Here is a 238875-nt window from a genome sequence, read left to right as displayed (position 1 = left end):
GGGAAAACCAGTCAGTAAGTAGCTTAAAGGAAGGGGATGCCCTCACTAACCCTTTACTGAATTAAGGGTCCCAAGTAACACCAATTACCTCACTTAAGAGTCCAGCACTTGTCTATCTCCACATGCTGACATCTTTACCATGCCCAGCTGAAACAGTTGCCTTCTCCATCCTGACACCTCAAAGTGCCAGCAGAGATCCAAATCCTTTTCTGTGTAGCAGAGCCCTGACAAATATTTTAATTGGGTATTGGATGAGACCAGCAGATGTGTCCTGGTGCAGCTGTTGTCCATGGTAGCAGGAGCAGGTGGGTATTGCTAGTCAAGGAGAAGAGCCTATTGGGGTCTTTCCTTCATCTCAGTCATAGGACCTGAAGGAGACTTTCTTAAAGGCACCCCATCCATCACACAGCTGCAGCTGACACCTGAGTCAGGGATATAGCACTGGCCTTCAAGAAGCAGTGCTGTAATTTATGCTAACAGGACAGGAACAAGTGTATACATCCCATACTTTGTGCCAGAGCCAGGATGTCTTTTGCAGAGGTACTGTAGCTTGTTAGGCAGAGACAACTTGGGAGAGTAAAGAAGAGAGGCTGTCTGCTGAGAAGGAGAAACAACAAGCTGCGAACTGGGGGTGAGGAGAAAGCAGAGCAGATGATGATGTATTACCCTGGTTCATTGGTCCTACAGGTATTGGCTGGGCCAAAACTGCAAGGAATGCTCTCAACTATGGCCTGCTGTTTTTAAACAAACCAAATTAGCACATGTCATTTGTGAGTTTATGCTCAGTTTTTAGTTCGTTCTTTGGGTTTTTTTTTTCTTATAGAATCATAAAAGGCTTGGGGTTGGAAGCAGCCTTAAAGATCATCTAGTTGTAACCATTGCCATGTTTGTTTGTATTATTTTGTTTTCTTTAATAAGAAAGAAATCATTCAGAAACATGACTAGACTTGCAAGTAGTTACATTTAGCTGTAATCTGCCTGGTGCATTGTAGGAGAAAAATTGCACAGTTTGAACTGGACTGAGTAGCAAGAATACTTTAATTTGGGGCAGCAAAGAGAAAATTGTGTAACATTGTTGTGCTGTCCTGAGTGGGAGAAGAATCTGGTGAATTGCATGATTTTTCTGTCTTTGTAATCAGTTTGTTATGCAGAGAGCAATGCCATGGGATTCAGCATTTTATCTGCTGGGTTTTCCCTGGCAGCATCTGAAGAAGTTCATTATAAGTGTTTATCACATGATCCACTTAATCAAACCACTGAAACTCGGAGAATAAGTCATTCTAACAAGACCCTTCAGAGCTGCCTTATAATCTACTTACTGATATATTCTTCCTTGGTGAGTGTACAATGAGTTTCCTTGTATCCCAGTCTATGATACAGGAAGTTCATTATCCCCAGTCCAAATTCAGACATAAAGAAAGGAAGCAGGGCTTACAAAGGAGTGGCAGATATTTGCAAAGGATTTTAGTTAGCCTCTCAAATCCCAGATAGAGTCAGACTGGAAGCTCTTCGTACAAACAGCCTTCTGGTATTCAGCGTTAGGCACAAGGCAGCTCTATCTCCATAGCTGCTTCTAATGTTGTAAAATGCAGGCAACACATGAAGAATTATGAAAAATGCTTCTTTTGATTACAGGTTTCCTAATGGAAGTGTGTGAGAGAGAAGAGAAATCAGAACTGAAAGCATGCTTTTAGCTGGATGATAGCACATCTACAGCACAATAGTCAGAGCCGATAGCTGGGCTGATGTGAAATGCCTCGAAAGCCTTTGCTAAATCCCCGTGTGCACTAAGGGGCCGAGGCACTGAGACTTGTCTGACAGGCTTGGAGCTTGCAGACACGCTGTTTGCAACCTGTGCTTGTACCCCGTACATCTGGTGGGGATAAATGCCTTTCCTGGTGATGTACCTAAGAAATGTTGTGGTTGTAGGGAGCAGGTAGGTCAAGGACTCCTCTGCCTCCTTGAAGGCATTCATTTTACTGAGCTCTGACACAAGCAAGGTGACACCGGATTTCCTGGCACTCACTGGATTTTCTCACCAATGCTGTTTCACAGTCTCATAAAGGCTTGTCTTCTTGCTATCTGCAAAAGACCAGTTTGGGTATCACCATAGATGTAGGCTTAGACCATACTTAATATAGAAATGCTATGGATAGTTTTCCCAAGCACCACCCTGTCTTCATACAATAGCACTGCTCAACTACACCTCTTATTTCACGTCATGTGAAGGCAGTACAGGGTCACACCAGATCCAGTGTTGATTTTGTGTAGGGATGCACAGGCTGAGCCTGATGTGGGTCTCTGGATGAACATTTTTTTGTCCTGAAAAAAACTGTGGTTGGGGCCAGGAACGTTGGGGAGTTTGAGACAAGCTACTCTGTAAGACATCAAAACCAGGGGAGTGTGCACAACTGAGAAATACGGGCAACAGAAAAGCTATAACCTGGTTTGATGGGGATGGTGCTTTTTCCCTAGTACAGCTCCAGTAAAGCAAGTCACAAAATTCACACCATCATCTGGGCACTGCTTTGAGGGAATGATGAAACCTGTCTCTCCAATGCCAAGTCCATCCAGCCCAGAGCTTAAAATTCAACCTGTTAATTACTCCTGGGAATAATTAACTCCAGCCTGGAGAGAGCAAGGACTCTTGACTACATCAATCAGTGTGAGAGTCTGAGATGTGCAGTTTTCATTCTTTGTATTTTCCATGTACTGTGTACCTTTCTGTCTTGTCAGTTTCTTGACTGCTGATACACTGATATATCAAATTGTCATCAGTATGGCTGTGTCCTCAGGAGGGACTGTGCTGCTTTAGTAGGTTGGTTTCCAAGTAGTAAGTTAAAATGGGACACAAAAGCCTGGAGGAAAATACTGTGTTTCTTTCTTTTTCTTCTTCTTTTTAAAAATAGTAAATGATACGTTATTTTATCTTTTTTAAAAAAAGAAACCAAAAGAGATGAATCTATGCTAGCTGATTAATTTTGCTACTGCATTCAATTTTGTTACAGTGTAGTTCCCTTCCTCTTTCTCACTTCTTTATTGTACTCTGTCTTCCAGGTGCTATTGTGCCTATTTAAAGAGCTCCCCTCCATCTCTCTTTCGGGACAGTCTTACTGCTGGCTTTCTGCTGTTTCAGCTTCTACATAGCTGGTGTGTCAAGGAAAAAACTGTCTTTTGTAAGGCTGTGAGGAGAATGGACCCATAAAAATCAGTATTTTTTGTATGTACGTAGTTCTTTAATCAGTAAGTCTTCAACAACCTAACCTAAATGGCCACTTTGCTATTGCCTCAGCTTCTTAGCTAAGGAGGCTGGAGAAGAGTGAGTGGGTAAATTTCTGCTGTTTGCAGCAGTGCAGTAATAAAGTGAAGAATAAAACTTCTGTTTTCCAAATGATTCTCTGTCGTGTATGTGGGGAAAGCCAGTACCAAGCATCTGGAACCATAGCTGGTAGGGATATTTTTAGTCTGCTGTAAAGAGGGATGGTCAGTTGTCCACTGCATGCTGTTGGTTTGGCATTTGGGAACCACTAGTGGCTGTATCAATGCTGAGGCTGGATTTCAGTGTCTCTGGACAGTCTGTTTGGAGGCAGGTTCTGGGAGGAAGAATGTGGCAGGTGCATCTGGCTGTGTGCATTTGCACATGTGTGAGATGCACACAATGCCCACTGAGAACTGATGCTACCAGATACTGACTGGCCTGGGTTTGGTCAGTGCCAAGCTGGGCTCAATTCTCCCTCCCAGCCTAGGGATGAAAGATTCTTTAATGCACTTGCTGCTTCTGGGATGCTCAACTCAATCCCCAGTAGTGTTACCTGTTCAGAAGCCTTTCTCACTGAATTTCTTCCTTTGAAGACTGCAGGGTTTTTAACAGTGGACTGCAGCACCTGCTGCTTGCTGGAAATCCAGAGGCTGGCACATGAGAGCATTGCAGTGCTGAACGTGGCAGTCACAAAGCATCACATTTACCAGATTTTCACTGGGCGTAGCTGATGAAAAACAGAACCGACATGCTGTAAGGACTGTCAGCTTAAGTAAAGAAAGGTAGCTTTGAAGAAAGCCTCCAAGATAGTGTTTTCAGAATATACTTCTTAGAAAAAAAGTGGAAAATACAAAGAATGAAATTCAGCCAGAATGAGCTCACTGCAGGTGGTGCTAGTAATGATTTTTTTAAAATCAATTTTAGTTATTAACTATTTTAATAGTGGGGGGGGGTCCAGTGTCTGCCATTACAGTACCTTCTTCTGCAGCCCCAGGAAACTCACACTTTTGAGGTTCTCTGGAGCTTTCCAACAGTGTGCATTTCCCCATTCTTAGATGAGTGGTACGAGTCAGACAGAGAGGGCTTAATCTGCCCAGCCATCAAAGTAGGTCCTGGGAAGTTTCCTACGTCTTGGCAGATCCCCCTTCCACAACAGCCAGTCCTGCAGGGATTTACATCCACTGGTTTAATCCAAGTTTCACCTGAGATTCCCTGGATCTGTCCATTAGACTTGGTGTCTGCAGAGGTTGCTGTGAAACTCCCCTGACCCGAGGGTTAGGTGGGCAAGCAGACGCTTGCCCCTCACCCTCTGGAAACTGGAGAAGTCCTTGATACCTTTTAATGAAGAACAAATGTTTTAAAAAACCCTGCCTTTGCTTTTGGTGACATTTCTTGCAGTTTGCATGGACCTGTGCAGTGGCATGCAGTGCTCAGAGCCACGGGGAGTATGTGTGTTCATATTTGTTTGGTCCCATCTACATCAGCGAGCCCTTGAAATGTAGCCTAGCTGGCAGATCTGGTCAGGCTGGGAAACTTAGCTTTAGATGGTTTTTTGTTTGTTTACAAGTGATCTTGGCCACAGAGAGGGACACACAGCTGGTGGTCTGTGCACTGTTCCATGATGAGACTGAGGCTGGGCTCCGAGCCCATGAAGGCTGGAGTGGGGCTAAGCAATTCCATCTTATTCTTGGCTTAATTTGGAGGTGGATTGGACAGGCTGCCACTCTGCTGCCTTCTTCTGTGGTCTGGTATCTCAGGGCCTGGTTTGGCTTTCCTTGTGCGGGCAGCAGCATCCAGCGCCCGTCTGCCATGGCAGTGAACCTCTGCTTGCTCAGATGTCCTTCTCCTGCAGCCCAGAGAACACCTCTTGCTGTGAGCAGTAACTTGTAATACAAATACTACACAAATACAGGCATTTCTCTTCTTGCACTGGTTGTAATAGGCAGGGTGGGAGAGGTGTGTCTGATGTCGGATGTCTCAGACAGGGTTTTCCAAGTGGCTTTTGTGAGATGTTCCTGTGCCAGTGTGGTTCATGCTGGCTGAGGGGACCAGCATGAACCACATGCTGATGTGAGCATCTATCAGTACAGTTCAAGGAGAGCTGGAGATTTGTAATGATACTGATGTGCTGTGTACCAGGCTGGAACTTCAGAAGACCCATGCTGGGGACTGGAGAGAAGGAGCAGTGCCAGCCCATCAGTACTGTGAACTGGGTGCTGTGGCAGTGCTTCCCTGCAGCAACATCATGATAAAGGATGGTGGAGGAGGAGGCTGACGAAAGCCATGACCTTCCAGGCAGGATCTATTTCCCAAACACGGGTTAAACAATAGCAGACTGCTACAGGTGTGGGCATGGAGGAACCTGTTAAATTAAAGCCAAAGTGTAACTAGAGAGATGTTTGCTTTGGAAGATAACGTGTACCTGTTCTGCACACCAAGGGTGAGGGAACTCTCTGAGACGTGTTTTACTTCATTACCACAGTAGACCTCTTGCACTGCAAGGTCACAGAGCTCCCAATTCTCCCCTCCCACATCCCCTTCCCTTTTAAGACCAGGGGTCCCTCTCAGCTTTACCAGTGCCTCCAATCTGACAACCCAGAAGCATCCTAAATGGTGGGAGTTGCTCCTTTTCTTGTCTCATTTGGGGAGCTTCCTGACCACACTGCCTGGACTGATGCTGTTATTAAGATGCACAACTCTCTGGTACCTGCAGCCTGGTCAGTGGCTGGAGATGAGGGAAAGGCTCTCAGGAAGGCACCCTTTGGTGGGGCTGTTATAATGAGCCAGTTTTGTTATCTGCCTTGCTGGTGGTCCCAGTGGGGCTGCAGGGAAGTCTGCTGCTGTATCTTCTTAAACGGCATCAAATGATGGCAGTTAAGATCCTACCAGGAGAAAATGAGTTCTTAGGGCAGCATTTCTTGTCCTGTGTACAATGCTTTATTAAATCAACTTTATACAAGAATCACCCTACACATCCCTCTCTGGAGAGGCCGATCTAACTTAACTGTGGGATAAAATTTTGCAGCCCTATTTTTGTTACACAGGTGACTTGCATAAAAAAATCTTTACATGCATTAATGTTATCTGAGTTTTGGCAAGCCTTGAAAGCAGGCCGTCACTAAATCCTCTATCTTAATGCTGCACTCATCCCAGTGTTAAGTATGTAACTCTCTTGCTTTGCTTACTTTCCACATTAGGGACAATGAACTTCCTCTCCCACACACCCCTTGCAAATGTACAGGTGCTGTGAGACAAACCCCTGGTGCTGTCACCATCCAAGCGATGTCTTCTGCCTCTGTGCGTACCTGCAGCGTGGCAGCTCCAGCTGGGCAGCAGCACTGCCAGCCTGCAGGATGGAGTCTTGCATACTTTCAGCTACTTCTCCATTATTTGCACATAAAATTAATAACTGACTCGAGTTCATCTACGAATACGTATTTACGGCTGCTCTTGGTAAATTTTCCCTCTCTCAGCCGCAAAGCTCTTGTTTTCTGCAATTTCCTTTCTGTATTTTCCCTTAAACCTTAATCCATTCTAACATTAATGCATTAGTTTTGAAACAGCTGGTGTATTCTCAGCCTCTTCTTCTCCCTTACCTGCTGATTATTTCTTTTTTTTTCTTCTTTCCTCACCGTCCTCTATACTTCTGCTGTTTGCAAAAACCGGCTTTTCTCCTCCCTCTCCCTCTTCACAGCTCCCACCATCTGTCTCTCTACAAATACAAAGCTTTAGGGGAAATGATTCACTAGGCTGCTAGCTCATTACTCACACTCTCCCCATCATGGTTTCTGTCCTTGTAGGATGCTCTAACTAATGTAAAGATCAATGAATCCTAGGAATTGTTATTTGATTAAATAAAAAAAAAAAAAAGAAAAAAAAAAAAAGCCCGGCAGTTAAATAGATTGAATAGATTGGACTCTGTACTTCCTAAAAAGCACAGCTCAGTTTTTCTTCCCCACTCTGCTAGCATTGTTTTGCAGAACAGGATCGTTGAAACAGAAGAATAGAAATAATCACAGAACCATGTAATGCAACCTTGTGCATCACATGATGCAGGAGTTACTTAATGAAATTCCCTGGCCCAAACCAAGCAAGTCTGTGGTAAATCTAGAGCACATATTTTCGGATGACAGCCAAAATGATGAAAGGAATTTACTACCCAGCCTCACTAATCATTTTGAACGCTTAACTGCGCTCCCTAATATGCTGCTTTGCAAGCAGCAAAACAGACACAGCCTCATTCCCTACACGTTTCTCTCCTCCAGACTTGTGCAGGCTGTGTACCCCAAAAGGCCTCCCAGCCCCCTGCCAGGGCCAGGGTGGCCAGCTGTCCACCTCTGGGAAGAGACCGGAACCCCTCCCTCCTCAGCATGTAGGTTTGGGCCTTGCTCTTTGCTCGGATAATTCTTTCCATGGAAGTCACAGGCACTTAGTATCTTTGAGCTCTCCCTATTAAATGTGGCAGAAATTGGCTAAGAGGCTCAGAAGCCATTTGAGACAGACTATTTCACAGTGTTAAAACACTTCAGATACCTTAAAAGAACAGAGGCAGCCATACTGAGTTGGCAGATAATGCCATAGCATTTCAGGAGACCGGCTCAACCAGGAGGCTGAGCTCGATGCTGTAGGGCACCCAGGTGACCCCAAATGTCGACCCACATCCCACTCCTTTTGTCTTTACTTTGTTGACCGTTTAAGATAAGATTTCTGTCATGATTTTAGGCTGTCACCACATACTAGAAAGTTACTTTCTTAATTGAAAATTTATCACATGAAAAACAGACCTCCCCTCCCCACATGCAAGTAGGTGCCAAGAAGTACCACTGCCTAAGAGAGTTTTACTGTGCCTTCTCAGGAAGCTGCTGGCATGTCAGGTATTACCCTGTTTCAGTTGTTGAGCTTCCCTTTTGAAACTGGAGTTGCAAGGAAGCACAGCAAACACCACAATCAAAATCATAGGAGTTGACAACACTGAATACACCCTTCTCTTAAATGGCTGCAATTCTTTTTGCAAAAGCCTGCTAAAGGAAAATCCAAGTTTTAATTTTTTCTTCATGAGCACCACAAAGCACGTCCTGCATCAACACACCATGCTGGCACCACCTCCATGGAAACCTAATTAAATAATTTGGATAGTGTAAGAGAAGCATCAACTTCTGGGCTATTTTTCTTTTCAGGCTATCAAACACATGTACTTTTTTATAAAGCTGTATGTGGGTCATTCTGTGACAAATATTAAAGCTGAGGAGGATCTTGGTATGACTGCTCTAAAGAATAAGGGATGCAGAATTTTAAGCCAATAGGCTCCACTGTTACCTCAGTAAGGCTAAGGCTGTTTAAAAACCAAAAAATCCTCACCAAAGTCATGCTTACGTGCTCTGTTAAAAAGTGTTCAAATTTTAGCAGACGTGATGTTGTTGAGCCATCCTTGTTGCCAGTACCCTGTGGCTCTCCATCTTTGATTATTTTATTGTTCCATACTGCATACTGCAAGTTGTAGGAGTCAATGTTCTTTCTCCTAACAATCGCTGGCTTTCCACATGCCAATTGTCCTTTGACACGCTCTGTTTTAAATAAGGGCTGAAGAGCAGTAATGAAGCTAAGGGCCTGCCATAAAAAATACTGCAGTGCTCCATGGCACTGACAGCACATATGTAGTCATGCATTCAGCTCTCCTTTTGGGGACTATTGCTGCAACATGCTGGAGGTATGAGGGACCAAGCTGTAAGGAAAGGGAACTCCAGAGGTTTCAGATCTAAAAGTCCATTAATTGAAGACAAGCGTCTTTATGCAAGACAGGCTAAGGAAAACTTGCCTTAACCAACCCATTTCTCTGTTGCTCCTAGCAATAATAAAAGTGGACACCGTATATAAGGTTGCCTTACAAAAGGCAAATATATTTAATAGTGCATATACAAATTAATGGTTTGATAGTGCTATAAAAGGCAGGAATACCTTTAAAGAAACCCTGAGCAAAAAGGAGGATGTAATTTTTATTTTACACTTACTGCAACATTATTTCCGGTATTTGTTTTCTATAATGACTAATAAAAGGAATATGTTAAAACCAGATGTTAAAATAAAAGTGGGCATTCTTTCCATTTGTAGCTTATTTAAAAATCTAGAGAAGAGAGTTCTGCCCCATCAGCTTTGGAAATAGATGTTTAACATGGTAGAGAACAAGCTGAGCCTGAGTAACCCAAGACAACCAATTCCTTTAGCAGAAAGAGTGTCTTCTGTCATCAAAAAGAGCCATCTGGAAGAGTGTTGGCTCCCTGCCAGGAACAACCCTTTAACAACCACTCGTCATGTGCTTTAAGTTAAAATGTTCATAGTGGCACAACCTGGAGTGTTGGTAAAGGTCCTATTGGAGGAGCAACATATTCCTCCTCCCTCAGTAACCGCAAAAGGATGTTCTTCTTATTCTTTGGCCAGTTATAAATGTGAGTGTTCTGCAGCCAGGTAGGCACATGTTCCTGAAAAAAACAAGGAAAATAAAAGCTAAATCCCATAAATCCTCTTGAATCTCTACCAGAACCTTTCAGATTCTGTCAGACCCTGCCAAGAAAGATTTCATTTTGTCTGTTCTAGGCACTTCCTGTAACAACAAGAAATGTTAATTTGGCTTCAGAATTGTATTTGGGTTCCTAAATAAATGAACTTTCTGTGATCTCACAGCTTGCCTGTCTCTCTTTCTCTTCTGCCATCACGTTGGCTAACTTCACCACATTTCAAAGGAAGTCTGATCTCAATGACAGGCATCGAAAGGCTTGTGAAAATAAACATTGAGAAGAGAAGAGAGACATTTCAGTGCCCCTAGCAGGGAAAGGCTGCCACCTTAGTAGATGCTAAAGGATCCACGCAGCACATTCAATGTTGGGATGAGAATCAGTAGGGAAAGACTGGGAGTCCACAGGAACATTTCACATCCTGGTAGCCCTCTCCCCTCCCCTTACACCTTTCTTCACCAAGCATAGTGTCCTCTGACCACCTCCTGAGCAGAAGACTGAGGCTGATGCTGAGCTTGAGGAGAGACGAATACATTTCCAGATTAGCAGGGTCAAACCTCCACCAACCCCTGCATCCTGGAAAAGGTGCAGTTCTTCATAGAGGTTGGCCAATGTCCATTAACGTAATGAAGCTGGGACCAACCACAGCCCTGGAGAGTGACAGCTGGCTGATGGAAATGAGCCTGCTCAGACCTCATGTCCCCACAGCCTTGGGAGGTTTCCAGACAAACAGCCTGGATGTGTAGGGGTGAAGGTTAGTGTAGTACCACTAATTAACAGAGGGACTGATCTGTGACCAAAACCAGTTCATGGTCACCATGAGATAGAGATTTGTTTTGGAATTGGAGACACCAGAACATAGCCAAAGTGAGACAGCAGGTAAGCAACATGAGGAGCCAGAACATCCAGCAGTTGGTCCCTGGACCTCTTGTTTAGCAGTGTTTTCCCAAGATAGCCCCTGTTAGGAGCAGCACAGTTCCTGTCAAGCTAGTGGAGCTAGCTCCAGGAGGACAGAGCAAAAAGCTGCTGGCATGCACATCTCTGGCTCCTCGCCAGGGGATGCCCTGGCATGGGCTGCAGATGTCCTGCTGCCTGCGAACAGCCTAGCTGCAGTCCAAACCTTTCATTCCCATGATCATGCTTCTCAAATCAGCTGTCTTTTCCTTGGCCTGTACAGCTGTAGGAACAAGGCTGCATCACTTTCCCTGCTCAGGGAGCAGTTTGTGTTAATTGATGCAACCACTCTGTTAAAGTTACAGGATTTATACATAGGAAGAAGGAGGTAAGTCACACAGGCACCTACAGAGCCATTAGTATGAACTCACCTAGGCACCAACCCTGTTCATCTCACCCCTTGGCTTCTTCCAGAGGGAGCCTCTAGCATGGGGCAATCTTGGCTTAATGCTTTGGTCATCAGGTGGCCAGATGAGGAGGACACATTTCTGTGGATTGTTGTGATGCAAACCTTGAACCAGCAAGACCCAAGTTTCCTTCAGCAATGTACGATGGGAAGCTGGAAATGCCAGTTCCACCTTAACTGTGTGTCGTGCATTCCTCGCCTCATTATTCAGTTTCCTAATGAATGCTCCTTGGATCACACAGATCTCTTCCTGTTGGAGGTCGACTAATTTTCACATACCAGCAGTGCTTTATGATATGCTTTGTATGAGATTAACTCATCTAATAGCCACATCCCCAGATGAAACCTCCAAATCTTCATTTTCTGTTCTTTTCCATTGCCAGCTATGCTAATACTTGAACATATAAAGGACAGTATAAAAAAGACAAAATTGAAGTAATTTGCCTGCCAACATCATCCAATTGTACATATATTTGGCAGTTTTTCAGGTACCTCACTTCCTCTGACTGCCTACAGACTTCATTACTGGAACTTGTTCAGGCTCTGGTGCTCTCCTTCCACCCATGATGTCCTCAGTTACATTATCATTAAGTAGCTGGAGGAAGGTAGGTGATGTACCAAAGAATTATGTGGAGAACGAGACTAAAGCTTAACAGCAGTAGAAAATGCTGATCTGCATAACTTAATGAGAAAGGCACCTTTGAAAAACTGAAGGGTTATGTGGACTACAGAGGATGGGCAGCAAGGGTGCCTGGAGCTTGATGCTTTGATAGCGGCAGCTGGATGAACCAACCCTGGAAATTCCTTACAGACCACTGTCTGAGAGAACCACTGCTACATGCTAAATAGTCTTCTGATAAATAAAGTTGAGCCCAAATTAACATAACTTATTGTTCTGTCTCAGAGCCCCAAGGCAGCTATAATGCCTCCTGGGACACTTCTCTCTGCAACCCCTGAGGTGCCAAGTGGCTCCAGACTGTGGGGTTTGTTCACATGGTGGGCACTCAGGTAGCCCCAAGGTTAGGAGCCTTTCCCCCCATCAGACTGACTGAAAATGCTGACTGCTTCCCTGCCTTTGGCCTGCCCAGTTCCCACCAGTGCTGTCTTCCAGGTACTTAATTACCTTGAGTACCAGACTGAGACCATTCAGGAAGGCATCTGAATGACATGAAATACCAGAGGCACCATTCATTCCACAGGAGCTCACATATTTTACAAACCCAGGGACATATTTTCAAATTTCTGATCTTAAATCAGTGCTTAAATGAAGAACTTCATTACACTAAAATCCGCAAGTGCAGTGGGACTGCACAGCCCTATAGCCATTGATAGCATTGTTTAAATTTTGACTCATGTTCCAAAATTTGGGCACCCAAAGAAATATAAAGAATTTTTCCATACTTTTCTACAATGCAACTGTACCTAGGGGCAACATGATAGCTACCCAACAGTGCACAAAGCATTTAGTTATGCAAAGTGAACATGAATACGTTGCAGTAGATTCTCTCAGGGTGAAGTAGAAGGGATGGGAATCTGTTGCATTACTTATTTCTTATTCTCAAATGAATATTTAAAACAAGTAAGGAGGGCAGATTAAATTGCAAGTCCTAAAAAAATCCTAGTTTGCCTTTGATGGGCCCATCAAAGTTCAAGCAACAGCCTAGTACTTTAATATTTATTATACTCTTTTATTTTTTTATCCTCCACACACCCTCTCCTAGACCCTCACTTCGCATCGGTCATAAATCTTGTCCATCTCACTTACCAGCATTGCATTTGGACAAAATTATAAAAGGGTTAATATAAAACCTATCCAGGCTTCCTGGATAGATTGTCTCTCTCTGTTTAAAATCTTTCAGTGCTCAAGGCAATTTGAGTTTTAGTTGTACATTCATCATCAGAAATACGTTTATATGCTGATTTATATTGTGGATTAAATGTTTTTTATTTGTGTGTACATAAACCTATAAACTTTTAATGTAAAATGGAGCTTTGGAATATTACTTATGGGCTATTAAGAACCAAGAAATTGAGTGTCTGGGTTTTAAGATTCCATCTGGTGCACTGTGATCAAAATAATATACACTTAATCATGCGGCAAGTATATAAGCATGCATGTATGTTACCTTTTTGGCATTTGGAAAAAGCACAGGGATGAATCTGAAGTTCATACTTCCTTGCTGTATAAACTCGATCTGCATCTAGGATAGAACAAAATGCCAGTTTTATTGTAATGACACGACTATTATCTTCACATGCGTCTGAACCCTATGTATAAAAACATTCCTTGCTTACTTAAACTGCTCTTCTGTTAAGTGATTTGATCTATTCTGGTGGACTCGGCATTCTCTGTTTTGGTCACTTAATCTAATTCTTCATTGCTACAGAAAAGATACAGGAAAGATCTCTCAACATTTCTTGAACATTTAGTTTCATGGTGTGAAATAATTGTGGGTTTAGCTGCAGGTGCAGTCCCATGAAATCTATCTCAAACTGGTGAAGCTTGACTTGACTAACACACCCCTGCTTGGCCTACAAAAGGGTGAAAGATTTCAGCCAGAGGCCAGGTCTGTGTCTGAGCTAGGACCCAGCCTGTTCCCCATGGCCCTGGACACAGGCATCCCAGGGGTGGTAAGGACAGCAAAGTACTGCTGAGAACTCATCTGCTGGTGACAGCTTCTGAGAAACTTGACTGGTTCAAGCTGAGGGATCAATGGCTTACAGGCTGAGAAAGGCAGGAAACTGCAAACCAAGGGAGAAAGATCAGTTTCGTGGTTCTATGGGCTCTTCTGGGCTAAATGTCCATCCTGTGACAGGCTGTGGAGATGGGTGTCTGGTCTTCTCGCACTATGCACTCCCCAGGAGCCCCACATTACATCTCTGGCCTTTGCTATGCAATTCCATTCTTCAGTCAGCTTTACTGCTGTCTGAAAAAAGACCTCAGTTCCAGGATGGCTGAAGTAACTGGGGCTGGTTTAGAGGGAGGAAGGCCAGGCACTGTTAGATAAGATTGTGCTCAGGGCTATACAAGCGCTCAAGAAGGTGAAGGAGGGGAAAAACATTGAACAATAAAGAATATGAAGAAATAAGATGAGCATGTTTAATAGGATTTTTCTTCCTTGAACCTCTTAGCAGATGTTAATGAGCATACGGAGCTGATGAGAGGAAGGATTAATGAATTCCAAAGAGGGGTGTTTAACTATGGGGATTAGGGAAAACAAAGCAAAGAACCTGCCATTTGGAGACAGATTTGCCTTTTGAGAAGAAGAGACAGTCTTTGTAAAACAGCAAATGCATGTCCTTGCTTACCATCCTGTGGATGTATTTAGTATGTAAGCCGTGTTCATCCCTGTCCAGCTGGGATTCAGCCCCTTCCACATCCTGTTTGTATTTTGGACTGATTGCTATGATTATCATCACCGTCTTCTGTTAGGGAGAAAAGCACTTTTATGAAATTGAGAAACGCAGCGTGTTTGGTAGAGGCAGATCGGAAATCTGCCAGTTTGTGTTTTAAGTGATCTTTGTGTTCCTGGCAAACACAAGAGGATCTCATTCGTTCTGGCAGGAAATACGGGAGAATTCATACACTCGTTCTCCTCATTATTTCTGACATCTCATAATATAGAAAATCTAAATGTCAAGAGATGTATTAGCAGCTACCAGTTGACACTTGGAATCCCTGTCATAAAAAGCTACTTTTTATCAGTGTGGAGTGTCTATGTGCATACACAGAAAACTTTTATCTTCAAATTCAGACCCAAATGTTTTCCAACAGCTTATGCAGAAGTGCATCTATTTAGTCATCTATGGTGTTTCATATAAAAAGCTACTAAAGACAGTGGTCTATGGAAACTACTTCTAGGCCTCTCAGGGCAGAAATGACATCTTTTCTTGCCAATCTTAGTGAGGTGGCTGTGCAGAGAGGGAGGCTGTTGTGGATGGCCTGGGCAGGTTTAGGGGTACTGGCAGCTCTGTCATGATGGGCTGAAGGCAATGCTCCTCCACCTTGCTAGGACAGCCCGGATCCTGCCTCTGACCTGTTTAATCCCAGCCCCGCACTGAGCTCAGGTTTCCAGAGAGGGACTATCCTTTCTATCTGGGAAACATCTCTCCTTATATGGCAGGCCAGTGGAAATGCAGCAGATGAAAGCTTCCTGCTTGAGTTTACCTGGGGCCTGCCTTTCATCCCCGCCACATCAGGCTGTGTAAGGCTTCCAAGTCTGTGGCTCACAGTCAGCCCGGCATGTAATTAACTCCTTCCTTCTGTGCTGTATCAAGAGAATCTGCCCCACCACAGGGTCAAATATGGTAAGGAGCCATTTTCCCTTACAATGGCTCAACATATCCAGAATTACTTTTGCTTGTCCTTGACATGTGTATAAGCATTTACAGATGTTGAGCATTTGCAAGAGACATGCCCAGTTGCACACTTTCCCCTGCTTGTGTCCAAGCAGTCCCTTCCTCCACGCACAGGTAAGGGTTTTGAAGTTAGAAACTGCCTCTACAGTCAGTGAGAGAAACCAAGCATTTCTGGGGTGGGTAGTCAGAAAAATATCCTCAGGTGGAGGCAGGAGATTGTTCTCTGCATGTACTGGTTTTTCCTACTGACTGTGCACAAGTCCCAAAGGAGATCTGCCAGCTTGTATTTTAAGTGATAATCATGTTTTTGGCAAAAGCAAAGTCACCCTGTCTGCTGGTTTCAGACACAGTGATCCCAAGCCTAATTTGTCCTGATGCAAACCCCAAGAGGCATGACTGCATTTCCATGGCAGAGGCCCCAGGCTGGCTCTGCATGCAGTTGTATCATGCCTGCATGGACACTTTCAGGAAACCTCTGTAGGGCTGGCTCAGATGGTTGAGCTTCCTTGCACATGTGGGGGAGAGTCCACCACTTCTGTCATCCTATTCCTGAACCATGGAGATCTGCTCAGAGCCAGAGACCTGGTAGCTACTCAGCAAGGTGAGAATCCAAGGAAGCCAGCCCATGATGGCACCTGTCCAGTGACAGAATCACGAGTTTGCACCCAGTTGTGCTGGTATAGTGCAACCACTTGTCTTGATCCTAAAGGAGATGTGCACTTACTGCTCAGGGGAACTTCAGAGGAAGTTGTTGCTGCAGGGGACTGCTCTGGCAGCAAGATAAATCTCTGTTTTACTGCTTAGATAGATATAAAGTGATGAGAGCAAGCCTATCTATCAAGAAATAGAATACCAGTTTCCAGTTTAAATGTAGGATGGTTTATCCAGAAGAACCCTTCAGTGTTTTAGATATCAGTGCAAAAGCTACAAGTGAGAGGGATGAACATTAGCCATTGACTGTGCGGCCTGGGATGAAATGCAGATATCATTGTAACCAAGCACAGCTAAACCCCACTATTTAAAAAGGAGATGGAGGGACAACTTTTCCAATGGCAGCTTCAGGCTGGATGTAACAGGCAGCATTAGAATTTGGCAAGAATGCCAGGATTAGCACTTCATTTCTTAAATAAAGAGCTCTGAGACCATCAGATACAGAAGTGAGTGAGATTTGCCTACTCTCTCTCTGCAAGGCCTTTGCCATTCCTGCAGGGGCAGGGAAGACAACAGTAGGGTCTTGCATTTTCATTCTGTCCCTGTTGAATATTAGAATAGTTCAACCATTTTCCTCAGGTCACCTCTGCTATGAACAAGGTTAAATTGCCCTTACATACATCACCTAGGTAGCGCTCCATCCACTTAATGATGTCAATACCTCGTACCGTGTCCTCAAAGATGTCAATCTGCAAGAGAATGAAAGTCTGCAGTGAGCGTCCCTTCACCTTTCCTCCCCATTTTATGGCACTGATACAGCACCTACTCCTTTCCTTGTTTATGACAAGCATGCCCAATTCCCTTAGGAAAGAAACGTGCACATGCACTTCTCCCCTTTCAGTGCAGTGCAGAGTTGAGCTGGACAGGCAGCAAGCAGAGAGGGGCTGCTGCAGGCACACTCCTGTGCTCCCACTCAGCTGGCCCTTTGACTGGCTGCCCTGCCAGCCCCCAACTCCCAGGTATTTTTACTCAACAAAATAAGGTGCTGCCCACCTTCTCTACCTGAATAGCTGCAAATGCCCACTATTTTCTGACTGCAAGGGTATACCAAGTGTGAAGCTTTAGCTTCATATTGAACTAAATATTCAGGGTGTGTGGTGGGAAGTCAGCCAGGTCACTGATACTGGGTGCAGTCACCCAGACTTCAGCAGCTGCAGAGCAGTGGAGGACTTCACAGGACTGAATATGACCAACACTGCTTGCTTCTCTGCATGCCCAGTAAACCAGCAATCAGTGACTGTGACCAATGAAGTAAGTATTAACTTCTCCAAGTTTTTGAGATAATAGTCATGATCTGCTCTCAAGTCCATCTTTTTCCCTTTCTGAATGCAGAGAGCCTGTTTGTCTCCCTGCTTTGGGGCCATTTTGCTGTATTTGTTATTCTGCAGCAGGCTCCAAGAGTTGCCTGTCCAGCAAAGCTGCTATTAATGAGCCTTCTACTTTGTAAATCTATGGTGCCCAAAAGCTTTCTTATGAATTGGTCATAGTACAGAACTGCTGGAGAGAAGTATAATTGCAGTCTCTGTAAAAAAATCTTTGATTCATGAAAATAAATAAGCGTGTGCAAAGCCCCCCACCGAGTCTCATTCAGTTTAATGATAGCCACTTGCTTAAATGCTTTCCTGAACTGAAGTCAAAGAGTGAAGGCTGAGGGGGTCAGATAGCATATGCTTTTGAAAAAAGAAAATATGAATCAAGATTTTGATGACCACTCAATCCTAGAGCCTCTGTGGGCCTCTAAGATGAAGCAAACTCATGAGAAATCAGTAAAAATCTGAATGGCTTATGGGATTAGACAGTACAACAAAGACCTTTTCAGGCCAATGATTTTTAGAATCCTGTTTAAAAGTATAACAAAGCAAAATCACTTTTAAAGGGATAACAAAGCAAATGAAACCATGAGATGGGCTGTTTCATTAAGCTGAGTGAATTTTAGAATCTACTTTAAGATCTTTTTTTAGCAGAAAGTTACATCTGAAGAATCAATGACGTAATAGCATGGCAGAAAAAAAAGGTAGGATGGGATGAACAAGAAAAGTGACCTTTTTTAATGCTGATATTACAGATCAAATATGAGACAATATTAATGGAATAGCTCACAAAACCTCATACTATTGCCCATCTGGTGTCACTAAATGAAATTTTCCAGGGTCATTATTAAAGCATATTTCAAGGCACACAAAATTCACTTGAAAGAAGAATAAACTAAAAGGCAGATGATTTAAGTTACAGCTTGCACAACCAAGGCTAGTTCATTCTATTTGTATCTTCTTTAGCCTACAAAATGTGATGATAACCAGAAAAACATTTAAATGGACAGTGTATTGCCTCTGCTTTTTTTAAAAAATGTCTCTTCCCTGGTTGTAAGTGTTTTTCCCCGGAAGGAATACTTACAGCAGTTTGAAATCCGTTTACAGACAGGAAGTTCACAAATTTCATAACCTCCACTGCTGTATCCACCGAGTAGGTTATAAAGACCTTGCCTGGAGGAGAGAGTCTGTATGAATACACAACACATTGAAATACACCATCCAGAGGGTGAGACTGTCACAGCCCTCCTTTTCCACCACACTGCAGGTTCTGCCCACTTAGGTCTCCTTGGATTGTTTACGAAATGATGTGGGATAGTACATGGCTCAGTGTTGAAACCAACCCCCTGTACAGACCCTTGCTCTAGATTTGAGCTCCTCCTGCCTTACTGACAAGCTGCAGAGGGTAAATCCCCCTGCTGCTCCCCCTGCCCTGTGGCCAGAGCTGCTTTTTCCCAGCACTTGGCCATACCTGAGCCTGGGCTTTCACCCAGAGCTTGTGTTACCTGCACTGGCTGCAGCCAGCACAGCTTTCTCCAGACCCACTGATCTGACACAGAGCTGGAGGGGCCCTTATGCATGTCATACGGTCTCTCCTTAGAGCAGCATTAACCCCCTGTGCAGGCAGGATGCAGGGCTGGTGATAGCAACATCCTTGCCCTTATGGGAGGGGTTTTCATGGATTTGCATCAGGGTAAACCAGCTGGCTGATCTAATCCAGCTGTGCCTGTACCATGGATGACCCTGTTTTACCCAGTAACTCCTCCATCTAGGACACACTAACTGATAAAATAGGGTCTACCCAAAAGTGGCATCTGGTATCATAACTCGCTCCTAAGAGGCCAGAAAGTTGTGACTCTGGATTCGAAAGGTGATGTGCAGAATGAAGAATAAAGGAAATCTCAAAACCTCAGGAGACCTGTGGAGGGTTCTTAGCAATGGTACATCTCACCTACTAGTCAGCTTGGCATTCAGAAAGAAGCCATTTTTCTGAAACTTTACTTTCCTGTAAGAGTTGGAGAGTGAATGCATTTGTGAGGCTGGTGGCAATAAGAAGCACATCAGGCAGAGCCTGTGCTGCTCTCAGCATGTCCCAGAGTCCTCTCCACTCACCAGTTCAGGGAGAAACTGAGGTCAAGGCTCAACATATTTGTCTGGTTTGGGACAGGCAGAAACACTTTATCCCTAGGGCTTTGTTTCTTATTAGTCTTTTACTGTAAGCTCCAGCCCCTCCTGCCTCAAAGGGACATCCTGTTTAGCACAGAGTCATGAAAACAATCTAAACAGTATTTACTTTTTGCAAACAAAATAACAAGCAATTAATGACAATTGTATTTTCAGGATTCAAGGGGATAATTCCATCCCACCAAACACAGATACTCACACCCAACAGATGTGGTGACACTTGGTGTTTTCTTTTCTTGTTGTCTTTGTGTCTTAATGTCACTTCCCTCTGCCTTCTCCTCCCCCTTCACCCCTCTGGAGCTTTCCCACCTAAAGCTGTTAGGCCGTGCTGTAAAATCTTGCACAGAACAAATTTGCTAACCACTTACGCAACTCTTCTGGCAGATTGCTGGTTCTCAGAGTTCCCTTGGCTGCAGGGTTACTGAGAGGTCTCGGGACAGCAGCTGGAGATGGAAAATTGTCAGAAGGACAACCACATGCTTCATCCGGGCCACATGCCTTGGGGGGCAGCTGACCATTAGGTAGCTGGTTGTACAGCTGGTTTCTACAAAGAAAAGTAATGGAGGATTTAGAAAATACTTATTTTCAGGCAAAATTCAGAATTTCTTTTTCTTTTAATAACACACTAAGAACTTTATCTGCATATTAGCTGCGAAAAGCTCTTGCAGAAATGTTTGGCTCAGCACATCTGCTTAGTTATTACAGTGTCATTGGAACAGATACCTTGGTGACAGGCTACCACAAGAAGTTTATCGGACAAACAACATTACTCACAGGAAGTAAGTCACATCATAGCTGAAAGCTGTTCAGCTTGCAATTAGCAGAAGCAAAGGCTGTTTCTGAGTGAGAAATAATGCTGTAGATGTTGTTATGCACGTATGGGAGCAGGGTGGCCCTTGGGTAAGTACTTCCCATTATCTAAAGGTGAAGAATGCTTCATGGCACCTCAGATACTCTCACGATGTCCTATACAGTGCAAGAGGCTCAGAGAAAGGTGGAAATGGGGAAAAATGGGTCTACAAGGACACTCCAGCTCCAGCTCTGGAAGGCATCCAGTTTTGGACAAACCCAAAGTTTGGCCAAGGGAAAAAAGTTAATTTGTTGACCAGCAATGGCAGACCCAAATGAGGGTTTCTTGTGTCAGGGACTGGCATTCCAGACCTGCAATAACCTTGCCTAATGTCTTCTCCATTGTAGTAAACAGACAGAAAGGGACGATTTTAGGAAGCTCAGCGGTTCTTGTCCTACTACACTTTGGCTTCACATTTTATGTCAATGGGAAGGCGAATCTATAGAGATTTTTACTTGAGGTGTGCTTGCAGTCTGCTGAGTTGAATCTGTTGGATGAGTGTTAGGTTTCTCTGAGAGCTTTTCCCCACAGAGCTGTGATGTTTAGTCAATCAAGACCACTCTCCTATTTTTTTTCTTAGCCTTCCTTAAATGAATGATGACAGGCTGGTCGCAGCATGTTTTCTGTTGTCACATTAAGATTTGGTTTATTCATTTCGGTGCAGATGTTTCCTGTTAGAAAATACTCTATAGGCAAATATTACCAACATGTAACTGCTGTTCCTGGAGTCAGCCTGCAAGCACCAGCCACGCAGCCACAGGACAGACCCCGAGTATTCTGGATCTCTTTTAGCAGAAGAAAGTACTAACAAAAGCAACACATACCTCATCAATGGCCACAAAAACACTACCCGGTGGCTAATTTACAGATCTTCCTGAAACTTCACCATATCTAACAAATGTGCCAGAAAATCAGGAGTCTGGTTTTAAATTTTACTACTGCAAAGGATACCCACTATTCCCCAATATTTTTACATTTTCATACAAACTCTTCAGTGCAATTCTCTCTGCTGCAGGTACTGCCTTATCTTGCTGTCACTTTTCTGTTACAGCCCTTAACTTTTCACAGGCCAGAGGAGAATGATATTTCAGTTGTCTGCCCTCTTTTGTCCTGTCCATTCTCACAGTTTTCTGCCCAGACCACATCACGTAAGTGGACATTTTCAAGCACAGATGCCTCTAAGATTAACACCTCTAAAAGTATTCTGGTACTTGAATAAAAATGGCCTGATTTCAGATATTCTCAAATCTTGAAGCTTCAATTTGTTGTTAGCTGAATCTGAAGGAACCCCTGCATGGATAGGACTTCCGATCTGCTAATGACATAAGAATATAAGGCCTGGTAAATTAATATTTGAAAATCAGTCAAAAAGCCCTAGATGAAAAGTGCGAGACATTTTGCTATGAAAAATCATAGAAAAGGCTGTGAATTGCAGGGTAGAGATATATCAGCAACTGATGGGGTTTTCTCCCTTTTGCTCTGCACCACAGAAGAGGTAAGAAGGAAATCACTGGAAGCCAGTGATTGAGTTGTCCCAGGCTGGTACAGTGTAAAGCTGAAGACCCCAGCAAGCCACCAAATTGACCTTTGCCTGTGAGCAGGAGAGCTCTAAGGTTTCAGCTGAGACACTTTTCAACCTCCTCATCCCTTTAACCTTTAAGCATTCATCTTCCTTAACGTGTGCACTTCAGGGTGTGCTCTAACAACATATCAGGTATCCGGCTTTGAAGTTCTTTAGGAAAGGGTCAGGCCCCCACTGGGTGTAAAACAGCAAATAAAGAGAACAACCCAGCATCTCACATGTACCTCTGCAGCCCGGGCACACTCACAGTGCAAGGATTCAGAATTACTGGTTGAAAGCCCACAAAATCAGATCAGAGGAACTTCCACTGCCCACAACCCCCAGCCCCCCCCCGGCATACTTACGGGAATCGAGGAGGACCAGGGGAGGAGCATGTCCTCTGGGGTGGTCGAACTCCAGTGCCCTTGGGAGCACGAAGGTTTGAGTAATTTGGGATGACTTGCTGGGCCGGGCGGATAACTCTCATGCAAGGTCCAGGAACAGGAGGAAGTGGTTGTGATGGCTCTGCAAAATGTTGGTAAGGAGCTCTGCCATCTGGGAGGGTGAGAAAATAAAGGCAGCAACTATCATTTCAGCCAACACATTTTTGCCTCAGTTTGTGTTTATTCCTTTCCAGGCATGTCTCAGGAAACTGAGCAGTTTGGAGGCATTTGCAGGTATCTCACTCTGAAAGAAGCCAGATGAAGGAATGTTTTTGAGTCTAAAACTTCCTATTTCCCATTCACATACGGCATGGTTCAGATCCCTGCTCAGGGTTGGGCTGTTGGAACAGCTGACAGTTAAACATTCAGGGCTGCCTCGTCCCTGCACTTAATGTGCCTCAGTGTTTTTTGGTAGGGTTTTTTTTTAAATTTCTTTTTGGCAATGACTTGTGAAAATGAATCATCCCAAAGTTCTCATGAAAGCAGACGCAAAATCCTGGAACAAATCAGTTTGCAACACTAAGGCTAAACAGGCTGTGATTATTGTAAATTAAAAGAGGAAAAATAATTGCATAGTTTGTTACTTCACCTGTGTGAATTTTCTGTCTAAGTGACCTTTTAAGGCCTTGCTGCTGCTCCCATTGCCATCGAAGAGGCTGCAGGGGAAGCCCAAAGTGATACTTTTGTGCAAGTAATTCTGAAAACCTTTACTGCTGCTGTCCACACATAATACTGATTAATAACTATCATACAGTGGAACTGTTGGCATAAACTGAAAGAGAAAGCAATGTAAGCTGTTTGTTTCCCAAATGGGGAAAAGGAATTTTTTCCCCCTCAGTCTTTCTGCCTGCAGTTTTCATTAGGCAGCAGCTCTGTGCACTTCCAAGCTGCTGTGTGCAGATCAAAGTCCAGCCTGGCAGGGCTTATTAGCACTGCATGATTATGGTGTTATGAGCTGTCTCTAAAAGCAGCAGTACTCAAATGCTCTTTTCTCCCAAAACTGTTTTTTTAAATCCTTTTAGCTATTTTTGGGTCATGCTTTCCTTTCCGTAGCAGCCATGAGGACTATCTTTTTTTTTTTTTTTTTTTTTTTTTTTTTTTTTTTTTTTTTTTTAATGGGAGGAAAAAGAAAGAAAACAAAGCTTTGATGAAATACTCCAATTCCAGGAGCCAACACTTAAGAAAAAAAACCCAACAAACCTCCAATCAACCCCATAATTACACAGATTCCTGATTTAATTGTGTCAGCAACATAGTATTTGTTGAGATTCTTTTAGGAGATTTTCCCACTCCCCCTCTTAACTCTTTGCAACAGGACAGGATGAAAGGGTCTAGGAGAACAATATTGCAAGTCAATATGGTTTCCTCAAGGATTCCTCATGACCAGCTCTAGGGAAGGTGACAGGGATCTGGTTTGGAGGTTTTAAGGCCAATGTTTCACCAGCTTCCTTTGGATCTATCTGATGCTACAGTATATTGGATGCAGCCACTGCTGTTCAAAGCATGGTGTGGCCAGGCGTGTGTGCCCACACACTCCCACATCTCTCAGAGACAAATATCTGAAATAATGGTCCCCAGGCACATGGCATTGTTTGTTGGGAGCATTTCTTTGACTTCAGAAGCAGTTTTGCTGTTGTATCTCAAATAGCAGGTGCCCGGAGCCAGCTTAGAGCCTTCGGGCACAGTTGCTATTCCCCAGGGGAGGCGTGTTACAACACACAAACTGCAGAGCTTTGTTGTGCGTTGCCACTGCCCAACAATTATCTGAGACACAAGGACCTGTCAGGAGGTGATTTACGCTGTACCAGGCATGTGAGAAACAGGAGTACAGTTGCCAGCTTCTTGGTCCTGACCAAATCTGCTCCAGCCATCTGAGTTTATTTTACTCTTTTTGCCCTCTGGATATGGCTGGAATGGTAGTGATTTTTCTAAAGAAAGCTTTTCAGAGTTCCTGCTTTCAAACAAAATGTCCTCATTCAGTAAATTCTCATGATGCCTGCTTGTGGAGGAGGTAAATGGAGGTAAATAGTGAGAGATGTTGTGCAACCAGCTCTTTGTCTGCTTAAGAGTTGAACTGAAAGGAGAAGGTAGGAAAAGAAAGCCAGAGGACATTTTCCAAATGTTAAGCTGTAGGCGTTGTTGAAAGTCCATCTGTAACCCCTTCCCCTTTACCAAGTTCCAAAATCAGAGCTGGAAACTGAGTTTCTGAAACCCTTCTCTTTCATATACCTAATTATAACACATTGCTGGAATGACAAAACTCCTTAAACAGATGCAATATAAATGCTGTGGAGTCAAAAAAAGGTTAAAAAAAATAATAAAGGGTTATCAGAACAGGCCTACAGCTTTTTATTACAAAGCCAGCCCAAAACAGGTCAGGGTCTCATGAGCCTAATGTGATATAAATTATATTAAAACAATGATATTGCTGTTGAATGTTCAAAGCTCACTTTGTAACAGATAAAAATCTCAGAGACTGAAAAGGAATACTAATTAATAGCAGGCTGTAAACTGCGCCGTGATCTCCCAGAGCCAAAACGCCCATATTGAGGGAGCCACATCAGTGCTCAGCGACACAATCACCAGCAGCTGAGAGGGCTCCATTTTAAGTAATGAGCTTTCATTTCAGCTGACAATGGAAAAAAAATGAGGATGATGGATGTCACGCTCTTTTCACATAGAAATAAAACACATGGGTGAGTCTGGTCATAGTGCTGGGAGATACTATTTATGGAGATCAAGGGTAACCTCCCATCCTGATCCTGGCAGGAAATTCTCAACTTTGGGGATCCAAGGGGGAGCAAGGAAATCTATGAAAACAACAGGAATTGAGTCGGTATAGGAGGCTGCCGAATGACTGATACAAGAAGGAAGGAAATGACTAGAATAAGAAATAACAGCAGGGAGAGGCTGTGCATGCTCAGTGTGACCGACAAAGGCTGGTTTCCAGGCAAAATCATTCGCCTGCATTCGATGAGTAACCACAACCTCTTTAACTTAGAGGTTCAGAGGTTTTGCAGCAGAAAATTCAGCCACATGACCCAAAAGTCTGAAACTGTAAAATGGACTGCAATTAGATGTTTAAAGAGGTTAATAACTGCATGCTGTGCTAGAAACACGTCCTTGATGAAGGATGGCTGAGATACACCCTGAGAACCTCCTGTGGGGTGAGAGGTGCTACTCACATGGGCCCTGGGGGGGCTGCTGTCCCAGGCAGCGGTGCCTGAAGCAGCCATGGGCTTGCGAAGGGCTGTTGGGATGGGGCAAGTGCTGGCACATAGGGCACTGCTGATGCTCAGGCCCCAAAAACTCTCTGGAGATCAGTGGTCCTGGGAGGTCCTGGGGGTTCAGCACAGACACCAGTGGTAAGGGGGGCTCCAGATGCCTGATGCCCATCACGTCTTGTGACTGGGAATTGTACCCTGTATCTACAGTGCCCAGCTCTGCCAGGAGTCTGTTTCCTGACGGTTGCTGTGACTGTGAACTCCCTTGGCTGCTCTCCTCCAGCGAGTCCTCGGGAACATCAGACAAGATCTGTTCCGATTTACTGGAGTTGTGCCTGGTGTCAGCTGAAAGCTGTGATCTTGGCTGCATGCCTGGTTTGTCCATAGCTATAGGATGTGTCTTTGAGGGAAATACTCCTGCTATTGATTCACCAGGGGGACAGAAGTGTCCGTCTCCATCAGGATCAGTATATTTTGACCACAAGCTGCTGTCTGGCTCCATGGACAGTGCTGAATGATGATGTGCTGGTGCTCTGCAAAGGCAAGATGTGCTGGCCTGGGGTGTTCGAGCAACACATGGGCTCTGGGCCTCCTCATCCTCCATATCCTCTCCAGAAGGCTGCAAAGCCTTTTCCAAGACATGTTCAGGTAACTGGGACCATGGCATGGATTCATCCACTTCGACTGGTATGCTTCGACCCACAAAAGTGCCTGAAAAATTGAGAGAAGAAACACTGGAGATGGACAGCCACACAGGCAAACGCCTATCATTCATTATCATTCAGTGACTGTGAGCTGGAATACTGAAGAGCAATATGTATTCTTTATATTCTTTATACTTTAATGCTTTTTAAAAAGATGGCAGAAAACAGCAAGAAAGGTCTGGCTGACTTTTGGCAAAACAGAAAGTAGAGGGTTAGCTGGAGTGAAGCTAGTAGAGAATTACAATTTGGACTAACCTGATACAGAGGCCATTTCCAAATTTTTTTGTTGAACCGGAAGTGAGTCAGCTGCCTTACTGCAAGGCCAGGATTTTTCAGCAAGCTGGAAAACAAGAAAAAGGACTCTTGTGAACACGGTACAATTTCACATGGGCAAGAATCCTAAAATAACTCTATCTCAGATGCTGGAAGAGAAATAGCAGCTAAAGTTTTGGAAATTGTGTTGCGCAAACCAAATGTTTTTTATGGGCTTTCTGAAACTTACTGTTCCTGGTGAGACTGGAGGGGGGCAAAAGCAGATGAACTGTCTCTCAGAGGTAATTTTGGCACCTGACAATAGATCAGACTGCTTAGCTCTTTGGTTTGGTTTAGGCATGTCTCAGTTTTTGAGACAAAACTTCAGGAGGGAACACTCAGGAATGAGTGTTCCTCCCCTTTTCCTCCGTCAATGAGACAAGTGGGTCACAAGTAGTGAAAGTGGGAAAAAGAAACCAAACTGTTTATTAACACACCAACAAAACAGGGTAGAACAGGGGAAAAAAAACCTCAAAAGAGACCGGGAACAGACACGTGAGCTTGGACCAGCTGGGGCCACCCCATGGGCCTGCCCGGGCCACCCCCGCAGGCTCCCCAGACTGGTGAGGAGGGAAGGGAGGCAGTGAGGTAGGGGGAAGGAAAGGGAAAAAAGAACAAGAAAAAAACCCAACAGAACCATTTCCCAGCTAGCTGGAACACAAAGGAAACCAAAAAGCAGCACAGCGCTCCCGGCGCACTCCCTCCCGAGCCCTGCCGAGACCCCCGAGCCCTTGGGCTGAAGCGTTCAATTGCCCCCAGGTCTGTGGCTCCGGCCCCGAACCCTGGGTCCATCGTAAAGGCACAGCATCCTTGGGCATTGAGTGGATGGTTAAGGGATAAAGCAGCTTCATAACGTCACCCCAGGACAAGGCATAATCCAGGGAATACAACCACTTGCAATTATTTTACTCCTGACCTTCTAATAACAGCTGATGCATCGGATCTAAACTTTACCACACACCCAGCTGAGTAATTTCAACTCCAAATCTTGTTTCCAAGTGCTTCTGCTTATTTTATCAAACCATTTCTTCCAGTCTATTATTGCATGACTGTCATTATTTTAAATTATTGAAAATTAAAAGACAATTTAGAGAGATTAGTTATTGGTTGGATCTTTTTTTTCCTCTTTCCTTCAGAACTGACTTGGGCCCAAAACAAAATTATCACTTCCTTTTGGGACTGCTATGAGTAAATTTGGTCCGACCAAGTGACTCCTGATGAGGGATGCCTCTGCTTCATCCTCAGTCAGGATGACAACAGCAGTGATGGGTGAATGCTGAGCAGGCTTCAGGAAGTGCAGCCATCTTCATCCTCTTACAGGGTGCAGGTCAGCTTCCTCCCAGCAAATTCTCTTACCATGGAGTACAGAAAGATGCACTTGGTGCCCATCATTTCCCCAGCCATTTACCTTCTATCACACTGAAGAAGCTAAAATCCCAAGTAGGAGAGTTACCAGAGGAAAGGGGACTAAGCACTCCATTAATGGGAATGACAACATTTGGCAAAAGAATCTGACATGAAAGCCTGGTAAAGAAAGTCAAAATCACAACATGTTTGAAGAGCTTTTAGTGATCCAAGGGTTTCTCCCAACTTCCGTCACAGTATCTTGAACAAAGAAGTCAAATGGAGAACAAACTTAAATGACCACTCTATAAAAAAAGAGTTGAACAGGATCACAGAGGTACTAAGAAGTGTCCCAGCCTTTACCCTGGCTCCCACAATGATTCTGTAAAAGCAAATGTTGTGCCCCATTTTATGGGGCAAGGTTGAGGCTTCACATTCTTGCTGATCAGATCAAATGACACGTACTTCCCCCTGAAAGTACCTCTGGCACAGAAAATTCTGGGTGTAACATTTGCTGGGAAGTAGGATATAAACTGTGCTTTGCTGCTGGGCTGCAATGTAAACATTCCTCCTCTATGTAACTTAAGCCCCATCTGTGCAGAAGATTTGCCATATATTCATACATACCCCATGTTATATTAAGCACATCCACAGGGAGAGTTATCCTGGGATAATTACAGTGGGATAATTACACTGGTAAATTTTCCCATGTAGGCAACTCCTCAGAGCAGCTATTAGCTGCACCAGCACAGCACACACGCTCCTGCTTCGACAGCTGCAGCCCCTGCACGAGAGTGCTGGGTCTGGTGCCAGAGCAGCTCCTGCCCATTCCAGCGCCCAGGCTGGGAAGGCTGACTGTCAGCCCACTACCATCACGTCCCTCCCTGAGCTTTGCACCCCTTTTCCTCTACGGCAGGTCACAAACACAGGGCAAGCCCGCTGCTGAGTCCCAGTTTTCCGACAGGCATAACCATGATGGAAAAGAGAAAACCTCAAGCTCTCAGCACCAGCACAGGACCGTGACAGGGACTTGGTGCTGTGCTGTGGTGGCAAAGCGTCCTTTGCCTGGGACCTTTGGTCAGATGTCAGTTTAAATGATGACTGCCCTGGGATGGTGACTCACCAGGGCACTAGAGCACAGTCAGATTTACAGCAAACAGGCTGTAAAGCTGCTGAGTGGTCCACTGACAAAGAAGCACCTGTGAAGGAGAGGTGACAAACGCCCAGCAAAGCATCTGTCTTCTGCTTATCTCAACAGCTTTGTAAACCTGACCCTTGGATCAGCTGGCCTTGAAGTACCTGGTCAGACATGCTTCAACTTGCAGATATCTCTGTACGTTTGGTTGTGAAGTGAATGACATGCATGCCAGCAGCACAAATCACATTGCAAACTCCTATTTCCCCTCTGAGCATCTCCAGTAAACTGGTTCCTTGTGCAAAATTCACCCTGGTGTTCAGAAAGCACAACTCAGCTGTGGACTGAGGTACAGCTCCACCTCTGTAGCCGCAGGCACTGTCTGATGATCCCTCCCATTTGATACAATCTTCAGCAAACATGCAAACGAGGCTTTCCAGAAACAAATTTGCAATGCCTCATACACTAAGATGCTATTTTGATGGTCTCTGAAATAGCTGGGTGAAAATGCTAGAAAACACTTTGAATTCAGATTCTCTGTATTCGATAGCCTTTAGTTTAGCACCGTGACAAGAAGAACAGATTTCTGTGAAGAAACCAAGATCTCAATCTAGAGCTCAATGAAGTAAATGGAAATCTCTCTATTGACTTTTGTAGGTTTTAGATTGGGCGTCAGATGGGATTTAAACGTTACTAAATTCCTTTGGAGGCTACAACCTCTAAAGTTTGCTTTCTTGAAGTTTGTTATTTAATGTATTTAGTCAGCCTTTTGGAGAAGGGATATTAAGACTTTATTAAACTGTATTGCAAACCATCAGCTACCAAACTCTTCAAATGTCTTACTTCAGAATATTTTAAAAATGTCTTTCCTATTAGTTTAACCTCTGAATGGATAAACACCTCTTTATCTCCCAAATCAACTTAATATTTAAAAGACAGCCTTATTTCCTTCCTGTGTAACATGAGCTTAAAAAAATTACTCCAAATACCTGAGTGAAATAATTTGGTCAGACAGAAGAGACAACTGATTCCATCACTTATGTTTTTACCTGCAAAAAATTGTATTTTTTTTAGATAGGTTTTTGCTTAGACCCTGCTTTTGACACCCACGCACAGCCCCTGCTCCCACAGGGTCGAGGTACGAGGCACCAATGGAATGAGGGCTTTGGCAATAAAAAAATAGGAAATGTGACTTCGTCCTCCTCCTCCCTCAGTAGCCCTGGCTGGAGAGAGAAACTGTTACAACAGCAGAGCTCTGTCTGTAGAGACGGCCTCGGGGATAAATTAACCCCAGGACATGCTGAACACTTTTTGAGCAATGCTGGCAAAGGCATGTGGATGGGAATTCCCAAGAGAAATCCCCACACTGCTGAAAATGTAACAGATGATTCAAAAACATCCTCCTCCAACAGCAGTACTTCAGAGTGTTGTTTCTGCTCAGCTGAAGATCCCTGGCTTTTGGAAAAAGACCCAAAAGACCCCATTATCCCTGTATTTTATGTTGCCTTGTGCAGCTGAGTTTCATTTTGTTTCCTTCCACTTTTCTAGTTAGCTTACCCTGCAAATACAGTTATGCATAGGGCAGAAAAATGACTCTCTTGGTCTCCTGTGTTGAAGAACTAGGGTAGAGGAATGCCTCAGCATACTGAAATACCCTCTGAAACCTGTAGCCTGATCCCTTCTCCGGCACAGAGGCTGCTGGAGAGCAGAGATCATGTCCAACCTCATTCAGAAAGACACTGCAACTTCAAGTCAGATCATGATATTGCCAGAAAACATCAAGAATTTAATATCCCCTCTGCACCTCTGACTATTCAGGAGATTACTGATAACCAGCTGGAGCCATTGCATGTATTTCTGCTTGTAATAAAGTGAAGAGGCCCTTCCTAGAGGGACAGAGCCTGGACTGCTCCCAAAAATGTCAAAGGAACTCCTTAAACCACTCTTTTTCCTTCTTTTCCTTCCTCTCCTTATGCACCCAGTTCTGCAATGTGCATTAATTCAGCAAATAACCTTTGTGGGTGGGTGCTTAGTGATTTGAGCTCCTGAGAAGAACCCCATCCCAGCTCCCTTGTGAGGCTTCCCACACCTAGAGAGGTTCTTCCTCTGCTTCTGTCAGGGAGACAGGGGAAGCCACCCAGACCTCCTGCTCACAGCCAGCAGCTGCTGGCCATGGCCACTCCTGGAAACCTGCAGGGAGAGCATGAATGAAGGGGAGCAAAATTCTTCTGCAGGTCAGTAGAGATGGATCTGAGCACCCAAGTTTGAAGCAATGGTAAAAGTCGCCTAATAATCCTCCCATGGAGGCAAGGGGACAAGGGGAAGAGTGTTTGACTCAGCTCATCTGTGCTGTTTTCTTGCAGCTGATTGCAAAATCCATCAGGTATTTATTTCATCTGTTTTCCAGCATGAAGACTTGTCAGGATGTGCTGTCCCAAAACACACACTAACCATCTATCTGCTTTTGATTAGAAATGTTCTGTCATGAAGGAACAGAGGAGAGAGACACTGCAATGAGCATGGTTGTGCTCTCTGCTGCTTCTGGAGAGGGGGGAAATATCTTTGCTCTTTTGATCAAAGTTTTATTTGTCTACCTTGTTAAAACAGAAAACATTAGGATGAGAAAGAAACCTCACCTTCCTTGGTGCACAACACACAAGGACAGGGTTTTTTATTCACCAGTAACAGCATTTCTGAAATGGCACAGGTAGAGATTAAGGCAAAGCTGAGATCACAAGGGGTGAGGATAGACAGGAATTTCTTGATTTCCAAATAATTCCTGAGTACTTTGGCTGAATCCCTTAAGCTCCCTAGTGCTGCTGATATCCATCTGCAGGATGGGAGTAAGTGGATGCAGAATTTGCAAGCTGCTGTGAGGATGCACACGTTGAGATCCCAAGGAATGCTGTTGCCATGGGGTGAGATGAGCGTAGGTGTGTAAGAGCACTTGCTCTAAGTGCAGCCTTCTCTACAGAAGCACTAGAGGCAACTTTCCTCAAAAAAAAAAAAAACAGAGAGAAATCCTTACAGGAGGAGCAGGTGTAAATGTGGGAACTGGTTTGGGTCTACCTAAATAAGCACTGCCAAGGAAATCCAAGCTTCAGAGTTTCACACTTCACCATGAACAATTTTGGCTGCTGTCATCACGGATGCTGACCCTCTCCCTTGGGTACCCTCCACAGCAAAGACTAAGGCAACGTGTCACATTCTTAGCCCAGACTTCTAGCTCTCTAGGGCAGGTAATGTTTATTTTTATGACTTCTGGAAAAATTAGAAAAGGAATATGAAAACAATGTTCCTCTGACTATATGGTTGCTCTCATGTATTTTCTGAAGCCATTGCAGCAAAGGCTACATGTGCCAGGAGAACATACTTCAAATCCTCCCTGCACAGCAAACATCACATTCTCTTTTGCAGTACTAATGCTGCTTCACTGGACAATCCATGGTGCAAAGACTAGAGCAGACCTGATATTTTTTTTCCTTTTTAGTGTAGATATCAATATACATGTTAAAGGAATGCTGGGCAATAAGCAGTAAGAAACTAGAAGGGTGACACCCTCAAGCAGGATCCAAACAGGCATCTCAGATACAGGCAGCATTCCCTGCCAGTTTTCTAAACTTTGTGAAATACGAAAATGTCTACAGTTATCTTTGGTATCCTTAAAAATGTGACTGTTTTCCAGAGGCTACTTCCCACCCATTTCTGGTGCTGGTACAACTCTCACAGGCACTTAAGAACTCCCAGTTTGGGATATCCCATGGCCCTGGGACATCCAGAACTCCTGTCACCAAACTGGGGCTGGCTCAGTGGGGTGGGATGGGGGTATCACCCTGAGGGGCATCAATTTCCTCAGCCTGCTCTCCTAGAGCTTCATGCCTTACATTGAAGACTCTGATTCCTAATAAGGAAAAAGTCCTGGTATTTCACGGGGCTGATGTCTCTCCCATCCCTAAACACTCTCCCCGTTCTGTTCTGCAGCGAGAAGGCTGCGGGGTGCGTGGGCGGTGGGAGGCCGTGGGGAAGCCTGCGGGACCTGACGTGTCTCCCTCAGCTGGCGTGAGAAACTGCCTCACTTGCAGTCATGAAACGTGCAGAAATGTGTGTATCTTTCAGACATGTACCCTCTGCCAAACTTCAAAAGCCACTGCTGGGGGTGGGGGGCACTGACAGACACGAACACCATAATTGCACATGCCTTGCTTCCTGCCTTAGGAGAACAGAAAGAAAACTCAACTCCACAGGAAAAAAAAAAAACAAACAAAAACCCAGCATGCTTCCAGACACTGCCAGCATTCTGCAAGGGCAAGCCCTGCTTCAGAGGCTGACAGCACTGCAGGCAGCAGCACCATCAGCAGCCACCTACCCACCCTGCCACAGCTGCCTGTGCCCCTCGCATCCCTGTCTCTGGCATCACCCACCATGGGTGGCACAGCAACATCTGGCCATGGTGGGCCACTGGCGTGGCCAGTCCAGGCTGTAAACCCAGCCAGGGCTTGCAGGAAATGGGAATTTCTGGTCTCAGGGTTGCTGGTGGTGGTTGAGGACCAGTAAACCCAGATGTGCCAATCTCAGTGCCCAGCCAGTGCTAACCCTGCAAAACCTGTATCCTGAAACTGGGTGAAACGGGAGCAGGTTTTATATGGCCGATTTTATCCTAGTCGAAAAGAAATACCACCACCTCGCTCCCACTTGTTTCTATACCAATGCTATAGAGGATGGTGCAAAAAGGGTCTATGATCCTGTTTAATTCATTCCTTGCAGCCACCTCTCCCTCACCAGGTCCATGGACCTGTCCTATGCAGTCCCAGGTCGGGAAGGGAAGAGAAGGGCAAAGGGAAGGGCAAGGGAGAGGGAGGAGAGGGCCATTGGCCAACAAACCACCTTGAGCCTGCAGAGCCGGGCAGGGTGGGAGCGGGATCAGGCCTGGCTGCCAGGCATTGCCAGGAAACTACGTAAATAGGCAGGACAACATTTCGACACCAGGCGTGTCCGTTCCCAGTGTTTACACCAAACCCCTCCTGATTTAAAAAAAAAAAAAAAGAACAAAACTCAACAAATAAAACAAACTGCAGCGAAATGGCTGAAACATGTTGTAACCATCTGTGAAAGTCGGGCTCTCATGACACGAGAGAGGCGGGAGAAAGCGAGCGAGACAGCAATTTGGAGTAGGGGGGGGGGGGGGAGAGGAGAAGCCCCAGCGAGAGCCAGGCGTGGGTCGGCAGCTGATGGCAAACAGGGCCCGAGCGAGGCGGCACCTCTGACACTTCTTACCTTGCGGGCGAGGGAGGTTCGCGCTGGGCTGCCCCAGGAAGGCGAGAGGGCTGCGCGCCTCCTGCGCTCCCCGGCGCGCCCGGGGCTCCTTCCTCAGCCGGCCGGGCGGCTTTCCCTCCTTTTACGACAGCCTCCCTGCCTCTCCCAGGTAAGCGGCAGAACTGGCTCAGCAGCAGGAAGTGGAAGAGCGTGCACGGCACAGCGCGGCGGCGGGAGAGCCTCTGTGGGGGAGTGACACTTCGAGGCTCGCAGCTCCCTGGCAGTGCCTCCGTGCAGCTCGCTGCCTCTCCCGTGGGAAGCCGGGCTGCCTCTGCGTGAGCGCCGCGGAGAAATACCTGTGGGGGAACCCCGGTGTGATTCCTAAACGGTGTGCCTCGTCGGGAAAGTCATCCCTTCCTTTCAGCCCTCGGTCGCGTACTGTCAATGCCAAATGTTAAATCAGCTGTGATTCAGACTACTGAAGACAATCACATGATGCGACATGATGCGTGTAAGAACTATATAAAGAATAATAAAAAGGATTTCACGTGTGGTTCTTTCTTTTAGATTAGACTTCTAGACATTTCTAAGTTTCTGCACTCTCAAGGAGCAGAAACTCACCTTTCCTACAAGCTGAAACTGCTGTATTCTCACAGCTCCTGAAAGCCGAGTAGCTCCTAAGAGCCCCGGTGAGCTGTCCCAGGAAAGCCACTCTGGCCGCCTCATCGGCAGCAGAATGTCCCAGCCCACACCACTGTCCTGACCCCCACTCAGCGCATCTCCCTGCCGAGAAGCTCTTCCTGATTTCCAGCCTCATTTTCTTAGTTTAACCCTAGAAGGAGGTTGACTTAGCTGCAACCTGGGCACGGCTCCTCATCCTCCAAGTGGCCAAGGGCGGCCACCACATGCTGCCTCAATGCGCACACAGGAACACCTGAACCATCCCTCAGGCAGTGCCACCGCCGCCGCTCCTTCCTGGGCCCTTCCTGTGACACTGGGGGCGGAGAAAAGAGCCACAGGCCCGGCATTCCTTCTCCCCAGAAGGGCTTTATTTGGATGCCCACCACTCTGACAGTTCCTCTTTCTCGTCCAAAGGCAAAGCGGTGACCCAGGCTTTCTTTTCATCAGGGAATGACCAGGGAATTTTTGGAGGGAAAACTCAAGCAGCCGGGAGCAGCATGTGCCCGCAACCGAGCGCTAAATGTGACTGTACTGATGGCAGTGCAGTGATGCCCTGCAGCCTGGGCTTACCTTCCCCCTTGAGAAACCCCACATCAGCCTGGCCCTGTGACTGGCCATTCTGATCCCTTCCTTCCCCGCTTCCTCCCTCCTGTGCCAAGGCACAGGCCAGCAGGACACCAGGGCTCTCTTTTGGAGCATCCTGAAGTTGTCCTTGACTGCTGCCAGACTTCCTGGGCAGCCCCTGCAGGTCCCGGCCAGACCCAGATGTGATGAGCACTGGATGCTTGCAGCTGGAGTGGCTGCATTATAATCACAGTCGTTTGAGTCATCTGAAAGTTGAATCCCTCTGGCTTGGCCTCTGCTGTCCAGCTGTCTTGCACCATGAACACCCTGACAGCCGGCATTTTCATCGAGGCTGCCTGAGCCCCGAGTTGCACCACACTGGCCTTGGGTGGCTGCCTCTCCTGCCACTCTTCCCACCGGCCTCCAGCTCGGGAGCACTGATGGCTCCACTGCCACCTACATGCCACAGTGGGTGAAGGTGGCAAGGGGCCCATGCCGACACAGGAGCCAAAATCAGGACCTGGTACACAGAATGGGAGCAGGGAGGGAGAGTTGCTCTGGGGAGTGCCTGACCTTCCTGGGACTTATGTGAGGGATGTATGTAGTGTTTGCTGTGCGTTGATCAGCACCTCAGGGAACACAGGCAGCATGGGGACTTGGCAGGCAGAGTGTCCCATGGGAACTTTTGGGGTTTCTTTGTAAAAGGCTCTGCTATGGAGCCATCAAGCACCTCCCTTCACACAGTGGATGGCCTCCCTCACCAACAGTGGCTATGAACAGTCCTCTCTTCTCCTCTGGTCAAACCTTGGACACTGGTCTGTAACATCCAGCAAACAACAGTGTCCACCTGCCACCCCTGTAGGCAGCTGCCAGTTGGCCATGGGAGGAAGGTTCTGGCTGTGAGATCTGTCCCTTGTGAGAGCGCTTTCAGGTCCAGAAATGTACAGACCTAATGGTGTCTGCAGATGCAGCCAAAGAACCAGTCTCTGTCCCTTCTTTAACTTGCCAAGCCCCAGAAAACAGCAGATATTTGGAGCAGTTTCCTGTCACTTGAGCTTTATGTACTTTATTAACAGCTTGACAAAGAGAGGAAAAATAGCTTGAAAGTCACACTCTGCTGACTCTGTTAACAGCACTATCTGCTGAGTGGGTTTCAAAGGTCCAGCCCAAAACTAAGTACCCTCCCACAAAGCTGTAGAAACTGCTGTCAATTAAATCATTTTTGGATTAGGAAACTTGGACAACAGATACCCAAGTTTATTTCAGCATTTCAGAAACCTCCCTCATCCCCAAAACTGTAGCCATCCTAATTGCTTTCTGAAGGGCTCTTTTATATTTTTGAAGTCTTCCTACTGGCTTCACTGTAAGCCAGATCAAACTCTGAACTCTCTAAAGTTAGTATCTCATCTGTACATTATTTACAAGCAGAATGTGATGAGTCATATTGGGCCTGTCATAAAAAGTACAGATTCAAGTGCAGGATGGTTTTCATTAGCAAGGCAAATAACACGGATTTTTAAAAAAAAAAAAATGGTTCCTAATCCTGCAGGAATTGTAATACCTTCTTTCATTAGGAAGAAAGTGTTGGTGTCGAGTGCCCCTTCTCACATTTCCTACCACGTCTCTATATTTGGAGAAATAAATCACGAATGTTTTTGCTTCCAAAGGATTAACTGTTTAAATAAAGCGCTGTCATGTTGCTCCTAACATTGGTGCTGTGAATTAACATAGAGATGTTGCAGTGAGCCTTTAACCCCCTCTGCCTCAGCATAACACGCACGATGGTCTCACTCTGGTTCTCTGCATGTGACTTGCCCCTTGCTGCTTTTGCACTGTGAAGAAAACTGGGGCTTTCTTCCACGTCTTGCTGTTTACATTGCTAGGCACATGCCTGCAGAAATATTTTCCATGTACTTTATTTTAAGGCTCTTGCTTTGGCATTTTTCAGTCGCACCCTGGAGAGACACCTGAAAGGAAAGAAAACAGTACCTGGATGTTAGCTTGTGCAATGCTTCTAATTAAACCCTGCATAATGACAAAACCCCCTCCTGCCATTTGTTAAGATTTTCCCCACAGCATCATGCATCCTCTTAATTAAGAGCAGAAGCTAAGTAATACCTATTTTATTCCCTCATGCATCCAATTAGTCACCCATTGATCATTACCCACTCAACATTTGACAATTAACAGAGCCCCCATTCTCCGCAGGACAGGGATGTGTAGTCCTTCAGAAATGACACGTCCAGAATAACGTGAGGGGAGCTGCGTGGATGAGTAATGGGGCAAGAGGTGGGGGAGAGGGGAGGAAAAAGCCACCCAAGTGGAACAAAAGACATGTACCATATGTAAATGTTCAATATGTGGTATGTGTTTTATACACTGGATGTATATGAGGTCATAGACAAAGCTCAGCTGGCGGCTGCACTGCTTTTGGGAGGCATGGGAATTTAAGGGGACACTTGAGCTCTAGTGTGATCAAACGTACCTAGTCCTCTCTCTTTAACACACAAAGCTGTTCCCCATGTGGCTTGTTGCCTTTGCTTTTTTAGGAGGGCAGGAATTAGCATCTGCTTCTCCATTGTCACTGGGACTACAGGCTGTACCAACACAGCCCCAGCCAAGTCAACCCAAGACCCGTCAGCAGCTCCACGCAGTTGTGTCTGAGCTGCTGCCGACAGAGCACGGCAGCTCTGGGTGTCCAAGGGGCCTCCAGGGAAGCTGCAGGCCCCTTCTGCATTGCCACTCTTTCCTGGAAGACTGTCCCAGGAGCAGAGATGGCCCTGGCCCTGTGTAGTGCCACCAGGGGTGTGCTGGGACCACCACACCAGGCATCCTTCCTATATGAGTAGCATCTTCTAGCTGGGGAAATCCAGCAGCCTGTGGGATGGAGAGGCAGCCCAGAGCCTGAACTGCAGCAGTGAATAAAGCAAGAGGGATGCCAGGGCTCATGGACAGGCCTCTGGCATCAGGCTGAGCCCCAACAGTCACAAAGCATCCCTGCATTCTTTTTTTCTTTTTCCAGATTAGAATTCATCCATTATAGGGCTCAGGAATCTTGTGTGAAGCTGTGACAATAGGTAGCTGAGCAAACTTCACAAGGCTCTGGGTGCAGGAACTCAGCAACAAATGCTGATGCACAAAAAAGCAAACCAGAGCCCTTGGCAAGCTCTAGCCTGACTATAGAGGAAGGAGGATAATCTCATTTCTTTACTCTTTGCCCTTTTAGCTATTCACAGAGCTTAATGCCGAGTTATTCCCAACAATGAGCCAAACAATCAAACTTCCATCTGGCCTGGTCAGGCAGAACCAACACTTGCCCTGCAGTCACAGGCCGCACCAATCCTGTGGTTTGTTTCCCCATCTTGAACAAGCACTATTTTCCTCTATGCTGTAACAGAGAAGATATTTACATTTGGGAGCAGAAACTGCAGTTCATGCTCCTCAGCCTGCTCTAATCTCATCACCCAAATCCCTGGGCACAAGGGAGCACAGGTGCTGTAAACACAGCTGCTGCTGCAACCTTTGGCTCTGCCTCTCCATGACACGATGCAGTGCCTACCAGCTAAAGACCTGGCTTTCCTGGGAGGGCACTTCTCTCAGCACTCCTGCACACTCCTGCTGCAGGCTCCAAACTGTGGCCATGCCCTTGGGAGAAATGTTTTCTCTCCCTGACTTTAAAATCAACTGCAGGTCGCTCTTTGCAGTAGCCAGAGACCCATGGCATCTCTGGGCTGTAGCAGCAGTGCTTGCTGCTACCACCTCTCCTGGTCTGGGAATAGGGATTGTAACAGATCATGTAGTGGAACCAGCTAGGAAAAAAAAAAAAGAAGAAAAAAGAGCAGCTCTTTTGTTGTTAACAACATTTTGTCCTCTCATCTACTCATGTCCCAGTTTTATATTTTTGTTAAAGCATTCAGCTACAGGGGAGGAACACAAGGAGATGGACTGATGTTTGCGTAGATGTTTTTATGTGTGAATTTCCTTTTGAGTTACAGATAAATGTACACAACACACACGTAAGAATAGGCTCTGTATTAAAAGTCAACAGAAAATACCTCACAGACTTAAAGGGAAGCCAGCATTTCCTCTCTAACATTCAAAATTAACCTCAGCAACCTGGTTTTAGCCTCAGAAGTTCTCCTGAGAAATTTAGAAACACTGAGAGAGCGACACTAGCACCCTACTCATGTGGCAATCCCAGCAAGGGGCCTCTTTTCCTTTTCTGCTAAAAGGACATGGGTTCTGGTTTGGTCTGTGCAGGAAATTCTGAAACTGAAGTGCCCCTCTCTTCAGTTAAGATGGCAGGGAATGCTGCTGCAGTTGACAGGAGTTCCCTCAGTGATAAAATATCCCTGTGTATGAGTCACAGGAAATTATAATCACTGCTTTCCAAGACTGCAGAACACAATGAGATTTCTGAGCTACAAACAGACTTCAATTATTCTTGAAAGACAGACAGACTCTCAAACTGACACAACTGGAGAAAATAAATATCCTTTTGTCTGCACTGCTGGTGGTAATTTCCCATTAGACAGGAAGAGGCTTCTTTGATGAATGAATATTGTCTACACTTTAGAAGAGGAGCTACTGTATATCTCCTAATAGCTCTTGCATGCTTGGGCTCAGCCTCGTGTGAGGCCCTTAAACCCCTTGGGTACAATATGGTAGCATTCATTAGCGTGCTGCATTTCTTATTGCAGCACTTGAGAAAAGGATGGTGCATGTTAAAATAAATTTGAGCAACTTCCCACTCACCTTGAAGTTACGTGGCAAGGTCAAGTACATTTAGCAATCTGCCTTCTTGGGCTGCAGGTAGTCCTTTCCAGTCTAGAGACTTCAGGAGAAACACTCACACTGGAGACAGATTTTCCATTTGTGATTATTATTGTAATTTTAGCAGTTAATCACTTTTCTGTTTTGTATTTACTTTGTTTTTCTACAGTGGTAATTAAATCAAAATCAGAGTGTCACCCAGAACTAAGTCGAGCACTGTTTACAAAAGCCAAAGAATATCATGTTAGTGCCTTTGACAAACTTTTGTCTCTTTCAAAGACCACCAAGTCTCACATAATTGCCTTCTCACAGAAATATAATAACAATAATAGCCATCCCTTTCACGGCAGTGTCCTATTTCCACCTGTCACTTTTCCTGGGACAGAAGACATCTTCTGGAATTCAGCCACCACACCATGGATTGGTTGGGAGTCAGGTGGCCTTGTGGGGGGAGAATTTGGCCAATTGTGTTTATCTGGAATTTATTTAGCCTTACATTAAAAAATTACTGGAAGGAACAGAAGATTCTTAATCTTATAAATTCTACTTTTACAGTCACCACACAACTATTTGTGGTGTATACACAGTGCTTAGGAAAAGGCTTTTATTAATTTATAGCAAGAAAACCTAACAACCTTGTTTCAATTTTTTGCTAATGTTTTTATTTGAGAGATTAAAAAACCCAAACAACAAAACTCCCAACATTAAGAAAAAGAAGCAGAAGAGCTACCGATGAGAAATGGTCTGGATTTGCCACTCAACAGTGGCACCAGTCTGCACACAAGCCAGCTGCAGGCAGAGATCCGGCAGAGACCAACATGGTACTCAGAGACCGAATGCAATACAAGAAACAGCAAACCCAAGAATCAGAAATAAAGGCCATAAAACCCCAACAACACCCCATCTGAGTCTTACTTCCAACAAGAAACAGAGGCAAACTAATGTTTTAGGCTCGTCCCGCATTACAGATGGAAACTGCACTTAAGTTTGTGGCATAGCAAAGGCTGCTAAGGAACTTGGCAGAATGGCCACGCTTCGCCACCGGGCTCTGGGCTGAGGAGGTGACATTTTGGCTTCGTCAGCCCACTGAGTTACTATGGAGTCCTCAGTTCCATGGATGATATTTTAAGGCAGGGGGGTAGCTGTGGGAAAAAAAAAGAGGGCCACGACTTGCTTTGTAAGTACTAAGAGGAAGCTAGAAGTCCAACAAGGATCATGGCCTCTTCAGTACTCCACAGCTACAGGTACAGCAACATTGAATATATAATGTACATAACATTACTTATAGACTCTACATGTAAAACGTTAACCAATTTATCATGGAAATCTGGTAACAAGCAACATTGCCATATAAATTCACACTTTGAGAAAGGCTAAGTGTGGAAGCCTCCTTTGCAAGAGGATTTTCAGTCAAAGTTTTGTATAGAAAATATTAAAACAACGATGACAATTTGTTCTCTGAATCTCAATTCATTATTGGGTTAGTTTTCACAAATGAAGAAAGGTTCTCTTTAGAAAATGTGTGAATCTTCAGGATATGAATTCACAATCTAAGTACTAAGTAATTAAAAAAAAAAAGTTTCGGCTGGCAGGAAGTCTTAATTGGCCACCATCTTTTAAAGCAGTAACAGCAATACAAGACATAGAAAAGCTTTTCCTGCAACACTTGTAAAAGTATTCATGTTAAATGCAACAGAACTAATAAAGAACCAAACTGCTGTAGAACAGAGAAATGAGACTAGCAATGCATTCAGCCATCTTCCTTACAGTTGAACTCCAGCTGTTTAAAAACATATTGACTTCGTAATTTGGAAAATGATGTCCCATAGGTAACTGGTCTGCATGCTCCTATGAAATATGATGCCCCAAGTGGCAAGACACCCCTTCTTGAAAAGTTTTAATCTCATGTTCACCATTAGCTCCACAGTTTAAACAAAAAAACAACTATCCAAATGTAAAATGCTCTTTTTTTTAATTACTAAATTAAGAAAGTTAAACAGTTTTAAAATGTAAACTTGCAAATAAACCATAACAAAATGTAATTAAGACTTTAAAATTTGCAACTCAGTATTAAAAACTCAATAGAAATAGAAAGGAATTTTTTTTGTGTTTTTTGGTTAAACGTAAGTAATTCAAGGCTGGTACAGACAACTGAAAAGGTAATACTTTGTTCTGTGCATCCCCCATGAAATGTAAAGAAGTGCATAGTAATTCCACTGGAGAACTTGCAGACACAGAGAAAGTAATTTCATTAGCAGTACAGGACACTTAACACACTTATTTTACAATGGAAAAATGTTACACATAAAACAGAAAAATCCTAGTTGCATGACCAACAGTTTAGCAGGGGGACATGGCTAAAATGCTATGATTTTAAGTTTGAATGTGAATTACACTGCTTAATAAATCTTTTTGAAACATTTCAGTATACATGTTTTGATACAAGAAGTCCTTGCAGTTTTAATTTTCCAGTTCAAACAGTGATGGTGTAGTTTTCTTGCTTTAAATATGTTCGTTTTAATTTCAAGAACAAATCATCACACACTTGTCAAACATTGGAAACATTACTGTAAATACAGCACGTGATTCCTGAAAGAGCAAAGTTACAACCATCTACAGGTACATAATCATAAACAAAAAGTGCAATCCAATTTAAAAAAATCATGCTTGGCAAAAGCCAAAAATTAGACCACTGGCTTTCAGAATCCCACCAGTGTTTTCATGTCTGCAGTAAAATTATCGCTTTCTGGGTACAGCTGCAGCAGGATTCATTCAATTCCAAATGAGCCTCCTCTGCAATAGCACCCATATACTGTATGTACAGGTATGTATATATATTATATATATTTTATATATAAAAAAGCAAAAACCCAAACACCTGTCCTGATTTTTTATTTGTTAAAACATGAAAAAAAAATGTTTTAGACAAAGAGGCCACTTCTGGAAAATAATACTTTTAGTTGAATCAGGAGAAGACTAGTTAAAATCACATAGGTTTTGCATTTTAAAAAAAGGAAAGCACTAGGATCAGTTATTGGCACTGAGTTACTATTTACAATGAACAGAGGTTTTGCAGTTTACATAACATCAATACAATGCAGTTTTGGAGTCTTTGATTAAGAAAAAACAAGTGTTTTTCTCCTTTTCATCCAGGACATTCAGATTATTAGGACAAGTGGTCATAGGCAAGGGCTGTTGAAGTTCCCAGCTTCAGCCCCTCCTGTGCACTGCAGTGCTGGAAGATGTTGCACTCTGGAGAAGCCTATCACAGAGTTGGAAGGTGGAGAGCAGGTGGGACAGGGCTGAGAAACACCTGGTAATTCATGACAGTGTCTGGAAACCAGGGATTTACAGGTTGTCACCGGGCTGGTACTGGGGTTCTGTTGCAGTGAAGTAGTCTTCAAGAAAACCCTGTAAATATTCAAAAGTTGGACGCTCCTCTGGGTCTTTTTTCCAGCAGTGAATCATAAGCTCATGCAAGGAGATGGGACAGTCCTGAGGACATGGCATCCGATAACCTCGTTCTACTTGCTCCAAGACTTCACGGTTATTCATGCCTGAAAAGGGCACACGAATCCACAGTAAATTACAGGAAAATTAACCAAGTGTAACTATATCTACAATACGTGTGGTTTGCTCAATCATACTAATTTCTTTTGGTTAAGACAAGCAAAACAAAACCACACTGATGTCTTGTTTCAGCTCCTCATCTGTTGCAAGGTAACCTGGACTATTTTCTTTCTCAGTGGAGGGTTTTAGGATCCAGTGATGAACAGAACATAGCTCCCATGCTTACCCTCTTGGCTTACTCACAATGGGCAGGATTTGGTGCTTTCCCTCTCTCACAGCAGGAGCCGTGAAATGTGATATGTGATGTGCTTAAGGAAAACAAATGCATTGCAAAAAATGGAAAATTCAAAATTCTAGAAATTATGATGAATTTTTGAAAAGCTCGCACTGAGAGTGGGCCTTTCTGAAAGTATTCATGAGGTCATGCAGCAGGGACTTCAAAACAAACTCTGCTACTCCTGGCTACCAGGGCTGTCTACCAGCAGCACTGCCCACAATGTCAGCCCAGAAGCTTATTGCTGCTGACCTGTACTCCCTCCATTTGTGCTGGTTAGTACAGTTTCTATCATATTTGACTGTTCCATCCCAAACCAAAACAGAACAAAGCTGCTCACAAGACAAGTCAAATGCCAAGCAAAACATCTCCACTAAAGAAAGAACCATAGGTTGCTCTCTCTCAAAAGAAAAAAGTAAAAAGCTGTTATTACCTTCACAGAATCATAGAAACATTTAGGTTGGAAAAGACCCTTAAGATCACTGAGTCCAAGCGTTAACCTAACACTGCCAAGTCCACCACTAAACCATGTCCCTAAGCACCACATCTACAGTCTTTTAAATGCCTCCAGGGATGGTGACTCATCTTGCTTGACTCTGACAGTCAGGCCAGGCCTTTTGCTACTTTTTCTTTTCTATGTAACCCCTTGATTCCTCTGCTGAAGTGCTTTTCACCAACCATTAATTGCAGTCACCCTCAGCTTTAGTTTACATCTCTCACCCAGTACTCTCCTTTTAACAGTACAGAGGTAAGACTGGCACCGCAGGCATGCAGAGGTGTTTCAGAGGAAGCCTGCATGCTGACTGCAAGCTTTGTGCTTGCCCTGCCCCAGTCCCCTGCTGAAAAATACTTGCAGGATTCATTCTCCTGACTTAGAAGGTCCTGCCATGCAGCTCTGCAGGAGAACCTGCAGGAACACTTAAGTTTCTCCCTGACCAAATCTAGAAACCAGCACCTCGATGTTGCACTTTCTGTTAGCTTATCCTCTTCCTGGCTTCCATGACACTATCCTTCCCTGGGAATCCTCCACTTTCTTCTTTCAGGGGGTGTCCTTTTTGAAGAGTTTTCTTGTCCCACCTCCAGAACCCAAAACATCGTATTTTTTGTATTCTTATTTGCGAGGAATAATTCAATCACCTTCTTTAGTACAGATTAATTTAGCTACTCTGCACTTTTGACTTGTAGAAATGTCTTGTTTCAGCTGGGATAGAGTTAACTTTCTTCCTAGTAGCTGGTACAAGGCTGTGTTTTGGATTTAGTATGAGAATAATGTCAGTAGCACACTGATGTTTTAGTTGTTGATAAGTAGAGTTTATCCTACGTCAAGGACTTTTCAGTTTCTCATGCGCCAGTGAGGAGGTGCACAAGAAGATGGGAGAAACTGTATTGTGCATAATTTGTTTCTCTTGGCTTATATGCCTCTCTTTTTCACTTCCATTACAATTATTACTATGTTTTACTTTATTTCAGTTATTAAACTGCTATTATCTCAACCTCTTGGATATCAGTAGGAGGATATTACCCTGTCAAGATAAGAAGAAAAGGTTTTATCTTTTTTCTGATTCTCCTCCCCATCCCATCTTTAAGGGGCCAGGCGTGGGAAGTGGGAGTGAGCAAGTGTCTGTGTGGTATTTAAGTTACTGGCTGGGGTTAAGCCATGATGGAATAAAATCCTTATGATACATAGCATTTAGACTGGTAACTTGGCTGTAACCTTGGATTTGGTCTTTAGTCTGTATCCTCATGTCCTGGCTGTGTTTAATTATTAAAGATGCTTTGAAAGAAACATCTACAAAATACAGCCTTTCCTGACCATCCATATCTAGATTCTCATCTCATGTTAGGATTACAAAACCTGTTTTCCTCTTATCTTGTCAAGGTAATTTCCTCCTACTGATATCCATTTGCAGCATCTGGGCAAGGATCATATTCCTATCCTGTCACTGTGACCACCTCTGGCATGGTCTCCCCACTTACTCCTTATATTTATATTTAGGCTCTCAATTATCCATGTTGTGGTCACAGCATGGTTCTGCTTAGCTTACTGCAGCACCTCCCATTTTCAAACATGAGGAGGACGTGGTTTAGTTTCATACAGGGGTTTTACTGTGAGGGAAGGGAAAGGAGAAAGGAAAAGTAGAGCACCATTTCTTTTGCTGCCTGTTGTGCATGGAGGAGCCTCTCCAAAAAAGTCTGATACTCCTACACGCCTCTCCTTAACGTTCCCTTTAGCAGGGATAATTGCAAAAAGAAAGGCTAGATTACTGATTTACAGTATTCCCTAACCTGCAGACCAACACTTCAGCACTGCTTTCTTGTGTTTCATTTTTCAGCTGCATCCACCCACTGTATTTTTGGTGTTACAGGTTTGTAACTAGGAGCAAACACTTTGTAGGGCACCTAAAGTGGACCATGGTTAGGACTTCAAAATGATGAAAACATTTAATAGCCACAATAGCTACAATAACAATAGACTAATAACAATCCTCTGCAGACATCAGATTCTGCATAGAGTTAAGATTCTCCTGTATTATCAACTCCGAACTGATGTTGTTAGGTCACAGAGGCTCACAACAAACCAAAACACACTGAACAAACATTTGTGTGCTCCTCACTATCCAGCAAGAACATCTCCGAAGATATTTTACTTTTTCATTAGATTGCAAAACAACACTACTGCTCTGTTAGACATCACAAACCCAAGGCAGCATCAACCCAAACTCGCTGGCCTTTCTGTTTTCAAGATACTATGAGAAAAAAACATGCACATTTGTTCACATTGCGTTCTCAATACTAGTTTTATAAATTTGTTTTTTGAACAAAAATATGCACCTTTATTTTCATATTCTTGTCTTGGAATCAGCTGAATTACCTTGTATTTTGGGGTGAGAACTTCTGCTGTGCTTTGCTTCCCTTACATATTAAAGGCTACGAAAATAACTGTTACTGGTAACTCATCTGTTGTATATACCTAAACCATTAACAAATTGCATTCCTTGCTTTTATTTTGGCAGTACACCCTTAAGTACAACATGGATGGAAGCAACAGCAGCAGAAAAGCTCCTTCCCAACTGATTTGTTGTTCTAAGATATCAAATGTTTGGTATTTTTATCCAGTGGTTTACTCAGTGCTGCAAAGCACACTCTGAAACCTGATTAACGAACTGTGCGCTGGAAGAAAAACCCCGAGGAGACAGAAGGGGGAGGAAAAACATAAACAGCTCTTCACTTCCCTTTGTTTAACAAAAAGGTAGAAAAAAGAACATAAAAGAGACATTACTGTCTGAAATCAGTCATTTTTTTGTCCCTGGAAAGTGAGTCAAGCCAGGTTTTCTCATCATAGTTTAATCCAGGAAAATGACCTTTCTCCTTTCTCCTTTCCCTTCCCTCACAGTAAACCCCAGCTACAAAACTAAACCAAGTAATCCTCATGTTCCTCACTGGAATTCATACATCCAGCAAGGGCTGAAGCACCTAGGATTTGCCAAAGAAATTCTGTTGGTTTTGACATGAACTGCTAATTTAAAAACAGAGTTTCAAAGACTTTTATTTCTAAATCAATTGGATTATTAGTCAGACTTAAAAAAATAGCAGTGCTTCAGGTATACATTTTACCTCTTAAGCGTTTGTAATTTGTTTACAAACCTATTCTATAGACTTATCTTATCCTGCAAGTTTTGTGTTTTTCTTTTGATAGCAGGAATCTGTCATATCTGCACATCTAACACCACAGAGAGAATATCTGAGCAGTCTGTACAACTCCTCTCTCCTAATGAATACCCAAGAGTTTCAACTCTTAGTAAATAATAAATGACATTCTGCTTGCAGTATGCTTCCAGACCCCTTAAAAGTTTATCCTAAAATCCTTAAATCTGTGAAATAAAATACTCAGCAATATTCTTTTGTTGGGTACAGCTATTCCACCTGGGTTGGGGCAACGCCTGCTATCAATCCAGGCTGGGGGATGAACAGAGCGAGAGCAGCCCTGTTGAGAAGGTCTCAGTGCTGCTGGTGGATGAGAGGCTGGATATGAGCTGGCAGTGGGCACCTGCAGTCCAGAAAGCCAAATGTGTCCTGGGCTGCATCCAAAGCAGTGTGGCCAGCAAGGCAAGGGAGGGGATTCTGCCCCTCTGCTCTGCTCTGGTGAGACCCCACCTGCAGTGCTGCATCCAGCTCAGGGGTACCTAGCACAGAAGGGACATGGACCTGTTGGAGCAAGTCCAGAGAAGGGCTCTGAAATGAGAAATGGCTGAGAAAATCGGGATTGTTCAGCCTGGAGAAGAGAAGGTTCTGGGGAAACCCTATTGTGGCCTTTCAGTACTTGAAGAGGGCCTGTTAGCAGGTCCTGTTGCGATAGGACAATGTGTAATGGTTTTAAACTGAAGGAGACTAAATTTGGATTAGGTATAAGAAAAAAAGGTTTTTTACAATGAGGGTGGTAAAACACTGGAGCAGGTTGCTCACAGTGGTCATGGACACCCCATCCCTGGGAACATTCAAGTTCAGGCTGGACAGGGCTCTGAGTAACTTGAGATATCCCTGCTTATTGTAGGATTGGACTAGATGACCTTTAAGAGGTCCCTTCCAACCCAGACTATTCTATCATTCTAGAATTCTATGAAAAATCAGCTTGTGCTCATGATGTTTCTAGAATTACGATTTGGACCAAGAAGAAAACATCAAATTTCCAAAAGATTGCTTTTCCATTAGCTTTTTATTCCCTGAGAAGACCAAAAATCAAATAACCTCCCACCATCCAGCTTTATTAGTGAAACCTTCAATAATCTCAGGATGCCACAGGATATGGCCACTCTAATGCTCAGTACAATAAAAATCTACTGCCCATATAGACTGGGGACAGAAATGCAATACTGCTTGGCTTTTCCTAGAAAAGCTGTAGGAACTGTAAGTTACAATGACTTTAAGAGTTACTTTAAGAGTTACTGTGACACAAAAGAGCAAGTGGAGTTTCCATTTCCATTTCCATTCCAGTGGCTAAAGAAAACACTGGAAAGTACTTTGGTGTGCTCTTAGGAGCTTGGTTAGATGGAGAACAGTGGATGTGCAAACAGCATGGATCTGGGCAATGCTGCTCTTCTAGAAGACAGGAAACATTACTGTAACTAGGGAGTGTCCCTGCATCCAAACTAATGAGCTGTACAGATTACTTTGGGACATGTGAAATCCAGTGATGAGAGTGATTGTTTTAGGATAATTTGTTCTTGCTTTCTTAGATGGTAGATGCCAAGCACCCATCAAAGCCTGTCTCTCACTCCACTCCACAGCTGGACAGGGAAGAGAAAATATAACAAAGGGTTCATAGTTGAGATAAGGACTGGGATAGTTCACACACCAAATAGTGTCACGGGCAAAACAGGCTAGAACTAGAGATATCACCTGAATTTATTGCTAACACAATCAGAGCAGGATAACGAGAAGTAAAATCCCCCAGGGATGAGGAGGCTGCATACAGCTGCCTGAAGGCTGCAGGGCAGCTTGGAGCCCAGACTCCAAGACCTGCCTGCCCAGAGGCAGCAATGTGGGTAGCATTGTGGTGGCTGTCACACTAGAATTAAAATGAAAATGCTCTTGACGTGACAAGTGCAGCAGAAAGCAGAAGGGGCAAGGTCAGAGGTGCCTGCTTGGTGGGGCTGAGATTTTTGCCTATCCAAAAGGCAGCATGTTAAAAACCAACAAATTCTCCAACTACTGCTAGGGAAAGGCATTTGTCAAAGAGAAAAGAAACTGACACTGAAAAAGATCCACTGAGCAGACTATTTCTTAAGCTTGGCTCCTCCTCTTGCCCTACCTATTTTTTATTTCTCCACTGTAATAATGGAAAAAGAACCTCAATGCCCAGAAAGACTGAGAAAGTCGCTTATTTCGATCTGCTGCCTTGTGAGAAGAATAAGAAAGCATTAAAAAAGTGCATAAATTAGTTATCATAGTGGCCCATTATGATCGCTGACAGAGAAACAGGCTTGGTTGAGGTATGAACATGAGGACACCTGCCAAAAAGTTGGTCTTGCTTGTGGGAGCTATAGGGTCTGGGGCAAGGCTTGATTATGAACTCCAGCCTGATCTTCATCTCCACCAGCAAAATCTTTACTGCTCATACATCTCACCACTGCATCAGCCTGTCTTCCAAAATGGGGCATCAGGACAGGAACTGGTTGAAATCTGTAGGACAAAGAATGCCAAGTTCTGTTCCACCCAGTCTGTTTCCCTTCTGTAAACTGCCTGCCTTCCCCCTCTCTCCTACTCATTGTGCTTCTCCCTCCTTCTACACAAGCTTAAAACAATGCCTGGTTCCAGACATTGGGAGGCACGAGGTATGGTGTCCTGCAGGCATGGGTACCACCCCAGGACTGGGATGTGTGCTATAAATCATCTCTCCAGGCACTAAGAGCTTGTCAAGCAAGAGAGCAATCCCTTTGTCTGAGGGCTTCTCTCCACTTCCCCCAGCCTGCTACAAGCTGTAAGCAGGAACATCAGGGCAACATGCCCACAACTATTTCAGAAACTGGATATTACAGCAGACAGACAGCTCCATGACCCTCTTTGTTTCAAGGCTGACACTTTTCACTGTCACATCTTGGGTGCCAAAGTGGCTGGCAGTGCCAACAGACCGCATTCTCTCACCTATGGGTTGCCTACTTGGGTGAAGAGGGCTGAGTCAGGTGACTGAAATCCCATTTTTCCTCCTCGTGCAAGCCATGCCATGATGGCAGGAAAAGCCCTGTGGGTACATCTGGCCCCTACTCCCTATCTCAGATAGGGATAAGTATTCATGAAACTTTGTCCTTCACAAGGACCTTCCTCTTCCCAGCATGAAGCAGGAGAGAGATGGTCCTTTCTATATCAGGGGAAAAGAGAGTCTTTCCTAAGGAGCTCAGAAGGCCTTTGTCACATTGGGAAATCCAAACTCTCTTTTCAATCCACTTGCAGACAGATCCTTCTGAGAAGGCCCCAGTTCCTCTCCACTGTTGCCTCAGCCTATAAAGGCTTTCCCAGTTAGGGTCTGCGGAATGAGACTGGACTGCAATCTGTAAAGACTTTGGATATTCAGATGTAAGATCCAGGCTGCCCTTAGGTAAAACTGGCAGAGGGGAGTGATGGTGACCATGAGAATGGTTAATGCCTCCTGGATGAGCAATGGGGGAGTCCTGCTGGGGAGGAATGGCCCTGGCATAGAGCATGGGCAGGGTGTAGCCAAGGGAGTACATGACTGTCCAGAAAATTACTGACTTAGTGATATGTAACACACAAAGAATTGCTTCCAGCTACTTGGTGTCTTCCTAGTGCAGGTGGAGCAGAGTGAGCTGGAAGGACTTTCGGCATGTGAGGGCTTTATGTAGTGAGGGATGAAGGGTAGGATGGTGCTGAAAGAGGAGAGATGCCGCTGGTTGTCTTTGATGTGCTCAAGCTGCCACGTAATAAAACTGTCCAGAATTTCAGGACACAGCCCATGCCTGAGATTACTGTCATGGCTCCTAGAAGAAGTTATATATTGCAAGCACTTAACCACACATCCTCTGGACTCCTCCTTTGGTGAGGGAAAGAAACATTTACGAAGTGCAGACATCCTCTGCAGCCATGGCCACCACTGTGTTCAGTTACAGACTTGTGAGTAAACATAAGGCTTGTTTTTGCATGGAATGGGATTTTCACCTTAAGTCTGCCCTGGCTGGTGACAGCCCTTGTGCACCCACTCTGCTAGCAGTGACTAGAGAATTCCTGCAGCCCAGCCAGGAACATTGCCCACAGGGAGCAACACTGCAGCAACTAAATCTCACACATCTTTTTTCTGTCTTTGGCCTTTGCACACCATTTCATGACTGCATTTAACCCTCAATAAGCCTGCAGAAATCATAGCTTTCCCACACCACTATCAGGAATTATGGCAGGAAGACCTTTGTGCTGACTGGTGACACAGCTGCTCTGACTGGAGGGAACACCCCACATGGGAAAGTTCTGGGCAGAGGGACTCATCCATCCCACAGAAACGTGCCATCATATTTTCTGCTACCTCATTCAGTTGTCACAGCCACACCTTTGCTAAGCTGCTCCCTGTTAATCATGCCAAAGCTCACTGCTGATCGTGAGATGCCTTCCAGTCCCCATATTTTCTTCTCAAATATCAGCTACTGGCTGCTAGGTGCTGGCAAACTTGAAATTCCTGGTAAAAGTCTGGAAGATTAGTTTTGCTGAGTTCAGGCTTCTGAAGTGGTGTGAGACACCACAGGGTAAACTGAACTCCACCTTGATGCTTCTCCTGCTCAGTTTGATATACGGATCTGACTGCTTGATCACAGCACAGACTGGAAAATTGAAACTGCTGTATGGCACTTTCCATTAAATCAGCTGCAATGCACACAACAGTCAACAGACTGTTGAGCATTTAGAGAATTTTATTTTTTAATAAAAAGAATAAAAATGCAGCTAGATGCATCTTTAAATGCAGAGCATGCCCTGTTATAAATATGTGTGCTGATGAGAAAAAGAAGGGATTAAATTCTTTTCCGTGTAATGCATGGCTTTCACCTCACCCCTTTCCTCTTCACCTGAATGCCTACAATCTTCAGGGGGGCAACAGAATGAAAAGCTCTTTCTGCATAGGCAGATCCAATCACCCCCTCCTACAAATCTTAATCCATTGGACACTTGGCAGGGTTTCAACAAAGAGCCATGGGGCCTCCAGTTCCCCCATGCAGAGAATCTGGCCCTGCTGTGACCCTGCCATGAGCTCTGGTCTGCACATTACAGAACTATTTTCTTCCCTTTCCATCCATCTCAAAAGCAAGGACTGAAATTTAAGAGTTCATGAAAAAGAGATTTGATAATACCAGACGTTCAGACAGCCATCAAACCTTGCAGTGAACTAGACTGACAGAAAAAATGGAGTAAGACCTCTGTGGGAGTTTAACTGTTGGTATCTTAAAGTAAATGCAATACTATGGAGAGCTATTTGCTCCCGAATGTAATAATTTTATACTGCTTTCATTAGCTGTCTAGAAATTATATTAATTGAACTGAGCACAATTAAAACATTAGAAATGAGTATGCTGAATTGCCCCCTTGTCATTTTTATCATGACCATCACAAAGCAGCTTTGAGTCAGAACTGTTTTCAAGCATACACAAAACTTACACATTATAGCCATTCTCCTTTGAGCTCAGTGAATATAAATAAACATTCCAGCTTAAACATATGGCCCATTCCCACTCCTTTTTCCAAGTGAAGCAGGACATTTTTCTTACCTGGGTATGGCACTCTCCCTTTTGTTACCAGCTCTGTCAGTAGGATCCCAAAAGACCACACATCTGACTTTATTGTGAACCTTCCATACAGTGCCGCTTCTGGTGCAGTCCATTTAATGGGAAATTTTGCACCTAAAGAGAGAATACATGAGTCTTAACCAGAACAGAGACAGAACCAAAGCACCAGTTCACGGGTGACTGTTGTGTTCTGCAACATGTGCAGGTGGAAGGAGCTGCAGAGGAGTGCTAACCAACAGCTCCATGGAGTACAGTCAGAGAGGACAGGCAGGCAGAATGTGTAGGGCACCAGGAAAGACTAAGCGGGGAAGAGGTCAGTTTGTTCCACATCCCAAGAGAAGGATAAGACATTTTAACTCAAGTTTCAAGTCTTATAAAAAGAAAAAAAATACCCTGGTTTTAAAAACAAACAAGCCAAATATAATAGAAATAATTTCTCCCAAAGCGTTTTAGATTAACATTTCCCTGCAATATTTGCAAGTCAAACACAGTTAGCATGTATAACCAGAACTGAGATATACTGGGTATGTACCTCCCATTTTGCCTGCTCAAGCTGAGCAAAATGCAAACAAACATGGTGAAAACATAAATTAAAAGCAAATCTACTATATTATTAGAAGCATGCAAGGACTTTAAAATAGTACTGCCATTTGAGTTGTTTGGAGTGCCTGATGTCAAGGCACAGCTTTGGCCTGTGATTTATAACTTGACAGTGTACTTTAAGCTCCTGGCACTGAAAAGCGTGTAGTGCCTTAAATACGTGCAGTTCTAATGTGCTCATCCATCATCAGAGCTTGCAGGAGCCAGCTGCAGTAAGGATAGTAAGATAACAAGCCTTTAAACACTGATTTATTTGCTTTTCCAATCATTTACTGTTTTCTTAGGGAAAATATTTTCAGTATGACTTTAAAGAAAAGTCTTGTGGTAATAATTAACTCATAGTATGTACGAAAAAATATGCAGACATTTCCCTGGTGCCTTGTATTAACATACAGGCAAAAGAGTTGCATTTGCTTATTGCTGATCCCCAGTGACAAACACTCTTGGATGTGGAAACAGACTGACTTCGACTTCACATCACCCTCTCGTAAAAGTTCCTTTGCTTTCACGAAGAGTGTGAAAGTGCAACAGTGTGGACAAATCACTCTCGGGGAGTGAACTTATGGCACTGTTTAGGGTTCCCTGCTGGCACTGTTCTGCCATCACATCCAGTGCTCAATGTCCTGCATCTTCTGCCATACACCCCAAGCTGACGTGATTTAGAGTACAAAGTAAACATGGTAATCCTCATCTCCTTACTTAGTAAAACTTGGATGTGCTAAATTTTTTTCTGCTCTACACATAAATGATCCTAAGAGAGACTAGTACTAAAAAATAAATACATTTTTTTCCTAGGGAAAATTGCAGTTGCTCAAGTAAGTCCTGCTAAATGACTTAAAAATGTTCTGCTGAAGGATGAAAAAGATGCAAGAGAAGGTTTCAAATCCCTAATGCCTGAAGTCAGGAACTTAAGTCTGGTTAAGCACCAGCACATCACTGGTTAGATTTGCAAAGGTGCTGGACGATTTTTGGATGCTTATTCACTTTTTAAAGTTTGTCTCATGTATTTTCATTGGTTGATATGTAGGCAGGAACTAAAAACAAAGGTGCTTGGCTTTGGTCTCAATCTCTCTCACTTATACTTCTTTGTGTGACCAGTCTTAGTTTACAAGACTCAAAATTTGCAGAGCTTCATCTTCTCTTAAAAATTGCCTTGGCTGTGATGTGTGAGTCCTCTGCAGCAGCAGCTGCCATCACTTGAGCCTCTGTCCTGGAAGCTGGCCCTGTTTCAGCAGCACCAGCAGCCACGTGGGGTTGGCAACTGGCTGCTCCAGCTGCCGGGAGAACCTGGGGCTGTACAGCCCATGTCAAAAAAACCTGTGAGCTGTGTGTATCTGGTGGTCAGGTTCTCTAGGCCGGCAGTGCATGCCTTTAGATGGGCCTGTGCAGGCAGCCCTGAACGTGAGGGCCACTGTCCCTTGGCTCTGTCCTGTGTGCAGCCGAGACAGTACACACAGCCCGTGCCAGCTGAGCGAAGGAAGGGCTCCAGGCTGGCCAGGAACCTGAAGCCTCGGATGTTGGCTGGTGCTGTGTGAGATGGCCATGCAGGGGGGTTTGCTTGTTCATGTGTTGCTCACATTTTATTCAACAATTTTTTTTTCTTTAATCAGCTGTGTTTTTCTGAGAAACCTGGCCAAATCTGCTCTAATTCCCTTGTGCTTCATACTCAGATCCAAAGGTAGCAGCCACCTACAACTCATCTTTGGAGGAAGGAAATCTCTTCAGACTCTTTTGTGGCCAACTCCCCCAGTATTTTTGCCTTCCTCAACCTACGGCCAGTGTGGTACTGGGAGATGAGTATGTGGTGTGTTGTCAAACCACAGGAAGATGAGAAGCAAGGTAAGTCCCTGAGAAGGGAAATCAATTCCAGGACATCCCTTTTCCTGAGAACTAGAGCAGTACAATCCTCACTGGAGTGTGATGAGCACTGCTGGAAAGACAAATGGTCTGTACTGTGGATTTTCCAATGACAGGACAGCTTATTCATTACCTCTCCATGTTGCCCCTGCTATGGATGTTTCTCTGTCTAAAGCAACTAACACAAAAAATCACGTTCTGCAGTTTGTGCAGTATTTCCTGATAGATGACAGATTTGGAGTGGTAGATGGGGAGGAGAAAAATGCAAGGTTGGCAGAGAGCTTGCTAGCAGAGCCCTGCCTCATGGTTTTCTGGCCCTGAAACACATGTTGGAAGCTAGACAGTCCAAGGGAGTCTGCAATCCAGGATGGCAGAGCTGTCAGTGAAGGGAGAGCAGAGACCAGTGAGGACACACCAGGCTGGTCACCTGCAGGTACAACACGTGCACTGCCAGAACACAAGGGGATCACACACAGCTTGTGTGAATGGGGGTGTGTGTGTGTTTGTCCAACAGGGATCCCTCCAAGGTGTTGCCTCTCATTCAATGCCTGGCACTGGAGACAGAGACAATGCACTGCTGTGAAAGCACAAAAATTCCTAAATGTGTTGAGCACCGCCCCGAAGCCTCCTGCTTGCTGTAGCTACCTGGAGCATTCACACAGGCCTGACGCTGTGCGTGGCTCGTGACAGACAAACACAGTTCCTGTGCTTATTCTCTTCCCAACACACTGATTAAAAACCCCACTGCCTCCCTCTGCCCAGGCCTCAGAAGCTTATTAAACAAGCTGACTTTGTGCTGCAAACAAATTACAGCATCAGATAAAACGTGTATTACTGACAAGCATGTTAATAAATCTGATAAGCCAAATTACCCCAGCTGACAAGGCAGCCCATCTCCTACTTTGAAAGCAGATTTTGCATCAGTGGGGGAGGGATTTCTCTCTTTTTTTTGCTGGAACCTATTTTATTACAAACTAGCACATCAGTAACCCCACACATAAACACCAACAGCACACTGCATTCATCAGGCCAGGATAGCCTGTCTTTGCCCGAAAACAAGGTACTAATCTGCAGCTTTTATCTCAGTCCCCTTTTTTTTTGAAAACATTTCAGCCTGGAGAAAGCCTTTTTTGGGTTTCTACACTACTTGTAGCCACATGAAACCAAAGCTGCTGATACAATTTATGGCTAGAGCAGCCAGCCCTGAGCCTGTGAGGATTTTCGTGAGGCTCAGCCCTGTTCTTGGGACCTCTGCCTGGCTCTGCCCAGGCATTCACACAGGTTATCTCCCCGGAGGATTTCCTTGGGAAAAATCAATCCATGGCCCTGCTTTAATTCTTTGCTGGCTATAAGCAGGTCATGTGATGAGAAGGAGCAGAGGGGGCTGGGATGATTGAGTGACCTTGAGATACAACTCTCAGCATGGTTTCTTCTGAAGCAAGTGAAAATCCCTCAGAGCTTTGGTTTCTTTTCAGATCTAAATCTTGATGAAGCATAAACCTCTGAAATTCATTCCCCAGAGCCACTGCCAGCTTGATAATGATCCTGTTTCCGGAAATGCTACAAAGCTGCTATCTCTTGTACCTTAAAATCAAACCCAATGCAGGGACCCCAAGCTCTAAGACCGAAAAACTAGGGGAGCTCTTGGGTTAGCAATCAGGGAATGTAGAGTGGCATTGAATTGCTTCTGGGGCTGGAAAGGGAAAGCTGCAAAAGGTAAAAACGAAGTGCTGAAGCAAGCATGAAACAGGAAACGAGTCAGCCCGGCAGGCGATGATGAGTGCCGAGTGGGAGGGACTGTGCAATCACATTTTTTGTGCTGTGAGAATGAACATGAAATTACAAGCCTGGCAAACATCAGCGATGAGGAGCAGGCTCTGCAGGCAGACTCCTCCCCAGGAAGCGGGGGGCGAGGGGCGGGACTGCGGGTCTGAACACCCCTCTGGCTCTCTGCCTGCAGCCCCCCTTGCCCTCGCCCTTCCTCTTGACCTGGCTGTGCTCCTTCTCGCAGGGCAGATGGTACCTCTGCAGGCAGGTATCGGTGATCCCTCCCGGGACCTCGCTGGCTGAGAACCAGGAGTCCTTTCTCCTGTCCGCTCCGGGGCTGGCTCAGGGAACGGCAGGTCAAGAGTGAGGTCAAAGCCCTGGATGCTACAGCCTGCAGTACAGTCAGTCACAAACGAAACAGGTCTGATTAGCTGGGGAACAAGTCCCTACAAAGGGACTGGAGAGAGCCTGGAAGGGGGGAAAACATCCCTGCCTATTTCTAGGAAATCAAACTAAGAAGCATCACTTGATTTATGCAGGGCAGGAAGGAGTTATTTCTAAGTGTTAAGGAGGCAGAAATGATTTGAGAGTTTACAAACATGTACTAGAGCTCCCAAAATAGCTCTGACTTGTCTGGAAGACATCAGAAAGATCTTTATTGTTTCATGTGTGCTTAGAGTGGCACTACTGCAAGTGCTGCTAGTGTGTGCCGTAGAAACATGGCCTGGAAAATAACTGCACTCTTTTTTTATTAAGAAAATTTTAAAATTGTATCAGCTGCTGCTGCTTAGAATAGTAACAACTCTAACCCAGCGACTCTGTGGAGCACAAAAATGCCATGTGCTCAGCCAAAACTCCACTTAACTGTGAACCATATCAGTGTAAGGGTAGCAGAACTGCATGGGGAATTCTTTGCTGGAAGTGACGGGAAGTTTCTCTTTGTCCTGTAGGATACCAGGAGTTTTAAATCTTGCCTTACCAGGCTGACACAAGCATCATCACCAGTGGAAAGAAGCGAGACTCCATGCCTGACACTGGGTGTGTGGGGAAGATGTTGCAACAGCAACAGCCGAAAGAAGCCCCAGTGGGGCAGGCTGCAATACAGTCCCCCAGTGTAGCCTTTGAAATGGGCGTCACTCTGAACAGGCATGTTTTTCCCCTTTGATTACTCACTTCCTCTAAGAGCAAGAGGAGCCAAATGCTCATTACAAGCCAAGAACTGGGGTTTTTTTGTATTATTTAATGGCAGTGTATAGCTGCTAGTCACACACTTTAAATCATTAGTGGCATGACCATCTCTTTCCTTCCCTACAATTCCTGAGAAATGGCAGTGCAGACAACGAACTGCTTTTTATTTACCTCTCATAAATCAGGAGCAGTCAGGCCTCCTTTGTTCAAACCCAAAAGAAAATAAACTGGTCAGTAAAACATTACCACCAGGCTAAGTAATACCCACACAGGTTCAGGAATCCTGCACTCTAGCCCGCTGGGGCTCAAAGCATCCCCATCTGTTTCCTTTCAAAATATTTAATCAGAGACAAAAGTGACAGTGGGGGAAGGGAGTAGGAGATCAAGCGAAGCTGGAGAAAACCACCTCTTCCCCACGCCAACAATGAGCTCTGTACTAACACACTTAAGCCAAAAGAAGGATGACTGCTGAGGAGAGAGTGACCAGAGACTTTAATCTTCAGATTTTGCAAGGAAAACCATTTCCTTTCTCCCACAGGAGCTGCCAGTCTGGAGCGCTCCCCGTTCCCCTCCCCTCTGCTGGCCAAGCTTTCCTACTGTGTCAAAATTCCCACTGAAGCAGTAGTCAGCTAGATAAACAGAGCAGTCCCCAGATGCATCCCCTTGGAGGCTGAAGTAATAGGTCATGGGAAACAAGCAGAGGCAACCATTTCCTCCTGATACTGTGGTCTCCAACAAGCATTGCTCAAACTGAAGCTTAACTAAACAAGCCAGAACTGAATTCCAGTTGAAAAAAAAAATCCATTGGTGCATTAGAAACCATGTTTATCCCTCAATAAATTAAAGGTCTTAGGCTCACCCTGGCTTGGAAGCCAGGTTAATTGCAATGATGTGTAAATTGAGTGTGTGCTACTTGGTCAAAAAAGCATCCCCTCCTAGAACAAGCTACCCTTAAGAAAGGGACAAAAAATATTAGTGAAAGTAGGAAAACCTTTCCACATGATGCCTGTGGTTACAGCCCTTTGGGTTTCTCTTTTAAGGAATTCTGTAGCTCTGAAGGGCTTCAGCCTGACTCTGAGGTCAGGGGAAGGAAGTATTGTCCATCACCCTCAAGTATGGGAAGGATGGGTGACTTCTCCATACTGGCACCAGGAGATGAAGCCAGGCAAATGTTACTCAGACCTCCAGATCATCAGCAATGTATGTTAAAAGCCAAACGAATTCTCCCTTCCCAGACACTTTATCCTCAATAAAAGTGATTTCTGCCATGAAAGAAGGGCAGGAGATACCCGTGGCTATGCTCCCTCTCCCTGCCAGGCCTGTTATACTTTTCTCAAAGTTTCCCCACCCCAAATCTAGTGATTTTTATTTAAAAATCAAAACTTCTCCTCAATGTCAGGCAGGTTTTCACAGCTTTTTTAACATATGAAGAGAGCAAAACTGTTCTGAGAGATTTAAACTGGGAGGCAAACAGGTCATCATAGGATTTCCTAGGGATCAGGAGCCTGAAGAGATTTGGCCAGAAGTAGGTCACATACTTGTCTATGAAAACAAATAATTAGTCATGTAAAACTATAAACTGGGTGGTTTCCAAAGGAAACAAAAGACATGGCAGCAAACCAGGCAGAAATGAAGATAATATAGGACACTGTTTCAAAGCCATTTTGCAGACTGGATCTGCCTGCCTTGTTCAGGTAAAACTCTTCTTGTTTTACACACAGGAACAGCAAGCAGGCAGCTTTCTGTCTACCAGAGCCTCTCCAGACACTCTTATTGCTCTGGAGAGAATGACACAAGCCTATTTTTTTCTAGCAAGAAGCAATTCCCACCCTCGGGCTGAAATCAATAGTGGTTAAGGCTCTGCATTACTATCTATCACGGGTTCTTCAAGGACTCCACCAAAATAATCAGGCCTTGCTGTCTGAATGTGAAGCAGGCACCTTTTAGGGTGGCTGTAGCCTGTGGTCCACATCCCTGTGAATGGGTACTGCTGACAGCAGTTCAGAGGGGTGAGAACAGCTTGAGAGCTGATGCTGCTGCTCCCAGGATGCTTCCATGCATACCAGGGCAAGGCATGCTGGAAACTCTCTGGCTCCTTCTGTCAACACTTAGAGAACTAAGTTACAGAAAGAGGCTAGCTGTTTCCTAAGAATTAGTGTCAGGGTCCATGCTGAAACGGGGACTTTGCTCAAGAGAAGAAATTCACAAGAGGAGGGGGTAAATGCAGGTTATAAAGTACTTAGCTGGCCTGTGCTTTTTGGTGATGTACAACAGGGTTTAACAGGACCCTCCTTGGCTTTGGCACTGAAAAGATGGAGTGCTGTTTACCAACACATATTGAGCAAGCACTAACAAAGTACTGCCAGCAGAAAGAGAACAAAACTGTAGCTCTGCAGCTTGGACCAACATCTGACAACTAAGCATGACTTGTAAAGAATAACTACAAAGAGTCTGTGTCATGGCTCAGTCTGAACACACGCTTTTTAGAAAAAGCTACAAAACTCTTTGATACACTTCTATAGTGTATCAGTAGTTGTTGGTGCCCAGCACCCTGTGTGGCACTGGAAAATGGCATTTCTATTAAAACAACTTTTTAAGAAGAAAGAAAAAGAAAACACAGCACTCAGAGAGACATAGCTCCATTGCACAGAGGCACAACTCTTTGACCTGTTTGAAATAAAGAAAATAAAAATAGTACAGGAGTGGTAATAGTGGTTAGTAAATACTAGAAGGCACACTAGAAAAGAAATACCCTACATACACTTTTCTGGATTACCACATTCAGAGTCTCATAGCCAGTAAGTAAAATATCCTCTTCGCTATGGCACCATGAGGATCTTGTCTTTGCTGTCCCTTCCAGCTGTGTTCTCACTCATCACCTTTGTTTCATTTTGGTTTTCAAAGAAAAGACAACGAAATAAGACATTCTCTTTAGGACATGCATTCAGCAGTGAACTTCTGACTAGGAGTTAATATGAGTTCAGGATTTACTGAAAGCAGCCTCAAAGCGTAGGAGAGAGAGCTTTTCAAAACCATGTTCCACTCTTTCCCTGTCACAAGAATGACACTCAGTGCTACATGTGCTGCTGCATTTACCTTGTCTGGCTGTATATTCATTGTCTTCAATCAGTCTTGCCAGTCCAAAGTCGGCAATCTTGCATATTAGGCCGTTGCCCACCAGGATGTTTGCAGACCGCAGATCTCTGTGTATGTAATTCATCCGCTCGATGTACGCCATTCCTGCGGCCACCTGCGAGCAGCAGGAAACACAAGTGGTGCATTTAAAACCAACTCATACATACATGGGCTATAAAACATGTACACCTCAGTGCTCAATACTCTGAAGACAGACCTGAGCCGCCATGTCCACCAAATTCGGTAACTTCAAAGCTCTTCCTTCTCCATCCTTTAAGAAATCTAGCAAACTCCCTGTGAACGCAGAGTTGACACAACAGAGAGATGTCAGGAAAACAACTCATCAGAATGGAGGTGCAGCAATATGTGCAATATTAAAGACAGCAATGTTTCAAGTTCAAGGGACAGTTTTGAAAAACCCCATAATATCTTCAAATTCTCCTACTGTACTCACTTCACTCTTTAAGGTTGGCTTGCAGAAGAATGTGCCACTAGTATGAGAGTTGCAGGGAAAAAAAACAACATTGTTTTAAATTTTCCTGACCATTACTGAGAAAACTGATCTTTCTTAACTTTTCCAGTGCTCCTTAAAACTACATACCTGCTGCTCTCTAAAGACCTCAGCTAGCTGCAAAGCAGCAGCTCAGTTCCAAGCCACACAAGTTATGGAAGAAGTCAGATCCCAGCTCAACCTGTTCCAAAAGAAAGGTCAGCCCGGAGCCTGGTGAGCCCAAGGGGGACAGCATTAGCAAAGGCTATTTTTCCTTAGAAATTTGTAGTGCTCCTCCTCTAGGTAACCCAGAACTAAATACAGCATGAGCCATTAATTTTAGAAGACAAAGAAGAGATGAAATGAAAGCAACTTCAGCAAAAGCTATAAAAACATCACTTTCCTGTGCAAGGGAAAACAAGAAAGTACCCCATTGCTTTAAAAGAAGAGCCTAGGATGTTATAGCTTCTGTCCGAATCTTGTATCTGAAAGTGTGGGAGTCTCCTTTAAATAAGGTCAGTGGATTGGTTTAATAAAGGAAAAAGACAGATGATTAAGCGTTTCTCCCTTGATAAATCAGCCTCAACTCAGATCCAAAGATGTAAAATGTTACAGTACAAACTAGTAAAGTTAGCCAAAATAAACCACATACTTCAGAAGGGTTTTGAAAAGTCTTTATTTTTAAAGGGAAAAAGCATATGCTTGTCACTGAGACATACGATTAAAGTGTGAGTTAGTCAGGGCTTGGATGCCTTGGAGGAGGGAGGTGGGCAAGCACCTGCCAGGAAAATAAAAGTCAACTCCAAATAGACTGAAAGAATGCACTTAAAATTTCAGTGTATCCTCCAATGCACAATGAAACTTCCCTGTGAGAACTTACATTTCCTATTTGGTTCATCCAAAACAAGCAGATTTTTTGCTCTGCTCTCAGCACCCCTGCTGGAGATCTGATGGAGCAAAAAGTTTTCTTTTTCTCATTTTACTGCATCGTTACCAGCTAAGTAGCTTAAGGAAAAGAGAAGGGAGAATGGGAAAAGTGAAGGAAAAAGAGGAGGGAAAGAATAATATGTGCAAATCATGTATTGAGATGATAAATGGGGTGGACTGAAAGTGCACAAGGAGAACAAGGTGCAGTGACAGGACTGGCTCAACAAAGAAAAATAAATCCTAGGCCAACAAGTAAACACTGAAGGAAGATGCCTTAAGAACTCTCTGATGCCTGGAAAAGCTAGGATCTTGGGAAGCAGCATGTAGTATCATCAAACCTAGAAAATGCAAATCACTTGTCAGGAACGTTTAGATGCTGATGCAGTTGGAATCATTTAGGCTGCACCAACTTCTCTCTCCCCTAGAACAGATTTTCTTTGTACATCAGGTTTTGGGCCCAGTTCATAGTGGAATTCATAATTCTTCTGAAGCCAGAAGTGACTCTAGTTTCCTGTTCCCTCTCTCCTTCCTTGCATGCACCCCGCTGCACTTCCCTCTGTATCCCCAACGAGCAGCAGTAAAGAACAAATATTATCGAGCACAGCAGCTCTGGCTTCACCTTTACTCATGTACTCCGTGACAATATAGATAGGCTCTTCAGATACCACAGCATAAAGTTGGACCAATTTGTCATGTTTCAGCTTCTTCATGATTTGGGCTTCCTCTAAGAAGGATTCTGGAGACATGGTGCCAGGCTTCAGGGTCTTGATAGCCACTTTAGTATTTCCATTCCACGTACCTACAAGCACAGACACTAGTTAGATTAAATATCTTCTGCTCCTTTTTCTGTCTGACGCCTAATGTAACCAAGAAAAAAAATAGCAAGGACATTTAATATAACTTTTTTTTTTAAAGTTTGGTTTCCCTTGTTGCCTTATCATTATATTCCTCCCACGCCTCCTTCATATTTTAGTCTTTTTCTGTTACACTGAAAAATAATATTCCCATTGGCACTGGGGCACAATTGCCGTTGTCCTGCTCAGACAATGTTTCCAGTGATCTCCACAGAAACCTTCTCTGTTTCTCTGATTAAGAAACATGGTACTGCTGAAACCCATCTTCATGTATTCCCTTGCTAATAAGTAATTGCTACAGGCAGCAACACAGCTCCACTCACAGATTTGGACAATAGAACTGGTTAAACCCAGAACTCCTCATTTGCAAGACATTTTAACGTTTTGGTTTTGTTCTGAGTCAGATGAAAAAAGAATACAAAAAAAAAAAACTTCCCAAGAAACAAATCCTGAATTGATGTAATTTTATAAAACATGGGTGTGTTTCCAAACTGAAATGTGTCCTTTTCCTTCCCCCTCCTTATCCCCAGGAGCTGCTGATAGAAAATAAGGTGGTTCCTGTCCACTTCAGTTTGCTCTTTACTTGTGGTCAGCACTGAAATGGAGAAGTTGCATCATTTTTCAGCCATCACCTACCAAGCCTTCTGGAACACCCAAAAGCCTGAACCAGAACCTGGAGACAGCTCGGGAAGGCTGACTCAAGGCATCCCACAAGAGGTGGGGCTTCACTTGTGTATTTGCAAGGGGGAGGAGGAGGACTGGAAAGAAAGAAAACCCAGAAGACCTACTTATGCTAACAGTGGGAGGAGATGGGATTGTTTTGTGTTGGGGTTTTTTATTTGCTTTTTGTGTGGGAATGAAAAGGAAGGAAAATTTAAATGGGCAGAAATACCACTTCCCAAGTGCCTTCTGGTCGTCCTTTGCCCAGACTAGCCAGAACCGTGCTCCAGAGTCAGGGCTAAAATGGCTTTGAATGTGATCTGTAGATAAGGAGCTGCTGTGTGATAAGGCAGAACAATACTAAATGACTTCAGGAATTAATCACATTGGGTAAAAACTGCCCCTCTGCATTTAAGCATGAGGATAGCAGAAAGCCTACAGAAAGTCTGTGTCATGAAAAAAGGTAATGTGTAAAATAACCCAGTTTGGCTTTGTTAAAAGTACATGAACAACAACAGGGCTCAGCTGCTGCAAGGGAACTGGTTAAGCCAAAATAATTTTATCATGAGATTTTGCAACCTGCCAGAGCATAAAATGAGCCATAACATGGGTTCCTTTTTGTGCAAATGCTCAGGTCCCAGGTCCACCTTGCCTAACTGAGGACAGCAGAAGAGCAGTGGAGGAGCTGCTGCTCCTGTGCTGCTCCTCACTTTTAAAGGGCAATCCCAAATGTCTGGGGGCGCTTGAGGCACATATTAGTCAAAAGCATGCAGTGCAAGTTTGGTTTTCATTATACCTTGATTTCCTTCTGCCAGTTCAGTGCCAGGTATCACTGTACTATCAGTGGAGCAGTGCCTTGAGTTACCACCTCTGCTACCCCAGCACGCCTCAGGAGGACTCCTGAAGCCTTAATTTCTCTCAGTCCCTCAAACCAGAGCTGAAGCAGGACTTTGCTCTAGTGGCACTCCTGTGTCAGCTGGGAAGGATGTGGTTTTGCCTCTAGTTTCAGGCAGGGTGGCCAAAATCTTTTCTGATGGGTGACCAGTAGTGTGTTTTGTCTGGAGTCACTGAGGCTCCAGACTGCAGTGTGCCATCAGTCATGGCTACTTTGCAGAGGTACCACAAATTATATGAACCAGGAATGAAACCAGAGTTTCATGGGCACCAGACAGCATTAAGAAAATAGGATTTAATCTCATGTGTTAACAGGATTAGCTGTTTACTATCTGTTTTAATGAAAATCCCAGGACTCATTTTGTTACCATGAAGTGTTTTCATCAGCAAGTCCGTTTTTAAATACTTTTATGAATTTCTCCAGTTTAAAAAAAGAAAATCAAACAAAAATGTTCACTTATCCTCTCAGCCCTGATTCCAGCATAAATTCTTAAATTTTCTTGTTGTGTTTTGGTATATTTCTCTAATAAAAAACTAGCATAGACTTCCCTCTGAATTCCTCCCATATGTAGTTAGTTACTACTTAACGCATTTTTTATTAATTTTTACTGTGTTAATCTACTCCAATTTGGTAATGCTTCAGGGTTGTTAACATATTTTTACTGTACATTAAGAAAATTAATTTCATACTTGTAATAATGATTTTTGCATTTCTGACAAATACCTGGTACTTGTACTTGGCATTTTATTTCTCATAGCAGATTTTTTTTTTTTTTACATTTTTTCCTTTAACTTGTTGTAACGGTTTAAGATCTATGGCACACAGAGATGACCACTAAATATTAACATCACCTGGAAACTTGTGCATGCATTCAAGATGGAGAACAAGAAGGAGAAACCGCAGTTATCTGGAGACGCCAAGAGAAAATGTAGGCAGCTTTCTTTGCAACAGGTCAACTGTAATTCTGTGAGATTCTATAAATTTATATATTTCTAGCCTATAAATTCTAGCCTATAAATTCTGTAAATCTCACAGACTTGCTGCTGTGCTCCTTGCTGTAGTCTTGCAATGGAAAACAGCAGCAAGAACCCAGGAGAACTCACTGGTTGTTTTGGCTGTACATATTTTTGTGTCACTGCAACAAAAGGAGTGGTCAAACCGCCCCACCAAATTTTTGTGAAGAAACAACATATTCTTTATTTGAACTGGTAATTTTAGAGTCTCTACAGAATGCAATTTGGAACAGAAATTGAGCCACATCTCATGAAATGGCCACTATATTGTGTTTCAATGCTATGGCCATACTAAGATTTATGTAAATTGCAAATTGCTATTGTTTTATACTCATTAAAAGAATGGGGCCCATGATGGGTAAGTTAAGCTGGCTGGTGTGCAGAAAACAATGTCAACGGATTTGGAAAAGGTCAGTATTTCTCGACTTCAAAGTGGGGGTTCAGCTGGGCCCAGCAAGTTTCGCCTCTGTTGTCCCTGGTGTCTATACCACGTTCTGCTGCAGATACTAATTTCAAAACAGACTTGAGGAAGTGGATGCATAGGAAAGCTAGCTCGACAATATCAGCTTGCTAATATTTGCCATTTTTTTTAAACTGGGAGAGTGGATGGAAACATTTTCAGGGTCTGATTCCATCAGTGTTACAACACACGAGGAAAGAAAAATGTCTACTTACCAGATTAATTTCTGGTTAGCCATTCTGCCTTACAGGTGTAGCATCATTCCTGTTTTAATACCTAGCAATTGTGTAGTCACCCAAATAAACCCAGTGCAATTACTGAAGTTTAAAGCCCTGACCTCTCATACCACTGAGTGCAAGTGAAAGGAAGCTTCCCCATGGATTACTGTACTTAGGTTTGACTGTTTCAGGCAATATAAACTAACATTTCATACTATTCTTATCTTTTAGCTTTAAGATCTATACTTGAAATGTTTATTTCTGCCAAGAGGGCCTTAAAAGATCCATCCAAAGCAAAATATATTCTCTGCCTTACCACGCCACACTTCAGCGAAACACCCCTGACCAAGCTTCTGTTCCAGAAATAATGAATCACGTGCAACTTCCCATGCATCTTTAGCCAATCCAACAGTTTGTGGAGTATTATTCGTAGCAATCACAGTTAAGTTAAAACACAAACCATCAGCTTTCTCTATAGGAGAGGAAATTAATAAAAAAAACACACTTATAATTCAAAATTATGCATGCATTGAGAAAGATGGAAGGTGAGGGTCTCTCAGTGCTGCATTAAAGTTCATTTGCAAACACTGGTTTTTGGATGCTGAAGGTAAGGACTTCTTTTGTTAGCTTGCAGAAAAAGGCTTCTTGGTATAGCCAAGAGATTACTATGTGAGCCTTGATTTATTATTAAGACAGCGGTAATTTGTCAAAATCAAGACCTTCCAAGGAAACACAGAATTTCAGTTTTCTTTTGCCATCAATTATAGTGAAAGTTGAAGATTAAAGAATTTCAAAGTCAAAGACATGATTCCAAAGACATTTTTCCTAACAGTTTGAGCTTTGCTATTTTCTTTTCTTATGGGTCACAGTGTCTTACATTTTCACCTTCCATCTTGTAATCCCCACATAGAGAGCTATTTTAGAATAATTATTTTGCTCCATACCCATCCATACTTCCCCAAACTGCCCATTTCCCAGTCTCTTGATCAACTGTAGGGACTCTCGTGGAATTTCCCAGACATCTTTGGTTTTGACAGACAGATCAGTAAGCCTTGGCATTCCTTTATGACAGGGGACTACTAAGCGGCAGCAAAGACCTGCAGCTCTCTCTGATGGAGCCAGAAGTGAAGCCAACAGCAAAGGAGAGGAAAGAAAAAAAAGTGTGACATGAAACAAATACAGTAAGCATAAAAACAATGCTACTCACAACAGCTGTTAGTTGCATACCACAAAGCATCCTGGAAGATTAGGAATTGAACATTGAATATTCATTTGAGACAGAACAGGAAATATTTTAGTCTCTGCAAAGCCTGAAATGGAAGGTGACCGCCAATGGCTTCTCTTGCAGACTCAGGATTTCCCTCCTCCCACAATGCTGCATTAAGATAACCTCTTGAGTAACTGGTTTACTATGATACAGGATAGCTTTTTAAAAATAATCTGTAAATTACAAGACAAATTGTTTCTGTACTGAGTAAAAGCAACATGGAGAAGATTAATTTGTTTTTTCTGAAAAATCACAGCCAGGAACATTTGGTGGACATTTTGCCTGGGAAAAGGCATTTTCTATATTCTGCTCTGTGAAAAGGTGTCTTTGTAGGTGTCACGCAAAAGACTTTTTCTGACATTCTTTGTAGAGCAAATCTTCATTAGCATATGCAGGCAGTCCTACATTGTTTGGGGCAGGTTCATTATATTATCTCTTGCAAAGCTTCACAGAAGACTGAACTGTGACAAAAGTCACACAAGATATTTTGGCAAGAGTAAAAGCAATTGTATCTATATATATAAAATACATATACACACATATTGATGAGGAGTATACCCCGCTGCACAAAGCAGACTACAATATAAAGCCTGCACAGTGACCTGCATCTTAAAGCAGGTGCAGCAGAGCAGAACAAGGTGGGGAACTGCAATAGTACTGCAGACTCAAACATCATCTGTATTCTTCTGTGCAGAATTTCTTGCTATGCAGGTGAACAGTTTGTGTCAGCATCATAAGGTGGGTAAGCACTGAAGCTCCTTGCAACAGCAAGCTCTACCTCATTAGCACAACTGCACATTGTGGCTCTCCCAGAATTCGGAGTGCAGAGCAGGCAGTTAGAGGGAGTCCTTATGGATGAGTCAGCTGGGGCTGGCAAGGAATGAGGGCTCCTGTGTTCACCTGGGTCCTGGAGACTGCAGGGGAAACCTCTGGAGTGCTGGTCTGTACCATACCTCTAGAACTACCCTGCCTGGATCCTGTTGATTATGCCTCCATGTTGCACAGAAATGGCTGTTTCCAGATCTATGTGTTTCTGCATCTGTGCATAGGAAATATGTCACCCAAATAAGCTGACCAGAGGTAACTAAAATTTGACATGTACCAACTGGTACAGTGGGGTTGAAAATTATCTTCCCTATATGTGAGTTTTTATACCTCATTTAGCTTGAACTAGAGTCCCCAGAAACAACTAGAAATTCTCCCTGGCAGCATACACCCATCAGGAACTGGGTGGAGAAGACAGCCAGATGTCTAGTATGAATAGCATAAGAATACAGCAGACAGAATACAAAGAATACAGAAAAAATGACCCACAGAGAAGTTGATTTCCCAAGTAAAAATTATGAAAAGTTTTTGAGCAGCAAGCACTGGGGGAAATCTGTTAATATTATGAAAAGCTAAAGTAAAGGGAAAAAAAACCCAATAAGCAAAATAATTAAAAATAGAAATTTCTGCTTAAAAAAATGACCATGCTGAGAAGCATAGCAGTCTTCTGTGCAAGAACCAGTTGTCCTATGCAGAGGTTTGGGGGGCTTTAAAGTTGCATTTGTTGTACACCAATTGCCAGTGACAACAGGATGTACTTTTGGAATAGTGTATGCCACACTTTATTCACAGGAATAATAAAAAAAAAGTTTGGTGGGTGGACACAAATAGTGTACATAAAGAAAGACCCATACTGTCTTATTTATTTAACATAATTTAAATGTTAATACTTTGCACATAGAACAAAAATCCAGTGGGAGAATATATGTAATTTATCAGGTAATATATGCAAACCTTTTGGCCATTGCTTTAGGTGACTGAATCCCACAATGAAATTCCTATTTGCTTATTAGCAAGAGTGTGCTGCAAAATGGCACATATTAGCACTTGCTTGTTCACAGGGAATTCATGCTTGGAGATGTGCAAGTCAAATTCGGTAATTCTGTTTGCTTAGAAGAGGGAGAGCTGACAAAACCTTTAGCTCAGTAAAGTGTTAGGTTTTAAAAGCTCTGCTGCTGTATCCTGAGAACGGCATTCAAAGACATTTATAACTGCAATGGGAAAGGGATAACAGAAGATGCATTACAACAAGCAAGAGTCATAGATCAAATGACTCTTTAGGGCATCTTACACATACATCAGCTCAGCAGCAAACACTTTTGTTTTAAAATACTTCAGAGTGCCATGTATTATCTGAAAAATTACCTGAGTAATGCTGAACCAGCTGCTGAAGAGTTTCAAATTGTGCCCGAGTTGTGATATAATATCCACCATTGTCAAGTTTACGAATCTTATAATGTTTGACATGATCTCCTTTCATATCATCCCAGTCTCGAATAGACAGGGAATAGGCACCTGTTCCAAGCAAAGGAGAAATAAAATTGTAATTAGCTTTTAGTCACAACGACTTTGGTTTCCTGGTCAGTTGTTACAAAGTGAAAGAGAAATTCCTTCCAAAAAGCTCACTGTGTCCTGCAAAGGAACAAATTAATCTAACACAATGAGATAAGTGTCAGAGAAATCCTGGGATGTTCACACCATGTCCCTTTCACAATGTTCTAGAAAGAAACTGGGACTTCTGTGTAAATGAAAACTCACACTTTAACATTTACTGCTCCAGGCTGTTAAACTGACTTTTCCTATTCTAAGTGTCAGGTTACACTGCAAATACTACACTTCATGTAAATGCCAGTGGGTGGTAAATATCAAGATTTTCATAGGAAGCTCTGGAGATAATGGCTTTATATGTGGGTAGTGTTGTTACTTGGACAGATGCCAAACTTCTTTATAAACATTAACCAACCAAATAAGCATACCTTGTTATGCCACAGTCTTTGGAAGGTAATACTACACCAAGACTGAGCACCAGGAGATCCACAAGAACTTCATGTTTAACTTCCCAAATCCATGTGGGGCTTTAGAGCTTACTAGTGGGATTCAGATGCCCAAGCACATGGATTAAGTGCCATGTGAGATGCCTCAGGACATGCTGCTTGGCAGTTCTCCCACAGGCTGTCACATTCTTCCAGCCATGTGGATGCCCTGCAGGCATTTCAAATGGCTCTGGATACTCAGGTAAAGGAACCTCAGCTGATAGGCTGAATTTAGTTTTAGGTGCAGTGGTGGCAGTCTGCAGGTGGGCTGGGGGCTTGATTTATATGCCCATACATAAGCCTCTGGTGCTCTGAGGGCAGCTGAATCCCAGCCCAGTTTCCATGAGTGTCATGGCACTGTGGTGTAATACCAGTGTGGGCACTTGTGTCTGCATCACAGGCAGCTGAACAGAGCCCCGGCTTCCTGCTGACTGTGGGGAAAAAAGCTCAGCCACCTACGTGGAGACCTGCACGTTCAGGTGCCTTACTTTGGAAGACAGTCCTATTTTACAGCCAGTGACACACGTGTTGGTGTTCTACAGTGCCAAAAGCAGAGCCACTTTTTTACAGCATAACGCAGCATCTGAACAAAACCATGGCCCATTTCAAAGAGAGAGAAGAAAACAAGTCTTCACTCATGGCTCAGACAAATACTGTGTATACTCAAGGGAATTTAGGCATTAAAAGGAGAAGAGGTAACTGGCAGCTGCAGAGATCTCAGGAAGGTCCTCTTTCTGGAGCCTCTGCTGCTTTCACTGGTAACCATGTCAGCTATAAGGGCAGGAAAGGAAAAGCACCAGTCACAGTTTTGCACATGACAGGTGGTCCCAGTGTGAGGTGTCTTTCTTGGATGTATGCTCAGGAAGAAGCCTCCCTGACCACATTAACCAGCAACAGGTTGCACTGGTGGGGCTCATCCCCGAGGGAGCTGCAGTGAGCAAAATGTCTCCACCGTGACTCCAAGGACTTCTCAAATTCCCTGTTGTTCGTCCCCTATATAGGAGGAAAAGAGCCAGCACTTAAACAGATGATTCTGGTTTATTTGAATGGGAGACACCCTTAAAGGAGTGTCAAGTTGTTTTATGTCTCTCTCTTTTCTATTTTTTTTTTTTTTTTTACTGTTATATATTTATTTTGGTGGGATTGGAACTAGATGATCTTTAAGGTCCCTTCCAACCCAAGCCTTGCTGTGAATCTATGATTTCTAAGTGTAGAAAAATACCATTTGTTTAGGACAGTTTTCTGAAGAGGTTCTCCCCCTGAGTCAGTACAGTACATCTCTCTCAACTAGGAGTTCAAAGCTTTTTGGTGATTTGCAAGCACATCTCGTGCGTGCTTTGTACCACCACTCTGGGCTGTACTTGTCAGCCTCCTTTCGGAATTTTCCAGGCAGTCTTCTCCACCTCTGCATTTTTGAGTTTTGATCCACTGGCAGCAGCTGTATTTTCTTTAGTCACGCTCCCTGCCTATCTGGTCACTATTTTAGATTCTTTTGGAAAATGTAAACAATCTGTGGCTCCAGGTCTGCAATTGGAGCTGTGTGGGTGGCCCTCTGTGGACCCCCTCTGACCTCAGATCAAGTTGCAGGACTGGAGCTTTAGTTCAAATCTGTACATAAACAAGAACCAAGATGGATTTCATTATTCATTTATTTAGGCTGTTGGTTATCTATACTATTCATTATCATCTGATGATAAATTGAAATATAAGAGATACAAATAATAAAAATTTGGTATAGAAAACCAACATTACAATATATCACACTAATGATTTTTTTTAAAAAAGCCAAACAACTAAAACCAGACAGTCTTGAAAGGTGGAGATTGAAACCAGGTGAAGGATTATACAGACAAGAGCTGATGAAGTACTTGGGTAGTCAGGCATTGAAAAAATGAAAAGCCAGCTCCACATGATTTATTTTGAAAGTAAGAAGAGAAGGCAACCATGATCAAGAGAGGTTAAATTAATGTTGAAATCCTCCATGATGATACTTCTAATATGATCCTGATTAATTTTATTATTGTTATTATTTAAAGCAGAAGGGACAATTCTAGGTCACAAAACAATTCCTGCTTCAAGCCCATGACTAGTTGGGGTAAGTCATTCTGAGAAGACTTATGGCAGAACATACCATTTAAACCCACCCAGTCGATTTTTTTCTCTCTTGAACAAGCTCTCTGTTTTCCTCTAACAACATACTCAAACACCATAAGGATAAGAAGGGAAACAGACATTTTTTACAAAAAAAATGCACATTTGTTTTTTCCCTGTAGCTCTGATGCAAACTCTGCTTGAAGATGTAGAAAGCCTTAAGTTCGAAGGCAGAGAAATTAAACTTGCTGCTCTAAGTCCACCCATGTTGGATTACTACATTTCCCCAATGCTTTTGTGTCTCACAAGAAATTAGAAAAATTTCTAATTTAAGCTGACTTAGCTAAGTAAACAGTGCTGCAAAACAGATCCCCTATCACTGTATAAAACCGGGGAAACCAGACTAAACTGATAGTGTGGTTTAGAGAAACAGTGTTGTGTTTGTTTTTAGGATCCATGGCTGCATATGAGTGAGTTTTTAAACTTGGCACATAGTGGGATGAAGTCCTGCTCCTCACACACATCACAGCAACTGTTGGTGAAAAAAAAAACAGGTGGAGCCTATTTGCAGAAAAGAGCAAGTTAGAGCCTGTCTTGCTCCTGGTGAGAGAGCCTCACTACTACAGGAAGCACGATGAAGCTGTGGGGTGACAAGAAATTGTCTGCCTGAAAAAACAGCAAGTCTATTCAGATTTTGTATCAAAAACAGCCTTCAGAGTTATAGGCAGCAAAGGAAGAATCCAGTTACTGCAGGAGGTAAAAGTGCAAAACCTACAATTTTAGATGATTGAATGCAGCATCTGAAGATAGGTCAGGGAGAAAAGAGTGGAAGTACTGCTTCTCTTCTTCAAGCCCCTTCACTAGCCATGACTCCAGCCATTTTGCATGCTGAGCCTAGATGATAGTGTGCTCTGATCAAAGCACTGACAAGTCAGTGCTTTAATTACGTGAACCATCATTAGACTACAGAACTTATATGGAATTAATTCTAGTGACTTATGCCTCCCACAGCTTTTGTTTTGGATTGTTGGGTAATTAAGAAATGGCCAGGTTTGTTTTTACTTAGTTGCAGGTTTTCTGCTCAATAGTTGTATGAGTTAGAAAGATCTTTTCATACATGTGAAGCTTCTGAAGAAGATTTTGACAGGCCCTGTGAGCAAAACGTAAAAGCAAAAATAGCACCCGCCAAGAAAACTGGAACTCCTCCAATATTTTTAGAGGGAAGGAGGAGAATACATCCTTCCACTTGACTTCAACAGAATGGATACAGTTGAATACTTTATGAATATATTAATTAGAAGTATATTCAAATCTTTCCCCTGTTAATATGTGAATTTAAAACTACTGCATATTTTTTTTTTCTCCTTTTTTTTGTTCCCCCTAAGGATTGAGCATTTCAAAGGATCACACCATGCAGCTTGCACTAGAGATACCATGGGTTGAGCATGAGTTGTACTTTGGTTGTTCTCTACTTTGAACCCTCACCCTATGACCTAGGATATCCAGACAACCAATTCCCTAACACAAATATATGCAAAATGACACTTATCTCTACCTTCATACCACTGAAAACAGTATTTCACACACTTAGCACAATTTTTTCCATACTATCTTCTCATTCCTAGTCAGAATACCTTTGCCCAACCTACCTTTGGTAGTTTCGCTTTCCCGGATCAGGAAGGTACCTCTGGGGTTTCCAAACGACAGCAGCTGCCTCTCAGCATCTTTTCGGCCAAGCTTGCCAAAGTACCACCTTAGGGAAACATCAAAAATAGTGAGACAAATGCTACACAGCATTACTAAGTAGTGTCACAAAGCCCAGACATGGAGAGGATTTTGTGTGGAAACTGTGGTTACTCAGATACAGTCGACCATTTTTGTCATACTGTGTCTCTTTCATCATGCTGCAAAGCCAACAAGACAAACCATGTAGTAGATGTTCCTTGTGTTGGGCAGTAGCTCTTTGCATTCAGCCCGTAATCAGTAGGTGCTGAGAATGCTTGGTGTCCTACAACAAAGGCCAGACTTGGACAAACAGAGACCAAGACGTGGTGGGTGGAGGGTATACACAAGAAAGAGAGCAGAGAACTGTGTCTCTGCCTAAGAGCAGTATTTTTACAGATGCTGCTATAAACTACATATTTGACTTACATAGTGATTTACTAGTACTCAGTATTTTTGTTGCAGCACGGCTATAAAACCTCAGTAGCAGGACAAGATTCAACCTCTCTGTGGTTCTATACGAGGCTTTCAGAGTTACAGCCTTTTTTCCTTCCTGCAGCAATGTTTTTGTATTGTTTCACAATCAGCCAAGGACCACATGAAGTACAAACTCTAGTAGTACCTGCTCAGCTCTATAAGCTCCTCCACTGTATCCTTTATATTGGAAATAATGTGAATACACACATCACTCCTTTTCTTTGCACACATAGGTCCTCATCAGGCAGCCTTGTGTATGCATTGTGGGCATCCTACCTGTCCTAGGACTTGTATTTGTTGATACAATGTGCCCTCTCTAATGGACAGTTTGCACACTAATTGACTCAAAATATTTTTACAAGTTGGTTCAGGAAAAGCAAGGGCACCTTTTGGTTAAAGCTTGAAATTAGCTGACACTTGAAAAAAGGAAGCAGACCTGTGTTCCTTTAGGTTTTCTTCCTTTGTTTTGACATTGAAAAAGCACTGAGCTTGTGCTCCTTTTGTTACTAATTACCTAATTATTTATCAGTGCAGTTAAGAACTGAAATAAATATAATGTAAGTCATTTGAAAAATCGCTGCAATCAATCAAAACCAACTCCTCACACCTCCTTCTAATACAGCACTAATGGGTCTTTAGAACAAAAAAAAGAAAACATACTCCTCTGCTTGGATGGAATCGACTGGAGCCACATAATTACTGGGAATGTAACCAGTTTCGCCTGTTGTCAAGGAACGAGCCTCCCACCAGTCTCCTTCCCTGGGGAAACAGAGGTGAGGAGGAGAAGTGAGAGCAAGACACAGCTGTAAAGACAATGATCTGACTTCATTAACAGCACCCAAAACTGCACAGCTGTAAGAAGCCACAGCAGCTCATCTCTTTATCACTGGCGGGCTTCTGAGAGAGCTGTCTGCATCTAAACCCAAATAATACACGTATATCTTTACACCTATAATTATTGCAGCAGTGATTAGTACTGTAGCCTTCCAGACGTAGCATAATGGCATGAAGAGGCAGAACAGCCCAGTGTAATCGGGTTTGGTGAGGGCTGGATTTGGACTAGGATATTGAAAACTGTATCCATAGCAATTATTCTAATACAGACCCTTGAGAGAGCTAATAGGAAAATTGCCAAAATGAATGCTGTGTGCTGGTTTTGGCTGGGATGGAGTTAATTTTCCTCAAAGTAGCTGGTATGGGACTATGTTTTGGATTTGTGCTGGAAACAGTGTTGATAAGGCAGGGATGTTTTCATTACTGCTGAGCAGCATTCCTACAGTGTCAAGGCCTTTTCAGCCTCACACCCGACCAGAGAGGGGGTGGGGTGCGCATGGATGTGTGCGAGGGGACACAGCCGGGAGAGCTGACTCCAACTGACCACAGGGGTATTCCAGAACATATGGCATCATGCTCAGCATGTAAAGCTGGGGAAGAAGAAGATAAAAAGGGGTTTGGCGTGATGGCGTTTGCCTTCCCAAGTCACAGTAAGGCATGATGGAACCCTGCTTTCCCAGGGATGGCTGAACACCTGCCTGCCCATGGGAAGCTGTGAATGAATTCCTTGTTTTGCTTGGCTTCTGTGCATGACTTTTGCTTTACCTGTTAAACTGCCTTTATCTCAACCCATGAGCTTTCTCACTTTTACCTGTCTGATTCTCTCCCTGATCCAACCACAGGAGAAGTGAGTGAGTGGCAGTGTGGGGCTGAGTTGCTCTCTGAGGTTAAACCACAACACAATGTCACATTCACTGCTAATTTTAAACTTCTATGAGCATAATTAATCTGAAACCCAAAGATATCAAAAAGCCATCTATCAACATGGCATTTTAGATGGCCCTTACGGCTCACACTTCATTGTCCAGATTCCCTCTGCTGGCCACCTGGAGGAGGTAGCTGAAGTAGCAAAGGACTAGGCTGCATTTTCAAATACGTAAAAACCCCTCTTCTTCTACAACATTTAAATGTGAAGAGGCTCATGCAGGACCATCTTAAGGCAGCATTCTGTAGGCTCAGCATGAATTTTTGTCTTACACTGGTGCACAGAGTGGGACATGGTGCTGCCTTTCAGAGAATGTGCATTCCTGCAGGATGTGCAGCTTTAAGAGAAGTTTATTTCTCAGCTTTTTGCAAGATGCAATGATTTGGGATTTAGCAATTTGTATTTCATTCTCAGCACCAGATTCACCAGTGTTTAACTCCTACCACTACTAATAAGCATTCTCTTTTCTGTTTAGAAACTCTTTCTCAGTTCTCCTCTCTGTAAACCAGAGACTTGCTCACTAAATAAAATACTATTATCAAATGTGGCCAGAGAATTCAGCCTCTTCTGGAAGCAAGCAGTTACAGAAAACACACTGTCTAAGCTGTTACCGGAAGGAAAGGTTGTGTCAAGGGGAATTCTCACTTTAAAATTTCAACTTCACTTTATTTAACAGTTTAAAGGAGCATGAACTCTACGGAAAACAACTAGAAAACAGCTGTGACTAGTCAGAAAGGAGATGCTTCCAATTTTACAGTTCCAGAAACATGAAGAGCAGACAGTTTCTGTAGAGACTGGCAGTTGACACTATTTTAATATACCCTGTGTGCATCAGCATGTCAGGCAAATGACCCTTTTTGTTTGTGTCTCTAATATTACCGGCTGAAGTGCTAACCCTTCCCCCATATGCTGCTGTAGAATATTTGAGGCATTACGCCATACTGAGCTTGATAAATTGTACCATTCCATTTCTTCTCCTTACAGTGCAGAGAGTCCACTAGATGGAGGTATTTTGTCATATCTAGGGAGGAAAAAAGCAGTCCCGTAGATGATCACAACACCAGGAACAACCCCCTCTGCTTTGACAGAGAAGCTTACATCTCTCAAAGCACTGCCAGAAAGGAGGAGGAATGCAGGCGTTTTTCACAGCTCTTAATTTTAAACCTGCAGCTGAGGTAGGAGGCAGCTAGTCAATGGGGCCAGGCAGGGTGTGTTGGAGGGAATGCTGGGGATGGCCCAGTGTTTCAAAGCCCCAAAGTCAGGCTGTGCTCTGAACCACTCCACTCTACAGCTACCTCTTTGCCCCAGACTGCCTTTAGTAAAATTTCCGAATTCAAATCACAGGGATACCCCCTGTATGTCATTTCAGGTATTGCGCTGAATGTTTACTCCAAAGCACAAACCAAATTTCATTTGTTGAGAGCTGAAGAAAAATTCAAAAATCCCAGACAAACCACATATATGCTTTCTATTTGCAAGCAGCACTGGCAGGTGCTTTAAAAATGGGCTTATTTCATGTAATTCCTGATGTAAGTGGAGAGAGGAAGCATTCTCACAGAAAAGCAGCTTTCTGGAGATTCCCATTCTGGCTGTCATTACTCCAGGGGTGTGGTTAGGTCCATGTTTACAAGCAAATAGACCTGACTATGATGGGAACTGAGCTTCTGTAATCCTACAGGAAAATCAATGGATGCTTGGATTTTTTTCCTTTGTTAGAAAACCTTCTTCCAGGCAGCAATTACCTGCATCAAAATGCATGTACTGCAGCTGCCGACATGAAGGGGAATCTCTCTGTCTCACCAACTCGAAGGATGATTGCTCTTCAAGTCCTGGTGAGCACCTCCAGATTTCACCAACTGGCATGTACAAGGTGTTTATAATGTGTGGAACCTCTTGTTCCAAGTTATGGCATAGTTTGTGCAAGGTAAGGAAAGCACAAGGCAATGTGAACAAAAATGGATCATAAAAAAGGGTTCGTTTCCAATTGCTAATTTAGAAGCAGAAAGGTTTTAAACTGCTGTTCCCTCCACAAGTCATAACTGAAGTTTCTGTGCTTTCATCTACATCAAAGCTCTTTAGCTTCATGAAATATTCCACAGAATTACCTGATTTTTTTTTTAAACTTCAATGCGTGTTGAGCCAATTCCAACCCTGCAGTTGCTATATTAAAATTAACAGGAGTTGCACCAGGGGTGAATTTGCCTCACTGTCACATATTGTAAGAAAAAAAGAGAAGACCAGTATCACAAAACCTTAAGAAAGTGACATGCTTGGTTGTTAACCCATTTTTACCTCTACATGATAGCAGTAGTGAACATAACACAGAGCCTGCCACTTTATGTTCTTAGCCAAGAATTACAAGATGTTCAGATATAGGTCAGTAGCACAGTGAGTTTTAGAAGTTATTTTTAAATCGCTAAGGGATTTTTTTCTATGGGCAGTTGATAAAATTAATTTTAAGTGGATGATTTCCAGGATGGAAATGTGGTTTTCATGTCAGATGCAACAGTACAATGGCAAAAGAACTTCCTACCATGTTCTGACTGCATCACCTACCTTTAAAAGGACAAAAATGCTTTTAAACTTGGCATGTGAGTCTGGATAACTACTCTTTTGTGAATCAGTTTTTAGCTCATTTCTGTGTAGGAATACTTGCAGCAGATTGGAAAAAGTGTTAGTACATGCCTTGCAGAACCTCTGTCGCTACTGGTAAAGTACAGAGCTGGTAGTCTCAGTTCCAAATGTGGGGTTACTGTAAAATATAAGTAAACCACACAATCTAACACATTTTTTTAAGTAAAGCTGCATGTGGTTGAAGATTTTTTCCCCAACAATAGAGCACTTTGCAAAAGTGCACTAAATGCAAGGACAAGTAAGCATAGAGTAAACCCCCTCCACACCTCAATATCCAACATCGGATCTGGCGAATAACATAAGCAAACATTAATAACATAAGTAAACATTACTGTAAACATTACGAGTTTGAAACTATTAAAAAGCAGATTCCCAAGCCTAAAACTTACGAGCTGTTAAGTATCTGAAATTTTTCTCCTTTGTGAAAACTTAAGTCATCTTCTGTTCTTGCTTCATAGTCATAAAGCGCCACAAAAAGAGTTACACCTAAAGAAAAAGACAGGTGGATTATACTCCATCACAAAAGACAGGAGAGAAAGGAACCTCAAGAGATGATGTAGCTAAGCCACAGGTAAGCTGCTCCAGTTGCTGAGGAGCAAACCAAACTGAACCCTCCTACTTTCTGAACAATTCTCATCTCTCTGGTCTTATGCAGCCAGTGGGCACTCCACCTCCTTCATTCCCAAACAGGCCAAGAGGTTGAAGAGAAAGTTTAGACATAGCCATGCCAAGTATTCAACTACTTGAGGTGGCTCAGCCCACACTTTCCATTCCCTGGTAGAGGGAAGAGGCAGTTAGCCAAGTTTGCATGTATACATAATTTCTCATCCCCAAGTGAACCTGCAAGTGAGCAAAGGTAGGGGTTAAGACCCAGCTCCACCCTACTTCAATTCTTTGCACTATTTAATGAAACAACTCTTCCCAAAAGCAACATGCTGAGACAGTCAGGCCTCTGCTGTAGACGCATGATTGACAGTACGAGAACTAAAATAAGACTTTCAAACTCACCTGTTCCTCCTCTTGTACGCAGCGTCCCTGTATGAGAGGAGGAGTTGACTCCACCAAACACAGTCAGTCCTTGGCCTCCTGTGGCATGGAAGTTGTTGTAGTTTGGGATTGAAGTCACACCAAAGCTAGGATAGTGCTGCGGAGTAGGATCTGTCCCATAGCGGTAGCCTGAGCTTTGAGTTAAACTGCCATCCCTCTCATCAGTCAGTTTTGTTGCCTCTTTATCCTTACATTGCACACAGCCCATTATCTAAAATCCTAGGAGAGGAAGGAAAGGACAGGTGTTTGTATGTTGATGCTCACCAGATCTCCTCCAAACCCACATACGATGAGGCTCAAGTTCACTGCTCAGAAGTTAAGCAATTGAAAAAAATGCAGTGGTCTGAATAAAAACAGCAACATGTTGGAAAAAAGCTCACACAAAATCTTCCCCTCAGGAATTTTCCATCGAGGCCTGGGGAAGGGGGTCCTGCCTGCTCTTAGAGTAGTGGCAGATCTTTGCCCAGCTCTGCCAGGCAATACTTTGCATGGAGGTACAAAGAGGATGAAACCCATCTTGCTCACCCTTTGCCAGGAGAACACAACTGGCAGGCAAAGGACTCAGCCAAAAAAGTGCAGCTGGAGGTGTTCAAGACTGCCCTCAGAACACAGAATGAGGCACTTAGTTTGTGGTTCATATTTGACCTTGCCAACTACACAAGAGTGGACTTCACCTAAAGACAATGAAAAGCTTCTTCCATTGCTGGAGCTCTGCACGGCAACCAGAAAAGCAGCCACAGTGAGCCAACAGTTACTACAGCAGGAAGGTAGGAGGGAGCTTATCAGAGGGCACAACTGAAAACAAAGGAAGCTCCTTTTTGTGTAGTACCAAATTGAGGGCTGAAACCATTGGTAGCAGAAGGTGGGGCTGCCAAAGGTTCACACGTTAAGAAACTAGAGAAAGTCCCAGAAGAATTAACATGTCAAATGCAGAGCCAACTCCAAGTACAGATTCCGCACAGGATGAAACTGAGAGGGTTTCAAAAATTACAGCTTCAAAAGAGGTTGCTTCAAGTTTTTTTAATTCTTATAACCTCTTGTTCAGCATCCTCATGAGGCATTACCAGGGCCTGGGTTAATCTCTCTTTATTTTAGGTGCCTGTCTCTCTCTGCATGGAGGGAGACAGCGGGTGATTCACCCCATCTCAGAAGCAGTCCTGCAATATTAGTCCTGTTACCCTGGTGTTGCCTTTCATCTGCTAGCTCTAACTTTCTATAATCCATGTGGTGGTGTTTAGTTGAACCTAGACACAAGTTGAACCTAGACACAAAACCTGAGTTTCTGGACCTGGGTGTAATGAACCTAGGGAATCAAGATACTTGTCTGGATGCATCCTTGATCTCAACCAGTACAGTGACTCTGAGATGCAACGTGGCACACAAACAACATACTCTGTACAGTGGGGCTGGAAAAGAAGTGACAGAAGAAAAATCTTAGAAAATTATTTACTAGACATACTTTTTCCAGAATATATAAATAGACAGTGAGAAAATGCAGAGGACAGAAAAAAAATATAGCAAAGTACTTTTTTTTTTTGCCCCACATTTCTTTTCACATTTCAGACAATATCTGTCACTTCAGGTAAATAAAAAGTCTACGCTTTTTAAAATTTCCTTATTTTTCTGTAGCTTCCAGGCTGGTTATTTCCTCACCCCAACATCAACACAGGAAATTGGTTTTGACAAACTCACAGGATTCAGAAAAAGAATGTTTCACCAGTGCTAATGCTAGAAAAATTATGCAGCAGCTTCCTGTTTTTCTGTGACAGTCCACAGTCTGAATACCTGATTCCTACATCTAACCTGCCTAATTAACAAGAAAAACACTTCTGTTGAAGATTTGCATACTTCCAGTTATTCTGCAAGTCTGTTCAGAGAAAACAAGCACCATTTTGGTGGTCCACAAGAAGGACGAGAAGAAGGATCTGGGAAATACAGGCCTGCCAGTCTGACCTTGGTGCTCAGCAAGGTTATGGAACAGATTGTCTTGGGTGCAATCACAAGGCCCACACAAGACAACCAAGGGATCAGAACCGGCCAGAACAGGTTTAGGAGAGGCAAGTCCTGCCTGACCAACCTAATCTCCTTTTATGACCAGGGGATCGGTCTAGTGGATGAGGAAAAGCTGTGAATGTTGTTTACTTGGACCTCAGGAAAACCTTTGATACTGTCTCCCACAGCACTCTCCTGGAAAAGCTGGACAGGTGGACTCTTTGCTGGGTTAAGAACTGGCAGGATGGCCAAGTCCAGAGGTGCAGGTGAATGCATCCATTTGGCCTCTGGTCACCAGTGGTGTTCCCCAGGGCTCAGTGTTGGATCCAGTCTCCACTCCTGTTCAATATCTTTATCGATGATCTGGATGTGGGGATCGAGTGTGCCCTCAGTAAATTTCCGGATGACACCAAGTTGGGTGGGGGTGTTGTTCTGCTGGAGGGCAGGAAGGCTCTGCAGAGGGATCTGGACAGGCTGGATCAATGGGCTGAGGCCAATTGTGTGAGATTCAACAAGGCCAAGCACTGGGTCCTGCCCTTGGGTCACAACCACCCCAGGCAGTGCCACAGGCTGGGGCAGAGTGGCTCCAAAGCTGCCCAGGGGAAAAGGACCTGGGGGTGCTGGTCAACAGCAGCTGAACATGAGCCAGCTGTGCCCAGGTGGCCGAGAAGGACAACGGCATCTTGGCCTGGATCAGCAATAGTGTGGCCAGCAGAGCAGTGATTTTCCCCGTTTTCAGCACTGGTGAGGCCCCACCTTGAATCTTGTGTCCAGTTCTGAGCCTTTCACTACAAGAAAGATATGAGGTGCTGGGGGTGGGTCTATTTCCCAGCCAGCTCCCAGCCATGGCCTCAGGCTGCCAGGGGAGATTCAGGCTGGACATCAGGTGTTCAAAAAATGACTGAACATGGCCCTCAGTGCCATGGTCTAGTTAACATGGTGGTGATCAGTCAAAGGCTGGGTGCTATGATCTCAGAGGTCTTTTCTAACCTAAGTGATTCTGTGGTGCTGTAATTTTATTTTTATTTATTTCCTGGAGCTGTATTGCATGCAATTAGCATGGGTCTACCCTCTCTTGCTCTTAGCCTAACTTAAAACTGCCCTTTTTGCATTTCTTTATTCCCTTCAAGACACCACATCCACTCAGCGGGGTTCCCTCACCAAAAGGTTTAAGTTTTTTTTTGGAGAACAGAAAAATGGATTCCTGACTTTGCACTTGCTGCAATGTGTGGCATGAGCTGGGATCCCTCAAGAAACTAAAGCAACAACTGGTCGAGGGAAAGGGATTTGCAGCCTGGAGGCTGCAAAAAACACTGCTGCTGTTACTACTGCAGCAGCCAGTGCTAACCTTCCTCCTCTGCTTGCCCTGCAAGCTGGGTTGGAGCTGGAGGTGCAGAGTATTGTGCATCCCCAGGACCAGTAGTGACACCAGGTGAGCCCACAGGGACCATGAGAGGTGCAGAGGTGCCCTGGCCAGCTTCATATCAGCTGTGAAAAACTGCTTGTGGAGACATGACTACTGCTTTTATCATTTCAACAGCAGGATGGTCTGGCTCTGGAGACCCTTTGTTTGGAGATGTCATTCAGAAGTGAGGTTTTCCTCGCTCAGAACCAAGGAGTCCTATGGCACTGCCAGGGAGTGAAGCAGTGGAAGGCAAGAGCCCCGTGGGGTGATGGCTCATCTCCCTGCTCTCAGCATGGGCAGAGCCCAGAAGGCTTTGGGCAGGAGGGATGAGTCTGGGACTCACTACTTGGACCCTGCTACACGTCTGTGAAAGCGTGGCTGTGATGTGCAGAGAACAAAACATGGGCAGCGAGCAAAGGCTGCGTAGGAGTTACCACGAGAGAAATCCCAGCTCAACAGGAAGGGCAGAGAGGTGCTGACCACCTGAAGAGGGAAGAGTAAGCCATTAAATCAGCCTGCTTAAAGCTGCAACATGGGCTTATTCACCTCAAAGCAACGAAGTGATATGCAGGATTTACTGTTTAAAGAAGAATTTCACAGCCTTTTTGTTGGCTTGCAGACTTACATCCCTGTGAAATGCTATCACCTCCTCCCTTTTCCCTCCCAGCTCTGTTTCTCCTCTTATTTTTCCCCATGTGCTTTCATGAAAAAAGTAGAGAAGAAAAGTAAAGAAAAAAAAGAGATAGGAAACATGAAATCTGGGAGACCAGTGGGAGGGAAAGTGGTTTTCTTGTTGCTCATTCACAAACATTCAGCTGAGCAGGGAAAAAAAAATCCCCACTGAAATCCGGGAATATTTCACGTATAAATTTACAACTGCTGACAAGACAACCCTACATAGTTCATTTACACATTGATAAGGAAAACGTTAAAATGACATATCAGCTGCAAAAACTGCTAAAAGTATTAATTCTGAAAAAAGTGAATAAACAAGGGGATGGTATACATATGTACTGGTAGTTTAAAAAATGGTTTGGGTTTTTATTACTAGGAATGGTATGCATAGAGAACTAGTGAATTATGAATTTCTTGATTTTTGTTTGGTTTTTGCTTGCTTGATCTTTTTGCTGGCAACGGCAGCACACCAGGAAGGAGAATTTGATGCAGAGTGAACGACTGACAAAAAAGGCTTTTTCTTTCACTTGTCCCCTCCCACTGTCACAGTGTCTAGACAATCCAAGTATAAAGACTGCTTGATTGCAGCCTCTTGTAAAATGTGACAGAGGGTGTTACATGCACACATCTTTTCAAGCCAAGTCCCTGAAAGTTGTCTGTTCTTGGCTCAAAGAAACAGCATTGTGGGGAGTTGGCTAAATGTGAGAGAATACATGTATGCATGTACATGCCTAAAGTGATTTCAGCTTACTCAGGGGTTTCATAGACAATAAATATCACCTCCATTCAGCATCGGCCTTTGTGTCAATGAATGGAATCCAAAAACTAATCTCCTTCAGTATCACAGAGCAGGCTTTTAATATCCAAAAGTTTCATCTCCCTGCATGTCAGCATTGGGAGATGTGGAAGGCTGGAATTATTCAGCCAGCTCTGAGATCACCAAACAAAATCTGGAGTTGTTTTACACTAAACTCTCTAGAGATGAGCACACAATGTTGTTCATCCAACATGCTGTGCATCTTACAGTAAGGGAACAAGTTTTTATTCCATTTCCAATAGGAAAGGCAGCATTTCTCGGATGTGTGAGTTATGGGTCACACAGCAATACCATAGTCTGACACTGGTCATGTTAAAAGGTATGTAACTGGCCTAATTAAAATGAACTTTTCTAATGCAAGCAAGTTCAATTTGTTTAGTTTGAAGCTGTGTTTTTATGGGCAGTGTAAAACATGTGTTTTCATGAAAACATAAAACCCCCCGTTTTCATGGGTTTTGAGACTTCCTTAGAGACAAATGAAAATAAACATGTTATTTGTCTCCTTTCTTGTCCTGATTACATTTCTTGGACTCCAACATTTACACTGCAAGCAATCCAACATGTGTCTAACCAGAAGAGTAGTTTCCACCCACATTGTGGAAACATTAGTCGACAATGATATAAAATTAATTATGTCATTATTAATAATTTATATAGTCATAGCACCTTATTACTTTCAGGTAGGATACAGATGAAGGCTAAGGAGATTATTACTGTAAATCATCCTACTTTGGTTTTTCTTTTTGTTCTTGATTCAAAATGGAAGCCAAAACTGAAACACCCAACAAAGCCAGACATCCACTCCATTAACAAAAACAAAAGCAGTCCTCTGCTAGCTAATCCAAACCTAGGAAAAGTTCAAGAGTAGCAGGAAAATTCCTTTTTTTCATACTTCTATTTTAGAAGTAAAAGTTCCAACATGTGATATCTGAAAAGCAAAAAGTACTGATTAACCTTTGCTTCTGCAGTAGTAAGCATATGGATGGGGGGAAGAATGGTGTAAATTCACTCCTTCAGAGTATCAAAAGTTTTCTCATAAGCTTTTGCAACCCACAGCTGAAACTCTGAATTATGGTACATCTTCAGAACCTACTTTTTTTAGAGTTATAAGAGAAAATAGCTCCTAAGAGTGTTTGAGAGAAAGGTAGTGGGAGATGCAGGGAAAAAACTGTCTGCTCTGCACCCTTCGATCCATGCTCTGGCCTCTGTCCTTCAACCCCTTGCACAGGAAAGGGAACTGGCACAGGAGGAGGCTCCAGCCTGCTGAAGAGATGGGGAGCAGGTTCAGACCCAGCAGGGTGCATTCTCCTTCCTCCTGGATTTCTCTGGAATGAAATCTGATGGCATATTTTTAAGATAACTTCTCTCAGTAAAAAACATGAAAGGAATAGGCTGGATGACTGGTAACTGTCAACTGCCTTTTTCTGACCAAGTCTTACAAATCCTGTCTGGAAAGCATCAGCAGGGAAGCTGAGTTAAGAAATAGTTATGTTAAAAGGAAATCAGCGCACAAACTCCTTGGCTTTTATTCAGTCTCTGTGGTGAACAGGCATGAATCAAACTAAGGGTTGCATCCAGCATGGTTGTGAAAAATGAAATCTCTAAGGGCTGACTTCTTGGTGCTTTATGTTTTGCTGAAAGCATCACAGAACTATCAGTCTGTGACATCAAATAAACCAAATTTTATGAGCTACCGTAGGATTTAATATTCAAAATGCCACATTCTGAGTTACCGTGAAGATTCAAGGAGGACAGAAAAGGCTTTCCAAGAATAAGAACTCCAAGAATTTTTAAAAGAGACTTTAAAAATGACTGTGGAATGCCTCCTGCAGGCTGTATAGAGGGAATAATCAACACAGAAATTTACCCTGAAGTTGAAATGTCTTACTTTCCATGTCCTATTAGTAGCTCCCTAGAGAGAAACTGATGGATTACATATTTTGAAACACAACTCTGAGACACATTAAACTCCCCAATTTTCAGAAAAGTCTCACTCACCCACTTTGACTATTACAAGTCACTAGGAAGGCATTCCAAGTTGGGCAACAAACAGGCACTTAAAACCAGTCCTATGTAGGTCAGTAATTCTCATGCTGTCTGCTCGCTGACCTCTCTTTGACTCACATCTATGCTGATGGGAGCATTTTGGATTTCCAGAATTAATACTGCATCAGTTTCAAGCCAACTCAAATGAAACAGATGGAATAAAACAGCCGCACTTATTGCATTATTTTTGTTTTTATCTATTAACTCTGGGACATTTTAGAGAACTGCCTACATCCCAGCTTAGCCAGTAATTCCACAATTTTTAGGTCAGAGAGATACAACAAATACTTTAAAATTCAGACTCTTGGGTGTTATTCATTATTTCTCAGGCTTGTGGGTTGCCGGTTACTATGTATACATATAATTTCTATACTAAGGTCCGATCTAGAAAGAATATAATTTTATTGCAATATGATAGATCTGGTTCAGCCTTGAACGAAGATGGAGATTTGTGTAGAATTCTTGCAAATGTACATGTGCACCACACCTGTCATGCTGCATTGAAAAATGTAAATCAGAGAAGACACAGTACTACCACTGGATGCCCTCTGACTGTTAAAGATATGCAGAAAATCTCATATACACAAAGTCATATTCCTGAACAAAAAGCCAGAAACACCAGGGCAAAACTTCAAGTATGTTTCAAAACAACACTCAAAAATTCCTCGGCTGCATTAATTTGATTTTTTAAGGGAGTCCTTTAATGCTTCACTCCCAGATTCTGCTTCAGTGGGCTGAGCAGAAAAAAACCCAGCAGTTCAGTTGTTCATCTGCAACAGTCAAAAGCCAGGCTACTGCCCAGTGTCCATGGACATCCATGGCTGGATGAGCAGGAAGAGCTCCTGCTGCCATACTGCCCTGGTTCAAAGCAAATGCCTTTTACAGTGCTGGTGTGCTCTTACTATTGTTTCTTGTCAGCTTAAGTTGCTTTGGAAGTCTTCTACAATGGTGGCAGAAGGGGTTCAGGAAAGGGAGCAGCTCCTGCTGCTGTGAGAAGAGCAGACCCTGCAAGGAACTTTGAAGTGCCATATTCTGCCCTGCTGTTCCTCCCCATTCCTGAGTGACTGGGGATGCAGCCCTGGAAACAACAGCTTCCTGACACTACAAACAAGGTTTAAGTTTTAACACATGCCTGCAAAGTGTGGCTCTGTGCTTGCCTTCCCTCTTTTCCCCTTTGGGACCGGAACTAAAAGTCAGTTATGAAAAATGAAGGTTTGGGCTTCACCTTGCCTGTTTAATTTAAGTCAGCCTCAGGGGTCTGGACCAGGGAAGAGAAGGTGCATGTGGAAGGATTTCACTGAGCTCCAACCAGAGCCTTGGCTTCTGCCAGAGGCTGTGAGCACAGATGTCCGTGGGGCATGGCGAGTGGCCACTCAGGGCCAGGAAGGAAGAGTGATAAATGTTTTGGTCTCTCTCTGGCAAGAGATTTATTACAACCCAGACAATCTGTTTATTATCCATATAGCTGTATGATCTATTTATTACAAGTTAGAGAGGAAAAAGGACGTCAGTGTTCCAGCTGGGCAGGAGGAGCAATAACCATATCCATGTGTTCTTTGAGGGGCAGTGGTGGTGGTGGGACTGGCTGGTAGCTGTCTGGTGGGGAGGTCACCTGGCAAGGCCACAGGAAGCTGCATTACCACAATGCTGTTTGAGCAGCTGTAATCAAAAGCTCCCCAGTGCAAGAAGAGAAGACAAACCCTCCGAACTGCCCGTGAAAGGACACATCGCCACCCTTTGGTTTTGTGCAGCTTCTTTGCCAGCCAAGTCTGTGAATGTCGGGGCCTCATCTTTTTCAAAAAACAGTGAATTCTCTTCCACTCCCTCTGATACATCCCTTTCAGCAAAACCAAACCAGAACAAAACACAAGAAGCAATTAAAGGCTCACGCTGCAATCTCTTAAAGTTACAGCAGCTGAGTTATGCCTTGTACTGTCTCAGGGCTTTTATTACTCTGAAAAAAACATGCCCTGGAAAAATGCAGCAGTTCTGAGAAAAGGTTCTTCTGTGGTTATTTTTTTTTTTCCCACCAGCATTCAAACTTCACTTGTAATCTAAAAGAAAGAGTCTTACATGTACTAACTTGAGAGGGAAGGCTTGCAGGTTTTATGCTCATAAACTGAAGAGCAAGTCAGACTCAAAACTGCACATAGGATTTTTTTCATGCTTAAAATGAGTTAAAGGAATATTTGAAATTAAGAACTAATGGTAGCACCTGAACACAGTAAACACACTGTTTGCTCTATAGTTACCCCCCCCCCCCCCCGCAAAGGATGGATCTATCCTTGGTTCTGAGTAGCACATGAGAACACCAGGTAAATTCAAGTGTGATTTTGAGCTACATTCCTCCTTCATCAGGCTGCTTGTGGTAGCCTTATTCATGAGCAGAGAGAAGTGGGTGGATGGTCTGCATAAGCCTTTTGAGCTAATGCACCTAAATTTTAAAGTGCCTTTCAAGTGTGTAAATTAGAAAACCTATAGCAAGAGAACAACTGCTGCAAATGCTAGAATAATTCTGTCTTGGAAAGAGAAGAAGTAAAACAGTGTCTCCACTGATTTCCTCCTTCTTTTCTCCCATTAGAGAACAGAACGATGATTGCAGGTTGATTCACACTGTTCTGATTTTTTTCTTTCAATTCTTATTTTTAGAATCCACCCAGGATTAATGAGTGTTCATCTGACCCACAGTATGGGAGCAGCACGGAGCAGAGTGCCAAACCAGGATGGGCAGCGAAGGAAGGGGGGTAAGGGGAAGGACACAGTGCAGAAGTTCTGCCTGTTTGCCACTGTGGACTATGAAAGAGGCATAAAAAAAGATCTCTCAAAAAAACCTCTCACTGCTCCTCCCCATCCCCCTTTGCCCATGCAGGAGTGAAACTAACCTCTTCTCTGCCTTGTCCGATTTCTGTTTTGTGACGGAAGAACTTGAAGGATGTGACAGCAATAAAAAGGGAGCAAGCTGAGTCTCAAATCAGGAGATGGCTTTGAGACCCTTCCAGACACCATTCCCTCCTGAAGGGGCTCTCATTTCTTCTAGGTTGCTACTGCTAACATTTTAAAAGAGTTATTTAAATCCCTTATTTGTCCAGCTACACTGGGGAAAAAAAATACTCTCCTTCCTAAACATGGGCAAAAATTTGCCTGTGGCCCTCCCACAAAGAAACCCCCAGCTTTCTCACCATCATTGCATGGCTTCAGCTACAACAGCAAAGTTGCTGACAGGCAGCAAAAAGGGTGGCAACCACACTGTGATAAAGGCAATGAGTGCTTAAGGTACTGACTACACCAGTAATGGGGACTCACAGAAACTCTGCCTGTGCTCACACACCCACTGAAAAGTTCTCTAGTGAGACCTGTTTTCTTAAACCCAGCTGCTGCCACTGTGGTTACAGTATATGACAGCTTACTGCTAGATGACATCTTAGGTAAGTTTACTGTGTTTGGACAGGGTTCAATTTCTCCATAGCATCCCAAACCCTGCTGTGCTTTAGATTTGTGACCAAAACATTGATAACTCACCCATGCTTAAGCTACTGCTGAGCAGTTCTCACACAGCATCAAGACCTTCTTCGTTTCTCACTCTGCCACTGTAGCAAGTAGGCAGGGGGAGATTTGGGAAGGGACAGAGCCAGGAAAGCTGAACCCAACTGACAAAAGGTATATCCCACACCATATCACCCTCAGTGCGTGAGGAAGAGTCCATAGAGGTTTCCCTATTCCTGTGTATTTACAACAAAAAGGCTAGTGTAGGACTGGATGGTGATCTGGAGCAGACAAGGAGGGTTTCACTGAAAATGACTGCTCTGTGATACACCTTGTGAAATACACAACTCTCAACAGTTCAGGAGATCTGGAGATCCTGTCTGTAGTTCCTCCCTGTTTCCTAGCACAAAGAGACAAAAAACTGAAGGCCACTGAAATTAACAACTGTGCTGTCCCCACAGCACAGGGGACAGATGTCAGATTTGTAGATTGTGTTATAAAGGGAAAAGGACCTTTTGATAGGGAACAAATTGACACTATAAGCCAGGCTGGCTGGGAGAATCAGGTCAAATAAGCAACCACAAGCACATTCAGCACAAACCATGTTATCAAGGAGAACATCAACCCAAGCAGAGGCTGTGAGAAGATGACCCTTTTCAGTTGCTTATATGCTAATTACAGGATTCTGAAAAAAATTGATAACCCTCTGCTTATAAAGTAGCAATGCAAAACAGTACTCTTCAAAAATAACAGCTATATTTAGATTATTATATTATTAACAGAAACAGCTGTAGCCGATTTAAAAATTCCAAATGGAAGAGGGTGGTACCAGGCCATACGTGTCACAATGACATCAGAATGACTGGCAACTTGGAAATAAATTATCTTGGAGAGTAAAGGGATGATGAGCTTCTTCAACACTTACATACGAGAAGTAAAAAATCCCTTTTTGCATTACTCTGGAGACCTTATGTCACTAGCACTAACACAGGCCTGTACTTTCCAAAGGGCTACAAATGACAAGTTACTAACTCTTAATTTCAGAGAAGGATAACCCTGTGAAATTAGGCTCTTGCCAACTAGCTGCATGAGTCATCTACAGCATAGGCCTCGCAGCACCAAAGGAGACAGGAGCAGTTCACAGCACAATCACCACAAGGTGAAGAGCTGAACTCCACCACACACAAGCTAAACCCCATGGTGGCCACACAGGCACCCACCCCACATGCAGCAGGACCCACTCACTTCCTGCCCCAGCCAGGGGCTGCAATGGGCAGGAGCTGCAGTGCCAGCACAAGCACAACTCACCGCTGGTCCCATGATGTAGCTACACCTGAGCTGCCCGTGAGTCATATGTGGTTTAGCACAGGAGCGAGAGCATCCCTACTCGGGACTTTTGTCTCACTAGAGAGGAAACGATCACAAACCAGAAGGTTACTGGCTGTTTAGACTGAAAAAGACCAACGCCTCCTGTGCAAATATCTAACATTGTCTGCAATCAAATCCAGACCAGAATTTTACACAATGTGAGCATATGCTCTTTATAGATACATAAATTAAAATCCTAGTGCATGCTTTCTGAGAAGCGGTTTCACAAAACTAGAGCAAATAGGAGTCAAATCAGGCTGAAGGCAGCACATACAGAAAGCTGCTGACATCTGCAAACAGTTTAAGACATTTCCTAAATGCCTACAGTGTTACAACCATGGAAATGGGCTAGATAAAAATAACATACAACAAAAAAAACCCAACAGCTGGGTTCACCAGGGAAGTGAAAAAAACATATAAAATGTTATATAGACAACTGATACGTGAAAGGGGAAAGAGGTAAAGATAAGAAGAAGCAAAAAAGCTAAAATAAAGATTATATAGAGGAATCAAGAAGATACAAAAAAAAAAAGGCACAAAATCAGAAAATCAGAAATACATTTTTTATTTTTCTAAACTGATTATGAAAGATGAATCCTGAAGAATAAAAATCGTAGAATCGTTCATAATGATATGACAGCAGCAGAAGTTATTCAGTAAATGTTTCTGATTAGCACACAGGTAAAAGGCTGGGTGATCAGTTTATGATGATAATAATGAAATAGCTTCCCACCACAGCAGCCCCTGGGAGGGGACGTTAAGCAGAAGATAAACGATTCTGGGTGATTCAGATTAGTTGCTAGAAATAGACTTGTCTCAGAAGGTTTACAAAGGCAGCCTTGGAGCTGCTACTGCCTCTAAAGCAGTTCTTGGCCCCTGGGGAAGAGGAAGAAGGCTCATACTGGGCTACTATTTGAGAAGGGTAAAAAGTAATTAGAGGCCAGTTGGATGAGTTTCCAGTATTTTGCAGAGGATACAACAACCAACATAGGTCTCAATTGGTAATTTTTTTAAAGCTCTGTAATTGAAGTCAATTAATTGGGCTTTAAGGAAAACAGATCCTGTGAAGCTAATCTGATGTAATTTCTTGCAAAAATTACAATGATGAAGGCAGTATTGTTAACAGTATTACAAATCTAAGTCATTTGACTTGTTCTGTAGAACACCTTTATGAATGCTTTCAAGCCTATATGGGGTATCTCCATCTGTACATGGAGAGCAGGACTCCATTGGTGGAGAGCACTGTATAAGACCAGGCTAAAACCTGTAAACCTATTTTATACTGAAGTTACTTTTGAGTCCACCATCATATTAGAAGTACTAAAAAGCTGATAAATTAAGGAAACCAATGTGTATCTGTAAATGGGAAACTATTTATTAGCAAACAGATGCGTTCCTATTGGGTTCCACAGGCATTGGTGATCATACCTTTACTATTCAATAGCCTTATCAGTGACCTGGATTAAAGTTAAATCATTGTGGCTAGACATAAGACTGGGAATAGCAGAAAACAAAGAACAAGCCTGACACAGAGCAACTGGGGTCTGTAGACAGATGGGAGAAACCAGCTTAGGTGTTAATATGGCCAAATACAAAAATCACCTTATTAGAATGATGAATACAGGCCATACTTACAGGATGAGAGGGAGAGAGAGGACTCTATCCTCCGAAGCAGACACTGAATATGAGACCCGGGGTCCTGGGAAGCAATCAGCTCGACATGAATTCCCCACACAAGGCTGTGGCCAAAAGGGCTAATGCAAGCCTCAGCTGTACAAACAAATGAAAATCAAAAGATGAGTAGGTAGGTTACGGTGGCGCTGTGTTTGGTTCTTGTTCCTCTGCTCCATGAATACGTATCAGGTTCTGCTGCTCCATTTTACAAAAAAAGTGTTGGAAAAACTGGAAGAGTATTCAGGGAAGAGAAATTAAATAACTGAAAACACTGGTCTACAGAAGGCTTTGTTATAGACAAAAATCTTAGAGGGAATTTTGTTATTTTGCACATGGTATAACAGTATTCTTACACTGAATAAATTTGATAACAGCAGGCTCTGATTTAGCAAAGGTAGAAATTGCATCAGGACTGAAAATTATTCCAATCCAGACTGTGAACAGGCAAGTTTGTTCTGCTTGTTCAGCAATGATGTGTTATAGGCAGTTAACCAGTGATTAACCCTTTGCATCACAGGTTATGATATACTGCCCACCTCTGCAAAGCTGTGAAAGTAACTGTGCTTGATTCAAAAAGGATGCATGCCCACATGGCTTGGGTTAATTGTTACAAAGCAGGAGCTCCTGCAGGTGAGCTGAGTGGTCACTAAATCACACTATGCTTTGTGTTGTCACCCAGAAACTCTCCTTCTCCTTGCTCTCCAGGTTGTAATCCTGGCAGCCTTCCTGCCCATATCTTAAAAACCATCTCTGGGGAAACCCCAGGCTTTTGGGGATGAGGTGCCATCTAAGTACAGATGACACCCGACTATCCATCTTCTGCAGGATCTGCAGGTGGCCTCTATCAATTCCCAGCACACAGTTTTGTGTGGCTCCACACAAAACCTCACTGTACACAGTTCCTCACACTGAGACACCAAGGAAACTACTTTTGGGAAATCAATGTGTGTTACTATAGCTCTGCCACTGAGAAAACACCGGTGACTCCTTGTTTCAGCAATTCACTTCATCTGCTGCCTGCCACTGGGACCTTGTCCCAGGGATCTGGCTGGGATCTCATCCCAGCATTCCCTGGCCACAGAAGGTGATCTCAGAGAACTATGCTGAGGAAAAGAGTCCTCCAGACCTCACAGATATTTCCTCTACCAAATTCATCCTTTCAGGATGAACCAGTGGACTACCTACCTTCTTCAGGAAAACAAGTTAGATGCTTTAAGCAGAATGAGTGGATGTGAGCATTACCCCTGCAGGAACCTCCCAGGTCACTCAGGACATCTACCTGTCTTCTCCTTCCCTTTCTCCATGCCAGGGAACTGGGTGCTGCCAAGAAAGCTTCTGGCTATCTGTCGCAAGGCTGGGGTTGGGCATTTGGGTTCCTAAGGACCATGTGTTCAGCTGTAGGGCCCTGGTAACCGAATTTGCTTCATCCCACAGCCTGCCAATATTTAAATTTGGTGTTTTTTAAGGAAGCAGTGCAAGCTTTTGTGTGTGCTGTCTTTCTTAACCTGGGCCTTTGGCCAGAAAGTATTAATCCTATCAGTGTGCAGGAGTGGGAAGGCTGGAAGTGTTTGATTTGTGCCAGTTGCTGGCATCATCTCATTTTAAGCTTCTGGAATGAACCCACTTATGACTGAATGCCACAGTGTAAATTCTGCAAATAAAACAGATAAAATAATCTCAATTACTTGAGCTCAGGACTAGTTCACATATGCCACTCCAGAGATTTAGAAGGCGTTATTTCATACAAACATCTAATTAAATTTAATTATGGTTCTGCAGTCATTTTTATGTTCAACAGGTGGAAAAAAAAGTGTTTTTCAAACTTTTGGTTACGGCTCAGTAAGTGGTGCCTGCTAAAACACAGCATGCACAGCACAGTAAAATCTTGGTCATATGTTACAAACATTAAAGAAACATCCTGTCTTCAGCAAACATATAGTACAAAGCTTCTGCAGAGTGAACTACAACAAGAAAGTTTGTAAAAATTTTAGGGATGAAGAAGGCCTGTCCAAGTGTGGTGTGTATGGACGTGTATGTGTACATGCATTCACACACACCCCACCTCTTCACCTCTGCTATACCCGGCATTCCTGTCAACAGTTCTCAAGACTCAAAACTGTGATTGGCAACTCTTTAGTCACTAATAAAGCAGAAGTTTAGGGAAAGCTGGTCGAAGACAAGGTTTCAGAGCTACTAATAAAAGATGAATCCGAGCCTGCAAAAGTACAGTTTGAATTGTGCATTTTTGCATCTTTATACTTTCTGTCCTCCTGGATGGATTTTTCTCCCTCTTCCTCTGGCACAACCCCAGCTACATCCTACAGCATGAGGATGTTCTGTTAAGCAAATGTGCAAACTGTGTTTTTAAACCTTGTAAAGGCTTATGTCAAAAGATGTACCAAGGATCACATAGGCTAGACTCCAGAAACAGAATTTTACAGATGAAGTAACTTCCTAACTAGAAATGATAAAAACTACATAGAAGCAAAGAGCTTTAATACACGGATTTAAACCCCCCTTTTTTTTAAATATTAAAAAATAAATCAGATGCAAAGCTTGTCCTTTTATTCTAGACACATAGACACAGAATTAAATGGGAGAATGTGAAACTAATCATCCCATCTGCCTTTGTAATTCACCCAGACTAGACACAGAAATGCTATGGAATTTAATGCAATGAACCCCAGAAGTGTCACTTTCACAAATCTCAAGAGGCATCATTGACCTGAGGCTGGCTGCAGTTTCTGCCCCAATTCCAGTTTAATGTATTCCAGTCTGACCCTGAAGCGACAGTGCTGCTGGAGAACACGCTAAGAAACAAATGCAGGCAATTGCTTTGACATAATTCTTTTGGACGCAGGCAGATCGAATGTGCTGATGTCAACAGAGACCAGAAAAGAGTTTCATCCAATCTCCTTTCCTCACTGAAGAAAACAATGAGAGGAAACAAAGCACAACCCAAACCCAAACACATGCCCACCTCCCAGCAGCAGTACTGATACATGCTGTCTAAGAAAGGGAGAACCAAGACAAATGTTTCTAGAGTAGCATTTATATGTATATACAGCATTTCATTTATAGCTAAAATTTACACGACTTGTGTATATAATTGGCTCTTTGCACATAACATGCATGAAACATCTGTTCTATAGGAGACACTAATTTAAAACCCCAGGAACAACCTAATGCAGTCCTTTATGGCCACAGAGCATTCAAAAGAGTTCCTAGCATAGTTTCCTCAATGTAAACCATTCTTCATTCTCACATGCTTCTAAAATTTAGGGGGCTGCGTGGACCTGCTTTCAATATAATTGTCAGGACTAAACCTTCCTGCCTTGCCACTCACATAAATATCCAAGCTCTAGCATGCTCTGAGGCTGCATAGTTTGAAGTCAGAGAATATTGAGGCAACATTGACTTTTTTCTGCACAGGGACAACAAGAAGAGAAGCTGGGAATATATTTTCCCATGGGAAAGATGAATTATGGTAGGAAACCAGATCAAGGATGCCACGGTGTCTATCATGAGAATAAAAGACTAAGCTAAAGATTTTCTTCGCCACCTGGTGATGTTGCTCCTGAAATAACTTCTGTAAAAAAGAGAAAAACCCACACATCACTGGTACAGTTTTCAGAACTCATGAGGGAAAATACTAGGGTTGAATGTGGCTGGTCCCTCAACTTTATACAATAAAAACAGAATAAAAAAGCAGATCCCAAGCTCATTTCCTCCTCTCTCTTTTACTTCCTCTCCTAAGAAAGGCTTCCACCTCTGCTATTTGCAATTTTTCTTTTCTCCCAGTCCTCCAGCTCCTCCCCCATCAGTCCATACAGAAGGACTGTCTGCAATGGTATAATGCAAAAACCAGATGAGATACTTAAGGCTTCCCCCTTCTGTGTGCCTGGAGTGTTTCCAGGAAGAGAAAGTCTTGCGAGGATTCTCACTTTGCTCTTCTGTAGCTACTTGTGTGGGTCACTCTACCACAATAAAAGCCTGCATCTGTTATCTGACCACGATCGAGAGACAGATAAAGATTACCATTTTTGATGTCCGTAGGAAGTGTGGTCTGAGAGAAGAGTGATCATGTGTAACAGTCACTGAAGCTATTTGATGTGGAACATTAAACCACCCCTACACAAAGTAGAACCAGACTTTTGTCCTCCATCTATCACCTTTTATATGACTTGCCCCCAGAATGTGGCCACAAGTTGTGGTCCACAGTTTGGCTGAGCATCAGAAGCTGCAGAATCTTTTCCTCTATGTTGGGATCTGCGTAAGTGTTGCAATGTTCAGGCAATAAGGATTTTAAGGCCACCAATCATCAGGATTTAGTCATAAAATCACAGAAAGGTTTGGGATGGAAGGGACCTTAAAGACCATCCAGTTCAAACCCCCTGCTAAGGGCAGGGACATCTTCCACTAGACCTGGTTGCTCAAAACCCCATGCAGGGGTTGAATATCGAACGCTTCCAGGGATTGGGCAGCTTCTCTGGGCAACTTGTTCCAGTGCCTCACCATCCTCAAAGTAAAGAATTTCTTCCTCATACCTCATCTAAACCTACCTTGCTCAAGATCTTTATTAGTGGCATAGGCAGTGAGATCGAGTGCACCCTCAGCAAACTTGTGGATGGCATCAAGTTGAGTGGTGCCACTGACACGCTGGAAGGAAGGGATGCCATCCAGAGGGACTTGGACAGGCTTGAGAGGTGGGACTGTGGGAATCTTGTGAAGTTCAACAAGGCCAAATGCAAGGTCCTGCACCTGGGTCAGGGCAATCACCAGCATCTGTACAGACTGGGGGATGAAGGAACTGAAAGAAGCCCTGTGAAGAAGTACTTTGGGGGTACAGGTGGATGAAAAATTGGATATGAGCTGGCAACACGTGACTCCAGTCCAGAAAGCAGCTGAATCCTGGGCTGCATCAAAAGCAGCATGGCCAGCAGGTCAAGGGAGGTGATTCTGTCCCTTTACTTTGCTCTTGTGAGACTTCACCAGGAGGTGAGGTGTGAGACCTCACCAGAGCATCGAGCTCTGGGATCCCCAGCACCAGACCTTGGATTTGTTCGAGCAAGTCCAAAGGATGGCCATGAAGATGATCAGAGGGCTGGAACACCTCTCCTATGGAGACAGGCTGAGAGAGTTGGGGTTGTTCAGCAGGGAGAAGACTCCAGGAAGACTTTAGAGCAGCCTTAAAGAAGGCTTATAAGAAACGTGAAGAGAAAGGCTTTACCAGGACCTACAGTGAGTTTTTTTCAAATTCTGTTTTCAACTGAAAAAGGGTAGATTTAAACATGGGAAGAATTTTTTTACAATGAGGGTGGTGAGACACTGGAACAGATTGCCTAGAGAAGTTGCAGGTGTCCCGTTGCTGGAAATGTTTAATGTCAGGTTGGATGGGGCTTTGACTAACCTGGTCTAGTGGCAGGTGTCCCTGTCCAGGGCAAGAGTGTTGGAGTAGATGAACTTTAAGAGTTCTTCCAATGCAAACAGTTCTATGATTGGTGATTCTGCTATTGAATTGGATTCTCACCTCTGTGGCTCCTATCACAAAACACAGCTGGCACAGCTGGGACTTAATGGTGCTGTAACAGAACGTGTGGAATATGAGTACAAACCCGTATCACTGTAGACAGTGATAAAGAAAGCACATACACTCCAGGATTAAGGCACATGAAGAATAGAGGATTAAGATACCCACATGGTTCTGTCTAAATGCACAGATGATGCAAAACAAAAAGCAAGAACCAAATGCACTCACACCTTTACACTGTCATTTGTATGAAGAGTCAGTCTATCATTTCTTCCCCATTGTAAAGCCACGGCTGTTAGGACAATCACAGCAGTGGTTATGTAGTTCACGCTCACTATCTTCTCAGAGCATGAGAGATCTGATCATCTGCAGTCTTCCAATACTTCCCTCTACACATGCACCTCTGACTCCAGCTTTCAGCGACAGCAGATTATTTGTTTTTTGGCTACTTGCAGGCTGCTACAATATTTTTACAACAGGAAATGTGTGTTCCATACGTAAGAAGACTACACTTACAAGAAATAATGCAGGAAAGTGATCTAATTTCTCTTCTGCTTCCTTCCTTCTGCAGTGTGCTGCATTGAGATGTTTGTTCCAATACACAGATACCAGTTCAAGGCCAAGATTTTATTTACCCTGATTGTACAAAACAAGCCAGCACTTAAATTGCAACTCAAACACCTCAAGCTGTTGTGCTCCCTTCACGCTCACCTAAGTGATTTAGGTAAGTGGGCTTAAAATTTCTCTTTTCAAGGTTATTGAGCCTGTCTCATCCGTGGCCAGATATTTGTGTATCAGTGCTATAGATTTAAACTCCTCTGAATGAACACTTTCCAAAGGTGCAAACAGCAGATCAAGCAGGAAATGTCAATTTTGAAGTGAACCTCAGTATTGCACACTGTAAGAAAATGTCCATTGTACTGCATTTAAGGAAAAGAGCACAACATCTTCACTGAGCACTGCACCCCCCCATGGATGTTACTCAGCTACCACTGCGGAACAAAAAAATCCAAGTAACTGCTACACTTCTCTGCTTTTGGAAAACCAGTTTTTAATTTAGGAAGTCTGAGATAGCCTTTTAAAAGAAAACTTTAAAGCATTCTCCTACACATATCCTATTTATTACTGGGACTGACAATACTTGTATGTAATAAATTATAAATGGCCACATGCTACTGCCTCCTGTCTGCAAGCTAAAAGCTGGCAAGAGACTCTATACTGCTACAGGGCCAAATCTGCATCAGGCCAGTTGCTGAATTTGGGAAGTTATGAGCACCAGCAGATTCACAAGCTGACCAGTCAGTGCTAACTGCTCAATGCCAAAGTTCTTGGAAAGCGATAAACAGATGGGTCAGGAAAGGACAGAACTCTGACTTTGATTGCACAGCTGTAGAAATAACATCTGAGTTCATTTGTTCTCTATCTCCCATGCTAAAAACCATCAGACCATTAAAACTCCCCACTCTATCCTGCATTTTTTGTGAGCTAACATGACTAACTCTTTCATATTTCCGTGTTAAGAGAGGTATATAAAATGCAAATAAAATCAAGGGATACTTCCAAAAGTTATGTTTGTTTTGTTTATGATGTCAGTAGTGTTTTCTTCTGGTAAGGCAATATTGTCTCTGAAATGCAGGAGATTTCCCTATGCCTGGGCTGCAGCCTCTGCTTTTTGTTTGCATTTGGACACTTAACCATCTTCCCTGAAGCTGAAGCATGAAGAGTGAGGCTCCATGTTTCCTTTTGTATGTATTTTTTTCAGAGCAGTTTTTCAGATGCCAGGAGCACAAACGTAAGCAAAAGAGAAGAGTTCAGCATTGCTTTAATGGCAGCACCTTGGATTCCCCCTGCCCCCAACAAGTGATACATATTAGTACATCTGTTTTCTCTGTGAAGTCTTTCTGCATTCTTTGCAGGGCACAGGAAGGATGTGGGCTCCTTTTCACATTCAAATGAGGCAAATTAGCCTTTGCCTGGTTCCTTCAGTATAATGCTTATTTTACATTTAAGCGTGAGAAAAAGGGAGGAAATAAACCCCAATATGTTAGACGGGTTACATGTTCCATTTTGGTGCAAGCCTCACTGAGCCTTCTTTTGTGAACTGCTTTCCACAGGACACGATTTCAGGATGATAGTTTAATTAGTTCAATAGTTTAATTATGTAAAATGACCAAATACTCTGTGCAAAGAAATAGCTGCCACAGACATGTTAAACACGAGAAAAAGCTGAAAATGCCAACCTGAATCAGCAGGGTTCAGGCAATCCAGGGCTGTCCATCTTGAAAGCAGCACTGCAGGAGAAAATCTGAGTGTCCCGCTGGAACTAAGTTGAACACGAGCCAGCAATGCTCCCTTATGGCAAAGGTGGCCATCAACCTCCTGGCTTGCATTAGGAAAAGCAATTCCAGCAGGTTGAGAAATATGATCCTTCCCCTGTATTCAGCACTGGTAAGACATGACTGGAGCACTGGATTCACTTCAGGGATTCCTGAAAATTTGGGGCTCCCTTGTACAGAAGAAATATGGACTTATTTGAGCAGATCCAGTAAAAGGGCCACAAAGATGGTTAACAGTTTAGAGCACCATCCTGTAAGGAAAGGGTGAGAGCTGGGACTCTTCAGCCTGGAGAAGAGAAGGCTCAGGACAATCTTACTCATCTGTATAAATACCTCATGGGAGGCAGTAAATCAGACAAGGCAAGACCTTGCAGTGGTGTCCAGCGACTGGCAATCGGCACAAATTAAAGCACAGGAAATGCTGTTTAAACAAGACAAAAAAGCTTTTGTACTATGAGGGTGTTGAACACTGGCACAGGTTGCCTAGAGAGGCTGTAGAGTCTCCATTGCTGGAGATATGCAAACCCCAGCTGGATATGACTCTGAGACACCAACTTTAAGTTGGCCCTGGTTTGAGCAGAGGGTTGGAGGAGATGATTTCCAGATGCCCTTTCTAACCGCAGCAGTTTGTGATTCTGCCAGGTCATATAAAGACCTGCTGCACTTACAAAAATCCTCCTCTCACTCCTTCTACAAGATGGAGACAAATGCAACAATTCAGTAAGGTAACAAAAGCAGAGTCCACATTTTGCAGGGAAAAGGTGTGGTTCAAATTCCCTCTTTTTTAGGTCCTGTGCTCCAATCCAAGTGGTAAAGCTAAGAGATGGGATGCAAGAAAAACCAAACAACTGCTTGGTAAACTGTGCTTTACCCAAGACAGCTAGCACTAGGTGGAAATTCAGAGCACACTCTTTGCATTACAGCAACTTCTTGCACACTGAATGCACCCTATGCACAAGGTAACACACCCCACATACAGAGAACAGAGAATGAAGTAGTCAGGTGCTGTAAGTTTACACTCGGCTTTACTGACGGGAATCTCCCCTGGCAACAAGCCCTTAGCTCTGATGACAGTTGTGTGCCAGGTTTGCCAGGTTTTACTGAGAGAGACCTGGAAGAAGTTTTGACACACCTGCTAATGCATGAAGTGCTTTATCCATCTCGGTTGCCATCCTCATCCACAGTTCCAGAATGCACCAGTCTCACAGCAAGCAATGGGCTGTGTCCTTGGTCTAGAGGCTTGCAACGCCCATGTTCCAAGTCCCTGCTTTGCTCACAGACTACCCCTTGAAATAAGTTACTTGCTGTTGCTCTTGGTTTTCCCCGTTCTGACCTGAGTCACCATACAATGCACTCTCCCCTCAGCCTGTGTGAGCAGAGCCCTGCTATGGCCTTCCACCCCCTCCGTGGGAGCCCTGAAGCCTCCTCTGACCACAGAGCAGCAAGAATTCCTACACCCTCACAGCTGACACCGGTTTTTCAGACACCTGGCTGCATAAAGAACACAACCATCTACTGTTCTCACGCACCTCTCTCTGCTCTAAAGCCAAAGGCATCCAAATTGATCAGTCTTGCAGCACCATTATGTGTGTCAGCTTGAACTCCCCTTCACCTTCCATCTCCTTCCTTAAAACAGAGCACAGAGCTCCAACTCAGAGACCTAGAGTAAAGATAATACAATCTAGATTTAGACCCAGACTTCCCCGAAAGCCTGAGCTCACTCAATGTCAGGCTTTAGCTATCCTCAAGCAGTAGGAGCAACAAGGCTGCTCAACTGGACGCTGATGCCTTCAACACTGGTTTACTTAAAAGTGTTGTGCCAAAGAGGTAAGTGGAGGGGCCTGAATAATTCAGAAAGATCTCAAAAGCAGTGCAAGTGAAAATATACTTTAGGCGTCTTAGGAACAGTCAGTTTCTCTCTACTGAGGCATCCATAGCACTTTTAATCCATAATTTCCATTTTAACCTGTTAAAATAATGAGATTTATTAGTCCTGTCACACGTCCTTTCTGAAGATGCTGAGAGGGTGTGGGAGAGGGAAGAGAGAAAATTAGTTATCAGTCACCACTTGCCAAGAGTAGATTAAGCACTCAAGAGTTATACATTCATGTATAAATGACTCAAGGGAATTTCATTTATTCCTTTTCTCCTAGCTTATATTTTTTTCCTCCTGTCCTGCAGCCCTTGTTCCCACTGCTCTCAGTCACCACCTGCCTGCAGTGGACAAGTTGGACAGTAGCAAACAATTCTGGATTTCCCCCCCTTTCATCATGAGAATTCATTTGGACTCTCTTTCCCAGACCTCAGAGCATGCCTGATTCCTGGGAGCAGAACAGAGAACAAGAATAGAGTTAATCTTTAGCAATGTGATAAAAATCACTCTCTCACACAGACAACTGGAGAGGGATTTCAACAGAGCTGTTGTGCCAAGCACCTGATAGCAAAACCTGAAACTGTTGCCAACCCACGCCTTCCTGCTCACAGACACAGCTCGCTCAGTCTTCCCCCGGCACTCCTGCTTCTCTACTAAAATCTAAGTCATCACTGAGCAAACCCTCTCACCAAAGCGAGAGGCCACTCTTTCCATAACCGAGACACAAGCACGGCTGCATTACAAGTGGGGTCACCTCATCTCTCTTTCTACTGTTTTTAATTAAAAAAGAGTTAGGAAAAGCACCTTAAACAATCAGATTGGAGGAGGGCATAGGAGGACAGGACACATGGAGATTTCATGGCTTGGGTGCTATCTAAGAAGCCACCAAGGAGCAGGCAGGTGAGCAGAGCAGCTGGGAAGGGAAGGGAGGAGGGGGCAGCAGGAGATGTGGGAAGAGCTATCAGCATCTTGCTCTCCCAAAGCCAGAGTGCCAGCTGGCAGCTACATGTTGCTGGTTGCGTGTGGGCTGTGAGTATAAGAGAGGAGATGAGCCTTTAGGGGAGGAGCTGTCTGATAAATCATTAATGAATGAAAATATGAAGTAATCAGTCTGCCTGGGAGGCAGAATCATCTAATGATGAGGATGATGGACTAGGAAGCAGGAGATGAGGTTCCTATCTCACCCACAAGACCACTGGCACACCAGCTCCTTTTGCTGTAAGAAGATACAGCTGCTTCCTTACATTGAAGGGCTTCTCCCTTAAAATCAACACAGAAACCCCATGATCTAGGTGAAAATAAAATTTACAGCATCCTTTGTGGAAACTGCACCCCCAGGTTTTCTTTTGTTGCAGGCAGTGCACAAAGAACCAATATCCCTTCTCAGAGACCAGAGGTCTTCACTAAACCAGATTTTTTTCAAAGCAAGTTATTGCTTTGAAAACCTAGTACGACCTTTCAGCAGCACCATTGGCATTTAACTTTAAATCGATTAACTACACACACAGTACTAATTACCCATGGGTGGGTTTTCACTTTTTTTTTGTAAGCAATCAGACTACTGGCTGGAAATGTAAGGGTATGTCTCTGTGTGAACAGGGACACTCTGCTTTCTATGTGCTCTCTGAAACGACGAGGAAAATGCTTGAGATATGATGTTTAAAGGGGCATTTGTGTTTATGGGGATAGCTGCAGGGGCACCAGACACATGCAGTCAGAAAGTGATGAGGTTGATAGGGGAAGGGGCAGGAGGTTAGCACAGTTTCTTTTGCACAAAAGCCTAGCAGAACATGTCATGTTGCACAAAATCAATACAGCCCTTGCATGAAAAAGAAATTGTCAGGTTTGTACAGTTGTCAGGATAATTTTGGAAAGATGCTCACAAAGGTGATTCTTGATTTTTAAGAAATCTTTAAATGCTCTCTTTCCTCTGTCTTAAGATCCCTGAACATTCAAGGGTATTGTTTTAAAATAAATGATTCTAAAATAAACACAATCGGGGATATTATTTTAAAATAAACACCAAAGACAGACATGGCACACATCAACATGAAACCATCTAATATTGGCACATTTGTGGGATAAGAGGCACAAGGGCTTTATCATCCAATGTACTTAAAACATGATTCTCCAGAGTGAAGGATGCATAGATTGCAGCAGAAACCACAAATAGAAGACACATATGGCCATGACAGAGACTGTGTTTATAGAAACTCAAACAAGCACCTGAGCAGATCTGTGTTTTTCAACTACAAACCTATTTGTGGTGCTGAAGTCCAGTTTAATTATTCTGCCAAACATTGCTGAGCCACAACAAGTTTATTACAGTTTATGGAAGAACCTACTCAGGCAATTTTACAAGGAAATTGCCTGTGCCTAATCTAATTGCTAAGAAGTAGCTAAAATTATATTAGTCCTGGAAAGACCAAGAAAGAAACAGGAAGCTCTAAAAGGTTCAAGAGGCATCACAAGGCTGTTCCTGTAAATCACAGCATTGCAGATTTGAGGATGAGATCCCTGGAGAGGCTCCCAGTCAGTCAGACACTGTTTTTCACCCAGAACAAACATAACACAGGTGAGATGACTTACAGCACATAAAACTATGATTTCTCACATACTTAAGCCTTCTTCTGGTTACTGAATACATTTACATAATAAGTGGGGTTTGTAAATTACCCACTGATGAGATAATACAGATTTAAATGATCTGCAGTGTCAGTTCCTTCTACTTGCAAGCTTTAGCAGCCCTTGCAAAAGATTTAACTGGGCTGCATTGAAGAATCCAATTTCTCAGTATTTTGTTTAATCATAAGATAAGCAACACCTATAAAATTTAACAAATGGATTAGGATGGCTTAGGTATTTCCAGACTCTTGCAGGATACTAGCAAGTAACATCAGAAGGAATTACTTCTGTAAATTACAGAAAGATTAACTGGAGGTTGCTGGACATGTCAAGCAAGCTACAGTCAAGCCTGTTAACACAGTAATGTGTCGTTACGTGCCACACAATCACAGAAGCACCTCTGAAAAGTCACTTGCTAGTTTACGTCTTGCCAAACTAACCAAGAACGGATTTCTGACAGCACCAACAGCTACTTTGACACTTTGCATGAACCACCATGATTTCAACTGGCACACAGCCTGTTGTTTTGCTCATGTGCTCTGGGTTAAAAATAAAAAAAAAAAAAAAAGAAAAGGAAAAATATTTTAAAAATCTGCTCCCTTCACACTCGCCCACACCACTGACACAGAGGAGCCTAGGGCAGACGACCTGGACTCAAACTGGTTCAATACAAGGAAGGGAAGTTGTGAGCAGACAAAGCAAGCTCCAAGGGCATTTCTCTCAGACTTTCACAGTTTTCTGGTACTTCAGCCATCCCTGACTTGCAGAGTACATTAAATTTGCTGCTCTCACTGTCCATCATCATTAGAGAACTGTCCATCAAAACCCAGATTTCTATGAGAGCTGGTTAAAAACCTGAAGAAAATATACAACTAATTGCCAGATGTGCCTGGGGTGTGTTCTTTCTCCACCCTGGAACAGGAAATGGTTTTATGTTGTGCTTTTACCTGTTTTTGGTGTGGTTTTGTTGTTTTGGTTTTTTGTTTGTTTGTATGGTTTTTTTGTTTATGTGTTTTTGTTATTTTTTTTCCTCTCTTGTTTTAAATAGTTAAGGAAAGTTCTTGTCTGGGAGACAAGTAGAAGCATCTCCAACCCAGAGGAGCCTAAAGCTGGTGTAGCTCCTGGAGAGCTCCTGGAATTTATCCCAGACTTAAGAGATTCAAAAGAGCCAAGCAAGACATTGATTACATTCATGAGTAGCCTCAAAAACAGGAGAAATATTTGGGGCAAAAAAAATACCATGAGAATTGCTGGTTACAGTGGAAGCAGAACAGTGTTGATAACTTGACACAAAAACTCTTCACACGGCAGCAGTCTTACAGCTCCTGCTGAAGCAGGATGGTGGCCTGGAATGGTATTGGACTCTCATAGTATTGACAAAGAGTTTTCTTAGAGATGAAGAGGTTGTTAAAAGTGACAGCTTAGGAATTTTTTATTTCTTTAATCAGAAGCACAACCAGGGAAATATTTAATACAGTAATAGAAACTACTGATGTTAAATAACAGAAATACTTCCTACAGCACTTAGAAGTCCCCTGCAGTACAAATGACTTTCAATGCTGTCTCAAACGTATGCCTCAAAACAAACCTCATCATTTTCTTTTGATTTCTGGAAACTTACAAGTGCTGTAGAAGGGGTCTTGCAGCACCAGAGTAACAGGTCTGTGTTTTTCACAAAATTTAAAATTCAGGCTTCATATCCATTCACCCAAATCACACATGCAGAAAAGTATAGATAAAAGCAGATGCAGGTTAGGGGACCTAAACCGGATGGTAAAAGCAAACTAACAAAACTGATGTGAACGTGGGCTCTTCCCAAAGACACTGGCTGTGCACAGCCAGCAGCTCAAGTGCTTCCTCTCTCTGCCTGGAAACGGAGCTCCTTCCTCAGAGCTCTTCCCATCACCCATCCACCTTCTGAAGTGTTTTCAAGCTGGGCTGCTTTTTGCCTGCTATGTAATAAATAGTCTCTTTGCATACTGCTGCAAGAGATATTAGATGAAGGGTGCTACATCTTTTACTGAGCATAAACCACATGAAACTGCTCAGAGCACGACAGGAGCCGCAGTTCCGTGCAAGATTCGCTACTGCTGACAGTAACCAATGGCATATTCCACGCGCATGACCAGACAAGTAATTGTGTCTGGGTAACACCAACACCACATGTGCAGGGTGACACACACATGGAAGGCACATGCTGCACCTACACAGGAATGATGAATATTTCAGTATCAACACGTAGGAATTCTGTTTTACACTAGTAATGTAGCTAGTGTCTTCAGCATGCTCCTACTTCCTTGGGGTGAGCAAAAGGCTGCTGCTAACAGCCTCGTAGTTAAACACAAGCTTTCCTTCTGCTTTGTCAGCTTTGACTAGTGCTCTCTCTCTGTCATCTGAAATACTTGGCTTATAAACAGTCTAATCCAAAAAAGAAAATGAAGACATATACTGTAGTTTACAACTGTGCCCGATAATCCCCCAACACCATCTAATGACACACAAAAAGCCAGTGGTTAGACTCAAACTAAGCTTCCCTGTGTAATTACAGTCAGCTAGAGGGCAAAACTTAAGACAAAAAAAATCATTTAAAAAAGCAAATGGAATGATCTTGGGCTTCTACAAAGGCATTTAGCAGATACCAAAATAGTAATAAAGAGTATCTTAAAAATAGGACAGTGGATATTGCATTGTTTTCCCTGCCAAAAAGTATGCCCCTTCACTTGTACACGAATTTGTCTCCCTGTGTTTTGAAACATTTGGCATAATGGCCATGGTAGAAAACAATGAGAAGTCTACACCATCTATCAGCTGTCAGTCTCTGCTTTCTATATGTCTAAGCATGTATTTTGAGATACCCTGCTCTAGAGATAGATCTACAGATCTTTCATCAACCTCTGTCTGACAAGAATAAAGACATGTAGTGGCCTAAATATTTCTCACCAAAGGATGTAAATGGAAAGAAATAGGGGGAAAGGGGACTATGTTTGATCGTAAATGACATGCAGAGAGACACTAATTCCCTAATATTGAGGAATTAGCAGAGGAGGAAAAAATGGACAAAAACTTTTAAGTGTCACGCACAAGCAACAAATATCATGGAAAAGGAGGACTTTCCCAGACTGATGATTCTGTCCAATTACAGCTAACCAGACTCAGCACCCCTCACAGTAACAGATACTGGTGACCAGTGCAACCAGTAGCTTAAAGCATACCGTACTTTAACTTGGTGTAGGTTCCCACTGAAAAGGTTCCACTTTTAACTTTTGATAAGCAGCAAAAGAGGACAAGAGATGACCCAAAATCCTGTTTCTATCATGTACAATTGACGTTTCTTTCACACAGAGTCTTCTTTCTGGGTAGCATCTTAACTGCATGAATGGGAATGTTTGTTAACCAGGGATCAAAGCAGTTAACATTTCAGATCCTATTTAACATCTATGTCTATTTTTAACTAATAATTTTACAAAGAATCTAAAATGTCTCGTGCTATTTTTATCCTTCTGCCTGTAAAGTCACTTCCTTTAGTTATCATGATTTTGCATAAAATAAAATACAAGGTAAGAAATGCAGTTCGATTAAGTAACAGCACAAAACTTATGTCAGTAAATCAATGCTGTCTGAAATCACAGAATCACAGAATCCCACAGAATCAATCAGGTTGGAAAAGACCTCTGAGATTGTCGAGTCCAACCTATGACCGAACATCACCATGTTCAACTAGACCATGCCACTAAGAGCCATGTCCAGCCTTTCCTTAAACACCACCACGGATGATGACTCCACCACTTCCCTGGGCAGCCCATTCCAATGCCCAATCACCCTTTCTGTGAAGAAATTCTTCCTAAAGTCCAATCTAAACCTCCCTTGGTGCAACTTAAGGCTATGTCCTCTTGTCCTATTGCTTGTTGCCTGGAAGAAGAGGCTGACCCCCATCTGGCTATAACCTCCTTTCAGGTGGCTGTAGAGAGTGATAAGGTCCCCCCTGAGGCTCCTTTTCTCCAGGCTGAACAACACAGCTCCCACAGCCGCTCCTCATATGACATGTGCTCCACACCTTATTGTCACTATCCTCAACTCTGTACAGTCTGAAGGCTCCCTAATATGCAAAGCCTCCTCTACTTCCTTTCCTGGCCCTTCTGAAGAGCCTGTAGCCATCCATTGCAGCACTCCAGTCATGCAAGCCATCCCACCATGTTTCCATGATGGAGGCTATGGCACAGCTTTTCTGAAAGGTTGTTACAGGATTCAACACCACCTTGTAAGATTAGGAAGACTAGTGCTCAGCACTCAGCACAGCATTCAAAACCCTAGCAGAATGAGATAGTAGATTTTGTATTTTTCACTACTACTGTTGCATGACATGATCAAGGATGCACACAATATTCGAGGCTTTTCAAGTTTTTGCCAGAGGGAAAATTTCAAAGCAGACTTCTCCCTGTCTTGTAATACTAAACGGGCTGGGCAGGAATGACATTTACACAGCTGAATCTTTTATTATTTTCTCTTCTTAAAAACAATAGCAGCAATATGACTTTCTATATTAGGTATACTCCTATAGGTGGGTGCTGAACAGGTATAAAGGTCAACAGGACAAAACACTATTTATGAGAAGGCTGTATAAGCCTCTGTTAGCTCTGAGGTTTTCAGAGCTAACACAAACACAAACTTGTAATGAATTTAAGCTTGCTGGATATTTTCTAAAAATTCACCATCAGTGAATTCCCCGATAATATGTCTTGGGAAGACCTCACTATTCCAGACCAGTGGAGGCTGCAGAGAATCCCTTGGAGCCCACAAATGTTGTTTCCCATTGCTAGCCGGGCAGCTGCAGAACAACACAGAGCACTCCCTAACAGAGCTTTCTACCTCAGCTAATGGTGTATGACACCTCAAGCAGTAATATCCCCCATCATTGAGCACCGGGATCCGCCCATCTTAATTTTTATTTCGGGATGGGTATTTTGATACAGCACTGCAGGCGTTCTCAAGACACACACTAGTTTCTGTTCTTGATTTTTCTGGATTGCGTCCAAGGCTTTCTTTTATCTTTGCGCTTAGCAAAATGATAATATAAATGTCTGAAATATGGACATCAATGTCCAAAATTATTCAGCTTTGGTAATCTGAAATGAGATCTCTCCTCCTCCTCATGATCCTTTATATGCAGTTTCATTATGTTTGTGCCAGATGAGCATTTAAATGAGAGGGAGACGTAATGAGAGATGAAGAACTACAGCAGCGTGCTTATGCTACGAGACGGAAACAGACACTTGTGCCTAGAGATCCACACCAAACTCTTGTTGAAGAGATCACTTGCCTATATGCAATGTATTTAGTGCCCAACATAAAGCTTCACAAACAGCACAGAGAAATCTCCTGAACAAATCCCATAGTAGTTAAAGCTTGATACCACAGCATCCTGTATCACACACATATGCATTCTGTCCTCCACTTAGTTTCAGCAACCTCCACTGAACCTGGATGATAAAATAATCTCCCAAATGACTGTAACTCTAAAATCTATTAAATCCATGAAGTATTGATGAGGCAGAATTAATCTTGAGAAAATTACTTTAACTATCTCCCTCCTCCTGCATTTCATAAAAGAAACTATAGAAGAAAAGCAGCGCTGTGGCTGTACTGCAAAATACAGCACACTTAGGGTCAGGAAAATCTACGTCTGTCCGCATGCCTTACACTATATCTATAGATCTATTTGTCATTACAACATTTATTTCATTAGTAAGAGTAATACCCACAGAAATGGCCTTATCTGATGCCCAGAGATCCTGCTCTCCTTTCTTTTTATTCCCAGATATGATCTGTGTCTCACACACAGCATTATCACGCTCTCTCTACAGTGTTCCTCACTCCCTATGCTGCGGGGCTCATTAGCTGTGGGTTGAGAGCATTACCTACTAAGACCCTGTTGCTGCCTGATTATAAACTTGGCATAAACAGACCCAAGTTTGGCAATATTCTCCATGCTGGGTGTCTGCTGGGAGGCTTTTTTGTTCCCCTTGTTTTGTTGTCGTTTTGGATTTTTGGCATGACGTCAGACAAAATTTTTCAATCTAATTCTGAAGCAAGGCATGGGAAACTGGGATGATTTATTCATGTGAAAAGCTTCTGGTCGCTCCTCGAACAGCTCAAGAGGTTTTGTGATTTGGACCATAAATGTGCAAGGTGTCAAGGCAAAATCTTTTGTGTTTTGATCTCTGCAGTAAACTCCCAAACATGACTAAATTACTAACCTCTGAAAAAATAAACCTTAATTTGCATGAGCTCACTAAGGAGGTGATGCTTCCTAGCAACTAAATTCCCTGGAGATCCCACCTACAATGCTCCAGGATCCCACGACCAGTTGGGTGGCACCTGCCTGCTCAAAGCTTCACGTACACTTTAAATGACCAGAGCTGGACATGAAACCGGCTGCAAGCTGTTCTGTATCTGATTCTGAGCTCCTAAAGGGTTGGATGGCCCTGAATCATGTACGTGTTTATATCCAGTTCTCTGCAGGGGAGGAAGGGGAACATAAGGTGTAAAACACACCCGTGTGATGGACCAAGAGCTTTTTTATCAACTGCACCAGGGCACATACAGAAGAGAGCAACATGGATGTAACGCTCCCTAAAGCAACATCTGAATTTTCAAAATGTAATGTTTTTCTTTCAACAGAGCAATTGGAAGGCTTATTGTCTAGATTTAAAAAAACCCACAGCTGATTTACTACTTGCTAATCCTATCATGGATATTCAAGCTGCTGTAACATCATGACCCACTGCAAACATCCTTGTCATTGAGCCAGCCAAGAGAGCTGGGAAATACGGCTGTGTGAAGTGCTCTGTTCCATCTGCTGTTTTAATTGTCCTTCCCTGTTTCTTCTCTAGTGGCTACAGCAGGAGAGGCATCCACATAGATGGCCCACAGATCAACTCTCTTCTGCTGAGTAATTCCAACAATTGGATCACCTCAAACTTGGCAGGGAGGAAGGGAGAAAAAGCTATATTAAATGAATTACCAGTGAAATGTCGGAAAATTACAGAGACTGAGACAGTAGAAAGATCTCTTCTGCAGGAGACTGGAACATAACCTTGCTGTGTAGGGTTATCTGATTTAATAAACTGAACACAAGTATAACAATCCTTCACAGAAAGCAGATTAAATCCAGTCTGGTTGGGACTGGACACATGCAGTTCTGGGCACGGGATAAACCACATTGCTTAGAAATCTTGTGGACCAGATTTAACATTTACTACACCCAGCAGCATCAACATGCACATCTTCTGGATGGATTAGACTGGAAGAAAAGAAACAGACTAAAATTGAAGGAATTACAAGCATAGCATAGCATAGCAAATCTTGGTAAGCCCCAAATATATAAAAAGGTTCAAGTGCTTTCCCATACTTTCCTTCCTAAGGAGAAAGATCATCTTCAGCCCATAGGAAGAGATAATGAAGATATGTAACAGGAGGACACTGTGAGGCATCAGTGCCCAAATTACTGACTTCAGAAAACTAAAAGCTGCTAGAAATAGGACCAAAATGCACCAGGTCAGCCCTAATTACAGAGAACAGATAATGACTCAGCCAAATCCTCTTGTGGGTATGGCAGAATACAGGTAATAAAGCAAAAGTCAGGGTTTTTTTTGTAGTGAGAGCACAGATAATACATAGTTACTCTATAACACTTTCTGTCAGAAACCTGACAAGTGTGAAGAATTACCAAGAGAAATGCAATAGCATTTTTGGTAGACATCAAGGATATAAATAATTGTACCATACAAATCGGACACCCGGGAATGAACAGAGCATCACAATCTTTCTAAAGGCAAACAAATTATCTATGTGTAAAGATGCTGAAAATTTGTTTTTATATAATTTCTTAAAATCAAAGCAGTCATTACGTGCCTTTTTTTTTCTTTTTCTCCTTAAAATAAAGAGAGAAGAAAAAATTGGCTGTTCTAATAGGGGGGAAAAAAACCAAAATAGCAGACCAGCGTCTTAGCAGCTGAAATCCAAATTTTCCTTGACATATCTGAGCTACTAGAAATAACTGAAACCATTGTTTAAGATGTGCAGTTGCTTCTAGTCTACAGAGAAGTGTGCAAATAGAAGCAAAGCATCTCAGATTTCAGCTGAAACATCAAAAAGCCCTCAACCTGGGAATGTATCCCTGCCTAAATTCAGACGGAAAAGAGCCATGGACTCCCAGGCCCTGAGACACACATTCAACATCAAGGCCTGTGCTTGAAGCATTCACAGCTTTTCTGGGAAGAGGAAATCTGTAGGGAATGGATGAGTGCACGGTGGCACACCCGGCACAGAAAGATGCAGGTCAGGTTTACGGTACAGCAGGCCCTCAATTCACTTTGCAGCTTTATCCTCCCCTGATCCTGATGGCTGTCACCAGCTGCAGGGTCTAGATGGACACAGACAGAACCCCAAACTGCACAGTGTAAGTCACGCTTAGAAATACAAAAACTGTTACGAAAGGCAGGAGCTTCTAGGGGAGTGTGGACTGGCAAAGAGCAGTGTGACTGTGGGAAATAACACAACAGAGATCACCCCAAGGTTTTCTGTCCTACATCAGTCAGGCTTCTCGTGACTCCTTGCAGTTGTGTAAGGATCTGATGTGGAAGGGTGGCCGTGACCGCCTTCCACATGCCGTGGTCAGTGCAAACCTACAGTGCCACACGAGTATCTGCTGTGACACCCACAACGCTGCTTTACAGAAATCTCATCAAATGAAGGGTCTTCTCACACTGTCATCAGCTTAGCTGAGGGAGTTTTAAATTCAGCCAAGATTCCCCTCCCAGCATTCAAGTATATGTCTCTAATCAGCTCTTAAATCCATTATGAATTTTTGATATAGAGGCTGCATGACCTTTTCGAGGACTTTGATACAAGATGAATAAATAACTGCTGAGCCTCTGAGCTATGTCAAGATAAATTCAAAACGTCCTCTTGATGCCCAGTACTTCTTGGATTCAGTAGGGTAGGGACAGAGGCTGGGCAAAACTGTTTCCTTGTCTTATGTTTTTTGCAATTGTTTTTAAACTCTCTGGGAATTTGAAATGCCATAGGCAAACACACAGTGGGGTCAGAGATATTTCAGAGATCCTTACATATGAGAAACTCAAGGTCCCTGATTATTCTACCTCAAAATAAGATGTTGCAAAAAGTGTGAAGTGGGAAGAGTGAAAACAGCTCTGAAAACAAACAAAATTTGCACTCTGTTTATGTATTTTAATGGCTGCAAGAAAACAAATTCTAGAGCAAAATCCTGGAGCACAAACCCAGCTCCAGACTGACTTGAAGAAATTCCAGGATGTTTACAACCCAGCACTGAGAAGTGCCTCTTTTCATTGACTTACATCACTAAGCAAGACAGACAAGCTGGCAGTTTTCAGGTGCATCAGTTTGTCAGCTAATCCTCTTCCACATGTCAAAATTCAACCAAGTCAAGCAGCCATGCTCTTCAAGTCTGAACATCAACCACAGGTTGAGAAACATTGCCCAAGTAAAACCTCTGTGAATCAAATTGTGGGTTTTTTTTTTCCCTCACTAGCAAGTTTACTGCATCTGCATGACACCACATTTCCTTGGAGCCACAAGAAGCAACTTCCCTGATTTTGAGGTCTTCTTCAAGACTTCCCTCTCACAGGCAGAGAAGATGCAGAGTTTGCACTGACTGACAGTGAACAACAGCAAGGAGCAACAAAAAAGCACTTTTTTCACTCTGAGGATGGTCAGACATAATAGATGCCCAGAAGTGCTGTAGAGTTTCCAGCCCTTGATTTTAAAAATCAAGACCCTGAGCAACCTGACCTAATAGGACCTGTTTCAAGTGGGGGTTTGGACAAGACAACAGTTTATACAAGCTTCTTGGCAGTTTCTTGGCAGTTTTTTCCAGCCAGGATTATTCCATGACTCTAAGAAGCATGGTTCTTCTGTCTCTTTCGTCTTGCTGGTCTTGAACTATGTTCTCTTGTTAAGGTCAGCCATGGAGACTAGGCTGGTCTCAGCTGAAGCATCTTTGAAGGGAAATTAGAACGCAACCATCCGACTACTGGGTCTGCTGATAAACTTTTTTTTCCTTGATGTTACACAGCATCACTATTTCCAAATAGTTCTCCTCTTTCACCTGTGAACTTTGTCACATCCCACACAGAGCTCAGCCAGTTTGTAAGGACACTGGACAACTTTTAAGATCAAAGTATCAGTACTACCACCAAAAAGAAAACTAGATATAGATCCTATCCTCTTTGGTAGTTAAGTCACAACATTTTGTGGAAGTCACCACAAAACCTCATGGACTAATGAACACATGCTCTGGCCTCTGGCTCATCTCTGGCCCTACAACCAAATTCTAGTTAAATAATTGTTGTTTTTATTTCTCACAGGGATATAGATGCAAACTTATAACACGCAAAATTGTCAGAAAAGCTGATCCGAAGAGAGGAAATAACTTAAAAGAATGAGCTGCAGTAGGGTTTACTCAGGTAAAATTGTGCAGGACTTCTCATTTGGCCAGCTTCTTTGTGAAATTCTGGGCTTGACTATCGTATCTTTTTCTATCTCTACGAGTATATGTTCTGCAGAAGGCAGTGATCTACATTTAAACATCTGTTAGCTAATCCAGATCTTTCTGTATGATGTAACAACATCTGGGGGGTTTTAAATGGTAGAAAAGAACAAGTGTTCTCACAGAACCAGTCTTTGATTTTCAGTTTTCTACCCTGCAGGCTATCTGACTCTGAAGTCTTCTGCCAGTGGAGAATAAGCCACTTTTCATCTGCAATCTGCACATTCTGCCCAAAGAAAAAGCATCAGTCCAAACCCTGTTTGGCCAAGGGAAAGCAGGGACAAAGTCCTCTGCTGACATGTTTCTTTTCCCAAGGATGATTGATTGGTACTACCCAGAACTGTGTATACTGACGGTCTCCTAGAGGGAAAGGCAAGATGAGCCTACAAACTGCTCCAAATCTGCTGCCTTTATTTTTTGCAGGTTGGAAGAGCTTTCTCTGAATTACTTCCCTCTAGTTGGGACATGTCACTAATTACCTCCTGCTCTTCTCTGTCTCTTTCTACTTCAGAGTGGTGCAACTCAGCAGCACAGACACACGATGTGCCATATTCCCAGAGCACTGAGGATCAGAAGCCTGTTGGAAGCTGATGCCTCTGGAAGTGTTGCATACAGTACAGTCAGACAAGCAGCAAAGCTTGTCATGTGGTATGGAAAGGAGGAATAAGGAAACTGGTGTAGCACACATTAACTACCTCCTTATCTCTCAGACATAAGCAAACCATCTTAGTTCCACATGACATGACAAGGGTGCCAGTCAGACATTCTGGGAAGAGGTGGAAAGACTGTAGAGTGACTGGACATCCCCACCACTTTGGGAAATAGGTGCTCCCTCTGCATTACTTTTGCTCCTGATCTCTTACACAGCTAGTATGCTTTTTTTATACCCCTTGTTTTTAAATTAGGGCTTTTTATTTCTTCTGCTCTAAGTTTCAGCTCAACCACTCTTCAGCAGAATGGAACAGCTACAAACACAATAAGCAGATGCCACTGGAGCAAATGAAAACACATTCCTCGCCCTGAGGCCCAGCATGCTGTTCTCTGTCAGTGCTTCTCATACTGCGAGTCTCCATACCAGAGGAAGAACAACATGTATAATCAACTATATCTCTGTATTTTCCAGAGCTAAAAAAAAATTAAGACTGAAAAAAGCTAAAACAATCTTTCTGAAATTCTCATTGAAAACCAGAATTGATCAAGACAGCACCACTTACCACAGTTTCCCCCCTGAACAGAGCAAGTTTACATTCACCACATTTCCTCACAACTGGCTTGAAAACATGCCCTGTAAAATAAGAGAGAAAGGGAAAGAAATAATTAGTGGCTGAAACACAACAAATTATGTTACACTTTTTTCTCTCTCTACTGATATTTATCACCAACTTCCACCCTTTTTCCTGGTTTAGGGAAGGGGGTAATTTGATTTGAACCTTCACAACTAATTATTGAATTCCACTGGTATTATGCAAAATATTAAAATAATTGCAGGACTCCCTCAGACTGCTCAGAGACATCACTGTCACTTACATGATGGCTATTCAGACTTCAGGGAGACAAGGTCAACAACATGAAATGCACAGAAGCACACAGGAAGCATGCCAATTATTTTAGATCCAGCCCTAAAAAAAATTGGTCAACCCAGTAACTCTTAGTGATTTTGTTTTAACAAACTGGTTTTGGAATTTGATGCACATAGGTTCATGACAGCTTCCTTGTTTGAAAACTACAGAAAGGGAAAAAAGGGCTTGTGCCACACGACATTTTTAGGCTGTATTAATTACTCAGCATTCTCTAGGAGAACAAAGAGGGAGAAGAAGGAAGCCAACACAATATCCAGCTTGACACACACTAGGGCCCATTTAAAGAAGATGGAGAGCAAAAGTGACAAATGCCATCATTTTGGCAACCCTGAGTAAATTTCAAATGACAGCTAAGCCTTATTTTTCCTTGAGGCAAAATCTTTGAAAGAATAATTCGTGGAGCACAGACTAACAACGACATTAAAACATTTAGTTTGTAAACTCCTAGAAGATGGAGGAGCAAGGATTCTGCTGGTGTTCAGGGCTGGGAGTGGTAACTGTGCAGCAAATGGAGAAGAACACAATTTTCAGTGCCCAGGTGTCCACACCAGTGAAGCCAGACTAAATTTGAACTGCTTTTAAGTCCCATTCTCCCCCAAGTACATGGCTGAACTTTCCACCAGAGAGGTATCTGTGAAATTACTGCTGGATGAGTAACTTCACAGCTATACACAGATGACTTGGAGCCCTGCACTACTGATTGTGAAAACCTGCCTCAGCTGCAGAAACAGCAAGTCTTGTGCCAGCACCTCTCCTGAAAGATGCTGTTGGCATAAACAGGAAACAAAAGGGAAATGGCTTCTTAAATCAAATTATTTTTACTGGTCATCATTACATGAAAAACAGTTACGAAATTAAAATTTCTATTAAGGAATAACTGAATAAATATTCCTCTAGAACATGGAAACTGGATCACATTGCTCTAAGTCCTGATTAGCAAGCAGACATCTGATATTATAATGCTCAGACTTCATTTGAGTGGAGGGTTCATGGTGGGGAGAAAAGAAAGAAAAAAAGCATCATTACAAATCAGAGGAGGCTGTTGTGAGAGATTTTAGGAACAGACATTTTTTAACAAAAAAGTACAAATGTAAGCATCTTCTTCTCTGCTTGCTTTCTCTGTTTAGCAGTTGAGAAGAAGAGTGGGCATATCAAGGAATAAAGAAAAAAAATGAACACCCCTTCCTCTCCCATCACCTTTTGTACAGCTTGGCAGAGTTTATGAAAACACTGAAAAAAAAGTGGGTCTTAACTGCTTTGCTCAAACTCAGGGAAGGTGGTTATTATTCCAGTGCCATCCATTTCCCTCCCTAGCTTGCAGGCATTTGGCCTGGAAAGAAAAAATCAAGTCAAGAAACTCTACTTCTGCCTCCGAACTAATTGGATAAAATCTGCATGCAGAAAAGTTAGAGGCTTGAGAAAAGAGCCAGGTCCAAAACAATCCAATGGCACCTCAACTCTGGATTAGCTCATTATTTTCTTCTACACCATGAGACTGATTTAATAATTTCCTCAGACGAGCGACAAATAAGGGAACTCTGTACTCCATGCTGCCGGTCCCAGGAATACTTGAAAGACAGGGGCTGGCACCACTGCCAAAAGGGGCTGAACTCCCCCCAGCACTGGTGTGGAGCTTCTGGATGCAGCCCCCACCGTGCTCCCTTCCTCCTTCCCTCAGCCCAGCACAAATGCCTGTGCAGCAACCAGGATTAAACCAAACTGGGGAAATTCTTCAGCCAAGTTTGCAAAGTGACTAAAATAAAATAAAATAACAAAAGAAGAAATAAAAAAGATAAAGGCCTGTGCTTGACTCTAGGGTAAAAGGAAGGAAAGGATGGAAAGGATGGACCAATAGTATAGCTCCACTGTTACAGTATGGGAATGCAGACAGCTGCTTTAATACATGCCAAGGGAGTCTAGTCCAAGGCTTTCACTGAGACCACGCATGACAAAAACTACCAAGAGGACTAGGGAAAGGGATGTCTCGTTAAATCTGAGGCAGATTCACAATTTGCCACATCTCTAGCCTTGCAAGATCTTCAGAACTGTGGGGATGACAGACAGAAAGCTTGGGGAAGCCTTTTGCTTGATTTTAGATGATGGTGCAAAATGTGCTCTATCTCTTTGGCTACAAAGGAGAGGCTTGGAGGTAGAACAGGAAGGGAGAAGGGAAGTATTCTGCTGCATAACTGAGGGCGAGAGTTGGACATGGCTTGCAGAGTAAACCAAAGATTATTCACCATTTCTTTGCATTCAGTCTGGGGGCCTGTACAGAACTCTAGTTTAGTCTTAATGATTTTCATTCTACCCAAGAATGTAGGGGAAATATTCCTTTTTTTTTTGAAGGCTTTGGATCGTGTTACATATCTCCAAATTTTGACGAGCCCTTTTCAGAAAAGCTCTGGCGACTTTGGAGGGTATAGCATAGGAGATGCAAAATAAACTGATGTAGGCCTCAAGGCACACCAATATAGGCTTCTTTTACAACTAGTATAACAAATAGAAGAGGAAACAAAAGGTTTGTCCAACCAGTATCCAAATGAAAGCTGTCCAAGCATCTCCTCCTACATGGTAAGATACAGGAAATCCTTAGCACACAAATGGACACAAAAAGTTGGGCTGAATTTCAGAGCGACATGATTTGAAACATTAAAGAAAAACAAAACACTTTTGGGGGATAAACAGAGTTATTATCTGCCAGGAACAGCCTTTTCCTGTAGGCAGCATGAGCTCCAACAAACTGCCACCTTTTACCAAAAACCCATATCCCCCTGCTAGTGTTACATATATATCAGCAGCGTATTTATGTAGCCTTGTGTAAAAATTACTTCCTTTTGGAAAGAAAGAAGTATTTTGTGAAACAGAATGTGGCAAGTATCATAACTACACATCATTTGTGTGTTTGGTTTCATGACATTGTCTGCTTCATGGGACAACCTCTATTGTTCCTCATCAGCTTTCAGATGTGTTTTTGTCAGTTCACACTGGGATCACAATTAAGTTTATTACTACTGGCAAAAGAGAAATCACTGAAAACAGACAAGGTAAGTAGTTTTTTTCTCAAGCCTGCACTCCCAAATCCATCAGCACCCACCAGCTTCAAGGATCTTTGGATCAAGTGCGTTGTGAATAACCCTAGATGTGAGCACACAAAACTCCTGATTGTTCACTGAAGCAAAAACTGTTCAGTGATAATCTACCCACCAGTGAAAACAGATAATAACACGACTGAAAGCATAAAAACAGCCACACCGAGGGGCCTGGTCTGGTACATGTTGCAGTTCATATGAGTTTCACACAGCTGGAGGAAGTGGCTGGTTGAAGTCATAAGTGGTCTTACATACTTTTCAAATGCTAGTAGATGCAATTGAGTTTATGGTACTCAAACACAGAGGAAAATCTACATAATTATAACCATCTGTCAGCTTTCTATTAGCAACATGCTTCTGCTGCTGTTTTTTCAAACCTCAAGTAGAAGCAGGCATTCCTGGTGCTTGGGCTGCTATTTTACTTGGCAAAAAATGGGAAGATAGGAAGTTTTTCATGCTGAACAGTTTACAAAGGAACGTGTCTGGATCAGGATGTGTAACCAGTAAATGAACTGGATCCACTTTGTAAAGAAAGTGTTGGTTAGTCTTCAGAGTAACAGCCTGCCTTTTCATCTGTTCCAATGTCAGTCATGCTTACGTTACAAGTACATCATACCACACAGACTTTGGGCCATGAATTGGTCCAGAAAGTACTTTTCAGTAGTAGGTTACTAGGGCCCTCTAACAATCTTGAGTTACCCTTTTCAGACCAGTTGAGGATTCTGTTACCCAGGACTCTGCTGACACTGCTGTTTGAACAAATCTATGGAAGCATACACATTCAGTTTTTAACGGGGTGCATGCAGCATTCTCCACCCATTCCCACCACCTAAGATTTGTAACCCTACTAAAACCAAAAACCAACCAACCAAACCTCCAGCTGTCCAAAAACAAGAAATCCCTTCTAAAGGCAACACTAAACAGAAGGAGAAAAACAATCTCCTACATGCTGAATTTACACAGCCAGTTTATAAAGGAACTGCACATCTTAACTTACATAAAGTAATCCTTTACTGTGCAATGCCAGATTACATATAAAGAGCCCTTATCCTGTGAACATCTGAAGTTTTCCAACAATAAAACATTTAAAGTTTAAGGGACACTTATAGGCTTGTTCTTACACAGAGACAAAAGCCTCCCTGTTAGCCTGAAACTACCCCTTTTCCAAGTGAGGTCCCAGATAGCTGGCACATGATATGAAAAAGCCCGGTCATCAACAGGCAGGGGAGGAGAGAGCTGAGGGCAGAAAGAGGGAACTCCCACCAAAATCTGCTTTTGCAATGAGCCCAGACAACCCCAGACAACAGCAAAGGGAAAAAAACCAACCCGAAACACCATTAGAAGACTTAATACTAAGACACTACTATTCTGGTGGTTTGTCCTCTCATGCAACAGTGCCAGAACTTGGAAAGACGATAGTGGCTATGGGACAGGCACCCTGCATTTTTTAATGTGAAAGTCACTGGATATCGAAAACAGTTACTGTAAAGCTTCTGCACATCCAGGATGTAAACAAGGATAACCAGATCCCTCTATTAAAGGAGTTCAAAAGTAGTTTAGTAGTTTCAAAACAAGAATGTTTGTCTGCACCATCAAATTTGTTCCTGTCTAAAAACACGTCTGCCCTTTCCATTTGGAGCAGAAGGAACTCAGATGCCAAGTCACCACTGCAGTGGCAACAAGTCTTAAGAAACAGGAAACGTGGGAGGAAAACACCAGGAAAACACTGAGGCTTTGGTTGAACTTTTTCTGATTTAATAAAATGGAGCTATAAAGAGAAAGAAACTCACAAACTGTGCTAAGGATCAAAAGCTGAACTGCCTCTTCTCTGTGACACTTCAATCTCCTCACACATTGGGTATATTGACTTATCTTTAGCAGACATGCTGCTGTCAGCTGGCCCCCATGTTCTGCGGCTCCCAGCCCTGCCAAAGCAGGCTGCTTGCTTTCCTTCACCCTGGGCTGTGCCCCTCACACAGGCAGTTCAAGCCCTTCAAGCTGATATTGACAGCTCAGTATCAGTGATATTAGTACCTTTCCCTTTTCTCTACTTTCAAGCTGGATAAACTAAACAAAATCTTCATTCACAACTCCTTTTCCAGGCATCAACTTGCTTTGTAAGAGAGAGCTGAAAGCATAAAGCTGGGATCTGGAAACATGGCAGCATCCAACCAAGAACTCTGCATGGAAGGCGCCAGTACAGGCAGAGAGTGTGGATGTGTACAGAGACCCAGCAGAGGCAGATGTAAAGAATCAAAAGATGCCAACAGCATTAAGAAACCTCAGTGGGACAGCTGGTGGTTATGGTGAGCATGTGGAGAACGACACAGTGAAGCCACTGGCAACAGAAAGGCAATCGTGATGGCACTCATGGCCCGTTCCTAAATCCTGCCTTATGAAATTGTTCTGAGAAGAACCCCAAACCTGTGGCACCCCTGGTCATCCTCACTGCTGGGGAGAGAAGCAAGTGTGCAGCTCTGTGTAAGCCGAAAGCCAGCACGTGCTGTGTGCACCTCAGTCTCCCCCTGGAACTGCCTGTGCCTGTGTCAGGAGGCCGTCAGCAGCCATGGGGGATGAGCAATCCATAGGGGAAGCTATTAGCAAGCTCAGTATGGAGCAGGCACTTGGACTGAGAGTGCTACATTGAGGGGCATGTGATTGTAGCAGCATACTTTAGTTCTTGAAATAGTAGAAAAATTACTTCATTAATTATGGGAAGAGTACTTGCATTTCTCTTTGCAGAAAAATGAGAAGTACTATGCCCCAAACAATTTTTTTAAAAATAAATGAATGGAAACCATAGTCCTAAAAACAGACTGAACTCTTCATCCCTCTCAGCTGGCTCCTAGAAATGCTGCTGGGCATCTCTGGAGCTGAGGGAGGGCACAGGCAGCCAGTAATGCAGGGACATGGTGGCTAGAGCCAGTGCTGCATCCCTCTCTCACACCCTCAGCCTGCCCATCCTTATATGCCCAGCATCCCAGCGGCATTAGTGAAACACTTCTATGGCCAGAAATAAGCACTCACATCATTATGAAAGTTAAAAAAGACAGCAAAGGGAAAAAAACCCATGCATAATGTAAGGTTTCAGAAGCTTTTGTTTTAATAATTGATTTTCCCGTTTGTCTCAAAGAAGAAAATGCTTTCCTTCTGAAGATACAGGATTGACCCGGAAGGACCTTTAGCAGAAACTGGCTAAACAGTGTATTTACAAACCTTCTGGAGAAGTAGTAAAGGCCATTTAGAAGTACAATTACACTGCAATGCAAATGTAGCTGTTTTGTATACAAAAATTTGCTTTTATAAGCAATTGTTATTATAAACAAATTTCCCCTTCCCTCTTAAGAGAGAATCTTACTTATACAATAAATATTTTTGTGCTTTGATCAGTGTGCAACGTTTCAATTAAGGACATTATTTCCCTGACATACAGTGAACACATACATAGAGAATATATAGAATATATATGCTAGTGCTGCAATATTATAGTACCCATAATGTCAGCCATTCCCATTGTGCAAGAAATCATAGAAAATACACACATGGGAATATACAGTCTCAAAGTCCTGGCAAATTTACTTCAAGGCTTTAAAGGTTAAAAGAATTCAGCACGAGTGTCTCTTAGGACAAACTCGGGGTGTTTACTAAGGACTTCTTGTAGTTCAGTCAATACGTGGATTTAGCTATTTTTGAGTGTGCCAAATAATACTTCTATCTTGTACATGTAATACTTTAATGGCTTGATTGCTTCCTATTGTGGTTTTCCTAACTAGTGTAACTCCAAATTGTCAAGGAGTGAAAAGAAAGCACGGCCCAGTCTGCAACTGCACCCCATAAGCTGGGGGGGCAGGCAAGGCGAGTCTTTGCAGAAACTACTCCACCTACTTCATGTGCCACACTTCCTGAAGTGAAATATAAAAACGTTGAAAAGAGGCTGAAATTTTGCAAGAAGGGACTATTTGTAAACCTATTTCTGTATCAAAGAAGGCCCGTGATGTGAAAAATAAACAGTGTAAGAAAAGAATATAGCAACACGGTTAGAATACAAACAATGGGAATGCTGCACTGTAAACTAATTATTAACTACAACAAGCTGAAAATAAACTGTTTCCTTTTTGCCATGTTCACTTTAATCTTCTGAGAGGCAGGAAGGGGAAAGACAGGAGGAGGCAGCAGTTTCAGACTTGTGGATCTTATCAAATCCCAGATTGGATGATTAGAGCACAGCTAAAAAGAAAACATCCTCTCTCCCCACCTCCCTCCCTCCCCAGAAAGGAAGCACAGACTTTAGGACCAGTCTGCAGTGTTTGTTTGCTGCTCTTTAAAGGATTACTCTGGAGAGCATTTTTCTTAAGCTGTTCTTATCTCTTTCTGGAAGTTTCAAAATAAACAAGAGTACTGGAAATAGAAGAACAAAAATCTTGACTATCTGCTTTATATTTTTTAATAGTGAGACAAGTCAAGAAATAAGGCCCTTCATTGTCACACAAGACAAAACGGAAGGGAGCTTTAAATCTGACAAATATCTTTGCAAAACCTAGGAAAAATCACCAATGGGCTGAGGATGGGGATAAGTGGGGGGGGGGGGGGGAAGAGGGCTGTCCATCATGCTACTTCACTGATTATTTATCTACTTACTTTAATGATGAGACTTCATGTTGCTGGGTTCTATATCCAGGGAATAAAATAAATAAATAAATAAAAGGACCCACCACAAGAAATTACTGTATTTTGACAATTATTTTCAAAAAACACTCTAAACAACCAACCCTCCTCTCTAGTGGCTTCCAAAAAAGACTCTCCCATACTGCAAACAGGAAATTAAATTCTCAGGACAACACACTAGAACTATGAATGAAAAGATTTTGCACTGATGTAATGCTTAAGCCTCAAGCTCAAGCTCAAGCCTTTCACACTGCCCTTAAAGACATCAGGTTTTCTCTCAGAAAGCAAGTGTTCCAGGGTGAACCAGAACAAACACAAGGCTCATGTAATTCCAGGATTGTGCTACATTAATATAAACCTCTTTTCAATGCAGAAGCCACATAAAAGCATTTATTTTGCTGAAATATTCTAAGGATTTAAAATGTCATTACTATTCAGTATAACCTACCTACTTTTTTTTTGTCTTTTGTTTTTCAAGATTAAGCAAATGCCTGATCAGTGGAACTAATGAAACTGAATTTCCAACTCATCTGGACTCATGATGCTAACTTTACAACGAGAGTCCTTCCCAGACAGCATCCTGGCTCTCCCATAGCCCCAGATGCCTGGTACCCAGTCACTTTTAGTGTGTAAGCCCCGCTGCAGCCACTGCTCAGCTGCTCCAGGGGTGCCTGCAGTACCCTGCTCCTGCTGCCAGCACAGCCAGCCCATCTCCTTGCAGCAGCGAATGCACTGGAGAAAGAGCCGGGAAGTCAAATGCTGCCCCTGAAGGCCCCTCCCTGGCTGGAGACAGCCTGCAAACTTAGAGCAGGACTGATGTGCAAACACACTGAGTTAACAGCCTAACCCCCACTTCCTCAGGAAACTAGGCTAAAAAATCTGGTTTTTCTCTTGCTATGCCCCCCTCCTACACCACCAACTATGCAGATTCAGCTTTAAAAAAAAAATTAAAGAGTAACATAGACATAAGGCTTAAGGGCCTATATCCCCATACAGCATCTGGATTTCTGTCTCAGACATGTTTCAGAAGTGTCACTGATTTCCTGTTTAATATTCATGTTTTATTGCTGCACAAAGCCAGCCTCTGCTCAAAGAGCGATATATTACTCTCCTATCCTCCAAGAAGATCCTTAATGAGGATGTTCTGGTTTCTTGATATTCAGAGACCTTCTGTTGGTATCAGCAACCAGAAGATCAGCATATGCTTGAACACACAGCACACAGACAAGGAAAAGGCAGCTCTTCCTATTAAAACAGAGCTACAGGATTAGAAGGGACCTCGAATGACCATCCAGGTGGCTTCCCTGCTCAAGGCAGGATCAACTACACTTATGTTATTCTTTTTATTAGGCCACCTGACCCAGCTGGGGAAAAACAGATGTGCTTTGGGGCTCACAGTCCCTTCCTGAGCCTGAAACCTCTCCCCTGTGTTGCCTTGGTCCAGCCCTCAGACACGCCAGTTGGTCTGGTAAGATGCCTGCCGGCAAACCCTGCCTTCCTTGCATTGCCATGGTTACGACGCTGCTATTACCGTGCATGTTGAGCCTATTTTTAAAAGCCTGCAATGACAGGAGATGCTGGTTAGGGCCTTAATCTCAATAAAGTTTAAAATTACAATGAGTGCTTACTACATGTGCAAGTGCTGCACTCTGAAAGCCAAAGATGGGTGGTGAGCTGCTCTGCATTGCCTGCATCCCAGACAAAAAGAGAACATTTTAAAGGAGAGACCTAAGGGAAAAGAAGAAAGTAATCCCGCCAATATTAACCGGCTGGGTTAGGTCAGCAGAAAATCTGTAACGACACGTCAGAAAGCAACTTGTGTGCACTGGAAGAGACAGGCATCACAGGAGGCTGGAGGAGAAAGATGCCCTCTTAGAGCTGGCTGACAGATGGGAAGTAGAGAGGAAGGGAGGGTCTTTGGTGATAAAGATAGGCACCTTGTGCTGAATGATGAAATCAGTAGAGGAGTGCATAGGGAAGGTTATACTGCTAAAAAATGAGGAAATGGGACAATTTCTTTACAATTTTGTAAAGACATTCTGGACAGATGGAATTATAATTTGAAGATGCCAGAGAAAAGGATGTTGCAGTAATTCAAGACAACAAATGAGTGCTTAGATGTGAATTTCAACTGCGTGATGTGGATAGCACAGGGCATTTATTAAGAGACAGTATGCAAGAAGAATCTGCTGATCACAGTGTAAAGACAGAGGGAACCGAGAGATGGACAGATTTTGGCCTGGCTAAGGGACACTGATGTTGTCCATGGCAACAGCAGTGTGAGATAATGGGGAGAGCTGCAGGTGGAGGGAGGAAGGGAGGTATCAATGGATATCTGTTTAGTCAGGCTGAATGAGACTTGATGGCTTGGTATCCACAAAGAAGTGAAGAAAGACTAATTGAGGTTATAGCTTGGGTGAGGGGAGAGAGGACTAGTTTTATGTTCCAGTCTAAACAACCTTATATATCTACATATCTATGTCTCTGATGATTATACATACACATATTTGTGTAAATACGCATTTGTATAAACACATATTTGCATATATACATATAACAGACCTGTCTGTATGCAAAGGAATCAGAGATAAAGCTGTAGTCAGAATAGGAGAAGAGAAAGAACACAGCCCTGTACTCCCCGACAAAAAACAGAAGTGGAAAAAGGCCTTCCTCCTTTTTTTTTTGTAGCATGACTGGTAACAAAGCATGTAGTGACAAAATTCTTGCCTGCTAACCCCCTGGAAAGTTTAAGCAGTCAAAAAAAAAAATTAGCACCAGGACTGCATCGTGCAGCTCAACAAATCCTTCCACACTCGGAGGGCAGGTGTCCCATGCACCCACACTGCCACACACCTCACAGGATGTGTGAACAGCTACTGGCCCTGTCAGCAGTAGCTCATCTGATAGAACACTCCTTAACAGCACGGGAGATGCATATTTTGGTCCAGTGATGGATGCATGTGTAGCCATGTGTCAAATCTGCCAGCATGCTGAGTGCTGGAAACAAATGGCACTTTCAGAGCAGCGCATCTGGGTCACTGCCTTCTCTCGCTGTGCCTGTGAGGACTGTGAGGAAGAAGAGTGGAGCAGGGAGAAGCAGGCTGTGGATTTGAGGAGCTGTGCTGGCAGGTATTCTCTAGGCCACTGTTTGTAAACAGGATACCCTCACCATGGAACAACAAAAGTGGATTTTTGGTACTGTAAGGGTAGGTCTTTTGCACCCCTTTTGTGATGAGGTGACACTGGTTTATTTTCTCCCTACTCTCAGTTTTGCAGGTGTAACCAGAATAATAAACCCACATTCAATGTCCCTTCCACCTCGAGTAAAATAGACTGTAAATCACTGAGAAACAACACACAGAAAGCACTCACAGGCTCCGCTTTTTAGTGCTGTAACTAGTCTGGACTCGTGCATTTAGGAAATGTCACATTTGATTTTGACCTAGAATCAAGTTCACTCCGCCTCGCTGAAACACAAGACGCACCATTCATGCGATGCCTGGAGCGCAGCCTCCAGCTGCAGAATGTGGGTTACCAGAAGCAGGAGACATCTGAGAAGGATCATTCAGAGCAGCACGTGCGCCACTTTCAGCCATGAACACACTTGATTATGAACTCTACAAAATGTATGAATGGTACAGGCTGACGGTACAATCCCTGGAAGTACATATCCATAACAATCCTATGGAAAAAAGAGGCATGCACGCCTGAGAGCCACAAAGAGACGAGATTTTTTTTTTCCCTCCTTCTTTTGAATATGCAAGCCAGCTAATTAATTTCCCCTCCAAAAACCATTTGCACAATCTGGGACCTGCTGCAAAGGCCAGTTGTGACAATTTCAACAGTAAACACAATCATCATCAGCTAATCAATAGTCATATTTTAAACCCAAACCGTACATGATAAAAACATCAGGTGCCTTTCTCTCGCATATACTTTTACATCAGATGGCAAATTGTCAATAGAATTTGGGACCACAAAGCCACTGCCACTGCAGCGGGGCAGACTGTGCAGGAATGCTACCTGGCATGTCAAGTTGCCCTGCTCACCATGCACTGCAGTTTTCACCCTGGATAACAACCACTGTATTTGGCCTGCTTCCTCTCCCCATGTTACACACGTGCCCATCCACTGCTTGCTCCACTTCTAACCCACCCATGCAGACACAGAGCTACAAGTACTTCGAAGCACCTCATGCATGGAAGGGTATCAAGAAAGGGATCTGTATTTGACCTTGTCACACACGTGTATGGGGAGTGAAAACAGCAGTCTCCACAAGCAGATGGACACATTTTAACAGAAGGACAAAAAGGAAGGGAGACCATGGTTCCTCATAAACACGTGTTTTATCAACTGCCTGAACACCAAAGCACTTCCCTTTTCCGGACAGACACCTCTGGGTCACATCTTTCAGCTCTGTTAAAATTTCAACAGCTCATTGGCTTCCATTTCATATGAAGAGGGGGAAGGGACATGGACTGAGCATCAGATAGTCAAATGCAGAAATGGATTCAAATGGAAACTGAAAATCTTCTCCCAAAGAGAGGGCTTCCAGTACCAGGACTACGTAAAAGGAAGAAAATAAAAACCTGCAGAGTGACAGATGCATATGATACAGCTGGGACCATTTATGTCCATAGAGTTTCCACTACATGAGCAGTAAGAGAAGACGTTTTCCTCCTGGGCGAGTTCTTTCTCACTCTAGGATTCACAGTGGAGCAATCACAAGCTTCCTAAAAGCCCTGCAAAGCTTTCAAGGCTTACAATAGCTACAGCTTCTGACCCAGACTTACTGCAAGCATTAGTAGAGAGCAGAGCAGTAGAAAACACTGCCTAGTTGAAGGTTTAGAAACCGATGCGCATGGACTTCAGCAAGTCCTGCCCTACTTGCCTTAAAAATGTCCAGTGGTCCTTTTGATATCAGTGATGTAAAAAATTAACACTGTAGCAGGCCTGCTTAGGAAGGCTGACTCCACTCCACCAACAGAACAGTGCTGCCCTGCAAGTGTCAGGCTTACCTCTCATTTTGTGGGGGAAAGCACCAGCATCAGCACATACAAAGTAACAAGGGTATATACAAAGCATTTTGTAGGCTTGGAATAAAACCCTGTTTGTAGGACTCACAGAAAGAATTTATGTTAACAGAGCAAGCTATTTATAGCAACTCTCCATAGAAATGAACTGTCTCTTGGTTCCTGTCCTCGTGAAATGCAGCTTTTTAGCCAGAGAAGCTCTCTCTTTACTCTAAAAGCATTGGTGAAGGGGGGCACGGGGAAAGGGAAGCTGCTCCCCCACATGCACCCCGCTGGCTCCAGTTATACTGGAGATAAGGTCTTCCTGTGCTGTGGCACAAAGGGGACTCACGGTCTGAGCCCAGCGCAGTCACAGCACCCTTCCCCAGCCCCCTCAGCCAGCCAGTGGCAGTGAGAGAGCTGCCTGTGCCATGGCCTATTGCTCACAGCTCTGAGCTGTGCCTGTCCTTGCTCATGGACACACAGGATCAAGGAGGACTGCTCTTTCCCAAGTTCCTCAAGCCCCACATGTTTAATTACAGGCTCTTAGGCAACATTAATCCAAGTATACTTAAGGAAGATTAAAGTTCCTTGAAAGAGCACAGGGACAAACCAGGATGGAGAGAACCCAGTCTCTCCCAGCCAGCCCTTCAGAAGATCCCAAACCAGAGCAAGTGTACATATCCTCACATTTCATACACTTTCTGAAATAAAGGTACATACTTTAATTCTGATCATACACAGCCAGACAGCTAGAAACTCACATTCCCGTATACACACCTCATCAAGTTAGCAAAATCATTACACGAAGTCTCACCTATTTGTTACAAATGACCCAGATCCACAGTCTGCTTACTATGCAAGCTTAATTAATTATTTCTGCCAGTTTGCTCAGACAAGAAGCTGAGCAAACTGCAGGCACATGACTGCAGCCTCAGCAAGTTTGCTGGCACCAGACTGTGTGGTGCAGTGGACACACTGGAGGGAAGGGATGTCATCCAGAGGGACTTTGGCAGGTTTGAGAGGTGGGACTGTGCAAATCTTGTCAAGTTCAACAAGGCCAAGTGCAAGGTCCTGCACCTGGGTCAGGACAATCCCAAACAGAAATACAGGCTGGGTGGAGAATGGACTGAGAGCAGCCCTGAGGAGAAGGACCTGGGGGTGTTGGTTGAGGAGAGGCTCAACACGACCCAGCAATGTGTGCTCGCAGCCCAGAACAACAACTGTGTCCTTGTCTACATCGAAGCAGCGTGACCAGCAGGTTAAGGGAGGTGATTCTGCCCCTCTGCTCTTGTGAGACCCCACCTGGAGTGCTGCATCCAGCCCTGGGGACCCCAACATAGGAAGGATGTGGACATATTTGAGCAAGTCCAGAGGAGGCCATGAAGATGATCACAGGGTGGGAGCACCTCTCCTATGGAGACAGGCTGAGAGAGCTGGGGTTGTTCAGTCTGGAGAAGAGAAGGCTCCAGGGAGACCTTACAGCACCTTCCAGTACCTAAAAGGGGTTGCAAGAGAGCTGGAGAGGGACTTTCTACAAAGGAATGTAGTGATAGGACAAGGTGGAATGGCTGTAAAATGAAAGTAGGTGTAAATGAGATATAAAGAAGAAATTCTTTACTCAGAGGTGGTGAGGCACTGGAACAGGTTGCCCAAAGAAGTTGTGGATACCACATCCCATGAAGTGTTGAAGGTCAGGTTGGATGTGGCTCTGAGCAGTCTTGCCTTGTGGAAAGTGTTCCTGCCCTTGATAGTGTGGTTGGAACTAAATGATCTTTGAAGTCCCTTCCAACTCAAACCATTCTATGATTCTATAAAAACAAAAACCAGTTTCGGGAAAAAAAGTGCAAAATGGAGCAGATTTGGTTTCAAAGTACAAAAACAGTAGATGAATAAATCAGAAACTAAAACATGCACATGCAGACAAACCCCTAATTTCTTTTAAGTACTTACATAAGTAAGATGCAATTGAATTCTACATCCGTATCAGTAAAAGTTCTGTTCTTGGGCTTTTATATCTCAAGATCAGTGCTATCTGGCCAATAAACTATACCATGGTGTGCAGAGATTACAGTTTAGTCTGACTTAGAGAAGAAGAAAATAATGAAAGAAGTTTTTTTTGACCTACAAAAAGTTTTTATATTTTGGCAAAAGCATTATTTCAGACTAAAATAACCTCACTTTTCCCAGTTGGGACTCTATATATCCTCACTGACTTCCACCTTTTGTAAACTTTAGACAGAACACAGGCTCTCACTGCATACTTCTGTTGCTAAATCTCATCCATCGACAGCTCTGCAATGAAGTGTCTCATAGATGGTTCCCTCACACTGCTTCCTTTCAGTATCTCACACTGACACTCTGTTGGTTTATAAAAAGGCATATCTTAAATCAAATGATTGTACCAATAATCCTAAATTAGACTAATGGGAATGCTGAACTGAAAATAAAGCTCTAAAAGCTATAGGGTATACATATGAGACTTTAATAAACTATAAATCTGTTGATTACAATCTTATTTTGTAAAGACAGAATTATCTTAAGCCAATTTGTTGCCCAACATAATAGCATTTGGTGTCTATAATGAAAATTAGATTATATCAGGGTAAGTTTGTTTGTAATTTTAGATCAACAGAATTAGACACGGTAAAGTGTTCACATAGATGAAATAAAGAAATGTAGTATGTTTTCCTTTCATTTCCATTTGGTACTGAGTACTTGCTTCGCTGAGTACTTGCTTTTAAATATTGTTTAAAAAGAGAAAATTCTCCTTCTGTATTTCACAAAGAGTTTGATTAAGCTGATACATGACATCACTTATCGTAAAGATGTACTTCCAAAACAAATTGGAAGTGCTGACAAAGATAAACCCTGAGCTGCCCCTATCCCTTAGATGCAGAGGATGCAGAGGCTGTTCTTCTGTAATTCTCCATTTACCTCCATTCACCTGATTTTCCTGTTGGTTGCATTGCACTGATCACTGAATCTTTGAGACATGGGGGTTTAATATCAATCACTCCAGAATGTTTTGGTTTAAATTATGAAACAGTGATGGGTGAACGACACAGGAGAGCATGTGCGAGCAGGAACTTCAGAAGCTGGCTGTGTCACCCCAGAAGTCCTGTCCTGAACCTCAGCCTGGAGGGAAAAGCAGAGAGCACACGAAGTTTTTACACCCTGGCACTCAACAGAAGTAGAAAGGTACACACACTAAAATGTAAGTGATAACACACTAAAATGTAAGTGATATTTTCTTGCGCTGACAACGCGGAGTCCTTCAGACTTACAGATCACTGCCTCAGAGACTTAGCACCAACTTATTCACTGATGACAGACCAAATCACAAACCTCTGTGTGAAAAACATCATGCAAACTTCTAACTGGTCTTTTCACCACCCTCATCTTCCTTCAGCCATGTCTGTGTGATACAGTCGTGCTCTTATCATCCCTAGCTCTTGGTCATGGGGGCACTCAGCTTCCTTTGGGAGAAAATGAATGAAATTTGCTCCGCCTCTGAAAGCCAAGGTTTCTAGGTATGGGCTGTTTGGGAGGACTGTGAGGAGATGAAGTGATGATGGTGTGCAGCCAAAGCTGCTTTTAAGCTTTTGCTCTGCCCTGCTCAGCCCTTCCATGATGACTCAGTTTCTTCGCAGTGGCTGGAAATCAACTGCAAAATAAGAAAGGTTTACTTCTGGTGACCGGTATTTTTAATTCTCTCTGTCCAGTGTCATAGGCAAGGAAGGAAAGGGAAAGGAGATCCTACATACTTCAGTTATTTATTTAGATTTGCTGCAAATATTCAGAGGTCTCAACTGCCCTGTTACCCGGACAGTAAATAGCAGCAGTGACGCACTCCAAGAAAGTATCCCCCAAGCCTACTCTGAACAACAAAAATAACTTCTGCCAGCACCAACTGTCATATGTCAAAACTCAACGCTATTCTTGGTACAGATGCAGGCTCGGGAATCTTTCTTTCTTCTTCTTTTTTTTTTAAGTGAAGTAATTTAAAACCAGTCCAACCAACACATGTGATGTGTGTGATGGTTTTGGCAGCTGCTAATTTTCTAAATGATAATTACTGGCAGTTTGTCAGCCTTAACAGTTTGAGACAGGCAGTTTGACAATGTTAGTGGACGCTGCTGAACCAAAATACAGTTCCCACAAGCTCTCTAGGGCACTTTTTCCTTCCTGCTGGTTGAAGAATTTCAAGTTCTCAGCTATGATCTGGCAAATTCTTACCCTGGCCCTGCACTGGTGCTCAGAGCACTGCCAGCAGGGCTCTATTAAATCTCCACAGCATACACCATTTAAATAAAAAATAATTTTTACAATGTATTAATTGTACCCCCTCTGACACATGACTGTGAATAGCTCTGGCAAACAACTGCACCTCAATGAATAAAAAGTTTGTTTGACCAAAGAGGAATTGGAATTGCTTGGCAGTGAAGATGAATACAGCAAGGCTCCAGCTGACACATCTTGCACAGACACTCCTATCAGGTCTCCTGTACTTATATACAACACGCAGCAAAACCTTGCTTGAAGCTTTGGATTTAAAAAACCAAGATTTCAGGGCAAACTGACGTATTAGCCTCTTCAGACTCAGAATTTATCTTATTAGCCCTTTGCCAGTGAAGTGACTTCACAAATGAACTCTGACAAGTTCTGTTTTTTCCTCTAGCACATACAAAATTTTTATTAAACACACATTACTGGAACACTAGCAAGAAAAAAAAAAAGATAGCTTTTATACTTTTTTTTTTTAACCTGAAAGCTGATCTTCCATGTTGCATTCAAAAGCTGTAACTCTAGACTTGAGTGAGTTGAGGAAGTTAAATCACAGGTACTACATCTCTGGAATGTCAGAATGCCATGCCCACTTTCAGCCAAACCTTCAGTGCTCCTGATGTTTTTTGCTTCTGCCAAGCCCACTTCATGCCATTAAGTGTCTACATGATGCAAACAGTCAGCAGCTATGTGTGGTTTTCCCCCCTTGCAGATTTTTACACCCTCTGTCCTGTAGAATTTCTAATGATAATTTCTCTGGGTCAACAATTTCAAAGGCTTAGCCACAGAGAAGAAATGTGCTTTTTGTCATCATTCTGCATCCAGAACTCACCATTCTCACTGACAGGGATTTTATGGAGTAGGATCTTCACAAGGGCAAAGCGAGATGCTTTACATCAAAAGGATCAACACCACTAAGAACTCCTAGTGTGGAAGCTTTGCACTGTTCTTCTCATCCTTCCAATTTTCAGTGGGAAAATTCCCACTCATTTCTATAGGAGCAGGCTCCTTCAGACAGGGAAAAAACAAAAAGCATGTACGACTGCTTCCTACTGTCAGTAAAATGTAAGTTCCTTTTCAGGGAGCAGCAGAATCCCCCACAAATGTTGCATTCACAAAATCACAAGTATTCTCTCCTAACATAACGTACGGCACCTTAGTGAAAATATATGCAGGACTTTGGAAAGATAAAAGGGACAAATAAACCATTTAACCTTTTTGTTTGAAAAACCTCAAATGGGAACTGGAACCTTTCATTTAAACTTTACACTACCATAGTGGCCTGAATCCTAAGGCAAAGCAAACACCTGAAAGAGAAAGAGCCCAAAACGCTGAACATAAGCAAACCCCTGAATACATTGGAAAAGTAAACCCAGGTGCTTCTCCAGATGACCGCCTTCATTCCCTCCCTGCAAGGGAGATGCTCTTCAGCTCTGAAGACAGAGAGCACCCCTAGCAGGTCCAGGCCCAGCTGGGGAATACCCCTTGCCCATCAGCACCATAGCTCAGAGCATGGCTGATGGATGAGATGAAAGCAGGACCTGTGGCCCCATGTACACCCCTGGGGCAGGTCCCAAGGCTTTTAGCAGGGACTGTGGACAGGTAGCCCAGTCTCTGCCTCTTCTGCCCACCTGACAGCTCCCTTCAGAGGGGAGAGACTCATTTTGCTGGAGGGTGCTCAGAAAAAGCATGCAAAGCATCATCTTTGTCTAGTTACAAACCCCCCAAACTGTGGGAGGCAGATCAAACATTCACCCCTGTGTAGAAACCTCAGAAGAAATCTTAAACGGTGTAGAAAGTGGTATGGGGCAAAAACTTACTTCCTTCTGCCTACAGTGGTGGAGAGAAGTCCTCTACAGACGGTGACATTTAATTTCAGTGTACCTCAAAATGCCAGGCAATGCTGCCCAGTCACTGGAGGAAATTTTCAGGACAGCAAAGAAGGTCAGGAGTGGGTATGGGGAAGAAGCTACCTCCACAAAAAAATCCCCCGCCAACGCTCCTCCCCCTCACAGTGACACAAGCAGCTTGGCACTGGTAGTGTCTGCTCTACAATCTGCACAATGCCCTCATGGTTGGGAGAAGGGCAGGGTGGCACCACTGGCAGCAGGTGTGAAAACCAAAAGATAAAACTGCACATGGGTTCAAGTTCTGGAAACACCAAAGCGAGTCTCTTCTTTGGGAGATGGAGGGGATGTTCTACAGAGCCCCTCCCCTGCTGCACACCTCATAGCCAAGACTCTAACAGCTGTGTCTTAGGATATCTGTGTGCACATGCCCTGAACAGCCATAAGGCAGAACCTCACCCAGACTCTGGTCAGGCAATACAGGGAGACAGAGCTCCACAGCCTTGTACAAGAGCTGTGACAAGCAATTGTCTGAAGATGAACTTAAAGCATCATCTGCTTCATGCCACCATTTTCTTCCTGCTACAAAGCCATTACTTGCTTCTTCAGAAGAGTAAGTGATTTCTGAGGAGGAAGCAGCTGGCAAATCCCTCTGGACTACATCCCTCTGGAGAGGTGAATGCTGATGCAGGCTGTGTCAGCCGCAAATCCCCTGTGCAAACACAAGTGACCAGTGCTAGCAGTGGCTTCTCACCTTATTTCTCTGCAGAGACAGGAGACTGCAGGAAGGTTTGAGAGGAAGCCTGTGTTGCTGTGGAGGCAGACCCTGGTTTCACTTTCTGTTCCATTCTCCAGGCTTCTGGGCAACAGCTATTTCACATCAGGCTAGTAAAAAGAAGTCTAACAATTTTGTGGCTTCCCTTTAACTTGTGCACTCTTCTCTCTCATCTCCTTTCACATGGAAAGATGGTTAGTAGCTCTCTCAGCTGTGACAAACTGTGAAGATGATTGTCGTGACTGTTGTTAAAAGATTAAGGGAAAAATCCCAAAAATGGTACTTAGGAAACTGGCTTTTAAAATCTATTCGATGTAAGTTTAAATCCTTATGGATCACCTTGACTTCAGCTTTACAATCTTAACAAGGTAGCCAACAACATTTTGACTAATCACCTGTTCCTTCCTTCAACTTTGTTTTTACTTCCATGAAGAACATGGCAAAATAACTAGAATATACTTCTTATTTAAATAGAATAAGAGAAAGTCCATGGTGTGCACTGAGCATGTAGGATTTAAAATATTTTGCACTGATATTTCTGAATGCAGTGTGCATTAGAAACACCCATCCAAACAGCTAAACACAACTGCAAGCAGCCTTTAGATATATGCATGCATGTAAAACAAAAGCTTTCTTTAATTGTAACCTGATTTACATGGGTGACCACACAACTCTCAGATTGTGAAACATCTGTGCCAATCTGATTTCTCTTTCCATTTAAGCTTATCTCGTTGCAGCTCTCTGTAGCTGTGATTAGTCCTGTGTACTTGAGAGAGGAAGGTAACTTGGTAACAGCAATGTAGCAGCAGGGTCAGTGAATGCATTTATTTGTTTCTGTGGTCACTCTCCACGTTCTGCAATGCACCCAAAAAGAACATCCTCTGGCTTCACCATGTTCAGCAGAGCATACAAAGCTAAGTCAGGTTGTACTTGAATAGGTTTCTGCAACCAGTGTGGATGGCAACTCATTAAACAATCCCCCACCCATTTTAGGGTGGGGAATTTAGGTGCCACAGACAGGAACTGCAGGTTATCAGTGAACTTTCACTGAGAGAGAAAAAAAAGATAAGTTTCCTTCCTGGCAAGTGTAAAGACCTTGACAAACTGCTAGGGACCAACATTTCTCCAGGAGAAAAAGCAAGCAGTGAGGAACAAAACCCATTCCCCTCACAGAGGCCATGTGGTATCTGAGATGCCTACTGCCAATTTCCCCAACAGTGTGCTCACAGTGGAGAAAGAGGGAGAATAACCCAGGCCTCACCAAGGACACTAGCAACTTCAGCAACAGAATACTCTCTTACCTATAATTCAGTAAGTTGGGCCAGATAGCTCATGAAAGAAATGACCTTCCAGTTTCAAAAGCGTTACTGTAGCGCTGTGTTATGGGAAATTTGTATTGACACCAAAACCCCACTGGAAGCACCTAAGCATCTCATTGTTCCTAACAGAAAAGTGTACCAAAAAGAAAAAAAATACTCCATTGAGTACCCAAAGAATCTAGTGGTGCAGCTCTCAAAAGCAAGACTGGAAAAGGGTAAATAATTAAGTATTTCACACATCCTTTCCTCATCTGTACCTGAGATAATAAAAGCTCAAGGCTTCAGTGTGCAGAATTAAAAATACAACAGCCCCAAAACTATTCACTCTGTATATCCTGGGGAAATAGCACTTGCACAATTTAAAATTGCTGGTCTAATGCTTCTTCAAAACCTCAAATGGAAAAATTATTAGTATCTCCCAATAAAATCACACATAAAAAGTAGAACTCTACTCCAAGCTAGCAAAGTATACTCAGTCTACAAAGCACTTCGAGGTCTATGCAAATAAGGAGCTGAACATTATACAAAACAGTTCTAAAAGACTAAAAGAAGTAGGCTTTCTAAATGATAATTACTATTTTAAAAAGTGATTAGCTATCCCAGGCATACAACTTGGCATTTGAATGAGGCTGGATTTTTCCAGGCAGTTTCCTCAAATAGTCCCAAAAAGCACAAGTCAATTTGCAACACCACCACCTTTGGGTGCCTCAGAAACAATTGAGAGATCAAAATCATACACATCCTTATTTCTTGGAAAGCCTGGGACAGGGAGAGGTAGTTGGAGAAGAATGAAACCTTAAACGTCTATCTGAACATCCCACGAGACACACATTTGTACAGTCAGGGTAAAAACCTAATTAGCTCTCAGATTAATCACACACTGTATGTGTCCCTACCAACGCCCAAGCTGTCAAGCCTTGCCCTACATATCTCAAGGATGGGACAAGGAAGAGATGCAGAGCACTTCACACCTAACAATTCTCTTCCTTCACACCTGAGCAGGAGATTCTTGAACGGCACTGTGAAAAGCACAACTGTGCAGAAGGAAAGCCAGAGATAGGAAGCAATTACCCCTTTTTCCTCAAGGCCACATGATTCTCAAGATAGCTACTGTTATTGCACCATCAGTTATAAGCTCCTACATGGGAGGTTAATGGCAGCTACCTCCCTTCAGGCCTACTAGTGAGAACCATTCCACAGAAACAGATAATCTTTATTATTTATTCACCAGTTTCCTTTTACAGTTGAAAAATCAGTAGGCGGTATTAACTCCTACCTGCAGATCTGTCTTCAGACAGTCCTGTCTGTAAACAGTCACCTCATTCTTTTCGGCAATTAAATTATTTTCTAGTAGGAAATTAGGAAACCGCTCTTATTTCCATCATCTCTTGCTCTGCAGTCACTCCAGAAGACAGACATATAATTAATTCACATATTGACCATGTGCCATGAGATCAGAGCTTTTATTCCAGTGCTTCCTCTTCGCCTCTACCCACTTCCACGTCCAGCATGACGTGCAGCTGCCATGACTTGCTCACCAGTCAGTGGTGCAGGATGTGTGGGACAGCAGCTCTAAAAAAACGAGCTCTGATGCGCTTCTCATTTTCTTCAGTGAACACCAGTGATTGCAGTGGAACATTGCTCGCGGACTGCACAGTGGACATTACAACACAAGACCGCCTTAAGACTTTCTGCAGGAAATAAGTAAGCTGCAGCTGGAAAGTCACATGTCTACATCTGAAATACTGCTACAGTTATGCCAGTGGGGAGCCAAGAGGCAATTCTGCACAAGCAACACCGTGGGGGAAGGAGACAGGTTAGCGCTCGGAAGGGGGGACAGACTGACACCTCAGAACCAGTCTCTCACTTGAGCACAGGACAGTTACAGCAAATGCCACCACACAGGAAGGAGAATCTTTAAGCACGAGGTGCTACTAACCCAACACACCAGTTGGACTTCACAGGACCAAACAGACTGGTGGCAGCTTCAGCTTACCAATTAATATAGGCCCATGAAAAAACATGTTCACCACCAATGAACATACTAAATTACTAATACTAAATTACACTTACTAAATTATGTGATGACATATTATTATCTTCAGGTAGGGACAAGAGCTTGGTTACTGTAATGTCTCTGTGTCCAGCATTTGCTTAGGAAGTACCACAGGATACTAATCAACTACACATTCACCAGAAGTTAGTTAATTATTAAGAGATTCACGTAATACAAGCTGCAGTCATTTATTTTCAAGATGGAAAATACACAAGGAATCTTCTCATAAATAAATTTTTTGATGCTTTTTTTGTTGGCGATTTTTTTTTTAAACTTACTCTGATTATCAGATACTAACCTCTGAATCTCTATAAAACTTTTATTGTACTTAAGAGCAGATGAGTAAATGGAAAAGGGCATTCATGATTACATGTTTTAAGGAAAAAATGTATTAGAGTGTGTCAATATCAGAGCAAAGAACAGTGGCAAAATTGGACTGGCTGTATGTTTGCTTCCTTTTTGCTAGCTCCAAATGAGGTTAGGAAACAGGAGACTTGCAGTATCTTCTTTGGCTGCTAATTCATGCAGGAATAAAAATGGAACACTATCTGGGGAAAAAAAACCCGACCAGCTGTACTTCTTTCGGATTATGGAAGGCACAAAACATGGGAAAAATGCTAATTCTTGATCAACTTAAACAATGCGACACTGAGCATTACAGAGAACTTTAATCCCCTGCAGCCCCTGGTGCAGACCACAGTGGGCCAGGCTCTACCCCTGCAGCCCATGGAGGTCGATGGTGTAGCAGAGATCCACCTGCAGCCCCTGAAGACCCTGCACCAGGGCAGGTGGAAACCCAAGGGAGGCTGTGACCCTGTGGAAGGTTTATTGGCGGGACTTGTGACCCTTTGGGAAACCCATACTGGAGCATCCTGTTCCTGAAGGGCTGCACCCCACTGGAAGGGACCCATGCTGGAGCAGTTCATGAAGAAATGCAGCCTGTAGGAAGGATGTGCTTTGGAGAAGTTCATGGAGGAAGGACTGTCTCCTGTGGGGACGACCCCACACTGGAGCAGGTGAAGAGTGTGAGGAGTCCTCCCTCTAAGGAGAAAGGAGTGGCAAAACCAGGGTGTGATGAACTGACTGCAGTCCCCATTCTCTGTCCTCCTTGCACAGCTGGGGGGAGAAGGTAGAGGAAATTGGGAGTAAAGTTAAGCCTGGAAAAAATGAAGGGGTGGGGGGACGGCATTTTAAGATTTAGATTTAATTGCTCATTATGCCGCTCTCATTTGATTGGTAACATTAAACTAACTTCCCCTAACTAACTGTTTTGCTTGTGATACTACCTATCACAAGTGATCTCTCCCTGCCCTTATCTTGCCCCATGGATGTTTCATTATATTCTTTGTTCCCTGTCCAGCTGAGGAATGATAGAGCAGCTTGTGGGTACCTGGCATCCAGACAGGATCAACCCACCACAGCTCATTATTCATCAATAACATTAGATCTGTCAGAAAGAAGTATATAGCTGTGATTCTGCATGGTTTATCTGTTTGAAAGAATTAGGTCTTACTCTGAAGTATTGCCTTCATTGAAAAGACCTTCCTGACTTGGCAATCTGAGGTATTTGGAGACTGTGTCAGTAATTCAGATACACAAATTGGGCCATTTCCTTCCTTATACCAGCTGTCCAAAAGGTTTTGTGAAAGGGATACTCACTTTTTCCAAAAACATCCAATAATACAGAGCAGACATGCAGAAATATAGATACTTTTTACAGGGTGCGAGCAAGAAAGAAACAGGAAGGTAAGAAGAGGAAAGCAGACAGATTTGAGATTTGAGACAGCTCTCCAAAGAGAGCCAGTAAAACTAGTTTTTACTGCATATAGAAGTTATCTCCCTCCCTTGGTTTGCATTACAGCAGTGTAGTAAAGCCTGACCTGAGACAATGTCCTTGTCAGTATTCCCAGATAACACAGAGATATTAAAAATAATAATTTTAAAAATCAGATGAATTCAGCGGGTGAAGGGGAAGTAGTACTCCCCAGGCCTCAGACACGCTGAATTCACAACCTTAATTCAGTCAGGATGAAGGCAGCACATCCCTTTGCTCTTTCTCTCACATGAGAAAGGAGAGATGAAGAAGCAAGAGTCACACTCACTGAGCCAAGATGAGAGGACTCAGGCGGTTGCCTCAAGAGAGATGCTTTTGGGCTCCAGAGAAGTTACATCAGCCACCTCTGATGCAACTTAGGTTACCTTAGGTGATGTAACTTATTTATGGGCTCTTAAGTGAGATTAGAAGTCATGGGGGAAGGGAAACAGATACTTCTCAAAACTGGCATGATTTGGGGGTTCGTAGTGAAAACTGCCTCACCATCACTTTGCCAAATTAACCAGAAAAGGAATTAAAAGCACCAACATCAGCAGTGCAGTTTCTGGAATTAGAAATCAAGCCTTGCCCAGGTCTCAGGCCTTAAAGTCTTAATTCAAACAACTTCAGGCAGAATATTTTGTGCATCTCTCCTAGGAGCCATTATAATTAAGTCAGTGACTACAGGAAAGCAGACGATGAAATCTTTATGTATTATGTATGCACACAGAGAGGAATTTCTTGGAAATAAATCTCAAATTTTGAACCAAGTAAGTATGAGAAATTATGCTAAAAGGTACAGAAGAAGTTGATCTGGACTGAGATAATTTCTGTTTGTCTTGATCCATAAGCAAAAAAGAGATGTTCAATAGACCAGATGCTTTTGACAGAATTCCTCACTGGGATGTATAATGGGGCAAACCCAAAGAGAAGCTGTGGCTGAAGGGAAACACAAGCCCTGCAGCTTCTTTGTGGTGCTGCATGCTCCTGCTGGACCAGGACCAGGTGTGCCAGGTTCAGCAGGCAGCCAGGCTGGCCAGGCATGGGGTCCCAGCCCCAGACGTGCTTCCCGCTGTGCTGAGGTTCCTGGAGCTCATGGCGTGGAGCCGCACAGGGTTCCTACAGGGAAAGAACCTCAGGCATGAAAACTGGTGAGTCAGAGACCTAACTGGTTAACACTGATATTCTTCAGCATGCAAAGAACAAGCTGTAAACCAGGCAAAAACTCTGATCACCTTACAGGCAGGACCACCAGCTCAGCACAAAAATTACTGTTTAAGATTTCCTACTAGTAGTATTCAATCTGTGGTCATCAGTTTATCCCCCTCCTGATACTAACCTTTTCCAAAGTGTTAATGGGGAAAAAAATATTCCCAGGGCAACTTTTGTGTTCGTGCAATGCTCTTCCTTTGGCTGTCAAAGATGTCTCTGGGGTTATTAATTTTGCTTTTTAGGCTACATAAAGTACCTTAACATTCAAACTGATACACCTTCTCTGTACGGCTTTAGTTTGGTGCATTGACCAAGTGAAAGGTTCCTATTTGACAAGCACTGCCTTGCCAAGCTCCCACACAAATCAAACAGCATAGCAGGAATGACTAATGAATAAATCTCAAAAAAAAGGGATGTAAAAGGATGTTTACAGATTTCCACATAGATGTGGTCTATTATGGAGCTATAACTTCCTATCTATTGAGTGTTTACTAGAAAGGCTGAGTATTAAGATAAAGTCTTTGTGGACAGGAAATGATCCAAGAAAAATTAAACAGATACAGCAATTCACCATCAAAATGGGAGGAAACACTTTAAATGCTAAATAACTAAAAGCTTACATGGTACTAGAATACTATTTAAAATTAGGACTTAAGATGTCACTTAGACACGCACTTCCTCAAAACCTTCTATGAGATTTTATCCAGCCCTCTTTTACTTGATCAGATGGCTATAGCTTCCAAGGGTAGTTTGACAGATTAACAACTGTAGGATTAGATATATGTTTAATTAAACACAAAACCACATTGCGTGATAGGTATATTTGAAAAGCCTATTCAGTTTAAGCATGATTGATATCTACAGATACATCTGCTCTTAAAAAAAAAACAACTTACACCCCCATACATGAATAGAGAACTTACAGGAAATAATATGCAGTAATATTTCAACCCTAGGCTCACATCTAATGGTCAGAGCACTACTTTTTTCTCTCATGTACAATTTTATGAAGTTGCTTTACTACAAACAGACAACACTGATCTTGGGGAAGAAAGATATAATCCATTGAGATTATATATCTAAAATTTCAATATCTGTTTCATGAATTACAGCCTAATCTACATTTTTTGACTGCAGAATGATATGTTACATGTGGCAATTTTAATCTAAATTCCACAGGAAAGGCGCTTCCCATCTGCAGCTGAGCGCTCGGTGCACACCCAAAGGCTTCATTCAAAATCTCCTCTTCAACAGCCAGCACTAGCACTGCACATGTAGCCATGCAACCAGCAAACACAAAGAGCTGCTAACTAGTCATGATAAAGAGAAACTAGCGCATGAAAGGGACTGAAAATGGTTCCATGCAGCCAATGGCACACTGCTTTAGAGAAGTACTCTGAAAGAATACCACAGAAGGGCCTTTCTGCCAAAGAACTGCACTGTCAATGACTCGCTTGATTCCCACTGATTAGGGTCTTTCCATTAACTTCAGCAAGTTCCCTACCAATCTCCAGATTTTTGTTATTAAAATAGGCTGACAAACAATCTAGGCTCAGCTTACAGCTGAGGCTGGCAGTTTATCACCCTGCACCATGTAACTGCCTGCACCAAATCTTCACAGGAGGGTTTACAGCCCTCAGTGCTGTGAAGAAGCTCCATGTAGGAGGGGAGTATCACTGCTTCTGAACTGGATATAGAATCACGGGATAGTTAGAGTTGAAAGGGACCTCTGGAGATTATCCAGTCCCCCCCCCCTTACCAAGGCAGGGTCACCTGGAGCAGGTGACACAGAAACGTGCCCAGGAGGGTTTTGAATGTCTCCAGAGAGGGAGACTCCATGACCTCTGTGGGCAGCCTGTTCCAGTGCCCTGCCACCCTCAGTGTAAAGAAGTTCTTCCTCAGGTTGAGGTGGAATTTCTTGTGTTCTAGTTTATGGCCATTACATATGAGGCAGTTGTTAATAGTACCTTTATTTTTGGTTCCTGTGATATGTTCATATAAGTATACATTCATCATATGAAAAAGCATCATGTATTACACCAGAAGGATATATTTTTGACCAAATTAAGAAACTGAAAAATAATTTAAAAATACACTAGCGAAATTATTTTTCATTAGCAATCATTTGACAGGGCATCAGAATATTTTGGGGAAAGAAAAAAAAAAAAAGAAGAGGTTAATTCTCACTTCCATCCTTGCTTTATCACTCCAGAGCTAAGTGTTGTTAAGCTTTTGGCTTCTTTACCACAACAAAGATGGGACTCTTCTGTGCTTTCACCAAGATACATGTCAGCCTGACACATTACCGAGGAATAAAATTTGTGTTATCTGTTTATGTTGAGAAGAGTAATTTAAAAAACAATTCAAAAATTGGGGTTTGATTTTAGATTACTGACACTGTGAAACAGTGAAAACTAAACCAAGCCAAGCATCTAGTTATTTTTGGGTTATTTTAAAGTGGGTTCAGTCTCAAAGTTACACATCACCAGACAACAATGGCAGCTCAAGTGAGTGATTAAATCCTGAATCTGCATATTGTAAATGATGATAGAAGGTTTATCTAGCAACTTCAAATGTCATGGCCATTTGGAATGGAACTGAACACACATACAAAGACAACTACAATCTTAACCCAGATTAAACAGGAAACATTGTTTACTATGAGGGAAGACAATGGCCTCCTTCAAACCAACCCTGTCCTAAAGTGCAGATTGCACTAACATGATTACAAGGTAAGTGTTTAATACAAACTTCTCTGTAGATGGAAACATAATCTGTGTAGTCCAAATTTCATAAACCTTGGGCCAGAAGTCCCATGTTATGGTCCCAAATGCTATTAATAACTTGTGGCAGCTTGTGAACTTCAAGTAGAAGGTGTATATTGAGTGTTAGCTATCCACCAGCATACTTTTATCCTGTGTTATAACTGCAGGAGAACCCAGAGTTACTCCAAAGGGCTGAGAATTTATGCAGCAGTTGCTGCTCAGAAACCCACAAGCTGCAAGTATACACCCCAGCTTATTCCACACTTCTTGTTTGCTCTTAACACCTTATTTCTCTTAAGTAGCTACTGCTCCCCACACTCATTTAATGGGTGCAATACTAAATAAAGATCATGCTGAAATTTCCTTTAAAAGACTTTTTGTAAGCAATTTTTTTCTTGCATGCATGCACTGATGGCAAATATCTTCAAAGTTAATTTCCCCATTGGAAGCAACCGAAAGGATGAAACTGTACTCATTAGAATACACAGAAAGAAAGCAATAATCCAAAGCTCCATGCATGCTTATCAGAAAACTCTGAATTGCTCTTCATCTCACTGGTCAAATTTAGAAAGAAAATTATATTGACTCATTATAACTCAGATCACAAACCAACCATTTAAAAGTACTTTAAAAATGAGGTTTAAGAGTCATACAAAAGATACTTAAACTAAAAAGGGAAACTGAAATTTAAAAAAATATGAAAATCCCAAAGGTTTTAATTAAATGGCTGAAGTGCTAATTTCTAGAATAAAATAGAAAAACAGCTGGAAGCATTAATAAACATATTGTTAAATTAAAATTTACATGTCAACAACATAAAGGCAATCTCCAGTGCAGTTCTCCCCCAAAAAGAAACAAATCAAATCCATCCACTTAAAAACCTGCTATACACAACATTTTTTTGTACTTAAAAAACACGATTGTTTATGCCCTACAAAAATGGGGCAATCTAGGAGTCATTTTGTCAAAGGAAATGTCTCTGAAGCGCACAAAATCTCAGAATATGCTGAGTATGAAAGGACCCACAAGGATCATCATGTTTAACTTGTGGCATTTCACATGCCAGCAGCCCCAGCTTAGGTTGCAGAAGGTCAAGGTTGTGTTCTCAGGCTTAGAGAGAAGACTAGAAAAGCAAACCAAAACAGTGAACTACTAGAGGTCAGACTCAATTAAGAGAAACCGGCCTGGCTTGTGCAGTGAAATCTCATCAATCCCTCAGAAGACATTATTACACTTCCATTGACTGGTGAAGAAATGAACAAAACTTAAATTCAGTTTGGTCAAATCTAGCTCTGATTAGTGCTGCTGAGACACACACAATAAATTGCCAAATTGCTTCCATAGCCAAGATGATTCTGGCTTTCTTACAGCTGCCAGTGACAGATACAGTGAAAGCAGAGACCTTCAGCAAATACTTGAGTTTGGTGGAAAAACACTGCTTCCCTTCTATCAGAGCCACACAAATTTGGTCTGAAGAAATTCACAGGAGGATGGAAGAAGCTGATGCTGACACAGAGGTGCTGGCTGGAAGGAATACTGGAAGCTGAGCTCCCCATCTTGCTGCCCAATGTTCTAATGTGAACCATTAGGTAAAAGCAGCCAGTTCTGACAAAGAGGCAAATACTTGTTGGAGTAAAGCTTTTCATTTTGTATCCCAGGGCTTGAGAGTCCTGAGGAATCTCAAAAAAATGCAGGCTAATGAGACCAGGATAATGAGTAAAGCCTTACAGGAAAACTGGGGGCTTGGACTGGGGAGCAATTTCCCCAACATCTAGCTCCACACTAGAGAGCCACATCTCTTGTTGACCAACTTGTCAGTGCTGCATGAGCTCTCTCCTTCTCAACTACAGAGTATCATTTTCAAATCCACCCTGCTACTCCAAGCTCCACCATCAGTTTGCACCTTGCACATAGCAAGGTGAGCTTCCCCTCTGCACCGAGATGCCAATCCAAGCTCACTACAGTATATAACCACAAATGTTGGCTCCTCAGCCCAGCTGGTGTTGCAAGTTATGAGATTTAAGGCTACTGACAGAAGAGAAGCAGCAGGGGCTCATTCACCCCATCTGTTTTAACGTGGCTGCCTCAGCTTCACTCAGGGCTGTCACGTCAGAGAACTGCAGGCTTTCCCCTCCACTCCAGCTCGTCATACCTTCTGCAGAGGACAAAGACAAGAAGAAACCTCTTCTGTGGCTCTGGCCACACGCCTCAGCACACGCTGAGCCAAGCCCTAACCACTCGCCTCATTTTAACGGGGTGAAAATCAAAGAGCTAAGCCCAAGGCAAAAGCCTTACAGCACCGAGGAGTGCATTAGCAAGCACATCACTAGAATCTCCCTAACAATCAGAAGTGTCAGAACACAGATTTTACTTATTCACCGCACATACTACAAAACCGAGTGAAGAAAAATTCTGAAATAAGCTGCCTGAGGCAACATAGTTATTGTAATACTGTTTCCTGTATTATAAGCCATAATGATACTTGTTTATAAAGTCTCTTATTTCAGAAGTTTGAAGTGGTAGCTTGACACAAAATTTTCTTTCAGAAAGGGAAAGTCTGGCAGTTCTGACCTGATTTTGCCGTTTATGTGATGCCTGCAACACTGAATACCCTGATGAAAGGAATCTCTGCTGAAGCCTATACTCTCTCATTTCTTCTTCTTAGAGCTTATTCTGCAGCACTTCAGAGAGTTCCAAGACATCACTGCGTCTCTACCCTACGAGACACCGTACAGATGCAGCTGCTTCTTGGGATTTCAGAAATAATTAAAGGCACAAGACAACAAAGGAAGGATGGAAGAAAGAAAAACGTGAAAGAGGCAACACATGCCTCTTGCAAAGAAATACATGCACATTCAAGTCTGTTAAAAGGTGCATCTTTTTCCATGTGATATGTTTATCTTTTTTACTGGGCTAATTTGACGGAATTACCTCAGGGCACTTTTATGCCAAGAAAGCAATGTGGCTTAACATTATCCATTTTGTTACAGATTTGCTACATTTCAATATACTCCTAGAATTTAAAATCTTCCTATGCTTTTTAAAAATTGTGGCAGAGATAACGTCTGATTTAATTTAAAACAACAAGTATGTCTTTCCTGAAAGTAGATGTATATTTGACAGGATGAAGTCTACAACCACTGTTTTAGCTGTTTGTGATTAGCGGCAGTTCAGAAGCTTCCCAAAGTCATATTAAGGAAAATGCTACCAAACTAAAAAACAGCAGCAGCAAACCTAACCAGATAAAAAAAGGAAGGGAAGGTAGGAGGGAGGGGCTGCCGTGGCTTCCTGGAAGTCTAAAACCACCTGTATTCCCTGCGCAGGAGCCAAAGGGAGCTCAGATGGAGAGGTTTTTCCCTCCCTGCACATCGCTGCTCTAACCCCCCAGCCATCCCAGCAGCAGGTTAGGAAGTGCCCTCAACCCGAGACACACAGATGTGTTGGGGGAACAGTCACAGGTGTGGAAATGAAGTATCACACAGCCCACTGTAGCTCTCGTCGTGCCTTTCTGAATTCCATGTATAACAAACACACCCGATTAAGGCTGAGGTTGCTTCCCCCTCCAGTGCCCTAATTCTCCTCAAAGAGGTGAGCTCCAAGACCTCTGCACACTCCTTGTTACCCAGGTCCTGGAGAGCTGCAGCCAGGCAATGGCATTTCAGGCAAAAAAATGTCATTTCAGGCAAAAAAAAACACTAAAAGGGAAACCCACAAACAGTCCTCTTTCCCCCATGGCACACTCAGAAGACAAAACTACTTCTTACAGGAATTGCCTATATTTCGAGTAAGAAAGCTGAGAGAAGTATGACAGGTGACTGTCACCACCTTCCAGTCCACTCCCCCAAAGCACAGTTACTTCTTGAGCACTTAAGTAGTGGCAAACAGAAAGCAACAATGGTAGTGAGGCTGGAGACAGAGTAACTCCTGCAAATACACCACACTAATGATTAAATATATTAACATAAACATGTATTATTTATGGATTAAATACATAACTTATCACCACTACGGTCTAGAGCATTTGCAGTTTCCAAAGTGCGGGAAATGCTCATGAAACGCAAGTAGTTTGTCATTTTATCAACAACTCTCAAACCTCCAAAAATACTTCTTAACTACATCCAGAAAAATTACAGACCACAGCCATGTTTGCCTTGTGATTACTTGAAAGCTAAATAAATCTTCTCTTTGAAGTGGAAACGAAGGTTTTTGAAAGTTTTACTGAGTTTTTTGCCACAGCTTTTATATATAAAAGCACCGATTTAAAGCTTATTATATCCCAACCAGGATAATTTTTGGAAACACTCTGCTTACTTCTTGGATGGGTTTATATTTCATTCAATCACAGTAATTCTACAACTCTCATAATACTGAGAATTAGTCAGGAAAACAATATTGCAGATACTTTCATTTATAGATGAGTGGTCTGCAATTTGGCGATCTTGCAACTAGGAGTGGGAGAAATCATTCTCTTCTTTTCAATATCCCACGGCAGAAGCAATTAGAAACAGCCTCAAAGTACATGAATTGTCTTCTCCTGATGTCATAGATAAACTCTTAAGCTTTAAGATCACCCTCAAGTACCTACTCTGTAAAACTAACACTACACTTACATCTCCAGTCCCGTCTTTGCCATCAGAGACTTCACTAACTTCACATATACCCTGCAGCTTTTTTTGGAAAAATTACATCAGGACCACAACAATCCCGAAGAAACACTTATGCCCAGGTTAACATCCCCTATAGAAAAGTTTGTGAAGACATGGTGCTTGACAACATCTGGCAGCTGCAGAACCATCTGGACAGCTTTCCTGCTTTTGGGCATCTCTGAATATTGCAGACCCTTAAGGAACTCAAACTCAAGAAGGTGGCCCATTACAGAAATTAAGCCATAATACAAGGAGTAAGTTTTACTGTAAATTAGTAGTCTGCACAGTCAGACAGGATAGGACTCTGGGCAACCTGATCTAGTTGAAAATGTCCCCACTCATTGCAGGGGTTGGACTAGGTGACATTTAAAGGACCCTTCCAACCCAAACTATTTTGTGGTTCTATGAGAAATCAGTGGGCCAGGAATGTAGGTCCATTCCTCCATACTCTGTTACATGCAGAACAGCACCTAGATTTGCTGCATTGCTGGCAATGGTGTTAGAAGGGCTATTAAATGTCACGAGTAAGATTTTATTACAGTCTAATTACAAAAGAGGTAAGAGAAGATTCATTGTCTCCCCTCTGTCTCATGTGGTATTAAAAGCATTTCCCAAAGCAACATAATCTGGTTAAGTCAAAACTAGCTACTAGACTTGTTGTGCCACAGGTATGACCTAGGTGTAGCAACTCTGCCTTTTGTTTAATAAAGAGGAAGAAAACAAAAACGGCTGTGTGATGATTCCAGCAGAAAAGGAAGAAATGGATCAAACTTAACTCTGACATGCAAATTTAAAATCTCAAATCTTAATGGAAAAAACCAGCAATTTACTTTTGGGGGTACCTGTAACTTCCCAATACATTGCACTTCACTGCTTAGGAAATCCTTGTGTCTGTGGATCTTTTGTGCTGAAGCTGTATGCCCTGAGTTCAGGCTCAGTGTTCTGAGGAGCTGCAGCCAAAACAACCCAGTCACTTCCAAGAATGTAGCTGGGCAAAAAAGGAACCTTTTATTCTCAGAACACAGGGCATTGAAACTTGTCCCAGCATAAATTCTTTTCACTCCCCAACTTGTGAGTACTTGAACTTGGAATTCCAAAGCGGCTCTTCCACAGTGCTTTATCCATGGGTTTCTTTAAGTCAGGTGAAACAAAAATATCATCCTGACTACTCTTTTGCAAAATTTTCCTGTTTAAATTTAGATATAAGGGAATGGATAGCCAGTCTGCTAAATCAAGGACTTAACACTTCCCAGTCATTTGATAAGCACAAGTTTCAGCAGCGCTTACTTGTACAAAATGATGGTGTTGGGATGTTTGATACTTTCATTTCACAGATGTAATTAAGTTCAAGCAAAGCCCATTGAGGACTGTTATCAGATGAAGGCTGAAGAGATATTTACTTGCAGGAGATGAGAGAATATTTAAACTTTTATCATGGTCCATGTAATTTTCTTGAGAAACTTTTATTTCTAGCCATCAGAGATATGAAGTCTGTGTATTAAATGTACTGTGTGCCACAGCAACTTCCATTCAAAAAGGCTGGTTCCCATTTTAAAAAAGCAGAATTAACTGCAATCTCAGCTCAGCATTAATAGGAACAGCAAATATAGTACCCTAAGATAGAGTGCCTATAACACACATAACTTATCTGTACCGAACAAGCTGGCAGAGCAGTTATGTCTTTAGCAAACCAGACTCAATATAAAAAGGATTTACTTGCATAGAAGAACATTTGCAGTCTCTGTGCAGTTTTACTTTGAATAGATTTAACATTTAACTAGTTCAACCACATTAATCCTTGAACTCCAGACTCCTGGAAAAGTATTCATCATTCTTCATTTAGAACCGAAAATGACATTTGTGGCAACAAAAGGTGGAATTTCAAAGAAATGTATGCAAATTTTAAAACATCAGTATCTAAATAAATACAAAAACCTCCCAACTTCCTCAAACAAAAAAAATAAGATTCATAGCACAGCTATGCTTTTCTCATTTATATCAGAATAAGTTTTAAGCTTTAAAAGCCAGAACTTGGAGCAGCTTTTTCTCAGATAGTAAAGACCATCACTTTTGAAGTATCCCAATTGCAAAGGCTAAATTGCAGCAATAATGATGAAATACTCCAGTCAGAAGGACCTTTAGATTGAAAATTTAAATGAGAAACCAACTCAGTGCAGTTACTGATAATGCAAGTTAATTAAGAGCATTTTTGAACACTCGTCCTATTTCCTCACTGTGATTTCCAGGTTTGCTAAAGAGTTTCCTATTGTGCTGCACATCACGCTCCAGGGTGCAGCAATAGCTGCCCTTTATGCAACGCCTTTATTTGATACTTTGAATTTACAGTTTATCTTGAGATAAAGGCGTAGAGAAAGGGATTAACGGAAAGTATGTTTTACTGCCATTACACTGCCTTCCTGCTGGAGAAGGACAGATGTTTGTACAGCTAAATCCACCTCTGGTTGTCTCCCATTCCCTGAAACTATTCACTGCCCCTACCCTCTGCTGCAGACCACAGCCTTCCAAAAAATCCCCACCCCAAAATGCAAAAAGCCCTACTCCCTCCATACATTAATCCAAGAAATGACAAGACTGTGAAGCAATTGAGAACAAACATGAGAGCCCTACACCAGTACATGCCCCACTCCAAGCTAGCTGAAGCCATGCTAAAGTGTTTTGACATCTTGGCATGTGTACGCATGGACCAGCAGGCAGGGAGGTTGCCATGTTTTCCCATGCCATGTTACAAGTAATATGTAAAATGCCACGGCACCTGGCCCGCAGCTCTGGTTCGGGGAAGATTAACGTGCTCTTCACCTTAATAGCTTTGGGTAACTTTGTCCCTCTCACAATGGGAGACTAACCCAACAGCTCCACCATCACTGTGGTAAGAAAATTTCCTTGGAAGGCAAAGACTCCTCTCTACTTCAGAAGGATGTGAAAGATGATCCTGCCTTCTGCAGTGGGGTCTGATTTTTCAAAAATAGCTCATCCATTGGTTTATGAAACTGAACTTGTGAACACTAAGTGTGTCTCCTATTAGTTTAATCAGATTCCCTGCCCCTACAAACCACAACCCCAGAAAATCCAGCTTCTCTCCCATTTGCTGGAGAGCTGCTGTCTTGTGGATGGCAGGAGAAGGGAGACTGTCTCCTATTCCACATGCAGAGATTCTCATCCCTCTCCAGTAGACAGCACTTCACCCGCCTGTCATTCTCTTCAATAACTTGTCTTGGAAAACTGTAACAGCTTGAGCAAGTCTCATCTGACTTGTGGGTCTGAACTTTGATATTTGTTCACTGTCCAAATCTCTTCCCTCACACTTCAACAAAGCACCTTTCTTCTTCCTTTTTAAATTTCACTCTTCGCGGCAGACACCAGAAAAATCCCTTGTACAGCAACTTTTCCTCTCAGTACCACATTCAATTTGCATCTTCCAAATACAAATTTTTATCTTTTCTCCCACCAGTTGAGACTTCTGCTGCCAACTCTCCTAGCTCTCTTTATCAAGTGTATTTGTCAATGAACTTGCAAGTGCAATGTATGTGCTTGATAAAGCAAAGATATTGTAGAAATAAGCTGCCAAACACTTTTACAAATTAAACAAGGCTTTAACCTGCCTCTTGCTTCCCTCTCCCGAGTTCAATCCTTCTCCAAGGCCTTGTATCTTCCTTCTGCCTGCAGCCACCTCCATGCCTGCTGTTCTGCCCTCAGCTTGGTTCAGCATTTCTGTATTTCAGCATTTTTATCTGTCTCACCAGCCTCATGCTTAGACTGGGACAATGCAAAAACCATTATACCACTCTTTAGTAATAACCCAAGTTAAACAAAAAAAGCTCCAGCCTGCCACATTCCAAGCAAAAGCACTTTCTGAAATACCAAAATGTACATTACTACATTTTATAATAACACAACCAAGCAGCTTTCTGGCCAATGAATGTAACGCACCTCTAGTTTTTTTAAAAAACTTCATTTGACTTCTTGGATTCAACCCACTCTTATTTATTACACAGGGTTTTTGCTCATTCCAAGGCTATGTTGTTTGCTTTAGCTTTACCATTTCTGCCTTCTCTAGACGCTCTCCTGTCCTGGCTGTATTTTCTATGTTCACTACCTCCACCCTTGAACCTTTCCTCAACCTTTATTAAAAAAAAAACCCCAAAAATCAAAAGACCAACAAAACCCCACCCAAATTCTCTTCCTCACCTCACCCACGTTCCGAGAGATGCCCGCTCAAACTCCCACGCTTGTTTGTGATCTGCTGCCTGCACGCTCTGCCTTAGAGCCCTTCCAGGCAGCTCTGCCCCAGCAGCTCCCTGTAACGCACACTGGAGGATCAAAAAAAACCCAAACAAAAAAGCCAGCCCCACCTGGACCCTGCTGCTGTTTCTCCTTTACCTTGGAATAGCAGCACTCCACTAGAGTTGTTTCTTTCAGAAAAAAAAAAAAAAGGGGCTGGTTGCAGCTGTGCTCTGGCAGACAAAATTGGTCCACCTCAAACAGAGAAACAGGTTTTATTTCCATACAAACAAACAGCCTCCACTGAGGGGAGGAAAGCAGCATGGAAAAGGAAATATTGCAAATATTGCAAACACACCATTTCTAGTAAATCTTTGTCAGTGGATCTTCATTTCTTTGCTCTTTGCAAAGGCTATGATACCAATCCATTTAAACCTTATTTTGTTTGCAAGAAAAAGCATGTTCTTTCTCACCACTGACTTCCCAACTGCAGCAGGTTCACAGGAGGGTTCACAATCCCTTTATTGTCCGCTTTATTAACACGTATGAAGGCTTTCATTTACTGCTTGAGCTTTCCATGAGCTCTAAAGATCAGGAGAGATACTACTGAAATGCAATTTGATTGCCAGTAAGCACCAAAAGAATAAAGGGGAACTAGAACTTGCAAGTACTGGTTATTTCAGGACTTGTGACTGGCACCAAGATCCCTCACTCTGTAGATAGATACTACTTTTTCTTCAAAGACTAAACAGCACAAGCAGTGTCTCCCCTGAATGTTCCACTGACACCACTTTTTTCCTGAACACAAAGTAAGTCAATGTGGTTTTCACTCTGTTTCATTCTCTGACCTCTCCAACTAGCCTGGGTTGCAGCTCTGGGAGTGGAAACAGTACAGTGGTATTGCAGGCCACTGGACTGAGGGGGAGAGGGCAAGGAAAACATTTAAAGATAAATTAAAATCCCTTTAATAAATCCTTCTGATCCTTAGAAGTGTTTGCAAATCATATAGACATGGCATTTCCTTCTCATAGGCTTCAGGGGAGTTTTGCAAGCAAGATCTTCATTGTACCGAGACACGAGAAGATTGACGTCTGGGTTTCATCCAACTCCACAGGTGGAATGAAAGCAGTCTTAATAAATAGATGGTAGAAATTTTCAGTTCTTGAAGAAGTGAAACCCTCAATACCATGGGCATCTAGCATCTTTTCACAGTGTTTTTGTGACACAGATGCTTTGGTCACACAGCAATACAATATGTACTACTGTAAGCTTGCTTAAATCATCTTTCCTGGACTCTGAGGCAAATGGCCTAGAGCTGCATTTCAGAATTTTTTTTTATTGAATAATTTTTCCTTCATATGCTATTGTAACAGATGAGTGCCTCCAAAATGAATCACAAAATTATTACTCTTCCACAAACACATACTACTGGTGTGTAGTAAAATCTGTCAGCACAAAACACTGATGATCTTAAATAAAATAAAATAAAATAAAATAAAAAAAGAAAAATTTAAAAAAGAAAAAAAGACAAAGGACTGTACAGTCCATTTGGGAAATACTTCCTGCAGCTGGAGAGGGGATCCCTGCAGCACTAACATCTGCACAAGACAGAGAATTTATTTCCCCCTCTCCCCAGAAAGAAATAGAGATGGAGGGAGAAGAGGAAATGGCAGACAGCAGATAATCTCTATTTTACACCAACAGACAAAACGACAGTGGAAAAGACTTCTGCCCTCTGGAGTTCACAGGAAACCAGTCACAGGATGTGTCCCTTTCAGTAAGTGTACACTCTGGCAAGTTGTGTCATTAAACACAAATGGATTTTTCTCAAAATTACAACCACAAGCAGCATCACATTTTGCAAAACCTCTTACAATTAGTATGTTGAAGAATATGAACATAGTCTCAAATAAATATTCATATGTTTACATCTAGAAGCAATGGTACAACACCTGTTTGAAATATATATATATACATAACTAATGATCTGCTCCATTATGCCCAAGAAGGAAAACCTCTCACAGACACAACTGACCTGGGGTTGGTCTGGGTTTGGCTTTTTTTTCTGTTTAAAGAATCAAACTGAAATTGCAAATCCAAGTTCCACCAAAAGGCTTTCAGGTAACCTTTTCTCAGAGCGCAGTATAAATGTTTACCCACTTCTCTCAAAATGTCATCAACATCATGTTGGGGACATGCAGTACAGGCACTGAACCAGCTTTTACTCATACAATAATGTTAATGGGCACAGGATGTGATTGCATTTTTATCTTTTCTTTAGACTCCTTAAAGTGTTTCATCACGTGTCCAAATACTACTGACCATGGGCTTTTCAGGATTTTCTTTTTTATTATAATTCATAAGTAGCTTATACGAGCACACCAGGGATTATATGACTCAAATGCTGTTTTGTGGCTTTAAAAATATCTTTACTTCAAATAAAAGTCAATTGCCAAACGAGATCTCCTCACCCGTGACCGCCTCTAACAATCCTCTCCTTTTTCCTTCTAAAAACCAAGGTAGCAGCAACAAAACAAAACAAGACAAAAAAAAAGGAGGAAAAACCCAACAACTTTCAATAACTCTGAGAGTTTGTCAAACCTGTCATGTAAAAGTCATTATAAAACTGAAAACTAGAAATTTTTGAAAAACACAAAGAACATAACCTTTTGGTTCTAATCATATTTTTTTGTTCTGATTGACACATGCCAGCTGTTGAATGACTGTATTAATGCCTTCTACTTCCTCTGTTAGTTAAAACAACAAAAAATTTCAGCTCACATTTAACAAAGGGCTCATTTACAAACACCTCATTTAGCAAGTAAAATTTGTATGCAGTTTCATCCTTGAACATCTTATGTTCATCCTATAAGACCATTCACCAGCACAAGTGCATTTCGTAATATCCTATCACCCCACTGCCACACTATAGAGATTTATATATATCCTTGAAGTCTCTTGCTGAGAGCCAGAAAAGAACATGATGAGTTTGTCCTTTGACATGCAAGGAACCCAAACAACTTTCAGAAGTGTTTTACCTCTTATTTTTAAAGAAGATAAACTACGTTATAAAGTTTAGAGAAATTAACCTGAGAGTATTAACTGTCAAATGAGATGAGGGAAATGAGATCATAGGACTGGAGCTCTTCGCAGAAATGCATGAAAAGAGGTGCTGATGGTTAATTAAGATTGTGCTGATAAGTGCCAAAAGTCAAGTTCTCAATTTCCCCTACACCTTTCAAGTATAATTAGGTTTAAAATAAAACAGAGTAACAGTGCTGACAGACACGGGATTGCTTGTTTATGTTCTGACTCTGCTTTGTATTACCTGTAAAACATAGTAAGATTTCGTATATGTGTGTTAAAGAGCTGCTTCACATTCTTTAACTGAAGAGCTGTTACCATGGTACAGACTGAACTCCTGAGTATTAGTGTTTAAAAAAAAAAAAAAAAAAGAAGAAGAAACAAAACCACTTTGGTCACCCCAAACTAGAGCCAAGTAATAAAAAAAGCAGAAGTCCAATTTGTAAGCTCTTCCAGGGTACCAGGCTTCCTTGTAGTATAAACCACACTGTCCTTAACCCACTGGGTTGCTCAGAAAGCCAGCCTGTGGCTCAGACCATTCCCCCCACACACACGTGTACAGCACCCTCCCACCCACAGGAAGGGAGAGATGCGGAGCCTGGGAACGCCTACAGTCCCAACAGCACCAAATTTCCATTCTGCATTGTGTCTCTCTGGTTTCTCGCTCGCACAAAGGCTGGTTTGTCATCTTTGCCACAAGCACTGCAGGCAACAGCAGATTAGTGTGGTTCACATGTGCTGACTTGCAACACCAGCTCGTAGTGAGACCTCTCTGGTTATTGAGTGTGCTGCTTCATACCTGAACAACAGAAAGCTTCACGCCTCAGCTTTCCCTCTCCCCATCTCACTGCGGACTCGTGTTAAAAGACCAATTACACCCGTCTGCATGACAAAAATATTAAGGCGATGTATGAAGTTATGCACACAAACACCAGATTTCCCAGAGCTGTTACTGGTTGTGCCACTTGCATTTGCCTGCCCTCCCCCAGTTTGCCCATGACTTCACTGTGATGCAGCTCTTAATTACATGGTCACACGGAAAGCTTCCCATAAGAGCGGAGTCTCCCCTTCGGTGCCTAAAATGGCCGGTGCTTATTCAATGTGGATGCTTAATACTTTCTTTTTCTTTTCAACATTCACTCTCATTTTACACAACACTCTACTCAGCTTGCTCCAGAAACACAACCAGCTCACTTACAGGTCCCTGCATTGTTCAGCACGTGAGTTTTCCCTCACAAAGCATACATTTTTTTATAGCATCCTAAGACACCAGGAGTATTACTGGTACTTGGTGACAAAGAGAAGATAAATTCAAAAGTATTCTTTATTTAGGTGCCCAGTTTGACAGAACCAAGGCCCGATTATTCAGTATATCCACAGCAATGAGTCCATTGACTTCCTTTGCAGTTGCACTAACTTGACACTTCTCCAGTCATCCCAGAGTTTATTTGATGGCTACGCTGCAAAATAAGTCACTTCTCTTAACAAAGTGTGCTTAAGTGGAGTCTCTTTCCCAGATCCCTAGCCTTTTCCTTCCTACAAACTTCCCCACCACTTTCACGTGGCACCTCCCAGCTCCTGAAAGAGGTGAAGCTGTGATTCAGCAGGAGACAATCTCTCCTGCTACTGTCTTGGTCTGCTCCACAGGGCACTAAAGTAAACAGGGATCTTCTCAGCTGAAAAGCCCAGGATCGCATCAGGCAACTAAAACCCAAACTGTAATACACAAACACTGATACTGCAAGCACTTAAGCATCCCTGACATCAGGAAAAAAAAAAATCAAGGAAACGTTCTTTGAAATCAGACTATTTTAAGATTGTTAAAAGCAAACATTTCCCATCCCCTGAGAAGTTCTCATCACATGAGTGTGTGTGATTAATCAACAAGCTGATGCACAGTCTCTCCTTTTTAAGCTCAGGGAGAAATGGGAAACTTCATGCTGTTTCTACTGCTGGGCTAACCATAATCGAGGGGGAGCACAAGGGGTACACACCACTTCATTTGTCAATGGATTTCATGGGTTGTTGCTACCAGCAGAAGGAAGAACCTAAGCCCTCAAATTTTTAGTTCAATTACCTCCAGATTAGACAAAGAGGACTCCAGAATCCATGATTTCTTGCTCAACTTGCTTTAAAGTCTTTTCTCTGCTGGAAAAGAGATGCAGAGAGGCTCGAGGAATTGGTCAGGATGACTAAAAAGGAGAGAATGGGAAAGTACATGAGCAGCCTTGAAAGATGAAGAAGGCTTCTACAAAGTGACAGTGCATTTTACCTGCACAAGAAACGCAGGCAGGAACAGACAAGCTTCCAGGACCCGTTCCCTTTTAGTCCACTGTTTCTCCAAGTACACTGAAGATAACAGAGATGCTTTGTGCAAATACTGATGACAGCTAGATATTAGAAACTCTCCAATAACTGAAGTGTGGAGAGAGCAGTTGGAGATGCTCTTCCCTTGAACTCTCTGGAAGTCAGTAGTGACCTGTGTTCACTGTATCCTAACTTGTGCCGTTAGGACTGGAATGATTAAGGACACCTGCATATCCTAAATTTCTACCATGCACAGTTTTGTGTCACTCTTGGAAACTGTTCTCAGAAAAGTAAGATTCACAAAACCTCACCTGGCATCTGCCCACCCTTACTTCAACATGCCTGTGTGCTTTGTGGTTTAGGACACAGCCTTAGTCAATGCTGATGTAAATACATACGTGTTATGTCAGTTTTGGATACAGACACTGCAAAAAGTCTTGAGAGATACTTGGTAGAGATTATGGGTGGGCAGTCCCCCCACTTAGCATCCCTTACTGAACATTGCTGATGTACATGCTCTAACAGCAGCTGGAAAGCTCTGGGCAATTATTTGTAACTGAGCTGGCAGCTAAAGGCTGTTCTTCTGTACTTAAGAAAACCGATTTCCTTTAGAGAAGCAGTAGGTTATTAGCATAGAAGTAATGGAAATACCTTAGGACCCACACATCTCCAAACACTCCACTCTCCTCCATGAGGACCATAGAAAGTCCCTTTCAAAGAGCAACAGACCTATTGCAAATGTAAGCTTCTAACTCTCTGAAGTAGCTGAGAAATGATCTGTCCTGGACACCTATTAGCAGACCCCTCAAATACGTAACACAGAGAAGACAATAAAAACAAATTACTATGTGCATTATATTTTTCTTCTAGACATGTCTGCTTAGCAATTTAGGGGAAGATCACTGGGAAAAAAAGAAGGCATTGTACTGGATATGAGTAGCCACAGTTAAACCTTCTGGAGGTTCAGGGTGTCACCTCCATGGTGAAGATCCACACTAAGTGTCTGCAGCTCAGCCAGCCTACAATTGTAGGATGCCTTTACACTAACCTGCCAGCCCAGGTATTCTGCTAACAGCAGTGTGGACAGATGGACAGGCATCCACACCCCCCTTTACCCTTTTCACCAAGAGCAAGGCCAACACCCCAGCCCAAGCAAGCTGCCTAGGTGTGAGCGGCCTGCAGGAGGGTGAAACCAACACAAACCACGTAATCCAGAGTAACTAATAAGGGTCCAACTCAGAGCTCTGTACAGAGGAGTGCCACTTCATCATGCCTATGTGGTAGCATAGGCAGAAGGGCAAGCCCCAGAGCAATAACACATAAAAAGCCAAACCAAACCCAAACCAAGCAAAAAACACCCCAAAACTCTGTCAAACCTTGAATAAATCTATTAGAGCTCACACGTGTGCAGATAAATCCTTTTCACTGTATCAGTTTAAGAAAAGATGATACCGGTTTGAGCCAAGGTGGCATAATTTCTCCAGCTCTACTCACTGAGAACTAATGCAGGATGCTTACAGAAAAAAAAAATAGTAAGAGGTGGTTAACAAAACTGACAAACTATTCAATGTGTAACAGGAAGTCCCAAGAAACATCAAGTTTCTCAGCACCCAATATTGCAGCAATACATTTCTTCCTCTCCCCTCCCTCCTTCTTTCTTTTTCTCTAGATGGATTTATCTCAATTCCAGTAAAAGTAGAAGAAGTGAAGAAAAAAAGCAGCATGTTGACTGGTACCTTTGCTGCTGTTGAAAATGCAGAACAAATATGAAATGTCAGAGCCTGATACTCCCAGAGGAAAGGGCTGGCCCTAGACACAACTTCTAGACTAAAGCACAGGCATAGAAACCTCAGCCTACAAATAGAACAAAAAGTCTTGTCTGCTCCCCTTTCTGCTCTATTCATTTTCTTATACCAAGTAGTTTCCATAACTGTCACTGAAATCAAGACCTTAAAGGGATCAACCAGACAGTTCCTGGACTTCTGGAGAATGAAAAGGGTACAAATGAAATATCTCTTTTGGGACATTAAAAATCCCTAGTCCTAGGAAGAAAAGGCTGAAAATTACACATTCCGTGTACTACCCATGTGACTTTAAATATAGTAAGGCATTGTTTCTGGTTACACACAAGTCAACCATTTTTCCATCAAACTTGAGGAGGAACATTACTGAGATACAGATGCAGCCAAGTCATGTCACTAAAATGCCATGACTGGCTGGTAGAGCAAGTCTGGGAGATCACTGGCTATGCCTAGAAGGCAAACTGGCTATCAGGCTTTCAAGTCCTGTACTGAACATTGCGAGTTCAAGCAGCTTGGGTTACTTTTCTTCTATAAAAGCCTGATAAATAAGCCTACTGATAAAGATTCTGCATTGAAAAAATGAAAAAAAATTCATACTTTGGCTATAAAGCAGCTACAGCTTTGAACTTCCTAGAAATAAGGGTCACTGAATTTAAATATCAAGCTGTATTCACCAGGCCAACAAAGCTCTGTTTCTTACTAATGCGTCCTCCTGTTCTCCCCCTTACTTCCCACTCAGTTGCATCGCTGAGCCTTCCCTTTCACCTTCCCTTTTGCTCATGTCTCCTGCCACCCTAAAGAGGGAAGAGCTATGGCTAGTCAAGCAGAACATACATGCTGACTTGGTTTGGCAGCATCCAGTTGTTTGACACCCACAAGCACTGAGTTCAGGAGTCCCTTCAGGAGGGTTAAAAGCACAGTGCCTCCTCTACACACCTGCCTCTTCTGAAAAACATCGGTCATGAATATCATTCAGTCATCTTCAAATTTACTCTGAGACATCAAAAGACTCTTGAGTTTGAGGGTCAAGTGAACAAACTGCTTAAAGCTTATGCCTATGAGAAACAAAATATACAAAAATCCATGCTTTTAACATTTATTTCTTTTCTATATTAAAAACCTCACTGTACTCCTCTAATACTTTTTAAATTTTGCAATGCACAGACAACTGTACTGTGTGGTCCCTCACACTACAGGGACAGGAGACCAAAGCTACAGTTTCAGAAAGCCGTAAAAGTGGCATAAATCTTCAAATATTCATTATGTTAACCCAAAGAATTTCTTATACTTCATATTATTCTTAGTTTGCTTGATAAAAGTTTCTCCTAAAGAATGCAAATTTGTACACAGGCAAAAAAAAAGAAAACCCAAAAACAAAACCAAAAAAACCCCAAAACCCCAAAAAACCAGTATTAAAAACTGAAGCAAAGGAACCCAAACCACAGGTGCCAACAAGGCACTTAAAATTTATTTGAGGAATTTTGGCAACTCATCACAAATGAGCTCTTGTAAGGAATACCAAAATTAGGTTAGCAGTTTCTTGTGAACATGAGGTATGGAAAAAAATGCCCCCAAAACACAACAAAACTACTGCCAAGAAGGTTTATGCTGCTTTTTTTCAGGACTCAGCCACTGCTAATTAATAAAAATCATCCTCCAAGTCTCTCTCCCTTTGAGTCAAAGAGGGGTAGGATGTCTTCTTTAACATGTTCTCCCACTCCCCCAGAAACCAAAACCCAAAGGAAAAAGTGTTCAAAACCAGTTATCTATATAGACAGGGAATGGCATGTACTACATCTCTTGTCCAAGCATGTGGCACGCACTCAGATTTAAGCACATCAGCAAAGGTAGTCTGCAAAATTATGATTCAGAGATGAAGTTACTTGACATCCTCCTTATCCTTTTGTTTTAATGCATTGTATCCCCTAGTTTGCATCTTTAGCAAATGTGATAATTGCTCTTTTAAGTTGCTAAAAAGTAATTCTTGTCAAAATGACATTGGAAATTCCTATGCCAGAGAACCAGAGGGAATAAGAAGCCACCTTAAAACAGCACTCAATATGTGATGTGCTTAGGGTGAAAGCCCAAGGCACTGCTTTTTAAGCAGTAAGCCACCACACACTTGTCAGAGAATAAAGTCACAAGAGGATGAGGAAAAAAATCTGACTCACTTCTATAACATGAAAGGCCCATTTCTGACATTTTTGGTTCATACACATATTGCACACAGGCAGCCAGTGGGCTTGAACAGACAAGGTCAGCTATCCTGGAGGGCATTTGTATCTTCAGGAAGGTTTCAGATTTGGCTGTGGTGGAAGGGGTTAGGGCACGGGAGTCACTGGGCTTGTCTGTTTGGACAACACTGATAATGCTTTAACTATTGCAAAACAGGGGAAGAGAAAATAGTGTCAGATGCCTCATACTGCGCGATGCTCCAGCTCTTACCACTCTTTTGTAGAGGACTTCCCTTGTTTAATTTCTTTTTTTTTTTCCAAAGAGATTAAAAACAAAATAAAAAGAAGTCAGTGTATTGCTTAGAAACATCTGCCAACATTAACATAAGAAAATTCAGAGTATTTTTAGGATCAGCCTCTACTACGCCCATTTATGCATCAGCAATTTCAAAACAGCATAGATCAGCCACAAATCAACTCTACCAACTAGTCTTCCAGACAGAGCAATCAAAGTATATATATTAAAAATACCTGAGTCACACTGGTGGAGCGACCTCCAACACAATTTGAATGTGTTAGATTTAATTAGAAGGTGTTGACAGCTACACACATATTCATTCCATAAGAAAAATATAGTCACCTTTGAGATCTTGAGCAGCAGCTGCCACCACACTACCTTGGGTCTTGCTGGCCAAATGAACATGTAACATCTCTAGCTCAAAACTCCCACCCCTTCTTTCTCTCCTCCAAAACCACTCAAGTATTTAAATATTTGAGATTGGTAACACTAGCTTCCAGTCTTGCCATGATCCAAATTTTACTCAAATGAGTCATCAGGGTCAGGATGCAGAAGACTAAAGCTGCTGACATTGTCTGGAGCAGGTACTGATCTCCTGCACTCAGTGCTGTTTGTTGCCTCATGTCCCAGAGTTTCTACCAAGATAATACACATCACACTCTTTGGAAAAGGAGTTTTTGTGACTTCTCTATCTTGTTAACAATAACCTAAATCTTGCATAACTCATTTGAAGTAATAATAAGTGCAAGTTGAAACACATTCCCCTCATCTTTCCATTGGAACTATTTTACTCAAGCTGCAACCAAACATCAGAAAGCTTGTGAGCTTTTCATATGACTTAAATCAAAACTGGAACAAAAATTCTGAATGCTTTCAACTCTCACTCTCTCCCCCATGAGAGCTTAAATACTGGACCAAGTGACCCTAATTTCAGATGAAATAAAAGCAAATAAAAGCATGCACCCTCCTGAGCTAGTGAACCTCACCTGAGTGGCCACGGTGAGAGTTGTTCACCAGCACCACCAATAGTACCTGGAGAAGGTCTGTGTCCCCAAGGGTCAGGGTGCGTGTATGCCCATTAATTACTGTGATCAGGCAAAACTCCCCATTTGTCCACACAAAACAGTGAACAGATTAGTAGTAAGCCTCCACTTTGATATATCTCTTGCACAAAGTCGTTCTGCTATGTAACCATGCCTCTAACCTGAATGAGCTGTGTAACCCAAAGATTGCTTCCATACCAGGAGGGCCTTCTTGCTCACTCTGAGCTGCAAACAACCCAACCTACAGTGATAACTGTACTGAGTGAAAAAATACAACTAATTTTCTGGGGCTGGGCAAAAAAGTAATCCATCTTTTTATTTTTTAATCACCGTGAGTATAAACAGTTCTGCAACATTATGATCAGAGCACTGTGAACACCCATTTGCTCAAGGATAAACAGTTCATTTGTGTTGGGAGATGAGAGTATTTGCAGGCAAGGCAGGGAAGATGAGCAGTGGAGAAGACCGAGGTAAGCAAGCATGAAGACAGGATTGCTGTAAGCAGGGTTATGGGAACAAAACAAAGGAAAGAGGGACCACTAGAAGAGTTTCTGGCAGCCACAGCCAGTGCCACAGACCTAGAACAACCACCCAAAGAAAAATCAGAGGAGGAAAACAGTGGTAGCAACAGCCAGAGTAGGAAGGGAGACTTTGAACAACTTCTCTAGTGGGAACAAATATTAAAGGTTAATTAAAAAAAAAAAAAAAAAAGCAAGCAGCCTGACATTTCCCCTCCTTGGCCTTCCACAGCTCAAACCTCTCTACCACTTCCTTTTACACCAATGGGCTGGTAAGGCTTCCTTTTTCTTTGATGGAATAGATACCCAGGAGGTCCTCCAGGCACAGCAAGCACTCAACCCAGCCATCTCCCTGACCACCAGTCAGTCAGGCAACAGACAGCATGCACTCAACACCTCAGACACTTACTTGTCACAGCTACTTGTGAGCCAGAATTTCCTAAACTAAACATTAATATATTGCACATTAAAGCAGGCACATGCACACATTAAATTTACACCTTCAGCTTATCCCCCACACTGGACCTCTGAGCTGTGTGATGTGAGCCACACACTCTTAGAAGCAGCAACAACTGCAGGACAAGCCCCACGTGCACAGGTTTGCTGATGGTTGGGGGTTTATCTTGTACTCCAGTTGTTCTGTGTTTTTTCAGGCAAATATTAATTTCAGTACTTAAACCACTAATCATGAAATTTTCACTTTGTGTGTTTGGAAAAAAATAATCAAATAGTGTAGGAAGATTAGACCTTAAAAAACACAAACTACAGCAAATCACATGTAGTACATCAGTCACCCTTAACAGCCCACTCACAATGACAGAACCTCAGAAATCTAGTGGAGAAGAAAACACCTTCTGGTTATAAAATTTTAAGCACAAGTTTTTGTCCCACAGCTCCTATGAGGCTCTTATTTCAATCCCCACATTTGCTACCTAACATTAACTTTAAAGTGGGTAACTTAGCTAACAGCCAAAGTACTGCCAGGAAAACAAACAGGATACACACAATGCATCTCTTTGCACATGCTGTTTACTATGCATTTCTTTGCTGTTTTACCAAAACACGTGACACAATCTTACTGCTTTAGGTTATATTGCAGTATGAAGAGCGAGGGGCTGCTACAAAAAATTCACTAGAGAGAAATTGATAACCTTTGCAGTTTTCTGTATGCAAACATTGGATTGGTCACCTCCTTCATGTAACTGAAGCAAAGGACCATCGCTGCTCCAGCTCTTTTTGAGGTGACAGAGCCTTCAAGTACTCCCCTGTAAGGGAGAGTTTCCACCAGCTCCAGCTTGGGGGAAATTAAGATAACTGGCAGCAGCTGAAGATCTGGCACCAAATAAGCAATTAATTAGCTGACAGGTGGAGCGAAATAATTACTCCTCTCTATGCAGCATTTGTGAGACCACATCTGGAGTACTCGGTCTGGTTTGGGAGTCCTGGGAAAAGAAAGACTGACGTATTGGAGGGAGTCCAGTGGATGTCCACAAAGCTGCTGCAGTACTTGACGTACGAAGGCGAGATTGAGAGCTGGGTTTGTTCAGTCTGTCCTGGGAGATACTCAAAACCCAGCTGGATGAGGCCCTGGCTTTGAAGTTATCCCTATTCTGTTCAGGGAGATTATTTCCTGCAAACCTACAGCTAGCTCATTCAGAGATGTGAGAAGAACTATTAAAAAGTAGTTTAATGGAAGAAATATTTTAAAAGTACTTCTAGAAAGAAATCTGTTAGCTCTAGAGAGAGATCAGTCACAGAAAATAAATGTTTACAATATGATTGGGTAAAAAACCCATAGGTGATCCTTCCTTTAAACAACATTAGGAGTTTCTTCCCACTGTCCCCCACCCCTTTCTTAAAGTAAGATGTGAAAGCATTCAAAGCTACATACTTGCACAATTTAAAAAAGTTTATCAAGCTCCCATACCAACAATCATAAAGTAAATCTACATGAAGTGGTGTGACTGCAATTTTCAAGATATTTTCTCAGAAATTATACCTCACAGTGGCAACGTACTGCTGATTATGGAAGAAATTCTTATCACAGTTTGGGGTAACTATGCGATCGGCAAACAGATTGTATTTCCCTTGCAGAGTTGCTCACACCTGCATCTTCTTAATATTTCTGTGATATTTCACTTTTGGAAGAGAGTGTCAACAACGGTCCAGTGGCATTAAGAAATCCACAGAAATGTATTACAACTTCAAAATTAAACTTGAGCCACAAGCCCTCTGTACCAGTTTTTTGGTAAAACCTCACTCACCAAGAATTACTCTCCAGTTCTCATGGTGATACAATTTGAATGCATCCTTCTTTAAAAAAGGCAGATTGAAAGGAAACATTGCATACCATCATAGCACTATGCCACCTTAAAGTTTGTGCGTAGCTGTTATAGATGAAGCTCCTATGGAACATAATCATTCTTCTTCCATGGGGCAGATAATGTAAAAAAAAAAAAAAAAAAAGAAAATCATAACAGTAACAGTAAAAATTATTTCTTTTAACTTTAGTAACAACTTTAAAAAAAAGCTAGTTTGAGTAGTCTGATGCTACAAAAATGAACATAGTTAATCCACTCTTTCTGGTCATTGCTCTCTTGTCTCTTCTTTTTTGCACCAAGAAATGAAGTACAGCCTCTGCACCACCCCACATTGCCACACAGATACACTCACAGCAACCACAAACACGTCACGGTGGTCCTGAGAACAGAGCAAGCACATGAGCACAATGCTTCTCTAGGCTGCTGGGGCTCTCCTGAATCTCACCTGTGAGCTCCTCTGCCCACGGTAGTGCTGTGCAGGCGTATTTTGGGTGCGAGACTTGCTCTATCCAAGGAAATAGAACCAAAGCAATGCTGTCTACATGCAGGCCCAGATTGCTCTCTGGAGAGTCCTGCCGTGCCACACTAGCTCTGAAAGAATGACAGGTATCTTCTGAAAGACATAAATCATGGAGGAGCTGACCACAAAAGCAGGATTCTGCTGACTTGTTTAACACCTACGTCTATACAATTCATAAAGCAGAACTGCTGCGTGGGGAGGAAAACAAAAACCCAACCCCAAACGTAACCTCACGATTTTGAATTAAGATTTGCTGAAAATGTAAGCAAGAGCAGAGACGAGATTACCTCACACTTAGAGAAGTCACTGAATCACACTGATGGTCAGTGGTTTAAAAAAAAGTCTATTAATGAAAGAAGTTTTTTTAACCTTTTACAGGACCAGCAGCAAATTGCTGTGAATGTCAAGTCATCAAGCAGTGCAAAGCGATGCTCTCCCCACCCTGCCTGTGATGACTGAGGAGGAGGAAAAGGGACACAGTCTACCCTGCACACTTTTATCTGCAGCCCTATTTGTTCCTTTTTGGCAGCCCCACTCAAGCGTTAGGACAAGGAGTTCTGCAGTTTTTAGACATGTCAGTAATGCTGTCCTAAGCAAGAAAGACGGTCAATGCTTGTCTTCTACCTCCCCCAGTGCACAAAAGGTCACTTCCGACCTTCAAATGTAGGGGACGTTTCTTCCACAAGGTCATAACATTTAGCAGCTCTCTGCTCAGTCAAATTTTTGGGCATTCTACTTTTCCTACAAAAGGGAAACTCCTAGAGAGGTGTTCCAAGGACATTGAAGCCAATGCTATGTGTGGGGTTTTTAGAGAGCATACAGCCTGCTATACTGAGAGTTAAATCTGGCTCTTCAGCTTGTCAGCTCCTGCACGCTGATCTTATCCCAGCTGTAGGCTGATGGGCTTACAAAGTTTTTCAACAGTGATTACAGCTAATAAAACTGGTTGCACTTTTTTTTCTCCTTTTAGAGGTGGTTCGCCTCAGCCTTTCTGACTAAAATAGAAGAGATATTAAAAAATAAAATAAAAATCCAACTGCTATTTCTCTTCAAATGTCCAAAGTATGAGGTCTTATGAATATAAAACTTGCTGACCATTCAAAGATACCCAGAGAATCTAATATTTGGAAAGAAAGGCCTACATATTCAGCTAAAGACTGTAAGTTAAAATTACGAATGACCTCAGATACTGTGCTATTCAAATGATTAGTTTTAAATAGTTTTATTCCTTCTTGAAGAGAGAGAAACCAGCAAAACATTTTCAATTAATTTGGAAATGGGATTGAGAGTGTTTCTTGATGAAATCACCGATTAAATGCTGCACAGAGTGATAACATCCAAAAATTTCATAATCTGTTGTCTATCTCACAGATGAACACCAGGAGGAAATTTAGGAGTTTTCAGTTACTTCCCAGGGAGACAGAAAGGCAACAGAACTGGCATTTTTGCTGATCTTTGGACAAAAATCTTACTGGATATGAGCTCCCTCTCTGTAATTCAAACTTTATTAGCATACAGTGACAGCATGCAAGAGGACCTGTTCACAAGGAGGTCTAAAAACATGCAAGAGGTCATTAATTTCACCATAATGAATGCCCTCCACCATTAACCTTACCACCAAGAACAAACACTGAGCATTTACATATAGTTTAAGACAAGAAGCAGTCTAATTGCCTACTCAGACAACAGAGGTTTTCGTTCCAAGTCTTAGAGATGCTCTTTTTTCTTAAAAAAAACATTTAATAGCTGCTTAGTGAGGGGCTGCCCATAGAGAAAAACACAGTCCCAGGCACAAACAAATACTCTTTCTTTCATGGGTGTGAAAGTTGCTTTTGCTTACACCTGTTCTCCTCCCTTGTCCCTGGGGTGAAAGCAGCTGGCTGGAGGACACAGTCATCACCATCTTCTAAACGGGGCTATGAGCTGGTCTTCTCTGCTAAGTCCCAAGAAATGACCAGGTATGGGATGAAGCTTTGTGCCCAGCACTTTCATCGTCCACTGTGGTGGCTTCTGGCTTGGAGAACTTCTGAACTAACCAACAATAATTCTTCTCAATTATTCTGAGCAAGAGCATACTTCAACTATAAGCCCCAGAGCAGTTCTGTGGTTTAAAGGTCAGGCACAAAGGGGGGAAAAAACCCAACATACTTGTTAAAAAAATAAAAATAAAAGCCCCAACAGAATTATCTGTACATCGTTATTGGAAGCCACGACAGGAAATACATGATCTTCCAAAGTCATGCCAGGAAAACCTTCAGAGCTGTCTTTTTTTTGTAAATGGTACAGCTGCAAGTCAAAGATCAACCTTACGCAAAGTGCTCTTTCACACACAGGTTGCTCAGAAACAAGGGAGGTTGAAAGGTCTTTATTAATACAATAAAAAGCCTTCAAATGAATGTTAAAGTTTATTTGTCAAAAATCAGCAAAACAAAAATACCTAACCCCACCCCCTCCCCACCCCCAACAAGTAAAATAATAGAAACTGTAAAGAAAAAGGATGCTAGGAATCACCAGACAGGTCATTAGAGAACTCTCATGGAATGGAAAAGTTTTTCTTTAAAAAAGCACAAACCTGATGGGCATTTAGTATCAATCTTAATTCTCACAGCCTGTTTAACTTCTCTGTATAGCTTCATATAGCAAACTCAGACCTGCCATGATTGAGATTATCTGGCAAAAATATTTTCAACTTGGACTATACCAAAAAGGCTTGAGAACTATTTTGGTCAAATCTGTTAACAGAGGAAAACTGGAGCCAAGAGGAAAAGGACAATTTTAAACAGAGAAGATATTTCATGCAAGCCAAGCCAATCATTTGAGGTTTCCTCCTTACTCCTCCCAAAATCACTAAAACAAGAGTTATTTTCATGTTAAAGTGGTGCCAAACACTTCTATTCTGTTAAAGCAAATGTCCTCAATCACACACACACAAGGGCAGCTTCCTCTGCCTGCTTCAGCCAGCTCTTCCCTTGGTCTGTTCAATGTCCCTCCACCCCAGCTACTTCTCACTTTCTTCTTACTTTGTGCTGGTGCCATTACCATCACTTCCAGCTTCAAAACACTTTCCAAATTCACCACTGCAAGCAACAACACTTTGGTAAATGAAACAGTATTTTTCAAGCACTTTTGGAAGCTTCAGTACTGATGGCACATTTTGTCTGAAATGTAAGGTCTCAATTTCAGGTTATATTTGTCCTTACACAGCCAATGGTTTAGATGTTAATCTGTCTTTTAGAGCTCCCAGAGCTGCTGCAAGGGAGCTTGGAGGATGTGCAGATCTTCCAGAGGCCACCCCAAGAGCTGTGAAGCCAAGTGAGCTATGTGAGGTAGAGTCTTTTTGTTCAGAGCTGGTTGACGATAGCGCCTTTGTTTTGGGGAGAGCAGAGTAACTGCTCTCACAGCACAGGATTCGATACTATTAAAAGTATTTCTGGCTCCTCTGAGGAGCTCTGACTGGGCTCCTTTGTACTTGAAAGCACTGAACACATCACTCAGAGCCGCTTCTCAACATCCCTCCTTTCTGCTTGTAGCCACAGGGGACCTAAAGCAGGATGGAACAAAGAATTCCCCTAGGCTAGAGAAGGCCTCCAGTCATTGCTGCCTCCTAAAAAATCCACCAAAATAGAGTAAACCAAATAAGCACAGAGGGGTGACCTTCCCTATTCTCATCAAAACGTTCTCACATCGCAGCTGCCTTGCAGAGTTCAACACATTAAACCACATCTCAGTATGATGAACATCAATGAACTTGCTCTAAAAATTTAGGTTTCTGCCTTAAGCAAGAAGGACTTATTACTCACAGATACTTTAGAAAATTATAGTGGAAGGGGCAGCTTTCAGAGGTGCAAGACTTCTCTGCATCAGGAGAAGCTGGGCTGGAAAATGTGGGGTAATCTCTCCCCATAGCACCTTGTCACAAGCAACATCAGTAGATCCATTCAAACTGGGAAGTCTTTGATACAAAGAAGGAGCTGCATTTTGGGAAGGGCAGCAAGTTTAAAATTAATTTGCTGTCCTCTTTCCTCTTGAAAAAACGATTTACCTCAGACCATCTAATTCAAATCAGTTGATACTGCCAGGCTATCTTTTTTGATAGCTTTTTCAGATGAAAAACATCCATTCAAATTCATGGTATACATGGAAGAGAGCTGGTCAGGAAAAAATCTGACAGTCATTTTCTGTAAGATGATTTAGTTCTATCCACACCTTAAAGCTCTGCAAAACTGCTGCTGATTTTATACTCCAGTAAAAAGTCAAGGTGTCAAAGGTTCTATTTTGCTCCAAACAGGTGGCAGTATTTTGAGCTGAAATCCTTGCTTCACAGCAAGTTACCATTTAAAACAGTCAGAAGCAAGATGAGGCATCATGTTTTGATTGACTTGAAGTAATATGATTTTTCACCTCCCCCAGTAAAAATAGTGATATTGTTCAATTTTGTTCCTGTTCCAAGTGAAGTTCCAAAAAAGCTCTACAAAATGTGATTGTTTTCCTGCAGCCAGTGGTAAGGACAGCAACAGGGTACTTCACCTTGGCTGCAACTCCTGTAAGGTCAGGCCGGTTTCTAGTTTCAGGGCTCAAGGACACCTCCCACAGACAGGTTTAACTTGACCCCTCTCAAACCGGGAGGCAGATTACCTGCCCGAAACCAAAGCCCTGCTTGAGTTAACAAGTGAGACTGCCCTAGAACACAGTGCTAACGGGGCTCACGCGCTCACTCCTTAGGGAGTGTCACACGCTCCTTGGATGTACCGAAACAGCTTCAACCCTTCATGTTTCATCTGCACCTGTCATTTCTCTGTCTGGAAGTCAGGCACTAAGGGCAAAACCCATTACAGGATGCAAATGCTAGAAATCCCAATTCTTCTACACCTGCGTGTTTGTCATCTACTGAAACACCAAGTTGGGTTTGTTGGTTTTTTTTGTTTTGGTATGGAGGGGGAGTGTGTGTTTGTTTGGTTGGGTTTTTGGTGTGTTTTCTTGTGGGGTTTTTAATATATAAATTATTACTACCTTACCAAATGCAGGTTAGGGTTTTTAAACAAGCCATCGTGATACCAAGTAAGACACCTGGCAGGCAGGGAGATGCAGCCCTGGAGTTTCACCTCCTTCTGTGGCACTTTGCACTGGGTGTCCCTGGCAGCATTTCCCGCACACAATGCATTCAGCACGGCACAGCAAGCAGCTGCATCCGGGATCACAACTCAGGGTGCTCCACACCGAAGCACGCAAACCCTTTTGTGGGTTCTGCCTCAAGTAAATGGCTAAAATGTGTAAATTCCACAATACAGATCTGTAGGCCTTTTGTCACCAAAGGAATCCTTAATTGCTGGATTTCAATGAGACTGCTCGGGTGAACTAGATTTGTTGGTTCAAGTCCTGTTTTTGGAGTAATGGGTCAAAACTACGTGTGAAGACACTTCTGTGGGAGCTGCAAGGGTGGGAGAGGGACAGGAGTTATTAGTTTTCTCCTTCTGAAAGAAAGGTCACTTTGACAATACACACTGCCAGCAGCAGACCTGCCCATAAAGCAAATTACAAAGTGCTGTCCATGACACAAACACCATTATAATACGTTCAAAGTAGTGCCCAAACTGAATTAAGCAGAACTTCACAGAACAAGTTTGAATCAAATATTAATGTACACCCCAGAGAGAAGGATGAAGGGAAAACACATGCCTCAACTCTTTTTCTCCCTGAAGTAAAAGCACGGTAATGCAGCAAGACAGAAAAGTGAAGATGCTGGTTAAATAAAAGTAATTGGTCATAAGGTGGCCAACAGCTCTAAGCTTTCCTTAACACAATCAAATATATGATATTGTAGATGTACCATATTAGTGTTAAATCATCACAAATGTGCCAGACAGTTTGCACTCACCTTAGCCACAATTCTATTACACTCTAAATCCAGTGCAGATGATACCATGTCCAGATTAGTATATTCAGCTTAATTCAGCTAAGCCACAGGGCTAGTTGTCACAGAGGCCCTCACCATATCAGACTCCACTCATTAATTTCGGATGACACCATTTAGGTATTTCACATAAAGGTATTGTGCAATCTACTGTAGCCTGTCAAAAATAACTAGTTCCTCAGCAATGTTTTTTCTTAGTCATACGAATTAGAAATTTATCAGTGGGTCCTAACTTTTAAAGACACTTGTTAAAATTATTAATAAGCAACTTCTCTATACCACCTTCTTCATTCCTGGCTTGCACTGATTGCTATGCATATATACCAAAGTTGTTTGTCCCTCACTGAAGACATGTATTTACTCAACATCAAAATAATTTCCAGTGAAGGCTGTTCAGGTTTTATACGTAACAGGTATTTCATGCCACTATGTCTTTCACCAGCAGGCAACGCAGAATTTCTGAAACAACATGCCTGAAGCATAAACCACAAAACACCACAGCCAGTGGCCTACCATCAGACAACTTCATATTGAAAATTGTTTCTTTTGCCAAAGACAAGCCACACAGATGAGGCAGTAATTTGTTGGAGGTAGAGAAGAAGGATGCTTACAGACACCCTCTAAGAAGCATCTGAACATTTCAATAAATCTGCAGCCCTACTATCAACAAAATACAAATTTCTAAAGCATTATGTAGGCAATCTTTCTTTCTCTCTTTCATCAAAATTACAGCTCTATGGGGTAAAAAGGGCTTAAGAAGAAACCCAATGTCTTTTTCACAAGAGATACAATTTTTTAATTGTTCTTATATTGTGAAAAGACACTGACCTACTGACATCCATCAAGTGCTACCAGTTTTTCTGAGCACACAGGTCAAGATGCTGAAAACTCCTGTATCACTGGTAACAACCTTTCCGCTTTACTGATACTAAATAAATGTGCAACTGTAAAAATGATCTACCGCCCCTCCAGTTTCCCACTGGGTCAAGCAGTGGCTACAATGGATGTAACTGAGAAGCTGGAGATGCTGCCTTCCCTCCCTTCCCACTCTGGTATTTTTCTTCTGCACTCCTTTGTTCACTTAACAGAACTTTGTTTGAAGTGTGTTTTTACTCCTTCACTGCATGACAAACCCACACAGTCAGAAGACAGGCTTATAAAAACCACAGATCTCCAGCAGGGAGCTCAACGGTGGGTGTAATATTGGACACAGCTCTCCATTCATCATGCACATTCTCTGGATTTCAAGTTGACAGTGTCCCTTTAGCTTACTGTTCCTCCTCATGGGAGACCAGACGAGTGCACCCTAATGAAAACACTTCCTCCACCAGCATATAAACAAACAGATCTTCACCTGCAACTGTTCTCAGCTTCCAGAACGCTAGTTAGAAAGTCATCAATACAAAAAGACAAAAAGACAAAAAAAAAAAAAAAAAAAAAAAAAAAAAAAAAAAAAAAAGGGGTGTGGGAAGGAGATCCTGGAAAGTGTTACAGCTGCAGGGATGGTGGAAGGAAGGATGTGGGAGTTAAGGAGGTTGTATACAAGGAGGAAAATGACAAGGTCTCAAAGGCGTTGCCAGTCTTGTGCAGGCATTTCAAAAGCCCGGTCCGCTCTGGTCACTCGTTATTTGGCAATTTTAAGAATCAGAGCATATCAGAGTGATTGATGAGCAACTGCAGACGGTTTCTTTCCCCTCAGCCCAAACCTTCTCCTCCAGCACCTACTCAGTCCTGCCCTCCCCGTCACCGCTAAAGGGACTAAGGGTATCATGGTCTTGTTTCCACAAAGTGACCCCCTTCTCCCGCCAGCCCTCTCCCAGAGCTCACGCACACGCAGAATCCACACAGAGCAGAAATCAGGCGAGACCCCGAGGAAGCAGAGGCCAAACTGAGCATTATTAAGGAGGTCGGGCGACACGTACGCTGTGGCTCTGCAGACGCAGCAAAACGCTGGCACCTACGGTGTGGCGTTTGGTATCGCTCCCTAATCTAAAATGTAGCTGAAAAGGAACTGGCACCGGATCAGCGGCCTCATCTGGGAAGGAACAGAGAGGCTCTAGGGGAGAGACAAGAAACAAGCCTCTTTTCACATCCTACCACCCTTGGGCATTTTGTGCGTCCCTTCTTTCTTCCCTGAAAGAGGCCTTTGTCACAGACGCGCAAATCCTATACGATTTATTTCAGAGGGAGAGAAGGTCTTTTTATTTATTCCCCCCCCTCCCCTTTTTCGCAGTTCGGCGACAACAAATAAGTCCCTGTGCTGCGCCCCCTCCTCTCTCCCCGGCCGGTGTCCACGGGGGCGGGGGACACCGACACGGGCGACCCCCGGGCACGCAGGGGGCACGCAGGGGCCCCGTACAGCCGGTCATCGGCGCTGCCCCCGGCCCTCCCCGCGCTGCGGCCGCGGCTCCCGGCGGGGGAGGCGGGCGCGGGGTCCGCGTGTGCGTGCGTGGGGGAGACCCGCAGCAGCGCGGCCGCCTCCCCTCGCCGGGAGCCCCCGCACCCCATCACCGCTTGGGCGCACAAAGGAAACAGACCCGCCGCAGCATCCATCCATCCATCCATGCATCCCCCCGCCCCCGCTCTCCCGGGAGGGCTCCGGCCCCTCCGTTACCTGGGTTGGTTCGGCTCGGCTCGGCTTAGCTCAGCGCAGCGCGGGGCCGGGGCGGCGCCGCCGCACTCGCATCCTCCTCGCTCCGCTCCTCCGCTGGCTGCCCCCGCCCGCCCGCCCGCAGCGAGGGGCGCCGCTCCGGGCGCCGCTGCCTCTCCCCGGGGCAGACGCGCTGCGCCGAGCCGCGGCCGGGCGCGGAGGCGGCGACTCCGTGCGGCGGCACAGCCGCAGCCTGGGCAGGGATGAGCTCGCACGGGCTCTCCGCGCTGCTACTGCTGCTGGTGCTGCTGCCGCCGCCGCCTCGCCTCCGCTCCGCTCCGCTTCACCCGGACGAGCGCGGCTCGGGCGCTCCCTCCCACCGGGCTCCTGACAGATGGCGCAACCGCAGCGCCGCCGCCGCCCGGCCCCGCTCCTCCGCCCGGAGCCGGCAGCGCCCCCCCGCCCGCCTCGCCCCTCCGCGGGGGCGGCCCTGACTGACAGCGGCGACGACCAATGGCGGAGCGCGGCCCGCAGCCGCCGCCACTCTGATTGGCGGGCGGCGGGGGAGGCGGGGCAGCGGCCGCGGGTGGGCAGCGCCCACCGACGCCCCCGGGCAGCGGCCGCCGCTCCGGGCGCTCGGCGGGGCCGTGACGGAGGCGGACCCGGCCTGGCCGGGAAGGGAACCGGGGACGAAGAGGCGGGAGAAGGAAGAAGAGGAGGGGTGGCTGCTCCGTGTCGGGGGTCGCGGCCGGCAGCTGCCAGCGCCGTAGCGGTTCGCTATGCTCCGCGCCCCGCTGGGGCGCCTCGGGAGGCGGGAGGAGTGAGCTGAACGTCTCAACATCCCCGATGAATGGGAGAACAATCTTAAGCAGATTATGCTTTCTTTGTGAAAGACGACGGCTTGTTTTACTATTATGATTTTTTTTATCCGTAATTCTTGAAATTGGCAATAGTGGGTGATAAGGCAACGGCGGTAATGAAATACGCGGAGGTTTTCCAGAGTTATGGTTTTATTCCATTTTCCACATTTAATCGCGGAGTATTCAACCAGCCGTGCTGGGAGGAGCGCCAGCCCCACGATGTTTGTCTTTCGGGGGTGTACCTGCTGTCCCCACAGCACGGCTGATCACCTTTGCTGGGGCTTCGGTCTTGCAGTGTATTCAAAGATGCGCAGGCTGCACTGTCCTGCAGTCACGGGTCAGCCTGCTCCACAGGCAGGTTATTGGAAAAGTTCTCTGTACGCTTTGTTCCCTTCAGGTTCTCAGCAACGCCATAAATCCTCCCAGCATTTCTCAAGGTGTTGCATCCACGTCCAACGCCCGTTGAAAGCACCACATGCTCCAGCTTCAGGTCCTCTCCCCAGCACCGCCCCGTCTGTGACCTTGGGTGCTCCCATACTGACAGATTGGCACATCTCGCTGTCACTTGTCTCCTAGACTTGGAAAGCTCTTTTGCCTTAGGACTGAAGAGATTGCAGTTTAGGCTTCAACAAGAACAGGAGAGACATACAAAATACAAATGCAGAGGGCGAGAAACTTAATTAAATATGTTGAAATAGCAAAGAGAACTGTAACACAAGTTTTCAATAAATGAGGTTTACATTTCTCTCCCACTTCTCCCTGGATTTCATTTTTGTATGCTGGTATTTAACCAGAGAATTATGTCATCTTGACAATTTGATTTCCTGATGAAATTACAGTTTTACAAGTTCAAATATAAACTTGTTTCTTATCAAGATGTCTACAGCTGAGTGTTCAGAACAAAAAAGGGTTTCACTTCTCTGTCTGGGTGACTGTGTAGGCTGTGTGTAGGTGACTCTTGATCATTACATTTCAGGACCAAACACAATTTTTTCCACAAGTTCACATAAAGAATTTGGAGAAGATGGGGAATTCCAAAATAAAATGTCACTTGTGTCACTTCTCATTTTAAACCTGATTGTAGATGTACAAAGAAACAAGTTTTTCAGGTTCCTAGGTAGCTCATTTTTAGTTCCTATCCTAATCCTTCTATGCAGATTGATTTTTAAAATCATTTATTTTACCATGTAAAAGGTATAATCAACACAAGAGTGGAAATTTACAGATCAATTGAAAAAACAACTTTTGATTTTCCTCCTGTTGGGTGAAAACTGCAGCTCGGTGGAGAGGTCTGATTATGCCTTTCCAGAAACACTGACTGGGATCCTGATCCTGTAGACTTTGAGGAGCTCAGGCTGCAGCCATTGGGCCAGCAGCAGGCAGAGCAGATTTATGAACTTCCAACTTGGAGACTATAAGGACTTCAAATGGTGTCTTAGTACTCCAGGCTCCTCAGCAGAAAACCAGCACGTGGCTCTAGGGAAAGGGACATTGTTGCATGCCTTGTTTGCTTTTTTTATGGGCTTATATATAATCTCACCTCCCCACAAGTCAATAGAGGTTTCTTGGGGACCTTAAGCATCTTGGAAATTAATCAAACAACCAGATATTCTTTCTGCAAAAGATACAGGAAAGAAATGCATGTAATTTTATAACCAAAAAAGTGGGAATAAAGAATCTTTGTCCAAAATTTGAGTGCTCTTGCTCTGGATGGCACAAAAAAACCCAACAAACAAACAAACAAACACCCAGACAAAAAACTACTTGACACTCTTTTTTGAGCCAAACCAGAAAATAACCAGTTAATCAATGAAAGCAGACCAAAACACTATCACACAGCAGCCACAGCACTCCTCTAAGCTTGGGCAGATAAACTGGCTCAGCAGCATGTCATAGAAAATCTGACTCTGAGCTAGTATAGCTGAAGAGGAACAAGGTGTGGAGTCAGGAATCAAATGCTGGTAGTTGCATGGGAAGCATAGGGAGGATCTTGGGTTTCCCCTTTAGGGTACCTGTACTTTCCTTAGGATCACAAAGCTGCTGTGAGTTCCTGCAGCCCCCGTGGCAGAGGTGGGACGTACTGGAGTGTTCCCTCTGCATGAGTCAATCCCACATGTCCCTACAGCAGCTCCTCCTCACACAAGTCTTGTTCTTTAGTACCACCATGGTTTGACTGTATTGATATTTGCCTTCAGGAATCACCCAGAAAATCTGACCGACATTCTCCCAGTTAAACAGAAGAAATAATTAAATTTACCTGCATAACACAAGAGTAGTTCTTTATACTCTCCTCTTATTCTCTCAACTTTTCTAAATAGCTTAACCTTAAGTCCATGACACTGTTTCTCTCACCTTCGTCTGTGTGGCCTTCCTCCTCATGCCAAACTACTTTCTCCTTTCTCCAACCTCACTTTAAAACACTTATTCATTAAAATCTTGAAATAATGTCCATTGAAATGCTGCTTCTCCATCATCCATTTTCATGGAAATGCTGTCAAAACCTTAACTCTGCAGTAACGTGTGCTAAACGATGTGGTGTCAAGATTTTCTCCTCTCCTTCCTATTCCCTTATCCTGTCTTCCTATAGAGGTACATGGCTTCTCACAGCCATGAAATATGAAATTTTATGAATATGAAATATTTCACAATATGAAAATTACAGAGCCTGATTAGGATTTATTAGTATTAATAATTTAGCATCTGGAAATACAGGGTAGCAGTCACAAAATGACACACAAGTGTCTTTTGGACTTGTCAGTGGACAAGAAATCAGTGACAGCTATCATGAATGTATGCTAAATAAATAATATCCACAGTTTTCAATAAAATGTGATATTTTGAGAAGCTAAACATGCTCACAGCTGTAATAGCAAGGAGGTGTAAAAGCAGCTCTTTTGTAGAACAGGCCAGGACATCAGCTCAATTTCTTTGATTGTGTCAAGCCACTCTTGGTAAAACTAGGCTGACTCTTAGAAATAACCATCAGAATTATTTTCTGGGTTCTTCTGAGCCATAATTTGTAAAAGTTAAATCCTAAGGAACTTGCATTTTAAAAGATCCCCAAAGTATTAAATTTTACGGTGTCTTTTTTTTTTTTTTTTTTAATAACAGATGTTATGATTGCAATTACCTTTCATAAGGATAAACAAATGTCATGCTCAAATTCTTCACTCAAACCAGTACACTAGTCACAGACTGATATGTCACTAATCTGCTTCACCATTTTATCTTCTTTCTTACGCTTCCTCCCTTTTTACATTGCTAACTTGGCAACACTTCCATTCGTTTTGGTTTTGGCTGGGTGTATTTTACCAGCCTGTCATGTATAGCATATTATAAATAATTACAGAGTAGTGGGGGGGGGGGGGAAAAAGGGATCTGAACTTGCCTACAGTATTTTAGGAGTATTTGCCTAAAACATCCCACTATATTTTCAGGAGGTGCTTCAACTGGGGAGTGCTAAATGGGTATTGCTGACTCACAGGTGATTACTGCCAGGGAATGCTGAGGTGGCAGGTCTGCCTGCCTGGGGACAACATCTTCGAGGTGTGAACAGCAGCCTGGAAGCAGTAGGGAAGGTTTGAACTGAGCTCTTCATCCTGCTCGTCAGCAATAGTCACTCTAATATACAGAAGCTGAAGGAAGAGTATCGGCAGGGATAGGAATAGAGCACTTTGCCTTTTGTTTACTAGGTAGATCATTTGTGGGAGTAAGTAGACAGAAGTAACATTATCACCTTCTATCTTTAAGGAATAAACAGAAGAGGCCTTTCTTATTGCTGTAGAGGGCCTAATCTCAAACATTTACGTTCATACAAGCCTACTTTTCTTACTGCCTTAGAATATCCCTAAAACAAAAATTGGAAGAAGTGTTTCCTCAGAGACTACACAGAGGTTTTCCAAAACCAGCAAAGCAGGTGTTAAAGTGTAAGAACAGCATCTTTAAATGGCATCACGCATTTTGTAAAAGTTAAATTTCTGTGTTTATAAGCTCCAGATGTATTTGCACTCTCTGTGGCTTCACATGGACACGGGGGAAAAAACAGACATGGAACAACCTTAGGAAATCCAGAAACAGCATAAAAATATTCAAGCCATTTTTCATAACTTCCAGATTTATTAGAAGCCACATCCTACTCGTCAGAAAAAAATTTGTTACTCTTATTTTATGTACTCAAATAAACATTTTGAATTCTCTGTGAAAGTTGGTAAAAGGTATTGACTTTCAGTAAAAATATTTTTGAAATGACAGTGAGGAGCCCGTGGGATAAGAACACTAAGGACAACGGTAATTTGTTGCTTTTATAATCCAGCCAAGGAATAGCAATTCTCTTCTTGGGACAGTATATTTTCAAAGATACAGGAGGCAGTGTGTGTGTTACATCACATAATTTTGTAGAGATGAAGAACAGATAATATACTTAAAGATGTGCTCCTTCTTCTGTCAGCATTGTCCTCCTGCTGTCAGCATTAGCCCTCTGCTGAGCATCAGAGGAATGCTGGGAAGGCTGGCTTCCTACAGTTGAATAAAGCCCAAGTTTATTCCTAAATATCACTTTCTTCATTTACTTGTAGAGACCAACACCACAGTAGATGCACTGATAAACTGCAGAAATAATTCCAAGAAATAGGCCCACACAGGGCTTTGTGATTCCCAGAAGTATACACTTTTCAAAGAACTACCTCCAAATTCTAAAAAAATAGAAGTTAACAGTTCCTTGTCTGTCACTGTTTGTCTCCAAGGCACACGGTGTAACAGAACTAACACAGCAATCTTCAGGTCTAAAATGTCAGCAGGTGCTAAGAAATAACTGGCTCCATGAGGATACTCAGATTATCCGAGGGAATACTTTGACTGTAGTGCTTCCGTCCCCAACATATAAAATGGGATGAAAATGTCTTCTTACTTGTGCAGCCTGAAGATCAATTACTATTTGTGAAGAATCGTAAATATTCTGGGCAGGCTGTACTGCAGAAGCATGAAGAAAATTAGTAATACTCTTTCCATTGTGGGGCTGAATTTTTGCACAGTGCCACCTCCTGAATGGGAGGAGAGGAATATTTCTATTTTTCTCTCTAATTCTTTTGGCCATTACATCACCAAATGAGTCAGGATCCTCTCAAAAAAAACTGATTCATGTTCCTGTGACTAACTGCTGCATCCACTCAGGGAGGCTACAGCAAGGTTATGTAAACTGTCCCAGTTCTGGCACTACCCAACTGTTGAACTCTTGACCTTCCACTTCTCATGATCTTTTAATCTATTTTTGGATGTGATTTCCCAGTTTGCTTGATAATTTTTTTTTTTTTTTTTTTTTCTGTAATGGTAAAATAACCCAGAGATCTGTCAGCCGGAGGTAGACTGGTTCCATGTGTATCGTTAGCAAAGACATATGCTAATGAGCTTATTAGAGGGTTGGGAGAGTCCTTTGGTTTCCTGCACTCCTCCTGGAGGCTGCCGCTACCACTCAGAGGCCGTGGGCTGTCCTTGTCTGCCTGGGACAATTACTAGGAAGGTACAAAGTGCACATCTTAGCAGTGAGTTTCCAGCTATCTGCTGACAGTGGAGCACTAGTGGGTGTTCCCCCAATTTGGGATAGGGGTTGAGCTTCTCATAAATTGTCTTACATGCCTTCTTTCCTTAATCTGCCACTTTCTACTCATGCTGGTAGAGGCTGTGTTCTCTCTAGTGCCCCATCTGTTTGTCCCTATCACACACCAACAGCCTTGATGCAGTGTTTTGCTGATAGTAGCCCTCTTTCTAATGAGATGCTGACTTGTGGACTGGATTCCAAGTAAGCATTAATAAGATTTGCATTTGCTTTCAGCTTATTAATCAGAGCCTCTTTCGCTGGTGTTATCTCCAAGGAAAACACATCCAAGCCAGCAGCGTGCTCGCTGTGCTCTTTACCCACACTGTGTCTGCTGGCACCTGCAAATGGATGTGATTCACTGCGAACCTCCCACAAAGCAGCCTTCACCTTGCTGTCAGCACATTGGCAGCACCACGGAATGCTGTTGTGGAGCTTCAGGTTTGAGTGCCACTGCCCTCCTTTTGCATCATTCTCACCTCTTGTAGTATTTTGAACTGACTATTTTGTTGACAATGTCAAAGTGAACCTGTGCCCTCGTCGGCTTATTTTCTAACTGGGAGCCTTTATTGCTTGGCAATTGGAATTGCATCTGTCATTAGGGATGAATTCTGGATCCTTCAGCTAAAGAAAAACCAATAATCATGGCACCGTGCTGTAGCTGCCTGTATGCAGATGACTGTGCTCATCATCTGGACATTCCCTAGCTGCACTGGAAAACAGATACAGAGATACAGGATGTTGTGAAGCCAGGCAGAAGGAGGAACAAAATAAATGCGGCCACACTGCTCTCTGAGATGCACAGCCACATGCTGAACAGATGCATCAGCACTAAGCTGGTGAGTACCCAAGTGAAGAGCCAAAAAACTTTCTAAGACTGTTTCTACCCAAAAAGAGTATCTGCTCAGTCTGGAACAGATGACCATCTTGCTGAACTGTTCAAAACTCCCGTGATTATCAAATCTTAAAGTACCTAAATATGAGACGTTTCCTCAACAAGCGAAAAGCTGGATCTGTATGCAAGGGTAAGGAGCAGTTTCCCACGTAAATGCACGATTTAGGATGAACCAGACCCAAAACTGTTAATCCACTAATAGAAAAGAGAAAACACAGAAAGGTACCCATATGAATGCAAAACCCAAATGCACAGAGGTAAAATCTAGACAAACAAAATTAAAAGGGAAAAATGAATAATCTGAGGTCTAATAAAGGTCTCCCTGCACAAAGACTTTGTATGCAGTGTTCATGGAAAGAGAAGTCATTGAGATTAAATGTACTGATAAAAGAAATAATGCTAAATAGAATTGTCAAGCAGGCAGGAAGTGTGACCAAGAGTCAGATTTTGCAGACACATAGTATTAATGTAGTGCAAAGGCATGGAAACAGAAATTATGCTGTAAACCTCAGAAAACCTCATGATATGCATGCAAGATGGCATCAAAAAACCTATCCTGAAATCAAACCCCATGATGCAAACTAAAAAAAACCTCAGGAAATCAAATGCAAAAGAAGCAATAGGGTGGTAGGAAATACGTGAAGCGGTAAGATTTCAGCCTTGTTTGAGAGAAAAACTCAGTCAGCTAAAGTACTGTAATGGTGGTAGGATGGTATAAAATCCAAGCTGCCATCATTATTCCCAGTCCTTGAAGGTGAGGTCAGCAGGACTGTCATGGGTGTCACCGTGTGAACGACTGTACCAACTTAGGCGGGATAAGCATCTTTTGTTACGCAGATCACGGTGACTCTGTGCTTGAGTGTTTTGCTGCACCCTTCTCTTACACACCTTTCCTACCAGGAACAACAGGATGTTTCTTTTCAGATGCCCATGCTTCACTTCAGTGTTCATTTCATTTGAGATCTAAGAAGATTTGGCTGGTAACTGGGCTCCCTTTTCCCGAAAGTGCCTTTCGGGTGTCCCTGAAGTATGTATATGTGTGCTTCCACTTTCCCCGTGCTGTGTCTGAATGAGAAAAGTTCGGCAAAGCACCGTAACCAGAAAAGCTTGCACATTTGCAGACAGCTGGAATTCATGACTAAATACCTTCCTGGATGAGGACTTCTTGCCTAGGAGAAGCAGGATGATTCCTAGTGCTTCATGGCAAACAGTGGCAATGTTGAAAGCACTCAGGTAAGTCAAACGGCTCCTCTGCAAGATTATGGACCTCATCTAGATAAGGAAAGTTGGCAGTGGCATTTAGGATCCTATCTGCAGAAGAAGTGAGTAATCCCTGTCAACAACAGGAGTAGGATTAGCTGAATCTCCTGGGTGCAGCATGCATCTCGCAACCTTTTGCTGGCCACAACCTGGTTTGAGAGTTCAGTAAGTGGAATAAAATTTGACTGTAACCACAGTAAAATGTGCTTTTCTGCCATGTCATTCACATGCATTTGCAGACTTCCTTGGGATTATGTGCCAAAGAGGTAAAAGCAACAAAGCTGCATCTAAAGATAATTTCTAAATGGCTTTAATAGTAGTTTTTTAAACTAGCAGACATTATTTTTACTATTTTCTCACCATCAGACGATTGCTGAATTCTGAAATAAAGGAAAAAAAAAGCATAGACATGGTTACCACATGTAACCATCACATACCACCAGAAAACAGATAATCCCTTATCCTATCCCAAAATAAGGCAGTATGACTGAAAAGGCAACAACACTATGCAGTGCTAGTGAGTTGTTCTTTGGAGTACCAGTTCCTACAGCAGAAGACAGCTGGTAGATTTTTGACAGAGTTCATTGCCACCACAGAATCAAAAGACACCCAAAGGAAGAAGAAATGTCTAGCAATCATGTTTGATGTGAGTTGTTTCATCATTAAGTTTGAGGGTGTAAAGCTACTGAAGTAGAAAATTACACTAAATCTCTAGAGAGCACTTTAAAAGAGTTATTGCTTGTGACTCTCCATGATGCTGAAACTGCAATGCTACATTTTGAGGTACACAACAAAAAGAGGGAATTAGATATACATAGCTGGCCTAATTTTCTGGTCATGAAAATACAGCAGATGAATGAAGATACAAGATCCTCAAATTGCTAGAAAAATGGGTAAGAGAAAGGCACAGAAAGCAATCAAGCCAATTATTTACCATTGTCAAGGAAGCATCTGAAAGGAAGCTGACAGCAAACCATATGAAACAAGTGCTCATATCTATAATTTTGTGGAACTGGGCATATGCCAAAGGAGAACTCCCACCCACATGCACAGAGTACTTCCATTTTTGAGGCAGTCTGGGCATGCAAGATAGAGCATCATAGATAAGAGCTGTTGGCTCACAGCATTCAGATCACAGATGCTTCCTCAGAGCACCTTCTGAAACCAAAGTGTGTCTCCAAGAACCTGGAGATGTCACTGTTTGGCAGACATGGCTAGGGTTATCAAAGACCTGGTAAACAGTTGGAGTTCATGTGGGTATGTGCAAAACCAACCCAAACCTGGTGAAATGTACATAGCATTTGGTTTGTCTGTGCTCTAAAAAGGGAGAGCATGGGAATGAACTTGAGTATTGGTAGCACACTGTCCACACCACTTATTTGTCATTTATTCCTGGCTCCTCTTGGATGATTCAAACATAGGTTTCTTCAAGCAACTACTCTGCAGATTGGTAGGCATGATCTAGTGTGTTCCATTTGAAAATTGGGGCCAGGGATCAGTCCCTGATCCTCCCTTACTCACTGGTGTAGACATAGTTAGTCACAGGTGTGTTTTGGGGTGACTGTATGATCCTATCGCTGCCCTATGCTCAGAAATTAATTTTGTGTCTTCTGTGCTTTTAAACTGAGTCTGAGAGGGGGGATAGGAAAAAAAAACCTGAGAGAACTTTCCAAGCAGTGTTGAAGGACACAGAGATAGCAGACTTCTCTGCTTCGGCTGTGGCGAGAGGAGCGGGAGCAAACACCCTGTTTGCTTTTCAGCCAGTTTCTCAGCTCCTTTTATCCAGAGGGAGACAGAGAGAGTTGAACTTTATTTTCCTGGGACTTCGATTTTTTTTTTTCCCTTCTTCTTTTCTGGACTGTTTCAATATCAGAACACATCGGGAGGATTTTTTTGCATCAAGGCCCCAGAGGAGGGCCTGTCCCATCCCAGTTCCAAGGAGGAGGGGAGAGGCTACCCAAGGAGGCACACAAATTTTCCCAGGTTTCTCTCCAGAGCAAGAGGTTTTATCATTTAGCTTTATTATCCTTTTTCTATGTGTTTGTTAAATAAATCATTTTTATCTCTTTCACTTTCCTTCGGGGAAAATTTATTTTTTCCCAAACCTGGTGGGAGAGGGCTGGTTGTAACTTGCCTTCTATCAGAGGATATTTTCCTCCAAATTTGTCCAAACCGGCACAAGGTGGTTCAGAAAAAGTTAAATCTTCCTTGTATCCTCCCATCCACACCACAGATATTTCTTGCTACTGCCTAACTGAGGTGACCTACCTGAGATGCTGAAATTGCCTTGGCTGCCCATCCCTCCCTGTCTGTGCACACACTGTGGGCTGTCTTTCAGGCTGACAGGAAGCAGATGACTGTCAGACACTGCACTGACGACAGCAGGAATCATTTCAGCAGGCCTGATACCTTCAGCCTCGTGCTTTCAGATAACAGCCCTGACTTGGGCCACTCTGTTCAGATGATTTACCTTGGAAGAGGAGTCCTACATCACCATCACGTTATGATGCCAAAGCTTAATCACTGCTTAGAAGTGCCACAGACCTATTAAAGCAAGCTGCTAAAAAGAAAATATATGCCAAACCATCCCTGAATAGAATAACACTCCCTGCAGAAAGTGTCAACAGCAGCCTGGTGAAGATTCTTGCTGTCAAGATGAATGTATACCTTTGGTACTTTACCCTATTGTTGTAAAGTATTTGAACCTTGATAGTGTGCCCCAGCCAAACCATTTTTAGTTATTTTTACCAGAGCCCTCAGAGTGGGACCAGGCTGAAATTACCCTCACCAGCTTCACCTGGCCTTTCCACCTTCAGCTGCAGCACATCAGCCCCAAGAGGGTTTTAAGCTCCCATCTGAAGGTGTGAGGAGAGAGGTAGGATAGGCTTATATAGGCTTCCTGTCCTTTGCTGTCTTGTTTAGATTTCTTGGACTAACTTGGCTGCTGATCACTGGATAGGTTTTGTTGCTGTCATCATCTTAATGCTGCTTGCCTGGATCAGGAGCCCTACCTGTTGGAGCCCTCAGGAACTCATCAAGGACTGAAAGGTAAGCTGTCCTAAATGGGGAAAGAAGAAGCTGAAAAACTAAATACCAAGACAGCAAGAAATAGATAAAAAAGCACTGTGCTGAACTAGATTAAAACCAATTGTATTATTAGAAAAGTGCATGTGGAGCTGATGGACAAAATAGAGAAACCAATCAAGCAATGTGAGCTCTCATGCACAGCAGTTGTAAAATGTATTGTACTGTATTATGTAAAAGTTGTAAAATGTGTAAGTAAAGTCGCATGTAAAAGTAGGTAGAATGTATAAGTAAGTAAAATGTGTAAGTAGGTAACATATAAACAAGGAGCAGTATTCACATTAATTTCTTGAGACAAAATTAAATGTTGCAAGACAAATCACCCAAGTGGAGGCATATACCAGGATTAGGTGTGGGTTGTGTCTAGGGACCTCAAAAACTCAACATGTAATGTTTGATAAAGGAGACTTGCAGCATAACTCTTGGCTGTGCTGGTACTGGCAGTTGCAGTAGAGTGGAGTAGCTGTGGAAGGCTGGGGTGCCTGTCGAGGGCTGCTTGGGACAGGAGGCCCAATTTGTTCCCTATGCTGCTGCCACGTGAGCCATTCCATGCCCCTTGGCCACTACACATGGCAAAGGGATTTTTTTATCTTGTCTTTCTGTCCATGCATGTGTACGGAACAAGAGGCATGATGGAAGGACTTGAAGGGCAGCCAAAATGAAAGCGAGAGAAATCATTGGAGCAGCCAACGGGCTCCAGCAAGAGGAAAAGGGGACACTGAAGTACATAGTAGTCTTTCCATTAATTTCAGGGCAGGCTGGATCAAACCCATGTAAGCCTAAGGCCAGAAACAGGAAATGTCACGCTGAGTATTAGGAAACAAACTGTGGCAGTGAATGCAATCAAGCAATTTGTGCACAGGGAGGGAACAGAGTCTTGTCCTACTGTGGATGGTGACATACTATTACAGCACTCTAGAGTCCTTTAGAATGAGTTTCCTCACCTATCTCATTATTTAGGATTTTTTTGTTTTGTTTTTAATTCACTGTGCTCTGAATTAAAAATACAAAAAGAACCCTCTTCTTCCCTCTGTCCTTGAGAATAACAGGCCATTTCAGGCAAAGAAACCTCTGGCACTTCAAACAGCAGAGGTAGAGCTAACATTCGTTAATGAATTATTTGGTGACATAACATGATGGTGCCCAAGAGATTCATACTTTGAAAAATATTTTTGTTATTTAAATTTAGAGATTTAGCACTTAAATAACAAGCCAGGAATCTCCCTTTACTCTTTGGGGCTTGCTACTTTGTTCTGCTTTGAGGTGTGCAAAATTTGACATCTCTTGCTTTTGGAATATATAAAGTTAAAGACGATTTTTTTGACAAAGCAATCTAATTTTCAGAGGTTTGTGCTTCACTCTTCACAGATGATTGGAGTCAAACGGGCCAGATTCTCGGCCCTATGAAAACTCATTCTAGTTATCCAGGGAATTTTAAGGGAATTCTGAGATCAGCACAGTAAGAAAAGCAATGGACTTCACTATGAGCATGTTTCACGGCTGTAAAGAAACAGTATCAGTAGGCTAAAACTCGTATTTTATATCACAGCATGTATGGTGTGTACTTTACTCACAGTCTTCTCCCGAACTGCTGTGGATGGTGTTCTCTGCAAAACAGGTATTGTAAATACTATCACTGAAAAAGTAGAGCTGGGAAATGCTCTGTAAACAATCCTAAGTGCCCAGAAAATCAGCAATCTATGGCTTCTCCCCCTTGGTCTGATCTGGGCTGTTGTTTTGAGCTGTTGCTGGCACAGTACTTTTGTCCTGTCCCAAATCTTGTTTAAGTGCAGACAATTAAGATCTAGTCAGCATTAATGACCCTATGAAACTAAGGGCATTATCACTTAGCACTGTGCAGTGCAGCACACTGCAGAGCCCTACCAGTTAGCATCACATGAGCCCTTCTGGAAAAGGAAGACTTACCATTGTGCTGCGTGTTTTCCCGACAAATTTGCTAATTTCATGCATGCTTTGGGAATCAAGGCAAAGATTTCTGCTAGGTGCTTATTATGCCTCATCTCGTGCAATTCTGAGCAAGACTTTTGGCATCTGGTGAGTTCAGTCATTGTAATTGCATGGTCTTTAGAGCAGATCCACCTGTAAAAAGCAAGCAGAGCTGCTAAACAAGAACCTCTTGAAAAGGAAAGGGAGACACTAAGACTGGAGGTCTGGCCTAGGTAAAACTAAAAGGGGAAGAAGCAGAGAAGAAGAGGTACCTACTGTTCTCCCACCAGCTCTCTCATGCCTCCAGGGCCAGTCAGTATTCCTGTGGTAGCCCTCACTCCATCAGGCTCAGTGGGCTTACTCCATGCTCACACTGCTGACACAGAGGAGCCTTTGTAGAATTACAAACCCCTCTAGCTTTACTGGCAGTCACACCAACTTGCACACCAAAGAGCAAAGTTGTCTTGGAACTGCAGTCAACAAATGTGGTGGCTGGCATTAGATTGCACATTTAGTGTTGCATTTTCCAGTCTAAGGATCAGCTATTGACAGTGATCAGTGTCAGGACAATTACAAAACAGTGTCAAATTTGCAAGGAAGGACGTGAAAGTGTTGTAGTATGGATTTTCTTTTTAATTAGTAGCTGCGTGAAGTTACCAATGAAATGCTAGAAACAGTTTTCAAGAGTGATCAGTCAGAAACTAGGTGAGATGCTCAAAACTATCTGGTAAGTATCACTTGAGGTTGTATCATATCTAAAAACTACAACACTTGCATTTTATATCAGAACATTAACATAAGAGCAAAGGGAGTGGAGAAAGTAGCTGTGAGGAACTTGACCAATTCATGACCCAGAACAGTAATAAAAGGCTTAGGCACAAATTTAGAGGACCTCAGGATACATGATGGATAGCAAATAAAAGAAGTAAGGGACCAAGGAGTCCTTTGCCTTATAGACACCTCTTCTTTAACCTGAACATCATCTGTTCAGTGTTAAAATTCATATGAGCGAGGTGCCCTGTCCACCTGAACTGTACTTCACAGGGCCAAATGAAGAAAAGAAAAAAACCAAACCCCAAGAGTAAGCATATATGGAATTAGCTATCCACACTTCTACCCAAGTTGGACTGCTGCAAGAGAAAGGGATGTCAGTGTTAGTACCCCACTGGTGGCCGAGAGAGAAATGTGGCTCTGTAGTGAGCCCTCAGCCCAATGCACTCCATTCTGGCAGCCCCAGGGTCCTCTATTGTAATGACTTTCTCCTGGGAAAGAAATTCCCTATTTGTGCTATAATTTTGCTCAGTTTATTATGCCATATTCTGAAAATGTTTTCTTTTAACATATTTCCTTTTAATATGTACTTGCAAATTGAATGTATACTCATGTTAACATAACTGTGACTAATTGTATTTGTTTATAAGAATCCGTGATTTTTCTTGTTATTCAGTGTGGGCTTTTCATATGGAGTTTAGGAGTATTGGAACTTAGCAATTTCTTTATTCTTCACCAAGGGTGTTTTTCTTGATCAAAACTACTCACATATCCATAGTAAGAGCATTCAAAGCCATTCAAGCTCCATAAATTAATCCACACAATATGAATGCACAGAATTACATTTTCTTCATTCATCTTCACCAACTGCTGTCATTTAGCTCTGAAGTCATTCTCTTTCTCCTCCTCTCCCTGACCCCACACCCCTGTGTTTTTTTTGTTATGCAAACTTGGCAGATTTAGGCTGTCTATTAGGTATGTTTGAGGATTATGCTTTTGCTTTGTGCTGAATGGAAAAAACAATTTTCTGTTTCAAGGAAAAAAATCTAAGAAATTAACACTTGTTGGAAACTCCATCCTCTCCAGCTTTCTAGCTGAAAAAAAAAATTATTGAGTTGCATATTGTTTGAGACTTAAGTGGTCAATAAAGCCTGATCAAATGTTTCCAAATTTAAAGTTATTTAAAGTAGTACAGACCATTCCAGTCAGTCAGACATGAGTTTAAAGCTTATGCTTCTATCTGGATAGAGTGGGGGTTCTCCAAGTTTTTTTTGCTTCTGAATGAAGTATTTCAGAGATCATAGTGTTTTGGAAAGGAGAAGGAAGCATTAATTGCTGTTACAAATCCACTTCCCATGGCTTGAAAATCTTCACTATCAAAACTGCCTGTATGTCACTTTAAGCAGTCTTTTGCTTCTTTGTCTCCAAGGTACCCATAACCTCTCAAATGCTGTTTTTTGATCTACTCAGCCACTTTTCATATAATATACTGAAACTAGCAACATTTATCTTGGAAATGCTTTATTGTTTTAAGTATTTTGACTTTGCTGTATGCATTTGGAAAGCACATCAGCTTCATAAAAAAATATAGATTTTCTCTTATTATCAAATGTCATTATGCAGTGAGAAGAACTGTGAAGTGCTTTTATTGAAGTTGTTTTCGTCTCAATTATTGCTAAAGGCTTTCAAAAAAGGTAATATCTAAATGGTAATTCATGAGAGCACTTTCAGGACTGATCATGATGTCACAGTGGGACTATACTGATGTGCAATTATTGGGGGTTTTTGCCACATTTGGTGGAGTTGCTCCCAGTTTATACTAGCACAGATGAGAATATTCACAGAAATAAAGGCTGTGAAGCTCTTGGAAATATGTCATCTTATGTCTTGCCTGTTTGAAACCTCAATTTCCCCATCATTTGAATCCTACTTTGAAACTCAACAGTTCATTAAATACTGTGTCACTGAAGTCAGAATTTGGAAGATCTGTTAATGAGTTGCTATTGGGGAAGGCACCTTAAGATGATGGATGTGGTTTTGGATTTTACTGAAGTAACTGTGAAGAAGATTTAGGAGGCTTATATAAAAGTACTGGATGATTTAAGGAGAAGAGGAGGTTAACTGGAATTCTGAAAGGTGGTCCTGTTGGCTTTGCGAAACACATACTCTTCTTATTTCTTCCATGGGAAGTGGGACAACCCAGCAACCTCCTCCCCCACCTGAATATCTGTAATCCTTGTACATAGTATGAAACATGATAAACTGAGACTCCATGATGTGCACTGTGATCAAATCTCTAATATTTTCATCATAAACATTTATGGGCAGCTTAATTATCTTTCTTTCTGTATGTCGTCATTAAACAGTTCAGTTTCCTGGAACTGGAATTTTTGTCTGCCCCTTTATTTTTTCCTTTTAAAAAAAATTTTTAGTTTTAGCTTTGAATCTCTTCCAACAGGATTCTGAACTTTATAGCACAAATCTTTGCTTGGCCAGGCAATATGTGCACTTCCTCTCATGAGGCCCACCACTGGGACGGATACAAGAAACTTGATGAGGTATCTGAAATGACTCCAGTACCCACCCAACTTATCCCCCTTAAGTGACCTTTCTGAAGTCAACAGTCTTCTTAATGCTGCATATAAAGTGATCTTTTATATGAACTTTATGCAAAACAAAAACAGAGCAGAGGACTCTTTGAAGCCTAAAGCACACCTCTAACTCACCAAAACTTGGTGATGTCCGAGGCCCTTTTATCTTCCTTTTTTTCTTGAGACAGTTTTTTTTTGTTGTATTCAATATTTAATCCTCTCTGCCTATGAGGCACATTATCACCAAGTATTAAAAAAATAGCTCTGGTAGACTGCCTTGAGGAATAAACTTGTCCACAGTCCTTGCCCAAAGCAGGTCCAGCTATACCAGAATGATTCCAACTCACATCTGTCACATTTGCTTTTAGAAACCAAGAGTGATAGATATTCCACAACCTCCCTAGGCAATCTTTTCCACTGTTTACTGTCCTTATCACTAGAGGAAGCTGTCTCTAGCACCAACCCTTAGTCTCTTGTGGTGCAATCAAAACACATTATACTTGTCCTATCTCCAAAGAGCATATGAATAATTTCTTTCCTCCCTTTTTGCATCTGTCTTGTCCTTAGAGGCTCTTAATGTGTCTCCTTAGGTTTTTTTTTTCCTGCTAGAGCAATCAACTTCAACTCTTCCCAGGAGGTCATTTTTCTACACCCTCATTTTTTTATTTGTCTTTTTTGAAGGATGGTGCCCCAAACTGGTTGATATTCTCCATCAGACACATTATCAGCAAGCACCAAATAGAATATTAATATTATTTTACATGTTTTAATAAAAGTTCTTCTGCATGGCTTACTGGAGTCCATTAGACCCCATGTAAACTTCTTCAGTCTTGTAAGCTGAAGTTTCCACCAAGCTGAAGTGCAAGTCACTTCCTTCAAAGGGTTGTTCAAACTTATGGTGACCATGAACAGAGGTGCTGTTTGAAGATGTAATAAGAAGAGCCTGGAAAGCAAGTCACAGGAGTGGGGACTCAGTGCAGGAATCTGTGTGGACAGTCCCTTTGTGTTTTAAATCTGCTTGGAATCATGGAATGTAAATGAGTTAAGATGATGCCGTGATGTTTTTTTGCCTTTTCTTTTATACCTCTTTTATACCTTTTTATAGCTTTTGTATTCTTAGTGTTTTTTAGCCTACATTCTTAGACTTACTTGTCAAGCTAGGAGACTAAACTTTTTAGAAACTTCGTAGTTAGGGATCAGAATGCCCCAGACACCAAGATCCTCTCCAGAACACATTCTGTAAACTGAGATAGAACCATCCAGGGGAAGGTTCCTTGGGGAGGGGGGCTCACTTGAGCCTCTCACTGGGGAATCTTTGATAGATATGCTAATTAGTAAGACCTATAATGTTATACTCGATCTGTTGTGGGTGTGCATTGCAGTGTGCATTGGGGAGCATTCAACCTGGACTTAGTGCACCTAAGGATCCTTAAAATAAATTCAAAGGTAAAATCCCTCTTTCCCTTCTGACAGTGTTTGAGTCTTGATTTTAAGACCAGGAAAAGGCATCAAAGAGACTTTAACTTGTAGGAAAACACATAAACAAAACAAAACAAAAAAACCCCAAACCATAAAAACACCAAAAGCCCAAACCAACCAACCAAAAAAAAAAGCCCCACCACAACCCCTAGATCAATATCACATTTAAGTTCTAGAGCTGACAAGTGCTGAAGGGATTAAAGAAATTATCCAAAATGGAAGCAACTGGGGTCATCCAAATACAAAACTGTCAAAGTGTGTGGGGATTGTCAGAGGGTGTAACACGAGTGCTCTGTTTTTAGTAAGCCAGATGCAGCAGTGGAACAAAAACCTGTGATGAGGGATGATGAACTTATTCTGGGGTGATTAATAAAAACAACATAATTCTTCACTTACATGCATTAGAGAAGTGAGGGAAATATTTAGATGCTTACTGTGGATGAGATAGTTTGTCCAGAGAATATCTAGGCACTACCCTCTGACCTGGAAAAATGCCCAAATGAGAATGGTAATTTTTCAGATGTTTTAAATTAAGAACTGTGCCTGGAAGTTAACTTTTCACTTAACAATGAAACCTCATCTTAATCCAAGGACTGTCTGTTGCAAGCATAGCAATCACCAGTCATGCCTCTCTTAGTGTAGTGCTGACTTTGAGTTGCACGTGGTTTGTGAGGGGGTAAATAGGTATCAAATGCTCTTTGCAAATTTACCACAAAGACATCTGGATTTGAGAACCTCCCAGCAGGCAAGTTGCTAATGATTGCAAATGTTTCCTTCAAAGAGAATGACTTGGTTAAGTCTCTGTATTCTTTAAAGATCTACAGGAAATTCAAGCAGGAAAATGGCATAAGTTTATTTTTAGTCATGGATACGACTTCCTTCAAAATAATACTCATGTCAGTCTTGTAAAGTAAGCTGCTTCTTGGTGTTGTGCATTCTCAAAATGCTCCTGCCTTGCAGAATTAATAGTACTTCTGTTGAAATGGCAATATTTCAGCATGGTAGTCACGAATGTCCCTGTTTCACGGATTCTTGGCAGGGGTATGTGTCCCTAAGGGAAGCATAGTTTGGGTAGCTTTGCATCAAGGATTACCTTCCTCAGCCTTGAGACTGAGGAGGGATGAGGCATGGAAAAGAGACAGTGATGCTGTGGCAACTCCTAATCAGTGGTTCGACTGACTGGTGCAGCTCAGTAGATCCTGCTTGGTCTCTCTTCGGGACCAGCCACCACCAGTCTGACTTTCAGCCTTAGTGCTCTCATTCGGTTTCTTATGTCTGCCCTAGCTGGGCTGGCTACATGGAGAGTCACAGCACTGATCAAGCCAGGGTTTTTCTGCTCTGGTAGAAATTAAGGGTGATGACATAAAAGCCTTAGGGATCTGTTTAGCCATGGGTGTTCTAGTCCAGATCTTGGGATTCTGCATAGCCTGAGAGCCCCTAAATCACTCCACAACTTTTGCTGAAGAGTGGAGCAACAGTTTACAGTGCTGATGGATATGAGGTCTGGTATAGAACCTTGTGGCCCCAGGGCTTCTCTGCATTGAAATGCCCAATGTTTTGCTCAGTCTAAATAAATATGTTGCTAAATGGGTCACTGGAGTACTCAGGGAGCACAATCTCTTTAGGCTGCACAATATCTTTTAGCATCTTTTTTTTAAAGCCCACAGGATGGGTCTTTGCCTTTAAGCCCAGTCCATGCAAATGTGTACACAAAGTCCATTTTTTCACGGAAAGCAAGGCCCCAGGATAGAGGATGTTGACATTGGAAAGGTTTCCTAGTCAAACTGTTTTCCTGCCCTGATTGCTCTCTGGGGTCCTGGGCATGATATACATTCTGTGGTAGGGGCAGGGAAAGGAGGGGGGAAAAAAAGCTTTCAAAAGGGTTTGTGCTGCAAGTTGCCAAGTTTTGTGTGGTAACTGGCTGCAGAAACCAAGCTTCTTTTAGAAACCCTACCTCAGGGAGATCCCTCCTTCCTCAGGGGAATCATCCCAGGCTCATGCCATAGCTGGATGACACACAAAAAATAAAGCAGAACTAGTCAGTGCTACTGGTTCCTATCCTGCTTTTTTCCACTAGTTTTTACTTCACAGTGCCTGTGTCCTTCTTCTGGTGACTTCAGGTGGGCTTCAGTTGTTTTTCCTCATTAACAGTGTGGGCAGCAAGGCTTTATCAGCCTTATGTAAATCCTGTGGCACCCTTAAACAGAAAAGACCACTGTAGTTGGGGCACTGGCAGTGAGACTCCATAAAAACTCAGTGTGAATCTGATGAGGCTCTTGAGCTGATGCTGAGGAGGGATATGTCTGGGGATCTTTCCAGGGGTTAGTACCAAACAGTGTAAAATCCAAGTTCTCCTCTCCCCTCTCTGTATGGTTATGCGGATACTTGAGACCAAAGAGGCCTCCTGAAAGGAGAGGAAGGTGAAAATATCTCGGGAAAGATATGGCTTGTTACTCTGGCAGCCAGTCTCGGGACGCAGGCTCCTCTATTCGCAGTTCTCTTTGTTCTGCCTGAAGTGGCTGTGTACAGCAGATGTCCCCAAGCAGGTCCACTCTTCTTTCCTCTGATGGAAACAGTTTTGAGGCAAACAACATTAGTTTGGCTACAGGGATTTTGGTCTGTGGAGAGAAGTTAAAAAAAGCCTGGTGTGACACGGGATATTTGTCTGGCACCAGGCAGTTTGCCAGTGACACATCTGGACACTTTACCCCTCTGCCCAGAGTCTGTCTGACGACTGCCTGCTGATAACAAAAGGCTGGGGCAGATTTACTCACTGGTCAGGCTTTCCCATCTCTTGCCTGCACTAAATGAGGCAAAGAAAGAAAATACGGCCAGATACAGGTGTGTGTGACCTCATGGAAATCCCGGTTTGGATTAATTGATTAGTCTGGAGATGGAAAGTTACTGCAGTTGTTGCTTAGGCAGAAAAGTGGAGGAATAACAGCACAGTACAATACACAGTGAGGCAGCAACATGAGCTCTGTGCTAAGCCTTGTGATGATCCCTTGGCAGCACTTGGGCACTACAAAAAGCAAGGGAGGGGATTCTCTCACTAGGGAGTCAGGAATGAGTTGGCATAATAGCTCTGCACTAACCCTACCCAGCCCCTGGGTTGTGGCTTAAAGCAGGCAGCAAATGTAAAACAGGAAAGCAGCTAAAAAGATAAGGTTGTTTCCACACCCTATTTTTACGTATGCCCAGATCCTCCCAGGTCTGAGGCTGGAGCTGACTGGGGGCAGTCAGAAGCCCATGTGACCTCAGTGGAGTCACATCTCTTTCCAGCATTGCTTATCTTGCTATTCCACTCTGTCACACACAGGCATGAGTGCCACTACCTTTTATTCCCTCTCTAGGTTTGCATACACTGACACAGGCTTGCTGTTGCTAAAAAATGGGCAGTGTATTCCTCATGCAGCCCTACTGGGATTTATATTTAGATGGGTGGTTGCCCATGAGGCAAGAGGTGAGCTAGAAGGAGGCCATCCGTGATGGAGCTGACAGGAGCTGCTAAACTTCTTACAGGGCTGTGAACATCTTTTCATATTCATAACCTCTTGTAGAAGTCTGGAGTAAACCTTCTAGCCTTCCACCTCTCCTACATAAGCCATGTTTTCTTCCTCTCTCTTCTCCATGGGAGTCTATTCAGAACTGCATCATTCTAGACAAGCTCCCCACTAAACAAATGCTTTTGTTTGCTGCAAGCTTGGGGAAAGGAAAACAGGAATTTTATATCACATGGTAGGAACAGTCACTGGGAGAGATCCAATAGTCCATGTTCAGGAATGTTAATATCTCCCTCCTGCTAAAACGAAGGACTGCCACTCTCCTATGAGAGCAACAAGAGCATCTCAAAATTAATATACAGAATATACTTCTAAAATTATTTACTGCTGTAATTCCATACCTCTTTGTGCAAGTTTTGAAGAATTGACTAGAAGGTAGGATTGACCTCTAGTTGCTCTTTGGCTTTACTTGCAAACCGTGAAAACAAGGCAGCATTCACTGATGCTGGGGCTGAGTGGTGGGGGTGGGTAAATTTCCCTGCTGTCCAAATGTGAGTGACCCCATCCAAAGCACATTGGGGAAGTGCTCCTTGGCACCCACACTCCCCTGGGAGAGGGCTGAATGGCCCCAGCCCTGGACTGGGCCATGTGGGTGCAGGGATGGGCACATCTGTGCCAGAGCAGTGTTTTATTTCTCAGCACAGGTGGATGTGACAGCTCGGTGCAGCCCCTGCTGCATGGGGAAGACGGCTGCCGGGGATGAGGAGGCCACACATGGTCCAGTCCCATGGAGCATGCATGATGTCTCTGCCTGGTGGTGATGGAGCCAAGGTGGCCCTTGAATGCATGCTGGTTGCAGATCTAAAAATCCCCTCACGGTCATTGATAACTCTGGATCAGTTTGAAGACATTGGATGGGGGCAGGGGGCACATCAATGCCAAGCTCTCCACTGCAAGGCAGATGCGAGGGATACAGGGGCTACTCTTCCCTCTGAATGACTTGCTATACAGTTTTCTTGGGATCATATTAACACAGCTAAACTCCTCTCTAGATACTTGGAATCAGCAATGCTGCTCGGAAACAGTTTTTCTGGTCAATTTTCCTTTGAAGTTGATTGTTTACACTCCCAAAATATCACCTCAGGGTTGGTTTTGGTCCCTGTGAATGGATGAGGATGTTTGTTGCTCCCAGTAGGACCCCTGCAGCACATCAACTAAAAGGAAAGAAAACAAGTCCCCACACTGCTATCAAAATCAGCTGTGACAATAAACATCACTGTCCTGAGGGGTGAGAGAGGAGGGTGGTAGGTTAGGAGGCACAGGAAGCTGACAGCTTAGGTCAGCTTTTCAAATTACCCTGGCTGAGGCTGTTTCTGGTTGAACTTCATCAAAGGGCTTGCTCCAGATAAAAGGGAAAAATGCTCAGTCATCCTGAGGCTTTTCCTCAAAACTCTGGTACACAGAGCTTCAAAAAGCAGCATGTTGAGAAGGAATGGGTGAGATTGCCAAAATTTGAGGGGAACAGCCGGTTTCTGCTGTGACTTGCAGCAAAACTCCTCCCAGCCAGTTGTAGCCTTCACACAGATGTGTTGTCCTGGGTGAATTGGGCAGGTGCTCACCAAGCCTTCCTTCAGTCCAGCAGCATCTTCTAAAGTTGTACCATCTCATAGCCCCAGCTGGAAAGCTGTTTAGCTCTTGTCTCTTTGCCATCCCTCTTACAGCATGATTTATCCTATGAATGAGATCCCAGTGTGACCTGCTGGGTAAGTCCCACATTTAGGAAAAGCCTCTTATGTTTATTTGAAAGCATCACCAGAGAAGTGAAGGGCTTTGATACTGGATGTAGGAAGTCAGATAAGGAGGCTGATAAACTCTGGGTTTGCTCTAGATTACATGGTTGAAAAAGAGTATTTTGCAGTGTACTGTGCTTCAAACCAATCAGCTGAAACAGACTTTTTAGGCGAGGTAATTTCCTGACAGGTATAATGTAACTATGCCTTTTACAAATTATGCCACTCATGGTCTTGTCAGGAAGGCAGATGGATACTAAATATATACAAATCCACAGCAAGCAAGGACCATTTCTTTGCTTGTTTGAACACCTCTAGCACTGGAGGTCTCCAAATCACCCATGTGAGGGGGGTCTAAATCCTACAGTGATAGAATTGTGCAGTCAGAATAAGAATAAACCATTAAGGTGAACTTCCATTACTGCAGTGGGAGTTGGGATAGGTCTGGTGATGGCTTTATTTTACATCTTGCAATCCTTCTGCTGCTGAGCCATGATTGCAAGCCCCAGAGCTGCTTTCTGATGTGATCTTGACAATTAAGAATGAAGTGAATTTGGATGGAAACCAACATAAGGATTCAACCTAGTCATCACTATTTCTTACAGAATTGTTTCCCTGTTCTGCCCAAATACTTCAGATTAGGCCTGTGTGAACATCACGAGTCCAGTGTTTATCAGACTTCTTCTGATATCTTTCACTTTTGAAGAGGAAGAATTTTGTTTTGGGAAATTTTTATACTCTACAGTCTATAATCTTGCTTTCAGTATTGAAAATTTATATTTTAAACACGTATTTCTTTACTAGTGCTACCAGAAATACCTGTACTTATTAAATTTGAGATGAGTTTAAAAAAAAAAAATCTTCCTTTACATTCTGTGTTTGTTTCTTAGCTTGGGGAATGAAATGCAGTTTTTAATTTGGACAGTTTTGCTGTTAGGTTCCTAGTGCTGTCTTGCTTGTGGTGTGGCTACTACAGAGTAATATAATATTTATCTGAACCAGCTGTTTTTACTGGAGCAGAAGGCCCCTCCCCAGCAAGCCTTTCTAAATTTTTCTATTTACTACAAGTTCTGAAAAAAAATAAAGAAAAGAGAAAAAAAGAAGTGGGCTGTCTGTAAGCTGAGAGCAGCCTTTTAAATATAATGATAATGACCTAGTACTGGTGCGAGAAAAAACAGTGCTGCCGACAGATACTTAGGGACTGCTCTGCATGAGAACTGTGAGTCTGTGGCTGCCAATTTGCCCTCCTGTTGGGGTCCAGCAGTGGGGCTGTGACAGGCCAGCTGCACCTGGGCCCAGCACCCCCTGCACCCCAGGGACAAGCTGGTGGAGCAGAAGGGATGTGTGGTTCCCTGTCAAGGCCCCATCCTGCACCATTCTGCCTCTCCAGAGCCCTGGGCTAAAGGCACATTAGGATCTCCCCTCTCACAGTTTGTTACTTTCTTTGCCATCCTTTATGGTGGAGCTTTCCTTCTTTCCCTGTTCTTCTGCTCTGTCTCTGCCCTGGAAAGAGAAACATGGAGATTATTCAAGTCTGATAATTGATGGTTCAAGCAGAAAGTTTGTCCAGCTGTGTGCTGAGTGTTTCTGAACACCAGAAGTGAAGAAGTACACTGCAGTACTTCCCTGAGTATTTTTTAGTGTTTTTAAATTTTTATTTAAATAATTCATTTAACAGTCACTGCTGCTGGCAGCATAGAGACACCCCATCCCCTGTTTTGAATCTGAGCTTTCCAGACAAGGTCTTCAGGAAAGTTCTACTGAACGTGTGGCTGTCCCACACGGACCTGAGGCATTGATGCTGCTGGAGAGGCACAGGAGACCAGGGTGCCTGTGTGTGACAATGTCTGGGAGCCTTGCTGTCCCTGGCATACAGAGGGATGCTGCCCTGAGTCCTGTGAGCACACAGCTGCCCAAGCACACCTTGGCAAGCCCGCGGGCTTTGAATTGCTTCTCGTGCCCATCCTCTGCACCAGGGCACATGCCAGCCCACCTGCTGCTCCCGATGGACTGGTCTGAGTCCAGGCAATGCCCAGCAGGGCAGTCACTGTGGCAGAGCCTGTCCCCTCTGCAGGCAGGACTTTTGCCCTCCCTTTACAGCCATTTGTTCTTCTTGGGAAATCTCTCTCATCAGAAATAGCTCTCCCCCCCGCTCCCCCTGGCGCTTATCCCACGCGGTGTATTTACAGAGAGCAGCCGCGGTCCTGCTCAGCTAAACTGAGGCTGTTCAAGCCTTGCTACGCTGCCGCTGTCTGTGCTTTGACAGCCTGTGCCTAATAAAAATTCAGTCCCTTGGCTCCAAGTCTAGAGCTCCCATCAGTATGCAAAAACGAATGCAAATAAGGGAGAGGTCTTGCTGGTTGATGCAGGTGAACAGAGGATAGTGCTGCCCTTCTATCAATTTTTCCTGTCTTGGCTTTCATTTTTGACCTTATTGCAAGTCTTGGCTCTGGAATTTCCACTGCCTTTTCCTGTGGCATTGCTTGTATAAGGACAGAGTATGTTAGCAATCAGATTCAGCATCGTTTTTTCCACTCTGTCTGGAACTCTGCAGCTCTGGGGTGTCAGCTCTCTTGCTGATTGCTTTGAAGCTACTTTTTACCATCTCAAAAGTGTCGCTACGTTTTGAGACATCTTCTTGTTAGAAAAGACAGGGAGAGGTTGCTGCTCAATTTTCTTTCCATTTCCACATGTAATTATTCCTCAGCACAACTTATTATAAAATGCAGTCATTCTCTTTCTGACCAGAATGGATTTCAGCCAGTTGGTTTCCCATCAAGTGCAATTTTTGCTATTTTTTTTACTATTGCTTCACTTCTCCTTTTTTTTTTTTTTTTCGGTTGTATGTGTAGCACACAAGATTCCTACAATACCAGAAGTAGATTAAGCCTATTTCTGTAGCTTATTTATTGGTATCTAGCAATATTTATTTAATGTTAATTTTGAATACCTGTATTTTAGAACCTGAGGTTTTGGCAGTTAATTTCTACATCTGGGTCATCCGTTTGCTGTTAATTTTTGGACAGCTGCTCCTCTTGTCACATTTTAAATACTGGTTTTGGTTAGGGATGGGCCAGCCAGTTTATTTCAAGTAGGAGCAGTTCAGAGCCATCATGCCTCACACAGACTCAGAGGGGATCAGCCAAAACCGTGGGAATAGAATAGATTTTCTTTCCCCAAGGCTGAAGAGACAGTTTCATTTGGGGGACTCACTCTGTTCCTCTTCAGATGTCAGTCAGGTAAATTGTTCCTTCAACAAGGCTGGCAACTCTTTCTTGGCTGAAAGCAGACAGACTAGCTCAATCTAATTGCACAGAGAGGTTTGCTTGCTTTCTCTTTTCAAGTAAAACAGGTTTATATGTTTCTGTGGGGCTGGCTGAACAAACAACAGGTGGATCTAAAAAAGCCCTCTGGAAAATCCCTACAATTGATGCCCTGGGAAATGACAGGGGAGTGTGTTAGAGCCACTCCCCTTGCTAGGGTAGCCTGTATTCTGCTAATGCCCTGAGAGAGTGGAGAAGTGGAGGATGGGGACAGTGCCAGAGGGTAGCCTGGCAAGAGTGAACAGGTCCTGAAAGTTTAGATAAACTGTGCAAAACTCGTCACTTTATGCACTTGTCCATATTCAGTCTAAAATCTCTGTCTCACTGAAATTTCTAGGGTTCTGAAAAGATCCCACTTTAAATATAGACAGGCATTGGTATGCTTGTTATAAAGATCAGTGTGAACAGGGAGGTGGCCATCTAAAAATGGGACGTGATGACTTTTCACGTAGATGCTAAACAAAAATGTGACAGCACAGTGCAAGGTGTTAAATTACTGGTTGTTTTTGAGGATAGTTCCACTTAAAAGATGCAATCTGTACCTTTTTACCTTACTGCCCATACTAGGTCTGCTACTGCTGCAATGGCACCAACCTTCAAAAACCACTGAACATTTTTTTTTTTAAAATCTTTCAAGAGGAGCTTGAAATTGGGTCAGATTTTATTCTCAGCCATTGATCACTAAATCTACTGTAGCCTTTTTCCTCTTGAGCTATTCAAGGGAAGGAAGGGCAACCTGAGTGATCCACACTCAGGACTGTGGGGTAAGGAGCAAAGGGTGAGGAGGGAGCCTCCACCCCTGACCTGCTCCTTATGCATCCAGGTAAATAAATAGGATTTTCAATACTTTAGCCAGCTGACCTTGTTTGTAGGTGAATGGAAATACTGCTGGCATTTCATATTAAATAAAAACTGACCCAACCCAAAGCAAGTCAAACAATCCCTCCATTCTGAGGATTTTATCCCCCTACAATACTCATTTGGCAGCATTTGCCCTGGAAGTGCTGATACACTCCTCTGGAAATGCAGTTAGAAAAAACATCTGTATGAAGAACTGCTGCTCCAAAACACTCACTTTTGGTTGCAGCGTGATGCCCCAATTCAGCCTGTGTGCCCCCATTCTAGAAAAGGATTAATATTTTTACCAAAAACAAGGTCTGTGAATCCATAAATCTAGGTTGAGATCATGCTGCAGCCAGTCCCCTCATCCCAATCTTCTGCCCTGTTGCCTGCAGTGCCACTTCCCTCTGGCCTGCCCCACAGGTTTCCCTCTGCCCAGAAGGAAAGGCGGGTGTCCTCCCCACATGCCTCTCTGCCTGGCCTCCAGCCCGCACTGAGGGAGGTGGTATCTAGTAAGTTTATTAACCAGAACAGAAAACAGCGTTTAATGAGCAATGAGACCAAGAGGCATCCTCATGTGGCTGGGTGGGGCTGGACATTTCCAGTGAAGTGCAGGATGACACCCACAAAGGGGCTGGTACCTACTACTGCCTGGTCCTACTTCTCTGCTGGATGCTGCCTACTTGAGAGCAGGGCCCTCTTCTCCTTGTTGCAGTTGTTTTCTGGGGGACCTAATCCCTCTAAGAATCTTTTCTCCTTGTAGTGACACAGCAAAGTACCACCCAGCCAAGTGTATCTTCACAGAGGGTTTTTCGCAATAGGTGAATTTCTGTGTTATGAGGAAGGACCTCTCTGAAACAGCTAGGTCACAAACGTTTTTGGTGTGCTGTGTATGGCATTTTTTTGCTTTAATTACTTTTAACTTTAGCTAACAGTTCTCTGGTAAGCATCATTAAAGCTCACCACAAAAGCTGTTGTGACCTTGTGTGGTTCTCTCAGTATGGAGCAGTTCCTGGGAGGGATCCACAGTCCTGTGGTTCAGCACAGCCTGTCTCTGGTTCTTCTCCCTGAGTCACAGGCTGTGTCACCAGGAAGGTCATGGGACTGCCAAACATACCAGTGGGTGGATTTGGGGTTTCTTTCATCATAACCTCAGCTGATACCTCTTCTCCCTCAGTGACCTTCTCTGGATTTTTACAAAATCCAAGCCATATGCAGTGTTGGCATATAACCATCCAGTCGATATTTAGGTTCCTGGGAAGCATCCCTTCCATGTGGATGTCACCAAGTTCCGTACCCACAGATCAGTTTCCATAGTAACTAATGTCGTTCAATGAGGGGGGAAAATCAGAGGGTTTTGAAAGGCAAAGACTAACACTAGAAGGGAGTAAGTGGAACAAACAGCATGTACAGTGGCTTGGAAAACACCACAGGTTTTATGATGTGTATTTTAGGGAGACTTGCAGGATTTGTGAACTATTCCTTTCCTCATGAGATGTGCCAAAAACTTGGCTGTGCAAAATAAAATGGTGCTTCACAGTATTGCACTCGTATCAATCCCATGTCAGCTTATATTTATTCACACACTTGTGAGCACATGGAGACTAGAGGAAAATGAGTTTTATCCCCTGTTTCAAAGAGAATTGTCATACCAGTATTTTGGAGAAGCGAACATGCATTCTTTTGATACTCCTTCCTCATCCGTGCTGCAATAATGGAAGAGAGGAAAAGAACAGGACTCAGGCAGAACCACTTTTTAGCTTCTCATTTATTCATGCTGTCACAAATGCCACCTTCGGTGGGTATAAAATGATGGTGCTGCTGCTAACATATTCTTACATATGCTGGTCAGAGTCATTACTACTGATACATTGCTGCTTGAGCTGTGGGATCTGAGGAACAGAAGTGTGTATTTTCCTCCAGCCATGTGGTATAACTCGGGGAACAAACATATTGGTTAAAAATATATCTGAAATTAATTTATTATGTGAATTTAGAATCTTGCACATCACAGATTGTATGGCATGACATATATTCCTCTGGAAAGCAAATGTTCAGAATGTTAATTCTGCAGAAATAATTATTCAGAAGTCAGGAGTGATCAGTTCAAAAAGCCATAGGAAACTCTGCATTGATGCATTTGTACAAGTGCACTTGTTTAACATGCATATGGCAATGCCTTGTCCTAGGACTCAGTAGGCTAGGTAGAGGCAAAACCACATAAAGGAAGATTCATGTCACCCAAGTTTAGCTGGGTGAAGAAAGTTGTCTGAGTTAGCTCTCTTTAAGCTCTGTCTTTAATTAGTGGATAGTAACAGATGTCTCCTGTTGGTGATTCACCCCATCTATTTTAGGTTGCCCATTAGAGGTTCCTGTTTCTGTTCCTTTACTAAGAGGGAAACTAGTGGATGATTACATTTAAACAGCCAAAGGCTGGTGAGGTGAAGCCCACTTAGAGGTGTGCATCTGGTGATGGTCAGAGGGCGGTAACTCTACAGAGAAAGAAGTGATTCTAGTTCTTATCCCCATCCACAAAATGGACTGTTTGTTGTCCTTGGGGCACAGCATGGGCTGTGTTCCTACAGTAGTATGTTTCACCCTCCAGATCAGGCTAATTGCATGCACTCTGTCTGTTAAGGATGGCACCTGCACCTGCTGACCCTAAACTGGTCCCAGGCACCATTTGAGGCAGCGCTGTGGGGTGTTGGCCTGAATTGTGCAACATAATCACAGTGATAGTTTGACAGTGTGGAAAAACCCCAGGAGAGGAGCCATGACACAGCATTGCTTACTAGTGGAGGTGTAGCTAGAGGATCAAAACCAGGACCCCATTACATGGAAAGGCACAGTGGCCGGTGTGACATTATGTCTGGTAGATAGAAAGATGACTAAGAAATTTGCTTTAAGTTGGGCAGCTCATGTGAGGGCTGTGACAGAATTAAAAAAGCAAATCCACACGGGTGGTGAGGATCTGGGGCAGGCAGAGAGCACAGCTATTCTGGGCCCTGGTGAGGCTGACAGACGCACGCAGTGTTTCCTGGCAATATGCTCAGGAGTGGAAGCCTAGTGTTCAGCTCACAGGTACAGCCGCTTCTTGCCTTCACAGCCAAAGCAGGCAGGAGTAGCTGAGCAGGGAACACCACACAACTGCAGCTCCCTGTCTGCATGGTCCATCTCCTGCACCAGCTTGCAGCAGGAGGAACCAAAACCTCCTAAAGGAAAGGCACGATGAGGAGAAACCAAATGTGCTTCAGGGCTGCAGATGAGCGAAGCACTTTGCTAATGCTCTCTGTGCTCCTTTGCAAGCCGATTCGTGTTACTGGGCACAAAGGTGAGTGACTGAGCAGGAGTTATCATCTCTCAGCATCCCCAAGCCCTGCTGCACCAAAGGGAAAGAAGAAAGCTGCCAAGAAGTGAGTGTCCCGAAGAACGCCACGGATGCACAAGGAGGGGCAGCTGGATGGCACTGTGTCCTGACGGCAGAGGAAACCAGGATGCGGCCCACAGAGTGCTGCAGCCGCCTGGGCTTTAATTCATTTTGCCCTGTGATAAAGAAATTACACAGATAACAGCTGAACATGGAAAATATGATTCATCCGGTCTCCAAGCACCGACCCCTCCATCCATCACGTCCGAAGCGTGCAGCGGAAGCCGAGGCGAGGCGGAGTCTCCGGGGAGCAGTCTGCGAGGCTCTATCTCTTCCCGGTCTTTCTTCCTTCTTCCTAAACACAGGTGACAGGACCTTGTTCATGCTAGGAAGACATGGAGCGGGGGGGGAAGTTTTGAGCACAGGGAGTGACTGGAGGCACTGCCGGTGAGCAGCCAGTCGAGCCGTGTGAGCTTCCCCATGGTGCCGGTGCCTCTGGCGCCCGGGCAAACCCTCGGTGCCTTCATCCTCCTCTGCCTTGGGCTGCCATCGCCTGCCAGTGCCATGGGACAATGTGGATGCCTCCAGGAGTGGCTCATCCCAGACCCAGTGCTCCCCTTTGACGAAAACAAGTCATTGTGTTCCATGTACTGAAGTGCTGATGAGAGCAGATGAAGCATGGTGGATGTGCGGGGGAAACTGTGACTTCCTTTACTCCTGCAGATAAAAGTAACGTCCTGTATGCAAAGGTGCAAAGGTTTCCTGTAGTAACATCACTGTGGTTAAGCCTGTAGTCCAAGAGAGTAAGCTGAAGTTACTGAAGTTCAATTTGCATCCTGAATGTGCCCAATTGAAAGTGTTAATTATTTCACTGAAGATGCAGGAGCTACAGCCAAAGTATATGTGTAACTCTGCTTGTAGCTCAGGCAGAGCAGTAGAATATAGGATAGGATATGCAGCAGCTGGTGCCGTGCTCAGAAAATGAACAATTCTTATCCAGCAGCACTCCCAATTTACAATAGCCACACCAGTTTGGAGACTACAGCAAAAATCCCATAGGGCTTTGCATTCCTCACCAGAGGCAGAGAAAGCTTTAAAACTGGAGTAAGAGAAACAGATAAGAACAGAGAAATTGTAGTAGAAGCTTTAGTATTTGAAATTTTTCATTCATATTGGAATCGTTACCCAATTTTGTTGTCACAGAAGCTTCAGGATCCATCAAGGACTCAGAGCTTTTAGGTTTCAATTAAGACACCATCATTTCATGTGATGCCACAAGAAATATTGTTCAGATGTGAAGGAACAGACAGCACACAATCATGTTAGCACAAATTAATTTTACACCTGCCTGTTAGCCAAGCTGTCAATGTGCCATTCATAACCTTCCCCAGCACAAGGTAACACTGCTCCAAGCTTCAGTGAGGATTAAGCTAAGGCAGGATTACTCTGCCTTTGGGCAAGTCTGAGGTTGTAATCTGCCCCCTCCCCTCAAATATTATTGTAGCAAAAACATATGGAAGTGAAAGACTCTGCTGCAATTTTCCACCTACATTTTTCCCCCAGCCATGTTCTATCACCTGTTTTTTGGGAGGAATTTGCCTGACAGGTGGGACAAGTCAGGGACCTTTGGGGCAATCCTGACCTCTGTCGATGCGACATCCAGAACTGCTGCAGGGGACTGAAAGATGTGTGACTGTATGTTCTACTCTACTTGCTTTGTTATGGCAGGAGGTAGCCAGGGACAGAGAGGTGGTGATAAACAGTGTGGAAAGAGATGATAAGCAGTTTGAGAAGTGCATGTGCTCTGTGAATATTGCACACAACAAGTGCATCCCCACAGATCAACAGCAAATCCTAAAGCCAGAGCTTTGGGATTCACACTCAACCATATGCCCATGCTCTGAGTCTCAGAAGAGTGAGTGATGCTGAAGAACTGAAGTCTGGAGTGGGTTTTACACCTGTCTTTAGAAGACCAAAATCCCATTTCTAGCAATGCATTGGCCTCTTTTATGCTTTTGGGAAAATTGCTTAAAGGCACATTTTTCAGAATAACGAATTGGAAACTTCCTTTGATGCAACTTCCATGAGTGTCTGTGATTACCTCCCAGAAGCTGGACCATGAGAAGGTGTTTTAACTTGTGTTTGACGGCAGGACACTGGAGAATGTCTCAAGCTAGTGAGGACAATGCCTGAACAGAGGTAATTCCCGTTTTGCTCTCCATGATCTGGTTTTCATCAGGAGGAGTACTTCATGTTGGGAGGGTGAGACTACTTGCTCCACTGAGCTCTCCATTATCTGGACCAGCCCCAGCTTAGCCTCTCTGTGATGAGGCTAAAATACCTACTGATGCTGGCAGAACATCTCAACAGAAAAGTGAGCTTCTGCTAGGGCATTCAGGATTAGTTTAAGGAAAACTGCTCACAAGAAAGTGGAGAGAGAGAGAGAGCCATAGAGACATTAAATACTTTAGTTACACAGTCTGGTTGGGGTGTTTAAATGCATGCAGGGATTAACACTTTAACGCTGTCCACCCAAACTCAAAATATCACCCTAATAAAGTTTGCAAAAGTGTATGTAAATATTGAAAGTGGAAGATTAAAGAGAAGATACTGGAAATAGAAACCTTGAATAAGTAAAATAGTTTTATAACTTGTTACTGTTATTTTGACCTTTCAATATGTTTTCCTAAGTTTTATTATGAGGCAGTGTTATGTTTGGAAAGGAGGTGTATGCCCTGTGAGGTAGTGTTCAATGGGAAAGATTGCATAAGCAGTGAGGAACCAGCTAGGTCCCTTTTCTACACCGAGTAGGGTAAATTAAATTAAAATTTAGTATTCTGTTTTCCTAACACATTATGCTTCCCATGGTTCAGCATGCACACACACATATGCAGAGCAGCCATGAAGTTGTAAATTTGTTCTGTTTTGAAGGGAGAATGCCTGAATTATTATTTTTTTTCTTAAATAAAAACAAACCCCCAAATCCTCATGACTTCTTTCTTACTTTACAAAGCAGAAGATGGGGGATGTGTGCTGGTTTTGGCTGGGTAGAGTTAACTTTCTTCACAGTGGCTAGTATGGGGCTATGTTTTGGATTTGTGCTGAACACAGGGTTGATAATATAGAAATGTTTTTGTTATTGCTGAGTAGGGCTTACACAGAGCCAAGGCCTTTTCTGCTTTTTGTACAGCCATGCTGGCAAGAAATTGAGAGTGCATGGGCAGTTGGGAGGAGACACAGCTGGGACAGGTGACCTCAACTGCCATGTTCATTATATAAATAATAATTATATATAGTGGAGGGAATAAGGAAGAAGAGTGGGACATTTGAAGTGATGATGTTTGTCTTCCCATGTCACTCGTATATGTGATGGGGCCCTGCTCTCCTGGAGATGGCTGAACACCTGCCCGACCATGGGAAACAGTGAATTAATCCCTTGTTTTGCTTTGCTGGTGTGCACAGCTTTTGCTTTCCCTGTTAAACTGCTTTCACCTCAACCCATGGGTTTTCTGGCTTTTACCCATCTAATGCTCTCCCTGGTCCTACTGGCAGGGCAGTGAGTGAGCGTCTGAGTGGGGCTCGGCTGCTGGCTGGGATGAAACCATGACAGGATGCAATCACTGACATTCTTGTCAAGCAGCACCACCAGATGACCCCTTTAGCCCTTGAGTTTAAATCTTCTCTTATGTTTGGTCAAAGTACTACTGTCATTCTTGCAAGAAGTACCTCCTGCAGACTGTGCTTTTTGGCTGCAGCTCTGTGTTTTCTTCGTGTATGTGAGGACCATTAGAAGATTTAGTTGTCTCTTTTCTCGATGGCAGTATCTCAGGCAGTGCCTTCAGTGTTATTCTGTGCTAGTAAGAGCAATCCTCAGGACCTATAGATTTGCTTGTAGGCGGGTATCCCTCATGTGAACACAAACTGAGAGGTGTATCCCGTTCTGTTATCTTTCTTTCTGAACCAAAACTAACCTGAAAACTAAAATGGGACTGCTCTCTAACTGTCCAGATTCCTCATGCTTATATTGCAATTTGTTGTCCAGAATAGTTCATTGTAAATATGATATTCAATAAAGTGAAGTCTGTTCTTGGCATAGTAAGTCCCCTGCTGCTGTTATTTCTGATCAACTTGTTATAATCTTTGTAGATGATCAAGCTTTTTATGTTTCTTCAGTTTTATGTTAGTCCCTATTGCTTGTGAGTAGCATTAGTAGTTTTCATTGTGCTTCTTTCTAATTTTACCTGGGCTGATGATCTGACTCCCTCTGTTCCTCTATCCCGACATATACATTTTTCTTGCACGGCTGTTAGGACAAAAAGTATCCTTCCGAGATGACTTCTTTCAAATCAAACTGGAAAATGATCATCTGCTAGCTCCTTGTCCAGTCTGAATGGCAGCAGTGGGTACAGTAATGCCCAATATAGAGCTGCTAAGAAATAGTTTTTGTGCAGACCTGTATTTCTTAGAAACAAATGAATCAAAGATGGTCAAGCTCTGTGCTTCTCTGGAGTTGCCATGAGAGAGCTGTGCTTTGTGGTATGTTCCTTCACCTTTTTCCCTGAAACATGAAGAAAAATTAGTTTGGTTTTAGATTGCAGACTGTGTATCTCCTTCAGATGCTATAAAGATCAACCCCATTAGCACCTTCCACTGAGATAATTTTTCTACAGTGCTTCCCATTTAAAGTGTGCAGGCAACCTTGCACTGTTCTGTGTGAATGCAGTAGTAAAAATTTCTTTCTTCTGCTAAGAAAAATTGTTTTGATCCAGACTTCACAGAAATGCAGATTCATACAGGAGTCAGTGGTGATGATAATCGTAGGTAATGGTTTTCATTAACAGATTTCTTAAGACTTTGCCTCAATAGCACTGCTAAAATAAAAATCCTTCAGATTAGTGACCAGGATGTTTTATCTTCTATCTTGTGCATCTCTTAAATGACTTGATTGACCAGTGGTCTGGTTGTACATGTATACTCATGGTTCCAGAAGCACATCTCCTGCTGCAGGCAGGGAGTCCCAGGACCTGCCCTCAGACTTTTCTTGTGTAATGCTTGTTCCTAGCCTTGAGATGGGGCATATGCTTCCCCTGCCCTTGTCTCTGCAAACTTCATGGTGATACTCTAGTAATTAATTATCAGAGCCCTTCTGAGCTAAGGGTCTGCCAAAGGGAGACAGGGCCCAGCAGAAGTTTCCTGCAGCAAGGATGTCTGGCTGCAGCTGGGGGATGAAGCAAAGTCCTGCCAGGGTGGCATGGTGGTAGGTAGTCATCCGTTAAGGAGGAGTTACACAGGCATGGAGGATAGGATGGCACATGTCACCTTGTGCTGTCTCCAGAAATCCCACATCCCTGTAGGCATGGAGCTGCAGTTTATGAAATGCCAAATGTCTGTGGAAAGTGATCTGGGCAATGAAAACCTGAGAAAAAAAAATCATCTCTGTGGGCACAAGAGTCTCTTGTGTGTCTTATTTTGAGCACCTTTCCATGTTTGTGTTTTCCTTTGTTTTCTACTAAGAGCACATAAAGTCATTGACAATGTGTAAGTGGAATTTAATTAAAGGATCCTTTCTCCAGTCAGAACATCTTGCAAATAAATTAATTAATTTCTCCAGGATCCTCTGAGGCGGAGACATTGTTAATATTACCCTTTGCAGATAGCTTGCTGTTGTTTTGACATGTTTTCCACACACGAAGGATGGCAATATGCTTACAATCAATACATTTTTATGTTGGTCAGGAGAAAGTGGGATGGGGAAGGAGGAATAGCAGGTGAGAGCCAAACAAAAGTCTTTATGAGGAGACATAATCTTTCCTTTATAACGTGGGGCATCTTCATGGCTTGGCTGAACAGCAGCCTGTCTACCACTGCAGTCACAGAGGCTCGGGAGCCTCCACAGCTTAACCCTATGTTAGCTGCCAGTCTGTGAACATAAAGAGTTTTGAAAATGGTTTGTAAAAGTCCCTCTGAGAAGGCTTACTGTTCAGAGGACCTCTCTAGTCATCTCAGACCTTTCCAAGGGCTCTACACTAGCCATGCTTGCTGTTCCCAGTAAAGATGTCTTGTACAGAGGTGGCCAGCACGTGCTACTCAAAGGGGCAGTGCTCTGGGGCCACATGGCTATTTTTATAGCATGGAGACACATCATTCCCCTAAACAACCTAGATTATGGGGGAATCAAATGTTTCAGAGCTTCCTGTCCCAAAAGCTTGAGAATGTCTCAAATGACTGAGCTCTGTGGTTTCTGAGTCTGTCTGTGCAGTCTGGTATTAGCCTCCAAGAACTTTCCAAAAACATCCTTGGAAAACAGCAAGAAGAGTGGTATAAGGAAGCTGATGCCAGGACTTAAGCATTTTCAAAAGTCTACCCAGGAAAAAAATAAAGCCAAAACCATTCAAGCAATGAAGTTCTACATACAAATTTCCACGACTCAGCAGTACAACATGCTAAATATTAATAGTGATTTGTTTAGTATCCAAAAGTTCCTCATATGCTTCCATCCTGGCCCCAAGGAGCATTCAGCCAAGTGACAGGATGAAATTTCACGTGTACAGTTGCAATCTTACTCCTTGACAACACTTGAAAACAATGAAAAGCTTCATCCATACACATACCATGTGAGAGCGTGAACTCGCTCGGGGAGAAGTGCATTGCGATCAGACTGACCCACTGGGGGACTTGGATAAAGCAGATGTGGAAATTCTGGCCTGGAAAGGACTTGGGAGGTCACTAAGGTCAGGTCCTTGTGCTTGCAGGGAGTTGTGTCCCAAATCTCATCCCAGCCCCATCTTCAAGCTAACTCTGGTGTTTGTTCTTCCTCCACTCCATTTTGGAAACATTTAAATCTGACATTAAAATTGTTTCTTATATTTGCAACCATGTGTCTTCATGCATTCCAGGTACATAAGTGATGAAGCAACAAGTTATGACTCACTTATTCTCCTCTTTATACACAAACTTAAAATTTCTGTAACTGTGAAAGGGAAATAGATGCTGAAAAAAACCATTATATAAAATGTGGAGCTGGAATTTAATGTAGGTTAGGTTATAACCTAGGCTTACCAGAGTCTTCCAAGCCACTCCTTTGCAGGATGAATTTGCATGAATTAGAAAAATCAGTGAAGGTGCCAACTACATAGCCTACTTCTGCTTTATGACTGAATTTCAGACTCATTCCTGTTGTGGTCTTCTGACAAATGTTCTGCCATCCCCCCGTGTCATGTGCATGTTGCCAAAAAGCTTTCCAGACAATGCTCATGCTCATGCACAAAATCTGCTGGAGATCTCAGGGTCCCAAATACCTTCAAATAAAGAACAGCAGTAGGGGTATAAGCTGAATAAAACGTGTGCACACGTGTGTAGACCCCAGGAGAAAGAATGGAGAGTGTGTGTAGATTCAGAGCATGTATGGCAGCCCAGCCTAGAAATGGAGTCAGCTTCTGGATTTATAGCATATAACAGTATCAAAATACACCAACCTTAAAGCAGTCTCCACTATGTCTTATGACACATTGGAAAGGTCAGTGTGAGCAATAATCTATAAAGGCATCTGAAAGAAAGTCCCATTTGAGAAAAATGAACAGTCTGAAGCAGTAATTTTCAAACTTTTCTTCTTATGACCTTGTTCTTTCGTGGCCTCAAGTGGCAGTGTCACTGGCATGAGTGCTTCCAAGCTCACGGCTCCAAGAGAGGGAGCCGCTGACCTGGAAACACCGTCTGGCCAGCAGCTCTGGGGCAACCCCCTTGCTTATTATTTATTTGTACTGCAGGGAGGCCTGGAGAGATGCTGCAGGGCCGGGTGCCAGCAGGGTGCCTGGCAGTCGATGACAAAGAGGGGAGGAAGCGGCTCGGTGGCTGCAGCAGGACCAGTTGGCTCAGGAACTGTGGCAGAGGGTGCTGGAGGGAAGGCAACGCTGGGTTGCTCACGGGGCTGTTGTGGGGACTTCCTTTCACAGCTGATGCATGGCACGGCAGGAAACATTTATGTATTTGCTAGAAGATCTTTACAATTATTGAGCAATATGGGGGGAATTACGCTATGACAGGAATTCCTCCAACCAACCAACATATTACAGTTTGCTTATTCTGTTCAGGGCCCAGAAAAGAGTCTTTTTTTTTTTTTTTTTTCCCCCTAGCCTGTCCACATTTCAAAAGCTTCACAGCAAGGTTGTTTACAATTACAAAGAAGTGTAGGAAGGTAATGGACATGACCAAGAGACATTTTGGTAGAAAGCAGCCTTAATACTCATGTAAAATAGTACCAGTACTCATAGGTCCAGATTGCTTCGTCCCAAAATTTGTTCTGGCCCACTGAGTACTTTATACAACACGTGCTACTTTAAATGAAAATTACTAGACCAAAATAAACCCTAATCATTTTTTTTTTTTGAATGTTTTTTTTCTTGGGCAGGGAGAGACTCATAGCAATGGGATGAATGTTGGAAACAGTTTCTGGTATATACAAAGTAAAAATGGATCCTCAAGTAGATGTAGGAAACCTGAGAAATGATTCTGCTGAAAAAGGCATAGGAGAAATGACAGACAGGCAAAGGTTGAGTTGGACCTGAACCTGTAATAGAAACTATTTTTACAAAGCTGACTGTAAGTTTCACTTGCAGATGTGAAGCCTAAAAAGTGTAACAACATATCAGATTTCAGAAGGAAAAAAATAATTTGCAGATATTTGAATAGTATTGTCAGAGGAACTGAGAAGTAATTCCTCCACTATTCCTTAGCTATAGAAAACAAGCAAGAAAAATGAAGACTAGTTAGGGATAAGAAAGACAACAGCTACAAAAGAAATACATAAAGCTGAGTTTCATAAAGAATGTTTTGGCAGAACGCTTTCTAGAGATGGAGTGATCCATGCAGAAACTGATCAGACCTTAGGTGGCTTCTGTAGTCATGATGAGTTTGTCTCTTAGTGTATGACACCTGACCAAGATGAAACATGAGCGATCTTACAAGAAGCGAGCATGGACATAGACCAGGACTGTGAGATGAGCCAATCTTGCATCATAGCTGTCCACTACAAAAACACCTTTCACTGTCATGTTCCTGCTTAACTTGCCATTTGATGCAAGAGAAGAAAAAAATTGTGAAAATTATGTGCATGGGGTAAAATAATGCCAGAAGGATGTGAAATGCTGGAACTGAGACTGAGTAAGGAGAAACAGCTGACAAAATATGTTGTTGTCTACTGTGATAAGAAGTTCCCTGCACAGGATGTGCCACATGAAGATGTGCAAAATCATCAGGAACCATGGTTCCTATAAAGGAAACAAAACAGGAAATGTCATGAATCATCAGCAAACAGGCTCTGGACAGGTTTGATCCTGAATGAAATTAATAATTCAGCAAGGTTGAAAAAAAAGAGACTTAAATAGCACCACAACATTATGACACAAACTTGGGAAATACAGGCTGAAAATTGAGGCTGATTATCTCTGCTTACAACAAGATGCACGCGAGAGAGAAGCTACACTGCCACAGTGTGGGATGCCTCATTAAACAAACAGACCCAGACACTAATTAAGAGTATACAGAAACAGATACAAGAAGGCGAGCATGCTTGGAGACTTGGGAAGCTTAGGGATAAGTTGGCTTGCACACAGTAAGCAGTGACAATCTCTCTACGGGAAACTATTTCATTGGCATCCCATCTGTAATCCTCAACTAATTACCCACTGGTTTGCATCTCTGATTCATGTTAAAAAATTCCTTGTGTCCATTTATTACTAGTATAGTTTAGCAGAACTTGAATGTTGGAGATAAAGGCAGCATTGGGCTTTTGGTCAAGATAAGCCAACCCAGTAGTGCCCATATCAGAGAAAAAAAAAATATGAGGAAGAGGGCAAGTGTGACAGAAATCCTACAGGCTGACATAATTATCAAGTTCCAAGTAAAGCAATAGAAACCAATAGAAGTGAACTGGTGTTTCAGAAGAAAGGGTCCTCATATCTGCCTTTATCCCCTTTCTCCGAAAATCTCAATATCTCTCAGTTTCCACCTATAGCTGAGACGGCTATTTAGTGATCCTTTACACTTGATACAGTATAATTCAGTTAGCTGTTGCTTTTCATTGTGAGTCACCTTATAATACATAGGGTGCCTTAGCTGCTAGATAGCTCTTTCCTTTATTATTGCAGTGACCTCTAGTGTACAGCTCTCAGTATCCAGACCTAGCAATTCCAGCCTGCAGAGCAAGGCCATTTTCCATCTCATGGGAAGGAAGCAGCCTTGCAAAGTGACCTTTCTGTTTATTTTGGATTTCTTTCAAAAAAAATAAAAAAACTCCCTTGAGACTTTAGTAGTCAATAAAGTCAGGCTATATCAGCATGCTGGATCCGTGGCTGCCCAGCCTTCATTCTCTAAAACATTTTCATTTTGGAGTGGCTCAGGAAGAAATTCTGCAGCATGTAGCACTGCCTGTGCTGTTATTTTGTATTTTGACAAGGTAGATTACCTGCACATGAATTTTCTTTGTTAGAAAGCTAAATGTCAGATACATTTTAGGGCAGGACACACTAATCTAGTGCCTACTAGGTAAAGTCAGCTGGGATTTCTTCAAATGAAATGTGCTAATTATTTGTAAGATGAGTTACATTTAATTTGTTTCTGCTGTAGAAATTCCATGGGAATCATTAGGACACACAGTAATAATCTTCCTCTAGCTTTGAGCTCCGTCTTTGATGGAGGCCAACACAGGATGTTTCACCACTTGTATTCCTATAGGAATACTGTGTGTTTCATTGTGTGATGCTGCTTCTTCCCGGACAGTGAGGATAGAGGCTGTCCTGTTCTGCTGTAGCTGCATGAAGGGAGCCCTCTCATGCAAGCCAGTTCCTGGCAGATATCCCTCCAGGGACCACTGAGGGCTGTCAGAGAACTGAATCTTTTACCCCTCTCCCTGGAGAGACCTACAGCCACCCCATCCTTATTTCCCCTTGAGGCAGAACTGGATGGTGCTTGGAGAGGAGCTTGCCCATGGCAAGTGATGGGCACCAGGGATCTCTTCAGGCCTCACCCTTACCCATAGATGGGCTGGGGACTTGGGAATGGACTTTCATGCTCACAAAGCTGTCCTGGGATTTGCCCCTGGCAGAGTGAGTCCTGTCATCCAAGGTGTGATGGTATATTACACCTTCTGGCGGTCTGGCAGCTCAGGCCACTTCTGTCCTCCCCCAATCAAATCTCTTTGACTGCATTTTTGTGTTCAAGGGATATTGATAATTATCAATACTAATTTAACTTAAGGACATAAATGACCATGTCAGGAAAACAAGTTTTCCTAAAAACACAATAGTACTTCAATCTGTCCATCCTGAGAGGTTTCCATTCAGTAGTCATAGACGTTTCAATATAGTTGATAAAAAGAAGCCATAATTCAAGTAATGAGGAGGTGAAAGTTGGCTGGTGGGGTTTACGCATCATCATAAATTACCTAATTTCACCTGTACATTGCTTTCTAGATGGCAAAGTTACAGAAAATCATGGAGGAAGGGGTCAGGAGCTTTCAGGAAAGTGAAAAACCCACATTTTGATAATGTTGGTTTCCTGCTGCAAAACATCCAGCCTTTCTGCTGAAGTGTTCCAAAAATAGACAAGCTTGCTCATTAGCCTTGTGAGCATTTAAATAGGAGAGGGATCGTTACCCAAATTATATCCTTAAAAAGGACTTTCACACTGGGGTAAACTTAAAAAAGAACATTTACGCAAAAAGCAATTTTCTTTGCCTGCAATCTTCTGTATTCCCCTAAGTCTCATTGGAATAAAAAACTTCCTCCCTTTCCAGCCTGATTCTCTTTTTCTTAATCCAGCTGTGAAATCAGAAAGCTCAGTGTTTATGACAATAGTTTGCTACCATGGAAACAGCTATGTCGTCACAAATTTAGCCTTATGATATGACCTCCCTGACTGCAGGAACAGTCAAAAAGGAAGATATGTTAGAAACGAGACCTTGTTTAACCAGAAATGTCTATTTTAAATCCTTTTGCATAGCCCACAGCAGCTCTTTAATAAGAGGACCTTTGATACGAACTGTGTACCTCATTGCATATTGCTTTATTATGCCGTTTGAATTGCTTTGAATGTCACCTTTGAATGTGAGCTGTCCTTTTATTGTTGAACATTTTGAATTCCCAGAGTCCTAACACAGCGCTGTGGTGATTTCTACAACTTCAGATCATTGCCCTTCTGAGCAGTTTACTGTACCCTGTGGTTTTGCTTGTTTTCTTCTTTTCAAACTAAAAAAAAAAATTAAAAGGAAAAGAAAAATCTATTCTTGAGCAGATGTTGGAGGGAATCTATTGGGATTCTGGGACACCTCCTGCCGCCACGCTGTATGTGCAGTCCTCTCATTATCGTGGTACAGAAGAAGGGCCTTTTGTGCATTAGTATAGCCAGACACATAAAATCGGATGGGCATCTGTCACGCCTTGCCACAGTGTCCCCTGCCTCCAAGTGAGATAGCCTACTCCTGTACATGTGCACAGTGGTTTCTGATACGGAGGGTGCTGGCTAAACTAAACAGCAAAGTGCCAGATGAAAGACAAGAGCAGTGTGACCCTCACTACAGAGAAGCAGACATGAAATTTGGCAGCTGAAGCCATAAACAATTTACTCCTCCTGTGTCCTTGCTCGCTGAGCCTGTAAGAAGCTTCCCCGCAGACCTCTTGCTCCAGTGAATGAACCCATCTGCTTTTGCCATGCAAGCCCAGCAGCTCTGGGGAGCTGTGGAGCAGGGGGTTCCAAGGGGCTTCCTGTTCCCCAGCCTCTGCAGAAGAGAGCTGTGGGAGGAGACTACTGCACAGCATAACCTTCCCTGTGAAGAACAAAATAAATCTTTCAGAACACCCACAGTACACCATTTTGGAAAAAAATGAAGCCTTGAAGTTAGGAAAAGGGTTACCAACTTCTCCTCAGCATTTCAAAACAACAACTCACCGTTTCTGCAAGAGACAGTGTTCAGCTCCAGCACAGGACAGAGGATCACAATGAAGTGTCACATTGTGGGAAGGTCCCTCTGCACATCTCTGTGCTGACTGGTGTATTACTTTGGATATCCACACAAAATAAATTTACATGATTTTCAACAGATTACCTGTGATACAAACCAAGGGAAAAAAAAAAAGCTTCTGTAAGCATGATGAATAACAATTTAAAGTGCATATAGTTCTGAGCAAGTAAATCCTTCTAAGGATATCTGTGTTGAAAATGTTCATTAAGATAATTACACTGAATGAAGTGTGGGAAGTGTTATCAGAGGGGCAATGGGGCAAGGCTCCTGTGGGTGGGAGGAGGAGAGAGCCTGGCTAGCACAAGGTGGTGCAGCAGCACCCTGCAGCTGCAGGAGCCATCAGAGCTGTGCTGCTCCACGAAACTGTGGTGTGCCCACAGTAGCTGCAGCCAGGAGCATAGGCCTGCCTGGACTACATAGCATGTCCCCCTTACCTCCATCAGGTGTGGAAATTCCGCACAGTTTCTTAAAAGTACATGTAATTTCATCCTTGTTTTCCCTGTTTGTCCTCTGCTTGTTATTTTGTCCTCAATAAATGGATAAGGATGTGGTCTGTGCAATTGTAGAAATAATCTTCTACACCTCAATGATCTCTTTGAATATCTTGCTACCTTTTTTGAACACATTTAGTTTCACCTTCTTCAATTGTCAGATTATTTCAAACTTATTTTTTTCATTCCTCTCTCAGAATGTCCTCCAACATTGCATTTTTTTCTTAGTTGTGACAGAAGGGTGCCCCACAGATGAATGCCTGTGGCAGACTACCTCAGGAAAAGCCCCTGCTAGGGGCTTGGAACACACATATAGTGCTGCTGTATGGCTCTCATCTTAGGCTGGGCTGTGCTGCGCAAAAGCAACATTCCTCCTTTCTGTGTTCATGCAACTGATGTTTCCCTCAGATAGGATAGCATTTCACATCTGTCTTCTTAAATCTGTTTGGTTGCTCTCTATTTCTGCAACTTATCTAGCTCACACTGTATTTCAAGGCTCTTCTCCAAATTGCAGTACCAACTTGACTATGAACCTTGTTCTCTCCGTTTGGTGATTACCTTAAGAAGGCTCTTAGCCCTAAATAACCTTCATGTGTCAGACTGCCCCAGTGGCTTCTGTGCTTAAGTACTGTAGAGCCACCAGAGCATTCCCACACCACTCCTTCAGCCTCACACCCATCCCATTTTGGGGTGCCTTGTCAGCTGCTGGTGCCTCCTTTCAACATGTTGCTTTCTCCCCCTCCGGTGCCTAAGCAAAACATGAAAGGCTCGGTCCTTTTGGTTGCTGGCTGTGGCTTGCAAAATGCAGATGTACAGTAAATGACAAGCCTGGCAAGGGGTGTTGAAAGGAAGCAGTGGTGGGAAGCATTTCAGTTTAAGGAGGAAATAGCGTGGGTGTGGCGCAGCACTGAGAGAAAATTGGATAGAAAATGAAATTGGGGAGTGAAAATCTATTTTTAACAGGGCTTTAAAAATCTGGCTGAGGCCAGGCCCTGTCTGAAATTATGTAGAGCCATAACTATTTCCTGGGGCTTGCATTTTCCATAAGGGGGAACATCTGATAGCAGAGCAAGAGGTTTGTTCTTTCTGAGTACATCCAGTGAAAGCCTTATCATTCTTATGGGAGAAAACAGAGGACACTTGTTACCCTGCACACAGCACAGATGTCTGGCTATTCTCCATGCTAGGCGAGATCTTCTGGGCATGCAGGGAAAATGAGAGCTCAGATGGTGAGAGATGCATCCCTCTGCAGTAGAGAAGCAACAGCATCTCACCCAGGCAGACATTGTACTTGATAAAGAACTGCCAGGAGAGAGATACGCATAAAAAGGTGATGCATGTAATTACTATATCCACTGAGCTTATAACAAAAATACACATTTTTGTTTCTACAGTCAGGATTCTCTGTGCTCTGTGAGGGTACTCACAGGAGGAAAAGCTGCACACTGTTGAAAGCAGATCTCTCTTCAGTTCCAAGGTGGGGTTCCCTGGAAGCCAGGAGGGGTATTGGGGAGCACCTCTGCTCCTTGCATGGGACCACACACTGCTGGCGCCCACTGCTGCCCTGGGCACCCTATGTGCACCTTCCAGCTGAAGGACAGGAGCAGATCCTTCTTGCATATGAGTCATCTGACTTGCTTAGACCCCTCTTTCTGAGAAGGCAAATTGCACCCAACGTGTTGCTGTGACCCATCCCACTGCGGGGCTGGGGCAAATACAATTAACTTAAATAACAATGGCTCCCTTGGCCAAAGAATACTTTTTATCCACTGAGGGCAAAGGAAGGGTGGGTATCCTAGATGTGTATTTGGAACAGACATCTGCCTTGCTTGCAATTGAAGACCTGCAAAAAACCCCAAAAAACTCCTACAGACAGCTGCATCTGGTCTGACAAATTACAGCCCTGAGCCTTCCCAGTGGAGGAGCCAAGTCCCAGCAGGCAGGATCTGTTGGTCACTGCAGTGGTACACGAAGATAAAACCCCACAGTAGGGTCAGAGGAAATGGTTCAGCAGCAGCTCCAGTGGATCACTGCTGCCCTGCAGGCACCAGCAGAGCATTTAGCTGCAAACCATGTCTCCCCAGTGCCAGACACTCAGCAGCTGTGCAATGCTGCTGAGATCATCACTAAGTCTTTGGGGAATTTTTTTCCAGGCCTCGGGGCAGTGCGCTCAGCTGGGAGCTGGTGAGCTGGCTATGGGGAGCTGGTTTGCAAAGGCTGTGCCTGCAACAGCCCATGCTGATCCAGGTCTGCAGGTGACCCTTCAAAAGGCAACAAACTTCACCCTACAGTGCTTTTGGGGTCTGTTTCCACTGAAGCACAGCCCTCAAGCCCTCTTTCTGCCTGGCGTGAGTGATTTGGCTGCTGACACCACAGGTGCCTGCACCCAGGTGATGGACACCCAGCACCACTGCTGCCTCTCTGAGAGGAGCCTGGCCAGTTGAAGGAACTGTGTCAAGAGCTACCCTAGGCAGTCTCCTTGTAGGGGTGTCAAGGGCAGATGGTGACATTCCCCGGGGCCAGGCTCTGGCTTCCCACTGCACAGCCTCAGCACGAAGGACTAACTGCAGGTAGAGATGGATGCTGGTGCCACCCTCGGGGGACCTGGGTTGCTGTCACTAGCCCTGAGGGCTTTGTAGAGTCCTGAGGTCACTTGCTATGGTGCTGAAGTGGTGGGAGGGTCTGGTTTGCTCTACAGTGAAGGAAATGCAAATGTGGTCTGAAAAGCTAGAGCTGAGGATGGCCAGATAAACTGAATACAACATTTTCAGTCTGGACAGAGAAACTTCTCACAGCAGAATGACAACCCTCCTGATAGTCATTGGCCTTTTCTGCCTCTGGACAGACAGTGAAGTTGGCCTTGAGGCTGTAGAGGGGCACGCAGCAACCAGCCAGTGTAATTATTATGTGCATTTGGGAGAGCAACCTCATTTCTTCTTTTTACTGTTTTCTTCTCCGTTTTCCCCCCGCTTTCTTCTTTCTCCTCTTTGTTCACCTGTATAGTAGCTACTAACAGTTTAGCTATACTGTGCAACACATCCATAGTAGTGTTGTGTATATGTATGCACATGGAAATTTTCTGTTTCTGGTGTGGTTAGTTAGACTCCTTTGGAAACACACCTTTTACTGCTAACAGCTCATCTTAAGCTGTGCATGGAAACCGTGACACTGAAACTTCCTTCCTTCCCTCTGCACACACTGAATCCAACAAGAGGACAAACAGCAGAAGAAGCTGCTTTGCTCATAATCCAAGGCAAATTCAGGCAGAAGGAGTCTCTCAAGCTGAAGTGTATTCCTTATCTCCGGATGCCTGAATGTCTAAAATCCCTCACATTCAGGAGGGAAGCAGTGCCCTTGTGTATAAAACATCCTGCATTTGGGAAGGAGGTAGTCCTGACTGTGCTAAAGCCAGTCTGCATGTACTGCCCTGGACCTGAATGCCAGATGCCTCTCAGGTGAGTGCTAACACAAAACCCTTTTTTAATCTCCTCTTCACTTTATTTGCGATGGGAGAAATAAAGACAAAAGCTCTGGTTGGGGAAAGTGTCAGTGCACCAAGAGGAGAGCTTCAACTAAGAAATACCAGGGTGTCTAAAAGCCATTGAGGTGGATAATAATGAAGCATGAGGCTGAAGAACTGCAATACCCTTCAGTCTCCAAAGAAATGTTTACCTTCAAAGACATTTTTCCTAAGCAAATATTCAATTAAGCCATCAGGGAATTTTTTTAAATTCACACATGGGCACCAGCAGGGGCAGACACTGCAGCTATGGAAAGTGGGTACTGCCTGGTTTTCTACAAAGTGCGAGCTGGTGGAGGGAGCTGCCATCACCCAGAGACACCTCCAGCACCCAGACTTCAGGTCCTTGGGGTCACCCTGGTTTGTAGACTGGTCATATGCAGCTCTCCAGTCAGCCTGCAGTGGTAGTGGTGTACTGGAGGTAGGAAGTGTTAGGAGGATTTGGCTCATCAGAAATAGTTTCTTGAGGGGAAGGGAGAAGATGGAGATGCACTGTAGAACTTTGTCATCTATAATTGGAATTTCCCTTAGGTCTAACTAAAAATAAATTAGCTAATAGTATATTCAATTAATTTTGCCAAATTTGAGAAATTCTTTTAATTAGGAGGGAAGAACTTAATCTCACAGAAAACAGACAATTTCCAAAGGCTGGCACAAGAGTATGCCACCAGAGTATGTCCCTATGAATTGCTGTGAGATGACGAACACACATACAAACTTACACAGAAAATGTAATTACATGCAAGTAGTGGAGACAGCAATGCAATGTGAGCTGCTTAACCTTGAGGAAGTGGCACGTGAGGTTGGGAGGGCAGGTATCATGGAGCTTTTAAGTTCTTTTAGTGAGAGATTGTCAAGCTAGTGTATTATGATAAAACCAGAATTTCATCTTAGTGCTAAGGCTAGGCACATTAATCGAGTGTCCTTACACACATGCTGGTCAGTGGAAGAGGGACTGCAGCTTTCCCTGTCATGTTGCTGAAAAGTGTGTTTGTCTGTACTTTAGTGAATGCTGCAGGAAGTTTACTTACTAAACTTGGGAGGAAGCAGGAGGGGAGAGACTTGGTGTGGTCATGGCTTTATTGAGGTGACAGGGCACTGGCACTGATTGCAGACAGAAATGTCAGGACACAAAAAGGCATTGGGATGGTTGAGCCTTTTGCCTTTCTCTCAGCACACCCCAGTGTGAAAGGTCTTGTGGTAGCAGACACAGAAACTCCATAGCTGTAAAAATCCCTCTGTTGGGTCACTTTTAGTGCCTGATACCATAAATTTGTACATGGTCAGACTTTGGAAAAGGGGGTACTTAATTCTGATATCCAGCTATGCCTCTGCTATCTTATTGACAGTACAAACAGACAAAAGACAAAGTAATAAAATGTTTTGCTGCTTCCCATTTCCTATTAAAGTAACTATTAACCCACTGGCAGATTAATAGAACTGAGTGTGGAATTATAAATTAGAAAATTTGACAAAATTCTTTTTACCTATTTTACAAACTTGTTTTTTCCTGTATTACATATTTATTTCCATTTTCTGTCTGTCCAGTTGCCCAATAAAAGAAGCCAATTTAGTATTTACTTCTCTCTTCTGTTATTAGAAAATCTGAACTAGGGAATATGCTGAAAAAAACAAAAAGCATCCCCTACCCCCCCCCACCCCCCCAAAAAAAACCCCAAACAAAACACAAAAGAAAATAGGAAACATAAAAGAAAAAGTTAAAAAGGAAATCCAGTATTAAGTTCTTCAGGAGTTTCCACAGAACCAGAGAGCATTTCAGAGGATTTTGAAACCGTTGTTCTTCACAGGCTTACATGACAAATCATGAGGGATGACAAGTCCAGAAAATTATCAGGAGTCTTGTGATCTTTGGTGTTTCTTCCTTACAGTCTCAGTTTGTGTGACTAAACAATTCCTTGGCAAACTTGGCTTTCAGTTTTGGAAAAAGTTTGCAGCCCTTTGGCTGCAGAGCTGACCTCAGGGACCAAAAGTCTAGAGACTGAGTAAACAGAAAAATAATAAAAAATGTTCATTTTTAAAAATCATGTGCTTTTCAAAACAACTTTATGAGTTTTGAGGTTTGTGGCATGATTGTTGAGTGTGTTAATTTACAAGTATCAGTTCACATTTGGGAGGATGTGATTTTTCTTCCCTGCATGTCAACATGGCATCGCTCCTTGTGCTGGGTACAGTTATGGATATTCAGTTGATGCTCAAAGGAATTACGGCTCTGGGTCCAAATCTTTAGTTTTCCAGGCAAATTGTGGAGTTTTGTTGTTCTTTTGTGGCAGAGAGCTGGCGTCCTGCAACCCCAGATGAAAAGGTGGATTGGGGTATCTAACCTGGCTGTTGTCCCTTCATTTCGATCAGAGGTCATACCTTGACCCAGTACTGTCATGGAGTGAAACTTTTCAAATGAAAGAAATTGGGCTTTTTTTACTGTGTATTTTTCTGCAACATTGTGCTGTTTGTTCTGATTCCCGAAATGCAGCCACCTTTTCCGTCCGGCTGTTGGGAATAGGGATTACAGAGGACCCTTCCCCAAAAGCCCGCAGGGATAACCAGGAGTGTTATATCACAAAATATCTCCAAAGTCTCAAAACTTTTTTCTTTTGAAACCACAGCGACGGTCACTGTAGACACTCCTCTGTAGCTTCTGTGGCACATCACAGCTGTGTTTAAATTAAATGTATTTCTATTCTTAGCCAAATTAACACATGGTTGTCTAAATCTTTTCCCAAATTGCCACTGGTCAGATGTTTTACTAAGCTATTTCCATTCTGGAAAACATCCATTCATTATTAATATTTCTTGTCTCACAACAAATTTTGCTTACGCCTTCCTCTTTACTTACTCAACTTTTGGAATAATGTCCCTGGGGCAAATACCATAACAATTCCCTGCTTCCCTCTGACAGCACAAAGTAAACTGCTAAATCAAGGGCAGCGTGTACTTCTCTTCTGTAAATTGCCCTGGCTCCCTGCTTCGCACTGGCAGCTGCCTGAAGCCCTCCACGGGCACCCTCCGTATGGACACTGCAGCACCGCCTGCCCGTCCCAGCGCTGTCTCCCCTCTCCCCCGGCGCTGCAGCTCGATGCCTTTTCCTGACGGGAGGCATGAGAAGCACAGCGATAGGCTGGCCGGAGGTGGGCAGACAAAGGGCAGCCCATTGCCCGGCAGTAATAGCCTGTGAGCCGGCACACTCCCACCATTACCCTTGTAAAAAGCATTTTCACCCTCTGTGATTCACGGTGTGAACCAGCAGTTGCTCAGGCAGCAGCTAAATAGCTTTTCCCTAAGAAGAAAGTGTTCAGAAAAAGGCTTCCTCCGCCGCAGGGAGCGCAGGAGGGCACCGCCCGTGTCAGCCGTCCTGTCCTTCTTCATTAGGCGAGGCGGGCAGTGCTCCGCCTGCAAATCCTACTGCGAGCCCTCCCGGCCGAGCGGTGTTAACACTGCCCGTGTGATGCCTCGCGGTGCAATGGAAAAATTGTCCCTCTGGGAGTTTTGGCTACTGAGACACTGCTTCAGAGTGGGAAGGTGGGGAGGGCGGTGTTTACCCGGACACCCCAGCGCTGCCATTTCCTCTCCTACCTGCCGATGCTCAGCATGCAGCACTGCACAGAGCAGAGCCACATTTGGAAAAGTCCCTTTGCAAAAGCTCCAGCTTATGACCCAAATTCTCAGTCCCCATTAGGTGACACTGGAGCTGTTGTTGCTATAAAAAGAAATCTTCAGTGGTTGCCTCTTAGAGCTGTAGCCATCCAAGAATATCACAGCAAAGCCACTTTCACATCTTCTGTGGGTTTTTTCCTGATTATCAGGATATGGTCTCCTCCACAGTGCTCTGCTTGACATTTCCAAAATGGCATTAATAACCCAAGTGTCAAGAAATGTAGGTTCTGCTGGACTTGCTGCTGGATGTGCAATTATTCTCTCCTATCTCCCACCAGATATTCTATTTTCTGCAGAAATAAGGATTTCTTTCACGTATAAGACCTTGGCAGGGCATAAAGTGGACTGTGAAACATTCAGTCTTTCCCCACTACAAAATTCAGCCCGAACTCCCCTCCTGCCCCTCTGCAAAAGAGAACAATGATTGTGAGCCAGTGTGTGTTGCCACCCACACTTAGACAAAATAGGCAGCCTCAGGAATATGGACTTTTATTCTCCTGCCAGCCTCATCAAAGCAGCTGTCCACAAGAGCCTGGACAAAACTAGGAGACAGTGGAAGTCAAAGCGCTGATCTCCAAGTGGCCGTGGCCAGTGGAGAGACACCCCTGAACAACCTCCCTTGTGGCTGCTGGGCATGCAGGTACCCATGTGGGCCTGGTTCGTTGCTTCTCCTTTTCTTTTACTAACCCTGCATTTCAGTCACCCCTCCCTCAATTTCAAGAAAGACTGGCTTACCTAATCAACAGTAATTCTGGAAACCCCAACCCACGAAGCTCCTTTGTAAGCACTGCCTCTGGCCAAGGCTGTCCTGTGCTGAGGGTGGCAGTGGTTGACGATGGGGACAGAGGCACTCAGGCCATCCCATGGTGTACTTCTGCTTTGGGCTGCTGGGTAGCAGCTAGTCTTGGCTGGGCATGGCAGTTGAGTTTGTAGAAAACCTGTATAAGCTTTTGTTCTGTTATGTTTTTTCCAATGTGTGTTCCTCTGACCCCGACTGTCAACAAGAGCACTTCACTAGAGGGCTTCTAAATTACTGACGTTTCCTAAGTAAAAGGAGGGGTAATAAAAACACAAATGAGGAAAGTACGACCCAGACACGTTTCTATTCCTCCTTCCTTCCCTCCCACCCTTTATAAGGAAAGAGATCACTTCTCAGAGGGAAAAACACAGCACCTGGAAAAAAGCTGCAGTGTAGTTGCCCCCTTATTTTATTGTGCTGCTGATGTGCATGGTCCATGCTGGGAACAAGGAGTCACTTGTGGGAATTGGTGGCTGAGGGAGCCTGGGCCAAAGGGAGTCCTCACCCAGCACAGTGTTGTTCCCTGGAACTCACACTAGCGGGAGCTCACTCCATCAGAGATTGGGTGTGAGCCAAAGTACAGAAAAAAGGTAAAAAGGCTGATGGAGAAAATGAGAAGGCAGATATAGAAGAAGATGCAACAAGTCCCGTAGCCTGCACAAGAGAAGATGAATGTGGGAGTTCCTTATAGCCTACAAATAAATGTCTGGGATACATTCAGAGAAGACTCAAAGTGTCATTATTTAAAAGGAGCAAGACAGTCAAGTGGTTGACCTTCAGATGCAGGCAGACTGGGGATATGCACTGGACTTGTTTATGCAGGAGAAGGGGATTCCTCAAATCCAGACTGGACAGTCTGCAGACAGAAATGCTGTAGGTCAGTGGGAAGCTTCTGCACTCAGTTCTGGAGCTATCTGGCTCAAAATAAAGCTCTGTGTTGGGTGAGGTTGACTATAAAGATGTAGGGATCTCAGAGATTTTAAATTATAGGTCAAGTGACAGGGCATAAATCAGGAAGGATTCCCTTTGTTACTTCCCTGTGTTCATCACTGTACAGCTGGACACATAATGTGAGCAACTTGATGGAGCTGGTGATATTTGTATCCCTCAGGCCTTGACAAGACTCAATTAGTCTGAGGATTTAAGAAGAGCTCCGGGGTTTCTCTCTCAAAGGGACAGAAGTTACCAGTTGTAAAGGGCTTTTGGTGCTGCTGAGTGCCTCAGCTTTGATTTTGCCCAATCAAGATTGAACTGCTCTGCTACTCCTCATAGTTTTCTCCAATTTTCTGTGCTCATCAGGTCAGGGTCCAGCCCTACAAATACTTAGGCACAAACCTTTATGCACATCAAATAGTCCCTGTGTGCAACTGCACTGGTCAGATGAAAGCACATCCTGAAGTCTTTGAAAAACTGAGGCCTGGGGTCCTGGAGGGAAGGCGCTCTCAGCTTGTAATAGCAGTTAAATATTAAGCACTCCTATGGCACAATGAGAATACTAACAACTGGTGTTCAGTATTATTTTCTGCATTGTGTGCATTTTTTCTAAACATTTTATAGCAGCACTGATATTCAGGAGAACGTCAAAAGCTGTTTTCTTTCTGAGTGCAGTAATTTATCCCGTCAGAAAGAAAGGAATGAAGGAGAATCAAGGCAGGTATTTTCAATAGCAGTAATCAGAACATCTGCAGAAGGCAAAGGGAGAACGGAGGCACTGCTGTGCTGAGGGGTGCTCCAGCCACCGACAGCGATGCAGCTGTCTTCTCATTGCTGGGGACTTGCTCTGATTTCACAACAGGCTTGCACAGGTCTCTGATCCTATCAGGCTTCTCATGCCACTGTCTTCCCCCTTTTCTCATGTGACTACTGATTTTAGGTCTCAGGTTGATGTTTTAAGAGAGAGGGACAAACTAGGTTTTCTTAAAGCCCAGTTTGTTTTAAAGAAGTATCCATTGGATGCTCTGAATGGTTTGTCACCTTTGGAAAGGCAAGCAAAGATATCCTGCTGGGCCAGATTTCCATGCTGCCACGGCAAGTCTGTTTGCAGGACCCCAGCTAGACATTTTGAAGGTATACTTGGTATTTTCAAGAGACCTACATAGGGCTGACAGTCATGTAGACACAGTCTCTCTCAGTGTGCAGTTGAAGACAAAAGTTGGCAGCTGCCAGATGACTCTAAAACTGATTGAATAAAATGGTTTTTAATGATAGTAATTTCCTGATCTAATGCATAATAGGCAACTGCGCTCTGGATCCTCTTAGCAAAATGTACATGGAAAAATGACCAGGTACATTTTAGACCCAGAGGCTGTCTTTCCACTATAATAAAACACAGCAGAGACCATTTTCTGGCCCTGAGGGCTGCAGGCACAGCACTGCTCATATCTGTACTAGTAAATTCACTGCCCCCAAAACTGGATCAATGTTTCCACCCTAACTATTGCAAAAGGTGCCAGACCCATGCTGAGCCCTGACTGTGTCTGGGAAAGTATGAGCAGCTGGAGGTCCAGCATCACTGAGGAAAGGTTGAGCTTGGTTCAATGCTTTGAAGATGCCTGAAGACTATGTGGGCTGTGCATGGAGCTGGGATGTTACAATCCGTACGTGGGCTGCTGAATTTAGATGGTGCGACCACCCTGCCTGAACTGGTGTGTCTTTTCGTCCTCCCCTCCAGCCTCCTCTCTGTCTGGACAAAGTTCAGGCTGCCCATACATGTGCATGAGTAACGTGGATGCTAAGTGAGACTTTGCCGAGATTTTAATTGACAGCTGAGCTTTACCCTTCTGTACCACTGCAGTTACATCCTCTAGGCTATGTCTGTGGGAGTGCATTTGCCCACGGCAAAGGTCTGGAGCGCGTGTTCTGCGGTTCACTTGATGTCACCTCCTCGCTGCTGTCATAACAGGCTGGGTGTCAGGCAGTGTCGCTCATCCATGCGTGTTCACCCCGGGCTGTCTCCCAGCACACTGCGACCTTGCCTTGAATTGGATACATGACTTAGGGAAGCATTTTTGTCTCGGTTCTCCATTATTTTTGTCAGGATCCAGCTGCAGTCGGGGCAGGACTAAGTCCCCTGAAAGGTTTTGAATGAGTCTGAGCCTGTTGTGGGAAAGAACTTCTGGAGGGTGGGAAAACCTCTTAAGTGCAGATTAGATATGAGCTTTTTCCTGTTTCTGTTTCAGTATAGAAACCCTACAGCATTATTTGCAATTGTTTCCTTTATCTGCCTGCTGGATTTCAGAGAACAAATTTGTTTTGACACAGTAGTAAGAGTTACAGTGTGAAACTGGACAAGATTATTGGAAGAACAATGCAAGCTCCCCACCACAAATACACCAACTGTTCTAAATATCCTACTTCCAAACAGCATACTTCAGGGAGCATCTACCATTTTCCACAGTTGCAACAGCATCTCAAATAAGCAGTTTCTAAATCCCACCTTTCATAGTTTCATAAGAAAAAAAGATCCAGTTGCCAGTTTATCTAACCTGACCTGGGTCCCTCAAAAAAACCACCTGGGGCTTCTTTTCTGTTGAATGTAGCTTAAGTACATGGAAACAGAAGCCAGAATGCTCATTTCTTCTGTTCAGAGTGAATGAGTAATGTGAGCATATTCAAAATCTTCAGAGGCTTGAATCAGAACAGTGACAATGAATGAATCCTCCATGCTCAGAGGTTCTCTGGTGAGTCTCTCAATTTTTTTGTTGAAGCCCTCTTCATATTGAAAGGAAGAAGCTGGTGGAGGGTGCTGTGCTGGGCTGAGATGCTGAGTCAGTACTCGCTGGGTAGCTGTGGCTGATTTCTCCTGTGACTTCACCCTGGGCACTGCCAAAGGGGCACCCCCTCTCACTGCCAAAGAACCAAAACCACTTTTCAAAGTAATCTGGATCGTGGGCTGGTCCTGACTGCCTATGCCAACCCTATGGCAGGCTGCACCATGCCTATGGCTCTGGTGCCAGCCTCAGAAACTCCGAGAGAAGGCCAGAAGGGACTGTGAAGTCACCTGAGTATGTCTAAACATCAAGTTTTACACCGTACCTTGTCACCTAAGCTTCGGGAATAATTACTCGTTTCATTCAAGTAGTTGTGCCAGAGAGATGCCTAGACAGAAAACACACACTTGTCTCATCAGATGTCAGCCCAAGATCCCAGCACGGTCACCAGAGACAAAAAGGTACAGAGGTACTCAAACAGAGCAATTCATTTCAGCCTGAAGTGTCCATTTGAAGAAGTGAACTGCACCATGAAAGTACCTGTGGTTCTCCAGAAACAGAAAGGGTTCCTAGCTGACACGTACCTGTCCCCGTTGGAGGACACCTAGGGGAATCTCACCTAAAAAAAGGCAGAGAACTGCCACATCCCTCCACATTTTGTGTTATAGTTCATTTTGTTAAATAGAAGAATTCGTCTGGCTTGAGGTTCTCATTACTGTGTCTTCTTTTTTTTTGGTTGAAGGGTCTTTTGGTGCCTTGGTAGTCTTCCCTCATAAAGTCTCTCTGGAATGTAGATAAACATACATGACCTGTTAGTCTTATGAGAAAAAACCCAACCTTTTTCCCTTAAAATGAAGCTTTTCCTTTTCATGCATAAAGATGCCCACAGAAGCAGGATGTTGCCATCACTGAAGCTCGTTTACAGTTTTGGTGAGACAGGATTTGAGGCATGAGCCCAACCTTGGGATGTCTGGATGAGGTCTTGGATGAAGTGGATTCCCCAGGAAATGCCAGGGTTGCTGCTTGTTTCTGAATTCATTTAGGAGAGCAAACATGTATTGGACTGAAATAAAAAACCAAGCCACTGCTGTAATTTTTCTCCCTGATATTAAACAAGTGTTTAATTAAAAAAAAAATCTGACAGATGGCAGGGCTGTACCTAATGCAAGACTGAGCATTTCTCCAGTGAATTTAAGGTGGCCTGAAAGATTAAAAAAGGCAGGGGGTGGAGGGAGAGATGCATTATTGAGAATACATAAAGGAAAACCCTAATATCTTTCTTGCTTTAAATTGTATTGGGAAGGTTTTCTTCCTTTTTCCTAATTAGCTTTGCAGTGCAGGGCCATGCCTGGTTTATCCAGAGGCCTCCTGGGTGTCTGCCCAGGTACTCCAGGGTATTCTCCCTCTGGCAACTGGTCAGCAGGAGAGGGAGGGAGAGGTGTTAGGTGCAGTGCCTGCACCCCTCAGCCCTAGCTGAGGTCTGCTAGGCAGAAGACCAGAGCAGTGAATAGGGGACACCAGTCTCGTGAATAATCTGGCTCCAGCAGCACTAAACCTTCTGTTTCTCTCTCCCGCTTAGATTTCCCTGGTTTTGCTTTTTGTCACTGCATTGTCCCACTTGGAGTCAGCACCATGTCTCCCACCATGTGGGGAGCCAGAATTTTAATGAGGCAAAAAACCATAAGGTGACATCTCTGAGGTACAACTTTTGCAGAATAAATATGGAGAGTTTTGTAGCTATCAATAGGTCATGACTCATTTATAGAAAATACAAATGAAATAATCCTTTAGGCAAAATAGTACTGGAAGCCTTGGATCCCAGACACATTATTCACTTGTTTATGTTTAAACTGTCCTGTGGGCTTTTCTGGATTGGAGATACCTGATTCAGGTGCAATCATTCACTAGGAGACTTCTGCCGTAACCCCTTCCTGGTTTTCTTTCTGTCCTTCCCTTCCACCCACATGGCAAATCAGAGTGTTTGGGGAACTCACCTGCTGATTCCTTCCTGCCATCTCTTCTCTTTCATCCTGGTGGTGATGGTGAACACGTTATTTGGACCAAAGCATTGGGATAAAATAAATGGATACAGTTGTGCAACAGAAGTGTTTGTTTGCCTTTCCCCTGATGATTTACAGGGAATTCTGCTGTAGGGATGCAAGAAGAAGAGTAACTCTACAACTGAATTGTTGAGGGGGTCAACCCAACACAACTCAGCCACATTTTCCTGCAAGCGGGGCAAGCTTTCAAGCCCTCTGGAGAGTTTGAGTTGATGTAGGGTTTTGACTGGATGTTTTGTAAGTTTTGATGCTTTTTTGATGCTCTAAAGGAAAATGAAAATAACCAAGCATGAATGTTTAAACTGAGTTTCCTGTAGGTTTTGCACTTTCATACAAATATACTGAGGTGAGATTCTTAAGTAGAAAAATAAAGAAATTTCACACTATTCTCTATACCCTTGTCATAATGATGTTTGGATTTTTTTTCTCTTGGATACTTCATTGCT

At 43.1% G+C, this 238875-nt stretch overlaps 2 protein-coding genes and 1 long non-coding RNA gene across 13 annotated transcripts; 1 reads left to right on the top strand and 2 right to left on the bottom strand.

Moving 5' to 3' along the window:
- Positions 1-9130: 9130 nt before the first annotated feature.
- On the bottom strand, positions 9131-34694 carry TRAF3IP2 (TRAF3 interacting protein 2). 8 transcript variants are annotated; one of them, XM_069010968.1, is made up of 10 exons: positions 34540-34694; positions 26730-26814; positions 25732-26481; positions 22469-22658; positions 20061-20236; positions 18593-18681; positions 16819-16887; positions 14438-14554; positions 13255-13329; positions 9131-9735 (listed from the first exon to the last, which is right to left on the bottom strand). In XM_069010968.1, the coding sequence occupies exons 2-10, from the start codon at positions 26743-26745 to the stop codon at positions 9589-9591; spliced, it is 1629 nt and encodes a 542-aa protein (XP_068867069.1). In that variant the 5' UTR covers positions 26746-26814; positions 34540-34694; the 3' UTR covers positions 9131-9588. The 8 variants fall into 8 exon arrangements, 7 of the variants coding, with proteins under 7 accessions (XP_068867069.1, XP_068867072.1, XP_068867068.1 ...); XM_069010969.1 differs by lacking the exon at positions 9131-9735 and adding an exon at positions 9742-11210; XM_069010971.1 differs by lacking the exon at positions 14438-14554.
- Positions 34695-42491: 7797 nt separating this feature from the next.
- On the bottom strand, positions 42492-180242 carry FYN (FYN proto-oncogene, Src family tyrosine kinase). Of its 4 annotated transcripts, none has more exons than XM_069010963.1 (14): positions 179887-180242; positions 119204-119274; positions 94999-95133; positions 81539-81796; positions 80920-81016; positions 76798-76896; positions 75588-75691; positions 71180-71329; positions 68667-68831; positions 64242-64421; positions 62423-62499; positions 62167-62320; positions 53641-53772; positions 42492-44093 (listed from the first exon to the last, which is right to left on the bottom strand). In XM_069010963.1, exons 4-14 carry the CDS (start codon positions 81783-81785, stop codon positions 43885-43887), a joined length of 1614 nt encoding a protein of 537 aa, XP_068867064.1. In that variant the 5' UTR covers positions 81786-81796; positions 94999-95133; positions 119204-119274; positions 179887-180242; the 3' UTR covers positions 42492-43884. The 4 variants fall into 4 exon arrangements, with proteins under 4 accessions (XP_068867064.1, XP_068867067.1, XP_068867065.1 ...); XM_069010966.1 differs by lacking the exon at positions 68667-68831 and adding an exon at positions 68039-68194; XM_069010964.1 differs by lacking the exon at positions 179887-180242 and adding an exon at positions 169672-169753.
- Positions 180243-191352: 11110 nt separating this feature from the next.
- On the top strand, positions 191353-196620 carry LOC138108381 (uncharacterized). Its single transcript, XR_011149946.1, has 3 exons — positions 191353-191515; positions 193101-193169; positions 194543-196620. It is a non-coding gene; the product is annotated as an uncharacterized lncRNA (long non-coding RNA).
- Positions 196621-238875: the final 42255 nt, after the last annotated feature.

The sequence above is a fragment of the Aphelocoma coerulescens genome, chromosome 3 (genome assembly GCF_041296385.1).
Source record: "Aphelocoma coerulescens isolate FSJ_1873_10779 chromosome 3, UR_Acoe_1.0, whole genome shotgun sequence".
Classification (NCBI taxonomy): domain Eukaryota; kingdom Metazoa; phylum Chordata; class Aves; order Passeriformes; family Corvidae; genus Aphelocoma; species Aphelocoma coerulescens.
This window is presented reverse-complemented; position numbering and strand designations above follow the sequence as displayed.

What these genes read in the sequence shown, in the direction of transcription:
- TRAF3IP2 (XM_069010967.1), bottom strand. Translation starts at nt 26,551, where the DNA reads ATGATAATGAATGATAGGCGTTTGCCTGTGTGGCTGTCCATCTCCAGT. An exon ending in GCAGCCCCCCCAGGGCCCAT is followed by an intron (nt 22,659 to 25,731) that starts GTGAGTAGCACC and finishes TCACCCTCCCAG; the next exon opens with ATGGCAGAGCTCCTTACCAA. An exon ending in TAAACGGATTTCAAACTGCT is followed by an intron (nt 16,888 to 18,592) that starts GTAAGTATTCCT and finishes ATTCTCTTGCAG; the next exon opens with ATTGACATCTTTGAGGACAC.
- FYN (XM_069010963.1), bottom strand. Translation starts at nt 81,785, where the DNA reads ATGGGCTGTGTGCAATGTAAGGATAAAGAGGCAACAAAACTGACTGAT. An exon ending in GGAAAGCGAAACTACCAAAG is followed by an intron (nt 71,330 to 75,587) that starts GTAGGTTGGGCA and finishes TGCTTGGAACAG; the next exon opens with GTGCCTATTCCCTGTCTATT. An exon ending in TGGTGGACATGGCGGCTCAG is followed by an intron (nt 62,321 to 62,422) that starts GTCTGTCTTCAG and finishes TGCTGCTCGCAG; the next exon opens with GTGGCCGCAGGAATGGCGTA.